General features: G+C 42.1%; 6 protein-coding genes and 1 long non-coding RNA gene across 25 annotated transcripts in view; 3 read left to right on the forward strand and 4 right to left on the reverse strand.

Annotated features, from left to right (window-relative positions):
* The first annotated feature begins 793 nt into the window (after nt 1–793).
* On the forward strand, nt 794–74,721 carry acot7 (acyl-CoA thioesterase 7). 12 transcript variants are annotated; one of them, XM_036988072.2, is made up of 11 exons: nt 925–1,118; nt 2,114–2,213; nt 14,530–14,647; nt 26,702–26,858; nt 37,143–37,234; nt 37,339–37,453; nt 38,206–38,220; nt 38,469–38,555; nt 45,023–45,139; nt 53,110–53,294; nt 74,278–74,721. In XM_036988072.2, exons 2-11 carry the CDS (start codon nt 2,164–2,166, stop codon nt 74,374–74,376), a joined length of 1,035 nt encoding a protein of 344 aa, XP_036843967.1. In that variant the 5' UTR covers nt 925–1,118; nt 2,114–2,163; the 3' UTR covers nt 74,377–74,721. The 12 variants fall into 12 exon arrangements, with proteins under 12 accessions (XP_036843969.1, XP_036843966.1, XP_036843967.1 ...); XM_036988070.2 differs by having other exon boundaries at nt 963–1,118; nt 2,068–2,213; XM_036988073.2 differs by having other exon boundaries at nt 976–1,118; nt 2,117–2,213.
* Nucleotides 74,722–86,270: 11,549 nt separating this feature from the next.
* On the forward strand, nt 86,271–148,542 carry gpr153 (G protein-coupled receptor 153). Of its 4 annotated transcripts, none has more exons than XM_036988078.2 (6): nt 86,271–86,840; nt 111,335–111,999; nt 118,544–118,973; nt 136,493–136,682; nt 139,395–139,576; nt 142,414–148,542. In XM_036988078.2, exons 2-6 carry the CDS (start codon nt 111,611–111,613, stop codon nt 143,236–143,238), a joined length of 2,016 nt encoding a protein of 671 aa, XP_036843973.1. In that variant the 5' UTR covers nt 86,271–86,840; nt 111,335–111,610; the 3' UTR covers nt 143,239–148,542. The 4 variants fall into 4 exon arrangements, with proteins under 4 accessions (XP_036843973.1, XP_090040504.1, XP_036843974.1 ...); XM_036988079.2 differs by lacking the exon at nt 86,271–86,840 and adding an exon at nt 107,372–107,484; XM_090184378.1 differs by lacking the exon at nt 139,395–139,576.
* A 3,742-nt stretch (nt 148,543–152,284) lies between these two features.
* hes3 (hes family bHLH transcription factor 3) lies at nt 152,285–153,536 on the reverse strand. Its single transcript, XM_021614419.3, has 4 exons — nt 153,431–153,536; nt 153,198–153,293; nt 153,029–153,110; nt 152,285–152,850 (listed from the first exon to the last, which is right to left on the reverse strand). The coding sequence occupies exons 1-4, from the start codon at nt 153,482–153,484 to the stop codon at nt 152,336–152,338; spliced, it is 747 nt and encodes a 248-aa protein (XP_021470094.3). The 5' UTR covers nt 153,485–153,536; the 3' UTR covers nt 152,285–152,335.
* A 9,353-nt stretch (nt 153,537–162,889) lies between these two features.
* Nucleotides 162,890–186,384, forward strand: LOC118966053 (uncharacterized). Its single transcript, XR_005053255.2, has 2 exons — nt 162,890–163,139; nt 186,189–186,384. It is a non-coding gene; the product is annotated as an uncharacterized LOC118966053 (long non-coding RNA).
* On the reverse strand, nt 165,135–172,239 carry tas1r2.2 (taste receptor, type 1, member 2, tandem duplicate 2). Its single transcript, XM_021614421.3, has 6 exons — nt 171,955–172,239; nt 169,486–169,783; nt 168,467–169,210; nt 166,572–166,781; nt 166,347–166,467; nt 165,135–166,063 (listed from the first exon to the last, which is right to left on the reverse strand). Exons 1-6 carry the CDS (start codon nt 172,137–172,139, stop codon nt 165,135–165,137), a joined length of 2,487 nt encoding a protein of 828 aa, XP_021470096.3. The 5' UTR covers nt 172,140–172,239.
* Nucleotides 172,686–192,455, reverse strand: rer1 (retention in endoplasmic reticulum sorting receptor 1). 4 transcript variants are annotated; one of them, XM_090184381.1, is made up of 9 exons: nt 192,327–192,390; nt 186,207–186,368; nt 184,221–184,306; nt 183,870–183,974; nt 183,180–183,276; nt 182,008–182,086; nt 178,624–178,759; nt 175,139–175,193; nt 172,686–173,255 (listed from the first exon to the last, which is right to left on the reverse strand). In XM_090184381.1, exons 3-9 carry the CDS (start codon nt 184,299–184,301, stop codon nt 173,245–173,247), a joined length of 564 nt encoding a protein of 187 aa, XP_090040507.1. In that variant the 5' UTR covers nt 184,302–184,306; nt 186,207–186,368; nt 192,327–192,390; the 3' UTR covers nt 172,686–173,244. The 4 variants fall into 4 exon arrangements, with proteins under 4 accessions (XP_090040507.1, XP_021471497.1, XP_090040506.1 ...); XM_021615822.3 differs by lacking the exon at nt 186,207–186,368 and having other exon boundaries at nt 192,327–192,455; XM_090184380.1 differs by lacking the exon at nt 172,686–173,255 and having other exon boundaries at nt 174,211–175,193.
* A 7,556-nt stretch (nt 192,456–200,011) lies between these two features.
* Nucleotides 200,012–209,765, reverse strand: part of tp73 (tumor protein p73) — a 48,289-nt gene continuing 38,535 nt past the window's right edge. For both annotated transcript variants that reach the window (XM_021615823.3, XM_021615828.3), the window contains 9 exons: nt 209,413–209,528; nt 208,590–208,699; nt 207,855–208,000; nt 207,495–207,577; nt 205,491–205,615; nt 205,131–205,249; nt 204,734–204,869; nt 203,119–203,212; nt 200,012–202,512 (listed from right to left, as the gene is read on the reverse strand). In XM_021615823.3, the coding sequence (XP_021471498.1) occupies nt 202,114–202,512; nt 203,119–203,212; nt 204,734–204,869; nt 205,131–205,249; nt 205,491–205,615; nt 207,495–207,577; nt 207,855–208,000; nt 208,590–208,699; nt 209,413–209,528 (1,328 nt within the window). In that variant the 3' untranslated portion in view covers nt 200,012–202,113. The remainder of the gene's footprint in view (nt 202,513–203,118; nt 203,213–204,733; nt 204,870–205,130; nt 205,250–205,490; nt 205,616–207,494; nt 207,578–207,854; nt 208,001–208,589; nt 208,700–209,412; nt 209,529–209,765) is intronic.

Raw genomic sequence — 209,765 nt, forward strand, 5'->3', positions numbered from 1 at the left:
ATTTTGTTATATTTAGTCTTCTTTGGGGTTAAATGATAAAGAGACACATAAAACTTCCCTGTAAACCCCAAAGGGTTATTATATAATGCACATCATGTTGCACTAGACTTCAGTATCCTGGGTCTGTGCAGATAAACGATATGTAAGCACGTTGTGTTATGTTACTTGAAAACATAAAATGTCTCTACTTTCGGTATGTATTTTATTATGTAGGCTATTACTATTGCGCATTGTACATATATTTAACTGTATTAAAAACTACAATACTGTGGTATATTACTCGTCCTATTAATTTCAACTATCCCTTTTTGGTATGACTCGGCATGTAGGTGAGAACATAGCCCTCGACAAAGCGCCAAAACGTTATTTCATTTTACTTGGTAAGAACATTTATTCGTACTCTATATATGCACGGAAAGCGCTCTAATCAAGGTGCACCCACCAACTGTTACCCCAAAGTTTAAGGTGCAATATGCACTGGTTTCTAGAATTCTAATAGTTCGCCTAATTTCAGTTTGTGTGACAAAACAAGCAATGCGCATAGTGTAGAGAAACATTGTACCATCTAAACCGCTGTGGAAATATATTGTCAATAACCAAAATATTGTATTTTCAGCTGTTTGAAGCTGGTGTACAAAACCGAAAGTAAAAGACGCAAAAACCAAGCGTATGAACCGGAAGCATAGAAATAGCTAACATGGAACAGATCAACTGCAATTTAGACTTGCTTTCAATTACAATTACATATCTATAACTCATTTATATTTTTTGGGGTTGGGTCTCCCAAAAAGTTACATATTGCAGCTGTTGGATTTGCATAGGCGCTTAGACTGACAGTCGTCGTGAGGAACAATCGCGCCCCTGCAGACGACATAAAAAATCGTCGCGACCCATCAAATGGGATAGTCTCTGCTGCCCTCGCGCGGTCTTTTATGGTGATGATTTGAACTGCATGTGCCAGTGACGCAAGTTCTTAAACAGTTTAGCTAGCTTTTCCTGTAAAGGGTGACACTGACAGCATCTCACGGAACTTATCATCTGTTGTGAGTTGTGAAAACCAGCTAACCTCCTAAATAAACATTTAGATGTTCGTTCGTTCTGATCCACAGCAAAAACAGGTAACTTTTGAAATATAGTACTTTCTTTGTATGCATTGTCAGTTTAACCTAAACAAACATGTTCGCCTAAATAGTGAACAGGAAGCCTGCAATCAGTTATGAGACCGCTATTCAAAGAAACCGACTCATTTCATTGTCAACAAAACAACTAATTTATTTGGCTAAACTTAACTTTAGAAGTACACTGAGGAAATTACATTATTTTGTAATGTTACAGCCTATGTAACAAAATGTCGAATAACTGTTTTTTTCCAGTGGTGGAAAAGTACCCAATTGTCATACTTGAGTAAAAGTAAAGATATGTTAATATTAGAAAATGACTCAACCAGCAAAATACCACTTGAGTAAGTCTAAAAGTACTTGGGTTAAAATATACTTAAGTATGAAAATAAATGTAATTGATCAAATGTACTTAAGTATCAAAAGTAAAAGTTTAAATCATTTCAATTTCCTCATATTAAGTCAACCAAACGGCACGATTTTCTTGTTTTTTAATTAACAGATAGCCATGGGCACACTCCAACACTCAGACATAATTTACAAACGAAGTATTTGTGTTTAGTGAGTCCACCAGATCAGAGGCAGTAGATGACCAGGGATGTTGTCTTCGTAAGTGCGTGAATTGGACCAGTTTCCTGTCCTGCTAAGAATTCAAAATGTAACAAGAACTTTTGGGTGTCAGGGGAAATGCATGGAGTCAAAAGTACATTATTTTCTTTAGGAATGTAGTGAAGTAAAAGTAAAAGTTGTCAATAAATAAAATAGTAAAGTAAAGTACAGATACAACAACAAAAAAGTAGTACGTTAAAGTATTTTTACTTAAGTACTTTACACCACTGATCATTTCTAGCTAGTAATAGGCTACATTATAACTTCACCGGTAGGATATTCCTTGAATTTACGATCTGTCAAAACCATGTCCCTTGATCTTGCTAACCGGCTGCAATAGCACGCTACCCGACTGAGTCTGCATATTGCTATCCTCACTGCACCAGGAGACTTGCGCCAAGACAAGCTCAACAAAGAGCCAGTCATCATTATCATCATGTCGGGAACACAATCGCAAGCCACAGCCTCATCCCTCCAGATATGCAGGTAAGCAAAACGATGCGCTGTGTTAAGAAATGTAATTTATATGTTTCTTTATCTGTGACATATTGGATGAGATCCAACGAGTGTACTGTGGAGAGCAGCTCAACTACCGGTTTGCGTGCACATTTCAAAGCGGCCCGATAATCCGCCAAATAGATTTTGCTCTCGGTCTATTCCGGCAAATGTTGACTGCATAGAAATCACATAAGGACGACACACTATAATAGGGACAAATACTGTTATTCTTAGTACAATACAGAATGACTACCGGGAGCTGAGCCTCAAATTGTGCACGCGATCACATGTCGTGTGAGGATCTTTTCGACAATGATGCTCGGATATGATGACGAACCGGTACAAGATGCGTAGAGGCAAACAAGGACATCTTAAGGTCGTCCTGGGGCATTTATAGTATATTTGCGAGACCCCTGTAAATAACAAGTAGGCCTAATACATAAATAAATAATTAAACTCCCAAATAACCTCTCGCTATTCAGTTTGAATGGGCAAACGTCGGACCAGTGTGTGCTGACTAGTATAATTGTAGCCGTTTTAAATCGTCTCCCAAACGGTTCCGGTTGTCGTAAAAAGTAAACAGAACAGTAAAACATGGGCAGATAAATGATGCGCATTCCCGTCGGCGGTAGTTTTGTTAATATTTGCATTGGCTTTTGTCGCAGCATTCATCTTATAAAATGCCTTTGCTGAGTCTTACAATGTAGTCTACAGCAGCGTCCATTTGCACTGCATTATGGTTCTGTATTATCATCCTCCTAAAGGTAGAAAGAAGCATTGCACCACACCAAGAGAGACAAAGGCATTGCTCAATATGAACATGTCCCATGAAGAAGAAAAAATGCCAGACTAGCCTATACTTAACACTGATTGCTATAATGCTTTAATAGTTTGTTATAGTCATTAATGTCTTATTACAAGGCTTATTATCTTATTATAAGGATACTAGTGTTATGTATTTCTATGTAGCAGCTATTCAATTGGACACCATAGCTGCTTGTTAGTATCTTCAGCTATAAAATGATAATACAACATTGTACGTAAGTTGTAGTAGGCTACAATGCTTTATGACTCTCACATACTAAAATCATTTATAATGTATTAAAATCATCTTGGTCCTACTCTGGAACATTCCATTGCAAAAGCGGAAATCCAACTAACTTCACCTCCCTTTCGGATCATAAATCAGGGTGGAGCAGATCCATGACATAGCAACGCAGTAAATGAGAGTGAGTAGTTTCTAGACATGTACCGGCCATATACGTTGATCATTAGCCAAGGCTCCTCCCCTGGCATTTGTTTACACTTGGGTCAGTCAATTTGGAGGGAAGCATTTATACTGGATTGTATGGAACAAGCATGTCTGTGACTACTGCCAGGTAAGAGAGGACAATGCCATGTAGCGCTTAGAATGTTCAAATTAAAACCTTAAGAGTCGGTCTGATACTTTACAGGCAGCCAATGCAGCGAGGCTTAATCTGGAGTAATGTGATTGTACTTTCTTGTAATGTTGGTTAAAATGTGTCTGATAGTGTTCGGTACAAGTTATAAGTTCTTATTTTAGGTACTTGACCAACCAGACTGTAGGGCATGACTACATAAAACCTTGCTCTCCCAGCTTGGGCCTTATCTGAATCAGATCAAATCTGTTCTCTGTTGTCGATGACTTCACTAAGCTTAGACAATAGACTATTTGAAATCATTCAAATCATTTTAGCGTTTGCTGTAGTCTGCCTGGAGTGCTAGATGGGCAGGGTTTGAACTCTTGCGACTATATTCTGTTTGTTTCATTGTCTCAGGCAAACGCAATCAATCCCAGATAAAGTATCATAAATGAGCGCTGGACACATAGCCGTGCAGGCTGACACTTTATATTAAGTTAATGTCTAACACTGTAATTACTCTAGTAACAACCTTGTATTCACATGCTGTTATATGCACTGTTTTGATTCAAATGATGAGACAATGCTTTTTGTGACCCTTGTGTCAGCAGATGACACCAGTGTAAAGTTGTAAGATACAGTGCCTTGCGAAAGTATTCGGCCCCCTTGAACTTTGCGACCTTTTGCCACATTTCAGGCTTCAAACATAAAGATATAAAACTGTATTTTTTTGTGAAGAATCAACAACACAATCATGAAATGGAACGACATTTATTGGATATTTCAAACTTTTTTAACAAATCAAAAACTGAAAAATTGGGCATGCAAAATTATTCAGCCCCTTTACTTTCAGTGCAGCAAATTATCTCCAGAAGTTCAGTGAGGATCTCTGAATGATCCAATGTTGACCTAAATGACTAATGATGATAAATACAATCCACCTGTGTGTAATCAAGTCTCCGTATAAATGCACCTGCACTGTGATAGTCTCAGAGGTCCGTTAAAAGCGCAGAGAGCATCATGAAGAACAAGGAACACACCAGGCAGGTCCGAGATACTGTTGTGAAGAAGTTTAAAGCTGGATTTGGATACAAAAAGATTTCCCAAGCTTTAAACATCCCAAGGAGCACTGTGCAAGCGATAATATTGAAATGGAAGGAGTATCAGACCACTGCAAATCTACCAAGACCTGGCCGTCCCTCTAAACTTTCAGCTCATACAAGGAGAAGACTGATCAGAGATGCAGCCAAGAGGCCCATGATCACTCTGGATGAACTGCAGAGATCTACAGCTGAGGTGGGAGACTCTGTCCATAGGACAACAATCAGTCGTATATTGCACAAATCTGGCCTTTATGGAAGAGTGGCAAGAAGAAAGCCATTTCTTAAAGATATCCATAAAAAGTGTCGTTTAAAGTTTGCCACAAGCCACCTGGGAGACACACCAAACATGTGGAAGAAGGTGCTCTGGTCAGATGAAACCAAAATTGAACTTTTTGGCAACAATGCAAAATGTTATGTTTGGCGTAAAAGCAACACAGCTCATCACCGTGAACACACCATCCCCACTGTCAAACATGGTGGTGGCAGCATCATGGTTTGGGCCTGCTTTTCTTCAGCAGGGACAGGAAAGATGGTTAAAATTGATGGGAAGATGGATGGAGCCAAATACAGGACCATTCTGGAAGAAAACCTGATGGAGTCTGCAAAAGACCTGAGACTGGGATGGAGATTTGTCTTCCAACAAGACAATGATCCAAAACATAAAGCAAAATCTACAATGGAATGGTTCAAAAATAAACATATCCAGGTGTTACAATGGCCAAGTCAAAGTCCAGACCTGAATCCAATCGAGAATCTGTGGAAAGAACTGAAAACTGCTGTTCACAAATGCTCTCCATCCAACCTCACTGAGCTCGAGCTGTTTTGCAAGGAGGAATGGGAAAACATTTCAGTCTCTCGATGTGCAAAACTGATAGAGACATACCCCAAGCGACTTACAGCTGTAATCGCAGCAAAAGGTGGCGCTACAAAGTATTAACTTAAGGGGGCTGAATAATTTTGCACGCCCACTTTTTCAGTTTTTGATTTGTTAAAAAAGTTTGAAATATCCAATAAATGTCGTTCCACATCATGATTGTGTCCCACTTGTTGTTGATTCTTCACAAAAAAATACAGTTTTATATCTTTATGTTTGAAGCCTGAAATGTGAAAAAGGTCGCAAAGTTCAAGGGGGCCGAATACTTTCGCAAGGCACTGTATCTTAGGGTAGGGGTTCATAAACATTAGACATGGCAAAATGTGTAGAATTGCAAGAACATTTGCTTTAAAACAGCCCAATTTCCTCTGCACCCCATGACAAAATGTGTAGAATTGCAGGAAACTCTCCGCCAACCAGATGCATTTGTCATTTACTGTACTTTTCACACCATCTGTCAATAACAACATCTCTAAATACTCTGGATACATTCAGTAACACAATAATATTCATAGACATCTTGGAGTAGGTGCAAGATAAGAAAAAAGGATGACAAGGGTTTGAGTGAGAGGTCTAACTGGTGTCTCCAAGTGGCCACACGCCTCTCCAAACTGCACAGCTACTAAGTCATTTCAATGCACTTTTTTGACTCAAGGAAAGAGCCTTCAACTATAAGGTGCTTTTTTGAGCTCTCCTAGCTTTGCCATTGAGAAACTGAAGCAAGCACACTTGTAGTTCCCACCATAACACAATTACAGTTATTTTTTTACGCAATCCAAAAACGTTCCATTAATAAATTACAATCCGGGTCAGATGTGCATCATTTGAAAGCTTATTCTATTGCAACATGACTAGCTAAGTTATAAAATACGATCTTACAGTGTTAGGCTTTCAAAAGGCACTTCAGAGTAATAGATTGTAATTTTAGTGCTCATAGAATGGAGTCATGAGTGCATGCAAGTGTGTGTTCCGCAGCTAATTGTCTCCACAATACAACGAACATGGGCTCATTCTGTTCAGGACAAGCCAGGGTATAACACGTTATCCTTGTAACTGTGGATCGAACATAGCGATAATAAACATTGATGCTGTAAATGACATTCGTTTTAAAAAATGGAAATGTGAAGTGCACATTTGGACTCATGGGTGTGTGGTTTGCTTCTATGACATCAAAGCGGTATTTATTATAATCTCATCTTTCAGAACACATCGACGACTCCTCGATTTACAGCGTTTCCCTCACTCAGACAAAAACAATTTTGCAAATGTAGCCCAATTAGCCAGAGGGATGAGGACATCTTCTTGTCGCACACGTGGTGCTAAAGTGTATAACTGCTGTCAGTCAAAACCCATACAGTGCTGTGAAGCAGAGAACTTGAGCTTTAATGTCATTTATAGCATGTTACTGTATAGCCACTGCATTCCAATTTAGGCGGTTATCAATGACAAAACCTGCCATTTTCAACCCGTGTACAGGATGACAGTGGCTGTGAGTCAAAAGGGCTACCAACCAGTTAATCCAATAGCAAAAAATACAAGATACATGTTTCTGAAAGTAATATGCTACTGTACTGTAAACTATAGTACATTACACTGTTTTAACATTAGGTTATACACTTGTACTACCCATCAACATTTACTGAAAATAACATTTCCATAATTTCTATCTCATGTGTGATCAAAGGTGTGATCATTGAAGATCTTCCACAATTATTGATGCATGAATACATTGTATTTTTTCAGATATAATTCCAACGTGGGTGTACTGTAACAGATTAAATTAAACAAAGGAAACAATTGAAAGAAAGAAACTAGTTAACAGGCAGTAGTTTGCATCAAGCCTGTCTTGAGCATTATGACCAAAGGTTCTCATCCATATCGCAGTGAATGTCCTGATTGTTGATGCACCTAGGGGAAAACCTTTTGGTATGGGGAATCCAAGCCTGACATTGGTCTGGGTTGATGTCATCGCATGACTCATCAGTGGGCATGCTCATGTGGATGGCGATCATACACCTTCCAACTCTATTCTGAAAATAATTCCTCGATAGGGTTGAGGAAAGGAGAGTATGGGGCCATGTATAGGTTCAGGAATCGGAGATGGACTGGAAACCATGCCTGAACCACCTCTGCATGGTGGAACCTGACACTGTCCCACACAATGGCATAGGTGACCCCTTCACCTTGACAGGCCGACTCAGTCTCATTGAGGAACTCAATGTAGGACCCAATACTACTAGGGATGCATTGGTGTATTAGATATATTGGTAAACATATCGGAATCGGCCGATATTAGCTAAAAATGCGGTAGCAGAGAGAACAGTCTATGACTATGACTCCTCTGACACCGCCTGGTTTAGAGGTCCTGGATGGCAGGAAGCTTGGCCCCAGTGATGTACTTGGCCGTACGCACAACCCTCTGTAGTGCCTTGTGGTTTGAGGCCGATCAGTTGCCATACCAGGCATTGATGCAACCAGTTGGTGCAGCTGTATAACTTTTTGAGGATCTGAGGACCCATGCCAAATCTTTTGAGTCTTCTGAGGGGGAATAGGTTTTGTCGTGCCCTCTTCACAACTGTCTTGGTGTGCTTGGACCATGATAGTTTGTTGGTGATGTGGACAACAAGGACCTTGAAGCTCTCAACCAGCTCCACTGCCAGCCCCGTCGATGAGAATGGGGGTGTGCTTGGTCCTCCTTTTCCTGTATTCCACAATCAACTCTTTCATCTTGATCACGTTGACGGAGAGGTTGTTGTCCTGGACCCACACTGCCAGGTCTCTGACCTCCTCCTTATAGGCTGTCTCATCGTTGTCAGTGATCAGGCCTACCACTGTTGTGTCATCAGCAAACTTAATGATGGTGTTGGAGCCGTGCCTGGCCGTGCATTCATGAGTGAATGGGGAGTACAGTAGGGGACTAAGCACGCACCCCTGAGCGGCCCCCGTGTTGAGGATCAGCGTGGCGGATGTGTGGTTACCTACCCATAACCACCTGGGGGCGGCCCGTCAGGAAGTCCAGGATCCAGTTGTAGATGGAGGTGTTTAGTCCCAGGGTCCTTACCTTAGTGATGAGCTTTGAGGGCCCTATGGTGTTGAACGCTGAACTGTAGTCAAGGAACAGCATTCTCACATAGTTGTTCCTTTTGTCCAGGTGGGAAAGGGCAGTGTGGAGTGCAATAGAGATTCCATCATATGTGGATCTGTTGGGGCGGTATGCAAATTGTAGTGTGTCTAGGATTTCTGTGATAATGGAGTTGATGTGGGCCATGACCAGCCTTTCAAAGCACTTCATGGCTACCAATGTGAGTGCTACGTGTCGGTAGTCATTTAAGCAGGTTCCCTTAGTGTGCTTGGGCATAGGGACTATGGTGGTCTGCTTCAAACATGTTGATATTACAGACTCAGACAGGGAGAGTTTGAACATGTCAGTGAAGACACTTGCCAGTTGGTCAGTGCATGCTTGGAGTACACGTCCTGCGAATCCGTTTGGCCCTGCGTGTCTGTGAATGTTGACCTGTTTAAAGGTCTTACTCACATCGGCTTTGGAGAGCGTGATCACACAGTCGTCTGGAACAGCTGATGCTCATGCATGCTTCAGTGTTACTTGCCTCAAAGCGAGCACAGAAGTAATTTAGCTAATCTGGTAGGCTTGTGTCACTGGGCAGATCGGGGCTGTGCTTCGCTTTGTAGTCTGTAATAGTTTTCAAGCCCTGCCATATCCGACGAGCATCGGAGCCGGTGTAGTACGATTTGATCTTAGTCCTGTGTTCATGCTTTGCCTATTGACGCTTTGCTGCTTTGCCGGTTCGTCGGAGGGCATAGCGGGATTTCTTATAACCTTCTGGGTTTGAGTCCCGCTCCTTGAAAGGGGCAGCTCTACCCTTTAGCTCAGCGCGGATGTTGCCTGTAATCCATGGCTTCTGGTTGGGGTATGTATGTACAGTCACTGTGGGGACGACGTCATCGACGGACTTAGGAGCCAGTAACTGATGTGGTGTACTGCTCAATGCCATCGGAAGAATCGTGGAACATATCCCAGTCTGTGCTAGCAAAACACTCCTGTAGCTTAGCATCTGCTTCATCTGACCACTTTTTTATTGACTGAGTCACTGGTTCTTCCTACTTTAGTTTTTGCTTGTAAGCAGGAATCAGGAGGATATAATGATGGATAATTATGGTCAGATTTGACAAATAGAGGGTGAGGGAGAGCTTTGTATGCGTCTCTGTGTGGAGTAAAGGTGGTCTCGTGTTTTTTCCCCTCTGCCTGCACACTTAACATGCTGGTAGAAATGAGGTAAACAGATTTAAGTGTCCCTGCATTAAAGTCCCCTGCCACTAGGAGCTCCGCCTCTGGATGAGCATTTTCCTGTTTGATTATGGCCATATACAGCTCATTGAGTGCGGTGTCAGGGCCAGCATCGGTTTATGGTGGTAAATAGACAGCTACGAAGAATATAGATGAAAACTCTCTTGGTAAATATTGTTTTCTACAGCTTATCATGAGATACTCTACCTCAGGTGAGCAAAACCTCAAGACTTCCTTAGATATCGTGCACCAGCTGTTGTTTACAAATATACATAGACCGCCACCCCTTGTCTTACCAGAGGCTACTGTTCTATCCTGCCAATACAGTGTATAACCTGCCAGCTGTATGTTGTTCATGTTGTTGTTCAGCCACAACTCGGTGAAACATAAGATATTACAGTTTTTAAAGTCCCGTTGGTAGGATATACATGCTTGTAGTTCATCTATTTTATTATCCAATGATTGTACGTTGGCTAATAGGACCGATGGTAAAGGCAAATTACCCACTTGCCGCCGGATCCTTACAAGGCACCCGACCTTCGTCCTCGATATCTCCGTCTCTTTCTCCTGCGAATGACGGGGATGAGGGCCTTGTCAGGTGTCTGGAGGAAATCCCTCTCGTCTGACTCATTAAAGAAAAAATTGACTTTCAATACGAGGTGAGTAATCGGTGTCCTGAGTTCTAGAAGCCCTTTTCGGTCATAAGAGAGTGGCAGATAACGCCATAAAACACACACAATAGCACAATTGGTTAGGAGGGCGTAAAACGGGAGCCATTCTCTCCGGTGCCGTCATAAGAATACAGGTACTAACAAGATACATACAACACGTAGTATATTATATTGTGTGAATTTACATGTATTCAAATATGTCATTTTGTGGTAAAGCATATTGCATATTCTGCAAACTGACTTATTTTCTTTGCGAAATGTCATAATGATAGAATTGACCGCTGATTTCTTTAGGCTAGTATGAACCAACCTTGCAGCCTCTGCCACGGTAAGGGGTCTGTTGATAACATTTTGGATGCATGTTTACTGTAGATGATGCATTTTTTACATACAATACCTCTCTGTTCTTGTCAATATCAGACTTAGTTTACAGGAAATTTGGTGCAGCTTACTACTTTGAACCTCTCCAAGAGGCAATGTATCATCTTAACACTGAAGATGCTCATTCTGTTAAGCCATTTCGCGTATATTTCAGCTATTCATTCCCCTTAATCATTCCCCTTACCATATTAATCGAGAAGACGTCACTGGAAAAAAAGTGTATGTGGAGTGGCTGCCAGGAACAGCTGTGTGTGTGTTTGTTTCACAGATACCTCTCTCGCTAGGTAGGCCTGTTGAGAGAACACATAGGGATGTGTTCATTAGGCATCAAATGTAAGAAAACAGACTGAAACTGGTAGGGACTACCTCGGATTGTCCAATAAGTACTGCAAATTTTCATTTTCTGTTTAGAAACATTTAAAAGAAAATCCAACTGAACACGACCCTGATGTAATATTGGTGATGCTGAACCTCAGTCAGTCATGTGCTTGTAGTACCTGTGGACGCACCACAGCTTTTAATGTCTTAATTACATCAATGATGCACTTTCATGGGACAGGACGGATTTTTCGAAAGCACGCAAAATGTTTGGTCGTTTGCCATTCGCCTCTTAGGTAAACTGTTTTGTATTTTGTATTTTGCATGTTGTTGTTTCTTCTTGTGGCATGTCAGCTGGACATGGATTTTTCGAAAGGAGAATCAGCACCACATTATAGTCGTTTGACGATGATTTAATGAACACTTTCTACACTGATCTGTTGACTTATTGTCTGTTATAGTCATACCGGTTAGCCTACATGGGATGATTAATGATAGCATAAGAACTTTGTTCCACTTTTTAAGCAGTTACTTTTCAAAAGAAGGGAGATACACATTTAACATGGAACAGAATTGAACACAACACAGGATCATTTTGAGCTGTATTAAATGCTTTGAAAAACTGGGCCCTGGAGTGGCATTTTCCTGGGAAAATGTGTAATGTCGTGATGGCTATGGATTTAAAAATAGCTTTGATCTAAGAGATTCAAACTGGTTCTCGTCCCTATCGGGTTTCCAGATCTTGCTATTTGGTTCTTTGTTAGAAGGAGGAAAGTGTGTGTCACTGTGTCGAGTCATAAAAGAGAGATGCTGAGATTAGAGACACGGAGGTGCTGGGCTTCATCTGGTTAATCATAAACCCTGGACACACACATAGGCAGACACACACACACACACACATGCATTACATTTGATCTCAGTGTAATGCAGACAGATGTTCTTGTATTACCTTTACACATGCCAATCATACCGTACATCTCTTTCCTGTAACTCATTATTAAAATGACTATGATTATGACATTTACATTGCCAGATCAAATGAAAGCTCAACCTCCCCACAATATTTTCTGTCCTGCTCTCCAAATATGGCAATTGCCATGGCAACCACATGGAGAGGGAAGCTCTTATTGGCCAAGGTCCCATGGGGATGGGCAGTAGCGCGAGTGCTAGGAAGCCAGTTAGTCCGGAAATCACAACAGAGGCGGCGTCAGTGTGATGGTGTCAGAGTATGATGTCATTGTGGGTTGTAACAGGGAGATGAGTGGTGAATGAAGAGTAGCGAATGAAAAGCAGAGAGGCTGATGGACTGGTCACAGACTGGTTGTAGAGACAGATAGACAGACAGACAGCAGGAGTGTTAAGACACACAGGTTGCACACAGGTTTCCCTCAATCAGCAGACTGGAGATGGGTCCCAAACAGCAACTCAGCAGGTAGAGTTGACGCACACACACACACACACACACACACACATTTTTTCCATGAGTCCATGATCATGCTTTGTAGCCTACTTCTTTGAGTGAGTTATGCCAGACTACCTGTGTCCTTTTGTCATTTAGTCAGTTAATTAAGTAAAGAGACAGGTTCAGTATACAGTAACCTCCATTGTGATTACAATGCTGATTTTCTAACATTGCAAGCTATTGGTCATTAGTTTCTCCCTATTACTTAGTGGTCAGTCATGCATTGAATATGAATCAAAGTGAGACAAATTGGAAGTGCACTTGGCTCTTCTTACTGGCACGGATTTCACTGATAGCAGATTTATTAAGGAATGTTTTACTTGCAATGACCAAAATGTAAAATGTCAATTTATGATTGTGAAATAATGTTAAAGATTACTGTCAGAAGTAGCAGGCTTACACAATGTGGATTTGTATAAGACTGTCCTATTATTTGTGGTTGCTTATCTGTTTGTGTGTGCGTGCTCGTGTGTGTGTGTGTGTGTGTGTGTGTGTGTGTGTGTGTGTGTGTGTGTGTGTGTGTGTGTGTGTGTGTGTGTGTGTGTGTGTGTGTGTGTGTGTGTGTGTGTGTGTGTGCGTAGATACGTAAGGTCATGGATGTGTACGATCTGCATGAGTGAGTTTGTCAGGAGTCTTGAACAGTGTGTATTGACGCTACATAATGTCTGTGTGCCCACTGTCCTAATGACACATTCAAACAGAGCAGGCCATTAACTCATTGGGGTGTGTGATGTAGATGGCTTTTTAGGTGGAGCACACTTCAGTGAGGCCTGTGGACAGGAAGAGGAAATGTAGGAGCACACTTCAGTGGGGCCTGTGAACAGAAAGAGGAAACGTGCCACAGTTAGTTAGGGACAGCTGATGGGGGTGATCAATCTGACTTAACTGCTATGATACTCTAAATTTGTTGGGAGACAGAGAAGCTCAGTCCATCTGGCCAGAAATAGTGGAGATTTGCCTTGTAACTTCTATGATTAATAGCTGAGAGAGCTGTTTGTGTGTGTGTGTGTGTGTGTGTGTGTGTGTGTGTGTGTGTGTGTGTGTGTGTGTGTGTGTGTGTGTGTGTGTGTGTGTGTGTGTGTGTGTGTGTGTGTGTGTGTGTGTGTGCGTGTGTGCGCGCGCGCGTGTGAGGGTCGTGGAACGCTGGCATACCAAAAAACAAAACATAAAAAGCATTGATCAAAATATTTATACAAATATAACATTCTGATTATGAAACTGATAAGAATGATTTATGATTATTGAACCAAGAATGTGTGAATGAAAAAATATTTGTACTCCCTTTGTACTCCATTTGGTTCATTCTAGATCCAAACAAAGTATTCAAATGCGTGTATGAATGTTTGTACAGAATGGCTTTTGTATTCCTCTAGCTACAAAAAACTTTCAATAAAAAAAACTATTTTAACTTCACCTCATATTTAACTAATGCATCAACATTCACAGAGAGAGAGAGAGAGAGAGAGTTACTATACTTTATTTATAGTGCAGAAAATGGTTTTGGGGAAACAGCTGACGAAGTGGGATCTAATGATGAATGTAGCACCAAGAAAAGCTCTGGGGAAAGTTACCGAAAAAAACTGTAGCATTGCTCTTTTGTCGACAGTACCTACCTGTCTACTGATCAGTTGATCTAACCTTCTTATTGAGACTGTCACCTATAGATGTTACTGCAACTGTACTGGTGCAATTCATGTACCTATGTAGGAGGCAGTGAAGAGAACTTCCTCATTTGAGAACAGTAAACCATTGTATTCTTCTATTCTGAATGCTAATTTGTGATGCTGTCCATTTCTGTCTGTGCCAGGATCATGCGTCCCGATGATGCCAACATAGTGGGCAACGTGCATGGTGGCACCATCCTGAAGATGATTGAGGAAGCTGGATGCATCATAGGAACACGCCACTGCAACACGCAGCCTGGGGTACGTGTGTGCCTGTGCGGAACTGGGTAGAGTGTGTGTGACTGATTTGCACCAGGAACAAGCATTGGCTGCTAAAGCTGTGAAATGTTAGCCCTAAGTTTATATTTTATAGTGCTTGCACTACCAGCATATCTGTAGGCAAAATGTTCCTCAATTGCAGTTTTATTAATATAATCTGTCGTCTTACTGCTTGGCTAGAATGAAAGCCTGCACATACCACACCTGCCCTCTGCTTTTCAATAAGAAGCCCCATCCCTGTCTTAGAGTCTACTTCACCTGAGCTGTACGTACCTCGTCAGTTTCACCAGTAGCTTCCTTTTGATTTGCATCCTCATGGTATTGTCTTATACATTCTTAGCACATTCTGAACATGTTTTAGTAATTACAATCATCTGCATCACATGCAGTGACATTTTTATAAGAGCATTATTATTATTACTATTTTACACATTTTGCCATGATGCTGAGAGAAAATGAGCTCAGGGATTCTTGGAAGACAGGAACAATCTCAACTTTTCCCCCACAAATATTTGTCTTAAAGGGATACTTTGGGATTTTTGCAAAAATACCCTTTATCTTCTTCCCCAGAGTTAGATGAACTCGTGGATACTGTTTTTATGCCCATGTGTCCAGTAGAGGTCGACCGATTAATCGGAATGGTCGATTAATTCAAGTTTTCATAACAATCGGAAATCTGTATTTTTGGACACCGATTTGGCCGGTTTGTTTTTTGTGTTTTTTCTTACACCTTTATTGAACTAGGCAAGTCAGTTAAGAACACATTCTTATTTTCAATGACGGCCTAGGAATGGTGGGTTAACCTCTCTGGGATATGTGGGATGGTAGCGTCCCACCCCGCCAACAGCCAGTGAAAGTGCAGGGCGCCAAATTCAAAACAACAAAAATCTCATAATTAAAATTCCTCAAACATACATGTATTTCATACCGTTTAAAGGTAATCTTGTTGTTAATCCCACCACAGTGTCTGATTTCAAATAGGCTTTACAACGAAAGCACCACAAACGATTATGTTAGGTCACCACCAACTCACAGAATAATTCAGCCATTTTTCCAGCCAAAGAGAGGAGTCACAAATAGCACAAATAGAGATAAAATTAATCACTAAACTTTGATGACTTTCGTCAGATGACACTCATAGGACTTCATGTTACACAATACATGTATGTTTTGTTCGATAAAGTGCATATTTATATCCAAAAATCTAATTTTACATTGGCGCATGCAGTGACCTTGCAGAGAGCCACGTCAATTTACAGAAATACTATTTACATAAATGTTGATGAAAATACAAGTGTTATACATGGAATTAGAGATATACTTCTCCTTAATGCAACCGCTGTGTCAGATTAAAAAAAAACTTTACGGAAAAAGCAGACCATGCAATAATCTGAGTACAGCGTTCAGACAACAAAGCAGCCAAAAAGATATCCGCCAAATTGGGTAGTCAACATTAGTCAGAAATAGCATTATAAATATTCACTTACCTTTGATGATCTTCATCAGAATGCACTCCCAGGAATCCCAGTTCCACCATAAATGTTTGATTTATTCGATAAAGTCCATAATTTATGTACAAATAGCTTATTTTGTTAGGGCGTTTGGTGAACAAATCCAAAAGCGCATTCAGGTCCAGCCGAACGTCGGACGTAGAAACTTGTCAAACTAAGTATGGAATCAATCTTTAGGATGTTTAGGATGTTTTTATCATAAATCTTCAATAATTTTCCAACCAGAGAATTCCTATGTCTGTAGAAAAGCAATGGAACGAGAGCTAACTCTCTCGTGACCGCGCAATACGAGCCTGTGGCACTCTGCCAGACACCTGACTCATTGCTCTCTCATTCGGTCCCATTCGGTCCCATATCTACAATAGGGACTGAGTTAAAAAACTATAAGCCTCAGATTTCCCACTTCCTGGTTGGATTTTTCTCAGGTTTTCGCCTGCCATATGAGTTCTGTTATACCCACAGACATCATTCAAACATTTTAGAAACTTCAGAGTGTTTTCTATCCAATACTACTAATAATATGCATATATTAGCATCTGGGACAGAGTAGCAAGCAGTTTACTCTGGGCACCTTATTCATCCAAGCTACTCAATACTGCCCACCTGTCACCAAGAAATTAACTGCCTTGTTGAGGGGCAGAACGACAGATTTTTACCTTGTCAGCTCCGGGATTCAATCTTGCAACCTTACAGTTAACTAGTCCAACGCTCTAACCACCAGATTACATTGCACTCCACGAGGAGCCTGCCTGTTACGCAAATGCAGTAAGAAGCCAAGGTAAGTTGCTAGCTAGCATTAAACTTATCTTAGAAAAAACAATCAATCAATCAATCATAATCACTAGTTAACTACACATGGTTGATGATATTACTAGTTTATCTAGCGTGTCCTGTGTTGCATATAATCGATGCAACACAGGGGGATGATTTAACAAAAGCGCATTTGCGAAAAAAGCACAATCGTTGCACGAATGTACCTAACCATAAACAACAATGCCTTTCTTAAAATCAATACACAGAAGTATATATTTTTAAACCTGCATATTTAGCTAAAAGAAATCCAGGTTAGCAGGCAATATTAACCAGGTGAAATTGTGTCACTTCTCTTGCGTTCATTGCACGCAGAGTCAGGGTATATGCAACAGTTTGGGCAGCCTGGCGAACTAATTTGCCAGAATTTTACGTAATTATGACATAACATTGAAGGTTGTACAATGTAACAGGAATATTTAGACTTAGGGATGCCACCCGTTAGATAAAATACCGAATGGTTCCGTATTTCACTGAAATAATAAACGTTGTGTTTTCGAAATGATAGTTTCTGGATTCGACCATATTAATGACCAAAGGCTTGTATTTCTGTGTGTTATTATGTTATAATTAAGTCTATGATTTGATATTTGATAAAGCAGTCTGACTGAGCGGTCGTAGGCAGCAGCAGGCTCGTAAGCATTCATTCAAACAGCACTTTTGTGCATTTGCCAGCAGCTCTTCGCAATGCTTCAAGTATTGCGCTGTTTATGACTTCAAAACTAACAACTCCCGAGATTAGGCTGGTGTAACCGATGTGAAATGGCTAACTAGTTAGCGGGGTGCGCGCTAATAGTGTTTCAAACGTCACTCGCTCTGAGACTTGGAGTAGTTGTTCCCCTTGCTCTGCAAGGGCCACGGCTTTTGTGGAGCGATGGGTAACGATGCTTTGAGGGTGGCTGTTGTCGATGTGTTCCTGGTTCGAGCCCAGGTAGGGGCGAGGAGAGGGACGCAAGCTATATTGTTACACTGGCAATACTAAAGTGCCTATAAGAACATCCAATAGTCAAAGGTACAGTGAAGGAAAAAAGTATTTGATCCCCTGCTGATTTTGTACGTTTGCCCACTGACAAAGAAATGATCAGTCTATAATTTTAATGGTAGGTTCATTTGAACAGTGAGAGACAGAATAACAACAACAAAATCCAGAAAAACGCATGTCAAAAATGTTATAAATTGATTTGCATTTTAATGAGGAAAATAATTATTTGACCCCCTCAATCAGAAAGATTTCTGGCTCCAAGGTGTCTTTTATACAGGTAACGAGCTGAGATTAGGGGCACACTCTTAAAGGGAGTGCTCCTAATCTCAGTTTGTTACCTGTATAAAAGACACCTGTCCACAGAAGCAATCAATCAATCAGATTCCAAACTCTCCACCATGGCCAAGACCAAAGAGCTCTCCAAGGATGTCAGGGACAAGATGGTAGACCTACACAAGACTGGAATGGGCTACAAGACCATCGCCAAGCAGCTTGGTGAGAAGGTGACAACAGTTGGTGCGATTATTCGCAAATGGAAGAAACACAAAATAACTGTCAATCTCCCTTGGCCTGGGGCTCCATGCAAGATCTCACCTTGTGGAGTTGCAATGATTATGAGAACGGTGAGGAATCAGCCCAGAACTACACGGGAGGATCTTGTCAATGATCTCAAGGCAGCTGGGACCATAGTCACCAAGAAAACAATTGGTAACACACTACGCTATGAAGGACTGAAATCCTGCAGCGCCCACAAGGCCCCCCTGCTCAAGAAAGAACATATACATGCCCGTCTGAAGTTTGCCAATGAACATCTGAATGATTCAGAGGACAACCTGGGTGAAAGTGTTGTGGTCAGATGAGACCAAAATGGAGCTCTTTGGCATCAACTCAACTCGCTGTGTTTGGAGGAGGAGGAATGCTGCCTATGACCCCAAGAACACCATCCCCACCGTCAAACATGGAGGTGGAAACATTATGCTTTGGGGGTGTTTTACTGCTAAGGGGACAGGACAACTTCACCGCATCAAAGGGACGATGGACGGGGCCATGTACCATCAAATCTTGGGTGAGAACCTCCTTCCCTCAGCCAGTGCATTGAACATGTGTCATGGATGGGTATTCCAGCATGACAATGACCCAAAACACACGGCCAAGGCAACAAAGGAGTGGCTCAAGAAGAAGCAAATCAAGGTCCTGGAGTGGCCTAGCCAGTCTCCAGACCTTAATCCCACAGAAAATCTGTGGAGGGAGCTGAAGGTTCGAGTTGCCAAACGTCAGCCTTGAAACCTTAATGACTTGGAGAAGATCTGCAAAGAGGAGTGGGACAAAATCCCTCATGAGATGTGTGCAAACTGGTGGCCAACTACAAGAAACATCTGACCTCTGGGATTGCCAACAAGGGTTTTGCCACCAAGTACTAAGTCAGGTTTTGCAGAGGGGTCAAATACTTATTTCCCTCATTAAAATGCAAATCAATTTATAACATTTTTTTCTGGATTTTGTTGTTGTTATCAAATCAAATCAAATCAAATTGTATTTGTCACATACACATGGTTAGCAGATGTTAATGCGAGTGTAGCGAAATGCTTGTGCTTCTATTTCCGACAATGCAGTAATAACCAACAAGTAATCTAGCTAACAATTCCAAAACTACTACCTTATAGACACAAGTGTAAGGGGATAAAGAATATGTACATAAAGATATATGAATGAGTGATGGTACAGAGCAGCATAGGCAAGATGGTATTGAGTACAGTATATACATATGAGATGAGTATGTAAACAAAGTGGCATAATTAAAGTGGCTAGTGATACATGTATTACATAAAGATGCAGTAGATGATATAGAGTACAGTATATACGTATACATATGAGATTAATAATGTAGGGTATGTAAACATTATATTAGGTAGCATTGTTTAAAGTGGCTAGTGATATATTTTACATCATTTCCCATCAATTCCCATTATTAAAGTGGCTGGAGTTGAGTCAGTGTGTTGGCAGCAGCCACTCGATGTTAGTGGTGGCTGTTTAACAGTCTGATGGCCTTGAGATAGAAGCTGTTTTTCAGTCTCTCGGTCCCAGCTTTGATGCACCTGTATTGACCTCGCCTTCTGGATGATAGCGGGGTGAACAGGCAGTGGCTCGGGTGGTTGATGTCCTTGATGATCTTTATGGCCTTCCTGTGACATCGGGTGGTGTAGGTGTCCTGGAAGGCAGGTAGTTTGCCCCCGGTGATGCGTTGTGCAGACCTCACTACCCTCTGGAGGAGAGCCTTATGGTTGTGGGCGGAGCAGTTGCCGTACCAGGTGGTGATACAGCCCGAAAGGATGCTCTCGATTGTGCATCTGTAGAAGTTTGTGAGTGCTTTTGGTGACAAGCCGAATTTCTTCAGCCTCCTGAGGTTGAAGAGGCGCTGCTGCGCCTTCTTCACGATGCTGTCTGTGTGGGTGGACCAATTCAGTTTGCCTGTGATGTGTACGCCGAGGAACTTAAAACTTACTACCCTCTCCACTACTGTTCCATCGATATGGATAGGGGGGTGTTCCCTCTGCTGTTTCCTGAAGTCCACAATCATCTCCTTAGTTTTGTTGACGTTGAGTGTGAGGTTATTTTCCTGACACCACACTCCGAGGGCCCTCACCTCCTCCCTGTAGGCCGTCTCTTCGTTGTTGGTAATCAAGCCTACCACTGTTGTGTCGTCCGCAAACTTGATGATTGAGTTGGAGGCGTGCGTGGCCACGCAGTCGTGGGTGAACAGGGAGTACAGGAGAGGGCTCAGAACGCACCCTTGTGGGGCCCCAGTGTTGAGGATCAGCGGGGTGGAGATGTTGTTGCCTACCCTCACCACCTGGGGGTGGCCCGTCAGGAAGTCCAGTACCCAGTTGCACAGGGAGGGCACTATGGTGTTAAATGCGGAGCTGCAGTCGATGAACAGCATTCTGACATATTCTGTCTCTCACTGTTCAAATAAACCTACCATTAAAATTATAGACTGATAATTTCTTTGTCAGTGGGCAAACGTACAAAATCAGCAGGGGATCAAATACTTTTTTCCCTCACTGTATATGAAATACAAATGGCATAGAGAAAAATAGTCCTATAAATACTATATTAACTACAACCTACAACCTTGGAATACTGAAGTCTCATGTTAAAAGGATCCACCAACTTTCATATGTTCTCATGTTCTGAGCGAGGAACTTAAACGTTAGCTTTTTTACATGGCACATATTGCACTTTTACTTTCTCCTCCAAGACTTTGTTTTTGCTTTATTTAAATCAAATTGAACATGTTTCATTATTTATTTGAGGCTAAATAGATTTTTAATGATGTATTATATTAAGTTAAAATAAGTGTTCATTCAGTATTGTTGTAATTGTCATTATTACAAATAAATAAAGACAATTTTTTTGGCCCTCCAATATTCGGTATCGGTATCGGCTTTTTTTGGCCCTCCAATATTCGGTATCGGTATCGGCTTTTTTTGGCCCTCCAATATTCGGTATCGGTATCGGCTTTTTTTGGCCCTCCAATATTCGGTATCGGTATCGGCTTTTTTTGGCCCTCCAATATTCGGTATCGGTATCGGCTTTTTTTGGCCCTCCAATATTCGGTATCGGTATCGGCGTTGAAAAATCATAATCGGTCGACCTCTAAAAACCTCTAAAAACATTTTCTTCCTATTTCAAGTTTGTATACACAGAAGCAATTTGGTTTTTCCTCAGTTGCTTACGACTCTAAAACCTAATTAAATGTAACATATTTGAACCAAAATTCATATTATATCGTAATCTATTATACAGAAGGAGTTGACAGTTTATAGTTGTGACCATGGAGATTCCAATATTGTTTGTTTAAATCTATCAAAAGTAGAGAACTTTACAGACCATTAGTGATCTCGTGGCACTACATGTAATGAGGACATGAATACGGGGTCCTTATGGTATAGCTGGCCCTGCTCATTCCTGATTCATTCAGCATTTTAAACAAATCTGACAGAGTTGACCAAATCTCCGGACACATCTTTTGGGAATCGCAGTTTTGAGAGAAATATTATTTAAAGTCACAGAGGGCTATTGCAAGAAACTACATAAGATAATTTTCCAGTTAATATCCATTATTGCCAGTTTTCTTTCATTTTAAACACTTTTTTGGAGAGTTTGAAATTGAGATCCTTTGCTCCAGACAAGGACATTTCCAAGCGAAGAGCCGACATGGAAATGAATAATATTTAAAAGCCAATATTTATCAAGAATCTCCTGCTATTTTCTGCTATTCTAAACATTTTGCCATGAGACTGAGAGAATATTTTGCAGTTTTAAAGCTAATTTACTGTAATTCTAAACATTCAGTTCATGGCTTTTGACGTGTTTATATGCTATCTGGGGGGCCCGACCTCTGGGGGGATCCCAACCCCCTCGATAAGGGTTGGAGTCCCCCAAAGCTCATTGGGGTGTGTGCTGTGTTAGTGGTCACATGGTGTTCCTCTATGAGAGATAAGATGGCCTCCGGTTTCATTTTCAGGGCACTCCAACATTCCTCACATACTGTAACTGAACCTGTCCCTCTAATTAACATCACATCATCTGCCCAGACAAAACGACTGTGTGTATGTATGAATGTGTGTGTAGGTGTGGGTGTGTTTGAAAGAAAATGGCTGTGTCCCAATACTGTTAACATGCATCCGTTCCTTCCTCCCTTCCTTGAGGGCCATATCTTAATACTCCACATTGTTTAACCCAGGTAAAGAATGCAGAGCAGACTTTGAATGAATCTTCGTCTAGATGCATTTCTAAAGAATTGGGAAGGGCCAATATTTGAGCGTGTTAATGTAACGTGTCATTGCTGGCATAATCTGAGCATAGGAGAAAGGCTCATTTAGAAGTCAATGCTTCTAAACTCAACAAAAAAAGAAACGTCCCTTTTTCAGGACCCTGTCTTTCAAAGATAATTCGTAAAAATCCAAATAACTTCACAGATCTTCATTGTAAAGGGTTTAAACACTGTTTCCCATGCTTGTTCAATGAACCATAAACAATTCATGAACATGCACCTATGAAACGGTCGTTAAGACACTAACAGCTTACAGACGGTAGGCAATTAAGGTCACAGTTATGAAAACTTAGGACACTAAAGAGGCCTTTCTACTGACTCTGAAAAACACCAAAAGAAAGATGCCCATGGTGCCTGCTCATCTGTGTGAACGTGCCTTAGGCATGCTGCAAGGAGGCATGAGGACTGCAGATGTGGCCAGGGCAATAAATTGCAATGTCCGTACTGTGAGACACCTAAGACAGCGCTACAGGGAGACAGGATGGACAGCTGATTGTCCTCGCAGTGGCAGACCACGTGTAACAACACCTGCACAGGATCGGTACATTTGAATATCACACTTGCAGGACATGTACAGGATGGCAACAACAACTGCCCGAGTTACACCAGGAACGCACAATCCCTCCATAAATGCTCAGACTGTCCGCAATAGGCTGAGAGGCTGGACTGAGAGCTTGTAGGCCTGCAAAAAGTGCCCTTCACTGACAAGTCGCGGTTTTGTCTCACCAGAGGTGATGGTTGGATTCACGTTTATCGTTGAAGAAATTAGCGTTACACCGAGGCCTGTACACTGGAGTGGGATCGATTTAGAGGTGGAGTTTCCATCATGGTCTTGGGCGGTGTGTCACAGCATCATCGGACTGAGCTTGTTGTCATTGCAGGCAATCTCAATGCTGTGCGTTACAGGGAAGACATCCTCCTCCCTCATGTGGTACCCTTCCTGCAGGCTCATCCTGGCATGACTCTCCAGCATGACAATGCCACGAGCCATACTGCTCAGTCTGTGCGTGATTTCCTGCAAGACAGGAATGTTAGTTTTCCCATGGCCAGCGAAGAGCCCGGATCTCAGTCCCATTGAGCACGTCTGGGACCTGTTGGATCGGAGGATGAGGGCTAGGGCCATTCCCCCCAGACATGTCCAGGAACTTACAGGTGCCTTGGTGGAACTGTGGGGTAACATCTCAGAGCAAGAACTGGCAAATCTGGTGCAGTCCATGAGGAGGTGATGCACTGCAGTACTTAATGCAGATGGTGGCCACACCAGATACTGACTGTTCATTTACAGTGCCTTGCGAAAGTATTCGGCCCCCTTGAACTTTGACCTTTTTCCACATTTCAGGCTTCAAACATAAATATATAAAACTGTATTTTTTTGTGAAGAATCAACAACAAGTGGGACACAATCATGAAGTGGAACGACATTTATTGGATATTTCAAACTTTTTTAACAAATCAAAAACTGAAAAATTGGGCGTGCAAAATTATTCAGCCCCTTTACTTTCAGTGCAGCAAACTCTCTCCAGAAGTTCAGTGAGGATCTCTGAATGATCCAATGTTGACCTAAATGACTAATGATGATAAATAAAATTCACCTGTGTGTAATCAAGTCTCAGAATAAATGCACCTGCACTCTGATAGTCTCAGAGGTCCGTCAAAAGCGCAGAGAGCATCATGAAGAACAAGGAACACACCAGGCAGGTCCGAGATACTGTTGTGAAGAAGTTTAAAGCCGGATTTGGATACAAAAATATTTCCCAAGCTTTAAACATCCCAAGGAGCACTGTGCAAGCGATAATATTGAAATGGAAGGAGTATCAGACCACTGCAAATCTACCAAGACCTGGCCGTCCCTCTAAACTTTCAGCTCATACAAGGAGAAGACTGATCAGAGATGCAGCCAAGAGGCCCATGATCACTCTGGATGAACTGCAGAGATCTACAGCAGAGGTGGGAGACTCTGTCCATAGGACAACAATCAGTCGTATATTGCACAAATCTGGCCTTTATGGAAGCGTGGCAAGAAGAAAGCCATTTCTTAAAGATATCCATAAAAAGTGTCATTTAAAGTTTGCCACAAGCCACCTGGGAGACACACCAAACATGTGGAAGAAGGTGCTCTGGTCAGATGAAACCAAAATTGAACTTTTTGGCAACAATGCAAAACGTTATGTTTGGCGTAAAAGCAACACAGCTGAACACACCATCCCCAGTGTCAAACATGGTGGTGGCAGCATCATGGTTTGGACCTGCTTTTCTTCAGCAGGGACAGGGAAGATGGTTAAAATTGATGGGAAGATGGATGGGGCCAAATACAGGACCATTCTGGAAGAAAACCTGATGGAGTCTGCAAAAGACCTGAGACTGGGATGGAGATTTGTCTTCTAACAAGACAATGATCCAAAACATAAAGCAAAATCTACAATGGAATGGTTCAAAAATAAACATATCCAGGTGTTAGAATGGCCAAGTCAAAGTCCAGACCTGAATCCAATCGAGAATCTGTGGAAAGAACTGAAAACTGCTGTTCACAAATGCTCTCCATCCAACCTCACTGAGCTCGAGCTGTTTTGCAAGGAGGAATGGGAAAAATGTCAGTCTCTCGATGTGCAAAACTGATAGAGACATACCCCAAGCGACTTACAGCTGTAATCGCAGCAAAAGGTGGCGCTACAAAGTATTAACTTAAGGGGGCTGAATAATTTTGCACGCCCAATTGTTCAGTTTTTGATTTGTTAAAAAAGTTTGAAATATCCAATAAATGTCGTTCCACTTCATGATTGTGTCCCACTTGTTGTTGATTCTTCACAAAAAAATACAGTTTTATATCTTTATGTTTGAAGCCTGAAATGTGGCAAAAGGTCGCAAAGTTCAAGGGGGCCGAATACTTTCGCAAGGCACTGTAGATTTTGACCCCCCTTCGTTCAGGGACACGTTATTCCATTCCTGTTAGCCACATGTCTGTGGAACTTGTTCAGTTTATGTTTCAGTTGTTGAATCTTTTTATGTTCATACAAATGTTTACACATGTTAAGTTTTCTCAAAATAAACGCAGTTGACACTGAAAGGTCGTTTCTTTTTTTGTTGTTGCTGATTTGACATTATTGGAGGTTTGTCCATAAATCTGCTCATACCAACTCTTGTCCGGTCCAGATGTGGCCTTGGATATGGCCTTGGATGTGGCATTGGGTGTGGCCTTGGATTTGGCTCCGGTAGTGGCCTTGTTCTTGCGCTGGCTTTTGCTTAGGTTGGAGTATCCTGTAAAACAGGTTTGGTTGGTATCAGAGAGAGCAAAGGCGTCTTGATCCCTGACAGATTTGTGTTGTTGACTGGTGAATGATAAAGGGAAAAGGAGAGGGTAGAAGGCTAGGGAGTGCTACATGGAGATGCAGTTCAATTTGAAAGTAGAATTGAATGAAGGTCTTTGGTTTGTCAATAGGGAAACAAGGAGGACGAATGATCAAATTCTCTTCAAATAGTTATGTAAGTAAACCTACCTGGTTTTGAGCAGATAGTCCGTATCTGGTCGTTGCACTAGAGATTGTAATAAACATTGACTGGACACAAATAGCCGTTCCCAGTACCTTGTCATATTTATACAGTCCACTAGGTGGCTCTCCAGGGCTGAGAACGTCTGCATGGATATCTTGAATGGGTAAAGACACCATTTGCTCCTTACATAGACAACCAAACATAACCATGAAAGTGTGTGTCTTTTTTTTGTCAGGCCATAAATAATTATATATTGTCACGGGTTGTGAAGGATCATATCTAACCTAGATGATGTGAAATGTTTGGCCATTGTCAAAGCTGGGAACCAGAACCTGGACTGAATTGCATCTCTCTCTCTCTCTCTCTCTCTCTCTCTCTCTCTCTCTCTCTCTCTCTCTCTCTCTCAGGATCGCTGCGCAGCGCAGCTGGCTCGCGTGGAGCGTACCGACTTCCTGTACCCCATGTTCATCGGGGAGGTGGCTCATGTCAGTGCCGAGATCACCTACGCCTCCAAACACTCCGTGGAGGTGCAGGTCCACGTGATGTCAGAGAACATCCTCACAGGTAACCATAGCGATAGTCCATTACACGTACCTCTTCCAATAAAACGTAAAGTGTACCCTCCTTCACACTCCGTGGAGGTGCAGGCCCACGTGATGTCAGAGAACATCCTCACAGGTAACCATAGCGATAGTCCATTACGCGTACCTTTTCCAATAAAACGTAAAGTGTACCCTCCTTCACACTCCGTGGAGGTGCAGGCCCACGTGATGTCAGAGAACATCCTCACAGGTAACCATAGCGACAGTCCATTACGCGTACCTCTTTCAATAAAACGTAGAGTGTACCCTCCTTCACACTCCGTGGAGGTGCAGGCCCACGTGATGTCAGAGAACATCCTCACAGGTAACCATAGCGACAGTCCATTACGCGTACCTCTTCCAATAAAACGTAGAGTGTACCCTCCTTCATGTCGATGAATGTCATCGAATATTCAAATGTAACACTTGCTGTCTGAGAGTGTGTCTGGCCACAACACTTTTGGACGACCAATTAGCCAAATATTGTACTTTGGAATTGGCTCTGGGTGGGTTAACGAATGACCTCATTGTGTTTGGCGGTGGTCGGTCACTAGGGGGCAGCGCGGCTTAAGTCCAAGAACAAAATGGAAAGAAAATACTTCCTATTGTGTTCTCTTGGACCCAAAATGAGGGCTTGACATCAATGTCGCTTCCGTTGACAGTTTACTTCTATGATGTCATATACGTGCTCAGTCGTGAATGGTATGGTTTTGTACCAGAATAATATTACCCTGCTGACATCGTCTGCACAGCACAATCAAATGCTTCAGAATGGAAAGACTTGGTGTTCACATGTGGTGACATTCTGGTGTAGTTATTTCACTTGATATGTTGGTGCTCCAGTGGTGTGAGTGCAGTTATCGTCTTCATATCTCATGGTTACTCCTCAATGAGCTGCACACATCAATCCCCTGCCTGGTCCCCAATTCATGATTTGGCATTATGTGTGGACTAGCTACTATGTATTGGGACATTAGCTGTATATCCACATTAGCTGAATATCCACATTCATGTGCATGTTGTTGTATGTATGTAATCTTGGGCTGAGTGGACATACACTGTAGACAAATATAGACTGCTGTTAGAGGTTGGATATTGGAAGGTACACACACGGCTAAAACGCACACACACACTTATGATTCAGGTACACACACACACACACAGACTCCCCGTGGATGAAAGGAGCGAACAGCACAGTGGCACGGCCTGACATGCTCTTCTGACCCTGAAATGTCAGCTGACATGACAATGCTGCGAATGAATGGCCAAGCAGTACTCTGATCATATCTGTGACCTCAACGGAAAGCAGCAGGAGACAATCCAATGTGCATCTTGGCCAAAAAGGCTGTGGCCATTAATTGTCTTTGAAGTAAACACACAGAATAGTCATGTATGTTATGAATGTTGGTGTGTTTTGTTTGGATCCTAGCATCGCCACAATGAATACACTGGACATTCCCACTAGCATGCTAAGCTGAAATAATGTACATTTGTGTGTTTTCGTTCAAAGTAGACTCAGCGAAATGAGGCAGATGCAAAAAGTAAACAGCATATTGGGTCAATTTCCGCAACAACTAAGAGCGTTGAAGCACGAGGCTCAACTTCTCCGCTGTTTTGGTACCCTGGGTACCACGCTGTGTACAGCCTGAAGTGAACCTGTGCACATGCTCAGATGCTGTATTTGACTGTGTGAGAGTGAAGTCCTGCATCACTCCCATCTCAATATCTGCGGTGCTGCTCATGGCAACGTCATTTCACTGAGTCTACCTTTAAGATCAATAATGGATCAGAGGAAAGAGAGCGAGAGAGAGAGAGAGAGAGAGAGAGAGAGATAAAGGGGGGATGAGAGAGAGAGAGAGAGAGAGAGAGAGAGCAAGAGGGAGAGAGAGGGGGATGAGAGAGAGAGAGAGAGAGGGGGGGGGGGGGTTAGAGAGAGAGAGAGAGAGAGAAAGGGGGATGAGAGAGAGCAAGAGAGAGGGGGATGAGAAGAGGAAACAAAAGTGTGATCCCCCAGGCGGCCGTTGCCACAGCAACAATGTTTCTCCGTGTGGCAGGAGCAGGTTGGGAGACGCGGGGGCAGAGCGATGAGGATGACAGGTGGAGAGAGAGGAGCTAGCTGATGCTGCTGCTGCTGCTGCTCCACACTGGCACAGCCAAAGACACCCTTCAGTCAGGGTCCTTCCTGAGGGGAGGGACTATAACTAGCCATGGGGAAGTCTATTAGGTCTGTCCTATGAAATACAATGGGCTGGAGTAGGCATTTTAACAAGATTGCGCTTGTTCATTTCCATTCATTCTCTTTCCTACTGACTTTGTCCACTAAATAGAATATAAGTATAACATTCTGAACACAAACAAATGCTAGCAATGTTTAGGATAGCAAGGTTTCTCCCTTTTGGCATGGGACATATTCTCCCTGTGTGTGTGTGTGTGTGTGTGTGTGTGTGTGTGTGTGTGTGTGTGTGTGTGTGTGTGTGTGTGTGTGTGTGTGTGTGTGTGTGTGTGTGTGTGTGTGTGTGTGTGTGTGTGTGTGTGTGTGTGTGTGTGTGTGTGTGTGCGTGTGTGTGTGTGTGCATGTGTGTGTATGTATATAGGTGTGTATGTTTGTGTGTGTGCGTGTGTGTGTGTGTGTGTGCGTGTGTGTGTGGGCATGTATGTGGGTTTGTGTATGCATGTGTGTTAATTTGCGTGTTTGTGTATGTGTGCCACTGTGTGTGTGCTGTGCCAGTGTTTGGCCCTTTAAAGGCTCCTGCAGGCCCTCGGGGAAGAGAAGCTAACGGGAGCAGACATTATTTGCTTCTGTCCTTTCCACTCAGTGTCAGGCGTCACAAACAGCGGCCTAGTCGGCTACAGACGCCGTGTGTGTGTGTGTGTGTGTGTGTGTGTGTGTGTGTGTGTGTGTGTGTGTGTGTGTGTGTGTGCGTGTGTGTGTGTGTGTGTGTGTGAGAGAGAGAGAGAATGTGCGTGTGAGTGTGTACCAGGGCTTCTGTGGACACACAGAAGCCCTTGCCTCTTTATCGCTTCTACATCTATGGCTGTTTTCACCAAGTGACATTTGAGATTTCGCCCTCTTGTGCCTCTTTTTTGACCATAGCCTCCCAAGCCGACTCGTCTACCTTGTTATAATTCCACAGTCCTATTCACTGATAGAAGTGTTGTGGTAAGGGTTTGATGGTTTTGTATATTCATAGAAAACTAGCCTCTATACTCTTCTTCCCTGGGTGACGGATAGACGGCTGGGTACTGGGTTGTGTGTGTTAATGTAAATGTGTGTGTGAGTGTTTTTGCTGGTGTGTGTATGTGGTGTGTGAGGGTGTGTGTGTGTATGTCTGCATGTGTGTTAATGTAAATGTGTGTGTGTTGGTACATATATGTACTGTATGTGTGAGGGGTGTGGGTGTGTCTGTGTGTGTTTGTGTGGTCACATGACTGGGCTCCCAGGTTCCTCACAAGCAGTCAGTGTGCATCTCGTCAGTGTGGCCTCACTCACACTCCCCCAGGGGAACTCTGGGTACTGTGTGCACAAGCCGTGATGATTTTCCCCGCAGGGTGGATCATCCACACACACACACACACACACACACACACACACACACACACACACACACACACACACACATTTTAAATACTTTACTTGAATCCACAAATCACATTACATCAAGAAAGATTTACACACGTCAAAGGTATTGAATACAAGGAAACTTAAGGATACAAAAAAAAACACTTTCTCCACAAAGCTAGGTTGCCAATATTGGCTGAAACAGAGAAGTACCTTGCCAGTTGCTTTGCTTTTGTCTCAGACAGGCCGGCAATGTGAAGGCCACGTACCGTAAGCCTACCTACGTGGCCAAGACTGCCAAATATCAGTGCCACCAACTTGCAAGTATATCCAAGGCTGTCCAAGCGTGAAAGAGGGGCTGGTATTTAAGAAGCCTTTCAGCAAAGGCCTGCTCCATGTAACAATCAAATGAGCAACCCACTTCCAAAATGAGCACCTCCCTCTGGCCTTCACCCACAACAACAATATCTGGCGTATTTGGAACACAGGAAAAAACACATTATCATCAACATCAAACAAACGCACAATTGAGCATAATTGTCTCGCATGTAAACAGTCACATCTCAGACATCCACAGGGAGCAGAGATTTACACTGAAGTTTTCACATCAGATGTAGCCTATCCACTACCAACTCTATAGGATGTTTGGCTAAATTCTCAGACAATAAGACTAAACACAATTCCTCTAGCGAGAAATACATTGTTGTGTGAATCATTGAGCATCAATCAAATAAGCAAATGTTTACTCCGTTCAAAAAGCTGTTACTTTAGTTTAAAGTACGCTGTATGATGACTAGATTTAATCCCCCCCTAAAGTATATTTATAGTCTATCTTCCAGCCCTCTGTTCTGTTCAGCAGGCCGGCAGTTCTGCATTGGCCTTAGCTTGGCTCACTTCTATGGAAAGTCTGTGGTTTTGAACATCGGATCAAGTGTTAAACGATCCCTGCTGTCCTGTCTTTGTACTTGGAACACAGTGTTCTGAAGAGCCAGTAAAATATGGATTATTTGGGGATGGAAGGGATAGAAAGTAAGATCTTGGGGCCATCTCTTCTGGGGTTCGGATTCAGAGCATTTAAAGTCACTAGGGATGGAAGACTTCCCTTGGAGAATTCCTAAGAATGGGATGAAGGATTGACTAGGGAAGGGGATGTGAATGTACTTTGTGCTTCAGACTAGTCAATTATAGTCTCCTCACCTAAGTGAACTCCGCATACAAATGTTGTTTGAATTAGGCCAGTCTGGGAGCAAATTTCTCTTCTTAGATTTAGCTCAATTTGAGCATCTCTTCCCCTTCAGTCCTCCAAAACAAAAACAAAGAAGAGTTTGTTTATTCCAAGGATTTGAATGACTTTGGTAGCAAGCAGGACTAAGGTAACACCGAAATGATCTTTTAGGGAACGGTAATGTGTTGACCAACAATGGTTGCATTTTGAGATCAACTGTGCGGGTGAATTTAGCGTGTATTGATGGTTTAACGAGAGATGAGCTGGCGATATTCTGGTGGCCATCGATGGTTGCAATAGGCCCGTCAAGACTACGACGTCATATCAAACATTCACTTATGCAATATTATCCATTTCAAATTTAGAGCCAGTGATCTGATAGCATTGCACTCCTCTCCCCATCGGTTCGAAAGGTCATGAATTGGAGTGGGAATCGCCTTCATTCGGATTCTTTCCCTCTTCCCTTCCCCTCCCACCCTCTCCCCTGCATTTCAGTGAAGAGGTCCAGTAGAGCTATTTATAGCCTAGTGTCAGTCTTGGTGAGCTGAGGATATGTAAATAAACCTCTGCTTCCTCATATGTGAGGGACTTCCTGGGTGGTAGAGAGCAGTGAGCTAACAAGGCCGGGTGAAGCGCGCCCGATTCTGCGCATGGTTGGCATGGCAACGCCATCTGTCTTCACAGCTATAACTTGGGCGTGAATGCAAGTTCCAAATGCAGTCTTTCTTGTCACAATTCCTCTTCCATTCAGAAGCCGCGCTACGTTTTTACAGCCTACTACTATGTGGTGTGCCGACCAAGGCTACATACAGCATGTAATGATGTGTGTGATGCTTGTTCCATTGTCACCTACTAAGTCTGTGTTTAGACAGGCAGCCCAATTCTGATATTTTTCCAATAATTGGTATTTTGACCAATCACATCTGATCTTTTCACATCAGATCTTTTTCAGAGCTGATGTGATTGGTCAAAAGACCTATTAGTGAAAAGAATATCATAATTAGGCTGCCTGTCTAAACCAAATATGTATATATACACTAGATGACTGATAGGGGGAGCTGTGTTAAAGCCACCCTGCCTCCATCTTGGCATCCCCACCAGTGTAAAACATATTTTAAAAGCTATAGAAATGTATTTGTTAATGTCCTCATTCGTTTTTGCCACATGTATTATATTACAGGCACCTTAAATGCATACTTTAAATTATATTGTGTGAACTAAATGTAAGAATAAAAATTTTAATTTAAGTATATTTTTGGGGATCTTACTAATGTTACTGTCCCCACTACAACAAAGAAATACTTAAATACATGTAATTTTGTCCTTGAAACATTTCTTTAAAATACTGTAGAGTTCTATTCATTCCTATGGAGGACTGCTCCTACAGGAGCAGAGTGCCAATATGGCCGACCGGTGGCGTCAAAGCCTCTCAATGGTCAATACATAGCATCAGCAATCCAGGGTTTATATACAGTGCCTTGCGAAAGTATTCGGCCCCCTTGAACTTTGCGTCCTTTTGCCACATTTCAGGCTTCAAACATAAAGATATAAAACTGTATTTTTTTGTGAAGAATCAACAACAAGTGGGACACAATCATGAAGTGGAACGACATTTATTGGATATTTCAAACTTTTTTAACAAATCAAAAACTGAAAAATTGGGCGTGCAAAATTATTCAGCCCCCTTAAGTTAATACTTTGTAGCCCCACCTTTTGCTGCGATTACAGCTTCAAGTCGCTTGGGGTATGTCTCTATCAGTTTTGCACATCGAGAGACTGACATTTTTTCCCATTCCTCCTTGCAAAACAGCTCGAGCTCAGTGAGGTTGGATGGAGAGCATTTGTGAACAGCAGTTTTCAGTTCTTTCCACAGATTCTCGATTGGATTCAGGTCTGGACTTTGACTTGGCCATTCTAACACCTGGATATGTTTATTTTTGAACCATTCCATTGTAGATTTTGCTTTATGTTTTGGATCATTGTCTTGTTGGAAGACAAATCTCCGTCCCAGTCTCAGGTCTTTTGCAGACTCCATCAGGTTTTCTTCCAGAATGGTCCTGTATTTGGCCCCATCCATCTTCCCATCAATTTTAACCATCTTCCCTGTCCCTGCTGAAGAAAAGCAGGCCAAAACCATGATGCTGCCACCACCATGTTTGACAGTTGGGATGGTGTGTTCAGCTGTGTTGCTTTTACGCCAAACATAACGTTTTGCATTGTTGCCAAAAAGTTCCATTTTGGTTTCATCTGACCAGAGCACCTTCTTCCACATGTTTGGTGTGTCTCCCAGGTGGCTTGTGGCAAACTTTAAACAACACTTTTTATGGATATCTTTAAGAAATGGCTTTCTTCTTGCCACTCTTCCATAAAGGCCAGATTTGTGCAATATACGACTGATTGTTGTCCTATGGACAGAGTATCCCACCTCAGCTGTAGATCTCTGCAGTTCATCCAGAGTGATCATGGGCCTCTTGGCTGCATCTCTGATCAGTCTTCTCCTTGTATGAGCTGAAAGTTTAGAGGGACAGCCAGGTCTTGGTAGATTTGCAGTGGTCTGATACTCCTTCCATTTCAATATTATCGCTTGCACAGTGCTCCTTGGGATGTTTAAAGCTTGGGAAATCTTTTTGTATCCAAATCCAGCTTTAAACTTCTTCACAACAGTATCTCGGACCTGCCTGGTGTGTTCCTTGTTCTTCATGATGCTCTCTGCGCTTTTAACGGACCTCTGAGACTATCACAGTGCAGGTGCATTTATACGGAGACATGATTACACACAGGTGGATTTTATTTATCATCATTAGTCATTTAGGTCAACATTGGATCATTCAGAGATCCTCACTGAACTTCTGGAGAGAGTTTGCTGCACTGAAAGTAAAGGGGCTGAATAATTTTGCACGCCCAATTTTTCCGTTTTTGATTTGTTAAAAAAGTTTGAAATATCCAATAAATGTCGTTCCACTTCATGATTGTGTCCCACTTGTTGTTGATTCTTCACAAAAAAATACAGTTTTATATCTTTATGTTTGAAGCCTGAAATGTGGCAAAAGGTCGCAAAGTTCAAGGGGGCCGAATACTTTCTAAAGGCACTGTAGTCTGCCAAATCGGAGGCAGTAAGGATACCAGGGATGTAATGTTGATAAGTGTGTGAATTAGACCATTTTCCTGTCCTGCTAAGCATTCAAAATGTAACGAGTACGTATGGGTGTCAGGGAAAATGTATAGAGTAAAAAGTACATCATTTTCTTTAGGAATGTAGTGAAGTAAAAGTAAAAGATGTCAAATATATAAATAGTAAAGTAAAGTACAGATACCCCCCAAAAACTACTAAGTAGTACTTTCAAGTATTTTTACTTAAGTACTTTACACCACTGAACATGAGGTGATGGTGGGGGATGAATGGCACGACAATGGGCTTCAGGATCTGGTCATGGTATCTCTATGCATTCACAATGCCATCGATAAAATGCAATTGAGTTCATTGTCTGTAGCTTATGCCTGCCCATACCATAACCTCACCGCCACCATGGGGCACACAACATCTGTCATCTGCCCGGGACAGTTGAAACCTGGATTTATCCGTGAAGAGCACACTTCTACAGCGTGCCAGTGGCCATCGAAGGTCTGTTACGTCTGTTACGAGTCTGTTACGATGCCAAACTGTAGTCAGGTCAAGACCCCGATGAGGACGAAGAGCACGCAGATGAGCTTACCTGAGACGGTTTCTTACAGTTTGTGCAGAAATTCTTTGTTTGCGCAAACCCACAGTTTCATCAGCTGTCCGGGTCGCTGGTTGGTATCAGACGATCCTGCAGGTGAAGAAACCGGATGTGGAGGTCCTGGGCTGGTGTGGTTACACGTGGTCTATGGTTGTAAGGCTGATAACATAAAATTCTCTGGCAACAGCTCTGGTGGAAATTTCTGCAGTCAGCATGCCAATTGCACACTCCCTCAAAACTTGAGACATCTGTGGCACTGTGTTGTGTGACAAAACTGCACATTTTAGAGTGGCCTTTTATTCTCCCCAGCACAAGGTGCACCTGTGTAATGATCATGCTCTTTAATTAGCTTTTTGATATGCCACACCTGTCAGGTGGATGGATTATCTTGGCAAATGAGAAATGCTCACTAACAGGGATGTAAACAAATTTGTGCACAACATTTGAGAGAGAAATACGCTTTATGTGCGTATGGAAAATTTCAGGGATCTTTTATTTCAGCTCGTGAAACATGGGACCTTTACATGTTGCGTATATATTTTTATTCAGTATATAAGATGATGGGAATTAGTAGAACATCATTTGTTTCAGTGTGATGTAGTGCACAATATGCAGCACAGTTCATATCTATGCTGTCTATATCTGGACAGATCACATATGACATCACTATGCAATTGGGAGGTCGTCATGACAACAGTCTGGGTGATAATAATGAAGCCTCCCTGTATGTCAATGTACCCTTGCTTCTGCTAAGACGTCCTGTTTTTTATTGCACAGGAGTTCACGTGCCCCTGATAACGCAGTAAGGATAATGATCAACTTCATGGGTAAAGCGCTTTTCAAACGTTACGCTCAAAGTGCTACATATGAAGGTAATCAATAATGATGTTAATAACCCAAAAGACATTCTGCTCTTCTGTTGCACTCTGCATATGTGTTCCCTGATCGGATTGAATTCCGACCTGAGTTAATTAGGTTGCATGGCCAGGAGCGATGTAATATGAAGAGTGGGTTTTCTTGATCTTTGCATACCTCACCTACACTTTCCTCTGTGCATCCGTTGTGTACAACAAAAAGTCACCCCCCCCCCCCCCCCCACACACACACACACACACACACAAAAACACGCTCGCAGTTAGTCAGCGAAGAACTGAAAATACCTCATCAAGAAGGAGCTGATATCGCCATGACAACGCCACTGCCTGACGACAGGAAGCGGTGCAATTTGATACCTGAATATTTTTGTGTCGAGACACTTGAGAGATCGACGCACTTAACTTTCTCATTCATTTCTCGCTGGTTTCATTTCAACCAATGGGATTTGGGGACCCTGGCTGTGCAGGTCACATAGGGTTTGGTCATACTTGGGATGAAACAAGGTTTCTGCAAAGTCTCATAGATTTCCTCTGTTCATGTTTTGAAAGAAGACAAGTGTTGTCTCACTTTCAGCAAATGCCACATTTGTTTACTCTGCAAAAATACCCGGAAAGGGAAGGAAACTGACATTCAGCCAAAGAATTTACAAAGGTTGCTGTAGTGGGCCTCTCGAGTGGCGCAGCGCTCTAAGGCACTACATCACAGTGCTGCGGCATCACTACAGCCTGGGTTTCAATCTTTCTTGGCAGATTTGAGTCTTATTGTTGATATTGTGTTTGATAATGTCAAATTGCTGATTGCACCTTTCAGTCGCTGCAGATGTTTGAAGAACTGGGGGGGGGGGGCATGAAATGCTATGTCATAGTAAACTCATGTTCACTTTCACAGGGGCTACGAAGATGACCAACCGGGCTGCGCTCTGGTATGTCCCCTTCTCTCTGGAAGACGTGGACAATGTCACGGAGGTGCCTCCCATCAAGGTGGGTCAATGCACAGAGAAGGATGAAGTTGACCCTAGACACGGATCTATGGTTAGTTCAGCATTTCCCTCACATGATGGTTACCGTGCACGTGTCCCTTCTAGTATGCCAGCCCGGGGCAGGAGGAGGAGGGGAAGAAGCGCTACGAAGCTCAGAAGATGGAGAGACTAGAGACGAAGGAGAGGAACGGAGAGCTGCTCATACCTGTGTCTGCCCCGGGTAAACACCACTTACCCCTATTGCTGACCTCTGACCTCTAGGACTTATGGGATTTATCTCCTCCATACGATCTAAACCCTAAGGGTTGGATAGAGGACACGTTTGCCATAATGGCAAAGATAGAATTAGATAGAGGGCACACACCCTATGTCTAAATCGGAGCAGTAGTGTAGATATCACCCATTAGAAGCAAGTATGTTTAGCCTTGGGGTTAAAAGCTTTGGGTTAGTAAAAAGGGACTCATGCGAAGGTTGCTGGTTTGAATCACCAAGCCCACTGGGTGAAAATCTGTGCATGTGTCCTTGAGCAAGGCACTTAGCTCTAATTGCGCCTGTAAGTTGCTCTAGATAAGAGAATCTGGTCAATGACAAAAATGTAAAATTGCTGTGTTTGAGAACCGTGTTTGAATTCCCTCTAGTTGTAAACTAAATGAATGTAAAAGGGTGATGGCTCAGTTGGTTTGGCCATGGTGCTTCTGCCTTTCTCGTCACAAAGTAGTTACCAGTTGTATTTGATGTAGGCGCCGGAAAGTATACATTTTTATCACATAAATCACTCTTACCCTAGTAAATCAGTAAAGATCAGTTGAAGTGCCAGCTTAAACCGAAGTAGTACAAAGTATGGTATAATTTCGATAGTGTGTGTATTACTGGTGAACAGCTGATCTGACAGTAAAATAGTGGGTAAAATAGCATGTTGTTTTTCTTTCTCCATCTAATTTTGATTTTCCTGGTTCGTTTGACCTGCTGCAGACAGAACAACAAAAGGTACGTCGGTATGGATTTTTAAAAGACTAAAGACTGCATGCATGTCAGCACAGAGATATTGGGATGGATGGATGGAATTGTTCCATCCTTGAACGCTTCGCAAAGTATTCCTGGTTATTCCCTGATTTATTTGAGTAATACCGAGGCCATTTAACTGTCTCAATACTTATATTTCAACCCTGTTTTTTTCTGTCTGTGTGTGCGTGTGTGTGTGTGTGTGTGTGTGTGTGTGTGTGTGTGTGTTGCAGAGCCCTATACGGTCGGCTTTAGCCAGTCCAGTCTGATCCATCTGGTGGGGCCTTCAGACTGCACGCTGCATGGCTTCGTACACGGAGGTGAGTAAATCCGCTCGATCACTTCTCGTGTGTGTGTGTGTCATTCAACAGATTTTGAAATGGTTTGTACATTCCGGATAGAGAGTAAGGAAGGGAGAGACAGAGAGGCAGCAGCATCCAGCCAGGAGGTCTTATGTAATCACGACAGTGCTAGCATCCTCAGCAGCGTTCTCTGCATAGCGTCCTTAATGAGCCACTCCATGTGAGCGAGGAGGGAAGCATGAAAAGGGCACAAACTGCATTCTAAATGGCCACCGCCGCTTGTTCCTCATTTGCCTCTTAATTGGACACATTCCTCAGTGGGTCCAAATTAAAAAGTCAGACATTTCACATCAGCCTCTTAACTGTGTCTTCCCCCTCTCTCTGCCCCCCACGTCTCTGTACTCTCTCTCTCTCTCCTCTCTCTGCTGTTATGTATCATTTCCTTTCTTCCCTTGTCTCTCTTTCTCTCTCCTCCTTTTTGTTTATTTCTTCGTTCCCTCTGTAGCGAAATGTAATATTGTCGCACAACAACAACATTGACCTGACACATTATCACTGTGTCACGTTCACGATCAGTCAGACCTTTTCAAATCTGCTGCTGCTTAAAGAGATTGAAACTTCAAAGGACTGCAAGTGAATGCAGGTTTTTTTGTTGTTTTGCCCAGTATCTGTAAAATCTGATATTCAACACCATCTCCGGCCATCTGTAGAAGGTAAACACAGAACTTTTCCCGTGCGCTGATCTGTATTTCTCTCCGATGGCCATTCTTCTGGTAATGAGCACATCACAGATGAGGAGCAACAAGGTTCCCAGGCCGCCAGTTATCGATCGCTCATCATACACAGCTAAAGTCCTCGTGGGCCATTTTACCCCTCTCGCTCTCTCCCTCCCTCCCTCTTTTCATATAATGAAGGTTTTCTCTTTCATCGTATCTCTGGCAGGATTTCCATGCTAGACAGGCCGGGGATGGTCCTATGGAGTGTTGTTGGGAATACCAATAAGCTTGCCTGCAGGGTTGAATAGTACAGTGGTTGAAGCCAATGCCTGATGCAGGGTTTTAAAGTTAGTACTGTGCTAGGAGAGCCTTGGAATGCAGTGTGTGTGTGTGTGTGTGTGTGTGTGTGTGTGTGTGTGTGTGTGTGTGTGTGTGTGTGTGTGTGTGTGTGTGTGTGTGTGTGTGTGTGTGTGTGTGTGTGTGTGTGTGTGTGTGTGTGTGTGTGTGTGTGTGTGTGTGTGTGTGTGTGTGTGTGTGTGTGTGTGTGTGTGTGTGTGTGTGTGTGTGTGTGTGTGTGTGTGTGTGTGAGTGAGTGAGTGAGTGTGTGTATGTATGTGTAGGACTGTACGTGTGTGTGTATGTTTTTGTCTGAAGAATCTTGTTGCTTTCTGAACAAAATAAACTATTGAAACACAGTATTTAAGTTAACTATCTAAAAAAATATATATATATTTTGATTGCGCAGCATCTTTAATGACTGATTTCTAATGACTCAGGAGCTGCGTCCAGGGCAGATGAATCACCATTGATTTCAGTGAAAGTGAATAGATGGATGGGAGCACAAAGCTCTCAGGCAGTGAGAGGGGGGCCTAAGGGGTCCATCCATGACAGAGTGGAGTCTGGACTTCAGAAGTCCTTCAAACTAGGCCAGCCCAGGGAGCCGTGACTGTGTCTCCCCCTCACAGCCAAACTGGATGTCACAGCCACAGTTTACATGGTCAAGGACAAGTGCCTCATCAAAAGGTTTTTCTGGGTAGGCGGACACCGCCCCTAGACCTAGATGCTGATCTTAGATCAGCTAATGGATTAAGTTAGGAATTGGGTAGGGGAAGCTGATCCTGTGCTTAAGAACAACTTCCATCTGCAGTGCATAGCCTGGACTCTCCACACTAGAGTGCTGCTGAATTCCCTTTCTCTGTTTCGCCAAAGTGTGTATCCATTCACTCCCAACCTCAGAGGTTTAAAAGAGATGGACTGGTGTAAATAAGGTGAACATTTCTTCTCTAGCCCATGTTCAGACCAATCCAATGTTCCTTGAGGGCTAACTCAGCTGGTGTGAGGAAAGAAAGAGGATATCGCTCCCTGGCAACCATCATTCATTCTCACTCACTCACTCACTCACTCACTCACTCTCGCTCTCGCTCTCACTAGCTCTCTCCTTGTGTTGTTAGGAAGCTTTCCACGTGTTTCCATGGAAACAGCTGTTGACTGCAACAGGCTTTGAGATCATGACAGTGATTAAACAATAGACAGATGAAAAAACATGAGTGATTCAAAGGTTTTGTCGTTTAATTTCAGAATTGTTTGGCATGTTGGAGCATTCATCAATCAGATGTAGTCCTGCCGTCTAACGGGGCCATGGTGTGTGTGTGTGTGTGTGTGTGTGTGTGTGTGTGTATATATATATTTGTGTGGGTGTGTGTGCTTATCAATCAATTCAATTCATTTCTGCTTCAATTCAAGCTGATACTGAAACTAACAAAACACATTGACCTGCCGCATCACCAACATGACGGGTGCACACACACACACACACACACTGTCATTTACTGTAAGTGTTAATCAACTTAACACCAGCCTTGGCTTGCTTGAGTGCTAAAGTCAGTCTGTCTGTTATAAAAGTGTCTCTTAAATTTTCAGAACGTAAATAAACCAATAGTATATATGTATATGTTTGTTGGTCAAATCACTGTTAACACATCTATCCAAGCGTTGTTTGTCCCTCCTTTTTACTCTCCTTATCCCACTGAAACTTTGAAGCCATTTCTAGTATCGTGACACTGTTTCCTGCCAGCCCTTGATCAGCCGAAGCAATTTTTATGGTAACCATGACAGCGCCCACTTGCTATTTGTAGAATACAGCACCCACTTGTTATCTGTGCCCAGTGGGAAGTTGTTTATGCAGGAAACAGCTGCAAACTCTAAAACAGAAGACAAATATACATAAAATATGTGGCTTTTCAGGACCTCGGGAGCTACTTGCGAAAACATTAACGGGACCTGTTTCTATGGTAACACCTCATTAGGAGGCAGGTTGAGCCATTTGATTATAGCACTCGCTGCGGAGAGAACGAGAAACACAGAGAGAGAGAAAGAGTGAGAGAGAGATTTTATTTACCCCCGTCCGTAGGGGAGTGCTGTGTTTTTTTTTTTTTATAACTAAGCATCCTGGGGAGGCCATGAATGTGGGCACGGCTGATGGGAGACGAGCGAGCACCTTGGCGCTGCCCAGATCTCCCTTTGTTATCCTAAAGCCTGGGTTTCAACTCAGAGTATGCTATTCTGTTCTTCTGAAACAGACTACATTTTCTTCAAATCATGTTTCTTTAGACCTGTCTAAAATAAATAATGGATTCATTGTGAAGGTGCAGGCTATATGGATTTATTAGACTTTTTTAAAATGTAGATGTTCCAAAGGTCTACATCAGTGGCTTGTAGGCTATGTGTAGAAGCCAGGAGATGCTAAATGTGTTTATGTTAATTAATGGTGTCAATTACCGTGAGACCGGCAGTTATTTGCTTGACAATCACCAGCTGACAAAATTTTGTGACCTCCACAGCCCTAGTCGGGGGTCAATCCAAAGAGAGGCCAGTCGTATCTCAACAAGCTCCGTCCCCCTTCTCGTCTGTTGCCATATTTTGAAATATACAGTCGAGACACTGACCTCTTACACATTCCCTCCCTTGAGCAAGGCAGTTAACCCCCAACAACAACTGCTTGCCGGGCGCCGATGACGTGGACATCGATTAAGCCAGCCCCTGCACCTCTCTGATTCAAAGGGGTTGGGTTAAATGCGGAAGACATATTTCGGTTGTATGCAATCACTTGTGCAACTGACTAGGTATCCCCCTTTCCTTTCCCTTTTCATTGTAGATGGGTTTTCTCTCCATTTGAAAGATATTTCCTGTCGGTTGGTTTGGAGAGGAGGTATAAACTCATGATGTGTCTCCAGGCGCAGGGCTTTTTCAAGCTAAACGATGGGAGGTGCTAGTGTTAGCCATTAGCATTAGTGATAACATAGTGTTAGCCATTAGCATTAGTGATAACATAATATAGTGTTAGCACATTAGATATATTTCGGCGTAGGAAGAAATACCAGGGAATAACAAACACCATGACATTAAACTGTCATATACAGCGTATAATCCCATTTGCAGCATCTCTCGACTCCAACAGATTTGACTTCGCCATTTTGAATTCCTTGATAACACTGTCATTTCCAGGACTGTAACATTCTAATAAATGTTGAATAAAGGCAGAGAGAGACTTCATTGCCTAAAGCCAAAGGCACCAATGCATGTAGGAAAATAAACAGTGCGTATTTTGAGAGAAAAACACTAAGTTTGTTCTGGTTTATATCCAGTTCTGTTTACATTCAGTTCTGATTAATGGCTCGCAAGAGGGTCTCTAGGAAGTGGTAGCAGTGAGCAGCAGCAGCAGGGCGGCTGCATGCACAGACACGATTTCCGACAGCTCCTGAATATATGCTAGTGGCATTTCCCTAGACTCTGAAAATTCAATCCGAGGTGAGATCCCATCAATTTTCACATGGGGCTGAGAGGGGGAAAAAAAACAATGCAGTGTCTCATGATGCTTCATCACACACACGGCCATTGACAATGAGCCTACACCGATGGATAATAACTTCCCCTGTCCACACACTGAGAGCACGCTGGCTGCTGTCACATTTTTAGATGCACAACCACATCAAATGGGAGAAACAAGGGAAATAAGGAAGCTGGGCAGGGAATTTTTTTTTCCAGAGGGCAGCTTCCTGCAGTCTTCCATTGTGAAGATGAGGGAGGTGAGAACGTAAAGGATGCGATTGCCTCCCCTGTAAATGGCCTTCCACATACTGTCTGTTTTTACGGCATGTATTGAGGCCCCTTCTTAGTCAGGTCTCCCTTGATAAAGATGTCCTTCCTCAATGGGACTTCCTGGTTCAATAAAGGTTAAATATAATTGAAAAAATGGGTTACTTTTACACCTGTATGCCATCAAACCTATTCCAGAGCCATAGCACTGGTCTAGTATACAGTTTGGAGGTAGCCGTGTTGCCTATAGGCTCAACACTTGCAACATTCATCTTTTTTTACCATTCCAAAACGACCATTAAGCCCCATTCATGACTATCTACAGTATGTCTGTGCAACGTGCAACCTCATGCAGGCAAGTTAAAGCACACTGCAGCACGTCAGCAGGCTGCTAGTATCAGTAGTATCAACCTCATAAAATGAGTTCTCTCAGCTTTAACATACCCACGCCTCAAAGTTGTAGCATAGATCATAGTGAGCAAAAACGTATCTTTGTATTTTTGCTGAACTTATAGCTCTCTTTGATCTCCAGCACCTGCTCAAAGCCACTGGATGTGTGCATGTTTCTATCTTATGGCTACTATCCTAGAACCCCGTGCTTACGTTTCCTCAGCAAGAGAAGCATTGAGAGTGACGGGCATTCATGTCTGGTACTGTATTACATAAGCAATCTCAAATGTGGCTTTGCATCTTTCCCAGCACTTAAGATGCTACCAGCATAATGACTACATTTGGCCTCGTCTAAATGTCTGGTACTTCGCAGAGAAAATGAGCTGTGCCGTCTCACTACGTAATAAATTCTGATTGCAAGATACAATCTTGAAGTTCTGATCGTTGTAATTAGGTCTTCATCAGAACTGTGTGTGTGTGTCTGTGTGTTTGTGGGTATGCGTGTCTAGGTCTGTGCATCAGTAGGTGTGAATAGGCAATTTATTGTCATAGAGCTCTCTGGCACAGGGGGAACGAATCAAGGGTTCTGCAGCGTTTACTATCTTCCTGTCAGCGCTGACACCTCTGGTCGGCATCAATCTCTGGCTGTGGCCATGAAGGGCATGATTGGACAGTCTGCCAGCCCTCATACATCACATCCTGTCTCCACACAGGAAATCCATCCCCCTTCCCCTTATCTCGGTGCACTCTCAGCCGACAGCAATCTGGCATCATCATCAGCGATGGATGTACAGTACAACCCCTCCTAACTCTCTATTTTGCTGTACATCTCTCTCTTTCTCTATCGCTCTCTCTCTTTTTCACTTTCTCTCTCTCTTTTTCACTTTCTCTCTCGCTCTCTCTGTCTATGCAACCGAGATGCGCACCACTGATTTTGAGGCTCCAAATCGATATCAGAGATCATGCATTTGATTAGAATGGACTGAAACAAATGCAGTTGTTCCATTTTCTTACTAGGCCCAATGCCAGTCTTCCATTTTGACATTCCTAGTGCCTCCTCTTCATGAGCTAATTGTCAATACATTGTGAAAAAGGGGGGAAAAGTGATTAAATAGTCTGAAAAATAGACTGCAAAGTAGGTCATGTTCTTATGGCCCTGAAACTGATCAATGCCGAATATGAAAGACAGAATACTTTTATTGATATACTGTGGGGGAAATTATATTATAGGAAAGATTTGATTTAATGACAACATAGGAGTCACATGCTATCTGGTCTCCCCAGGTGTGACAATGAAACTGATGGACGAGGTGGCCGGAATCGTGGCGGCCCGACACTGCAAGACCAACATAGTCACCGCCTCTGTGGATGCCATCAACTTCCATCGCAAGATCATGAAAGGTATGGAAATAGTAAACGGACTGTTGTCCGTACGGGTGTCCCTCAGATCTTAGTCCTTGGTCCCCTCCGATTTACTACAAGCAATGTAGAACAAAATGTGTCAATACTAAATAATATACAGTACATACTGCATAATTACAGGTAATTCACTTGATTGGAGATTTACTTACAGCTTTATATTAAATATATTTGATTTATTCACACGTTTGCTAGCATGACTGCTGTGGTGCAACGGTACAGTACGTCCCAGCTACTTTCATGGCGCTCCTTCTAGTGTAGGCTAACCTGCTAACTGATGATTAACAGCTTCAGAACACACCATTACCTGAGAATGTGTCAAATCCAACTGCCTTCATTTTTCAACCTTCGACAAGCAGCGTGTTGCATGTGGATTAGCTAACCTGTGTCACATTTGAGCTTATCAATACCAGCCACTTTTGTTTTTTACCTTATTTTCCATTTACATTATTCCTGGCTAGGCTAATATTGCCTATTTCTCTAGTGCGAGGATATAAATCATTGATGGCGATCCATTACTTCCTGTTTCCTTACCTGGATGTCAATACAGTGAATAATTTATTCTCTGCTAGAGCCATTCCATGACACCGTTGACCCATATGCCATGTCACAGTCTTGGCTCAACAGCAATTACCCATCTGAAACTCCAGACCTGCCTTAGTCTATCTGTGTGATGTGAACTTGACAGAGCTTTTACAATTTGTGAATCTTTAATAAACCGTGTTTAACTTGAAACCTATAAAACCATCACCGGTGTTATCATTCCAGGGTTTATTTGGTTGTTTAGTTGTACAGGCTCATGCTTTTAGAGATGGGTTTTGTTCTCAACAAAAGTTTCTTCATCATGTACAGTGGGGCAAAAAAGTATTTAGTCAGCCACCAATTGTGCAAGTTTTCCCTCTTAAAAAGATGAGAGAGGCCTGTAATTTTCATCATAGGTACACTTAAACTATGACAGACAAAAGAGAAAAAAAAGAGAGAAAAAAATTCCAGAAAATCACATTGTAGGATTTTGAATGAATTTATTTGCAAATTATGGTGGAAAATAAGTATTTGGTCACCTACAAACAAGCAAGATTTATGGCTCTCACAGACCTGTAACTTCTTCTTTAAGAGGCTCCTCTATCCTCCACTCGTTACCTGTATTAATGGCACCTGTTTGAACTTGTTATCAGTATAAAAGACACCTGTCCACAACCTCAAACAGTCACACTCCAAACTCCACTATGGCCAAGACCAAAGGGCTGTCAAATGACACCAGAAACAAAATTGTAGACCTGCACCAGGCTGGGAAGACTGAATCTGTAATAGGTAAGCAGCTTGGTTTGAAGAAATCAACTGTAGGAGCAATTATTAGGAAATGGAAGACATACAAGACCACTGATAATCTCCCTCGATCTGGGGCTCCACGCAAGATCTCACCCCGTGGGGTCAAAATTATCACAAGAACGGTGAGCAAAAATCCCAGAACCACACAGGGGGACCTAGTGAATGACCTGCAGAGAGCTGGGACCAAAGTAACAAAGCCTACCATTAGTAACACACTATGCCGCCAGGGACTCAAATCCTGCAGTGCCAGACGTGTCCCCCTGCTTAAGCCAGTACATGTCCAGGCCCGTCTGAAGTTTGCTAGAGAGCATTTGGATGATCCAGAAGAAGATTGGGAGAATGTCAAATGGTCAGATGAAACCAAAATATAACTTTTTTGTAAAAACTCAACTCGTCGTGTTTGGAGGACAAAGAATGCTGAGTTGCATCCAAAGAACACCATACCCACTGTGAAGCATGGGGGTGGAAACATCATGCTTTGGGGCTGTTTTTCTGCAAAGGGACCAGGACGACTGATCCGTGTAAAGGAAAAAATGAATAGGGCCATGTATCATGAGATTTTGAGTGAAAACCTCCTTCCATCAGCAAGGGCATTGAAAATGAAACGTGGCTGGGTCTTTCAGCATGACAATGATCCCAAACACACCGCCTGGGCAACGAAGGAGTGGCTTCGTAAGAAGCGTTTCAAGGTCCTGGAGTGGCCTAGCCAGTCTCCAGATCTCAACCCCATAGAAAATCTTTGGAGGGAGTTGAAAGTCCATGTTGCCCAGCAACAGCCCCAAAACATCACTGCTCTAGAGGAGATCTGCATGGAGGAATGGGCCAAAATACCAGCAACAGTGTGTGAAAACCTTGTGAAGACTTACAGAAAACGTTTGACCTCTGTCATTGCCAACAAAGGGTATATAACAAAGTATTGAGATAAACTTTTGTTATTGACCAAATACTTATTTTCCCCCATAATTTGCAAATAAATTCATAAAAAATCCTACAATGTAATTTTCTGCATTTTTCCCCCTCCTTTTGTCTGTCATAGTTGAAGTGTACCTATGATGAAAATTACAGGCCTCTCTCATCTTTTTAAGTGGGAGAACTTGCACAATTGGTGGCTGACTAAATACTTTTTTGCCCCACTGTATCTCATGGAAGCCATGTTACTTGATGAGGTGCATTTGATGAGAGGCGGCAGGTGGTTAGAGCGTTGGGCCAGTAACCGGAAGGTTGCTTGGATCGAATCCCCGAGCTGACAAGGTAAAAATCTGTCATTCTGCCCCTGAACAAGGAAGTTCACCCACTGTTCCCCAGTAGGCTGTCATTGTAAATAAGAATTTGTTCTTAACTGACTTGCCTAGTAAAATAAATACCATTTTGATTTCATGGATGGAAGGAGCTGACAGTTGGTTATGTGGTAAGTACTAGCCCTTAGAAGCCAAGCAATTGTCTGAATTTCTTGCCAAGATTTGGAAAACCGTAGCCGTTAGAGGCTGAGCAATGAGCACTAAAGTTGTTGTGTTATGACATGATCCAGATACACAGTGCTGTATTTATTCCAGTAATGCCAGTGTTATGGTTGTCATCCAGCACGGTGTTCCCATCCCACCATGTAGGGATCAGTAGGAGACCACCATAGAGGTATGTGGTCTGTTAGCATTAAGAGAGTGTAGTCGATAATGGTGCCTCTCTGCATCTCATCCATCAAGAGTGGACAGGCCCACTTAGACCTCTCAGATAGACACCTCAGACAAAAACGCAATCAATACTGTCACTGACTCAGCTGCCTTGGCAGCATCTTGCGTAAACCAATGCGTTCGGGCCGTGTGATCGCTGTTGAATAAACGCACCGGTGAATACACACACAGGATGCAACCGTTTGTCTTTTTAGAGAACATTGACAATACGGGAGAGTCAAACAGGATGCTAGTGCATCAGGAATATGTTGTGGTTCAGCACAGAATGCTGGTCATCTCTTCAACCTGTCAACCCACACAAGGTAGGGGGGGGGTGTTTCCGCTTATCGGCGATGGAAAAAGACTGTATAAACCGGTATGCTTTGAAAGCGGCAGCTTTCAGCTGATTGGTCTATGAGTTGTGGGTGGTCCCACCAATGTCTAACACATGTTCCCTTGGCCTACTCTCTGCACCCACACAATTAATGATGTGTTTATACAGGACTTTGACTTATGGTGTACAATGTTTTTGGTCTGAAAAACAGCACTTGAACTCCGTTGCAAAAACACCCTAATACTCAAATGTTTGTAGCAGGAATGACCTTGTATTTTTTACTATGTCAGTGTCAAGGCTGTGAATATATATGTGTTACTTGCGATGTATGCGTTACCTGCTCATTTTGAAATGCAATGAGCAGTATATAGGGCGTATGACACCTGAAGATTTTATGTGAATATTCCCTTGACACGTGGGGGCATGCAGGCTTACCTTCCTAGCAGGAGATGGGAGATGGGTGAGAGTAAGTGACTTGTTCTCTACGTAGTCAGTTTCCTGGTCTGATGTATCCCATCTGGCAGTCCGTTTTGCGGCTGTAGAGGAGTTTGAGGCAGCGGTTCAATTTGTTTCTCTGCACCTCATCCATCACCCTGAATGTGTCGGGGAGAGAGAGAGAGAGAGAGACAGAGAGAGAGAGAGAGAGATAGAGAGAGAGGCCGCATAGGGAAGACAGATCAAATTCAATAAGGTAAATGGTGGATTTAAAGATCACTCTCACTACCATGTATCACATGGTTTGACTGAGCCCTTAATGTGCCCCCCCAGTTGCCTTTTCACCTCATTTAACACCTGATATATGTAACAAAAGGCTAATCTCAATAGGTAGTCCAGGTAAATCATGACATCACAAGTGGGGGGAGGGGCCTTTCCTGTTTTGTTCTCTATTGCTCCTCTATTGTTCCTCAAGCAAGGGGGGGGCGATGACATCAGGGATTCCCATCAGACCATCTCCCTGAATGCCTTACTCCTGGTTTGCAGTTGTGTCTAAAAAACACTATTTTGCTTATTTATTTTTTTTACCCTTTTGTTTGTGTACTTTACTGTATTCATACTTGGGATATTGCTTTTCAACAGTAAAAGTTTGAAAATCGCTGGAGGAAGTCTTTAAACAAGTAGCAGTGCACTCTTCCACACAGCGCCGAGACTCCAACCTACTTTTCCCTGTAAATGGAAACTAATGGTTTAATCCCATAAGAGTCTAAATCCTGTCTAAACCGGGACTGGGGGTACTACTAAGCTAAACTCAGCAAAAAAAGAAACGTCCCCTTTTCAGGGCCCTGTCTTTCAAAGATAATTCGTAAAAATCCAAATAACTTCACAGATCTTCATTGTAAAGGGTTTTAACACTGTTTCCCATGGTTGTTCAATGAACCATTAACAATTAATGAACCAGTGGAGCAGTCGTTAAGACACTAACAGCTTACAGACGGTAGACAATTAAGATCATAGTTATGAAAACTTAGGACACTAAAGAGGCCTTTCTACTGACTCTGAAAAACACCAAAAGAAAGATGCCCAGGGTCCCTGCTCATCTGCGTAAATGTGCCTTAGGCATGCTGCAAGGAGGCATGAGGACTGCAGATGTGGCCAGGGCAATAAATTGCAATGTCCGCACTGTGAGATGCCTAAGACAGCGCTACAGGGAGACAGGACGGACAGCTGATCGTCCTCGCAGTGGCAGACCACATCTAACAACATCTGCACAGGGTCGGTACATCAGAACATCATACCTGCGGGACAGGTACAGGATGGCAACAATAATTGCCCGAGTTACACCAGGAACGCACAATCCCTCCATCAGTGCTCAGACTTTCCGCAATAGGCTGAGAGAGGCTGGACTAAGGGCTTGTAGGCCTGTTGTAAGGCAGGTCCTCACCAGACATCCATCATCATCGGACTGAGCTTGTTGTCATTGCAAGCAATCTCAATGCTGTGCGTTACAGGGAAGACATCCTCCTCCCTCATGTGGTACCCTTCCTGCAGGCTCATCCTGACATGACCCTCCAGCATGACACTGCCACGAGCCATACTGCTCGTTCTGTGCATGATTTCCTGCAAGACAAGAATGTCAGTGTTCTGCCATGGCCAGCGCAGAGCCCGGATCTCAATCCTATTGAGCACGTCTGGGACCTGTTGAATCGGAGGGTGAGGGCTAGGGCCATTCCCTTCAGAAATGTACAGCAACTTACAGATGCCTTGGTGGAAGAGTGGGGTAACATCTCACAGCAAGAACAGGCAAATCTGGTGCAGTCCATGAGGAGGAGATGCACTGCAGTACTTAATGCAGCTGGTGGCTACACCAGATACTGACTGTTACTTTTGATTTTGACCCCCCCTTTGTTTAGGGACACATTATTAAATTTCTGTTAGTCACATGTCTGTGGAACTTGTTCAGTTTGTGTCTCAGTTGTTGAATCTTGTTATGTTCATACAAATATTTACACATGTTAAGTTTACTGAAAATAAACGCAGTTGACAGTGAGAGGACGTTTCTTTTTTTGATTTGTTTATATGGAATTGTTTTAAAAAGGTCGTACCAAGGATTATTTTGCTATTTGATTTAGAATTTTAACACCCCTTGAATTATAAAAAAATATATATTAAAAAGTATTTGATGTTATACAAGCGCATTGAATAACAAATTCACTACACGGAACAACAGATAGTCTCTCCCAAAAAAATCGAAAGGAAGTTTGTTCTGAAGTGTCTATCCTATATCTGAGCGATATAAGAAAGATCCGGAAACATTATTAGTATAGCTTTTTTTGTACATGTATTTAACCTCTTATTGTTGTTACTAAACAGTCTCCATATAAACTGCGATTCATTTTTTAGACTGGTACCGGGGGACCTTGAGACGAGTCTTGTGAGGCCTACAACCGACATGTACGTGTTCATGAGAGTTTCACCTTCACACATAGGGGTCATATTCGTGTTTAGGCTAAACTGTTTGGGCGCTACAGACAATTTTGTGAGGAGGCCGATTTTCGTGTTGTGTCATGGTCTGACAAACACCACTCTTAACTCTGTGACCTTTCACCCCAGATGCGGAACTGTTACGTCGGCGGATGCGGTGGATTGAGACGCAGATATCTCTAACTTTAAACAGAGAGATTTTGACGGGGGTGTTTTTATGACGCTAATTCGATTTCTGCAGGGGCGCGGACATTGATCTTAGGGGGTTGAAGGGTTTCATTGGGCTATTACTGGACTACTTTTGTGTTTGTCACACTGTTTTTGTACAGACTAGAATCAGGACCATTTGGAAGAACTAGGGTGAGTGTGTTTACCACTTGAGACCAGTACTAGACCCAAAGCAAAAACCATCAGAACTCGTGGTGCCGAGTTGAACCCCCCTGACTGTATAGACTGTATTTTCAGTAGTTCAGGCATTACAAGGAGAGGCATGTCTCGCAAGGCTGTATCTCTCATCTGGCCGAGTGTAATGGAAAAATAAAAGAGGTGAAATTGTGATGAGATCCAGAGTTGATAAGATCAAAGCGAGCAGACGTGAGAGGGAAACTTTGGATGACGAGTGTGTTTCCTGGCACGGTTGACGCACGTCTGTGCAAAGTCTCTGGTCTCAGTGCCAGCGGCAGATGTACTTTCTAGATAAACTGCCTGTTTGGCCTTTCAGGTCCACATTTTTTGTATGTTTTCCGTTCAGTTTTATTGTGAATGGGCCTAGGTTTTGCACATTTGATGAGTTATTTGGAATGCAGCCATGTTGCAGATGCATTGAAATGTTAATTAAAAAAGAATGACTTTGAACAATAAAAACTACATTTTTCTTCTTAATACACCATATAGTGGTCAACCAATAACGTTTTTTTTTTTTGTTTACAGCACAGACATATTCCGTGTCTATGTTCTCAACAAAGACCATTAGCAAAAACCAACCAGATGTAAATTCACACTTAGTTGTCGTCTTGTGCCGGAGGATATGCTGCTGTGAGCACTTTGTAGTTGTTAAACATGGTTGGCTGAGATAAAAGTGAACAAGGATGAAAAACAAATAAGTCTTAATTATTCCCTGGGTGGATGGAACATTAAAACATTTGAGTTGTTCAGTGCTTAGAAATAAAGATGTGTTCTTTCTTTTCATGAAACCTTTCACTCAGAGGCACAGGCAACAGATATTGTGTTGTACAAGTCATTGAATGACTTTGTAATAAACATGTGACGAAGCCAGTGTTGTTGTTTTTCGGTCTTGCAAAGCCAAATTCTAAACTGTTGCCTGGCATCTTGGAACCTTTGACTTGTAATTCCTGTGCCTACTCATAGTTTGACTTTAATCTCTCGCAAATCTGAACCGGAACACAGGTTCAGAGGTCTAATTCACTTCCAGAACCCCGTACTTTAGCCAACCCGGACTATTATTGTCACACCATTGGCAACATTTTACTTATAGTAATGCACAGCATGGCTTAAATTGCTGTAATACTGACACATCCTCTAGCCACGAGATGTCTCAACATCCCTTTGAAAATTGTCCACAAGGAGGTGGCGATTATTTATGTAGATATCACGTCAAATTTGCTATATGTGGTAATTGCTTGCTGCAGTATTCCTGTTATGTTATAGGGTCCATTGATGAAATGTTCCCTCTTCGTCCCCAGGCTGTGTGGTAACTGTCTCGGGGAGGGCGACATTCGCCAGTAACAAGTCTATGGAGATCGAGGTGTTTGTGGACGCCGATCCTCTGATAGAGGCTGAGAAGGGGAAGTATCGGGCCGTCACAGCCTTCTTCACCTACATCTCCCTGGACAAGCAGGGCAAGCCTCTATCCATCCCCCCTATGAAGGTACCGTATAAATATAATTCTTAGAAAAGTCAATTGACTCCAACCCCATTGCTTGGTGCCTACCATAGATATAGAATTATGTTCTAGGAATTATATTTCTATGGTAGACACCAAACAGCAGTGTTGGAGTCAATTCCGTTTGAAATTCAGTCTGTTCAGAAAGTAAATTGAAATGCAATTCATGAATTTCCAATGGGCTAAGATTGTGTTTGTGGGCAGCCAGGAGAATTTCAGCCCACAGCTGCAAACTGAATATGCATTGTCTTGTGTAAGTGACCAATTTAGTTGAGCACACTAATTGAAGACTTTCAGCCAACAAGTCCAGTGCCTGTATTCATAAAGCGTCTCTACAGTAGGACTACTGATCTAGGATCAAGTGCCCCCTATCCTTGTAATCGTATTCATTGTGATCTATAAGGTGAAACTGATCATAAATCAGCACTCCTGTTTGAGACGCTTAATGAATGGGCCCAGGAGAGTGTGGCAGTACATCTAAGGAGCTAAAAGGGTCATTCTTGAATTGCGGTAGCATTTGCGTCCCTCGCCTTTGCAACCATGAAAAACACTTTAAACCTGTTTGGGAAAGGCGTGCCGCAAGCGGGACACCTCAACAACATCGGTGAAACGGCAGAGCGCCAAATTCAAATTAAATTACTATAAATATTCAACTTTCATGAAATCACAAGTGCAATACATCAAAATAAAGCTTAACTTGTTGTTAATCCAGCTGCCATGTCAGATTTCAAAAAGGCTTTACGGCGAAAGCAAACAATGCGATTATCTGAGGACAGCGCCCAGCACACAAATGCATAACAAATCATTTTGTTGCGACACGAAAGTCAGAAATAGCGATATAATATATGCCTTACCTTTGAAGATCTTCTTCTGTTGGCACTCCAAAAGATCCCAGTTACATTACAAATGGTCCTTTTGTTCAATAATGTCCTTCTTTATATCCATAAAAACTCAGTTTAGCTGGCGCGCTTCAGTCAATAATCCACTCAGTTTCCCTCTATCAAAATACATACAAAATTAATCCTAAACGTTACTGATAAACTTTTCCAAACAAGTCAAACAACGTTTATAATCAAACCTTAGGTATCCTAATACGCAAATAAACAATACAATTTAAGACGGAGAATAGTATGTTCATTACCGGAGATAAATAAGAAAGAACGCGCTTTCCTCCACGCGTTTGGAAACACTACAGCTAAAATGGGAGCCACCTAGAAAAACTACAATTTCTGTAAACTGCCTGAAACTCTTTCTAAAGATTGTTGACATCTAGTGGATGCCCAGGGAACTGCAATTTGAGTGGAATTGGGCTTATAATTATAGTACTCTCCATTGAAAACAGTGGTAAGGAGAACATGTTTTGGGGGGGGATGGTTTGTCCTCGGGGTTTCGCCTGCTATATCAGTTCTGTTATACTCACAGACATAATTTTAACAGTTTTAGAAACTTTAGAGTGTTTTCAATCTAATTCCAATTATATGCATATCCTAGCATCTGGGCCTGAGTGACAGGCAGTTTACTTTGGGCACGCTTTTCATCTGGACGTGAAAATATTGCCCCCTATCCCAAATAGCTACACATCGTACATGTTTTTGTTTACATTGGTCTGTTTATCAATGATAAAACATACTGCAAGTCATTTATACAGCAACACTTTCTGTTTATGCATTGTTTAAAGCTAGAATCCTTAATTGGTGAAACGGCCACGTCAGTTTGGGATATTATACAACAACAAAGAAGTTACTGCAAACAACAAACACCGTTTTCTTCCCCTCTGACGTCACTGCAATAGAACAGCACAATATGGACTGCAATTTTTACCTCGATGCGTGACGCTCCCCACCTCTGCTTCGTCAACAAAACAATAACTACGGCCATGGGGCGGACTGTAGTGCTGTTTTCCCCTACTGCGGATTCCATCTTTAAAGTACTTAGAGTAAGCCAATTTGCTTGTCCCAGTAGTGACCCAGTAGAGTTGTATAGTGACATGTTTTGGGGGTTTTGAGATCTATTGAGATTTAGATATCTATTATTTGTTTATGATAGAAAGTAAACAAACTACTTGTATATATTGTATAGCTCATCAATAAAAAGGAAGACGCCTATTAAAATAACTTGTTTTTACAAATATCATATGTGTCCCGAAGTTTAATGTCATTGGTGTTAACGCCTTGAAAACGACAACGATTACAAAGATATACAAGGATCTTTAGCGTTCCCTCTAGTGGCAAATTGTTATTGGGGGAGGGGTCTATATTAAAGAAAAGTATTAGCTAATCACACCCTTTTAGTCTGTCATACATTTGAGAATTCTATTGATAATTTGATCAAAAGTGTCATTTGGTGTTACTCAATTTAAATGAAGGGAAATTACATTGTGAGCAAAATTATTAATCATATCACATTGGTCAGATGCTCGATTAAGTTCTGGGTCCATACGTGTTAAGAGAAGAGACAAAACGAGGATCGGAACCTGGAACGAAGAGCTCCACCCTCTCTCTTGGCAAGTTAGGGGCAGGCCAAATGTCCCCTCCCCTTCCGAAATGTAAAATATGCTAACACCTGGGAAACTGCTCATTATCACACACATCCTGTGGTATCATGACAGACCTACATTACCATTTATGTTTACGTAGTCTGTCCGTGAGAGATTGTCATTGATGTTACTACTCCTACTGGTGACACAATGGTGTCAAAATGGTAAAACATATTTCAAGTCATTAAGCTGCCATATTGGTTGATTTAGAATGGGAATATATACCCAAATACATTTAAATATTATTTTCTTGTTGAGAAAATTGAAGTTCATTTAAAAAAAAAATGTATGCCAATGCGCAAATGCCACTGCAATTCAAGAACGATGCAAAAGGCAGATGGAGTACATTGGTTTTTCCTGTGTTGTTTCTTTGAAACAAGGCTGGAATGGAAAATGTGCAAGATGAAAGGCTTGCAAGTTAGTTTTGATAAAAGCAAAGTGCGGAAATGAATTGATGTGGCGGTGTGTGTGATGCGTTTCTTAGAGCACTGTAGGTAATACAGAGCTTACCCCCCCCCACCCACACACACACACACACCTATCCGTAGCCACACTGCTCTGTGTCGTTCTCTGTCTTGCCTTTACTACCATGCCAAAGGGATTGTAATACCACCAGTATACACTCCACCCTTTTGGAAAGGAACACCATCTGTCCTTCACAGACTGCATCCCTAGCCTAGACACTTCCTAGCCACATCAGACAGACAGAACTGAACCCCCTCCCTTTAGTCTCCCTTCTCAGTAAGCACACATTTCCATTTCAGACAAACCTCTCTGGCTTTAGCATTGTCCTTTGTGCATTAATCAGCTAGGTTACCATTTTAGACGGTGTTTCAGATCCTGATCACAAGGCCTTTGTTTTCAGGGAGACCGACGAGTGACGTCGAACATGATTGTAATCTCTGGTGCACGATTGCTTTTAAAACGCTTTTAAAAACATCTATCTCTTTTAAGAATTAGGCCAAATGAGGCTGCCAGTGCTCCTGTGCTGAGTCATCACATTACTGGCAAAACAATAACAAACATAACATTGTAGATTTCAGTGGCCCATTATGTATATTCCTCATGATATACTAATAGGAATAAATCACTATCAGTCAATCAGTACTAACAAGGGAGATAACATCTTTGGGGATGAGGGGTCGTAATGAAGACTTTTGATGGCTTGGCCGAGCGCCCCAACGACGGACGGTGTACCCATCCGTACACCATTGATCTGAACATTTCTATTCCTAGCAATCCCACTGAGCCCCAGAGGCTGGCATCACGTGCAAGAGGAAACGTGTAACGTGTATCACTACAATCAACGCCACGGCTGATTTGAAATGAAATGTCAAAATAGAAATACATTACTAAATTCATATGGGTCATTTTTGGGGTTGATCTGCTATCTCCTGGAAGAAGGCGCTTTGTTTTCTAGGTCTTGGCTATCATAATGGATTTGGCACAATATAAGCTGAAAACCAAAAAATCATCAAACTCATGAAAAGACTAAATAAACGGACAGTTGGTGTGTGTGTGTGTTTGTGTGTGTGTGTGTGTGCGAATTCTGGCCTTTGTGTGTTCTTACTCAGGGCACTGAACCATGTGCAATTTGAGCAAAAAGAGTGGAGTTGACTCGGTACTGAAATAACATCACAACGCAGTGTTTCGATTGCCGTTCACTCAGGGTCTATAAAAAATAATATGAACATTGGCTGAACAAATGTCAACGTCTCCTTCTGTAATTGCACTTGTCACGTTGTGACCGATTACACATGTTCCAACACTATAAATAGCCCATCGACAGGCCTCCGCCTGACATTTTTTGGCTCCAGGTAATTTTTGCTCGCTCAAGTGAAAAATCTCTGCCATCTATTTTTAGCCTTTCCATTTTTAGCTCCGCAGGGAGGGGGGGAGTGTGTGTGTGTGTGTGTGGGGGGGGGGGGGGGGTAGTTGGGATTGGCTGCTAGTGTCTGTGGATAGGCGGAGGAGGGGAGCGGAGAGGGGGGAGAATCAGCCTCAGCATCAGTACCCTTGAACATGGCCACAGTAAGAAAATAGTGAAAATGAGTCAAAGTCCACTGACTGTGTGTCCCTGAAGTACGTTGTGTTTCCATGGAGCCAGGAGTGGTATGCCCATGTATTAGGCTCTCCTCTCTGTACAGATGGGAGGGACAGTAGATACTGGGCAAAGAGCAGACTGAACTCATTGGACAGACATCAACTTTTTTACATTTGATTTTTGCACCTCCAAGTATGATATGTTACGTTACAAATGCAATAATGGTCTGGTTACTTAAGACAGAAACAAAATGATGGTATATGCCCACCCATCCGACCCCCATCTAGCAATCCAAAGGTTACATGTTGGAGTCGCGTTGGGAACAACTGTAACATTTTAGCTAAACCTTCCCCTAACCCTTTTCCTTAACTTAATTCACCTAACCTGCTATGTAAATTATCCTAACCTTTGTTAATAGTTCTCCTAACCTTTTAAGTAAATTCTCCTAACTTTTGTCATTTGTTCAGCTAACTAAAAATGTACCTCCTAAGTAGCCTGGTTTCAGAAAAAGATGTATAATACTATAATACAAATGACAAGTTACTTCATCCAATTCGTATGATATTGTACGACCACTTTTTAATTCATGACGTGACCTAACGTCAAGTAATATATCATACTAAATGGAGGGAACTCATTTACATACCAAATCCTACAAATTTCCCTGAGGCCAGGTTGCAAAGAGATTAAGAAACATTTTGTGATGGAGAGAGAGAGAGCTGGAGGGCGAGAGAGAGAGAGAGATAGAGAGAAAGACGAGGAGAAAGAGGGAGGGAAAGATGGAGAGAGAGAGAAAGAGAAAGATGGAGAGAAAGAGAGAGATGGAGAGGGAGAGAATAAAGATAGAAAGAAAGATTGGGCGAGAGGAAGAGGAGGAGGAAAAGGAGAGAGTGACTTGACAGCCCTGGGTTTTTACTCCTCTTTCTGGCTCCCTCCATCCCTCCCTGCCTCCCTCCATCCCTCCCTGCCTCACTCCATCCCTCCCTGCCTCACTCCATCCCTCCCTGCCTCATTCCATCCCGCTACAGAGCTGGCATAGTCTCAGCTGGCCCCTTTGACATGAAAACAAGCAGGGTTGTCATGGCAACCTCCACTAGATCACATGAAGCAGCCTGCAATTATTTTTAGATGCCTCCCATTGAACATGATCATCAACCGGTTAATGGCTGTGCCCATGTCAGGATTGTACCTCAACAATGTTTTTGAAACAATAATTTTTTCAGGGTTAATAATATTCTCAAAGATATTTTCTACCCCGTCAAGTCCACTGATCAAAGGTAGTGAGAACAAGTCGACTTGTAAAATAGATCAATTTTGATGATGTGTGGATTGATGGCATATCATAGCGTATTAGATTCTAGAAGGGAGGGAATGGGGAATGAAAGTTGTTGGGATGAATCCCACCTCTGATTCGAATGAAAAGCCAACAGGGAGGATTTAGATTTTTCACTCAATGTGTTGTTTCATGTATTCCAGAAGCTTTTAATTGTGCAGCGTGACATCCATGCGAGGGTCGAAAGTCTGTATTTAGGTTTAGAGCTTTGCCACACGGTGTATTTGAAACTAAACACTATTTGGACTACAACAAATGCTAAGTTGAATAGTCTAAATGTCACCCTTTATCTCAAATAAACACACATACATACACACACACACACACAAAAACACTATCCTTATGGGGACCAAAACATTTATTCCCATTCAAAATCCTATTTTCCTTAGCCTTAACCTTAACCCTAACCCCTAAACCTACCCCTAACCATGAAACCTAAACATCACCCCCAATCCCTAACCCTAATTCTAATTGTAATCCTCACCCTAAACCTAACCCCTAAAATAGCCTTTTTCCTTGTTGGGCCTGGCGAAATATTCCCCACTTGTCCGAATTTTCCTTGTTTTACTATCCTTGTGAGGACTTCTGGTCCCCACACCTAAGACATCATCCAACCACATACCACTAGTGCAGATGGCTATTATTTTTCTCTCACTGGTTAGTTACTGTTTAGAGCCACTGTTCAGGCGAGGGTGGCATTTGGCATGTCACTGATGCCTGTGACTGCTCCAATAACAGGCCATGCCAACACAGCGGAGCCCTCTGGCATTTCTCTGGCACCCTCTGAGCTGGCCTCCCTCCACCCTGGGTGCCAAGTTTATGCCACCGCATCCATCACCACCCTCTCAGTCTGTCTACAGCCTTCTCCTGCCCTCCTTTTAGACAGCTAACAGACAACTGATCTGTAGGTCTCAGTACTGGGGCTGTGTCTGAAATGGCTCCCTTTTCAAGGTATGTTGTGCTGCTTTTGGCAGCCCAAACTCCAAAGGGTTATTTGCATATACAGTAAATCATTTTGAGCAGGTCCTGTTTTAGACTGCAGACGATTGTTCTGTGGGTTTGGGAGGTCATGGGAGTACTGGGACTGGTCTTGCATTTGAAATGGCACCCTATTCCCTATGTAGTGCACTACTTTTGGCCAGAGCTAACATTCCCTTTGTATCACAGGATCCCAGCTTGTACCTTTACTGCTTGCCAGATCCAATTACTTTTTATTTAAGCACTCACCCAAGATTGGGTGTTTTCAATTGGTTAATAGTTCATGACGAGTTGGCTGGAGTTGGCTGGTCACATGGTCATCATCTCAATTACTTTTTAGATGTACATTTATTTCATATAGCAGACACTCTTATCCAAGCACTTACCACCCCCATCTTGTACAGATGTCTTTAACAGCAAAGCAATTTTGCTGTAAATCTGTCTCTCTCTGCTCTCTCTTTTTCCCTCTCTCTCTCTCTCTCTCTCTCTCTCTGAGTGTCTATCCTTGAGTAACCTCAAGATAATGTTATATTATGCAGGACCCAGTCGCTCTCAGGCCAGTTACAAAGGCCTAATGCCAGAGGCTAATTGACCCATTATGGACGCAACAAACCACTTACAGTACAAGACCCCTTTTTGTCTCTGACACTACAGTAGCCTATATTAGTAGTATATATCTTGAAACCCAGCAACAGCAGGCACGTAATGGCTACCCATACAGGACTAGCCATTTCATATCATCGACATACAGTTGAAGTCAGAAGTTTACATACACTTAGGTTGGAATCATTAAAACTCATTTTTCAACCACTCCACAAATTTCTTGTTAACAAACTATAGTTTTGGCAAGTCGGTTAGGACATTTACTTTGTGCATGACACAATAATTCACTGTATCACAATTCCAGTGGGTCAGAAGTTTACATACACTAAGTTGACTGTGCCTTTAAACAACTTGGAAAATTCCAGAAAATTACGTCATGGCTTTAGAAGCTTCTAATAGGCTAATTGAAATCATTTGAGCCAATTGGAGGTGAACCTGTGGATGTATTTCATGGCCTACCTTCAAACTCAGTGCCTCTTTGCCTGACATCATATGAAAATCAAAAGAAATCCTCAGAGACCTCAGAATTTTTTTTTTAGACCTCCACAAGTCTGGTTAATCCTTGGGAGCAATTTCCAAATGCCTGAAAGTACCACGTTCATCGGTACAAACAATAGTACGCACGTATAAACACCATGGGACCACGCAGCCGTCATACCGCTCAGGAAGGAGACGCGTTATGTCTCCTAGAGATACTTTGGTGCGAAAAGTGCAAATCAATCCCAGAACAACAGCAAAGGACCTTGTGAAGATGCTGGAGGAAACCGGTACAAGAGTACCGAAAGACTGCTCAGCAAGGAAGAAGCCACTGCTCCAAAACCACCATAAAAATGCCAGACCATGGTTTGCAACTGCACATGGGGACAAAGATGGTACTTTCTGGAGAAATGTCCTCTGGTCTGATGAAACAAAAATAGAACTGTTTGGCCATAATGACCATCGTTATGTTTGAAGGAAAAAGGGGGAGGCTTGCAAGCCGAAGTACCATCCCAGCATCATGTGGGGGTGCTTTGCTGCAGGAGGGACTGGTGCACGTCACAAAATAGATGGCGTCATGAGGGAGGAAAATTATGTGGATATATTGAAGCAACATCTCAAGACATCATTCAGGAAGTTAAAGCTTGGTTGCAAATGGGTCTTTCAAATGGACAATGACCCCATGCATACTTCCAAAGTTGTGGCAAAATGGCTTAAGGACAACAAAGTCACGGTATTGGAGTGGCCATCACAAAGCCCTGACCTCAATCCCATAGAAAAGTTGTGGGCAGAACTGAAAAAGCTTGTGCGAGCAAGGAGGCCTACAAACCTGACTCAGTTACACCAGCTCTGTCAGGAGGAATGGGCCACAATTCACCCAATTTATTTTGGGAAGCTTGTGTAAGGCTAACCGAAACGTTTGGCCAAACTTAAACAATTTAAAGGCAATGCTACTGTTAGGTTCTTATTTTTCAGAATAAATGACTCACGGACACTAGAGAAGCTTTAACCAAGTTGGATTCTTCCCAAAGGTTCTGTACAGCTGTATTCAGACACCAAAACATTTCTCTTCATCACAGTTATATACATCCTACTTAAGACACGCCTTCTCTCCAGTCCTTACATCTTATGGTTCAACAGAAAGAGGGTAACAGGATATCAAACCATTATTACTCCCTTAAGGGAATCTGTCCTCACCCCCTGACCTCAACCCCTCCTTCATCTAATCCACAGATGTCCATCTGTCTCCCCTGTATCAACACGGTGCTCTGCTCCCGTCCCCCAACACATTCCACAGCTATCTGTCTTTCTACAGAGGCCCAGTCTCTTTCTCCTTTGATTATATGCTTCTTTCCTATCATTTATTTAATATCTCAATGTTCAAAATGTCGAATCCAACGCTACCAAATACTAATTGAGTGTACGTAAACTTCTGACCCACTGGGAATGTGATGAAAGAAATAAAAGCTGAAATAAATCATTCTCTCTACTATTATTCTGACATTTCACATTCTTAAAATAAACTGGTGATCCTAACTGACCTAAGACAGGGAATTTTCACTAGGATTAGATGTCAGGAATTGTGAAAAACTGAGTTTAAATGTACTTGGCTAAGGTGTATATAAACTTCCGACTTCAACTGTATATTGTAGTGAACTCATTTTTAAAGTCTACTGTTGATACAAAAATTGCTGGGTCCTGCAAAAAAGGGAGGTGAGTGGACCACTGAATTGTGCATCATGCGATGTAGTTGTTTTCGGTTAATATGTAAATTGTTGTTTTGGGACAATGCAATAAGCTTTTTCACAGTGAATAGCATTCTCTTTGTTTGCTATTGCAAGTGAGACTTCAGAGGCGACAGATTTGACGGGGGGGATGGAAACAGAAAGGAAGGAAACTGATTTGAAAGCGGTCAGTTAGAGGGAGAGGGAAGAAGTCCCGCAGCGCTAGTAAAATGGAACCGCGCGTCTAGCGCTTCCAACTGACTGAACATGGTGTATTGAGGCTGATTTGAGAAGCCATTGAAATTCAATGAGCGCAGCTACGTGGGCAGTTAAGGAAAAACAAGACAAAGGGGAGATATTGTGGCTGACCACATAGTCCTGTATTTGGAGTTCGTAGCTGAGGAGAGCACTGTCTAAAATTCAGGGATGTTGTTAAAGAATCCTGTTCTCTTTCAAAAGTCGGGGTATTTTATGAAAGAATCTGAGAAGGTGTGAAATATATGTGTAACAGACCTTCATTAAGCCAGGCGAGCTCACTCAAGCACTGTATTTGAAATGATTTCAAATCATATTTGAACCCAGATCTGATTTTTGATTTGATTTAACCTTGATGTGTATTGATTGCCTTAAACAAAGATACAAACCACAACACAGTAGTGGTTTGGTCTGTCCAATAAAAACATGAATATAGTTAAGCAATAAGGCCAGAGAGGGTGTGATATATGGCCAATATACCACGGCTAAGGGCTGTTCTTAGGCACGGCGCCACGCGGAGTGCCTGGATACAGCCCTTAGCCGTGGTATATTGGCCATATACCACAAATCCTAGAGGTGCCTTATTGCTATTATAAACTGGTTCCCAACGTAATTAGAGCAGTAAAAATAAATGTTTTGTCATACCCGTGGTATACGGTCTGATATACCACGGCTGTCAGCCAATCAGCATTCATTTAGCAGAATACCACTCCTTTTACTACCAGACCAGATTGCTGTCCGTCATAAGCGTTCATAAAACAGATGAATATAATCTGAAAAATATGGGAAATGCCTCTTGAACGTTATAAAGGGGATTGTTGTGACTGAATAATTTTCTAATCGTGACATCTACATGTGTGGGGGGTTAAACAGTAGAAGGAGATGGTGGTGCAGCGTTATCATTGGTGATTAGGACAAAGCCACCGAGGGAATACCAAACGATGCAGAGACACAGAAAGGATATTTAGCCGAGCACTGGCGTGTCTCATGTAGTTATGCAAATGCACATCAATGGGTGCACAAACACATGCACGCACACACACACTCACATAGACATGCACACACACACACATGGACGATGATGCATGTCAAATCGAATCAAAGTTTAACATGTACACACACACACACTCTCTCTCTCTCTCTCTCTCTCTCTCTGTCCCTGTCTCACACACACTCACACCTCAGTTTCCCATCCTCTCCATAATCATTTCCCCACCGATGACAAAACAATAGCGAGACACATTTCACACGGACTGTTATGAGCTACCTTGTACATTAACAACCGTCAGATCTAGATTTTAATTGGCTTCTCCCATTAGACAAAATGCCACATTATACCTGTTGTGAACTGCAGTGTCCTTTGTTACGTGTGTAATTAGACATAAAACCCAGAAAGAGGGAGCGAGGGAGAGAGAGAGAGAGAGAGGGAGAGAGAGCAAGAGAGAGAGCAAGAGAGAGAGGGAGAGAGAGAGAGAGAGAGAGAGAGCAAGAGAGAGAGAGATGGAGCGTGAGAGAGAGAGGGAGGAAGAGAGAGAGGGGGAGGAAGAGAGAGAGGGAGAGAGAGAAGAGGTAGAGGGAGAGAGAGAGAAAGAGAAAGGGGAGAGAGAGAGAGGGAGCGTGAGAGAGTGAGGGAGAGGGAAGAAGAGAGAGATGAGAGAGAGAGAGATGGAGCGTGAGAGAGAGAGGGAGGAAGAGAGAGAGGGAGAGAGAGAGGGGGAGGAAGAGAGAGAGGGAGAGAGAGAAAGAGAGAGAGAAGAGGTAGAGGGAGAGAGAGAGAAAGAGAAAGGGGAGAGAGAGAGGGGGAGCGTGAGAGAGTGAGGGAGAGGGAAGAAGAGAGAGATGAGAGAGAGAGAGCGAGGGAGAGAGAGAGGGAGAGAGAGAGAGGTAGAGGGAGAGAGAGGGAGAGAGAGAGAAAGAGCGTGGAGAGAGAGAGAGGGGGGGTAGAGGGAGAGAGAGAGAAAGAGAAAGGGGAGAGAGAGAGGGGGAGCGTGAGAGAGTGAGGGAGAGGGAAGAAGAGAGAGATGAGAGAGAGAGAGCGAGGGAGAGAGAGAGGGAGAGAGAGGGAGAGAGAGAGAGGTAGAGGGAGAGAGAGGGAGAGAGAGAGAAAGAGCATGGAGAGAGAGAGGGGGGGGGGTAGAGGGAGATAGAGAAAGGAGAGAGAGAGAGGTAGAGGAAGAGAGAGAGGGGGGGGGTAGAGGGAGATAGAGAAAGGAGAGAGAGAGAGAGAGAGAGCAAGGAGAGAGAGCGAGGGGTAGAGATATTACAGTGCAGTGTTGTATCCTCCGCTGCATGCAAACAGCTTTAAGATAATACAAATAACAAGAAGACATGTGGTGTATAAGATATACCACTTCTCAGACGTTCTTATCAGAAACACCTTACTGTATAGTGAGTTCATACATTATTAGCTTGTGTATGTGATGCCTTGGGGGATTGAACCCACAATCTCTTTTTTGCCCGTGCTATGCACGAGCCACACAGGACCAGGTGTATGTGTATGTGTGGTGAGCCATCGTCTTGACAAAAGGTTGTGTTTGTTATATTCCCTAAGTCCTCCCTGCCTTAACTGTTAGTACCTAATCAGCTGGGCTGTGTGCCATGCAGTCTCTCTGACTACACAGCCTCTGCCCCTTCAGCTTAATTCAATTTGTTCAAGACAGGAACTGTTTAGTGCCCTCTGCCCCCCCCCCCCCCCCCCCCCTCCCCCTACACACACACACACAGACACACACACACACACACACACACACACACACACACACACACACACACACACACACACACACACATATACACACATATCCAATGCCCAGAGCAACAGGACAGCCAGTGACCCAGGAAGGAGTTCCTTCAAGGTCACATGATGTCATCCTTTGGAAGAAAAAACAGCTGAGGCAAAGACAAATGTTTATTTTAGCTGTCAGATGGCCTCAGTGTTGTAGAGAGTGCTTTAGACATGCACCATGTCCATGTTACACTAACTGCTGGCTAATATAGGATCATGTTTTCCTCTTTATTGCAATACAGATTCACCTTTGCAGTGTGTGTGGTGCAGTAGTCGTGTGAAATAATCTAGAAGTGTAGGTACATGTAAATGGTAAGACACATTTCTATTTATGGATTATGTTAATTGCGTAAATTAAAAGGTAAGTACACCAACATGAGTTTTCCATTCATTAAATGTGTAGGGTAAATTTGATTTCAGTTGCACAGAATGATTGTCGAATGGTTAAATCTATGCTTAGTTGTAACGATTTTAGTTGGTGGAAGAAGGAGTAGACCAAAACGCAGCGTGGTACGTATCCATGATAACTTTAATACACTGAATACAAACGAACAAGAGAATAAAGAGAAACCGAAACAGTCCCGTATGGTGAAAACACTGAAACGGAAAATAACCACCCACAAACAAAAGTGAGAAAACAGGCTGCCTAAGTATGGTTCTCAATCAGAGACAACGATAGACAGCTGGCCTCTGATTGGGAACCATACCAGGCCAAACACATAGAAATATAAACACAAGAACAAAACATAGAATGCCCACCCCAACTCACGCCCTGACCAACCTAAAATAGAGACATACAAAAGGAACTAAAGTCAGGATGTGACATTAGTCTGGCAAAATGAGTATGTTTAATTTATACCAGAGATAATAAAATCCTGTGGAGGTTGAAAACTCTTGAAAGATTTTGGAGGAAAGCAGGAGTAGAAGTTAACACAGATAAAAGCTTTAGAGAGCAGTAGTACAGTGATCAGTAATGGTTTCAATTGTGATCAGCTGTGCGGGGGATTTGAGCTCATATGGTTTAACGAGAGATCACCTGGAGAAAATACGTTGGCCACCAATGGCTGCAATCGGCCAATCGTGTTTTTTTTAAGAATACCAATATTATCCCTGATTTAAAGACAACCCATATTTTTCGAAAGAATATTATTGTATGTATAATAATAATATTGTCGGATCTCAGTGGGCATCAGAAAGGAAAGGGTTGAGAACCCTTGAGCTACATATTTTTGGTATATTCTCATAGATAGACGGATTTATTTCACAATTTAAAACAAAATACAACCACCTGTGTGCCACGTTCATCATAGTGAGGAGACCAAGGCGCAGCGTGATTTGAATACATCCTTCTTTTATTAACGAAGAACAAACTAACAAGAATAACAAACCGAACATGACGCTATATACAGTGGGGCAAAAAAGTATTTAGTCAGCCACCAATTGTGCAAGTTCTCCCACTTAAAAAGATGATAGAGGCCTGTCATTTTCATCATAGGTACACTTCAACTATGACAGACAAAATGAGAAAAAAAATCCAGAAAATCACATTGTAGGATTTTTTATGAATTTATTTGCAAATTATGGTGGAAAATAAGTATTTGGTCAATAACAAAAGTTTATCTCAATACTTTTTTATATACCCTTTGTTGGCAATGACAGAGGTCAAACGTTTTCTGTAAGTCTTCACAAGGTTTTCACACACTGTTGCTGGTATTTTGGCCCATTCCTCCATGCAGATCTCCTCTAGAGCAGTGATGTTTTGGGGCTGTTGCTGGGCAACATGGACTTTCAACTCCCTCCAAAGATTTTCTATGGGGTTGAGATCTGGGGACTGGCTAGGCCACTCCAGGACCTTGAAATGCTTCTTACGAAGCCACTCCTTCGTTGTTATCAGTATAAAAGACACCTGTCCACAACCTCAAACAGTCACACTCCAAACTCCACTATGGCCAAGACCAAAGAGCTGTCAAAGGACACCAGAAACAAAATTGTAGACCTGCACCAGGCTGGGAAGACTGAATCTGCAATAGGTAAGCAGCTTGGTTTGAAGAAATCAACTGTGGGAGCAATTATTAGGAAACAAAAGACATGCAAGACCACTGATAATCTCCCTCGATCTGGGGCTCCACGCAAGATCTCACCCCGTGGGGTCAAAATGATCACAAGAACGGTGAGCAAAAATCCCAGAACCACCACAGACCTAGTGAATGACCTGCAGAGAGCTGGGACCAAAGTAACAAAGCCTACCATCAGTAACACACTACGCCGCCAGGGACTCAAATCCTGCAGTGCCAGACGTGTCCCCCTGCTTAAGCCAGTACATGTCCAGGCCCGTCTGAAGTTTGCTAGAGAGCATTTGGATAATCCAGCAGAAGATTGGGAGAATGTCATATGGTCAGATGAAACCAAAATATAACTTTTTGGTAAAAACTCAACTCGTCGTGTTTGGAGGACAAAGAATGCTGAGTTGCATCCAAAGAACACCATACCTACTGTGAAGCATGGGGGTGGAAACATCATGCTTTGGGGCTGTTTTTCTGCAAAGGGACCAGGACGACTGATCCGTGTAAAGGAAATAATTAATGGGGCCATGTATCGTGAGATTTTGAGTGAAAACCTCCTTCCATCAGCAAGGGCATTGAAGATGAAACGTGGCTGGGTCTTTCAGCATGACAATGATCCCAAACACACCGCCCGGGAAACAAAGGAGTGGCTTCGTAAGAAGCATTTCAAGGTCCTGGAGTGGCCTAGCCAGTCTCCAGATCTCAACCCCATAGAAAATCTTTGGAGGGAGTTGAAAGTCCTTGTTGCCCAGCAACAGCCCCAAAACATCACTGCTCTAGAAGAGATCTGCATGGAGGAATGGGCCAAAATACCAGCAACAGTGTGTGAAAACCTTGTGAAGACTTACAGAAAACGTTTGACCTCTGTCATTGCCAACAAAGGGTATATAACAAAGTATTGAGATAAACTTTTGTTATTGACCAAATACTTATTTTCCACCATAATTTGCAAATAAATTCATAAAAAATCCTACAATGTGATTTTCTGGATTTTTTTTCTCATTTTGTCTGTCATAGTTGAAGTGTACCTATGATGAAAAATACAGGCCACTCTCATCTTTTTAAGTGGAAGAACTTGCACAATTGTTGGCTGACTAAATACTTTTTTGCCCCACTGTACCTGCTGGAGTGCGTGCTACGGGTGGGTGTTGTTATGGTGACCAGTGAGCTGAGATAAGGCAACCTTTACCTAGCAGAGACTTATAAATGACCTGGAGTCAGTGGGTCTGGCGACGAATATGAAGCGAGGGCCAGCCGACGAGAGCATACAGGTCGCAGTGGTGGGTTGTATATGGGGCTTTGGTGACAGAACGGATGGAACTGTGATTTATCTGCATCCAGTTTGCTGAGTAGAGTGTTGGAGGCATATTTTGTAAATGACATCGCTAAAGTCGAGGATCGGTAGGATAGTCAGTGTTACGAGGGTATGTTTGGCAGCGTGAGTGAAGGTGGTTTTGTTGCGAAATAGGAAGCCGATTCTAGATTTAATTTTGGATTGGAGATGTTTAATATGAGTCTGGAAGGAGAGTTTACAGTCTAGCTAGGTATTTGTAGTTGTCCACGTATTCTAAGTCAGAACCGTCCAGAGTAGTGATGCTAGTTGGGTGGGCGAGTGTGGGATGCAATCGGTTCAGAAGCATGCATTTAGTTTTACTAGCGTTTAAGACCAGTTGGAGGCTACGGAAGGCGTGTTGTATGGCATTGAAGCTCGTTTGGAGGTTTGTTAAGACAGTGTCCAAAGAAAGGCCAGATGTTTGCAGAATGGTGTCGTCTGCGTAGAGGTGGCTCAGGGAATCATCCGCAGCAAGAGCGACATCGATATATACAGAGAAAAGAGTCGGCCCGAGAATTGAACCCTGTGGTACCCCCATAGAGACTACCAGAGGTCCGGACAACAGGCACACTGACACACAATTGACCGACTGAAATCTATCTGAGAAGTAGTTGGTGAACCAGGCGAGGCAGTCATTTGAGAAACCAAGGCTGTTGAGTCTGCCGATAAGAATACGGTGATTTACAGAGTTGAAAGCCTTGGCCAGGTCGACGAAGACGGCTGCACAGTACTGTCTTTTATCGATGGCAGTTATGATATTGTTTAGTACCTTGAACGTGGCTGAGGTGCACCCGTGACCAGCTCGGAAACCTGATTGCACAGCTGAGAAGGTACGGTGGGATTCGAAATGGTCATTATCTGTTTGTTAACTGGGCTTTCAAAGACTTTAGAAAGGCAGGGCAGGATGGATATAGGTCTGTAACAGTTTGGGTCTAGTGTGTCACCCTTTGAAGAGGAGGATGACCACGGCAGCTTTCCAATCTTTAGGGATCTTGGACGATACGAAAGAGAGGTTGAACAGAATGGTAATAGGGGTTGCAACAATGGCGGCGGATAATTACACATACAGTACCTGTCACACCCTGACCATAGAGAGCCCTCGGGGTTCTCTATGGTGTTTTAGGTCAGGGCGTGACTAGGGGGGTTCTAGGTATTGTGTTTCTATGTTTGTGTGTGAGTATGGTTCCCAATTGGAGGCAGCTGATTATCGTTGCCTCTAATTGGGGATCATACTTAGTTTGTCCTTTTTCCCACCTACGATGTGGGATTTTGTTTCGTATTAGTGCCTATGTGCGCTACGTATTGCACGATCGTTTTATCTTTGTTGTTTTTGGAAGTTTCACTATTAATAAAATGTGGAACTCTACTCACGCTGTGCCTTGGTCCACTTATTTATACAACGGTCGGGACAGTACCAGTCAAAAGTTTGGATACACCTACTCACAGCAATAGAAAACAACTGTTGATGTCTGTATACAATGCTCCAGGCTATGACAATGTCTTCCTGTTCTTTGTTTTGTTATGTGTTATACAGTACCAGTCAAAGGTTTGGACACACCTACTCATTCAATGGTTTTTCTTTATTTTTTACTATTGTAGAATAATAGTGAAGACATCAAAACTATGAAATAACACATATTGAATCAAGTAGTAACCAAAAAAGTGTTAAACAAAGATTCTTCAAAGTAGCCACCCTTTGCCTTGATGACAGCTTTGCACACTCTTGGCATTCTCTCAACCATCTTCATCTGGAATGCTTTTCCAACAGTCTTGAAGGAGTTCCCACATATGCTGACCACTTGTTGGCTGCTTTTCCTTCACTCTGCGGTCCAACTCATCCCAAACCATTTCAATTGGGTTGAGGTTGGGTGATTGTGGAGGCCAGGTCATCTGATGCATCACTCCATCGCTCTCCTTCTTGGTCAAATAGCCCTTACACAGCCTGGAGGTGTGTTGGGTCATTGTCCTGTTGAAGAAATAAATTATATATATGGTACCACTAAGTGCAAACCAGATGGGATGGCGTATCGCTGCAGAATGCTGTGGTAGCCATGCTGGTTAAGTGCACCTTGAATTCTAAATAAATTACAGACAGCCACAAGCAAAGCACCTCTACACAATCACTCCTCCTCCATTCATGGTGGGAACCATACATGCAGAGATAATCCGTTCACCTACTCTGCGTCTCACAAAGACACGACGGTTGGAACCAAAAATAAAAAATTTGGACTCATCAGACCAAAAGGACAGATTTCCACAGGTCTAATGTCCATTGCTCGTGTTTCTTGGTCCAAGCAAGTCTCTTATTATTGGTGTCTTTTAGTAGTGTTTTTTTTGCAGCAATTCGACGACAAAGGCCTGATTCACGCTGTCTCCTCTGAACAGTTGATGTTGAGATGTCTGTTACTTGAAGTCTGTGAAGCATTTATTTGGGCTGCAATTTCTGAGGTGCTGGTAACTCTAATGAGAGCCAGTTTCATCATAGCGCTTGTTGGTTTTTGCAACTGCACTTGAGGAAAGTTCTTGAAATGTTCTGGATTGACTGACCTTCATGTCTTAAAGTAATGATGGACTGTCATTTCTCTGCTTATTTGAGCGGTTCTTGCCATAATATGGACTTGGTATTTTACCAAATAGAGCTATCTTCTGTATACCACCCCTACCTTGTCACAACACTGATTGGCTCAAACGCATTAAGAAGGAAAGAAATTCCACAACTTAACTTTTAACAAGGCACACCTGTTAATTGAAATGCATCCCATTCATTAAGCTGGTTGAGAGAATGCCAAGAATGTGCAAAGCTGTCATCAAGGCAAAGAGTGGCTACTTTGAAGAATCTCAAATATATAATATATTTAGATTTGTTTAACGCTTTTCTGGTTACAACTTGATTCCATATGTGTTATTTCATAGTTTTGATGTCTTCACTATTATTCTACAATGTAGAAAATAGTAAAAATATAGAAAAACCCTTGAATGAGTAGGTGCGTCCAAACTTTTGACTGGTACTGTGTAACACATAATAAAACAAAGAACAGGAAGACATTGTCATAGCCTGGAGCATTGTATACAGACATCAACAGTTGTTTTCTATTGCTCGATCATTAGCCAGCTTTTGACATTCTTTTTAAATGAAGTTATGGCCTGCGTTGCTTTGAGTTGCTGTGGTAGTTTGTTCCACTCATATATATCATGTATATCAAAAGGTGTTCTTACCAGTTAGACACTTACATTTAAATTGGATAGGTAGGTAAGTAGGAGGAGGAAGTGTACAATAAAAGCCATGGGTTGGCTTTGAACCCGTGTGATGTGAGCCCTGATTCATAAGTTCCAGGGGCAGCGGCTTTGACCACTGGGCCACCGCCACCCACTGATTAATAGTTATGTGAAGATGGGTTTGTCATGGCTAAGGACCCTGTAGCTGGATGTGGTGAATCCACGGTGTGCCATCTGTCAACAGGTGCACAAATATGCAGAGTCATGGTAAATTGCACAGTTTTGCCCACGGCATGTTTGTGTGTGTCTATGTGTGTGTGTTTGTGTGCACGGGTCTGTGCATGCGTGTACGCGTTTGTGCATGCATGTATGTGTGCCAACAGCCATGGTTGCAACTGGTTGTTTCAGGCTGTTAATTGATTTTGTATTCGGAGCTTGCAGTGTGAGATTCTATGTGTCATGACATGAACAGTTAGGTGATACAATTTGAAAGAAGTGCACAGCGTATAGGCATTCAGAACTTGCACTCTACAGATGAAACATGATGATTTATTATTAGAACTGTTTATAACCCCTGACATGAACGTTCTGTAACACCTTTATGAACTTTATAGTAACCCACCCATTTTATTCAACATTACTCACTCATTACACAACCAGTGGACTTGATATTTTATTTTATTTAGCCGTTATTTAACTAGGAAAGTCAGTTAAGAACACATTCTTATTTACAATGACGGCCTACCCCGGCCAAGCCCTAACGACGCTGGGCCAATTGTGCGCCGCCCTATGGGACTTCCAACTACAGACGGTTGTGATACAGCCTGAAATCAACACGGGTCTGTAATGATGCCTCTAGCACTGAGATGTAGTGCCTTAGACCGCTGCGCCACTCGGGAGAACATTTTGATACATGGAGAGACAACATATTATCAGCCTTATCAGAAGATATTATACTTGCTTATACAAACTGAAATTGCTTCAGTTTCACATAGAAATGATACTGAAATAGCTCCAATGTGTAGTGAGCATAACATCAGAGCCACACAATATTCCAGTGGAACTCATGCTAGAAATGTTTGGGGAAATATGCTTCAGTACGAGTGAGGCATGTGTGATGGGTGCATCCATCCATCAATGTGTCACCCTGGCTTGCCTTGTGCACCAGCCTGAGTGAAGTGACAGGATTTGGGTTTTGTTGGTGTGTATGTTCACAGCAGACAGGGAATGCAGGGAAATAGGTCACACACACACACACGCACACATATTGATAGTGTCCCTGTCACTATACACTGTGAGTGGATGGAAGCAACATCCTAGCGATGAAACAGTACCATGTAAGGATATTTGACACTGCTGTAATTGTTGTGTTAGTCGTGAGGTTGTCATGAGGTTGCCAGGCAGCTTCATTAACACTGTGCAGCCAGCGACCAAGTCTTCCCATGATGCAGCCAAGTGCAGCGCGGCTGAAGAAAATAGTCCCACGCAACAATAGTGTCGACAGGGGTGTAAAAGACTTGACAGAAGTGAGTGTGGATGGGGCTCAAAGACACGGTGTGTGTATGTGTATGTTGATCTGGGTGAAACTGTACTAAAAATGGCCGCCTTTCTCTTTCCACAGCTTGAAGGAGATGAGGAGCAGAGGCGTTTTGAGGATGGCAAAATGCGATATCTCCAGAATAAGGCAAAGAGACTGGCAGACAAGGAGCGCCAACAATGACACCACAACCCGGAATACTCCATCATCCAACCCACAGCACTTAGATGGAAAACTTCCCTATCTTATTACTAAACCTAAAACTAAAATAGATGGGGTCTGACTTGAAAAAATGTATGACTTGAAAAAATTCATCATACTCTTCTTGACTTTTTAATGTAAGCTTCATTGCTGCACACCAAAGTGTCTATATGTGTATGTAAAAGAAAGGAGATACGTATGTATCTTTATTTTATCGTCAAAGATTTTTATTTAAGAAGGCTATCGACGATCAGTCTGTGTGCAAAGTTATGGGTCTGTATATGCATTGATAAATACATTTAAAGTAAATAAATACTGTACATGGTAGCCAGATGTTTCTGTCTGTCCTTTGCTTGCTCACTGATGTCCTAGGCCCGGGCTTGCCTTGGCTGAGAGGGCATCCACTAAACATATTTTATGCATTCTGTCGTTCACACAGAAATCAGTCCCTGGCTCGGGGGCTATGACTCTGCTCCTTCCCTCTCTCACTCACTCGCTCTCTTGTCATTTCAGCAAGACATGACACCCACCATCTCAGATTGTTCAGGAATAGTTTTGGTAGTTAGAAACAGATAACATTAGCGTTCCTTGCAACATTATTTTGTTGCATTTTTATTTGAGCTAATTAAGCTAACTAATTACAACCAAATTGGCCCTTTTTAATGATAGGATTCATATAATATCCAATAATTATAGTACACAACATCCGATTTGGAGCAAACTTCTTCCTACCATTGAGTAAGACATGAGGAATCCAATAAAATGGTAAAAAGCCACCCACGGACCCCCCCACACCCCACGCCAATCCCACCCCAGCAACCAGTTTACAGTATCAGCTCTCTATGTCTGACAAGTAGTATGGAGCTGTGGCTTGGAGTATTGCTTCTTCATCCCATGTAACCTGTGAATCTGATATTTTTTTTCCCCTATTCAGAGAAATCTGCCATTGAAGTCTCTTGCATTCTTTTTCATACATTTGTTTGAAAGTAACAGGTTTTGTCCACTAGGTGCCGCTGTTCCTGCTGCTGCCACACCCTTATATTAATTTTGCTGGTCTCAATTAAATGGATCACAATATTTTCTTTGCCACTTTAGGTAGAAAGCCAATAGCTTTTGCTCATGATGAAAATAAATTGTGTGGTCAAGCCAGTTGTGCATAAAAGCAATTCATTATGGTCCAAAGATCCAATTATATTTCAACAAAATAATGTTTCAGGAATGACAATCTTATTTGTTTTTAACTACAGAAACAATTTCAGCACACTCTGAGATGGTGGGTGCCAAAATCCTCTTTCTTGTGCTTCTTGAGGTGGAACAACCCTTAATCTGGCTCCCTACTCTCGCTCTCCAATGTTTCACGGTCTTTCTCTTCATCTCTCCCTCTTTCTCTCTCTCTCTCTCTCTCTCTGTCTTTCTCTCTCTTTCGCTCTCTCACGATAGATGCAGGGATTCTCCAGTTGCCTGATGTGTTGATAGGACTGTACAACATTTAGCCTGTGTGTGTGTGTGTGTGTGTGTGTGTGTGTGTGTGTGTGTGTGTGCGCGTGCGTGTGTGTGTGTGTTCATATGTGTGTGTGTGCATGTGTGTGGTGTGTTTCCATGCAACACGACAGACCTCTGGCACGTAGATTGTTGCCTCCGGGACCAACCAACATCCCTAGCTAAATGAACATAGATCAACAGCTATTCAAATATCTCCAAATAGGGATCCCGAGGCAACTCTACATTCAGAAGATGAAGTCCCTGGTCTTAGATTTCCTTTCACCTAGTCACCTGCCTGCTACGGTAAAGATGCAACTAATAGGAGACACCATCTAAATCAAGAAAATGTATAACAAACATGAACCAAGGTTGTTAACCACTGCTTTAAGCCATCAAAAGTATAGTAGTATAGTTTTCCCATTTTGGGATAGTATCTATATGGCTGTTTGAGATAGTTTTTCCTACTATTTAAACAGGCGTAAGGTTACACAGCAAGACAGTGTGTCATTGGACTCCCGGAGGTTATTGTCTTCACAGCTGTGTGCTTTTAATTGTCCCATTGAAAATGAAATGGAAGAGGAAGAGGGAATATGAGGAGAGGAAAGGGGGTTGTAGACAGAGTTTTATCTCAGATAAAGTATCTGGCCTGTTCAATAACACTGCTAATATACCACGTAGGCTATACACACAACCAGGCCTGCAACTCCTTAACCAGATAGTGGAGAGCTAACTAGTATCATTTTGATTATTGAATTTTTTTAAATGCTGCATTTACTGAGACAGTCCCGTTTAAAGTAATAATGAGGAACTTTCAATGTGCTGAAACGCATTGAGTACACGCCTTCTATTAACTACTTTAACTACTTCGTCTTGTGAGTATATCTCACTGTCCATCCTCACTCCCCCTCATCCTTGTTCCTCACTCCCAACAATACAAATAAGATGCATACTGGCACTCCTTTGCAGTGGTGGAAAAAGTACCCAATTGTCATACTTGAGTAAAAGTAAAGATACCTTAATAGAAAATGACTCAAGTAAAAGTGAAAGTCACCCAGTAAAATACTACTTGAGTAAAAGTCCAAAAGTATTTGTTTTTAAATATAGTTAAGTATCAAAAGTAAATGGAATTGCTAAAATGTAGTTAAGTATCAAAAGTAAAAAATCATTTCAAATTCTTTATATTAAAGCAAACCAGACGGCACAATTTTATTTGTATTTTTTATTGACGGATAGCCAGGGTCACACTCCAACACTCAAGACATCATTTACAAGCAAAGCATTTATGTTTAATGAGTCTACCAGATCAGAGGCAGTAGGGATGACCAGGGATGTTCTCTTGATAAGTGTAACGAGTACATTTGGGTGTCAAGGAAAATGTACATTATTTTATTTAGGAATGTAGTGAAGTAAAATGGTAAAGTACAGATACCACAAAAAACTACTTAAGTAGTACTTTAAAGTAATTTTACTTAAGTACATGACACCACTGCTCCTTTGCGGAGTGTATCTATATTCTATAGCCTAACCTGTTTCATAAAGACTGTGTCTCAGGTCGTTTCCTCCTCCTCCTTCGTACGGCCCGGGACGTGTTCCCAACATTCCAGCCCAGCCTTAGGGGGTTTGCGGCCGCCTCGCGCTCTTACCCAATGTGGATACTGACAAGGCTATTTGGAAGACGAATTATCCACAATGACGGGAGGAAACCCATTAGGAGGGAGGGATGGAGGGAATAAACGATCCGGAGGAGAGAGAGAGAAAAAGAGAGAGCAATCTGGTTTCATCAACGCTGGCTCCCGGCCTGTTTTATAGGTTCCACCCGCTGTGCATAGTGGGGAGAGTCACGATCACTAAGGTGTTCACTGATGGCAGGGCCAAACGACCGTTAAAGGATGAATAGAAATGCAGCCTATCTAGCTAACATCCACAGGGTTCATGTAAAAACTAATAAGCTCTTGAATGTTAAAACTCTGGTATGCTGTATACTGTGGCCAACAGTCCAAGTCTACTCATAGGCATACTGTTAGAGGCAACTTGCTGTTGGAGAAAAATAAACGAGAAGATAAATAACAAGGGGATATTGGCCTACTCTTTGAGAGCTAGAGGAAGAACACAAACCTAGAAATACGAGATGCTGCCACTGGAAAAAGAGTGAGTTAAATGAACCAATCCCATGAACCCTGCTGAAGAAAAGGAAACAGCATACATTTCATGCTGGTATTTTCTGGTCTATGCTGGTCAGTGCTGGTGAGATGCTGGTCTGACTAGCATAGTCGAGCTGGTTATGCTGGTTTACCAGCATGGTCTAGCAGGTATTGCTGGTGATCAGCCTTCACTATGTTTTGGACACTGGTGATCAGTCTTCACTATGTTTTGGACACTGGTGATCAGTCTTCACTATGTTTTGGACACTGGTGATCAGTCTTCACTATGTTTTGGACACTGGTGATCAGTCTTCACTATGTTTTGGACACTGGTGATCAGTCTTCACTATGTTTTGGACACTGGTGATCAGTCTTCGCTGTGTTTTGGACACTTGTGACCAGCCTTCTCTGTGTTTTGGACACTGGTGATCAGTCTCCGCTGTGTTTTGGACACTGAGGACCAGCCTTCTCTGTGTTTTGGACACTGGTGATCAGCCTTCAGTGTTTTTTGGACACACACCAGCTTATGCTGGTGACCAAGCTGGTCCATGCTGATCTAGCATGGTCAGACACTAGCTGGTTAAGCAACATAATATTTCCCAGCATGCTCTATTGCAGTTGATTTTTAGGATTGTTTGTTTCATTATCTTTTTTGTTTGTTGTACACAAAGATAAATAACATACATTTGTGTAAACTAATCCAATTTGTTAGTTGGACTTATTGCACCTGTTACTGAAATGGTTGATCCAGTTTAGATGGTTTGAGTAGTCACACTTATTTTCCTTTCTAACCCTGGCAGTCATTCTGAATGCATATTTCTGTGAAATAAAGTTCCAATTGTTAGATATCCCCACTCTGGCTGCATTCCAATAGGAATTAAACATAACTTTGCAAGCCAGCATGATGTGACTTAATGCTGGTTTTGCTGGGGATCAGCTTATGCTGGTCAATAGCAAAGCACAGCGAGGGCTGGTCACCACAAAAACGCAGCGAAGGGACCACGAAAACACAGCAAAGGCAGGTCAACAGCAAAGCACAGCGGAGCCTGGTCACCACGACAACACAGTGAAGGCTGGTCCCCAGCAACACCTACACCTATGCTGGACCAAGCTATGCTGCTCTATGCAAGTTTTGTCAGCAGGGTAGTGAGTGTACGGCTGCTTAAAGGGTCATGCTTTAAGAATTCTTAGCTGCCAGAAACGGAAAAGTGTCTTCACAAGCACAGACTAGTTTAGATTCGACCGGAAGTCATGTAGATTTGTGTTGTTATTGTTTCTACTGACCTCTGAACTTAATAAGCAGACCTTCAAATGTGTTCCCAAAGTATTCAATGCTGGTGTGTACAGTAGGACTGCTGAGGGAGGTTGGCTGAGCTCACACCGGAGGTGGGAGACGGGCAGACCTGTGTTGCCCTGCAGACACAGTGGGCGGGGATGCCTTCTGTCACTTTACTTCCAGGTCACGAAGCGTCACACAGGAAAGGGCCCTGCTCTGTCTTTCTCCCTATCTCTCTCCATCTCTATCGCTATCCCTCCATCTCTCTTTCTATCCCTCTCTCACTATCTCTCCATCTCTCTCTCTCTGTTCTCATACATGACCTGTGATAACCCTTGCAGTGTGCTCATCCAGTGATCAAAGCTCACTGATCTCCTTATATTAAATCAATAGTATCTACTACTATGGATAGATTGGATGCTGGGATGCCAGTTTGTTAAGCCACAATGAAGAATTGATTGAGAATTGACCTAAAAATTGATTTCCATTCCAAATCTTCCCTAGCCTTAACCGTAATCTTAACCCATAATCCTTAACTCAGACTCTAATTATAATCATAACCGTAAATCGAACCCCTACATTTAAAATAGCCTTTTTCCTCGTGGAGCCGTGGGAAATGTCCCCACGAGGACTTTGGAGGATTTCAGGTCCTCTCGAGGATAGAAGAACAAGACCACACACACACACACACACACACACACACACACACTGTAGTACTACAGTATTCGTTTTTTTTCTTTCACTTTGAATATCCTCCGGCGTGGGAATGATCTCAGAATGATGAATATTTGGTATGGATGTTACAGACAGCCAAATAGTTACTCAGCTCATCTGAAGTGGCTTGGGGTGCTCAATTAATGGAATATTTCCATCCTGAGATGTTGTTACAGTACAGATGCTCATTAATGCTACTCCTTACAAGCATGTCACGTGGAGCCCACAATCACCTAACACAATGCATTGCTATGGACACCAGAACGGTATTGAGACAATACATGTAAGGAAATGCATGCAATGGCTATAGGTTGCCTCCCGTGACCTTGTTGTAATTGTGGTGTATGGGTGGGATAACATTTGAAATGTTATATTTGATGTTGAATGCATCTTTGCATGGTCTTTCAGATCGGATTGTAGGCCTAATGTAGAGGCCCTCAAAATAAGGTCCCAAATCCTTTTTCATGAGCTATCTTGGAAACACAATATAAGATGATATAGACAGCAAATTCTCTGGTTCAATCAAAATGCATCATGCAGGGGAGGATTTCTGTATTTTGAAAGTTACATACCAAAAGATTGTTTTGGGGTGGAGTTTTCCTTTAAACGTGTCTATGGGTCCACACGTTTCAATGTTAAATTAATCATTTGCTTAGTGTAAAGCCTTATTTGCATATTTTCCAGTACACCTTGCCTTTCAAGTGAATTGTGAGTTACCACTCATGACTGTATTTGTTAGTGACAAAGACATGGTTGTTGCATTTGTTCATTTTCAATCCTGTGGCCTTCACCAAGTGAGATTCTAATTGAATATGTAACATAAAAATGACATTTCTTAACACAATCAGAATGTACACATTATGATGGCTTGCAAAGTGATGTGTAATTTCTATTGGAATCCAGAGTGGAGATATCCAACATTTGGAATTTTTATTCACCCACAACCTGCATTCAGAATGACTTCCAGCGTTGACAAGACTAATATATGAGACTACCTAAAGCATTTAAACTGGAACAACCATTTCAGTAATGGGTGTAATAAGTCCAAGTAAGAGATTGGATTAGTTGAGAAAAGTTTGTTATTTATATTTGAGTAGCATAAGTCTAATTCATCAATGTAAATGCAAAAACATTTACATTGAAACAAACAATTGTCAAAATCAACCTACATTTGAGCATGCTGGCAAATATGATCATGTTTTGTTCCAAATCTAGTTATTAACACCAACACTGGGGTTATTTTACACCAATGAGTGTTAATTTAACACTTACAAAGTTCATTTGTAACTCTGAATCAACACCAGAAATGTTACACTGAAAAATCAACACTAGGTAACACTGTCCAATTTGTTGCGTAGGACATTGTCTCACCCCTCAGAAAATAATAAAATAAAATGAAATAAAATAATTATTAAGGTGAGTAGAGATCCTTATGCCTTATTCACACTATAGAATATTTTATTTCCAGATTGTGCTTTCCAGCATAGTTACCTCTTAGCTGGAAGATGTAGCCTCACCTTCAGTCTTCAAGTAGCCTACAGTGCATACTGCACATCGCAGGTTGGACATCAGTTGAAATGCGTAACGGGCCCACAAAAAGATGTCAGGCCCTGTATGCACTGCAGTACATTGTGCAGCTCACTTTGAGATGGAAAAAGGATATTCTCTGCCAAGGATGACATAACTTCACTTGATTTGTATAATGCTGCCCAACTATTTAATCTCTGTTCTCATGGTTGTCATGTAGCTATGTTTATTAGTATTTCTCACTAGCCTACAATCTGAGCGCCTGGAGGGAAACCCACTCATGCAGAATCACCAGGAAAGAAGTCTTATGTGTCACGTAACAAGTGCAATAATGTCAGCGAAAAGGGACCACGAGAAGAAGCATAAAGAATATTATTGGAAAACAAGTGGCTGAGGACAAAAAACTATTGATAAATAGGAGGGTGTAATGGTTCTATGAGCTAAGGACTATGCGTGTCACTCAATGAGTGGCGGCAGGATGAGTCGAGATATTAACATCAGAGTAATTCTGTGCCATGGGTGATGCGTGAGCCCCCCGCACGTAGCATCACTTCCTCAAGACACTTCACGAGGATACAAGGTTACCGGCATCTGGACTAGCATTGTCCCTAGCTCATAGAACCGTGGTTACATGAGTAACTTTTGTTCTATTTCGCTTGAGAGACTATGCTAGTCACTCAATAGGATGACAATGCCAGAGTAAGTCGGTTTGCGTAGGTCACTGCCTAGAGCAACACATCACCATAAGTGTCCGATGCAGCACCAAGCACAGCTGAGCTCACACCGTGAGGGTCAACCACATTCTCCTGGTAAGAACTTGCATAGGTACTGGGGGGCGCCCAGCTAGCAGCCGCACATACTGTATGTCAGAGAGGGGGACTTCCTTAAGCAGTGCCCAGGGGGTGGCAACTCCCCTAGTGGTGTGCTACAATAGAGGATGGCACTGGGTGGCCAGCTAGGCTACATGCTTGCAGGATAGTGTGAACAATCCAATGTGACAACCGTTGACAACCGTTGGTTTGAGAGAGGCTTCCCCTGTATTCCAACGTCCGCTCCACGTATGTGTTTAGGGATCTCACAAGACACAGAGCATGTACATCAACATCATGAGTGGGGCATGGAGGTGGACAAGGCTGTTAGCACAAATTCCCTGTTGTTGTGACCGGGGGGCAGGACCTTTGGTAGGAAGGCAGGATTAGGCCGCAGAATAACGCTCGCCTTACCCGGGCCCAGGCGATAACATCCATTACTAACAAATAAAGCATGGAGCTCGCCAACCCTCTTGGTAGAGGCGATGGCCACCAGAAACACAGTCTTAAGAGAGAGATGTTTCAAGTCTATAGCGTCGAACGGTTCAAAGGGAGGTCTAGATAGTACTCCAGAATCAGATCCAAATCCCATTTAGGAACTGAGGGGGCTCTTGAGGGGCGTAATCTACAGACTCCCTTAAGAAATATTGCCATGAGCGGATGGCTGCCAAGTGGACCATCCTGCTCTTTATCATGACATGCTGAAATGGCTGCTGTGACTCCCCTGCTGTGACCTCACCCAGACCCCCCTGGTGGTTTATGTTTGGGAGAAAAATTTAGCAGAGCTAGTTGGAGTGTTCATGTGGAGTTTGGACCAGCTAGGGCTCCATGTCCTGCTGGCTGCTCTCCCCCTCAATACTGCTCCACAGCCTGACAAGGAGGCGTCTGTTTGAACAAGTTCCCTCCGATGGACTCTGCCCAAGCGTTTCCTGCCTGGAAGGAATTTCAGGGATCGCCACCTTTGCCAGTGCTCCTGCACATTCCTTAGACACAGTCAGGTGACAATACCTTTGTTCCTTGGAATGTAAACCCTGAGCATTGAACCACCTCTGCAGGTGTAGAAGGCCCACTTTGTATTCAATGCAGTTGAATGCAAAGCGCAGGAACTTCCTGTGAGCCGGGTGAATCGGTACGTGGAAGTAGGCCTCTTTTAGGTCGAGAGTGGTGAACCACTGGCCTGGGTTGATAGCCTGTAGGATGCGGGATGGTTGAGAGGCCTCAAGTCCAGGACGGGGCAAAAGCCAGCATCTTTCTTGGGGACTAGGAAATATACTCCATAGAACTCCCTGTGCTGTTCTGATGGTTTGAGTTGTCTGATTGCATTCTTCTCCAGCAGGGAGGCAATCTCCAGTTGGAGAGCTTCTCTTTTCAAGGAGTCGGCTGCTGAGTTGACCAAACCTCACTGAATGATGGTGGCCGGCATTGGGACTGGAGTGTGTACCCCTGTAGGACTGTATCTAGCTCCCAGGGGCACTCCATAAGCTCCTACCACTTTTCCAGATGGGGTTGGGAGAAGAGGCCGATACCGGGGCCACACCCATCAGGATGACTGAGGTGGCCCATCCTTAGTCTAGGTCATTACCAGCAAGGATGGAGATAGCATCAGGATCCTGTCTTAAGTCTTCAACGGATCCTGTCGGGCAGAGAGAGCGGACCTGCGAAAACAGAGAGGCTGCCTGGGCCTCCAACTCATCTAGAGTAGGTCCCCTGTCCTTCTTGGACTGCTTGGTGGGAGGGCCCACCGCTGGGGAGGGTTGTTATGCTTGAGACTGCTCCTGGAGCCTCTAGCATTTGTCTCCTTCATCATAGCTAATCGTGCATCACATAGGCGTCGGCCAAGAGTAGCACAAAACATGCAAGCCAGCATTGCATTTATTGCAAAAGTATGGCCTGGATAATCTTCTCCTCGTCTAGACATAAGCAGAAATACAGATGTGTCTTATAGACCAGATAATAGTCTTAAAGTAGTTCTGCTCTGAGGGATATATGTGAATTAAGTCATAATATATTCTATGGATATCAGAATGCATTCGATAAATTCCACTCACAATGTCCAAAATGTATGGATGTGAGGAGCCAAACTCAACTGACACAGTAACAGACTGTGTGAGGTGATGTCCTGAGAACAGACTGGCCAACTCTTGTGAGATTACGGAGGCGCACATGCTCTAAATGCAACAGCTGCAGCTCAAGCCAGCAAGAGAGTATGCTAGCTAGGATGCGAAGCCTGGAAATTAAGGTGCGACTCAGCAATCATCAGTCCTACTTCTGGAGAGCAACTGTGTTTAGCTAGAGCTAGATAACACACAAAGTTTCCCCTATCCTGGGTAAGTGCGGTACCCAGCCTCAATCTCCAGAGAAGAGACTAACTCCCAGCTGAAGCTAACAAGCAACAGGTAACGCAATTAGCCAGGAGGCTAACATGCGGACAGACACGACAACTGAGCCTAGTGCCCCTGTAAGAAAAATCCTAACTGACGACAAAACACTGCAGAGCACTCCTGGGAGGGTTAAGCTCTTCCCAGAATAGAGTATACTCTACACACTCAACAAAAACTAATCTACAGAGTCTTCATCCACTTCTCACTCTACATTGTAGCCGAGGGAAGAAAAGAGGAAGTAAAGCTATGCGCCCAGGTATTTATAGGGGGCACGCGCATCACACCCATGGTACGGAATTACTCTGATATTTATACCTCGCCAGGCGGAAGGATATCCCAAGTCCCTCAAGCTGAAAATAATGTATCTTTTGTATCCATTTGCGCTACGATATACTAGGATATAGTATATTCATAATTCACGTCGTTACTCAGCTATCGATGCAAAGCCTTGTCCAGTATAGCTTTAATTTGACGAAAATACATTTCACTGCCAGTGCAACCACACATGCATAAAATGTAGCACCCGGGTCAACTTGTGTTCTCCAGCATTACAATGTACACTGAACAAAAATATAAACGCAACATGTAAAGTGTTAGTCCCATGTTTCATGTTCGGAAATAAAAGATCCTAGAAATGTTTCATACACACAAAAAGCATTTCTCTCAAATGTTGTGCACAAATTTGTTTACATCCCTGCAAGTAAGCATTTCTCATTTGCCATCTGACAGGTGTGGCAAATCAGGAAGCTGATTAAACAACATGATCATTACACAAGTGCACCTTGTGCTTGGTAAAATGAAAGGCCACTCTCAAATGTGCAGTTCTGCCACAGATGTCTCAAGTTTTGAAGGAGCATGCAATTGCCATGCTAACGGCATGAATGTCTACCCGAGCTGTTGCCAGATAATTTTATGTTAATTTCTCTAACATAAGCCTCCTCCAACATTGTTTAAGAGAATCTGTCAGTACATCCAACCGGCCTCACAACCGCAGGCCACGTGTATGGCATCGTGTGGGAAAGCAGTTTGCGGATGTTAACGTTGTGAACAGAGTGCCCCATGGTGGCGGGGGGTTATGGTATGGGCAGGCATAAACTACGGACAATGACCACAATTGCATTTATCGATGGCAATTTGAATGCACAGAGATATTGTGATGAGATCTTGAGGCCCATTGTCATGCCTTTTTTAAGATATGTGACCAACAGATGCATATCTGTATTCCATAGTCATAGCATTTCGCTACACTCGCATTAACATCTGCTAACCATGTGTATGTGACAAATAAAATTTGAATTTGATTTGAAATCCATAGATTAGGGCCTAAGGAATTCATTTCAATTGACTGATTTCCTTATATGAACTATAACTCAGTAAAATGTTTGAAATTGCATGTTGCGTTTGTATTTTTGTTCAGTATAGTTATAATGTTTTTGAAATGACATCTGGATCAAAATAGATCTTAGAGTCTTTTCTCCTCTGAGTCAAATAATCATATTCAACCAGGGGAAAGAAAAAAAGTGGGTAGTTGAAACTACGCATCAATAATGTATTGTATAGATGTTACAAATATAGGCTAAGCACAGAGGAGACGACAACCAAGAAAATTATATTGTCCCAATAAATTATTTCTTATTATTGCGGTTTACTCCCACTGCCACAGGGAACTAAGCATGCCACATCCATCCAGCGGCGCAATCAGATATCGTTCAGTTACTGCTTCTCTTAGCGGCGGGTAGGCCTACATCCTATGTGATATGGAGCATTGTGGCCTTAATTAAATGGGGAAATTTACGAGCAATATCATTTCTTATGACTCATTTTTGTAGATATGACACTCCATTAGTGGTGTGCACCGCCAGCCGTCAAATATACGTTATTTTCTCCAAATAGGACAAAGGACGCGCACGCTACAATAATGGCCACGTACAGCTGTGCTGATACTGTTTCAAATCTGCCCGTTCATTTTCGAAATCACACTGTTGGATTGATGTTAATGGTCGCCGGTGTCGTTCCTCAATTCGGAATGTAAGGACTGACCACGACTTTTGTGGACTACAGCAAAAGTAATATCACAGAAAGATTGGAATAGTCTGCGGGTGGAATCTTTCATAAGGTAAGAATACAACATTAGCCTAAGCATCCACGCATAATTCTCGAGGCTGGGTGATTAGATTAATTTAACAAACCTATTTACATGATTTATGAACCAGATAAGTAGCTACTACTGCTGTTTATTAAAACAAAACAAAATTGCGTATTGTTGCTAATTCAATGCTTAAGGTAAACTGTATTTCTCTTCACTTAACATGTTGATGTCATGGCGAAACCAACCCTTCATAGACTAGAAAACCAGAGACTAGAATTTATATGCAAACCTCTTGAATAAAATATAGCCTAAACTGTGCCTACATAGGAGGTAATCCTTGGATGCATTTTATTAAATGTTGATATGCCTAATTTGATGAACAAGACAGAATTCGAAACGAATTAACCGTTATCAATTGACAAGGCACGAGCGCTGTAATCATCGGAGAAGTCACGGCTTACTGTACATTGCCTGCAGTCAGAGTGAAGAAGATCTATCTATGTATGATTCCATTGCAAGAACTCGGTTGAACTGTTTAAAATTAAACGCTTGAGAACTTCAGAGTTTGTGAGAAGAAGATAGAAGACAGTTGAATGGTTTTATGAATTGCGTGTTTTATGTATATGGAATTGGATCTCAGAAAATACAACGCTTTGGCAGCATAAAAAACAGTAAATTACAATACAGAAATTACTAGAAAATGGATGCATCTGTGGTTAGGTCTACAGCCTGACTCACCAAAGCTTCTGGTATAACGTAGCAGGTAGCCTAGCTGTTAAGAGCGATGGGCCAGTAACCTAAAAGGTCACTGGTTCAAATCCCTAAGGTGGGCATTGTGCCCTTGAGCAAGGTAGTGTACACTGAACAACAACTGCTCCCTGGGCATTTGATTAAGGTATCCCTCCCCCCACCTCTCTGAATCAGAGGGTTAAATACGGAAGAGGCATTTCGGTTGAATGTATTCAGTTGTGGAACTGACTAGGTTTTCCCCTTTCTTGCGCCTTTTCAATATATCAACTACAATGGTGTCTTGTGAACATTATCAATCATTTATATCAGGCACATATTCATCCTCAGGCAGAGACTGTAGTACTTTGTTTCAACTTTTTTGTTTCCTATTGAATTGCGTAAAACATTTTCGTTTTTGTTAAGTTATACCAAGCTTTCGTGTCTAATGGCAGGTAATGATTTTTCTTGGCTCTGCCGTTGCGTTGCATTGTGGCCAGTTGTTTGCGCCAACCTAATCATTTAAGTATTGTCTAACAGGGCCATAAGGAAAGGGACGGAGGAACTGCTTATTGCCACCACTTTTGTCTGTAGATTACCATATATTACACAACTGACAGGATATTGGAAATTGGTTGTCGGTGTGACTGAAAACAACATTTGCCTACTGAGCTAAACCTTCTGAGAGAGCCACTACACAATTGTTTAGATCTCTGGCATGGTGTCAGAAGAAGCCCGTCTGGTGAACTGGCTCCACTACTTTCACTCTTCCTTTCAATCTTGGCACCAGTGTTACTGACCATGTATCGTCCGGACTGCATTAACCTGCTAAGCAAAAGCCGAGACGTTGGGTCTTTCAGCACAAACACAAAATTACAAGTCTTTCAGGTCTCCGGCAAGGTTACTCATCACATGAAACAAGTGAATTAACTATCTCATATACCACATCTATCTATATATCATTGATAGGCCTACATCTGAGCACCAGTACAAACCTTTTCTTACACACACCTGAACATGAGCACACATTTACCACACACCTTTGAAAACAAAGACCAATATACTGGACACAAATACTATTTACAAATACACATTCAGGTACACACTTGAATACAATTATACATGCAATCCTACACCAAATTACATGCATTACTATGCATTTGCACATGACTTGAGAATACTCCATATCATACACACCTGAACAGAAATGAGATGCTTCCTAGTCATTCAGTAGTATTAATTAAGGCAGCTTATGAATCATACACACAAGCTTGTCACCTGCCGCCCCTCTGTTTAAAATATTTTAACTAGGGCATTGCCGACTGGGATTCTTTTTTAGACTTGTGAATTACGGGGTGCAGGTGCACTAGATAGCAAGGTTATTATAGTAAACTAAAACTGAAATTTAAGCCAAAACTAATCATGAAAAAACAATTTAGTAAACTGAAATAAAATAATTAACTTGTTTCAAAAACTAAAACTGTACTGAAACTATTATCTTCGACTCCAAAAGAAACTAAAACACAATAATAATCATTGTGAATTATGTTCAGTTTTAATTTTCTTTTCAAACATTGGGCAAAAATCAAATGGGTTTTCATTTAGGTTTTCAAGTTTTTGGGGGGATTTTCAAGCTACTGATCTGTCTGTGAGGAAAGCCGCTGGAGACAAGAAGCAAGTACAGGGAGGGAACATTTAGTGAAATACGGACAGGAACAGAATACGGAGTTTTCCCCTGTCTGGACAAAAACACCAATGCTGACATAGGGATCTAACAGAGGAACAAACAGATATAAGAGGGGCAATCAAAAAGGTAATGGAGTCCAGGTGAGTCCAGCGAGCGCTGATGTGCATAATGATGGTGACAGGTGTGGGTAATGATGGGCAGCCTGGCGCCCTGTAGCGCCAGAGAGGAAGAGCGGGAAGAGGCCCCCCCCCTTCCCCCTAGGGGCGCAACCCGGCGTCCCACGTGGGTGAGCCTGACGGGCCGGCCGAGATGTGGGCGGTGGACAAGCCGGCTGAGGCGTAGAAGCCCGGCGAGCCGGCGGAGGCGTGGGAGCCCGACGATCCGGCAGAGGCGTGAAAGCCTGACAATCCCGCTGAGGCGTGGGAGCCTGATGAGCCAGCTGAGGCGTGGAGCCTGACGATCCGACAGAGGCGTGAAAGCCTGACAATCCCGCTGAGGCGTGGGAGCCTGATGAGCCGGCTGAGGCGTGGAGCCCGACGACCCGGCAGAGGCGTGAAAGCCTGACAATCCCGCTGAGGTGTGGGAGCCTGATGAGCCGGCTGAGGCGTGGAGCCCGACGATCCGGCTGAGGCATGACGTGGGATGGGCGCTTGCCGAGCCAACCGAGGCAATGAAACCTCTCGAGTCGGCAAAGGCTTGGAAGCCCGATGAGCCAGCTGAGGCACCCCCGGGTTCCTACGGCAGCGGCACCCGGGCCTGACGTCTTCAACAAAAAACAAAACCCTCCCTGATGCTTCAAAAATGTGTAAAAGGAATGACGCTGGAGACAAGAAGCAATTACAGGGAGGGAACATTTAATGAAACACGGACAGGAACAGAATACGGACAGTGTCTGGACAGGGGAAAACAAAAAGTCCAGGTGAAGTCCAGGTGAGTCCAGCGAGCGCTGATGCGCGTAATGATGGTGACAGGTGTGCGTGACACTGTCAGGTCGAGCACTAGCGAGGAGGAGCGGGAACAGGCATGACACTGTCAGGTAAATGCTGCCAGGAGATTGTGATGTTTCAAATAGGCCTAGCTTGTGCATCACTATCACTAGCTAATCTCAGTTAACCCGGAACTAAAGTATTGCGTAATTGGTCAGCTGCTCGATTAAGTTCTGGGTCCATACATGTTAAGAGAAGTGTTCAAGAAATGCTAGAACGAGGGGTGGAACTGGAGCGAGAAGCTCCACCCTCTCTCTTTGCAAGTTTGGGGCCCGAATTTCCCTTCCCCTTCCGAAATTCAAAAGATGCTAACACCTGCAAAATCGTGATTTGTCAAAATAACCAGTGACAAAACAAACAACATCGGAACTACTGCAGCTCGTCATAACTTTGTTGATATTTTTATCAACCTACTGCATACCTATTAAAATATACATTTTAGTGTGCAGGGTGTGCTATCAGCATGCTAACACTCATTAAGACAGAGCGGTAGCATCGCTAGCATTCACTGGTTGAAGTTGAAGTAACATTTGAGTGTAATTGAGTTCACTGGTGACAATGACATGAATATACAGGTACAGTGCCTTGCGAAAGTATTCGGCCCCCTTGAACTTTGCGACCTTTTGCCACATTTCAGGCTTCAAACATAAAGATATAAAACTGTATTTTTTTTGTGAAGAATCAACAACAAGTGGGACACAATCATGAAGTGGAACGACATTTATTGGATATTTCAAACTTTTTTAACAAATCAAAAACTGAAAAATTGGGCGTGCAAAATTATTCAGCCCCCTTAAGTTAATACTTTGTAGCGCCACCTTTTGCTGCGATTACAGCTGTAAGTCGCTTGGGTTATGTCTCTATCAGTTTTGCACATCGAGAGACTGACATTTTTTCCCATTCCTCCTTGCAAAACAGCTCGAGCTCAGTGAGCATTTGTGAACAGCAGTTTTCAGTTCTTTCCACAGATTCTCGATTGGATTCAGGTCTGGACTTTGACTTGGCCATTCTAACACCTGGATATGTTTATTTTTGAACCATTCCATTGTAGATTTTGCTTTATGTTTTGGATCATTGTCTTGTTGGAAGACAAATCTCCGTCCCAGTCTCAGGTCTTTCGCAGACTCCATCAGGTTTTCTTCCAGAATGGTCCTGTATTTGGCTCCATCCATCTTCCCATCAATTTTAACCATCTTCCCTGTCCCTGCTGAAGAAAAGCAGGCCCAAACCATGATGCTGCCACCACCATGTTTGACAGTGTGGATGGTGTGTTCAGCTGTGTTGCTTTTACGCCAAACATAACGTTTTGCATTGTTGCCAAAAAGTTCCATTTTGGTTTCATCTGACCAGAGCACCTTCTTCCACATGTTTGGTGTGTCTCCCAGGTGGCTTGTGGCAAACTTTAAACGACACTTTTTATGGATATCTTTAAGAAATGGCTTTCTTCTTGCCACTCTTCCATAAAGGCCAGATTTGTGCAATATACGACTGATTGTTGTCCTATGGACAGAGTCTCCCACCTCAGCTGTAGATCTCTGCAGTTCATCCAGAGTGATCATGGGCCTCTTGGCTGCCTCTCTGATCAGTCTTCTCCTTGTATGAGCTGAAAGTTTAGAGGGACGGCCAGGTCTTGGTAGATTTGCAGTGGTCTGATACTCCTTCCATTTCAATATTATCGCTTGCACAGTGCTCCTTGGGATGTTTAAAGCTTGGGAAATCTTTTTGTATCCAAATCCGGCTTTAAACTTCTTCACAACAGTATCTCGGACCTGCCTGGTGTGTTCCTTGTTCTTCATGATGCTCTCTGCGCTTTTGACGGACCTCTGAGACTATCACAGTGCAGGTGCATTTATACGGAGACTTGGTTACACACAGGTGGATTGTATTTATCATCATTAGTCATTTAGGTCAACATTGGATCATTCAGAGATCCTCACTGAACTTCTGGAGAGAGTTTGCTGCACTGAAAGTAAAGGGGCTGAATAATTTTGCACGCCCAATTTTTCAGTTTTTGATTTGTTAAAAAAGTTTGAAATATCCAATAAATGTCGTTACACTTCATGATTGTGTCCCACTTGTTGTTGACTCTTCACAAAAAAATACAGTTTTATATCTTTATGTTTGAAGCCTGAAATGTGGCAAAAGGTCGCAAAGTTCAAGGGGGCCGAATACTTTCGCAAGGCACTGTAACTGCCAAAATAATGGAAACACTTGAGTAAATGAGGGATACAAAGTGTATTGAAAGCAGGTGCTTCCACAACTCAATTGAACACTTATGGGAGATTCTGGAGTGGGGCCTCAGCTGAGACAGCGTTTTCCACCAACATCAACCAAACACCAAATTATTACATTTCTCGTGGAAGAATGGGGTCGCATCCCTCCAATAGAGTTCCAGACACTTGTAGAATCTATGCCAAGGTGCATTGAAGCTGTTCTGGCTCAAAGTGGCGCAATGCCCTATTAAGGCACTTTATGCTGGTGTTTCCTTTATTTTGGCAGTTACCTGTCTATCATTCATGACATTTGGACGGGAGCTATAATTACAGTTATAATACAACAAAATCTGTATGTCGTTATCGCTTGAGTTCAGGCGTGGCTGAACTGTTTTTAATGGGGAAAGGTTGGTGCGTACCCCGCTTCTGTGAGTTTCGTTGAAAGCTCTGCTCCCGGTGCGTGGACCTATTACTGCCGAATATAAAAGAAAGATAAAAACACACAAATATAATCAAGTTGGCGGAGATTACTTTAGGACGGAGACACTTTAGGACAGGTGGAAGGTCAAAAAAGGAGACCATGAGAACATCTTGGGGAATCATTGTACATGGATGAGGTCTGCCAAGTTTTTCAAATGTCAAAGGAGGGCTCTCACAGAAAAAGTGTGAATACCACTGCCAACCTAGCCGCTGGCCTTACCACAACTACTGGCAAATACTTGACTCTATGATGGTAGTATATGGGTCATTCTACAGAAGTGGTGGAAATTGGGGGTTGGGAAAAAAATCGAATTTGTATCCTATTTTTTCTAACTTTAAGCACACATGTCGTCCAACATGTCATACAGTACCAGTCAAAAGCTTTCCAATCTTTAGGGATCTCGGACGATACGAAAGAGAGTTTGAACAGAATGGTAATAGGGGTGCAAACAATGGTGGCGGATAATTACACATACAGTACCAGTTAAAAGTTTGGATACACCTATTCACAGCAATAGAAAACAACTGTTGATGTCTGTATACAATGCGCCAGGCTATGACAATGTCTTCCTGTTCTTTGTTTTGTTATGTGTTATACAGTACCAGTCAAAGGTTTGGACACACCTACTCATTCAAGGGTTTTTCTTTTTTATTTTCTTTTTTCTTAAAAAATAAATTGTACCTCCTATTTCTCCCCAATTTTGTAGTGTCCAATTATTAGTAGTTACTATCTTGTCTCATCGCTACAACTCCCGTACGGGCTCGGGAGAGACGAAGGTCGAAAGTCATGCGTCCTCCGAAACAGAACCCAACCAAGCCGCACTGCTTCTTAATACAGCGCGCATCCAACCCGGAAGCCAGCCACACCAATGTGTCGGAGGAAACACCGTACACCTGGCGACCTGATCAGCGTGCACTGCGCCCGGCCCGCCACAGGAGTCGCTGGTGCGCGATGAAACAAGGATTTCCCTACCGGCCAATATTTGTACTATTTTCTACACTGTAGAAAAAATAGTGAAGAAATCAAAACTATGAAATAACACATATGGAATCATGTAGTAAAAACAAAAAAGTGTTAAACAAATATAAATATATTTTATATTTGAGATTCTTCAAAGTAGCCACCCTTTGTGGCAGGTAGCCTAGTGGTTAGAGCGTTGGGCCAGTAACCGAAAGGTTGCTAGATTGAATCCCTGAGGTAAAAATTATCTGTCGCTCTGCCCCTGAACAAGGCAGTTAACCCACTGTTCCTAGGCCATCATTGTAAATAAGAAATTGTTCTTAACTGACTTGCCTATTTAAATTCCGGTTAAATAAATACATAAATAAAAAATAGCCTTGATGACAGCTTTGCACACTCTTGACATTCTCTCAACCAGCTTCATGGGGAATGTTTTTTCAACAGTCTTGAAGGAGTTCCCACATACGCTGAGCACTTGTTGGCTGCTTTTCCTTCACTCTGCGGTCCAACTCATCCCAAGCTATCTCAATTGGGTTGACGTTGGGTGATTGTGGAGGCCAGGTCATCTGATGCAGCACTCCATCACTCCATCACTGTCCTTGGTCAAATAGCCCTTACACAGCCTGGAAGTGTGTTTTGGGTCATTTTCTTGTTGAAAAACTAATGATAGTCTCACTAAGCGCAAACCAGCTGGGATGGCGTATTGCTGCAGAATTCTATGGTAGCCATGCTGGCTAAGTGTGCCTTGAACAAAAATCTCAAATTTGGACTCATCAGATCAAAGGACAGATTTCCACCTGTCTAATGTTCATTACTCATGTTTCTTGGCCCAGGCATGTCTCTTCTTCTTATTGGTATCCTTTAGTAGTGGTTTCATTGCAGCAATTCCACCATGAAGGCCTGATTTCACCCAGTCTCCTCTGAACAGTTGATATTGAGATGTGTCTGTTACTTGGAACTCTGTGAAGCATGTATTTGGTCTGCAATCTGAGGTGCAGTTAACTCTAATGAACATCCTCTGTAGCAGATGTAACTCTGGGTCTTCCTTTCCTGTGGCGGTCCTCATGAGAGCCAGTTTCATCACAGCGCTTGATGTTTTTTGCGACTGCTCTTGAAGAAACTTTCAAAGTTCTTGCAATTGTCTGGATTGACTGACCTTCATGTCTTAAAGTAATGATGGACTGTCATTTCTCTGCTTATTTGAGCTGTTCTTGCCATAATATGGACTTGGTCTTTTACCAAATAGGGCTATCTTCTGTATACCACCCCTACCTTGTCACAACACTGATTGGCTCAAACGCATTAAGAAGGAAAGATATTCCACAAATTAACTTATAACAAGGCACACCTGAATTTGAAATGAATTCCAGGTGACTACCTCATGAAGATGGTTGAGAGAATGCCAAGCGTGTGCAAAGCTGTCATCAAGGCAAAGGGTGGCTACTTTGAAGAATCTCAAATATAAAATATATTTTGATTTGTAATAACACTTTTTTGGTTACTACATGATTCCATATGTGTTATTTCATAGTTGTGATGTCTTCACTATTATTCTACAATGTAGAAAATAGTTTTAAAAAATAAGAAAAACTCTTGAATGAGTAGGTGTGTCCAAACTTTTGACTGGTACTGTATGTTTTAGAATTTTTTATTAATTAATATAAAATGAAAATATGAAATGTCTTGAGTAAATAAGTATTCAACTCCTTTGTTATGGCAAACCTAAATAAGTTTTGCTAAATAAATTATAGTTACTCCACAATACTAACCTAATTGGGGAAAAAAAAGACGGGAGCCTGCACAGAATAAAAATATTCCAAAACATGCATCCTGTTTGCAACAAGGCACTCAAGTAATACTGCCAGAAATGTGGCAAAGAAATGTACTTTTTGTCCTGAATACAAAGTGTTAGGTTTGGTGCAAATCCAACACAACACATTTCTGAATTCCACTCTCCATATTTTTAAGCATAGTGGTAGCTGCATCATGTTATGGGTATGCTTGTATTCTTTAAGGACTGGGGAGATTTTCAGGATAAAAAATAAATGGAATGGAGCTAAGTACAGGCAATATTCTAGTGGAAAACCTGGTTCAGTCTGCTTTCCTCCAGACACTGGGAGATGAATTCACCTTCCAGCAGGACAATAACCTAACCCACAAGGTCAAATCTACACTAGAGTTGTTTACCAAGAAGACAGAGAATGTTCCTGAGTGGCCGAGTTATAGTTTTGACTTAAATCTGCTTGAAAATCTATGGCAAGACTTGAAAATGGTTGTCTAGCAATGATCAACAACCAATGTGACAGAGCTTGAAGAATTTTGAAATTAATAATTGGTAAATATTGTACAATTCAGGTGTGCCAAGCTCTTAAGAGACTTACCCAAAAATACTCACTGCTGTAATTACATGTATTGACTCAGGGGTGTGAATACTTATGTAAATTAGATATTTCTGTATTTAATTTTCAATCAATTTGCAACAATGTCTAAAAACATGTTTTGACTTAGCCATTATGGGGTATTGTGTGTAGATGGGTGACCATTTAAACAAATATTTAATAAATGTTTAATTCAGGTTGTAACTCAACACAATGTGGATGGATTAAGTCAAGGGGTATGAATACTTTCTGAAAGCACTGTAAATGAAGGACTAGATGGATATAACTCGTTTTAGCATAGACACTGTAATTCCACCATCAGCTAGGTGAGGATTTCTATGAGTTGGAAGCCAATTATCAAATAAAATAAAATAAAAGGTTATTTGTCACATGCTTCGTAAAACACAGGTGTAGACTAACAGTGAAATGCTTACTTACGGGTCCTTTTCCAACAATGCAGAGTTAAAGATAAAAAATGTAATAAAAAATAGAAATAGTGACACGAGGAATAAATATCCAGTGAATAACAAATAACAATAATGAGTGAAAATAAGATGGCTGATACAGGGAGTATCAGTAGCGGTAAGAGGTAATTGAGGTAGCTATGTAGGTAGGGGTTAAGTGACTAGGCACTTAACTAGGATAGATAATAGACAGTAGCAACAGCGAATGTGGTGAGTGTAAAAGTGTGTGTGTGAGTTTGTGCATATGTTATGTGTGTGTGGGTGTATGTAGTGTTTGTGTGTGTACAGTGCATTCCAAAAGTATTCAGACTCCTTGACTTTTTCCACATTTTGTCACGTTACAAGCTTATTCAGAGATCTACACACAATACCCCATAAAGGGAGAACAGGTTTTTAGAAAAGTTTGCAAATTTATAAAATCAGAACAGAACAGAGTAAGTATTTAGACCCTTTGCTAGGAAACTCGAATTTGAGCCCAGGTGCATCCTGTTTCCATTGATCATCCTTGAGATGTTTCTACAACATGATTGGAGTCCACCTGTGGTTAATTCAATTGATTGGGCATGATTTGGAAAGGCACACACCTGTCTATATAAGGTTCCACAGTTGACAGTGCATGTCGGAGCAAAAACCAAGCCATGAGGTCAAAGGAATTGTCCGTAGACTGGATTGTGTTGAGGCACAGATCTGGGGAAGGCTACGAAAACATTTCTGCAGCATTGAAGGTCTCCAAGAACACAGTCGCCTCCATCATTCTTAAACGGAAGAAGTTTGGAACCACCAAGACTGCGCCGCAAGGCCAAACTGAGCAATAGGGGGGAAGGGCCTTCGTTAGAGCTACAGAGTTCCTCTGTGGAGATGGAAGAACCTTCCAGAAGGACAACCACCTCTGCAGGACTCCACCAATTAGGCCTTTATGGTAGAGTGGCCAGACAGAAGCCACTCCTTAGTAAAAGGCAGCCTGCTTGGAGTTTGCCAAAAGGCACCTAAAGGACTAAGGCAATGAGAAACACGATGCCAAGGTGAAGCATGGTGGTGGCAGCGTCATGCTGTGGGGGATGTATTTCAGCAGCAGGGACTAAGAGACTAGTCAGGATCGAGGGAAAGATGAACGGAGCAAAGTACAGAAAGATCGTTGATGAAAACCTGCTCCTGAGCACTCAGGACCTCTGACTGGGGCGAAGGTTCTCCTTCCAATAGGACAACGACCTTGAGCACAAAGCCAAGACAATGCAGGAGTGGCTTCGGGACAAGTCTCTGAATGTCCTTGAGTGGCCCAGCCAGAGCCTGGTCTTGAATACCCAAGAAGACTCGAGGCTGTAATCGCTGCCAACGGTGCTTCAACAAAGTATACATTTGCAAACATTTCTAAAAAGCTGTTTTTGCTTTGTCTTTATGGGGCATTGTGTTTAGGTTGATGAGGGTAAAAAATTATTTAATCAATTTTAGAATAAGGTTGTACCATAACAAAATGTGGAAAAAGTCAAGGGGTCTGAATACTTTTCAAATGCACTGTATGTGTGTGTTGGAGTGTCAGTGTAAGTCTGTGTGAGTGTGTGAGTAGAGTCTAGTGTGTGTGCATACTAGTCAGTGCAAGAGAGTTAGTGCAAAAATGGGTCATTGCAGGTTGTCCCAATAGCCATTTATGATTAGCTATTTAGCAGAGAGAACAGTCTACGACTTGGGTGGCTGGAGTCTTCTTCAAATTGGGTTTCCTATGGTTTGTAAACCAAAAACGAAGGTTATATCCAGGTTCCAAGACCAATATTTATACCAGGACATTGTTTCCAAGATCCAGACCTAGCAAGTTGAGAGCATGACAAGTTAAAGACCAAATGTATAGTAGAGTACATTATAGTAGAGTACAGTAAAGTACAGTAGAGTAGGTTACAGTACAGTATAGGGGTGTGAACTTTTAAACATTAAAATGTTTGAGCAAATTTGGGACGTTAACATAAAAAATCCTTAACTGTTTCTTTGTTTTAATTTTTTCTCACAAAATTAAAATCCCAGTGCAGTTCTTAAAAAACTACCACTAACAACAGGTCACGATCATCATAATAAAGGGGAAAATGTCAATTACAACAAATGCTTAATGCAGCAATGCTGTAAAGTTGGGAGATATGCATCTTTCAAATGATTTACCACAGATAGGAAGTGCTCTGCACTTTACCACCATTAAGTTGGAGAAGTGGCAGAGAAAGGCAAGCGACAGCAGAGAACAGCCTGCTCTGCCCTGAGTCAGTATATGGAGTCTGCTGCTGCGCTGTGCTTTTAGCTGACCCAATGTTACAACGATTGGTGCTTTGTAAACATGCTGAAGTACGGACTGACTACTGGGAACTTCATCAGCAAGCTGTCAAACTATTGCAAATGAGTGACAAGCTACACACTGTTTATCAGTGCAGTGCCCAAAATCCTTACACTCTTAGAGAAAGGGTGCTATCCCAATAGGACAACCCTTTTTTTGTTGCAGGGAGACCCTTTCGGGTTCTATGTAGAACGTTTTCTACAGAGTGTTCTACGTGGAACCCCAAAGGGTTCTACCTGGAGCCAAAAAGGGTTCTACCTGCAACCAAAAAAGTTATCCTATGGGTACAGATGAAGAACCCTTTTGGGTGTAGCTATTGTAGCTTGCTAAAGTTCCATCCCTGTGTACAGGTTAGCGTTTTTCGAATCTTGTTCTGGAGGCAGCTCTGCAGAGTGGTCACTAGCTGGCACAGCCACAAAATCATAAAACCTAATCCTAACCTTAACCCTGACCTTAACCATACTGCTTAGCCTCCTAACCTTAAATTAAGTCCAAAAAGCAATATTTAGAGTGAATTTTGACTTTGCAGCTCGCCTATCTATGGAGAAGTCACTCAGTTCTGCTTCCAGGACAAGACTCATGACAATAAACGTCAACCTGCCCCTGTGTTTGTCAGTGAAGCTAGCTAGCTAGCTAGCTAGCTAGCTAGCTAGCAGGCAGGCTACAACAAGCTAAATCAGCTGAGGAAATCACTGGTGACCGATATACTTGCACATATTTTGTGCATGAGTAGAAAGAAGTCATTTTGTCATTTTGTTTTCCCACTGTCTATCAGAGTGTGCGTCTGTGTCTGTCCCAGTGCCTGTGTTTCATAGCGAGTGACCTGCACAACAGGTCACGGGAGACAATGCTCACAAATGGATTTAGAATTTTGTAATATTGTTATGTGGCAGTTGGAATGTTGAGTGACCAAAACCACTATCAAACTATTAAACAGTGATCAAAATAGAAAGCAGCCCCTCGATACAGGACTTAGGGGCCAGGTTTTCGGTTTGAGATTCAGCCTATGACTGAATTATTGCCCCATAGCGGTCATACGCAATAGGACCATATTCTGCATTGTGAATTCACAAGGGATTTTTACGGAAAACTGATAAAAAATATCTGTTTAAACATGAAGAAATTTTCCATTTGTCACATCCCTACTACAGTAGAGTACAGTAGAGTACAGTACAGTAGAGTACGGTACAGTAGAGTAGAGTACAGTAGAGTACAGTAGAGTAGAGTACAGTAGAGTAGAGTACAGTAGAGTACAGTACAGTAGAGTACAGTACAGTAGAGTACAGTACAGTGGGGTACAGTACAGTACAGTAGTGCACAGTACAGTGGTCCTCTGTAGTTCGAGATGCCTGTGCTGTCACAGTTGCCATAATGGCACAGATACAAAGATGAGACCTCTATACACTCACTGGTTAGTTTATGATGTAGACCCATCTAATACCGGGTCGGACCCCCCTTTGCCTCCAGAATGTCCTGAATTCTTCTGGGCATTCTACAAGATGTCGGAAACGTTCCACAGGGATGTTGGTCCATGCCTACGTGATGGCATCACGCAGTTGCTGCAGATTGGACAGCGGTACATTCGCGCTGCGAACAGCCCGTTCGATCACATACCAAAGATGTTATATTGGGTTGAGGTCTGGGGACTGACCAGGCCACTCAAGTAAACTGAACTCGCTGTCATGTTCCAGGCAATATTTTTCCATTCCTCAACTTCGCAGTGTTGGTGATTGCGTGCCAATTGGAGACGCTTTTTCTTCTTTTTAGCTGATAGGAGTGGAACCATGTGTGGTCGTCTGCTGCAATAGCCCATCCGTGACAAGGATCAACGAGTTGTACATTCTGAGATGCCGTTCTACACACTACTGTTGTACTGCACCGTCATTTGTCTGTTTGTGGCCCGTCTGTTAGCTTGCACGATTCTTGCCATTCTCGTTCGACCTCTCTCATCAACAAGCTGTTTTTGCCCACAGGACTGCCGCTGACTGGATGGTTTTAGTTTGTCGCAGCATTCTCTGTAAACCCTAGACATTGTCATGCATGAAAAGCCCAGCAGGGCAGGCGTTTCTGAGATTTGGATTCGGCGCCCTGGCACCAACGATCATCCAACGCTCAAAGTCGCTTAGGTCCCTCATTTTGCCCATTCTAACGTTCAATCGAACTGTCACTGAATGCCTCGATGCCTGTCTGCCTGCTTTATATAACAAGCCACGGCCATGTGACTCACTGTCTGTAGGAGTGATCCATTTTCTTGAACAGGGTGGTGTACCTAATAAACTGTCCGGTGAGTGTAAATCTCTGGTGTCAATTGTTTTGGTTGTGATCATTTTGGTTTTGACTTATTTTGGACTTGAAAGAATCCCCATAGGTAAAATATGGCTGGCTTTCTTTCATTTGGACAGATGGACATCCCAGTAAACATATTTTAGTCCCAAAACGGTACTTTACATATTTCTTGATATATTAGATGTTCGGCAGACAGACTACTCACCATGGGGCCATGCTGGAGAAGGATGCAATCCCAGTCGATTTTAAAAGGTGGGACAAGATAAAAACAAGTCCTAATTAGATCAGTATATTTCAATGTAATAACAAGATGTTTGATTGAAATAAGGGTGTTAAAAATGGCTTTCTTTTCAAACAGCCACCTCTCAATAGAAACAAGTTTATAAACAATGACTTTGTACTACATTCATTTGACAATGAATATGTGTTTGTTATTGCCTTGGATTGAATTAGAACATATTATGATGTTAATAAATGTTTTAAGTTTAGAGACTTTTTTTTTTATGGTAGTTTGTTTTTATTTACCCCCCCCCCCCCCCAAAATTAGATTTGAATATATAGTTTTGTTTTACAGCACCTTGCACTTTCACCCTACTCATTCTTTTGAGTATATTATTTTGGCATCTCGACCTCCTTGAGTTATTCCTTTTCATGGTTTTGAGTCCGAATAACTTTTGAACTCCCCAAAATATTTGTCATAATTCGCTCTTTTATGATTGCTTAATCAATAGAGACCACACCAACGCACAGGACAGACTTTTGCTCTGTGCAAAGTTGAGGATTTGATCATTCATTTACTGTCAGCATCTCTTCAGCAAGACCTCCAGCACCTAATGACTCAAACAAGTACTTTATCAACCTGGAATGAAGTGTTGCCGATCACTCTGCATCAGAGATATCATATTGGGATAATTGTTTATCACAAGTTGATTATTCGTCATTCACTGAAGATGAGTCAGATTGCATCTTGGCTTCTGAAGGACTAGTTCCTCCCACTTGGTGAGAGTGCTGTGTCTTCTGCCTGCCTGCCTGCCTGCCTGCCTGCCTGCCTGCCTGCCTGCCTGCCTGCCTGCCTGCCTGCCTGCCTGCCTGCCTGCCTGCCTGCCTGCCTGCCTGCCTGTAGTGGATGACTCAGCGGGCCACGGCAGCTGTAATTCCTAAACTGTCTCTGACTCCCCCATCCTGGAGACAGGCTTTGTACTCCATGACACTACACTATTCTGCACTATTCCAAAAGGGGAAGATCAGTTAATACCTCGGAATAGTAAGCCCCACTCTGCTTCCATTCAGGCCCAGTCGCTCACATGGACAATGGGAGTGTCAGATATCTTCCAGTAACAGATCATGCTGATGATGGTACGCTAAAGAGGGCTGTTTGTATGCATGGGAGGATGACGCTGTAGTCAGCCATTTGATAGCACTCCAAGAACACTCGCCACAACACTCTGAGGCCTTGTACGTGAAACAGAAAAGATGTCACGATTGTACTATGTATGTACATGTTCTGAGAGACCCTATGACCTAACCTGTGCCATTAATAAATTGGAGACCTGTGTCTCTTAAACAACACAGTAAAAACAGGCGAAGGGTAATCTGATCCTAGATCTTTCATTCAGGGCAACTTCTGACTAAGCTCTACTATATCTGGCTCTACTTATCAGCTGTTTGCCATTCACTTATAGGAGGCATAGTGTTGCCTTCATGATAATGACATAAGCATGTCATAATACTCCATAACGTGTGAATTATGTCAGTAAGCTGCCGATAGTTTCTAAGACATGTTCGCCAGCGTTCGTGACATTATTCGGAATCATATTTATATTGTGTTTACATTTTAGCTATACATGTTATTAACTTCCTAATGGGACCTCCATTATGGCAGTTCACACACGTCACATAGCAATGCTTGGAAACACAAATGTCAGTTCAACTAAAATAAATTGAATCGTTCTACTCTTTATTGTATTGTTCTGGGTTTTGCGGTTCCCTTTCAGGTTTTCACTCGATGTTACCACAAAATGGGAATACCAGCTTGGAACCACTCCCTGACTAGACAAGTGACTTCTCTTTTTGAGTGTGGCATTGTGCTATTTTAGCTCACTTCCCGAGCGGTAGGTGAAATGCTCTCTTTGGATGACCAGAGCCTTTCAGTGACTTAATGAGTCTCTCCTGGGGCCAAAGCAAAGTGCTTGTTGGGTTTTAGGGTCGCTAGGCTTCACGGCTACGAGGGTGTGCAGGCGGCGCTTCCGGTGTAGACGCCGGCCTGCTGCGGCATGGAGTGTTCGTCTTTTCCGACAGCTCTGGAGAGACAGGCGCTCTCGGCCTAGGCCGATGCATCGTGCTGATTGGTGGCAAGGCACCGGGGGCATGCACAGCTCTCCCGCCCCAACTCACAAACCAATGGGGAGATGTAGGTCAGCTTCACATTCAAACACACACACCTCTGTTCTGTCTCTCCAAACACACTGACCTGTCTATCTGTCTGTATCCTATCCTTTTGTGTGATATACTGTCTCCATCAATCTACTTTATATTCTGTCTATTTCTTTCTCTGTCTCTCACTCTCATTAACTCACACACTTATTCACTTACTCTCTCTCTATATATATATATATGTGCAGTACCAGTCAAAAGTTTGGACACACCTACTCATTCAAGGGTTTCTCTTTAATTGTTACTATTTTCTACATTGTAGTATAATAGTGACGACATCAAAACTATGAAATAACACATACGGAATCGTGTAGTAACCAAAAAAGTGTTAAACATATCAAAATCTATTTTAAATTTTAGATTCTTAATAGTAGCCACCCTTTGCCTTGATGACAGCTGTGGTAGCCATTCTGGTTAAGTGTGCCTTGAATTCTAAATAAAGCACAGACAGTATCACCAGCAAAGCACCCCTACACCATCTCACCTCCTCCTCCATGCTTCACGGTGGGAACCACACATGCCAAGATAATCTGTTTACCTACTCTTCGTATCACAATGACAGTGGTTGGAACCAAAAATTTCAAGTTTGGACTCATCAGACCAAAGGACAGATTTCCACCGGTCTAATGTCCATTTCTTGTGTTTCTTGGCCCAAGCAAGTCTCTTCTTATTGGTGTCCTTTAGTAGTGGTTTCTTTGCAGCAATTTGACCATGAAGGCCTGACTTCAGTCTCCTCAAAACAGTAGTTGTTGAGATGTGTCTGTTACTTGAAGTCTGTGAAGCATTTATTTGGGCTGCAATCTGAGGTGCAGTTAACTCTAAAGAACTTATCCTCTGTAGAAGAGGTAACTCTGGGTCTTCCTTTCCTTTGGCATTCCTCATGAGAGCCAGTTTCATCATAGCGCTTGATGGTTTTTGCGACTGCACTCGAAGAATCTTTCAAAGTTCTTGCAATTTTCCGGATTGACTGACCTTCATGTCTTAAAGTAATGATGGACTGTCATTTCTCTTTGCTTATTAGAGCTGTTCTTTTTTTTATATGGACTTGGTCATTTACCATATAGGGCTATCTTCTGTATACCACCCGTACCTTGTTACAACACAACTGATTGGCTCAAACACATTAAGAAGGAAAGAAATTCCACAAATTAACTTTTAGCAAGGCACACCTGTAATTGAAATGCATTCCAGGTGACTACCTCATGAAGCTGGTTGAGAGAATGCCAAGAGTGTGCAAAGCTGTCATCAAGGCAAAGGGTGGCTACTTCGAAATAATCTAAAATAAATTTTGATTTGTTTTACACTTTTTTGGTTACTACATTATTCCATGTGTTATTGCATAGTTTTGATGTCTTCACAATTATTCGACAATGTAGAAAATAGTAAAAATCTAGAAAAACCCTTGAATGAGTAGGTTTGTCCAAACTTTTGACAAGTACTGTATATCTACAGTATCTATCTATCTCTATATGTGATGATGTGATGCATTCTGTAGCACCCCCCCCCCCCTCTCCCCCGTGTCTCACTAAGCTTCACTGACAGATTTGCAAAGCACTAAATTACTCATCCAAAGAGTAGGAGGACGTGGGACTAAATCTTGGCTCCTTATGCAACACTTTGTTTGAGACCTCCATTGAAATTATTTTGATAGGCTACTAGGCTTCCACATTGCCACCGACAACGCTGGCATTGTATTTATTTGTTTAATGAAGTGAACAACATGTTAGACAGTGTGTTTATATTACAAATACAGCATCATTCGATACATCATTTGGCATCACTCTGAATCTGGTTCTTATGCCGGTGCACATCCTGCAATTTATTTCATCTATTCTCTGGGACATTATGGCTCGCCAGCATTTTTCTTGGGACCTAGCCATACGTAAACTGTATATTTATGTAATGAGTTGTTGATTAAGCAGGTCCACTGACTGGAAATATTGATGAAGCCAGACTGATATCAGATGATTTGTTGACTTTGGGGGATGTTTGGCCTGCAGACTTGGGCTGGCGCCTTGCTGCTTTGGCAATGTCGCCGGCACACAAAGGTCTAGAGAAAAACTGAAACATGGACAAAGAGGAGACTTTTAAAGACTTTGACAGTCCATCAGATTTGGACATCTTACCTTAAGCTCCCGAATGGCTCAGACAGACGCCACAAATTGGGAGCACAGATTCAGCTGCAGAACAGCGCCCCTGGAAGATTGTAGGGCTTAAGTGACTCGCTCAAATGCAGGAGAGGCTATCTGTGATCTACCTTGTGGTGGCCAGTTGACCTCCCCTATTGTCCAGCATGGGATTCAAACTGGAAACCTTCTGGCTTCTGGTCCACTCGTCTAACCTCTGAACTTCCTACTGCCCGAGATCAGAGGAGATGTGAAGGAGGAAGCACCCCACTACAACTGAAGCCACATAACGAGAACTTAGCCAATACCCCATGTGTCTGTCCACTCCCTTCCACATCTCTGAAAGAGCCTGTCAAAAACAGACCAGGCTAAAAAGATTGTAGACAAACAATATGTCTAACTTTGACGAATGACTTACAAACTATTCTGAACAAAAATATAAACGCAACATGTAAAGTGTTGGTCCCATGTTTCATGAGCTGAAATAAAAGATCCCAAAAATGTTCAATACTCATAAAAAGGTTATTTCTCAAAATTTTGGTGCACAAATTTGTTTACATTCCTATTAGTGAGCATCTCTCCTTTGCCAAGATAATCCATCCACCTGACAGGTATGTCATTTCAAGAAGCGGATTAAACTGCACGATCATTACGCAGGTGCACTTTGTGCTTGGAACAATAAATTGCCACTTTAAAATGTGCAGTTTTGTCACACAACACAATGCCACAGTATGTCCAACCGACCTCACAACCGCAGACCACATGTAACCACGCCAGCCCAGGACCTCTACATCCGCCTTCTTCACCTGCGGTATCATCTGAGACCAGCCATCCGGACAGCTGATGAATCTGAGGAGTATGTGCGTCTGTAATTCTTTCCTTTTGTGAGGAAAAAAACATTCTGATTGGCTGGGCCAGCTCCCCAGTGGGTTGGCCTGGCTCCCAAGTGGGTGGTCCTATGCCCTCCCAGGCCCACGCATGGCTGCACCACTGCCCAGTCATGTGAAATCCATAGATTAGTGCCTCATTTATTTATTTCAATTGACTGATTTAATTTAATGAACTGTAACTCAGTAAAATTTTGAAATGGCATGTTGCTTTTATAGTTTTGTTCAGTATAGTTCTAATGTTTTTGCAATGACATCTGGATCAAAATAGATCTTAGGAGTCTTTTCTCCTTTGAGTCAAATAATAATATTCAATCAGGGGAAAGACAAAAAATGGGTAGTTGAAATTACGCATCAATAATGTATTGTATAGATGTTCAAAATATAGGCTAAGCACAGAGGAGACGACAACCAAGAAAATGATATTGTCCCAATAAATAATTTCTTATTATTGCGGTTTACTCCCACTGCCACAGGGAACTAAGCATATACGTTATTTTCTCCAAATAGGACAAAGGATGTGCACGCTACAATAATGGCCACGTACAGCTGTGCTGATACTGTTTCAAATCTGCCTGTTCATTTTCGAAATCACACTGTTGGATTGATGTTAATGGTCGCCAGTGTCGTTCCTCAATTCGGAATGTAAGGACTGACCACGACTTTTGTGGACTACAGCAAAAGTAATATCACAGAAAGATTGGAATAGTCTGCGGGAGGAATCTTTCATAAGGTAAGAATACAACATTAGCCTAAGCATCCATGCATAATTCACGAGGCTGGGTGATTAGATTAATTTAGCAAACCTATTTAAATGATTTATGAACCAGATAAGTAAAATTCATTCCTGGCTCCCAAGTGGGTCGGCCTATGCCCTCCCAGGCCCAGCCATGGCTGAGCCCCTGCACCGTCATGTGAAATCCATAGATTAGGGCATAATTAATTTATTTCAGTTGACTGATTTCCTTATATGAACTGTAACTCAGTAAAAATCTGTGACATTTTTGCATGTTGAGTTTAGATTTTTGTTCAGTGTAATATTGCTCAATTGCTGCACCCACAATAATTTCAAATCAAGATTTTGTTAGAATTATGCTCTAAGTGCATCTCATGGGTAAGTTTGGGAGGCAGCTGTGACCTGGGCATTTTGATAAGGCTAGGTTTACATCATTATGAATGTCTGAGCCTTCTGCTTATAAAAGGACTCCAATGGCTCCAACCTGTCTGTAGACTCAATTTATTAGGTGCCACCACTTGCCCCTTTATGCTTATGCTATTGGTCATCATCATTCTCTACAGGAAACCACAAGAATCTCTGAGAAAGCTTTTAGCTGGCCTTCTCCATGACCTGATTCACACAATAGGGCTGATATTTCCAGCGCGGTTCCAGTAACTATGGTGGGATGTGTAACAAGGCCAGCCCAGTACAGCTTGGCTGGGTTGGCCCTATAATGGGATTCAGGCTGCTCTGTGGCTGAATCTGTGATGTGTCGGGGGTTTGGTATGCGCTGACAGCAAAAAGACATGCCCAGAGTTGTAGGGATAGTTTGCAATTTTTTCATCATCATCTTTCAAATGGTTAGCAACAATATCTTGAGCAGTATTGCAATAATAATAATTCACTTATTTTGCAGGTTAATGTTAATTGGGAAGAGTCTTGTCCTGGAGGCAGAACTGAGCAATTTGCGCTAGATGGGCCAATTGCAAATTCAAAATGGACTATATTGTAAAAATTAAATTAAAGCTTTTTGATGTTAATTTAAGGGTTAGGCACAAGGGTTAGCAGTGTGGTTAAGGTTAGAGTTAGGGTCAAGTTTCAAATCAGATTTTATGACTTGGTGGCTTTGCTAGCAAGTGACTACTCTGCAGAGCTGCGTCCAGTACACGATTAATGACGAAAAACGCTAACCTGCATTTATTTCCTGTACCTGGGACTTCTCCCAATTAGTAACCTCATGCTGTGCTAGCAGCACACTACCATATCGGCTGTCATCAGTAGGGTGGGAATTGCCAAGGACCTCAATATACGATATTATCACAATACTTAGGTGCCGATACGATATGTGTTGCGATTCTATATATATCACGATTTATTTACAATTCTATAAGTATTGCGATTCTATGTTCCTAACATATTGCTCACTATATGTCTGCTGCAGAGGGACAAGAGAGAGACATGATAAAATGTTTGATCAGACATGTAGTACTAAAAACATATTGGCTCACAAAAATATTGAGGCCAAGCTATTTTGGACTAGGTACAAATGACTAGCGCTAGCTAACGTTAACTACCTACAAGAAGAAGAAAAAAATAATATACTTTATTTATTTATTTATTTTGAGAATCGATCCTTAGAATAAATATAATCTCTTCAAAAAATTATTTTGTGATACTCTACTGTATCGATTTTTCCCGCCATCACTAGTCATCAATATAATGACAAGGTTCTGACATTGACTTGCCTGCCTGCAGTGGTGTGCTGTCTCATAACCAGCAGTGGTCCAATAAGTGCTTGCTAAATGGGAATTCAGTCAAATATCAACCAAAAGTTTATGTTAATCTGATCTTTACCCAGTAGTTTCCCTTAGTGTATAATGTAGTTGGTTGATTGAGTGATGGATTGATTTAGATGATTAAAAACACTACTCTGTAACATAACATACACTATATAGTCAGAAGTATGTGGACACGCCTTCAAATTAGTGGATTCAGCTTTTTCAGCCAACCCGTTGCTGACAGGTGTATAAAATCGAGCACACAGCCATGCAATCTCCATAGACAAACATTGGCAGTAGAATGCCCTTACTGAAGAGCTCAGTCATTTTTAACGTGGCACCGTCATAAGATGCCACCTTTCCAACAAGTCAGTTTGTCCTGCTAGAGCTGCCCCTGTCAACTGTAAGTGCTGTTATTGTGAAGTGGAAACATCTAGGAGCAACAACGGCTCAGCCACAAAGTGGTAGGCTACACAAGCTCACAGAACGAGACTGCTGAGTATTGAAGCGCTTAAAAATCATCTGTCCTTGGTTGCTACACTTACTACTGAGTTCCAAACTGCTTCTAGAAACAAAGTCAGCACAATAACTGTTTGTTGGGAGCTTATTGAAATGGGTTTCCATGGCCAAGCAGCCGCACACAAGCCTAAGATCACCATGCGCAATGCCAAGCGTCGTCAGGAGTGGTGTGAAGCTCACCGCCATTGGACTCTGGAGCAATGGAAACTCGTTCTCCAGAGCAACGAATTACGCTTCACCATCTGGCAGTCCGACGGACAAATCTGGGTTTGGCAGATGCCAAGAGATCCTGCCCTAATGCATAGTGGCAACTGTAAAGTTTGGTGGAGGAGGCATAATGGTCTGGGACTGTTTTTCATGGTTCGGGCTAGGCCCCTTAATTCCAGTGAAGGGAAATCTTAACGCTACAGCATACAATGACATTCCAGACGATTCTGTGCTTCCAACTTTGTGGCAACAGTTTGAGAAAGATTTTGGAATGAGATGTACGACGAGCAGTTGTCCACATACTTTTGGTCATGTAGTGTATCTTTTTGCAATGCAACCCTGAATGTAAAGCTCAAACCGAAAGCTAGCACCACAAAACAATGCAATAGCTGTTGGAGGCAGGAACTCGGATAAGTTGGCTAGCCTTTGTACGAGAGGCCTGAGCGATGACATCTCACTCATTTTGAGTGTCTCTCCTTGGGGTATGGCCGAGGGCACATCACTCTCCAGACAACAAAACAGACAGGAAATAGAAGTGAATTGACAACACTCCAGCTGCGCCAAGTGTTTTACACTTCACTGTGGTGTGGGGGAAAACGGATCTCCTTTGTGTATTCTCTCTAGCAAGGGCAATTTGACTGAGAAAATAGCTTTGAATGCTGATCAAAGAGCATAATGCAGTGTACACATACCTGCGGATGGCTGATGTGAAAAGAGTGGCATGTGGATTGTTTGGGGGTAATTATGCTGTTCATACAGACATTTTATGGAAAACAGGGAGTTGATTGACACATTGTCATATGTCCTATTACCATACTGGCCATATCTATTATTGGGAATAAATGTGATAAAAATGTATTCAATACAGTAGCATCTTGGTATGCTACTGTATTGAACTATACAATATTGCTTTACAGCACCGGCAGTTTGAATCAGAAGCAAGAATTGGATTTCGTGTTACTGGCACCATTTCATTATTTCCAGATTGTGAAATTCCCCAAGTTGGGGCCAGTTGCAGGACATGGCAGTGAATAGTGAAGCCTACCTTAGAGCATCCGTAGCCTACCGCAGAGTCTAGTTTTGGATTCAGCCAATGAACCTAATAGATGGTCGAAATTGTAAACTTTGCTGGAGTGTGTGGTCAAATTCTCTTTGGTTGCACATGAAATGAACCTGCCTTCACTTGCACCATGTTCACCATAAGTGTTTTACAATGAGTGGCCTATCAGTTGATTGTTAAAATTGAATTGGAATTGTTATGTATTGAAGTAATGTGAATGTAAACTATTACTCCTTTATCATCTCTCTTTGTATCCTTCTCCCCTCCCCTCCTCTTTTCTCTTCCTTTTCACCCTCTCCAGGCCTGTTAGTGACACTGGCTGGGCTTGGCCACTCCTCCCCAGTCTCTCCCCCTCCTTCACCCTCCCCTTCTACTCATTCTCTCCTGCTGCTGCCACCACCATGCCGTCTGTCCCCTGGTGCACCACCTATCCTGTGGAAAGTGCCTGTCCGCCCCGGTAGGATGCCCGAGTCGCCCTGCTGTGCCCTGCGCCCCCTCCTGCCCGCCTCCACCACTACCAACGCCGTTTCCTCCTCCTCCGCTGTGACCTCTCCTCTCGCCGCCGCCCCGCCCCCCGATGGCATCGTCCCCGCGCTCCGCCATGGATGAGGATGAGGTGAGCGAAGTGATCAGCACCAACGCGCTGGCCTGGCTGGTGTGCTCAGCCGTGTCCATCCTGGCAAACGCCTGGGGCATCCTGAGCGTCAGCGCCAAGCAGAAGAAGTGGAAGCCGCTGGAGTTCCTCATCTGCACGCTGGCCGGCACGCACATCCTTAACATGGCCATCCCCATCACCATGTACTGCGTCATCACCCTGCGCCGACAGCACTCCAGCTATCAATGGAACGAGGGCCTGTGCAAGGTGTTCGTGTCCACCTTCTACACCCTGACGCTGGTCACCTGCTTCTCAGTCACCTCACTCTCCTACCACCGCATGTGGATGGTACGCTGGCCCGTCAACTACAGGTATGTGTGGGGAAGAACTGGCGTCTAGTTTGATTGCTTCTCTCTTGCTGTGTGTTGTTGCGGGTGGGTGGACTCTCTTGTGCGAGTGTCCCGTATCTTTTCCATTGGTTTCTTTTTTTTAAATAATATATATATTTTTTCATTTTATATTTTTCTCACTCCATATACAAACTTATACATAGGAACAATAACTTACAGACGCACACAAACAGTGACTATGTTTGTTTGTCCTGTTTCTACAGATGCTGTGAAAAGTTGCACGTCCAAAAGAAAAGTGGAAAGGCATTCTGTGCATTCGGAAGTTATTCAAACCCCTTGACTTTTTCCACATTTTGTTATGTTACGGCCTTATTCTCAAATTGATACAATTATATTATTTCTTCATCAATCTACACACAATACCCCATAATGATGAAGCGAAAACTGGTTTTTATACATTTTTCCAAATGTATATAAAAAAAAACTGAAATACCTCATTTATTTATATAAGTATTCAGACCCTTTGCTATGACACTCAAAATTGAGCTGAGGTGCATCCTGTTTCCATTGATCATATCATCCTTGAGATGTTTCTACAACTGGATTGGAGTCCACCTGTGGTAAATTCAATTGAATGAACTTGATTTGGAAAGGCTCACACCTATGTATATATGGTCCCACAGTTGGCAGTGCATGTCAGAGCAAAAACCAAGCCATGAGGTCGAAGTAATTGTCCGTAGAGCTCCAAGACAGGATTGTGTCGAGGCAGATCTGGGGAAGGGTACCAAAACGTTCTGCAGCATTGAAAGTCCCCAAGAGTACATTCTTAAATGGAAGAAGTTTGAAACCACCAAGACTCTTCCTAGAGCTGGCCGCCCGGCCAAACTGAGCAATCGAAGAAGAAGGGCCTTGGTCAGGGAGGTGACCAAGAACCCGATGGTCACTCTGACAGAGCTCCAGAGTTCCTCTGGGGCGATGAAGGAAAATCATCTCTGCACCACTCCACCAATCAGGCCTTTATGGTAGAGTGGCCAGACGGAAGCCACTCCTCAGTAAAAGGCACATGACAGCCTGCTTGGAGTTTGCCAGAAGGCACCTAAAGTACTCTCAGACCTTGAGAAACAACATTGAACTATTTTGCCAGAATGCCAAGCGTCACATCTGGAGGAAACCTGGCATCATCCCTACGGTGAAACGTGGTGGCAGCATCTTGCTATGGGGATGTTTTTCAGCGGCAGGGACAGGGAGACTAGTCAGGATCGAGGGAAAGATAAACGGAGCAAAGTACAGAGAGATCCTTGATGAAAACCTGGTCCAGAGCGCTCAGGACCCCAGACTGGGGCGACGGTTCACCTTCCAACAGGACAACGACCCTAAGCACACAGCCAAGACAATGCAGGAGTGGCTTCCGGACAAGTCTCTGAATGTCCTTGAGTGCCCCATCCAGAGCCCGGACTTGAACACGATCGAACATCTCTGGAGAGACCTGAAAATAGTGGGCAGCGACGCTCCCCATCCAACCTGACAGAGCTTGAGAGGATCTGCAGAGAAGAATGGAAGAAACTCCCCAAATTGTAGAGTCATACCCAAGAATACTTGAGGCTGTAACCTCTGCCAAAGATGCTTCAACAAGATACCGAGTAACGGGTCTGAATACTTATGTCCTGTAAATGTGATTTTTTAAATGTATAATACATTTGCAAAAATGTCTTAAAACCTGTTTTTGCTTTGTCATTACGGGGTATTGTGTGTAGATTGATGAGAGGGGGGAAATTAATCAATTTTAGAATAAGGCTGTAACATAACAAAATGTGGAAAAAGTCAAGGGGTCTGAAGATATTTTCAAATTCACTGTATATACAGGGGCAGCCATTGATTGTGCTTTTGGTCCCACTTTTTTTTAAGTGTTGCATATACCTGTCTTAATGGTAGTTAAATAATGTTGGGAGATCGGACAACAATGTGAAGCAAAAATAGAAAAGTAATTGGTAGACATGGTTACTTAGTAATTACAACCGTTACACCTGTTCGTGGGATTGCATAGTTACATTTTGTCACGCATTAGATAAACCACAAATTATGAATGACCTTCCAGTAGCCTAGAATTAGCGTAATCTACATTGTGAGTTTATTTGCAAATCTACTAACAGCTACAGTAAATGTTGTTTTTCTTCAAGACTTTCAAGTAATTCAATGCAGCCTCCCTCTGACAAAGCATTCAGCTACAGCGACATCATATAATTTCGCCAAATATAGCCTAGGCTACATTATCTCTCCCCCAGAACACATTGTCATACTCATCCTTTCCAACCATGCCAATCATAATATGAAGAATCTGACTGAGTGTCTGATGGACTTGGTTTCATAGGGTTAGAGAAACAGGAGAGTTAGTGATGCGTTCCCAGTGAATTCCCTTTATCCCGGACACATCTGTTGGTGTGGAATCCAGGTAATCCCGTGTGGGACTAGACTTGCCAGACTGTGAGAGCATCCGCTGCATCACTTCCATCCAGTTCCATCTGGCTTCCACAACCATCAGAAGTAATGGGATCCTTGTTGGCGCTACTTGAACAACACAGGAACCATGAATTAGGGTCAAAGTCGGAAGTCCAACTTATCTGAACGATCTGTTCTGTGCCATTTCTACCTTAGGTGCCCCTCAATAAAGATGTTTCAAATCTCAGACCTACAAGTATATTGTAGGACTAGGAGAAATGTTTTAAAGCCACCATTTGTAACTTGTTTGTCAACTGCGGTTTGTTTAAAAAAATAATAATGTTCTTCTCCCCAATTGGTAATTACGGTCTTGTCCCATCGGTGCAACTCCCATACGGGAGAGGCGAAGGTCGAGAGCCGTGTGACCTCTGAAACACAACCACATTGCTTCTTGACACAATGCTCACTTAACCCGGAAGCCACCAATGTGTCGGGGGAAACACCATACAACTGTTTCAGCGTGCATTGCGCCCCGCCAGCGCGCAATGGGACAAGGACAACCTGGTTGGCCAAACAATCCCCTAACCCGGAGAACTATGCACCTCATGGGTCTCCCGGTCGTGGCTGTCTACGACACAGCCTGGGATTGAACCAGGATCTGTAGTGACGCAGTTAGCGCTGCAATGCAGTGCATTAGACCACTGTGCCACTCAGGAGGCCCCAACTGTGGTATGGTTTTGACAGTTATTTGAATAACAGATTAAAAGTGAAGTTTGTGCTTTTAATTTCAAAATGTCTGAATGTTATTATTGTTATGCAAATCTGTCCCCATGTTGATCATCAAAAAGTTCATAACAATTATTTGTAGATGAATGCATCTCAAGAGCGATGTAATTGCAGGCCAAGTGCACATGAACAAACACATTTTAGTGTGCAAAAACCGTACTGCAAACCAAATGAGTTTGGGGGTGGGTATCAAACCAGCTTAAGAGTAAAATTTCAACCACTTTGAAACTGAATGTCATTTTAGAATGTCAGAATCAGCCCAATGAAAACAGGGAGATGGATACTGTGTGTTAATGACAATGAGATTAATCAAATGGTGTGTATTGATAAGGATTCTCTAAATAGCCCTTCCTGTGCACAGATATTTTATTCTAGCTCCTATTGTCAAATTGTCTACAGATGTCCAGATCATAGTTAACGAGGCCAATTTTCCAGCTCAGCAGAGACAAGGTTTTTGGCAAAAAAATACAATTAACAACATTTTTGTTTACCCAACAAGCGGTGCTTGTCCTCAATTATCTTTACCTAATATAATTTCAGAGTAGCTAAAGCTATGGGTTTGTGTCCAAACAAATCATCCCAAATTGTTGTGAAACCTGTGTACAGATTCTTGCTCTCTCAAAAAAGAGAGAGGGGGGAATAGAGAAAGAGCAAGCGAGAGTCAGTTATAGACCTGAAGCTTGATTCACAATAACATTATCCATCTTCTGTCCCCCAAAGTCATCTTTTTTCTCACCCCGCCCCCATAAAGACCCTCACACATTTTTTCCAGCTCCTCTTAACAATGTAATTCCATGTGACCTCTTTCTATCATGACACAAGGCGAGACCCAGATGCAGACACAGGAGGCAGACGGTTGGAGTCTTACAATGTTTAATAATCCAAAAGGAGTAGGCAAGAGAAGGGTCGTGGACAGGTTAAAGGTCAAAACCAGGAGGACTATGAAAAAGAGAATTGCAAAGGCAGGCGTACGGGAAAAACGATGGTAGACTTGGAACATACAACACGAACTGGCACAGAGAGACAGGAAACACAGGGATAAATACACTGGCACAGAGAGACAGGAAACACAGAGATAAATACACTGGCACAGAGAGACAGGAAACACAGGGATAAATACACTGGCACAGAGAGACAGGAAACACAGGGATAAATACACTGGCACAGAGAGACAGGAAACACAGGGATAAATACACTGGCACAGAGAGACAGGAAACACAGGGATAAATACACTGGCACAGAGAGACAGGAAACACAGAGATAAATACACTGGGAAAACAAGCGACACCTGGAGGAGATGGAGACAATAACGAGGACAGGTGAAACAGATCAGAGTGTGACACTTTCATCTTTCACCTGAAACAGACCCAATTTCTCCTTTTGAAAGCACATGGCCGCGTGCTTTACCTGACATGAGCATACTGAAGGCCTGAATAATGAATTTTGCCATTGCACTGGAAACAAACGCTTCATCATCTGTTCTCATCAGCCAGTGCTCACTATCTCTCAGGAGTTTTTTTCTCTCCCTCTCTTCTTCCTCCCTCTCGTTTTATAGTAATAGATTCAAGCAGCTTGATGACGTAAATCCCTCTCTTTGCTCCCACCTCAGGCACTTTGAGGAAAGGCTAGCGATCTGTGACTCGCAGCAGCTAAGAGACCCACTTCTTTAGCACAGCGATAAAGGCAGATTAATGCAAACATGGCAGACCCAGGGCTGCTGCCTTCCTCTATACGCTGTTCCCATCGCCCTGCATACATGTAGCACAGACCAATTCAAATCAAAATCTACCATTTATATATGTCGTAATACTGTATACTTTACTTCATTTGGTGAGGTTGGTGTCATTCTCTGTGCAAAGACACACGTACAATGTCTCTGTGAAGTGAGGGAGATTAATCAAAGGATGTGAATGAGGGTAAGAGGAGATGAGAGAAGAGGGGGATGGACGAAGCTGGCTTTGATCTCTCCCCTGAAAGACAGCTTGGGTTTACCTCCAGAACTCCTCTCGGACAGTTGTGGTAGGCTATGGGGGTTGGAGGAGGGGCATCCTCAGCCGGAGTAAACTCTGAAAATCTGCCTGGATACTCTTGAGTCCCTTTATACCGTAGCCACTTTCTAAAAACAACCCACAAAAAAATCATACAATCGACAATCGGGTATCCATAAGTAAGGCGACCAATAGAGGCCTTTGCAACATAAACTGTCTCATGATGTCTTCAATTATTTCTAGTTTAGTCAATGAATTTCAGGGCTCTGTTTAATCAAACTCACATTGGTGTATTTAGACAGTGGCTTGAATCATGGTCAAATAAAATCACTTGACTTATTTTGGGTATATTAAAACCACTAATGCTTCCTGAGACTTGCTTTTCAGTGTCAGGGCTTAGTTCAATCTGTTAAACTGAAGCGTTACTGATTCTGCCATAGAGATGTCAAGGTAATTTCCCATTGAGCCGAGATATGCAGCATTTACCGTGAATGTGGTTTTTAAATTTCAATCATTCTGTAAATATGAACTTCTGCGATGCGGATCGAATAGAGCCCTAAGAAGTGCTGCGGTCTTTAAACCATGACACTGCACCAACATTGCTCCGGCAGGTTCGATTTGAATTCCAGACTCGGTTTTTGTGCAGTGGAACTTTGTGAATGTGCTTTCATGTGCTGCAACTGTGTGTGTGTCTTAGTTCAGGTAAAGCCTGTGTCGCCTCTCGTAGATGTGTTAAAAGGAAAAACGCCCCAGCCTCCTGCAGTATTTTTTTTTATGTGTGCCATGCACATAGCAAATGCGTACTACCAAAGGTAACTAACACTCTGAGCAAATTGCTGGGGCTAAAACAATTACTTAGAGGTGAGGGAGAACCCTTTAAATAGACCAAGGAGACAAATATACCAAAGGGCATGGCAATGATCTGGGTCATCAACCAACCATTTCCATTGATTTCCACTCCTACTCTCTATCCAGTTGAATGGTGTTATTCATAGAATATATTGAAATGATGTGCATTAAGTAAGTCTATTCGTGTAATATTGATTTGATCGTATTACAATTCTCTCAGACCGATCCTTATAATATCATGAAGCTCATGTAGAAGTTTAGATTTGTGGCATTTTATTATCGTGTCCTCTGATGATGTGGAGTAGATCTTCAAACATCCCCCCTCCTCTTCCTCCCCCAAGTTGAGTCTAATAATAGGAATCGAGTAGGAATTAGACATCACTTTGCAAGCCATGTGGAGTGTGGTTTATAGAGCCAGGAGTTTCAGACCACAGTTTAAGGGAATAACTATGACATCAAAGATGGGATTATGTTATTTACAATCCCCCTCTTCCTCCCCCATGTAGGTTGAGTAATACCAAGAAGCAGGCGGTGCACACGGTGATGGGCATCTGGATGGTGTCCTTCATCCTGTCCACACTGCCCGCCGTGGGCTGGCACGACACCATCGACCGCTTCTATGCCCGCGACTGCCGCTTCATCGTCACGGAGATCGGCCTGGGCTTCGGCGTGTGCTTCCTGCTGCTGATCGGCGGCAGCGTGGCCATGGGCATCATCTGCATCGGCATTGCCCTCTTCCAGACCTTCGCCATCCACGCGGGCCACAAGGCCGACAAGAACAAGTTCAACGTGCCCACCATCGTGGTGGAGGACGCTCAGGGCAAGCGGCGCTCGTCCATCGACGGCTCGGAATCGCTCAAGACCTCGCTGCAGATCACCTACCTGATCAGCGGCATCGTCTTCATTTATGACTTCCTCACCGGCTTCCCCATCCTGGTGAGTTCAGCTTCAAGTTTTAATAGTGGTATGTACAGGATACACATGGTATATACCGTCCAATGAAATGCTTACTTGCAGGTTCCCTCTCGATAACGTAACAACAATAAGAAATAGTAAAAGATAAGAATAAGAATAACCAGGAAATGGCTCTGGTAGAATATAATAAAATGTTTAGCAGAAGTATAAATATAGGAACGGCACTCAACAATTGATAGTAGAATATTTACACGTGTGTCGGGAAAGGGGGGATTGGAGAGCAGGTGTTTAAACTGTTTAGCAGTAATAAATAAAAGTCTAGTAGCAGCAGTTATGATGTGTGTGTTGCATGGGTGTATATGTGTGTATGTGGATGTTTGTGTGTATGTGTGTGTGAGTGAGTGCATGTGTGCTAAGTTGCGGAGAGTCAGTGCAGGTGGTCAGTCCAGTTCAAGTGTTCAGCAGTCTGATGTCTTGTGGATAGAAACTGTCTGAGCCTGTTGGTATCAGACCCGATGCTCCGATACCGTCTGCCCGATGGTAAGGAAGTGAACAGTCTGTGGCTGTGGTGTGTGGGGTCCTTGATGATGCTGTGGGACTTCCTCATGCACCGTTTTGAATGTATGTCCAGGCCGTGGCCGGGATGCAGCTGGTCAGGACGCTCTCGATGGGTGCAGCGGTAGTATTTGGAGAGGGGGCGTGCCAATTTTATTTAACCACCTTAGGAAGTAGAGGCGGTGTTGAGCCATCTTGACAAGAGTGACGGTGTTGTGTTGTGGTGTGGTGGTGTTGTGTTGTGTTGTGTTGTGGTGGTGTTGTTTTCATGGTTCAAATTGTGTGTGTCTGTGTGTGTGTTTGTATGCGTGTGTGTGTGTGTTTGTGTGCAGAACATATATGGGTTTTATGCAGCCTTTCCCCATAGTCCCCCCGCCCCACATCCTCTCTGGCACAAGTCTGCCCCACTTATGCAGTGGTGGGGGGAAAACGGGTTAGATGTATTGGATGGTTATACAGTCTGTTGTTAAAACTTTACAATGCAAATAATAATACATACAAACTCAGTTAGACAAGCCTTGTAGTTGGTGGTTGAATTATAGAGCTGTTCTGTGCTGTAGCTTAGTCCATTTCTGCCATCGGTAAAGGGTGTAATGGTTCACCAAACACGGTACGTATTGCGATTTTGGGGTCACGGTTCGGTTTTTGGTACAAAGGGGGATTAACATGCCATTCACAATGTTCAGCGTTCACAATGTTCCTGGCATTGTCTGTTGTGACTCTGGCATTGTCTGTTGTGACTCTGGCATTGTCTGTTGTTTCCACTCTGCTTTTGTAACCATGTGGGAGGTGGGAATTTACCAGTTGTGAAGTCGTAAATAGCAGTTGGATGCATTCAAGTTATTTTATCTCGTTGAGAAATGCCAATTGGCTATCATGCATGTAAACAAATTATAGAGTTGAAAAACCACATGAATAGATTGCTTTTTATGAATAATGTTTTGCTGTTGCATTTAACTGCCAAACATGCTGTTATAGAGGCCATTTCCTTAGTATGTGACGTCAGAGGTCACCATGTAGGAGAAGTGAGTGCTCAAGATGAGTTTCCCACAAGTAATTACCAGTTGGAAGGCCGTTCAAGTGGATTTTTCCCAGTTGTATGTGGTAAATACCGACTTGCATCTTGGTTATGAACGCACCATGACACTGCCTCCTTCAGTGTCAGATGATTCTCATAAAGGGGGTGTGCCTAATCTCCCATTACAGGGTGCATTGGCCAATTAGTTGAAAACTTCGGCTTTGGCTTTCTTATATAGAGCAGGTACTACTTGTTTGCTGAAATGGGTGCAAGGGAAGTTTGTAATGTGTTTCGAGCACTTTCAAGAGTTGCTGACAATCACCGTTGTTGCTGACAATTGTTCCTGTACCAAGAAAGCAACATCCGCACTGAGCTAAAGGATGCTGCTTTTAAGGAGTGTGACTAATTCGGACGCTTATAAGAAATTCCATTACTCCCTCCATTGAACCATCAAACAGGCATATACAGGACTAAGATTGAATCTTACAGGACTAAGATTGAATCTTACAGAACTAAGATTGAATCTTACTACACCGGCTGACGCATGTCAGTTGTGGCAGGGCTTGCAAACTATCACGGATTACAAAGGGAAAACCAGCTGCGAGCTGCCCAGTGACGTGAGCCTACCAGACGAGTTAAATGCCTTCTATGCTCGCTTCGAGGCAAGCGATGCTGAACCATGCATGAGAGCACCAGCTGTTTAAACAGGTTAACATTCACAAGACTGCAGGGCCAGACGGATTACCAGGATGCCTACTCAGAGCATGCGCTGACCAGCTGGCAAGTATCGTCACTGACATTTTCAACCTCTCCCTGACCCAGTCTGTCATACCTACATGTTTCAAGCAGACCACCATAGTCACTGTGCCCAAGAACACCAAGGTAACCTGTCTAAATGACTATCGCCCCTTAGCACTCACATCTGTAGCCATGAAATGCTTTGAAAGGCTGATCATGGCTCACATCAACACCATCATCCCAGACACCCTGGACCCACTCCAAGTTGGATACCGCCCCAACAGATGCACAGATGACGCAATCTCTATTGCACTCCACATTGCCCTTTCCCATCTGGACAAAAGGAACACTTATGTGAGAATGCTGTTAATTGAAAACAGCTCAGCTTTCAACACCATATGGCGACAGGTAGCCTAGTTGTTAAGAGCGTTGGGCCACTAACCCGAAAGGTCGCTGTTTCGAATCCCTGAGCCGACTAGGTGAAAAATCTGTTGATGAGCCCTTGAGCAAGGCACTTAACCCTAATTGCTCCTGTAAGTTGCTCTGGATAAGAGTGTCTGTTAAATGACAAAAAAAAATCTAAATATTGCCCTCCAAACTCATCAATAAGCTAAGGACCCTGGGACTGAACACCTCCCTCTGCAACTGCATCCTAGAGTTCCTGACGGGCCGCTCACAGGTGGGCCATTGACATCGATGGGCCTGTAGGGGAGCGGGTCAAGAGCTTCAAGTTCCTCGGTGTCAACATAAGTAAGGACCTATCCTGGTCCAAACACATCAACACAGTCTTGAAGAGGGCACAACAACGTTTCTTCCCCCTCAAGAGGCTGAAAAGATTTGGCATGGGCCCTCAGATCATCAAAAGGTTCTACAGCTGCACCATTGAGAGCTTCTTGACTGGCTGCATCACCGCTTGGTATGGCAACTCACAAGGCGCTACAGAGGATAGTGAGTACGGCCCGGCACATCACTGGGGCCAAGCTCTCTGCTATCCAGGCCCTAAAAAAGGCTTAGACAGTTCTCTCTTCTACCGCACAGCAAGCGGTACCGGAGCTCCAAGTCTGGAACTAAAAGGCTCCTGAACAGCATCTATCCCCAAGCCATAAGACTGCTCAACAGTTAATCAAATGGCTACCCGGACAATTTGCATTGACACACTTTTTTTTGCACTGGCTCTATTAACATTTACTGGATTCTACCCACAACCTCACACATACTACACTGACACGCCAAAACACACATAAGCACACACTTTTTAACTCTGAATTGTTGGGAAAGGGCTCGTAAGTAAGTATTTCGCAGTAAAGTCTGTTGTACACCTGTTGGATTCGGTGCATGTGACAAATAACAGTGATTTGATTTGAATGGGTGCATATCCACGACTACAAAGCAAAGACTGAAAATCTATACATCTGGCCTACCTTTTGCTATTGCAATCTCTTTGGCCCTGTCAGAATCAGCTGCCAAGGGCTGCTTGAATGCAGAGGGAATATGATGCTGTGTTGTTGTTTCTTTGCGTTTCAGTCTTTCGTTTATATATTGGGGTGATGTCGGCGTAAATGTGTCAACATATTTGAGGTGTTGGCAGCTGCAGAGGCTAGTCTCGTTGAGCGTGGCGACATACTGTTAACGTTTTGTCCACCACTCTCTGTCCATCGCCGTAGTAATCGACTGGGAAGACAACAAACTGGAGATTTAAACGATGATGGAGGATCCTCCAATTCTGGTTTATTGACCCCACCACTCGCTATCTTACGGAACTAGTTCCCGGCTGCGTCTCACAAAAGGACAACACTAATTAAGATTAGAATTTTCATCACAACGTGCACATAGGTTCTAGTTGTTCAAACGGAATAGCCTGAAATGTTGTTGTTTTTTCAGCTCAGATTTACCCGAGTCATAGGCCTACAACGCAGCATAGGCATAACCTATAGGCCTAGTGTTTTCATTATGGAAATGTCAGTGTTTTTAACAATTCATTTGGGTTCACAGTGCAGCCCAAACCGAGGTCCCTATATCAAACGGTTGAATATGAATACATGTACCATTACAAACTCAAGCCTAAATATGTAGATAAAGAAGCTGTACAGCACACTTTCACTCACTCATTCATTCACTCACTCACTCACTCACTCACTCACTCACTCACACACAAACACACACACACACACTCGCACTCAGAAAAGCACTCAAAGACTCCCCTAGCAACACGCCTGTGACATGCTAACTCAACTGCAGATTGAAAGATTTATGTAGAATATTCAGTAATGCACTTATGATTTTAGCAGGCAAGTGACAAACTAGGCTAAGGCTACAACTCTCAGATAATTCCTCAAGAAATCCTACTCCCGTCACATAGCATTCCACACATTTTAGCATGCTGCTAAGCATTTGCATCTTCTTAAAATGTCATGCAGTATACTGCTATGTAGGCCTGCAATGTTTGCCCACCCCCTGCTGCCCCCTCGCAGTGGTGGCAGCCATTTTGTCTGACATCAGCAGAGCTCCGTCTGTTCGTTGTGCTCCAGAGAGGGAGTAGGGCCGAGGCAGATGGGAAGGAAGAGGATGCACTTTGAGTCAGCACAGGAGGACTCCAAAACACCATAGAAATGAGCTACCTCGCAGGAGAACGGAGCATGAACAGAGTATGCTCAGTGTGGGCCAGTGTGAAGTATAGGCAAAACCATCGTTAATTAGTAGACTAATGTTCCCCGTAGGGCCTCCTATAAGACTTGTTTATTATTTAAATTAACTTTAACGCTTTACCCAGCTCATCTGGGGCTTTAGGTAGCTCTGGAAGTGAGGGAGGCAGGGTGTGTGTGAGTGTGGGTGTCTCTGCTACAGTGCACGTGTCTCTGTGTGTGTCTCTGCTCCAGTGCCCTTCAAGAGCTGCTCCAAAACATCACACTAGGGGGCGGAGAAAAATGGCTATGCGTGCATATGCGTGCGTGTGTGTGTGTGTGGCGGGATTCCCCCTCATCTCATTGTACAAGACTGCTCTACCCAACAGAGTGTTTGGTAGCATTGCAGGTGACATACAGTAAACCCTTGTGATAATCAATGGTTGTTGCCATTTATCACCAATGTGTTGCTACAAATGGCATCACATACAGCTTCTGGAGCCATTTCGCTGACCTTATGAGTGTTCCTTCATAGGAGAGAGAAGTCTGTACCCTAGGGTTAAATCTGCTCTATGGCTAATGTACTATGTCATGTACTTCTCGTGGTTTGTTAGCAGTAGACATCTGCGTAGCCTGTCAATTTACTCTCCCTCCGTGCTCGTTAATAACCTTGAATTTTGTCAGCAGGTTTTTTTTCAGGTTTTTTTCTTCTACACACTCTTTGGTTTAGCTCTGTTCTCTTCACACAAGTAAGCAGACGAAGCACCATCCATCCACACAACAACTCCGGATTCGAAACCTTTAGGAAATGGGTGGGTGGCACAAAGCCAAATTTGGCATCAACTGTCCCTATCATAACATCTATTGCGTTGGTTAGCAGCTGCAGTTCAAATGTGGGGTCATTCGATTAGCCGCAGTCGACCTGCTGAGAATCCATATGGCAATCAAATAGGTAAAACTTCAGTCAAAGACAAAGTGTAGTCACAATTCAACGTCTCAGACATGAGACATATGTGGCAGGGACTCCAGACAATCAAGGATTACAAAGGGAAAACCAGCCATGTTGCGGACACTGACGTCTTGCTCCCGGACAAGCTAAACATCATCTTCGCCCGCTTTGAGGATAACACATTGCTGCTCCCGAGGACTGTGGGCTCTCGTTCTCTGTGGCCGACGTAAGACATTTAAGCTTGTTAATCCTCGCAGGGCTGCCGGCCCAGACGGCATCCCTAGCCACAAGCGCAGACCAGCTGGCTGGAGTGTTTACGGACATATTCAATCTCTCCCTATCCTAGTCTGCTGTCCCCATTTGTTTCAGGATGTCCACCATTGTTCCTGTACCAAGAAAGCAAAGGTAACTGAACTAAATGACTATCTCCCCATAGCACTCACTTCTGTCATCATGAAGTGCTTTGAGAGGCTAGTTAAGGATCATATCACCTTCACGTTACCTGGCACCCTAGATCCCACTCCAATAGATCCACAGACGAGGCAATCACCATCGCACTGCACACTGCCCCATCCCACCTGGACAAAAATAATACCTATGTAAGAATGCTGTTCATTGACTACAGCTCTGCCTTCAACACCATAGTGCCCTCCAAGCTCATCATTAAGCTCGGGGCCCTGGGTCTGAACCCCTACCTGTGCAACTGGGTCCTGAACTTCCTGACAGGCCGACCCCCAAGTGGTGAAGGTAGGAAACAACACCTCCACTTCGCGGATCCTCAACACAGGGGCACCACAAGGGTACGTGCTCAGCCCCTTCCTGTACTCCCTGTTCACCCATGACTGAGTAGCCCCACACGCCTCCAACTCAATCATCAAGTTTGCAGACGACACAACAGTAGTAGGCCTGATTACCAACAATGACGAGACAGCCTACAGAGAGGAAGTGAGGGCCCTGGCGGAGTGGTGCCAAAAAAATAACTTCTCCCTCAATGTCAACAAAATGAAGGTGCTGATCGTGGACTTCAGGAGACAGGAAAAGGAGCATGCCCCCATCCACATTGACGGGGATGCAGTGGAGAAAGTGAAAAGCTTAAGGTTCCTCAGCATACACATCACTGACAATCTGAAATGGTCCATTCACACAGACAGTGTGGAGAAGAAGGGGCAACAGCGCCTCTTCAACCTCAGGAGGCTGAAGTAATTTTGCATGGCTCCTCACAAACTTTTACAGATGCACCATTGAGAACATCCTGTCGGGCTGTATCACTGGTACAGCAACTGCACCATCCACAACCGCAAGGCTCTCCAGAGGGTGGTGCAGTCTGCCCAACGCGTCACCGGGGGCACACTGCCTGCCAATTTTCCCTGGAATATTTTTAGGCACTGAGCTAATTTCAGGTCTGCTGATCGCAAACTTGAACGTTGTGAAAATTCTGTGCAACTTCCAACACACGTTTACTGTGAACACTGAGGCTGTACCCTCTTTAAGTTACAGTTTTAACAGTGGTCAAGAAGGCTACTGTGGATATTTGATCATAATGTAGGCCTACCAGAACAGTCTACCATCAAAAACAATGTAGAACATGCATCCCATAACATTTAAAAAAAAAAAAAATTTAACATACATTTTTACCCACTTTTTCGTAGTATCCAATTGTTAGCAGTTACTGTCTTGTCTCATCGCTACAACTCCCGTACGGGCTCGGGAGAGACGAAGGTCGAGAGCCACGCATCCTCCGATACACAACCCAACCAAGCCGCACTGCTTCTTAACACAGCGTGCATCCAACCCGGAAGCCAGCCGCACCAATGTGTCGGAAGAAACACCGTACACCTAGCGACCTGGTCAGCTTACACTGCACCCTGCCCGCCACAGGAGTCGCTAGTGCGCGAAGAGACAAGGATATCCCTACCGGTCAAACCCTCCCTAACCCGGACGACGCTAGGCCAATTGTGCGTCGTCCCATGGACCTCCCGGTCACGGCCGGCTGCGACAGAGCCTGGGCTCGAAACCAGAGCCTCTGGTGGCACAGCTTTAGACTCTCTGGGCCCACCGGGAAGGCAGAGTTTGTACCTTCAGACACATGGAATGGTTGAAACAGTTTGCCTACCTGGCGCAGGACAGGTGAATCGAGTGCAACTACCACCAACAGCCCGAGACGAATAAATAAAAAATTGGAGTTCGACTAGTCGATTGCGATCGACCGGTTGGTGACCACTGTTCTAGAAAGCTGAATGATGTTCAATCTCGTGCTTCTCTCTGTGTGCTGATATATTCTGTGTGGCAGTCCTGGGGGGAGCCTCGCGGCAGTCCTGGGGGAGCCTTGCGGCAGTCCTGGGGGAGGCTTGCGGCAGTCTCTGGGGAGCTGCGCGGCAGTCTTGGGGCTACTGCACGTACACATGCAGCTTAGAGGGAATGTTACTGCCTGCCCTCCAGGACACCTACAGCACCCGATGTCACAGGAAGGCCAAAAAGATCATCAAGGACATCAACCACCCGAGCCTATGCCTGTTCACCCCGCTATCATCCAGAAGGCGAGGTCAATACAGGTGCATCAAAGCTGGGACCGAGAGACTGAAAAACAGCTTCTATCTCAAGGCCATCAGACTGTTAAATAGCCATCACTAGCCAGCCTCCAACCAGTACCCTGCCATGAACTTAGTCACTGTCACTAGCTGGCTACCATCCGGTTACTCAACCCTTCACCTTAGAGGATGCTGCCCTATGTACATAGTCATGGAACACTGGTCACTTTAATAATGGAACACTGGTCACTTTAATTACAATCTGTTAACAATGCCATCCTATTCAACTATTGCTGTATATATAATATACTATTCTATCATACATACTGTCCATAATGTCTATACATCCCATCACATATATATATTTATACTCCGGACTCTGACATTGCTGCTAATATTTATATGTTTGTTAATTCCATTGTTTTACATTTAGATCTGTGTGTATTGTTGTGAATTGTTAGATATTATTGCACAAGCATTTCACTACACCCGCAATAACATTAGCTAAATATGTGTATGCGACCAGTAAAATGGGATTTGATTTGAGCGGGCGCACACACAGTGGCTCAGGTTGTGTTGTTGCCATTGTTGTTGCCCTGTCCACAGATGTGTGGACAGGCAATTATACAGTGGAACAAAATGGCGTTAGGATGAATGCACCGTGGTCCTGCCTTACTGACTTTAATTATCTCTTCTTGTGGACTACAGCAGCTGAGGAGACGAGAGGGATTGAATTCATAAGAGCGCATGCCAAAATTACCAACTCTAAGACGACTCTGAGAGTCCCAAATTCCCAAGAAGGCCACGGACCTGGGATGATTGTGGCTGTTTTGGCACAAAGGAGAGAGGTTGTGGTTAATGCCTTTTTTCTCTAGGAAAATACTCCTCTTTTAAGCGAGTGGGTGTAGGAGTTCTATTACTCTCTTCTATATTCATCAGCTTGCCTGCTCCACTGTCAGGTTCTCATCAATTTTTCAGTGAGCCGTTTTCTTGGGTTATCATGCCGACTTGGAGTCGGTGGTGGATGTGATCAGTGGGATAGGATAGGAGGGACTGGTGGTAGAAGGGAGGGACCATGCACGGAGACAGGAACCAGGAAGGCAAAGTCTATGGGGTAGGTCTATGAGGGAGAGACCTCACCCCCTATCTTTGCCATTAGGATATAAGGACAATACTTTATTGGTGTTCTTATTGGACAAGTTCAGGTGGCACAGTGACGTTTGAGAATGTTTGCTCCCATTTGGAACCTAATCAGTGTGACTGGGGTTACAGGCTATAGAGGCTGCAGCAGTGTTTGAGCAGCATCTGGTACACGTGTTTGGGCCAGCAGGAAGTTTTTAATATTGTGGAACGATGAAATCTGACAATATACAGTATATTGTGGCATTCATGAATACAGGGATGTACTGTGTTGTGATAATACAGGAATATATGGTGATATCTAGGAATACAGGCATATATCGTGACATCAATTAATACAGGCATATATCGTGATATATACAGTGCCTTGCGAAAGTATTCGGCCCCCTTGAACTTTGCGACCTTTTGCCACATTTCAGGCTTCAAACATAAAGATATAAAACTGTATTTTTTTGTGAAGAATCAATAACAAGTGGGACACAATCATGAAATGGAACGACATTTATTGGATATTTAAAACTTTTTTAACAAATCAAAAACTGAAATATTGGGCGTGCAAAATTATTCAGCCCCTTTACTTTCAGTGCAGCAAACTCTCTCCAGAAGTTCAATGAGGATCTCTGAATGATCCAATGTTGACCTAAATGACTAATGATGATAAATACAATCCACCTGTGTGTAATCAAGTCTCCGTATAAATGCACCTGCACTGTGATAGTCTCAGAGGTCTGTTAAAAGCGCAGAGAGCATCATGAAGAACAAGGAACACCGAGGCAGGTCCGAGATACTGTTGTGAAGAAGTTTAAAGCCGGATTTGGATACAAAAAGATTTCCCAAGCTTTAAACATCCCAAGGAGCACTGTGCAAGCGATAATATAGAAATGGAAGGAGTATCAGACCACTGCAAATCTACCAAGACCTGGCCGTCCCTCTAAACTTTCAGCTCATACAAGGAGAAGACTGATCAGAGATGCAGCCAAGAGGCCCATGATCACTCTGGATGAACTGCAGAGATCTACAGCTGAGGTGGGAGACTCTGTCCATAGGACAACAATCAGTCGTATATTGCACAAATCTGGCCTTTATGGAAGAGTGGCAAGAAGAAAGTCATTTCTTAAAGATATCCATAAAAAGTGTTGTTTAAAGTTTGCCAAAAGCCACCTGGGAGACACACCAAACATGTGGAAGAAGGTGCTATGGTCAGATGAAACCAAAATTGAACTTTTTGGCAACAATGCAAAACGTTATGTTTGGCGTAAAAGCAACACAGCTGAACACACCATCCCCACTGTCAAACATGGTGGTGGCAGCATCATGGTTTGGGCCTGCTTTTCTTCAGCAGGGACAGGGAAGATGGTTAAAATTGATGGGAAGATGGATGGAGCCAAATACAGGACCATTCTGGAAAAAAACCTGATGGAGTCTGCAAAAGACCTGAGACTGGGACGGAGATTTGTCTTCCAACAAGACAATGATCCAAAACATAAAGCAAAATCTACAATGGAATGGTTCAAAAATAAACATATCCAGGTGTTAGAATGGCCAAGTCAAAGTCCAGACCTGAATCCAATTGAGAATCTGTGGAAAGAACTGAAAACTGCTGTTCACAAATGCTCTCCATCCAACCTCACTGAGCTCGAGCTGTTTTGCAAGGAGGAATGGGAAAACATTTCAGTCTCTCGATGTGCAAAACTGATAGAGACATACCCCAAGCGACTTACAGCTGTAGTCGCAGCAAAAGGTGGCGCTACAAAGTATTAACTTAAGGGGGCTGAATAATTTTGCACGCCCAATTTTTCAGTTTTTGATTCGTTAAAAAAGTTTGAAATATCCAATAAATGTCGTTCCACTTCATGATTGTGTCCCACTTGTTGTTGATTCTTCACAAAAAAATACAGTTTTATATCTTTATGTTTGAAGCCTGAAATGTGGCAAAAGGTCGCAAAGTTCAAGGGGGCCGAATACTTTCGCAAGGCACTGTATAAACAGGTATTTACTGTAATATCCATAGGCCTATATCCATCAATAGACAGCATAAAGCCTAGACCATGTTGTTTGGCATCCAAGCTTCATCAGTATTTCCAATGTTAATTGGAATCAATTCCAATGTTCTGTTAATAGATTCCTGGTATACTTCCCTTTAATGAATTCAGGCCAGCAATTGTTGGATCGCACTGCTTGCTGTATAGCCAGGCAGGCGATGCTATTTGACTTTGCTACCCAATTAACAAGTCAATCCAACTTAATTGATCGTGTGATCAGTTTAAAAGCTACAATTGAAGGCTTCAGGACATTGGCTGGTGATGCCAATTGATTGATTTATAATGGCTTTTGTACTTGCTAATAGAGATTTAACCAAAGGCATCAGAGTTTGTACATGAGGATTATTACACATACTTATCAAGGGGACACCTATACTATAGAAAGATAAACTGGTATAGTATTTTCTGTGACTCTCGGTGGAGCAGTAGACAGAGTTTGTTTTATCACACTCATACATAACAGTTAACTGTGTGTGTGTGTGTGTGTGTGTGTGTGTGTGTGTGTGTGTGTGTGTGTGTGTGTGTGTGTGTGTGTGTGTGTGTGTGTGTGTGTGTGTGTGTGATTTATGGAGCCACATGATATCTGTGTATCCCTCGTTTGCTGCGTCACATAATCTCCCCCTGGAGTGAGAGAGAAAAAGGGAGAACGAGAGCGAGTGAGAGAGAGACAAAAGAGAAAGAGAGAGATAGCAGTGGTAGTATTTATGTGTGTAAACCAGTTGGCCATGTCCAGCTGTTTGAAATCGATAAGAGTGAGCGAGACAGAGAGCACACGTTTGGTTATGACCCATTGATTTATTTATGCTAGTGGCTGGGGACAATTTCATGAACACTTTGTTTAAACCCCTCTGTATTCCATATGTGACCTTGAATACTACTGTTCTCAGCCGCTTCATCCTTAATGTCACGGGGGATCCATATACCTTCTACACAGTTTCACCCTTTTGACCTGCACCACATACCAGTGGAGACTGGTGAAGGTGGACGACTCAGTAATGGCTGGAATGAAATGGAACGGGAATAAACACAATGGAGCCCACCACTGGCACATGGATGCACGCATGCGCACACACACACACAGATACAAACACAAACACACACATTCGCACAAACACAAACACACACATTCGCACAAACACCGCCCCCCCTACACACACACACACACACACACACACACACATACATACATACATACAGAATAGGCCCAGTTATACGATATGTGAACAACCGTTAAGTGGCTCTTCAGCAACCTTTAAATGTGATTTATCTGTTGGCTTTATGCCTCTCCTGGTGTCGACACTTCGTCTCTGAGTGATGCCCCTCTGCCCGTAACATTTACTTACACTCCAAAGAATTATGACCCAAAGTGTGTGTGCAACAGAAACCCTTAAAATGATTATAGCGGATCATATTTCCAGTGTGCCTACTAAAACACAACAAATCTCCAGCCACTCCCTGGTGGCCTGGAATAATGAGCCATTTAAATGCAAGGGCAGTCATAATACAACATTCATCCATTATATTTCTATGGACTTTAGCTGAGAAATACATGCATTTAGTAGATTTTCGCAATTGCTATGCTACTGTATTTCACCCCTCTCACTATGACGGATGGATGGATCCATTGATCCATGTAGAGTCCATGATGATGGTTATCCATGTAGAGTGCATGATGATGGTGATCCATGTAGAGTGCATGATGATGGTGATCCATGTAGAGTGCATGATGATGGTGATCCATGTAGAGTGCATGATGATGGTTATCCATGTAGAGTGCATGATGATGGTGATCCATGTAGAGTGCATGATGATGGTTATCCATGTAGAGTGCATGATGATGGTTATCCATGTAGAGTGCATGATGATGGTGATCCATGTAGAGTGCATGATGATGGTTATTCATGTAGAGTGCATGATGATGGTGATCCATGTAGAGTGCATGATGATGGTGATCCATGTAGAGTGCATGATGATGGTGATCCATGTAGAGTGCATGATGATGGTTATCCATGTAGAGTGCATGATGATGGTGATCCATGTAGAGTGCATGATGATGGTTATCCATGTAGAGTGCATGATGATGGTGATCCATGTAGAGTGCATGATGATGGTTATCCATGTAGAGTGCATGATGATGGTGATCCATGTAGAGTGCATGATGATGGTTATCCATGTAGAGTGCATGATGATGGTGATCCATGTAGAGTGGGTTATCTGCCTTGCTCAGGGGCAGAACGACAGATTTTTACCTTGTCAGCTCGGGGATTTGATCCAGCAACCTTTACGTAGCGGGTTAGCCCGGGTACCAGTCTGTTTTTGCTATCATTCCACTCCTTGTACTCCGTGTCATTGTTTGGCAATGACAGATTACAAGGAGTGGAATGATAGCAGAAACAGACTGGTGGCCAGGCTAGTATATAGTATGATAGTACATGCAGAGTGTGTGATGATAGTGATGATGATAGTTATACACTCATGCTGTCTCTCTGAATCTGACTGTATCGCCTTGTGTTGAGAGGAACTGTGACTTCCCCACTCAGAGGTCAAACCAAGTGTAGCCGCTGGAGGGGAGACATGTCGGTGCCTTTATTATGGTGCTTAAAGGCACAATCTGTGATTTTAACAGCCTGACCCTGCCACTTTAGTTTGAGTAAGCTTAGAGGGATGGTTTAATGTAACCCCTCTCAAATTCACAGACTGATCTATCGGTGCAGGGAAGGACTGACAGTCTCTGAGATCGACATGATGGTTTTAAACGTATTTCAAAGCTATACATTGTGTTGTTTGTTTATAAAAACTAAAATGCCAAAATACAACAACGATGAGTAATAGGCGTACATCCTTGGTTTATGATAGGGTATGACAGTTTGCTAAGCTCAAAGGGTGTTACAGTCTTTAACAATCATTATTTGAATTGAACTGAACATTGAATGGGGGAAATCTCACAGATTGTGCATTCAAAGGCAAATGTGAATTTCATTTTATTAACTTGATTGAGTATTTAGTACTAAGCCCTAATAAGCCTGTCCTCTGATGATTTTGTTGACTTGATTCATTGTGATTGGGTGGTCCGTTGGCTTGCGGTGTACAGTATAGGGATTTGCCTGGCATAGAAACCCTTAGGTGGGCCCCTTAAGCATTTTTACGGAACGTCTAAGTCCAAACTGCCAAAATAAAACAGTCAGGGGATTTGAAATTTCCAAAAACAATTAATTTAACAGAATTTATTTTGTTATTAAGTTTGAGCAAAAGAACACAGCATTAGCCATGGCAAAATGCATAATATTGCAGGAAATTATCTTTAAAACAGCAAATGTTCTCTCAGCTACATGGCAGAATGTGTAGAATCCAGGGGTAGTCGGTGCCGTTTAAGATGAGGGAAGGCAATTCTTTTTTTTATGAGCAGGGCCTTATTTCTATTACAACATATTGGATGACTGTCATTCATATTCCATTCACCCAGTTCAGTGTAACATTGATAGGTTTGGGCTACTACATGATGCTAGAATTTTCCCGATATGAGGTCCCATCATGGTCCCATGGTCCCATCATGGTAGGTCCCATTTCCCATCATGAGGTTGCTACAACCTAGCCTATGAATGAAAGTTTACAGCGTAGGTGCACAGGTCAAGAGAAGTTTGAGTAATCAAGGAGACAGACACTGACACATTCAAAACCGCCTTGCACAATCTTGCCTGCATCTAGCTGATTTAGGGTGTAATCATCAGTCCAACGAGAGTTTCTATTGAACAAATTCAGGTATATTTATCCCTGTTTTGTTCTGTTTGTTGTTTCCATTTAAGAATTGTTTTTCAACAGAATCGGCGGAATGAATACACCCCTGATCACACTCAAACACAGTTCACTTTCATAGCAGCCACATACAAACAGCATGATCCCTTTGATCGATAGATAACTCCTCCTGTCACCTTTTCCCTTCGCTTGTGGACTTCAACGCACAACATATCAGCTGTATGTGACCAGGCGAAAAAAACTTTCCAAGCCAAACCTTCATATCATAACCACTACACACAGCCTACAGCATTGTCACCATATTAGCTAATGTCATAGTCAACATAGCTACTAGAGTTAATGTGTTAGTAAACCTGCTACAATCATGCAGTACAGTGTACAGTTAGCAAGCAGTTTAGAAGTTACACTAGCAGGCGCCGGTGGCAATAAATTAATACAACCAAAAACTTACCTTGACTTGGAATAGTTCCAGTGTTGGATAGCCATAGCCAGCTAGGTAACATAGCATCCTTCTCTGTTTGAGCCGGGTGTTTGAGTAAGCTAAACTAGCTAGCTGCATTCGGCTAATTAAGTGAAATTGTAAATATATAAATATTTACAAATACATATAAATATCTCTCTCGCTCTCTTCTCCTTCATTTTAGAAGGAATTCATTTGTTCAAAACTATTTTCTTATGCACTGCAGTGCTAGCTAGCTGTAGCAAGTGTCCACATAATTTTGCTGTGTAGTGTGCTTTCTTATATATAGTGTATCTTGGCTCCATCGAAAAATTCAGAGAATTGCAGAATTTTTATTTAAAAAAATAAAACATAAAAAAATATTTATTGTGCCCATTGCCACGCCCATTGTCACGCCCACCACTTAATCCCCTTTTTATCCAGAAAAACCCTGCAGTATCTTACATCTAATGAAGATGTAGATTAGGTTGAGAGTGATCTAATTGGCCTAATCAAGTGGCTCATTGATGTACCCTCCATTGTGCTCCTGAAGTTGACTCATTACACCAGGGACGTCGCTCAGCAGGGCCTAAAATTTAGCACATGCCACCTACCAAATGCAGGTAGATTTTGGCATTGGCAAGTAAGATGTGTATTTTGTGAATAAAAATAGTCAAGCATGATCATATTTATAGTAAAATAAATGATGCAGTGGTTTTCAAAGTATTTCCGACATTTTGTTTGATAGCTGGTCAATTCTACGCACAAAGTCAAAGAACTATGAATCCTATATAGCCTATTCCACCTTGCGCTGCAACACTGCCTGGCTGGGGCCTCTTCGCACATGAAGAGCTGAGTGAAAGATTCATTTTTAGAAGCACTGCACACAGGCATAAAAGTTGAACTCATTTACTTGAAACGAAGTGAGACTTTGTCCTTGTGTTTCTTGGCTATTTACATTGTTTTGTTCACAAGTTAGGTTGTTTTTCTGTTTGAGTTTCAACTGCTAGGGAAGAGAAGACACTTAATCAGACACTTAAACTACTAATCAGACTCAATTTCACATGCACAAACATGACTGGAGTCATGCTACCACGGCAGCCTCATAAAGAGGCAGGTGAAAATGTTTGTCTGTGATATTTTGGTTAAAAGACTTATGTCACAAAATGTATAATTATTCAATATACCACATTAGTTAATTATTACTAGTAATACATCATTTATTTTTTTAAACATTACAAAACATGCTCATCCGTTTATTTTCTGTTTTGTTGGTGTAATTTTTGTGGGGGGGAAAGTATTTTGGCTGGTAAAAAATCTGAGTGGCTGGTAGATTTTTAAATCTACTTAAATCTACCTGCCACAGTGGCTGGTGAACCGAAAAGTAAATGTTATGCCCTGTTGCTCAGGCTGGTTAATTAGTTGAATTAATCAATTTGATTAAAGTGTCAAGGCTCAGTGAAAAGGAGTACATGCTTTGGTCCTGGAACACATTATACTCTACTCTACTCTACTCTACTCTACTCTACTCTACTCTACTCTACTATACTATACTATACTATACTATACACTTTTGCTCAGGGAGAGGCACCACAGACACACTTCTCTGCTGGTGTTTCTTGAGATATAAACATAAACCGCTCTGTTGGAAAAATATCCGCTTGGGTATTGTAGTAGTTTCGCTTTGTACTTGATGTTGACCGGACTATGCCTTGTGCCCTCCATCTTCCCTTCCTCCCTCTATCCCTCTCATGCAGGTGGTGAGCTTTACCAGTCTGAAGTATGACCGCTCCTACAGCTGGATGGTGCTGTGCGTGCTGTGGTGCTCCATCGCTCAGTCCATCCTGCTGCCCATGTTCCTGTGGGCGTGCGACCGCTACCGCGCAGACGTGCGTATGGTCTGGGAGAAGTGTGTGGCCATCATGTCCAACGACGACGTGGACGAAGGTAAAACAGGCGAGGAGGGGGAGGTGGAGCAGGCCAGGTTCCATCTGTCCACCATCTACCCCCTCCAATCCCTGGCTATGGTGACTTCATAACATGAGGGGGGGGGGGGGGGGGGGGGGGGGTAAGAGGTAGGGGGTAGAGGTCTGGAAGTCTGGTCCTGGAGAACTGGCATAGGACCTGTGGGCATTTGATTAAGCGGGGGATAAGGGTAGAGGTCAGCAACCACCAGTCCTGGAGCCTCTGCTGGCGTCTCACCTTAGTGCACAAGCCCAATCTTAGCTTTGGCCTTGGTTGATTTATGAATGGATGATTTGATAGTCATCTGTGAATGGATTCAGAAGATATAAAACTGTATTTGAATTCTGAATCGGGCAATTGATTTACATTGGGGGCGCCATGTAGGTCTATGGTGATGTTCTGTCGAAAGTAGTAAAATTCACGAATTGAGCATGATTGATTTGTAGATAAAGATCAACTGAAATAAGCAGACCTAGAAGGTTCTCCGGGAGCAGGGTTGGAGAGATCTTGATTTGAGAGTGATGTCTGTTCAGCTTACAACGCTAGATTTGATTCAGTATATATCATTTTCCTTTAATGTGGTCATATGTAGCCATCCGGGGGTCCTTATGTGATCGGTCCAATTTGATGTGGTCTAATTTATCATGTGACCTATCATGTGACCTTTTTCTCCAAGTGGAGAGGAAGTGACCAAACAAAAAGACTTATAGCCACATTTTGCGGTTTCATTCTTAGTGGGCTCATTTAAAAAGAGTGAATTATATGCTATGCTCTCGGACTGTTACAAGATATTGCTGGAAAAGCACATACTTTCCCTGCAGAATTTGACTTTGTTTCACTTGAATGCATTCAAACTGTGAAATCTTCCCTGGCCTAGAACACCCTGACACACGACGCAGAAATAAAGAGAGGATTTATGAAGATTACAACCAAACCAATACTGAAGGACTTTAACTAGATAAAAAAAAGCGCAGTACATTTCAGCACGATGGTCATATTTCCAATCCTATGAGATTCTGGTATGCATTTTTCTTAAATCTATGATACCCATCGAGGCATGATTGTACGCACATCTATCAAGTTTCTTTGGACTAATGTCAGCGTATGAGTGTAAACAGATACTGCCGGGATGACTCAATACTCTTTTGGAAATGCACTAAACTGTTCCTGTCCATGTTGGCTGTAGGCCTATTAGACATCACAAGGAATCTCGTTCACAATATTCCCTCAAATTATGCAAATGAGGTAAATTATGCAAATGAGATAGCCATTTTGACAAACCAAAATGGCTTAGTGATCCAAAGAATACATATATTTACAATTCAGGAATACACAGACACTTACTTACCCAAGTTGTGGTCCCTAATTAACTTTAAAGTTAGGTCACATGATAAACGTAATCGCCCCTATAGTTTGTTAATTGTGGATTGGGTAGATATGAACTATTCTATATTGATATGAGATCAAAATAAGAAGAAGAAACTCGAAAAATCATCAATGTTAAAAACCTGCAAATTGAAATGAACCCTGTGAAATAACTTGCCTTTTCTTGCAATGAAATTGTTTAAACTCAACTTAATATCTCCCCTCTCCCCTCTTTCTAACTCCCACACCTTTTTGAATAACCTCCCTTTCTATACGTCCATCCATGTTGATTGTTTAGCATAAGGCAAAAAACTCAAATGTAGGACAATGTATTTTCTGTGTGGTTTTAATGTTGCTAGCGTTTATTTATTTTTCAGAGGGCTTGCCTTGTATATCACAATACAGTTGTATGTATAAGGGTTGTTTCTTGTTTCCAAAGCTACTGACTTGCATGCTATGCTGCCTGTGCAAATAGCCAATCTCATCCTCCATCCTACCGGCCAACATTTGTCCTAAGATCAGCATTTTACACCGATCTCCAATTGACCTCTCATTGAATCGAATGCAATTCTTCTTTTGATCCTAAATTTGCCTGACAAGTTATACAGTATGTAAAATGATTACTTGAAAGTATTCCTTTGATTTGTAGTATTATGGTTCTCACGATAAGCCCCAGTTTTTGAAAGATTAATATCATTATTTCTGGACAGGGTCTCTGAATTTGGAAGTTGTTTTGTATTTTTCTATTCGGTAAACGCCCACAGTCATGATTTTCAGTCAGTGATTCTTTTCAAATGCACTGTTCAACCCTCTGAGCCATAGGGCATCTTGTTGCAGAGATCATTTAGTCACAATCATTTAGTCACAATCTACGACATAATGACCCACTTAGTGTTATGTTCCCTGTTATTCGAAACACTTCAGACTAAGTTCACAACAATATCGGAAATTATTTTCACCAAAGCAAAGATCTGTGATTGCCACAAAGACAACAAAAAAAGGCACTAGTTAATAATATAATATATCGTGATAGTCTGAAGTATTCTGAATAAAAATATATATAACACTTAATGATTCATACTAGAATATTTTTTTTATTTTAAAATATTAACTTTAAAAAAAAAAAAGACTCAGAGTGCAAGAATGTCTCGAGGCCTCGAGGGCTACAGTGACTCCTGTTTGATTAGGAACCCCAGCGGACACCCCCCGAAAAAAGAGAAAGATGAATTGTCTCTATTATCTATTCGTCTTGTCTGTCTGTCTGTCTGTGTATTTTGAGTACGTTGGTCTTTAATCCTGACGCCGCGTATGCTTTTCTGCGTTTTGCAGAAAACAGCCAAGATGGAGGAATTCATGCGGACTTAATATATGACAGACCATATGACTATAGCTCCGCGGCTGATATCATGACGGTAGACCGTATTGCCAAGTACGAATTCTCAACCTTAGAAATGGGGGTCCCACAAGGGTATCCATTGCAACTACAGGAAGATAAAATGCAGTATTTGCAGGTATATTTCCATTGATTTTTATTATTTCATCAATTGATTGATTTTTCACTTCAAATACAGATAACAATGTGCATGGTGAAAGAGGCCCTTCGGCCTACTATAATATCTATCTTATTGTTTGATCTTGCTGGAATCATTTTACATTTTGCTAACTGATATTTCCTATCTAGACATGGCATTGAAAGGTCAAAAAGCATATATCTGGCTGACTAATGTTTGGCAAATATGACCATCAGTTGTTTTCACCTTCATTGCAGATAAGTTTCTCTAATGTTTATAGGTGGGTCTTTCACAGACCTCCAACCTATTCATCGTAGAATCACAAGTTAAACATAGAAGTACCAGAATAGTATGAGGGGGTAGGGCTGATGCTGACTTCCAATATCCTTGACTGAACCACTCTGCTAAAACAATGCAAATGCTTGCTCGTGCTAATGCTATTTAGTCCTTTTGACTCCTATTGAGTCCTGTTGAGTACCATTGACTCCAATTGAGTACCATTGACTCCTATTGAGTACCATTGACTCCAATTGAGTCCTATTGACTCCGGGCTCAAAGCAAGTCAGTTGTAGAGCTGTGAAATGCTCCTCTTTGACATATTATTAGGAACCCCAATGCTGCTCTCCCAACATGCAGTCTTCAAGAGCTTACAAACAACCAAACCACAACTGTGTGTGTGCGAGTGCTTGTGCGCGTGTGTGTGTGTGCGAGTTTGCGCACAATGTGTGCGTGAGTGTGTGTGCGTGCAGTCGTGTGGCCCAGATAAAAATGAACTAAAAGAGCAGCATAATTAGAGGATTGGAGAGGAAATGAAGGCTTTTGAAGGCTGAATTTGGAGACCTAAACTAAGAATGGCCATGGCCCTTTTACCTAACACAACCCAGACTTACGGTCACCCCCGCAAGACATCTACCACTGTGTCATCTTTGTTCCATTCTTTTTGCAAAACAATCACCCAATTGGGCTCTCGACTACTCCATGTAGCAAATAGCTGCTAGCAAAACCACATGTAGCACAGCACAGTGTAATGCTAACAAGAAAGTAGCACACAGGAGGTGTAGCCCTTAGATTTAGACATCAAATATTCATGTTTTTTTATAAATGGTTTATGATAGCTGGCTGCATTATAACTAGCTGCCAGTTGGCCGACGTTTCTTATCTGGCAACTTGGACTTCAAATTAGTAGCCATGAAATCTATGGGCCTATGATATGATATAGACTGAAATTTGATCTCCTGATTCAGTCTCTTGTTGATAGTCACGCTCATTCTATTTTCTAGTAGGATCGAGTCTATTCTATTTTGGGATAGTTATTGAAACAGAGATGTATACAGTAGCTATCATTTCACCACATTGACTCATTAAACCATTGATTCTGTTTTGTCTAAATAGTACATCTTATACACTGAGTGTACAAATCATTAGGAATTACACCCCCTTTTGCCCTCAGAATATCCTCAGTTCATCGGGGGATTGGCTCTACAAGGTGTCAAAAGTGTTCCACAGGGATGTTGGCCCATGTTGACTCCAATGTTTCCCACAGTTGTGTCAAGTTGTCTGGATGTCCTTTGGGTGGTGGACCATTCTTGATACACACGGGTAACTGTTGGGCATGAAAAACCCAGCAGCGTTGCAGTTCTTGATACACTCAAACCGGTGCACCTGGCACCTACTCCCATATCCCGTTCAAAGGCATTTAAATATTTTGTCTTGCCCATTCACCCTCTGAATGGCACACATGCACAACCCATGTCTCAATTGTCTCAAGGCTTAAAAATCATTCTTTAACCTGTATCCTCCCCTTCATCTACACTGGTTGAAGTGGAGTTAACAAGTGACATCAATAAGGGATCATAGGTTTTACCTGGATTTTTTTACCTTCACAGTCTATGTAATGGAAAGAGAAGGTGTTCCTAATGTTTTGTGCACTCAGTATGTAATTGGTTAAGATACAGTCTGTGTTTTAGCAGTCAATACTGTATAATGGAAAATAATTATCAATAAATAATTATCAATAAAACAAATGTGTTACAACTAAATACATGTCATGGCATTGAAACAGATTTATTAACTACATATTGTTGCCAACTATTTGGGGTGCTACAATTTGTCAATACATTTCAATAAATCCTTTTTTTTTAAAATAACATTAACATGTAGCTCCATTTAAGAATTGTTGGTGCAATTCTCAAATGGCTTATATTTACAGAATCAGACTTTTTCATTTGCCATGTTGCATCTCGTTGGGATGACATTCCCCCTCCTTCCCCTGTCATTCCTCATTTTCAACTACTACTCGTGCTTTGCTTCCCCCTGTTGGTCAAACTTCTCACTCAACGCTACTGTATCGTCTGCTGTTTCATTTCTGCATTTACCAAAAGACACCACATAGTGGCACTCTGATATTAGTTTTGTGCTGTGTATCTTCTCATTGACAAACCCATACTAAAAGCTGACGTTATGTCTCTCCTACTTAGTTCTCAGAACAATGTGGAATGTGAGTATCAATTTGGAATAGAATGCCGTTTAGCCCGACAAGTTAGTTGTTATAATAGTGCTGTATTACTGTCATAATAGTTTCAAAAACAGATATGTGTTAATTGAGTTGACTCATGTTAGAGAAGACAACTGTTGATTAGAAAACAGCCTAATGTTTAACACCAAATCATTTAAAGAACTTTGCATTTGTAGTTTTAGCAGTAAGAGAAACAAAATGTATTGCTGTTCTTTTTTCATCGAAATGTATGAATGTATAGCCATTTTCATATGCATATTATCCAGGCCTAACCTTCTCCATACAAGCTGATGTTATTGGTCTGTGTGTTGTGTTGCGCCAGGTACCCCCTACAAGAAGATTCTCCCACGACGAAACCGACATGTGGACCAGCGGCCAGATCCCCTCCTACCTACACCACTGGGGCTCCACGGAGGACGTGATGGGGATGGTCCATTACAACTCCAGCTTGCCACGCCACGAGAGGCGCAGGAGCAGCCCGGTCTCCTACCACGAGGAGAGCCACCCTCACCGCAAGCGCCGGCGCTCAGAGGATAGCGGGCACATGCTCAAGCAGCTGCCGCGGGTGAGCGGTGGCGAGCGCTACGAGGAGGCAGATTTGCGCTGCTTTAGCCGCGACGAGGTCATCAACTTTATCGATGAGACCCCGCTTCCCAGTCCCATGAAGAGCCCACGCCGTACCTCCACCATTTCCCTCATCCCAGACGTCTACGAGCAGCACATCATCTTGTATCCGCATTTCCCGCTCACCGATTTTGAGCGTGAGCCCCATGCCCTGCGGCGCCTCTCGCAGCATGGCAGGAGCTGCAGTCGGGGAGGGTCACCAGATGGCTCACACAGGGCAGACAGGGCGTGCGGTGGGGAAAGCTCCGGGGCATGCCGTTCAGGTTCCCTCCGTGAGCACCGGCGGGAGGAGAAGCGCCATGGCGAACTAGTCCCCGCGGGGCAAAGCCTGCGGACTGGGGAGCACTCGTCTCACAGGCCCAGCAGGACAGGAGCCCACAGAGCTGGGCCCGACTGGGGGGGACACAAGCACCTGACTACGGGAGACAGTAAAGGGAGCACAAATAGTTTTATAAGCTCACCTTCTGCATCAGCCTCGGGATATATCACATTTCACTCAGATTCCATAGGATCTGCCACCTAGATAGAGTAGAGAACGTTTTTATTATGAATATTATTAGTATTATTATTACAGAACCATGGCATTGGGGTGGTGGAAAGATTTCATACTGGTATATCCTAAATAATGGTTGATTTTTTTCAACCACACTAAACTCCCAAAGCCAGGACTTATACTCTGTTTTATTGGCCTTAAAGCTTTGTACACATTTCATTACCTGCCTACCTTTGCTTTAGTACCTGGTAGGCTAGACAACGTAGCAACTTTGAAAGAGGCTGTGCAATTCCTGGGAGGCATTAATCTCCACCACATAGTGACTCAAACACATTGCTTTTAGTAAACCCATACTAACATCTCCTTGTGCATATTCCACTCTTTTGTTTTGTGTCATTTATTGTACGAGGATTGGGGGGGAAATTGGTATTTTGATATTTTTTTGCACTTCAAAATCTCAGAGATTGTGTAAGGTGTTATGAGATGAGAGGGCAAGGCCAAAACAGGCCATGTTCTTATTTGTTGTGGTTATGACGTGTCTATTTGATGGATGATCATTTGCTAGATTTTTGATCAAAATAAACAAGGAAGAGAGGGAATGTTTTTAGGAAATATACAAAAGTTTATTTCTTCATGAAGGAAGCCCTCTGATGTTGTGTTGTGGCCTATCGTTAAATATCCTATACAAAGACATTATTGCAATTGCCTCACTTCAGTGTCATTTTCTACATGGTTGTGTAAGAAGAATTTCTACCATGACGTCCCTTAGACACTTTGAAAAAGTTAACTCGGCGTGGAGTGGATGTGACGTGTACATAATGACAGTTACAGGTACATTGGATGTGTGGTTTGGTGTGCTCCTCGTTCTTTCATTGAGGATTTGACTGGGATGTGTTCTTGTTTCCTCTTATAAATACTGTCATTCGATATTTATGATTACAAATGTGTAACAGTGCTCAGCACACGCACAGATATTCATGCAGACATACATAATATGATATACATCAGCCGTTAACAGTAGCTTAACCTCACAAATGGTGCTTGACACTTGGCAGCAGAGTGTTGGTCAATCTGTATATCCCTAGATTGGCCCCAGTGGCCCTTTTAGGAAGCACCAGGATGTGCAGAGGAAAATCCTCCAGACCAGGGGTGCATCTCAATAGTCGGAATTGGTCTCCAAGCCTCCTTGTCTCCTCTCTATCGGCACAGATATCAAATGATAAGGTAAATCTTGCAATCAGTTTACACCTTTCCCATTCTTTCAGCTCAGTGAGGATGAAGAAAGGAGACGAGGAGAGGGAGTCACTACACTATTGAGACGCACCCAATGGCTCATGTCCAAAACATCTGCCATATCCCAATTTGAAAGATGTAACTCAGACATTCACATAAATCAGTCATTGATGTCAATGTGATATATCTGGGAGGTAAAATTATGCATGCAGATCTCAAATTAGGATTACGCCTCCTTTTGCTGAGCTGCATCTAAATAGTCTAAAATAGTGTCTGTTAAAAAGGATGAGGGCCACATTCAGTGCTACTGGCACATACTTGCACCATAGAAATAGAATTCCATGTCAGTCATACTAAGTGTACCAATGAGGGTACAGTCAAACTGCAATGGTCTGAGGGTCTTCCCCGTTTTAGGGATTCTATTTCTATTGATTTAACTGTGACCAATCAGTGAATCTGGATCGAAGGACCATGAATAGAAGTACAGGTTCTCTGGGTGACCTCGACTAGAACGAGGTGCCTTTTCAGAGAATGTTTGACATGCCAAAGGGTGGCCAGTAAGAAGTGAAGCCAAGCATGGCTGAAGGAACGTGAATGGTGTTCATTAAATTCACCACCACCAATGCACTGCAGTGTTTATAGAGTATGTGGTTCACTGGTGGTGTGGGTACACATTTATATTCCTTTTTGCTTTGACATCCTTGGCTTAAATTCTTACAAAACTCTAGATTGTGTTTTGGGAAACACTTGAAATCGGGGCCCATCAGGTGTATAAGACCATTGAGGCATGATGGATCAAGGCAACGGAGTCTTCCTCATGCTGGAAAGATTTGAATTCTATTGATAACTTGTTATTACAAATGTTTTAAACTTTAAAATGTAATATTCCCCAAATATGTTAATTTGGCAGTTCTAAAATCCTAAGTTTGACATTTGACATGAATGTATTTAGACAAGTTTTGTGTAGGTTTGCAGATCAATTCATTAAATGGAGTGATAGTACTTTCAACTCGCAGTGTGCCCCAATTAACCCTTTTATAGCCTTATTATGTTGTAAAAAAATCTAGACTTTCTATGAGGCACACACACATTGGTATTATAATGCATCATAGTGATGATGTCCTATAAGGATGTTATAACTACTTGGAGTCATGAAAGCTTATAATATGCATTATAATGCACTATAAGAGTATGGAGTTAAATGCTAGCCTGGGTACCAGACTCTTTCTGCTAACATTCCACTCCTTGTACTCTGTGTCATATGCCAAACATTTGGCATATAAGCTAAACATTTGGCATATGACATAAATGCGGTTAAGAGGTCAATGGAACGCAGACCATGGGGTATAGAAACACGCTCGATTGTTGCACATTCAACAAAGTGGATATATATACAGTACCTGTCAAAAGTTTGAACACACCTTTTCTTTATTTTTACTATTTTCTACATTGTCAAATAATAGTGATGACATCAAAACTATGAAATAACACATATGGAATTATGTAGCAACCAAATAAGTGTTAAACGAATGAAAATATATTTTATATTTGAGATTCTTCAAAGTAGCCACCCTTTGCCTTTTTGACAGCTTTGTACACTCTTGGCATTCTCTCAACCAACTTAATGAGGAATGCTTTTCCAACAGTCTTGAAGGAGTTCCCACATATGCTGAGCACTTGTTTGCTGCTTTTCCTTCACTTTGTGGTCCAACTCAACCCAGATGGGATGGCGTATCCCTGCAGAATGCTGTGGTAGACATGCTGGTTAAGTGTGCCTTGAATTCTAAATAAATCACAGACAGTGTCACCAGCAACGCACCCCCACACAATCACACCTCGTCCTCCATGCTTCACGAGGGAACCAAACATGCAGAGATCATCCGTTCACCTACTCTGCGTCTCACAAAGACACCGGTTGGTTACCAAAATCTCAAATTTGGACTCATCAGACCAAAGGACAAATTTCCACCGGTCTAATGTTCATTGCTCGTGTTTCTTGGCCCAAGCAAGTCTCTTATTATTATTGGTGTCCTTTAGTAGTGGTTTCTGTGCAGCAATTTGACCATGAAGGCCTGATTACCACAGTCTCCTTTGAACAGTTGATGTTGAGATGTGTCTGTTACTTGAACTCTGTGAAGCATTTATTTGCTCTGCAACCTGAGGTGCAGTTAACTCTAATGAACGTATCCTTTGCAGCAGAGCTAACTCTGGGTCTTCCATTCCTGTGGCGGTCCTCATGAGAGCCAGTTTCATCATAGCACTTTATGGTTTTTGCGACTGCACTTGAAGAAACTTTCAAATAACTTTCAAAGAATTTACTGACCTTGTCTTAAAGTAATGATGGACTGTAATTTCTCTGCTTGTTTGAGCTGTTCTTGCCATAATATGGACTTGGTCTTTTACCATATATCTTCTATATACCACCCCTACCTTGTCACAACACAACTGATTGGCTCAAACGCAAAAAGAAATTCCACAAATTAACTTTTAACAAGGCACACCTGTTAATTTAAGCATTCCATGTGACTACCTCGTGAAGCTGGTTGAGAGAATACCAAGAGTATGTAACGCTGTCATCAAGGCAAAGGGTGGCTACTTTGAAGAACCTCATATAAAATATATTTTGATTTGTTTTGATCACTTTTTGGGTTACTACATGATGTATATGTGTTATTTCATCGTTTTGATGTCTTCCCTATTATTCTACAATGTAGAAAATAGTAAAAAATAAAGAAAAACTCGAATACTTGAATAAGTATGTGTCCAAACTTTTGACTGATTCTGTTATGTATATATTTGTACCTTTATTTTATCAGGAAGTCATACTGACACCAAGGTCTCTTTTACAGATGAGCCATGAATTACATACATTATAGAAAATACACAAATCAAAATATAAATACAAGCAGAAATAAATAAATAAAAACACATTCATCAGTAATAAGCAATAAGGATATTTGTCAAATCCGTCATGATTAATGTATTGTAACAGGCACACGATGTGATTACTAAAGTCCGATTTTTATATTTTTGACTGTTTTCGTTGTATAACAGTTAGGCTAGTTGTCCCTTTTCAGGTTTAGAAGTGACTACTAATCGCTAAATGGTATTCCTATAAACTGATAGCATAGCTAAATTAGCATACAGAAATCGGTGACATTAGTCAAAGTCGTTTTTAAGCAGTTGATTTATGATGATGACTTGATGGACATGTATTGGGGTTGACATCCATACAAGCATTATACTCCGATGTTTACCCCCAACATAGTGTGAAATACACATATAAACAATAGCCTAAATGTAGGCAAATGTTGTTGTTGGACAATGAGGAGATTAGGGATCTTTCCCCCACTCGTTTCCATGGTATTCCCATTGTTTTGGTCGAGTTCAATTGACCTCAGAAACTGGTACCCAGGCTAGATAAATGCACCTATAAGGTATAATGTGTGTGTGCCTCATAGAAAGTGTGCTATTATCATAATACTTTGCTTACAAATGTTTTGCATACACTTTAAGCTAATTTGTAGCATAAATCATGCTCCCAAAGTCCAGGTTATTAATTTAGGTTAGCCTGTTAATTGTGCACCTCTCACCCCTTGTTCAATATTCAAATGAATATCATAATGTGAACACCTTTCTTTGAAAGTATTGCCGTCTTTATATTCCCTTTTCGAAATATGCCACGTCATTGACTTTTTCTGCATTATGTTTTTCTCTGTGTTTACAGTAGCCTACCTATTTATCAGAATCTAATTTTGTAACATATCCTGCTCTGTTAAAGCTTTTATGACTGTCAATCCTATGAACAATATTTGGTGTTTTTGTTGCTCAGATGATGGTTTTGTTAAAAGGATAAAGATCTATTTCGAATCAAAGTTGCAGTGGGAAAAAACACTTTATTAGTTTGAAATCGTTGAAAGTGTGTTTTGCGTTTGTATTTTGAATTGTTTTTTTGTTTTTGTTTTTTTCCGTGAGGTGCACATCAACCATATTAGAGTTTGATTCACAACTCGGTTTTATTGAATTGATGTTCACACTTCTTTGAGATAATTCGAGATATTATTCTGTAAGGACCAGAAAAAAATAAAGCAGATGTTTCGACATATATTGTTTTTGACATATTTCTTATGCACTCACAATTCCTAATGGGCTCGCGGTCCAGATGTGGTCGGCAATTTGAGTATCACTAATGTAGTCTATTCAATAGACAGTTCTAGCACTCCAACTTCATGTGATTTTTTTCAGGACTAGCTCTGTATGACGCTGAAGAACATCCTCAACTTGCCCCTGAACACTGCCATTTCACGCATGCAGTCATGTCTGGTCCATAATTCACGTATCGTAAGCCAAGCCCCTTAAAAACTCAAGTAGCCTACATTTACACGATCATACTTTTTTTAGCAGGTGTTGTGAACGCTTGACTCTGCAGATTCAGTTACGTCTAGCCCCTCAACCTCGTTTCCTTGGAGAATGCCCACACCTTGTTCACAACTTACCCGCAGCCTGTGAGCCTCGACATGGGTCTTTATCCATCTCTAAGGGAAATTCCACGGTATTGTGGAAGTCTAGTCGTGCTGCGACCTGGTCTCATGGTTAATACACCCAATTGCAACGATTATACATATGCCTAATTATGATACATTTTCGTTGGTGGAATGGGGGTAGTCGAGTATTTAACCCATATCAGTCCTATTACTTAACGCTAGAATCATCTCATAAATGAATGATACATAAGCCTACCGATTGATTCTTAACCTATACATGAGTTTAGTTCAACTGTCGTACCCCACCACAACCCAATAATAAACTTGTTTTACTCCAATGTTTGTAAACAACTTCAATGTAAACGAACACTGTATAGCCTCAAAACATGGTTAAAATGTGACATTGTATATCATGGATGGCCAGTCCTTGCATTCATAGCTCTGTCTATGAATTTAAGAGTGGTTACATTTCTTCACCCCATCCCTTAGCTTTTTAGCGAAAAGGGGGCGGGGACTATGCTTTGTTATTGTTTCAATAAAGGATTCTATCTTTAAAATAGATAGGATTTTATCCAGTTTCTCTCAAATTAGATGATTTGAGGCTATTTTGCACTCTTCGTTTTAGTGTAGCCCTATAAAAAATTGGCCAAGAGAATATCGAATAAGCCTCACCTTGGTCATAGACCAAATGTTCCACCTGAAAAAAACATCTCTCTAGTCCACCACAGGGTGTTGAAAGGCTCGGTGGACACGGGGCATGGCTCTTTGCATCGCTGTATATAGGCCAGGCCTACACGTCTGCCTCTTATGGGCGCTTGACTGGGCACAGTCTAATGCAAATACGTTTTTATTTTCCATTCTCTGTGTTTCGGCTCTGATGCACCACTATTATGGTGCAAACCAAACTAGCTTATTTAAACAACGCTGAGACGAGTTCATAGAAATTCTTAAAAGTTTCAGTGCATTCAGGGTGCACATCACGTGGCTTGGCTTTTCTAAAGTAAAACAAACTCAAGGGCTTTGGTAGGTTCTTTAGCCTATACATCTCCATGTATTCATTTCACTAAAAGCGCAACAGCGGGACTTTTGGGCCCATATGGTTGCAGTGGGTCTGCCTATATTTAAAACGGCTTGCTCTAAATAGGCTACCCTGGTCACAATCGTCTAAAACCCAACTCTGAAGTTAGATATAAACGAACATTTAGTACAAAATGTAGGCTATAATTATGACGGCCAAAACGTGAATGCATGGTGTAGGCCTGCTAAGAAAAGGCATAGAGATATAGGCCATTAATGTGATCCGCGCAGTCTACAAATAGCGTGTGGGTCAGAGTTTGCACACAAGCAACTTGAACCAGGCATAGTCTTTTTTGTCCTCTTTTTCTCTCACATTGCTGGAAGGCGCCCTTTTCTACGGGAACCCATGCCTTGTCAACGTCCCCAGCACGCAGCAGGCCGGCAATACCATCTGAAAGAGCGATGGGCGTTTCAGTGATTCTCCTCGCTGCAAGGTGCCATCCTCTCCAACCTTAGTCGACATGAAAAGAGAGCCATTTTATGATACTGATGCTAGCTAGACCTCCAACCCACTATAGCAGCGGAAACGCTGTTTTCCGTCCAAAAGAAACCAACTTTTATTTTTGGGGTCAGTTTGGGCCGGCTATATCGATACATCTTTATGAGTAGCCTGCTATCTTTAGGATATATAGGCCTACCCAAACGGACTAAATGGAAGTGAAATTAAGCTACTATTCTTATATGTATGAGCTTCCAAAACCAACGTCTGGTCCACAATGAATCCCAAACCTCCATAGCGTTTAAGATAACATGAGACGAGAAAGCAGATAACGTGCATGTAAATAATTAGTAGCAGAAAATTGCTGTGCTGTTCAACAAGAACCTAATTTGCGCGCTGCTGTTTCGGTAGTTATGCGTAAAACTGGAGAACAATGAGATGAATGGCGAGTCATGGGATGCGCCCTAGGCGGTTGACAACCCCCCAGATTTGTTTCCTCACTGGTTACTTAGGCCAATGTCTTAACATTGCCAATGTAGGAAAGGGACTGATATAGGCTATAGCTTCATTGACAATGTTAATACATAGCAGCTTGAGCTTTATCATAGATGTGGCACTACTGGGAACATGGGGTACCCCTGGGAACCAAATGCCAAGGTTACCCGATGCCAATCGTTTCAGCAACAGGTGACAGCCATGTTTGTATCTTTACCTGCAGTCGAAATAAAGAAGAAGAAAAAACAACAATAGAATATAAAATGGTCAAGTTATAGATATTAAAATAAACGTAATCCCCTGGCCAGTCCCAATGTTGCTTTTTCGAGCGAAGAACCTGGTGAGGTCCGCCACCATTTGAATGCATGTTCTAAACCTGTATCAAGCACCTGGTGGCACAGCTCTCTGTGCAACTTCATACACGGATTTATTGATATGCTTTTGGACTTTGGTACAGGATGACACACCCCTGTTTAATAACAGGCTAAATGAATAAAAACAATGTACGACCTATAACTTCCCCCACCAGCCAAGTGGCTAATTTATATTCCAGCTTACTAACTAGGCGTACTGCAGATTCGAAACAATTGTCATTACATATGTAAAATGTTAATGTGAGACAGTTTTGTTTGCTACAGCGGGAAAATAATCCTGCAGCAAATGTGGAAAATCAAGTCTGAAATGTCAAAGTGGAAATGACTAACTTCAGAAGCCTTTTCAAATCTCAAATACACTACAAGTTTAAAATGTCCTGCATTGCAGCAACCTTCTCTTGCAACAGGGTGATCAAATGAAGATCCTACATCTGTATAAAACACACTTTTAACCATGTCAGTGACAAGGATGAATACATCACTCCATGTGAGCAACCATGGAGAGGTTAGAAGAATGACTCCAAGTTCAAAAAGGGGGAGCGGTTAGGGCAAAGCATTTTTACGAATTTTGCAAAGCTTTTGTATTAAGATTTGCATTGGTGTTATCTATTCGAGTCTATTCAGTAGCCCTATGAAGCCAGCTAAGGTCATGGCTGCTTCAGAGACTGAAGCTAAATACTTAGATGATGAGGAATGGCCTACTTGGCTTGCAAGATGAGTTTAGGTGAATAAATGCATTGTTACTATTGCATTTTATTCTGTATTGTACAAATTGGTTACAGAATGACTTATTACTTTCGTAAAGAAATGTGTGTGTGAGTTTCCCATCCATCCACTTGCCCAGTCCACTACCAAATAAGACGACAAAAGGCTTATTTAGTTCTTTCGGTTCTTTGATTTTATTGATACAATTTTTTTTTTTTTATCTGTACAATAGTAAAAACAGTATTTAGAAAATACAAATCTACACCGTGCAAATACTACACAAAGTATTTATCAGTTCAAATAAATCTCTATTCAACATGCTACCAAGGACGCCAAACATTGTGCATGGTAACTGCATGGCTGTGTTGACCATTTGAGAGACACTTGTTTCTGTAGCATGAGCTGAGACTGTTATTTAGTTTAATCTTATTTGTGGATACGATGACTTGACTGGTCCCTGCGGAGAGTTTAGTAGGTTTGGATTCGGACACGTGCACCGTGGCGCTGTAAGGTTCGAGCGCCCTGATGCACCGGGCGAGGGGCACTGTGGTCGGTGCCTTGCTCACTTCGTGCCCAACTATCGAAGGAAGATGTCTTTGCATCGGGCAGCACACAACAGTTTCGGGCAGCACATGTTTTGCTACCGTGTCGCTGTCCGCGGTGCTGGAGTTCTGAGCCTGTCCTCCGGCGCAGTGCAGGCTGCTTGAAATGTGCGTCAGCATGGTCAAACGACTGCTGCTCCCACTCGAGTTGTCTGCCAAGTACTGGTTCACGCCTGCTAGGCAGCTCCTGAAGCCAGCTTGGTATTCAGCATACTCGGAGTTCTTGGAAAATCCTGTAGAAAATGAGAGGAACATTTTGAGTAAATATGGCACCATGCGTAAAACCCAGCCTGGCGAAAATGTTACTTGACAGTAGATCGAATAATTGCTGGTAGAAGCTAATAGTGATAGGCCAGCCTATCGAGGCAAGGCCTAGAACGAGATAACAAATAGTTGTGATGGATAACGCACCACTCTGGATCTTCTGAAGATTTCTCAGATGCTTTACAGTTAGTTCCAAGATGTCCGCTTTCTCGAGTTTGCGTTTTCGAATCTGAAAAGGAGCATACATTTAGCCACTAAGCACTAAAGCACGATTGGTTTGTATCAATTGACCTAATAGATTCGAAGTATTACTTACATTGCTGGTGTAATAATTCTCCAGCAGAGATTTTAACTGGTCCAAACATTTATTTATGCGCGCTCGTCTTTTCTTCTCCATCAATGGTTTGGATACCTTAAAAAAAGAAAGAATGAATGCATTAACAAACAATCCATCAGTTACTTTAAAATATTCGTTTTTGACATTCATTTGTTTGAAAGCTATTATTACTTGCCAATAAAGCATGCATGTAGGTAACATAGGTTACACACCTTTTTCCCGTTTATGATTTTGGTCTTGATTACACAATCGGATGTCGACACCATTCTGAAGGTAGTTTCTGGTTTGCTAACAGATGTTGTTGACCTACTGCCTGAACTGTTCCTGGCGCACGAGTGAAGGAATTCTGCCTCCGGGGCCGATTTATAACGTCCCCCACTTAACATCTCAATGCAACAAATGCCCTGTGGGTCGCGCGCGCCGAGATGAGCGCTGCTTTGACAGCCCCAAATAACCAATCAGCCAAGAGCTCTCAACGAATAATCTATTGAACGCGTATCATCTCCAAAGGCGGCATATCTTGGATCTCTAACAGCGTAAATATCTAATATCTAAATCTTAATATATTATTATAACGTTATGTTATTTGTGGAAAGAAGCACAGTCATTGCGAAAATTACATTGTCTCCAAAAAACAACTAGCATCTATAGGCGTTTAACTATATCAACACATTTAATGAATTGATGAAATAAAGGTATATTATAGCCTACCATATCTGGAACATAGATTTTTTTTTTTTTTTTTTTTTTTACATTTGAGGGAAAGTAGGTTTCAATGCTTGCCTTTTTATTTTAGCTATTTTCATAGCCTTCAATTAGTGTGTGGTGAGCTAATGTCAATGTTCTGTCAACTAAATTATAAAAAATTACTACATGTTCATTGAAATTTGATGCAATTTCCATAGGCTAAATGTAAACGCCAATAGACATATCAGTAGGCTTCAACATTCAACGTGTGAGGTGAGATTTTACAGAAAAGCGTAGAAAATCACCCCATAATGTGTTGATGTTAATTGTGTTTTGCTCGGTTTGGGGACTCATACCAGGTCTTGCTATTGATTCTTTTATATCGGAGTTTCACGCCAATGAGGTTAAAGGCAGTACCGTGGAAATTCTCTCCATGTCTCCACAACATTTCGATTTTCTGGTGATACAAGAATCTGAGACACCTGTTGCAAAAACCTATGGTCACACACTAAATCGTCTTGCGACCATAAAGCATATCTAGGCCTATCTCAACGATATCCACCATTACATTATACAGAAGTGAATATGTGAATATGTGTTCCCTATGTTTTTGTTTTATTCAGAAATAATGCATTGCCACTTTTGTCTTCGCAGGCACCGAGGAGAATCGGTGGGCCGCCCCCTGTCTTGAGGCCCTTGCCTCCAGATTCTTCACACAGCGCCCTCAAAAGGCACAACCCTTGGGAAAGTCATGCCAGCTGAACCGCCTGAACTAGCCCACCTGCACTGCTTTGCGCATCACAGACATGGACAATATACGGAGACCTTCTGGAGAATCGGGGACTTTTCCTTGAAGTACAGCCAACCCTGAATAAATATACATTATAGCCACAACATTAGACACTTTCTATCTTCAGCTTTTTTGTTCTTCTAAAAATCTAAACGTTTTAAATTCTTGTGACGTTAAATAAAGTGGCAGCGGAAGTATCGTGGAAGTAGGCCATATATTATGTAGCCTATAATTGTGGTGTAAATGATTGATAACAGCCGAAGTGAAAAATCGAATGTGAAACGGGACCATGCCATTTGTTGGACACGCGACATGCTCAATGGAGATTCTATAGACTACTTTCAAAGTTGCTTAAATCCTCTCAAGTTTGATTCCAGACACAATAGATGTGTTCAGATGACAATAAGCGCGCGGGAACAAATGGCGGGGAAAGGGAGAGGGTTTGGGCATTAACATCTCAGTGTATTCAGTTCAGGGACAAGGCGCCCCTGAAAAGAAGGCAGTATATATGCCTACTGAGAGGCCATGGATCTTTTCTTCTGTCCGTTTTGTGTCCACAAAAAGTGGGCCGTATCAAAGATTTCTCTCACTTTCAAACACAAAACCACATTGTCCCGTAGTCTTTGAAAGGGAGTTGTTAAAGAGAGTTGAGAAAGGCAGTGGATTAAAGATAGGCCTTGCTAGGCTTGTGTCAGGGAATATTTCCTGGACAGTTTTTTCAGGAAAAGCATGTTTTATTAGAACAGTAAGTAGCCTAATAGCCTAATAAGGCCTACGCATAGGCCTATATACTTTCCACAGTGGTATAATTTTCATGAATTTACTCAAAAAAAGTTAAGTAATCTTAATTGTGGTGTTTAAAATGCAATGTAGCCCGCAGTTGGCCTGTATAATAGCTTGCATAATGAATAGGTTACACATGGACAATGCACAAATATTAATGAGCCTCGCAGACTAATTTGTATGTTTAATAACTCCAATCGAACATGCAATAAGCCGAAAATAACGAATGGAAAACAACAACCTATAAGCCTATGTTGTATTAATCATTGAACTCAATATTTACTGATACTCGATATTTACTGTTTTGAATCAAGATGATTACATATCATGGTCAAAAGAAAAAAATATAGCCTATATTTATAAAGCTATGCCTATGTCTACAAATTGTACCTTAAAGGCCATATACAGTGCATTCGGAAAGTATTCAGACCCCTTGACTTTTTCCTAATTTTGTTACGTTACACCCTTATTTCAAAATGTATCACATTTTTGTTTCCCTCAATCTACACACAATACCCCATAATGACAAAGAGAAAACAGATTTTAAGAAATTGTAACAAATGTATTAAAACAATTAAAACAGAAATAGCTTATTTACATAAGTATTGAGAACCTTTGCTATGAGACTCGAAATTGAGCTCAGGTGCATCCTGTTTACATTGATCATCCTTGAGATGTTTCTACAACTTGATTTGAGTCCACCTGTGGTAAATTAAATTGATTGGACATGATTTGGAAAGGCACACACATGTTTATATAAGGTCCCACAGTTGACAGTACATGTCAGAGCAAAAACCAAGCCATGAGGTCGAAGGAATTGTCCGTAGAGCTCCGAGACAGGACTGCGTCGAGGCACAGATCTGGGAAGAATGCCCAAACATTTCTGCAGCATTGAAGGTCCCCAAGAACACAGTGGACTCCATCATTCTCAAATGGAATACGTTTGGAATCACCACGGCTCTTCCTAGAGCTGGCCACCTGACCAAACTGAGGAATCGGGGAGAAGAGCCTTGGTAAGCGAGGTGACCAAGAACCCGATGGACAGTGCTCCAGAGTTTCTCTGTGGAGATGGGAGAACCTTCCAGAAGGACAACCATCTCTGCAGCAGTCCACTAATCAGGCCTTTATGGTAGAGTTGCCAAACAGAAGCCACTCCTCAGTAAAAGGCTCATGACAGCCCACTTGGAGTTTGCCAAAAGGCACTGAAATGACTCTAAGACCATGGAAAACAAAGATTCCCTGGTCTGATGAACCCAAGATTGAACTCTTTGGCATGAATGCCAAGCATCACATCTGGAGGAAACCTGGCACCATCCCTACGGTGAAGCAAGGTGGTGGCAGCATCATGTTGTGGGGATGTTTTTCAGTGGAAGGGACTGGGAGACTAGTCAGGATCAAGGGAAAGATGAACAGAGAAAAGTACAGAGAGATCCTGCTCCAGAGCTCTCAGGACCTCAGACTGGGGCAAATGTTTACCTTCCAACAGGACAACGACCCTAAGCACACAGCCAAGACAACGCAGGAGTGGCTTCTGGACAAGTCTCTGAATGTCCTTGAGTGGCCCAGCCAGAGCCCGGATTTGAACCCGATTGAACATCTTTGGAGAGACCTGAAAATAGCTGTGCAGCGATAGATCTTGAGAGGTTCTGCAGATAAGAAGGTGAGAAACTCCCCAAATACAGGTGTGCCAAACTTGTAGCGTCATACGAGGCCCTAATCGCTGCTAAAGGTGCTTCAACAAAGTACTGAATAAAGGGTCTGAATACTTATGTAAATGTGGTATTTCAGTATTTCTATTTTTCATACATTTGCAAAAATGTCTAAAAACCTGTTTTTGCTTTGTCATAAGTGTGTAGATTGGTGAGAAGAAAATAACTGTTAAATCCATTCCAGAATGAGGCTGTACAAAATGTGGAAAAATTCAAGGGGTCTGAATACTTTCCGGATGTACTGTATGCTGTTCAAATTGCGTAAAATGTGCCGAAAAATTGGTGCCGCAATTTCGATGCTATGTTTTCAAGTGATAATGCAAAAATTGGTGCCGCAATTTCGATGCTATGTTTTCAAGTGATAATGCAACGTTTAATCAGTATGAAATCTGACCGCTCTGCTTTGGTGTATGAAGGCTGGTTCTCATCCTTTGTTCTGGTCTCTGCATTATGTCGTCGCTTTCACGCTCTGAGTTAACATGCACCGTGTAAAACCTGATTTCAGCATGGCAACTTGGCAACATGGCAAACTTTGTTCTTTTTTGTTGTTGTTGCAAGCGCACACTGGAATGATTTCACGTTAATTACGCGGTGTGTTATATCAGTTATCACTGGTTATAGGCGAGTTCAGAATATGGAGGCTACTCAGAATATAATATAATTAATATAATGTTAAACGAATTGAATGATTTACAATTCACAAAAGTTCGAGATTTGTTTTCCTGCATGGGCTTTAAAAATGTATTTAACTGGGTTATACCGTCACTCCCTTTCTTGCAGCTCTCAAAAGAATTGGTTACCTCTCCATGATAATAGCTCAACGAGCGACTTGTGTCCAAAATGGGCATGATAATGACGTACCATTAAATAACAAGTTAAGTGTATGTTTATAAAAGGACCTCAGACTTTTTCCCTCCACTTTCACTTTTCTCCCTCGAGTAACTCATTAACCACGACAGTCTATTGTCATGTATGCCTGCCAGGGGGACCTGACAAAGAGTGCTGTAATAATTGGAGTATTCGAGAACTTGTTAACAACAATTAGTGAAGCAATTATACAATTACCTGCAATAAACGGTTTTTCTCCAGAGGAAAACTCGCCACCATTTGCAAGAGAATGGCTATACATTACACAGCAAAGTTCAGGTAAATCGAATGGAGATGACTTTTGGCAAAGTAGACATGTATAGCGTGAATTGCCACATGCATATTCCAGCATTGTATTAGGCTCAGCCATCGGATCATATACATGTTGGCTTTTAAAATGTTTCACAATGCATCTAATAACCTACACTCTTAAAAGAAAAGTTATATATAGAACCAAAAAGGGTTATATCGCTTGCTTCATATTGGCACCCCTAAAAGTTCAATATAGAACCCTAATGAACCCCCTTTAAAAAAAAATGAACATATGGGTTCTATTTAGAATATTTAGGGCTGCCATATATGAAGCAAGCTATATAACCATTTTATAACCTTTTTTTCTGAGTGTAGCCTACAATAAATTGCCAAAATTAAGTTGCCAAACATAAAGCTTTTGGGCAAGAAAAAAACGGTAGACTTATTTAAAGATGTGAAGGCAATTTCACACATAGAAACTGCAACGGGTCTCTGAGAGCGAAGCAAATCGAGGAACCGCCTCTTAACTATTCAGGGATCTGACGCAAACTGGAGGATGCAAAACCTTTATTATGGGCCTACACTTGGGGAGTTCGAAACGAAATCACTCAGGTGCTGACGCTGGTGAACTGTTTATATCGAATCATCTCCATCCTTCGAAATTGCGGAAGGGGGATAAATAAAAGCCACGCGACGGGCCTGTTGGCGAAGCTCTGATCAAACATCAAATATCATGAATTTCTATAGACTGGTCTCCAGGTTATTTAAGGGTCTTTACTTTGGTTAAGGCGCACAATAGGTTGTGTTTGGCTATTTGCACCGGGGTTACCGTCTGAATAGAACAGAGGTCCACATTAACATCGCTTAGGGTTTTCTCAAGGGCCGAAATGAACTAGTGGAAAGTAACTTTATAACTCGCAGAGGATGAACCCTTTGTCAAGCGCTCCACTGAAAGACACAAGCACCTAACAAAAGAGAGACGTCATTGTTAAACACTATGGCTCATGGGTATTGATGCGCCTTGAATTGCTAAACATCTGCCATTTACTTTGCAACCACTTCAACCGATTTGAATACGAATAAAGTGTCTGTGCTTCTTAGTAGTCTGCACTATCTTTGCCCGTGCGTAAAACAACAGAGTGGCCAAGCGTATGAGCGGATTAGAAATCGAAACTTTTGAGCTAGGCCTAAACATATGGCTCCCCTATGGCATCGAAAAAGAACTAACTGCTAAAAAATGTTTTATTGGAAACTGACTGAGAAAAGAAGGATATGATCCAAAAGTCAAATAATAGGAATCCTTGATATCAGGCCTGGTTGTCAAAACGTTATTCGTTTCTTATTTATCTGCTCACAAAAAGAGACACTAAACGTTACTTGCGCTATTAGTTAAGCCTGCATGAGACTATTCAATGAATATGAATCCAGTTTCACTCTTTCTTTTTAAACCTGAAATTAGAACTTTATTTCTGTAAAAAAAAAAAATTGTGCGTCTTTACGCAGTTGGTCCATCAATAGGCCTGCGCTTAATGACCAAACTAGAGAGATAGAGAGAGCGAGAAAGTATCACTAGCAACAAACAACTGTATGTATATTAGGCCTAGTCAATCTTAAATTCTAATAATTTTGTAGCCTACTCACTTTGTTAATAATCAAACCAAATTGCGCTTCAATGTATTACGGACAGAGTTTATGATAGAGTTCTCGACTCAATCAAAAAGGCATAGGCTATATTCTGTAGTCTACTGCTATATTCTGTAGTTACCCATTTGTTTTTCTTTAATGACTAGTCATATGAGAAACAAGGGGTTGTGGCATACGATGTGGCATGTAAAAAGCATAAGAAACAGACAACTCTGACAACGCATTTGTCTACTTGCGCACGACAGTTATTCCAAACACAATAGACCAACTGTATAGTTATAATTTCTTACTGAAATCGAGTCCAAATACTGTAAGTCTACATAAACATTTAGGAAATAGCCCGGCTACACAGCTGGTGGGTGAATCAAAGAAAGACGTTCTTGTGACCCGTTTTCTGCAGCAGGTTTTCCCAGGGTTCGTCCTTTATATGGCAAAAGTGGAAAATCGGAGTGTACAACTGAAAAGCCAGGGGGCGTTCCTCCAATTTTCCTCGCTCCATATTTTGCAGGGCAGAGAAATATGCATTCTCTCCCTCACTATCAGCAAGTAACATGGTTGCTGATGCCGTTGGTAGACAGCCAAATAAACCATTGGATAGGCTATACCAGATCTAAATGCATGACATTTTTACATGCAATATATTGTAATATTAGCTAAATGTTTCCAATAGCCATTAGCCAATTAATTGAGATAATAGTTATATTTTTATTATCATCAACTTTTTCCATAGAGAAAAGTCCTGCTTTTTTAACAAACGTGTATATGCTAAAATGGATATGCACGCTGTTTGAAATATCCAAATAATATAACTTAATCGACGTGTGTGGCGTGTATCGTGCATCTACCCTAAAATTGGTATGAAATCGTCAATTTGTTGGTGTCAGCGTTCAGCTGGCCAGGCGCGCCATATGCCATGCTTAGTGGCACTATTTACCGATTCGTTCCTACTTTCACGGTCCATCCTCCTCTTCTTCTTGCCAGAGAATTGAATGACAACAACAAAATAGCAATTTACCCTCTGAAATGGTCCCATACCCCCAAGGTACGAGTCCTTTCCGTTTCCATCAGGGGCATTATCCTTACTTTTTTTTTTACAGCGCAAAAATTTAAGAGCTAAATATGTGAGAATGTGTGTGTGTGTGTGCAAAAGTCTGTCAAAGGTTACAATTCAGATTAAAATAACAAATATAGGCTAAAGTTTAATTCGTCTGTGAGACTTTAATTCGGCTGTAGAACATATCATCCTCTTTCTACGTTTCTGAATATTGCAAAAGTAGGTACAAAACTGTTGTAGCATCCTTGGTAGAATATACACTATATATACCAAAGTATGTGGATGCACCTTCAAATGAGTGGATTCGGGCTATTTCAGCAACACCACGTTGCTGACAGGTGTATAAAATCGAGCACATAGCCATGCAATCTCCATAGACAAACATTGGCAGTAGAATGGCCTTACTGAAGAGCTCAGTGACTTTCAAAGTGGCACCATCATGGGATGCCTCCTTTCCAACATGTCAGTTTGTCAGTTCTCTGCCCTGCTAGAGCTACCTCAGTCAACTGTAAGTGTTATTATTGTGAAGTGGAAACATCTAGGAGCAACAATGGCTTTGCCGCAAAGTGATAGGCCACACAAGCTCATAGAACAGGACCGATGAGTGCTGACGTGCTTAGCACTACTGAGTTCCAAACTGCCTCTGGAAGCAACGTCAGCACAAGAACTGTTAGTTGGGGAGCTTCATGAAATGGGTTTCCATCGCCAAGCAGTCGCACACAAGCTTAAGATCACCATACCCAATGCCAAGTGTCAGCTGGAGTGATTTAAAGTTTGCCACACATTCTCTGGAGTGATGAATCGCGCTTCACCATCTGGCAGTAGGGCGGACAAATCTGGGTTTGGAGGATGCCAGGAGAACGCTACCTGCTCGAATGCATAGTGTCCACTGTAAAGTTTGGTGGAGGAGGAATAACGGTCTGGGGCTGTTTTTCATGGTTCGGACGAGGCCCCTTAGTCCCAGTGAAGAGAAATCTTAATGCTATAGCATACAATGACATTCCAGTCAATTCAGTACTTACAAGTTTGTGGCAACAGTTTGGGGAAGGCCCTTTCTTGTTTCAGAATGACAATGCCCACGTGCACAAAGCGAGGTCCACACAGAAATAGTTTGTTGAGATCAGTGTGGAAGAACTAGACTGGCTTGCACAAAGCCCTGACCTCAACAAACACCTTTGGGATGAATTGGAACACCGACTGTTAGCCAGGCCTAATCTCCCGACATCAGTGCCCAACCTCACTAATGCTTGTGGCTGAATGTAAGAAAGTCTCCGCAGCAGTGTTCCAACATTTAGTGGAAAGCCTTCCCAGAAGAGTGGAGGCTATTATTGCAGCAAAGGGGGGACCAACTCCATATTAATGCCTATGATTTTAGAAGGAGATGTTGGACAAGCAGGTGTCCACATACTTTTGGTAATGTAGTGTAATTGACCAATTTCAATAATGTGCAAAAAACACAAAATTAAATACTGAGTTTTCTAAAAAAATATTAAACTATTATTTTACCAGGTAAGTTGACTGATAACACATTCTCATTTACAGCAACGACCTGGGGAATAGTTACAGGGGAGAGAAGGGGGGATGAATGAGCCAATTGTAATTTTAACTTAGTGCGTTAATATAAATTAGTGATCTAAAACAATAGTTCTAGAAGTTTAGCCACAAATAATTAGACTTTGTTTTACAAATCTAATGTTCATAAAAATGTAATAAAACATGATAATGGAAAAGCAACCACCTCTTAGAATAGTTTCATCACCTAAAAAATACACATTTTACCCATGAAAGGAGCTAGGGTCAGAAGACTGCTGCCAGATGTCTTTGGGAGTGACTGGAGGATACAGAAGAGCACAGGCCCACCCATTTTATTTAGTGTCAAGGTCTACTGGCACCACCCTCTGGTAAAATGATGTATAAACTTTACACATCAAAAGTGTGATTGGCTGCGTTTAAACAGGAAGCCAAATTCGGATATTTTTCCAGGATAAAATAGGATAAAAAGCACACAAGGAGAACATAAGGAGTACATTTACTTCAAACTTTTGCAGCATAATGACAAATTGCTTTGATATGCCGAAGACTCATGACATCTGTTTAACGAAGCGAGAAGGATCGGAGGACCAAAACGCAACGTGGTAAGTGTCCATATTGATTTATTCAAAAAACACAACTGAACACTGGAACAAAATAATAAACGTGAAGAAACGAAACAGTCCCGTGTGGCGACAAACACTGACACGGAAGACAAACACCCACAACTGAAACCCAGGCTACCTAAGTATGATTCTCAATCAGAGACAACAATTGACAGCTGCCTCTGATTGAGAACCATACTAGGCCGAACTCAAAAACCAACATAGAAAAACAGACTGCCCACCCCAACTCACGCACTGACCATACTAAAACAAAGACAAAAACAAAGCAACTAAGGTCAGAACGTGACAATCTGTTCTAAATTTATGCAATATGTGAGCCTACTTAATCCAAATACTTACATAAAAGGTCTTATAGATATAAATCATACCAGCATAAATACAGTGCCTTCAGAAATTATTCATGCCCCTTGACTTATTCCACATTTTGTTTTGTTACAGCCTGAATTCTAAATTGATTAAAATCTTTTTTATTTTCACCCATCTACACACAATACCACATAATGACAAAGTGAAAACATGTTTATAGAAGTTTTTGCTAATGTAATCAAAATTAAATACAAAAATATCTAATTTACATAATGAGGTCACAGCCCTGAGTCAATGCATGTTAGAATCACCTTTGGTAGCGATTACAGCTGTGAGCCTTTCTGGGTAAGTCTCTAAGAGCTTTGCACACCTGGATTGTACAATATTTGTACGTTATTCTTTTAAAATTCTTCAAGCTCTGTCAAGTTGGTTGTTGATTCTAGGTAGACAGCCCTTTTCAAGACTTGCCATACATTTTCAAGCCTATTTAAGTCAACTGTAACTAGGCCATTCAGAAACATTCAACGTCATCTTGGTAAGCAACTCCGGTGTATATTTGGCCTTGTGTTTTAGGTTGTCCTGCTGAAAGGAGAATTTGTCTCCCAGTGTCTGTTGGAAAGCAGACCATGTTTCCCTCTAGGATTTCGCCTGTGCTTAGCTTTATTCTGTTTCTTTTCATACTAAAATAACTCCCTAGTTATTGCCGATGACAACCATACCCATAACATGATGCAGCCACCAACATGCTTGAAAATATGAAGAGTAGTACTCAGTGATGTGTTGTGTTGGATTTGCTCCAAACATAACACTTTGTATTCAGGACATAAAGTTAATTTCTTTGCCATATTTTTTGCAGTTTTACTTTAGTGCCTTGTTGCAAACAGGATGCATGTTTTGGAATATTTTGTATTGTGTACCGGCTTCTTTCTTTCACTGTCAATTAGGTGAGTATTGTGGAGAAACTACAATGTTGATCCATCCTCAGTTTTCTCCTATCACAGCCATTAAACCCTGTAACTGTTTTATAGTCACCACTGGCTTCACGGTGAAATCCCTGAGCAGTGTCCTTCCTCTCCGGCAACTGAGTTAGGAAGGACGCCTGTATCTTTGTAGTGACTGAATGTATTGATACCACAGGAGGTTCGTGGCACCTTAATAGGTTATCAAATACATCAATCACATGGTTTCCATGTGTTAAATGCCATTCAATTTACTCCGTTCCAGCTATTATTATGAGCTGTCCTCCCCTCAGCAGCCTCCATGATTGATATACCATCCAAAGTGTACAGAGATGAAGTAGTCATGCAAAAATCATGTTAAATTCCATGCAACTTATTACGTGACTTGTTAAACAACTTTTTACTCCTGAAATTATTTAGACTTGTCACAACAAAGGGCTTGAATACTTATTGATTCAAGACATTTCAGCGTTTCATTTTTTTATTAATTAGTAAACATTTTTACAAACATAATTCCAATTTGACATTATGGGGTATTGTGTGTAGGCCAGCGACCCAAAATCTCAATTTAATCCATTATAGATTCAGGCTGTAAGACAACAAAATGTTGAAAAAGTCAAGGGGTACGATTAATCAATACTAGTAAACAATTCTAGCAAGAAAAGCATTTCCTTGATTCAGTAAAACAGTTGAAATGAACTATTTTCAGCTACTTACTACTGATGTTTTGAGTATAACGTTGGATGATCCCTTGGAAATGCTGTTGTGTATTTTTCTGCGGCTGAAAGATAATGATGTAGCACTTCGGGAGAAAGTAGCAGAAGAGGATGCTGTATGAACTGGAAAGCACTGACATTGCATTGAATAACTGTAAATATTTACCATGGTATAATATACTTGCTGTACAGAAAGTGATCCATGTAAGTATAAGGAAAAGCAGGTACAAGGTGATTGCTTTGGACTCATTGTAGTTTTTGGGCAGGTCTTTCCCCATATATGAGAAAATAAAGCAAAGACTTACCAAGACTATAGTCAATAACAAGAACATGATCACTGTTCTTGTCATGGCACACTTTAGTATTATTTGATCTCTGTATGATGTCATGTCATTGACTGGTGTGGGAGGGCTGGCAGTGAACACTGTTGTAAGCAACAACAGCTGAAGAACAAAGACTATGGCTATGAGCCACCACTGTCCATTGTGCTTCACCCACCAGCTGTGAATCTTAGGGAACTTGGTGGCCATTTTGAAAATGCACACTATTTGAAAGGAGCGCACAGCGAAACAGCCTAAACAGACAGTGTAGAACAACAAAAATAGAAAATACCTCAACACACAATTGGTCACTGTTGGTTTCCCAAAGAAAAAGAACACACTGGTACTGCTTGCACTCAAGCAGCCCAGAAGAAGGAAACACATTGGCCCACCGGCAGACTTAACAACCGGCTTGTCATAGTTCAGTGCAAAAAGAATGACAATGGCTAGTGTTAGCGCTAACAGGACGCCTGTGGAAAACATGAGTGTGATGGCGATAGGGTCTGTGAAAAGTATATACTCCACTGAACGCTGTGTGCAAAAGGTGCTTCCTGGTTTGGACCACTCTGTCTTCCTACAGTCGATGCAGCTGTATGGGTCGTCTGTTTGGCAAGAAGACGATAGTCAATGATGAGCCGGGCACCATGCATGCATTATATCATCTCCAGTGGAAGAGCTCATGAGGACAGAATTAGTAGGTCTATGGTAACATTTGGACCAGGTGTGAAGTGTGTTTTCTAGTAGGAAGCAAAACACCAAAAACAAGCTGAAACAAAAATCTACATAAATAATGTCACATTCCTTTTCTTCTTACTTTAACCCCCACGAGTGTCAATGGACACCATCATCCAATAAGATTTCTCTCTTTATCCCTGGACCTCTTACCTGTGTAGTTGACATAAGTCATACCAGGGCAGACGTTACACTGGAAACAACATTGATGGAGTCCATCTATCTTCTTTGCAAATCCTTCTGAACATTCAGGGGAACAGCGTGCGACAGGCACCTTCAGAAAGACCAAAGGTTGCGATTAAGTGGACTTTGTCATACATGTCAAATGGAAAAATATGATTCATTTATGATTTATTAAAACCAGAAAAAATGACTTACTTGGTCAGCATACCAGTGAATTTGAGTGTTGTTGATAGAGAAGGGAACGTCAAGTGTTGGATCAGTTTCATAAGAGCCAACTTTCTCGGCCTGGCCACTCTGGTTCCAGAAAACAATAGCATAAGAAGTAGATGTCGGGTCTCCATTGCTGTCAAACTCAATATGCCGGTTCAATATTGTGAAATTTGACCTCTTTAATTCTCGGAGAAGCTGAAATCAGACAAGAATGTAGTGTTGCAAGAACATTTGTGGTGTGTAAACACTATAACAATGTTATAGGGATTATTCACTATTGATTCACACTTTCAAAGGTTCACACCTTTGTGTGGACATTTTAAAGGTAGACTTAGCAATGACAACATCAGACACGTTGGGGTACGAATTTTGATTACTGACGTCAACAAAATCTGGCACAATTGGCTTTTCCAAATGTGGAAATATGGGCATGCCCGAAGTGAGGCCACAAATTAGAGCAAACAGGTAATGGCTGTCCTGGCAGGTTCAAATGTTGCTTCTATTGATGCTGTTGTCTGTAAGCGGGAAGTTGCTCTACTGCGTTTGATGATGTCATATTGCTAAATCTACCTTTAAAGACACACTCCAGCCTCCCCATAACCTCATTTATCACAAGTGTAGCCTAGATGCATCCTTTCAATTGATGTATTCTTCAATATTGTAACGCCATTTCTCTTCAAACAAAAGTATGTGGACACCCTTTCAAAAGAGTGGATTCAGATATTTCAGCCACTCCCCGTGTATAAAATTGAGCACACAGCCATGCAATCGCCATAGACAAACATTGGCAGTAGAATGGCCTGTACTGAAGAGCTCAGTGACTTACAACGTGGCACCATCACAAGATGCCTCCTTTCCAACAAGTCAGTTCGTAACACTTTCTGCCCTGATAGACCTGCCCCAGTCAACTGTAAAGTGCTATTATTGTGATGCAGAAACGTCTAGGAGCAACAACAGCTCAGCCGCGAAGTGGTAGGCCACACAAGCTCACAGAACGGGACCACCGAGTGCTGAAGTGCATAGCTTGTCTGTCCTCGGTTGCAACACTTACTACCGAGTCCCAAACTGCCTCTGGAAGCAATGTCAGCATAAGAACTGTCCTTCGGGAGCTTCATAAATGGGTTTTGATGGACGAGCAGCCGCACACAAGCCTAAGATCACCATACGCAATGCCAAGCATCGGCTGGAGTGGTTTAAAGCTCACCGCCACTGGACTCTGGAGCAGTGGAATGTGTTCTCTGGAGTAATGAATCACACTTCAAAATCCGACGGACAAATCTGGGTTTGGTGGATGCCAGGAGAACGCTACCTGCCCTAATGTATCGTGCCAACTGCAAAGTTTGGTGGAGGAGGAATAATGGTCTGGGTCTGTTTTTCATGGTTCAGGCTAGGCCCTTTAGAACCAGTGAAAGAAAATCTCTACAGGAAACAATGACATTCTAGACAATTTGTACTTCCAACGTTGTGGCAACAGTTTGGGGAAGGCCCTTTCCTGTTTCAGCATAATTCCCCTGTGCAAAAAGCGAGGTCCATACAGAAATGGTTTGTAACGAGATCGTGTGGAGGGACTTGACTGGCCTGCACAGAGCCCTGACCTCATCAAACACCTTTGGGATGAATTGGAGCGCCGACTGCGAGCCAGGCATAATCACCCAACACCAGTGCCCAACATCACTAATGCCCTTGTGGCTGAATGTAAGGAAGTGCCCGCAGCAATGTTCCAACATCTAGTGGAAAGCCTTCCCAGAAGAGTGGAGGCTGTTATAGCAGCAAAGAGGGGACCAACTCCATATTAATGCCAATGATTTTGGAATGTTCGACGAGCAGGTGTCCACATACCTTTGGCCATGTAGTGTATATGCAAAGTTTCAAATGCTTACCATAAATGGATACACAGTTACATTGTCACTGCATCCCTTAATGTCACATAGTAACAAATTATGTAACGCGTGGGCCATAGCATAAATGGCAGAGTAAGTTGCGAAAGAATATGATGGGTTTTCACCGATGATCTCTTCTGGGCTCACATCACTACAGAGGTCACAAGCTTGATTGCATGTTTGTCTGGATGGCGTTTGTTCACAGGTTGAAGGCCTATTATTCCTTTGTGTTTGGGACAAATAGACAAAATCCTTAAACCCAGGTAATGGCATCACTGTCTCTGTTATTCCAATGATGGTGCCAATCGCCTTGATTCCACTCAATCTGGGGAGGTTCTTGTTCAAGGACCAACTGTCGCCTGCAATCCACACTTTGCTGTGTATGTTGTGCTTGATTGCTGATTTAATGAATGCAACAGCGCTGCTCTGCCCGGCAAAAACTATAATGACCTCTATGCTAAGACCCTCTAACTGTTGAAGTATTTCATAGTGATCAGACATTTCGTTGAGCTCTTTTGCATAAGCCAAGCAGATCTTCGTGTCTTTCAGCTTGCTTTTGAACAGCTGGAGGCCATTTTGGCTGTTCTCATCGCCGCTGCTGACAAATGCAACCCAGTTCCAATTAAAGTGCTGTATAATCAGAATGATCAGATGTATTAAGTCTTTGTTACTAGCTGTGGTTCGCAGGAATGAGGGATATTTCCACTTGTCGCTTAAAACAGAACTGGAGGACCCATAATTTACCTGTGAAGAAAAATATGTCCATTTTAGACATACATAGACAAGAATAACCCAAATAGGGTGGTGACCTACCCAACCCTCCTCGTAGAGAGCTACTAGGAGTGCAGAATTTTATTCCAGCCATGCTCTTAACACGCCTGATTCAGTTAATCAAGCTCCTGATGTTAGAGAAGGGCTGGAATAAATACCTGCACACCCAGTAGCTCTCTGGGTGTACCCCAGCCTTAATACACTTTTTTTTAAAGTGATCAAAATGACCTAAAGTAAGTATGTATTACCATGGGAATTAGATTCATCGCAAACATGGGAGCAACAGTCATAGACTCCATGCTTCTAAATGGACCGGCCACAGCTATGACTTTGGACAGATACTCGTTGACGCACCTCAGAACTTGAATTGATCCATTTCTGGAGATCATATTTAAGATTGCCTGAAAGTTGAATTTGTCTGAGCAGTGGTCGAATATCTCATAACCGAGCGATACATTGGGCAGGATGAGGCTGGAGTTATTGATCTCTTGTACAGCGAACCTCATCACCTGAAACATCCGATAACTTGACAAGGTAAACGACTGTCTGTGGAAAGAGGAACAGGGTGTACACACAGCAAATTAATAGATTTTTCCTGGTGTGACTACTGGCATATGCAATTTGAAGTGTTTAATCACTTCACATACTGCGGTTTGTTTCACCTAATTTGTCAACTTACTTTGTTAAAGGGGAAGTTTAGTATTTTACAACTTAAAGGAAAGATTCACCCATTTGTAATGTTATATATTGTTTTGTGCATGTCTGAGTGATGTTCTATCAATTCCCAGGGTCATTTCATGTTTTCATGTGTATCTGAGCTATTGCTTTTCAAGAAGGTATAAATACAGCCGGTATGACGAGTTTTGCATCACAACAGCCATTACAAACTTTAGCTAACTTTAGCCAACAGTTAAAAACAGTGGGAGTGATTGGGGCACGAGGCACATTGGGCAAGAATGTAATCAACTCAAGTATTTGGTTTAAGATTACTTTAAAATGTGATTTGGCCCTTCTTTTATCATGTGCCACATGCCCCAGTCACTTGCCACATGCCCCAGTCATTGATTTTTAGCTGGCAGGAGTTAAAGTTAGCTGATGTTTGTGGTGGCTGTTTAAAGAAAACCATACCACGGATTATAGTTTATCCTGACCAATAGACTACTTTACAACATGAAGTTGTAAAAAACTCAACATTCCCTTTAAAGTGTCAATCTGCGATTGGTGCATCCAAAGTTTTACTTTTAAATTAATGATATATACACATTCATTCTTATATTCTTATAAATGACTTCATGAGCTTAGCTCAACAATCGTATAGTGATGGGTTGTGCACAAACTAACTGATCTTTTTGAATGGCTCTTTTGGGTGAATGTCGGGAACTGAATCACATCTGTAAAAAAGCCGTTAATTTGTTTCCCTGATTTGCATTCTACTACCGCTTTCTGATCTCCAGATAACGATTATCTGTAGATAAGTTATAAAAACATTCTCTGAAGATTGTAATTCCTCACTGCAGGAACAATAGATAGTGAGGGGAGAGACATTTTCTGGTCCACCACACGTTTTTGCAGTGCGTTCATTTTTTTATATTTTTGTTGTTGTTGCAGGCCACAATAATTTGTTCAGGTAAAATAAAACTCATTTCACGATCTCACATAATGGCAGGCAAAGAGGGGTTAGGAGTAACTGATTACATGTAATCAATTGCATGTAATCTGATTACAAAAAAACGAACCAGTTACGTCACCAGCAAAAATATTGTAATCAGATTACGGATACCTTGAACAACTAGGATTACTTCTTGGATTACTTTTTAATTCAGAAAGGATGTTTGTGGGAAGAAATACATGGACACCTTTCTGTTTTCTCAATGATATTCCATTCAGAATTTAAAAAATATGCAAGTTTAACTTTGTTTCACCTGAGCGAGCCTGACCACAAGTCGGAGACCACTATTATGACACATCAAATGCGTTTGCTGGATCCTTTTTGTCTTCTAATGCCTCAAGGGGAAAGTAATCCAAAAAGTAAAGGAAAGTTACATTACTGATTACAATTTTGTACAGGTAACAGATTACATTTAAAGAAAGTAACCTACCCAACCCTGCAGGCAGGTTTGTAGGCTTTATATAAGAGATTAGCAATTTTTACATGGTTTTAGGTAAATTTTTAAGCGCTAATGAGCGAAGAGCTGTTTGGGAGCCAAATTAATGTCTCTCTTAGCTGAACAAATCCAAATGTGCCGGTTTACTGAAAAGACTTGGAATGCTCATCACTACGTCGTACCCCATCAGAAGCCAAAATACACTTTTTTTTACCCCAAAGTTAGTAAACAATGTAATTGTAGATAAACACTGTAAAGTCTCAAAAAACATTTGAAACTATAATTTTGATCTCATGGAGGGTCAGTCCGCGCCTCCATAGTATATACTGTACATTTGAAAGTGGTTACATTTCTCCAGACCCATCCCTCAGCTGTTTACCAAAACAGAGGCCCGTTTCTGAAGAGGTACTGGGTATGCAGGCTTTTATTTCAACCCAAAACTAGAACAAGTTGACAATCAACTTGGTCTTCAGTACGAACATTGCTTAATTAAATTGGTTGTGTTAATATTGGGCTGGAAGAAAAACTGCACGCCCAGTGGCTCTCCAGGACCAGAGATACGATTTCCCTGATGGTTGAAAGGTATGTTGAATGGTGTGCTACAGCACTCACCGAGAGCAATCCACAATCACCGGTCGGTTGTAAACAACCGAGCTGTTGCAATGATGAATGTCGAAAAGGCCTCCCAGTATGTATTCTCCATCTAGTTTAAACTCAGAGGCTGAGCAAGAATATGATTCAGGTAAGGCATGCTGAAAAGACCCCAGCATTACCAGCAAGGCCAGGAGATGTTTCATCGTTGCCTTCACATGTAGTCAGTCTGAGAAGACGAGTGGCTGTGTCTACACCAAATGCTCAGGTACTGGTGAAGATGGCTCCCCCACTTTGCATAGGGATGCTTTACATGCAATGATTTATATGCACCATTACATGAGGCAGGAGTTCCTCAGTCAGACTGGAAGCAAATGTGCAGCACTGAACAGGAAATCCATGACCCGAAGTGAACTAGAAATGTGCATTGAATTGCTGGTACTGGTTTAAAGGATGAATGGTGTGGTAAAGGAGTTGGCACCGAGAGCATTGATTGATTTCACTGTCCAACCCTACCCAGGTGGGTCAAATGTACCATGACTAGCTCCATCCTTTCTGCAAATGTAACATTTGCGCAATGATTAATGGACTTGTTTTCCAAACACAAGATGTGTCAGTGAATAGATACACAATATACCTCATACAGTAATACACATGTAGCAATGTAATAGTTATTTCTAAAAAGCAGATATGGATGAACGTTGACAAAAATGTCAGCGGTCCCAAAACATGAAGCAGAAACAGCCACCTCATTAGAAGGGACACAAGTTTCTTTAATAGCAATTGGAGTGAAAAAAATACACTTAAAGTTATTAAAATCAAGTTTTGTTTATAATTGCAGCACAAGAAAAAACAAGAACATGCAATCTCTTTCTTGAGAAAGTGTTTATAAATCTAGAATCCAATTTGACCAGGTTTTGTTTTCATTCATTTTTTTATATGGCATATGATAAATTGAACACTTGGAAATAGTAGCCTTATAATGTTCGAAGAAAAAAATAACGTTCAAAATAATCTCTAAACAAATGTTAACTTTGCCATATATATAAATCCACAAGACAACTCTTGGAAACATGATGTACTTTGACAGGGGGAAAAAAAGTCTGATCCTTCTTTACAGGGCTGATCAAAGGTTTTCCAAAATGTCTCTCTGGTTACCAAAAATACTACTGCACACTTTTCATAAGATACCCGACCGGCATACTGATAAAAATGCCCAAAAATGTGAGGGGTGGGGGTCAAAAAGAAAAAAAAGTGTTCACAACCCCCTTCATCCATTTGTTACATTAAAAGCTCTCAATCTCAATTTTCTTATGTTTCCTCTGCAAAAGAAGAGAGAGAGAAAATATTTTTGTTTGGAATGATTAGTAGATTACCACATATTTGTCTAAAGTAAAATACAGAATATGAGTTTATCAAGACTGCTATATTTGCATGGAATGGACCCCAGTTTCTAAACAGTTGGCCTCAGTGTAGAAGGTATTTCATTATTATTCTATAATGATACTATGAAGTACATTTTAAAGTAACTGTCCAGAGAAAATCTAACTTTTCTGTTAACTCATACACAAATAATGTTGACGTCTCCTTCTATACTTGTACACTTCAAAAACCACACCTCAAACTTGTCATACACACCTTTAAAAAAAAAAATACTAGCCATTTCCTCATGGAGGATGTTGTCATCCTCCTGAGGAGGAGCTGGCCAATCAGCGGTCTACTTGAATTCAAATTTTTTATGACCAGTATACGCCCACACCATTCTGTTGGGATATGCCCACACCAGTTCAACAAAGAAAATGTACTGTTTTACATATTTAATAACTATTTTTTGGAAGGAAAACTATTTCACCCCTATTGTAATTAATTATAGGTAATATTTCATAGAAATCTGGAAACACTGGACAGTTACTTTAAGAAATCTAAACTCGAAAAATGAACTATTTAAAATGATATTCACAGGGGGGCGCATCGCAAAAATCTGAGGTTTAACTTGATTGGCTCGTCCATAGCTAGATGCCACCTCCATAAAGTAATCTCTATCATTTAGTTTCCAGGAGTGCTGAATGACACAGTATTATATTTATCTTCAACTGTACAAGCAAAGCGTCTTTTGACATGATGGGAAAGCAGATGGACTAAACACAAAAAGGGATTATATGGCTACATAGGGCAAAACAAGAACACATTTTAATAAAATCAGCCACACTTAACTTGAACGAGGCATTCTTAAACCTCACTGTACATAATGTCTTAAAAAAAACATGACATGAAACATTTCATAATCCTCCATGATGGTTTATTCTCTGGAGAGTATACTAACTCAGTCTTGGCCATGCAGGGATTTGCACTCTTAGCTGACTTGTTATCTAGCCAACCTCCTATACATAAATCACTGCTTTTGCCATAAAGAGATGGTTGGATTATGGTTCTGAATAGTTACAGTATGATAGGTATTGTATGTAGTTAGTGAATCCTTGTTCAAGTGAAGCATAACCAGTCATTGAAAAGTAACTGCATTAAAATACAGTGGACAAATTTAGGGTGGGGGGGGGTTCAAGCCGGCACAAAAATACACTTGATCTCAGAGACACATCATTCATCATTTTAAATATTTCATATTTACTTCAATTTCAAAATGTTACATCTTATCGTTATTTCATTCTAAACCTAAGGACTTCCCATAATTACACGTTATAAACGAGTAGGTACCAAGTCTTCAATCAAAAGTAGTTACTTTGCTTGGAGACAGAGCAGTGCACAGCAGTTGAAAAGGGATAGTCGTTAAGAATCCACAACTGAAATTTCTACTGAAATTCATCCAGTGCCGCCCCCTCTAGCAGAGTTTATACTTACCCCATGGGGTTACAAGGCAAAGGGCGACACTGCGTTTCATCCACTGACTTAAGACAATGTTATCCCGCGGCTGCAAGATGGCTCACCGACTCATATCCCCATAATAACCAAAGGCAGAGTTTTCTTGTGACTACAGCAATCCTCAGCACTAATAACATCCATCACTGTCACCATTTTGGATCAAAACTCTTTTCCCATTTCTCTTTTTTTCCCCAATCCCCTCACAGACAATCATTGACCCCTGTTCCCCACCATATACTCTTTTTCCACAACTTTTCATTTTCAAAATGGGGGAAGGGGGTGGGGGGGTTATTTTAACTAGCAAAAGGTTTCCCTGTGTCTTCCTTGCCTCTGTAAGTCCTCTTCCCGTGCGTGAAGGGTAGGTATCTATACTTGACCATATGCTGGAAGTAGGAGAAAAGACGGAGTTAGCCACATTGTAATTCAAAGAAGAAAGTAATAGTGAAAGTCACAGCACAGTTCACATTTTACTGCTTTAAAAATGAAAATGTATTACATTTAAAAAGAAATCCTACACATGTACACAACCTATACATTCTGAAAGTGAAAGAAAAATGTAAGAAAATATTCAAAATAAAAAAATAAAATATGTCTTGATTGTGTAGGTCTTCACACCCCAGAGTGAAGACTTGGTGGAATAAATATTTTGCAGCCATTACAGCTGTGAATCATGTTGAATAAGATTTTACCAACTTTGCACAATTCGTAGGGCAACTGACTGTACAAAACATTAGGAACACCTGCTCTTTCCATGACAGACTGACCAGGTGAAAGCTATGAACCCTTATTGATGTCGCTTGTTATATCCAAATCAGTATAGATGAAGAGACTGAGACAGGTTAAAGAAGGATGTTTCAAGCCTTGAGACAAATGAGACATGGATTGTATATGGCGCTGACGGACAGGGTTGCCGTGCTTCTAGCTCTTAGGAAACTGCAGTATTTTTATTTATTTTACCCCCTTTTTTCTCCCCAATTTCGTGGTATCCAATTGTTAGTAGCTACTATCATGTCTCATCGCTACAACTCCCGTACGGGCTCGGGAGAGACGAAGGTTGAAAGTCATGCATCCTCCGATACACAACCCAACCAAACCGCACTGCTTCTTAACACAGCGCGCATCCAACCCGGAAGCCAGCCGCACCAATGTGTCGAGGAAACACCATGCACCTGGCAACCTTGGTTAGCGTGCACTGCGCCCGGCCCGCCACAGGAGTCGCTGGTGCGCGATGAGACAAGGATATCCCTACCGGCCAAACCCTCCCTAACCCGGACGACGCTAGGCCAATTGTGCGTCGCCCCACAGACCTCTCGGTCGCGGTCGACAGAGCCTAGGCGCGAACCCAGAGTCTCTGGTGGCACAGCTGGCGCTGCAGTACAGCGCCCTTAACCACCAAGAAGGGCGAGGGTGTATGATTAACTACTCATGGTGTGATTGTGATAACATACAGGAACTCAAGTCCTTTTGTTCACCCAACCTAGAATACCTCAATAAAATGCCGACCGTATTACCTCCCAAGAGAATTATCTTCGGTGGTAGTCACAGCTGTGTATAATCCCCCTCAAGACGATACCACGACGGCCCTCAAAGAACTTCACTGGACTTTATGCAAACTGGAAACCACATTACCTAAGGCTGCATTTATTGTAGCTGGGGATTTTAACAAAGCAAATTTTAGGAAAATATTACCGAAGTTCTATCAACACATTGACTGTAGTACTCGCGCTGATAAAAATAAAAACACTTGGACCACTGCTACTCCAACTTCCGGGATGCCTACAAGGCCCTCCCCCGCCCTCCCTTTGGAAAATGTGATCATGAATCCATTTTGCTCCTCACTTCTGAAAGGCAGAAACTCAAAACAGGGAGCACCCATGCTAAGGACTATTCAACGCTGGTCAGACCAATCGGAATCCACGCTTCAAGATTGTTTTGATCACGCGGACTGGGAAATGTTCCAGGTAGCCTCTGAGAACAACAGACGAATACACGGATATGGTGACTGAGTTTATCAGGAAGTGTATAGCAGATATTATACCCACTGTGACTATTAAAACCTACCCTAACCAGAAACCGTGCATAGATGGCAGCATTCGCGTAAAACTGAAAGCGCGAACCATCGCATTTAACCATGTCAAGATGACTGGGAATATAGCCGAATACCAATAGTGTAGTTATTCCCTCCGTAAGGCAATCAAACAGGAAAAAGGTCAGTATAGACAAAGTGGAGTCACAATTCAAAGGCTCAGACACGAGAAGTATGTGGTAGGGTCTACGGTCAATCACAGATTACAAAGGGAAAACCAGCCACGTCCCGGACACTGACGTCTTGCTTCCGGACAAGCTAAAACACCTTCTTCGCCCGCTTTGAGGATAACACAGAGTCAACGCAGCCCGCTACCAAGGATGGTGGGCTCTCCTTCTCTGGGCTGACATGAGAAACACATTTAAGCGTGTTAACCCTCGTAAGGCTGCCGGCCAAGACGGCATCCCTAGCCGCATCCTCAGAGCATGCTGGCTGGAGTGTTTACGGACATATTCAATTTCTCCATATCACATTCTGTTGTCCCCACATGCTTCAACACGTCCAACATTGTTCCTGTACCCAAGAAAACAAAAGGTAACTGAACTAAACGACTAATCGCCGTAGCACTCACTTCTGTCATCATGAAGTGCTTTGAGACTAGTCAAGGATCATATCACCTCTACCTTACCTGACACCCTAGACCCACTTCAATTTGCTTACCGACCCATTAGATTCACACACGATGCAATCGCCATCACAATGCACAATCCCATCTGGAGAAGAGGAATACCTAGGTTTTGTGTGGGAGTATCAATGTAGTTTGTGTGAGTGAGTGTGTGTATATACAGTCTAGTAAGTGTGCGTAGGGTCAGTGCAAGACAGTAAGTACAGATAGTTTGGGTCCCATTAATTGTCTATTTAGCAGTCTTATGGCTGTGGGGGTAGAAGCTGTCTGGGGGCCTATTCGCCCGAGAGCCCTCTCCAAAATGTGCAAGTTCCTAAGTAATTTCAATGCACTTTTATGTTTCAAAGAAGAGTCTTCAACTATAAGGTGCTTTTTGAGCTCTCCAAGCTGTGTCGTTGAAGAACTAAAGCAAGCACACTTGTAGATATTTTGATTGGAACACAATCCTGGATCCCCAATATCACACAATTACTGTTCACGCAATCCAAAAACGGTCCATCCTCAACGTCTCATCTTTCAAAATACATAGCCCTCTTCATTTACAGAATTTCCCTAAAAACATTAGCAAAAGTTGCCCAATTAGTGGAAGGGATGAGGGCAACGTCTTGTCGCACGAGGTGCTCAAATTCAGAACATCTGTCAGTCAAAACCCATACAGAGCTGTGTAGCGGAGACCCTGAGCTCTGACATCATGTAAAGCTTTTTACTGTACAGCCAAATCTGCCACTTTCAACCCATATACGGGTATGAATGCAAAAAGGGATAAACAAAAAGTAGTTAAATGTTGCCCTAAGAGTTGTACAAAGTTGGTTGGGGTGTGTGAAGACAAAAGCAATAGACATCTTCGTTTAATTTTTGTAAATAAATCAATTGGGAAAATGTTCTATAATTTTCTTCACTTTAAAAAAGAAAAGTGGAGTTGGTTGTGTAGATCGGTCGGAAAAATAATCAACTTATTCCCTTTTTAGATTGAATTTCAAGGCAGCAAAATGTGATGACTGTGCAAGGGGTGTAGACTTTCACTAGCGACTGTACATCTAGCTATGACACATCTGATACGACTATCATGCAGTCAGCAGCAGTGTCACTGGGTTTCCCATACCTTGATCTGCCTCTTCATGGTGATGCAGAAAAGCATGATGAAGTACATTACGAGTATGGGCCAGAACACAGGCACATTGAAGGCTTCGAAGAATGTGCAAATCATGGCAATGACGATGCCTTTCGTTGCCGAATGCCTGCAGACAAAAAAAATGAACCGACATAAAACATACAATAAGGATGTGTAGTAGTTGGAAAATAATAGATGTTGTAATTTCACACTCATGGCCATAAACAGTTGTCAAAATAAATAAAAAACAGGACCCATATTCACAAAGCGTCACAGATGATCTAGGATCAGGTCCCGTCGATGCATATAATTATAATCTAAAATGCAAAACTGGATCAGCTCTCGTAGTCTGAGACTCTTTGTGAATATGAGCCCAGAAGGATACCACAAAGCTAACCACCAGAGTTTTCTGTTTCCGATCATCATAGGTATGGGCAACAATATATCAGTCAGTGACACCAAGTCAAGGGGTCTGAATACAGTATTCAGACCCCTTCACTATTTCCACATTTTGTTACGTTACAGCCTTATTCTAAAATGTATTCAATTGTTTTTTCCCCCCACCTCATCAATCTACACACAATATCCCATACTGACAAAGCAAAAACTGTATTTTTTTATTTCGCTAAGTAAAATAAACTGGAATATCACTTTTACATAAGTATTCAGACCATACTCAGTACTTTGTTGAAGCCCCTTTGGCAGCGATTACAGCATTGAGTCTTCTTGGGCATGACGCTACAAGCTTGGTACACCTCTATTTGAGCAGTTTCTCCCATTTTTCTATGCAGATCCTCTCAAGCTCTGTCAGGTTGGATGGGGTGTGTTGCTGCACAGCTATTATCAGGTCTCTCCAGAGATGTTCAATCGGGTTCAAATTCGGGCTCAAGGACATTCAGAGACTTGTCCTGAACCCACTGCTGCGTTGTCTTGGCTGTGTGCTTAGAGGACGTTGTCCTGTTGGAAGGCGAACCTTCGCCCCAGTTTGAGGTCCTGAGCGCTATGGAGCAGGTTTTCATCAAGGATCTCTCTGTACTTTGCTCCGTTCATCTTTGCCTCGATAGTGACTAGTCTCCCACTGACTGCTGCTGAAAATCATCCCCACAGCATGATACTGCCACCACCATGTTTCACCGTAGGGATGGTGCCAGGTTTCCTCCAGACGTGACGCTTGACATTTCATTCCAAATAGTTGGTTGGTTTCATCAGACCAGAGAATCTTGTTTCTCATGGTTTGAGAGTCTTAAAGTTCCTTTTGGCAAACTCCAAGCGGGCTTTCATGTGCCTTTTACTGAGGAGTGACTTCCGTCTGGCCACTCTACCATAAAGCCCTGATTGCTGGAGTGCTGCAGAAATGATTGTGATCTGCCGCACTCCAACAAGAACAACCATTTCTACCGCACTCCAACAACCAGACTTTTATGGTAGCGCGGCCATAAAAGGCAAGACAGCCCGCTTGGAGTTTCTCCCATCTCCACAGAGAGAGCTCTGTCAGTGACCATTGGGTTCTTGGTCACCTCCCTGACCAAGGCCCTTCTCCCCGACTGCTCAGTTTGGCCGGACGGCTAGATCTAGGCCGCCCGGTCTAGATCTGATCTTCATCCAAGTCACAACAACAAACACAGTCTGCTTAAACTAATAAATAATTATACATTTTCATGTCTTTATTGAACATACCATTTAGACATTCACAGTGCAGGGTGAAAAAAGTATGTGAACCCTTGGATTTAATAACTGGTTGACCCTCCTTTGGCAGCAATACCCTCAACCAAAAGTTTTCTGTAGTTGCAGATCAGACCTGCACAACAATCAGGATACATTTTTGACTATTCCTCTTTACAAAACTGTTTCAGTTCAGGAATATTCTTGGGATGTCTGGTGTGAACTGCTATCTCAATCGAGTTGAGGTCAGGACCGACAGGGCCACTCCAGAAGGCGTATTTTCTTCTGTGAAAGCCATACTATTGTTGATTTACTTCTGTTTTGGATTTACTTCTGTGTTTTGGGTCGATGTCCTGTTGCACCACCTAACTTCAAATTGAGCTTCAATTGGCAGACAGACAGCCTTACATTATCCAGCAAAATGTACATTGGCAGGACGGCCACTCCTAGAGAGATTAGCAACCGTGCTTAACTTTCTTCATTTATAGACAATTTGTCTTACCGTGAACTGATGAACATCAAGGCTTTTAGAGATACTTTTGTAACCCTTTCCAGCTTTATGTAAGTCAACAATTCTTAATCTTAGGTCTTATGAGATCTCTTTTGTTCGAGGCATGGTTCACATTAGGCAATGCTTCCTGTGAATAGCAAACTCAAATGTTGTGATTTTTTTTTTTAATAAGGCAGGACAGCTCTAACCAACATCTCCAATTTTTTCTCATTGATTGGACTCCAGGTTAGCAGACCCCAATTAGCTTTTGGGGTTCACAAACCTTTTCCCAACCTACACTGTGAATGTTTAAATGATGTATTCATTACAGACAAGAAAAATACAATAATGTGTGTGTTATTAGTTTAAGCACACGGTGTGTCCATTGTTGTGACTTACATGATCAGATCAAATTTGGACCAATTTATGCAGAAATCCAGGTAATTCCAAAGTTTTCACATACCTTTTCTTGCCACTGTATGTAAATAAGGTGTTTTATTTTTAATACATTTGCAAAAATGTCTAAACCTGTTTTCGCTTTGTCATGACGGGGTGTGTAGATTGCTGAGTATTTATTTTTATTTAATCCATTTTAGAATGAGGCTGTAACGTAACAAAAAGGGGTCGGAATACTTTGAAGGCACTGTATGCTATATCCACATATAGCCTTGATAGTAAGGAGAGTATGTACAACAAAGCTTTCCAGTAAAAGTCTATAGAGCCATCCTAGTGCAGCATCCTTCAGGAAGTATACTTTCACAAGCCAAGAACCTCTTCACATTGGAGGGTGAGCGAGCTACTTGGTGAACAGAATAAAAGGAATGATACTTTGCAAGGGCAGTGTACAGGAGCTTATTTTCTGTGAACCAGGCTATAGCTGGACATAGGACACAACACACATACATGGTCGGACAGTATTGTACATGTCACAGTGTACTACGTGAAAATGCGTGTTCTCACTTTATTGTAATGTATTATAGTGCATTGATTTTGTGCATTATGATGTGTTGCTGACCCCACAAAATGAACTTCCATGCAAATGTCCCCCCCAAAAAAAACATATTGTAACCATTGGTGAATGATTGATGAAAGAATATTCAAACAGGAGACTGTGGTAGGATGTCAGGATAAGGGAGCACAAATGATGCATGCACAAGACTGTGGCTCAACCCAGTTCAGTGAAAGGCTAGGCTGGGTAGATGATGGTGATTGGGGGCTCTCACCAGAATTTGAATTCGGGCAACCTCCTGATGAATGGGCGGAACTCCTCGTTCTGCTTGGTGGGGAGCGCCGGGCCCTCATCTATAGGTGAGTGGAGGAGGAGCAAGGTTACAACAAGGATCAGTGGTCACGTTCCGAGCCAATCAACTGGACTCAAAACAAGAACAGTGACTACAGATTTAGAAAACTGATCCCAACGGCATCCCAATAAGTATACTGGGGTAAAAACTTTGCATTCTGTTTTAAATACCAAAATGTCACTAAAAAGGTGTTAAAATAGTATTTACATAGCAACCAAAGAGCTTTCAAAGAGAACCCTTCCTTTGTTACTCTCACCACACTGGAAGCAAAAGAGCTCTCCAATAACTTGTTTCTTTAGTGTACAGAGTGCTTCTAAAAAACTGGTATGAGATGATGCCACCCCCAATTCAGTCCAAATCCTTTCAGTAAAGAAATTCGCACCTTGAAGCAGCAATGTCAGTAATTAACACACATCAAATAGACCCCACTTAACCAGTGCATCCCCCATTTTAAATTAGTAGGCATGACAAAGGGTTAAATGCAGAAGACACATTTAAGTTTAATGCATTCAGTTGTACAACTGACTTGGTGTCCCCCTTTCACTTTCCCAAGGGCAAGGTAAACCAACCAATCGTTATCCACAATACTACATGTAGGTACACTGAACTGTACTAAACATGCACCTCTTTTTGAATTTTGGGATCTAATTTTGTAGTTTGCCATTGGGCTATAGGCTGTTTTTCGAAATAATGGGTAATTTGGTAATTATGTTTTATATAGTCTTTGTCTAGTCATTAACAAGGATGAATTATCCAGACTGCAAATAAAAATGTAATTGCATTGAACTAAACCGTATAGGATTGAGTCTTCCCAAACTATAAGGTATCTTTTTTTAATTGTATACGGCAGTGTATTAAGACGAGATATCGAGTTGGCTTGAAAGCCAAAGATGCACCCCTAGTAAAAGCTTTTTTAAAAACATACTCTCTAGCCGCACCATGGAGTCTGAGCACCAAGATATTTTTGATTGTGTCTTGGTGAAGAGTGAGCACTAGAAGACACTCCTAGACATGGTTTTATGGAGGAAAAGTAAACATCTTGAACATGACCGCAACCAAAGGAATGTGGCGTGGTTCAGTGAACTCTAACTTGCCTTCGTCAAGCATTGATGGATCCACTTTTGGTGATAGAAAAGCGATGAACAGGTTAAGATGGTAGATTCCCAGAGCATATGTTACAATATACCAACCCTGGAGGGAGCAGAGAGAACCTCATGTTAGTGTTGATTTGAATGTCATGCATTCCCACCTGCAAACTGTAAATTAAATAAGCGTAAAAATTTATATTCCGTAATTCAATTTGCAAATGCATCACTGACTGAGGTGAAAATATCTGGAGCAATACTAGTCTAAAAGAAAACAGTACACCTTCACAGTTAGATGCCCCCAAAATGTCTTCATATAACGTTATCATAGTCAAACAGAATTCAAATCTGACAAGCCATTTATAGGCTCTTCCAAACTTGCTCTCTTGCCTGAGGCATGCCAACATCTTGGCAGATTTGACTGTTTACGCCTGTAAGGAGAAAGTTGTCCCACTGTGTCTGATGAAGTGTCACATTGCCGAGGCCACCTTTAAAGACGTCAGGTGCGTATTCAGTAGGGCACAATGTTGTGGAACGTTCCGATATAAATATATTGTGCAGAACAGACGTGCCTTTTTAACATGTGGAGGAAGGAATTATGTCAGCTCTGCTCATGGCATTTCTATGTGGAGTGTTCGGTATGTTGCACTCTCCTGAATGCGGCTCAGGATAAGCCCTGAGTGTGGTGTGTGGCTCTACCTGTAATATGTACACTCTGATCATGTAGATGGCCGTTAGAGAAAGAGTGACTCCCCATCGCCCTATGGAGAACGGCGTTGACTTGTCTAGCCATGACTGATAGATCTGGAAAAGACACCAACCAGAGACACAGTGCACAACCATTACCAGGAGAACAACTGTAACCATTAGATAAAGCACTGTTTTAACATTGTCTTATCTGAAGTGGAAATTCTAGTCTTTCTATGTGGCACCACCGGGACAGTGGGTCCAATGTTTATCTTCATCAATACAGTGGTGCAGAGTTCTATTTGGTTTAGCCTATTTCGCTTTCCTCTTGACGAGACCAACTAAAGGCCCCGGCAGCAGTACCTGTCCAACCCGTGTGAAGAAGCTGCCGATTGTGGATGGTTTCCCATGGATCGATTCACCAACACTGTCCCCTTCTGACATTATGTCTGTGGAAGGAGAGAAAATGGTTGTTAACAGGTATTCCTTGAACAGACTTCACCACCCAGGGCTCTACAGTGCGACCATTTTACTTTAATATGCACCTAAATATTTTGCTGTGCGACCTAGATTTTTTATTTTATTTAGGAGCACCAGAGTTCCTAGAAAAGAAATTAGCTCAGGTGATAATTGTTGCAATGATTACTTCATTGTACCGCAGCCCAAGTGCCATAGAGAATACACAAGAGCAGATACACCACCATGCTTGCACCATTACTACAAAAAAAGGCTTCTCAATGAAAAATATTTGAAGTGTGCTCTTCAATTTACACGTACTCCTTGTAAAATTTTTTTAAAAAAAGTTAGCGTAGAGCCCTGCTAACTCAGACTTTGTGTTTGAAATCTTGCCTGGCGGTGCTTGATAAAGCTGGTTTAGTTGTTCCATTTGCTGCAAGTAAATAATGTGTGGGAAGATGGGACTGGGGATATTATGCCTATAACTCAAAGAAATGTGTCAAATAGTAATGAACACCAATATCATCCTTACATGTAGGCTTCAGTTGTCGTTTAATATATAGCTAGCTAGTTTATTTATTCAGTTGCAGTCCTCTTCTACATTACCGGTAATAACATGGCAACAATACACAGAGCGACAACGAAGCTACATCCACATTAGCCCAACCGGTCACCAGATTGCATTTTTATTCCTTTTACATAGTTTGTCATCTGCGTCCGACTTGAATGTGCCCAGCCGGCTATACACTCGTGTCCCCCAGTGACTGTCTCGTACATAAAAAATGTCCTTCATTCAGGCAGCAAAGGCATCGGTTTCCTCCTTAAAAGGAACGTTCCGGCCATTTTTGGCCTAAAAATTATTGACCAGATCACGTTACAAACATGCAGGAATGTGAAAACTACTTCCAAATGTGTTCTGTAGATCAAAAGCTAGGTATCGTTAGTTACCAGATTTTATCCTTACTGATGCATTTGGGGGTAATCATGTATTTTCAAAACTACAACAAGGTTTAGGGAGTGAGGTTGATTTCCTGATCTCTGCTTGTCCCACTCCCGAATCCTGGGAATCGGAAAACATGGGCTTTCTTAGTTTAACAGCCTTGAGACTGTACTCCCGAAAATAAACTGGAGAAGAAAGCCTGAACCAGCGAGGCCAAGAGGACAGATAACAGAGCAAGTGTTTTGCGCCAGCTATTGTTTTTATATCTGCATAATTTCATAACATTAGTGCTGATGTGTGCATTGCGGTTGTGTAGCATTAGTTCGGCTATCGTTACTAGATCGAGTTCTACCTGGTTTGTTTATACATCCAGAGCTAGCACATTGACATAGCCTCGTTTCTAAAGTACAACCATTGCAACACTGACTTGAATTGTTTTATATTTGGCTGCTGAATGTGCTTCCACCATAATATCTATAACAGCTATATGAATGAGTCTCCTGTAGCTTGCCATGGTAATCTCCCGACATCTTGTTTATATTGTCATCGTCATAGTAGACTAAGCAATAAGGCATGGGGGGGCAATATGGCCCCCCCAATATATCACGGCTAAAGGCTGTTCTTATGCACGACGCAACGCACCTGGATACACCCCTATTGGCCATATATCACACACCCCCGAGGTGCCTTATTGCTATTATAAACTGGTTACCAACCTAATTGGAGCAGTAAAAATAAACATTTTGCATACCCGTGGTATACGGTCTGATACCACGGCTGTCAGCCAATCAGCATTCAGGGCTCGAACCACCCAGTTTATAATTAACGTTAGATCCCTTTACTATCGTATTGGCTACATTTACCAGTGCTGTTTACAAATGTTGGAGTACAGTCTACCCTAACAACAAATCTGATTATTCCTTTTTTTCTTTCAGAAAATATCACATGCCTACCGTTTTTTTTCTTTCTTCCTGGAATGGGTACAACGGAAAAACAACAGACTGGTTGTGCCTGCCTGTGTGGTTGGGAGGATTCGTGATCTCCTGATGGGAAGGAAAGAGGCTTCGTCGAGGTTGATGATGTGCTGGAGGAATTGTAATAGCGTGCAATAAAATCTGGAAACGGCATGAATTATTTGTCTTTATTTGATTGGTTGTATCACTATCAGATCAGTACATCTTGAGTAAAACAAGTAGCCTCAATAAGGAATCACTTAGCTACGTATTTGCTTTAGTTGTACTATAAACCCCCTTTGTTTTGTGTATACACTATTGATTTACCAGAAGTTGGTGGAGATATCAGTATCAGGGTTGGGCAATATTTTTGTCTGGCCTCATATGCATTAAGCATTTCTGTCATATAATGCTTTGCTTAACTGTAAGGTTTGTTCAAATTTCTCATGACTTTTCTCATCTTGCTATTGTTTGTTCTTGCTCTCTCAAGATTACCTTTGGCGCTACATATTGGTAGGTTATTCAAAAACAACGTAAAACTTTGAGATAGCCTAGAACTCCATTAAATAAATTCATTGTTTGATCATGAAATAACACGGTGGGAGAAATCATCCACTATTGGAGAAAGATATTTTTTAAATAATTAAATTGACCGGACATTTAGCACTGCTTTGGTGAAACTTAGCCATGTCTACATTGTGCTCTTGCATTCTGTAAATATAACATTAATTGGAATGGGCTATAGCAAATCGGAATATAAAAAATGTACTCGGAATGACACCCATGCGCTGTCCTGCTGTGCACTGCCTGACTCCACTCTACTCTTTACTGCTTGAGGCCAGTCACGTTGGAATAGGTTAGGTATCGTCTGTCACATCACGATGTCGTCACTAGACGATGACTGTCAATCATCCTTGATAGACGATACTATTGTAATATCGCCCAACCCTAAATCATTAATGCTCATAATATAGATGTTCAATAATACAGCTCATATTCACACAGCGGTTATGCCTAGTACAGGCATTAAAGCTTGTTTGGATTGATTTGTTTATAGAGAATAATATACACATTTAATTTACAATAACATGGGCAATGATGTTTTAATTTGAGAACCTTGTCTTATGCTTCTTAATGACATCCTGTTTTGCTGGCTTTGTTGCTTGGGCAATGTTCTTTGGAATGGCAGGGGTATGCCGGTGTTGAATTTAGAGTTGGACAAAATACGTTGTCCTGATAAATCACCACCCATCAATTAAAAGTGAAAGTGCAATATGTGCCATGTAATAAAGCTAACGTTTAAGTTCCTTGCTCAGAGCATGAGAACATATGAAAGCTGGTGGTTCCTTTTAACATGAGTCTTCAATAATCCCAGGTAAGAAGTTTTAGGTTGTAGTTATTATAGGAATTATAGGACTATTTCTCTCTATACCATTTGTATTTCATATACCTTTGACTATTGGATGTTCGTTCTTATAGGCACTTTAGTATTGCCAGTGTAACAGTATAACTTCCGTCCCTCTCCTCGCTCCTACCTGGGCTTGAACCAGGAACACATCGATAACAGCCATCCATGCAGAGCAAGGGGAGCAACTACTCCAAGTCTCAGAGCGAGTGACATTTGAAACACTATTAGCGCGCACCCCGCTAACTAGCTAGCCATTTCACATCGGTTACACCAGCCTAATCTCGGGAGTTGATAAGCTTGAAGTCATAAACAGCGCAATGCTTGAAGAATTGCGAAGAGCTGCTGTCAACCGCACGAAAGTGCTGTTTGAATGAATGCTTACGAGCCTGCTGGTGCCTACCACTGCTCAGTCAGACTGCTCTATCAAATCAGACTTAGTTATAACATAATAACACACAGAAATACGAGCCTTAGGTCATTAATATGGTCGAATCCGGAAACTATCATCTCGAAAACAAGACGTTTATTCTTTCAGTGAAATACGGAACCGTTCCGTATTTTATCTAAGGTGTGGCATCCATAAGTCTAAATATTCCTGTTACATTGCACAACCTTCAATGTCATGTCATAATTACGTACAATTCTGGCAAATTAGGCAGCCCAAACTGTTGCATATACACTGACTCTGCGTGCAATGAACGCAAGAGAAGTGACACAATTTCACCTGGTTAATATTGCCTTCTAACCTGGATTTCTTTTAGCTAAATATGCAGGTTTAAAGATATATACTTCTGTGTATTGATTTTAAGAAAGGCATTGATGTTTATGGTTAGGTACACATGGGAGCAACAACAGTCCTTTTTCGCGAATACGCACCGCATCGATTATATGCAACGCAGGACACGCTAGATAAACTAGTAATATCATCAACCATGTGTAGTTAACTAGTGATTATGATTGATTGCTTTTTATAAGATAAGTTTAATGCTAGCTAGCAACTTACCTTGGTTTACTGCATTAGCGTTACAGGCAGGCTCCTCGTGGAATGCAATGAGAGGCAGGTGGTTAGAGCGTTGGACTAGTTAACTATAAGGTTGCAAGATTAAATCCCCGAGCTGAGAAGGTAAAAATCTGTCGTTCTGTCCCTGAACAAGGCAGTTAACCCACCGTTCCTAGGCTGTCATTGAAAATAAGAATATGTTCTTAACTGAATTGCCTAGTTAATAAAGATTAAATAAAAGGTGTAAAAACAAATATATATATATATATATTTTTTTTTAATCGGCCAAATTGGTGTCCAAAAATATTTCTGATTGTTATGAAGTCTTGAAATCGGCCCTAATTAATCGACCATTCCGATTAATCGGTCAACCTCTACTACAGACACAGACCTTCCGGTAATTGTCCTGTGATGGTTTTACATCGTATTGTCGTAGAATTATTCTCATCAAAAGAAGATACTTTTAGATTTCTTGAAAACAATCAAACTTTATTATTGAATTACTGCAGTAATGAGGCTTGTCAACGACCCGCACGTAGGGGATTCGTTGAGAGCCCAACCAGCAGGACTAAGCCACAGCATTTTATAGCAAAGGGGCGGCAGGGTAGCCTAGTGGTTAGAGTAGTAACCGGAAGGTTGCAAGTTCAAACCCCCGAGCTGACAAGGTACAATTCTGTCGTTCTGCCCCTGAACAGGCAGTTAACCCACTACGCTGTCATTGAAAATAAGAATTTGTTCTTAACTGACTTGCCTAGTTAAATAAAGGTAAAAAAAAAAAAAAAATCCATCCTCCTGGATATTCATGACAATTCACAGATGAGAGAATTTATACAAAAGGTACATTTTGCGCTCATGCAAAATAATTCAAGATTTACATGGCACCAAATATCTGTCTCTAGTTAATTTACTGCTTGCTTATACAGAAATACTAATGCAGCAGACATAAGGTCCTTAAATAAACTGGAGATTGTGCCTGTCTGTCGGTGCCAGGAAGACCCACAGACACTAATCATGGAATGTTGTCTTATCACCAAGCCATCGTAAATCTACTGTCAATGTTAAATCTTAGAGGCTTCTCTCTCTCCCCCCACACAGACACATGAGAGTTCGAAGAACTCTATTCTGTTGCCTCTAAGAAAAACAGACAGTGTGAGCACTAGTATAGGCTTACATTCTAATATAAAAGTAATGTGATTACCATAATGTAGTAATTCTACGATAGTATTTCGAGTTTTGAATAGGCGCCAACCACTGTTTGCATCTTTCCAAATGATGGAAACCCCTTTCAATTTTGGATTCTTGAAATTACCACATCCGAACACGGAACAACTACCAAGCATTGTTATTTTAAGAATACATTTCTTTACGGATAACAAAAACTAATGTAGCCAACTGGACAGTCAAGCTCGCTCAGAAGTTGACTTGAGACACTACTAACAAGTATATCACATAACCACGCCAATCTAGCAAAGATGTTCTCCAAAAGTCAAACTTTGAAGTTACTCCAAAATGTACGTGTTTGTTGTTCCTGCTGCTATATATCGTTTAATTTCTTCAAATGTCACATTTTAAGTTAACATTTTTGGGATAGGGTTAAAAGATTACATTTAGGCACCCATTCCAAATGGTTTGGGATAGGATAGGGTTCACCCCCCCCCCCCAAAAAAAAAAAAACGGTGTCCATGACTGGCTTCGAACACGCAACCTTCTGATCTAGAGTGCAATGAAAAACCAGTGTCCATGACTCCAACCTCATGAAAGTGACAAACTGGCATGTTTTCATTTTCCTCTAAATGTGTGGTGATTGGGGATTTCTATTTCTAGAAGCAGTTTATGCCCATCTAGGGCAAGTGAACTGAGCAGTCGCACAAGTTGAACCTGCTCTGAGGTTTCCACATTGGGAAGGTGATAAAAAAAATGTATGGCAGTCGGGCAAGTTGAACATGCTCAACTTAACCGAGTTACAGATCTGTCACTGATTGAAAGCAAGTCTAAGAAGCCATAGATCTTGTCTTATGTACACTATTTGTATGCTTCCCGTTCTTAAGTTTAGTTGTGTCTTTTACTTTCAGTTTTGTACACTAGCTTCAAACAGCTGTACATACAGTAGTTTTGGTTATGGAAAATATATTTCACAGCGGTTTAGATGGTACAATGATTCTCTACACTATACATGCTTGTTGTCACAAACTGAAATTAGGTGAACTATTAGAATTTTAGTAACCAGGAAATGGCGGAGCGATTTCTCCACTGTGAAGCTTTAACGTCAATCCCTGCCACTCTATCATGGTGGTGGAAAATGGTGTTTTATTAAAACGGTACACATATGTCCCTGTTTTTTTTTTTTTAGACCGAGTTAAGGAGGAAACTGATGCCTTTGCAGCCTGAATTAAGGATGTTTATGTACGAGCCGGTCACTGGGCGACAGACATTGTATAACCAGCTGGACGCAGAAGACAAACGTAGTAATAGTGTCTGCGGTCGGTTGGGCTACATCAACATACTGTAGGCTAATTCAGTGTTTCCCAACCCTGGTCCTCGAGTACCCAACATAAACTGTTTACTTTAACCCGTGATACCTGATTCAACTAATCATCAAGCCCTCAATGAGTTGAACGTTGGGTTTTTGTCAAGGGCTACAACAAAACGGTGTACTGTTTGGGGTACTCGAGGACCAGGGTTGGGAAACACTAGGCTAATTGACCTAGCTAGCTACCACTATTCCAACACTTCCCACCCAAAATCGATAGAAGAGTTTCATTTTCCAGTTCATGTCAAATGGCATTTGTTGTTGATTGGCTATCAAACGGCTATCCAATTATTGTGAGACTAAGTTAACGTTGGCTGATAGGACCATATACTTGATAAATAGCTGACAGATCGGAGACAGACGGTCTCTTCCATTATGGATAATGTTAGCTATTATTTGCTCTCCAACGCTGAATCGTGTAATGGTAGGCTAGCTAATAGCAAGCGAGCTAGCCAACCAGTAAATGCAGTAGATAGCTAGCCAGCCATCTAGCCAACAACCCATTTATAGTGTGGGATTGGAAAGCTAGCTACAGTAACGTTAAATGTTTAGCAATGAAGTGTGATTATTCATAACGCAATTTTGAATACCTAGCTAAAATATCAGGTCATTGTTGTGGTTAGTTACTATTAGCTATTATTTTCGTATTCAATGTTATGTTTCTGTTTTGCAAGCAGGGTGAGTGTTGCTAGCAAATTAGCTAGCTTTACAAAAAAATATCTAGCGAATTAGTGATGTTCTTCCCTAAACAACCCATTTCTGGTTTGTGTAGTTTAAGCAACCATCTTTCATTAGCAGTGTGTGGTAAAACACTTGTGTTTTCACTCTACTTCCCATAAGGTGCAGCGGGAATCAAACAGTTACTTGTTAACCCCTGCTATCAGAAAGATGGAAAGTGTAGTCCTTAGTGTCAATCTTGTCGTTTTGAAGGCTACAAATCAGTTGGAAATTGAACTACAACCACCAGCTGTAATTTTGTGAATTTCACAACTCACTTCCGGTTAGAAACCGAGCTCGTTCTCGCTAGCTAGCATAGGTATATAGCCTCTCGTTACCATATTTAGAGATTCATTCAATTTAAATATTATTTCGGTATTGGTCCCCTAGATTCCACTTAAACTCGAGAACATATGTTCACAGTCCTACTGATAGACAAAATACTGCAAGACAGGTTTTTCTTACCTGATTCTGCCGCTGTGTCACTACCTAACTACCTCTCGTGCTGGGCCGGCTAATGACGTATGAACACGTCAGTACTTCCGAGGACTCGCTCGAAAGTACGGCAGGCAAGATTAGAAGAGCTTCGAAAACGCTGGACCAATGTGATAAATTCTATAGAAATAGAATCTATGGCTCAATGGATTATATTTCTATGGTAGTTACACTGGGGTTTTAGGGGCATTTTGCCAGGCCTCCGGCAAATTAAACATTGAAAAGACAATTGAAAAGGAAAAATATTAACTACAATTATATATGACACAATAATAATTTCACTTTTTTTCCAGTTACACATTTACTTTCAACTCACATACTATTTTATGTCTGTAGCCTAAGATAATGCTCCAAATTAAATAGCCTACTTATTAAGTCTCTCTAGAAATAAGTGCCTTCAGAAAGTATTCACACCCCTTGACTTTTTCCACATTTTGTTGTGTTACATCTTGAATTTAATATAGATTAATTCAAGATATTGTGTCACCTGCTTACACACATGCCCCATAATGTCAAAGTGGAATTATGATTTTTGAAATGTTTAAACATTAATTAAAAATGTAAAACTGAAATGTATTGAGTCGAACCTTTTGTCACGGCAAGCCTAAATAAATTCAGGAGAAAAACTTTACTTAACAAGACACATAAATTCCATGGACTCTCTATGTGTGCAATAATAGTGTTTAACATGATTTTTGAATGACAACCTCATCTCTGTACTCCACACATACAATTATATGTAAGATCCTTCAGTCGAGCAGTGAATTTCAAAAACAGATTCAACCACAAAGACCAGAGAAATTTTCCAATGCCTCATAAAGAAGGGCACCTATTGGTAGATGTGTAAAAACATCAGTAGACCTTACAGTGAAATGCTTACTTACGAGCCCCTAACCAAAAATGTAGTTTAAAAAAGATACAAGTAATTAAACAGTAGCAGTAAAATATAACAATAGCCAGACTATACAGGGGTACCGGTACAGAGTCAATGTGCGGGGGCACCGGTTAGTTGAGGTAATATGTACATGTAGGTAGTGTTATTAAAGTGACTATTCATGGATGATAACAACAGAGAGCAGCAGCAGTGTTGAAGGGGGGGGGGGGGGGGGGGGGCAGTGCAAAGAGTCTGGGTAGCCATTTGATTAGATGTTTGGGAGTCATGGCTTGGAGGTAGAAGCTGTTTAGAAGCCTCTTGGACCAAGACTTGACGCTCCGGTACCGCTTGCCGTGCAGTAGCATAGAGAACGGTCTATGACCAGGGTGACTGGAGACTTTTAGGGCCTTCCTCTGCCTAATGTAGAGGTCCTGGATGGCAGGAAGCTTGGCTCCAGTCATGTACAGGGCCATACACACTACACTCTGTAGTGCCTTGCGGTCGGAGGCCGAGCAGTTTCCATACCAGTGATGCAACCATGCTCTTAATGGTGCAGCTGTAGAACCTTTTGAGGATCTGAGGACCCATGTCAAATCTTTTCAGTCTCCTGAGGGGGAATAGGTTTTGTCGAGCCATGACCAGCATTTCAAAGCACTTAATGGCTACAGACGTGAGGGCTATGGGTCGGTAATCATTTAGGCAGGTTACCTTAGTGTTCTTGGGCACAGGGTCTATGGTGGTCTGCTGAAAACATGTTGGTATTACAGACTCAGACAGGGAGATGTTGAAAATGTCAGTGAAGACAATTGCCAGTTGGTCCTCGCATGCTCGCTGTACACGTCCTGGTAATCCATCTGGCCCTGCGGCCTTGTGAACGTTGACCTGTTTAAAGGTCTCACTCACATAGGCTGCGGAGAGCGTGATCACACAGTCTTCCGGAACAGCTGGCGCTCTATTGCATGTTTCAGTGTTATTTGCCTCGAAGCAAGCATAGAAGTAGTTTAGCTCGTTTGGTAGACTGGTGTCACTGGGCAGCTCTTGGCTGTGCTTCCCTTTGTAGTCTGTAATGGTTTGCAAGCCCTGCCACATCCGACGAGCGTCAGAGCCGGTGTAGTATGATTCGATCTTAGTCCTGTATTGATGCTTTGCCTGTTTGATGATTCGTCAGAGGGCATAGCGGGATTTCTTATAACCTTCCGGGTTAGTGTTCCACTCCTTGAAAGCGGCAGCTCTAGCCTTTAGCTCAGTGCGGATGTTGCCTGTAACCATGGCTTCTGGTTGGGGTATGTATGAACAGTCACTGTGCGGACGACGTCATCGATGCACTTATTGATGAAGCCAATGACTGATGTAGTGTACTCTTCAAAGCCATGGGAGGAATCCCGGAACATATTCCAGTCTGTGCTAGCAAAACAGTCCTGTAGGTTAGCATCTGTTTCATCTGACCACTTTTTTATTGATCGAGTCACTGGTGCTTCCTGCTTTAATTTTAGCTTGTAAGCAGGAATCAGGAGGCTATAATTATGGTCAGATTTGCCAAATGGAGGTTGAGGGAGAGCTTTGTATGTGTCTATGTGTGTGGAGTAAAGGTGGTCCAGAGTTTTTTCCCCCTCTGGTTGCACATTTAACATGCTGATAGAAATTTGGTAAGATGGATTTAAGTTTCCCTGTATTAAAGTCCCCGGCTACTAGGAGCACCGCCTCTGGGTGAGTGTTTCCCAGTTTGCTTATGGCGAAATACAGCTCATTTAGTGCGGTCTTAGTGCCATCATCAGTCTGTGGTGGTATGTAGACAGCTATGAAAAATACAGATGACAACTCAGTAGATAGTGTGGTCTACAGCTTATCATGAGATACTCTACCTCAGGTGAGCAAAACCTCGAGACTTCCTTAGATATGGTATGTTATTTACAAAAATACATGGTCCATCGCCCCTTGTCTTACCAGACGCCGATGTTCTGTCCTGTTAATACAGCGTATAACCAGCCAGCTGTATGTTGATTATGTCGTCGTTCAGCCACGACTCCGTGAAGCGTAAGATATTGCAGTTATGAATGTCCCGTTAGTAGTTTAATCATCCGCGTAGGTCATCTATTTTATTTTCCAAAGATTGCACATTTGCTAGCAAAATGGAAGGAACTGGAGGTTTATTCGATCTATTTGCTATTTTGGTCACATTCCTATTGTGTGATTCTAAATTGATTTCAGAATCTAAAATAACACCTTGTTTTTTTAATCTTTATTGAATTAAAATGTGTGGCCAGATTCTCTCTCTGTGCTTTGGCTGCAACAATAAGTACCTCGGTCTTGTCTTGATTTAACTGGAGGAAGTTGTGAGCCATCAAGTATTTAAATCATTAATATAGTCTAATAATTTATCCGTGAAGCTAAAATCCTCTGGTGACACAGAAATGTAAAGTGGTGTATCGTCTTCGTAGCAGTGAAAATAAATACTGTGCTTTCTGATAACGCTGCCAAGGGGTAACATATATAAACTGAACACTGGACCCAAATCTACAGGGGAGTTGCGTACCAAGGTTACAGTGAATATTCCTGTGGCGGAGTTACAGTTTTGACATAAATCTACTTGAAAATCTATGGCAAGACTTGAAAATGGTTGTCTAGCAATGGTCAACAACCAAAATAATGTTGAAAATAATAATGGCCAAATGTTGCACAATCCATGTCTGGAAAGCTCTTAGAGACTTACCCAGAAAGACTCACAGCTGTAATCGCTGCAAAAGGTGCTTCAACAAAGTATTGACTCAGGGGTGTGAATACTTATGTGAAAGAGATATTTCTGAATTTAGTTTTCAATACATTTACAAAAATGCCTAAGAACATGTTTCACTGTTATTATGGGGTTTGATATGTAGATGAGTCAGAAAAAAAACAATTGAATCATTTTTTTATTCAGGCTGTAACACAACTAAATGTGGAATAAGTCAAGGGGTATGAATACTTTCTGAAGGCCATGTATATACTTTTGACAAGTTTGAAGATTATCTTCTTTACAGTAGGTCGAGGGCCATGTCCCAATGTAGGCTACTCATTGAAGGACTGATTTTAGCATTTTTTTGTGAATAATGTACAAATAAGCTATAAGCAGAGGTGTGGACTCGAGTCACATGACTTGGACTCGACTTACAAAAATGATGACTTGCTTTGAAAAATGATGACTTGCTTGCGATGACTCGACTTTGACTTTAACACCAATGACTCGTGACTTAACTTGGACTTGAGTCTTTTGACTCGAACTGACTTGATACCGTCCCCAAGCCCAAATATAAAAAATGTGTTCATTTAATTTAACGGATTACAGTTTGAATTGGACAGCAGCCAATCAAATTGCGCGTGGCAGTGCAGAGGAACTTTGGCGAGTGAATTCAGATGGAGCCCTTGCTTGGAAAGATGATACCCCAAATTATTATTTTCGGATATAAAAGACTACGCTGTATCATCAAAAAACGGATTGCAACTTGCAAAACATGTGGGAAGAAAAGGACATACAGAGGCGCAACAACTTCCAACTTTGTTCGACATTTGAAGCTGCACAAAGAATGGTAAATCGTGGCTAATATAGTCGACGTTAAATCAATGGCCCACCACACAGTCAGTCAGTGCGGGAATGTGATCATTGCACCCAAGATTGAGCTACAACTGGCTAGGCAGTTGGTAGACTATATCCTGCCTGATGTTACTGCTGTTCTTAAAGCCATTGACATATGTTAGCCTACTGTAACCACACGTATTAAGGTTGGGCGATTGTGCACAAGCCTACATTGCCCGATTGCGATCCTCGATAGTCGATCGCTATGTAATATACTAACTATTACTCTTGTTAAAAATATGAAATGGTATTACATTTGGTGAAGAGCAAGTTTAGGACTTGAGACTTGACTCGGACTTGCCTGTCTTGACTTGGGACTTTTAGGATTTGAGTGCTAAGACTTGAGACTTACTTGTGACTTGTAAAACAATGACTTGGTCCCACCTCTGGCTATAAGTGACTTTGTGGCGCTTCACAATCAATTTGAGATACTTTCGATGATGCACGAAAAATGCTAATATCGGTCCCATGAGTTGAATGAGATTTGTTGCTTAAATGCTAAAACGTTAGCATGTGGAAACCGTGCCAGGGAAACTAAACCAAAGCATGGATTGCTGTCATACCTTCTCCATAGACTGCTTACAATGTTAGGAAACCAATATGTAATTTTCTAAACTATCCCTTTAAGCATTTTTGGGGAAGGATTCATAATGTTGTTCTCCCATCCTCGTGTGAATTTAGGTACATTCAACATGAACATGTGTGTACACATTTCACCTGAAAAATCTATTATTTACACCACTACTGCCACATTGTGGCCATTTCAGGACGCCATAATATCCACATCAAATGGTCATCTTCACAGTACCCATCAGAAGGCAACTCACTGGGCACAGACATCAGTTCAATTTATAGTTTTGATTTATATTTGGTTGAGTTGTCAACTAACATGAATTCAACGTGAAATCAACAAAAAATATCCGTGTCACTGGATTTAAGTTAAAAGTTGGGTAAAAAAACAAAATGCCCTTATGTTGATGACTTTCTGCACATCCAATCAGTTTTCCATGTTGATTCAACGTCATCACATTGAAATGATGTGGAATCAATTTAGATTGAACCAGTTTTGCGCACTGGTAATTGACTCTGGTGTCTAGGCTACCCTTGTGGTGACTCTCAGTAGATGGTCAATGTACACACAGTATACTTTAACATGACAGTACTGGTTCTTTTGATAAACACACTAGACTACTATATAAACAACAAAGAGAGGTGATATGTCAGCAGTGCTTAACTTTGGCATGAGCTCACCAGAACTGAGTACCGGCACCTCAAATGTTCTAGAATATTAGCTCAAAGTTAGCACCTAAATATTAAAACAGTACCGGCACTCAAAAGGAGTATCGGCCCCTATTTCAGTCTAGTGATGTATGTCGCACATATGACATACAGTGCCTTCAGAAAGTATTCACACCCCTTGACATTCTCCACTCCACATGTTGTGTTACAAAGCGGGATAAAAATATATATATTTTTTGTCAACGATCTACACAAAATACCCTGTAATGTCAAAGTGGAACAAAAATAATAAAAATACTGAAAAATAAAACTATCTTTATTTTTAATTTTTTTTTAGCCCAATTTCGTGATATCCAATTGTTAGTAGCTACTATCTTGTCTCATCGCTACAACTCCCGTACAGGCTCGGGAGAGACGAAGGTTGAAAGTCATGCGTCCTCCGAAACACAACCCAACCAAGCCACACCGCTTCTTAACACAGTGCACATCCAACCCGGAAGCCAGCCGCACCAATGTGTCGGAGGAAACACCGTACACCTGGCGACCTGATCAGCGTGCACTGCGCCCGGCCTGCCACAGGAGTTGCTAGTGCGCGATGAGACAAGGATATCCCTACCGGCCAAACCCTCCCTAACCTGGACGACGCTAGGCCAATTGTGCGTCGCCCCATGGACCTCCCGGTCGCGGCCGGCTGCGACAGAGCCTGGGCACACTAATATATCTTGATCATGTACGTATTTAACCCCCCGAGTCAATACATGTTAGAATCACTGTTGGTAGTGATTACAGCTGTGAGTCTTTCTGGGTAAATTGTAAGATCTTTTTACACCTGGATTGTGCAACATTTGTGCAACATTCGTCTTGGTAAGCAACTCCGGTGTATATTTGGCCTTGTGTTTTAGGTTATTGTCTTGCTAAAAGGTAAATTTGGCTCACATTGTCTGTTGGAAAGCAGACTGAATCAGGTTTCCCTCTAGGATTTTCTCAGATGCTTAGCTCTATTCCTTTTCTTTTTATTGCAAACAGGATGCATGTTTTGAAATATGTTGTATTGTGTACAGGCTTCTTTATTTTCCCTCTGTCATTTAGGTTAGTATTGTGGAGTAACTACAATGTTGTTGATCCATCCTCCAATCACAGCCATTCAACTCTGTAACTGTTTTAAAGTCACCATTGGCCTCATGGTGAAATCCCTGAGCGGTTTCCTTCCTCTCTGGGCAACTGAGTTATGGAGGATGCTAGTTAGGAAGGATGTCTGTATCTTTTTAGTGAGTAGGTGTATTGATACGCGATCCAAAGTGTAATTAATAACTTCACCATGCTCAAAGGGATATTCAATGTCTGCTTTTTTTTTCTTTTCCCATCTACCAATAGGTGTCCTTCTTTGCGAGGCATTGGAAAACCTCCCTGGTCTTTGTGGTTGAATCTGTGTTTGAAATTCACTGCTCGACTGAGGGAACTTACAGATAATTGTATGTGGGGTACAGAGATGAGGTAGTCATTCAAAAATCATTTGAAACACTATTATTGCACACAGAGTGAGTCCATGTAACTTATGTGACTTGTTAAGCACATTTTTACCCCTGAACTTATTTATAACAAAGGGTTGAATACTTATTGACTCAAGACACTTTAGCTTTTCATTTTATTCATTTGTAAAAAAAAATAAAAAATAATAAAAAAACAGAATTCCACTTTGAACTTACGGGGTATTTTGTCTAGATCAGTGACACATTTCAATTTAATCCATTTTAAATTCAGGCTGTAACACGACAAAATGTGGATAAAGTCAAGGGGTGTGACTGCATTCCGAAGGCACTGTATATCCAATGATCTTTAGAATTGAGAATCCAACATGTAGATAGACCTTATTAGGCAAACCCATGTTTTTCTACATTTCTACAGGAAAGAAAGTTGCTCCACACCTATACGTTTCTGTAAAGCACACTTTTTAATATTCATGATTTACAAGAAAAAACACTGTACACGTACAACCTCAAATAAGAAATTGAAATCAATATAAACAGCGATATTGGTACATTGTTACACATTGTTATAAAAAAGAAAGAAACACTTGAGACAGTGCCTCTCCAGAAATATCAAAACAAAGTGACAATCTACCATTTACAAGTTATGACGTTGGCCTAATACTGATTATAAACACACTGAACATGAAATGATTTCTATCCTCTATTCTTTTCAAAGCAGTAAAGTGCTTTATTCTGCCTAACTGTTGGGTGTTCATGGAAGGAATGCATCCCTTCCTGTGGACTCAAGGACTGGTTTAGCACAGAGTATTGGAAATGGCATTATTCACAACCCCTTTTTTTTATAATAGCATGTACTATGCACTTGAGAGGAGTGGCTGCGGTCAAAATAAGACACCATACAACATTTTGAAACTGGAGTCATTCTCCTTTTTGTGCCAACCTATTTTACGCTAACCCATCAAGTACAGGTGCATCATGGTTAATTGTGGTATCAACGTGAACTACTAAACATGTCTGTTTGAATCAATATCGAAGCAAGTGCCATGCAGTGGACAATTCAAGAACACATACAGTGGTGGCATGGCTTAGTATGTAAAAACTGTCTAGATCAAATGTTGTGATTATGTATCTTCAAGTGAGATATATACACAATACAAATAACTTTCTTTGCAGTTTGAAATAATTCCACACAAGATATTGCTGTAAAAGAAATATAGTGAAACACATCAACTGAATTAATTGTTCATGTGGTGGTGTATAGCTGAGTTGGAATCATGGGTCTAAATTCAGGACTGGCATATAAATTAATTGATTTTATAGCATATTGGGAGTGTGTTACTACTAATAAAGAATTCTATAAAAACAACCCATTTCATTTTAATACACATTTTGTAAAGTGATTAAAGCCACAGTCTGCGATTTGGGAAGCTGATTGTCAGTTATCTGATTGTCCTTATACACTCACTGCCTTGATTATTCTCAAATGAACTCAATCAATCTGACTTAAAGGCCTACCTTATGAACTAGGCATAAAAAGGGGGTCCTCTGTGATTATCTGCCAGTAGCATTGCCCACTAGATACAGTACCTGAGCGTGACTTTTCTACAACTGCATGGCTCTATCTAATACTGATGGTTAGCTTTCCCTCTTTGTTTCAGGCAACCGAGACATCACTTGAATCTATTTAGCCTGGCCAATTGACTGTACAGGGTGGCTTCGTCAATCCATACAATCGTATCAACAACTAGGGTAGTTATCCAACGTGACACAGGAGAAAATCATTCCAATACATCGGCTACTATAGACACAAGACTCAGGGGGTACATGTACTCCACCGAACTAAACAAAGGGTTTGGGGTTGAAATGTAAGACAACGGCGTGCTTCTGTTCTGGAACTATGATGCTTTAGCACAGGAGTGATGGAGAATTAACACGGTACGAAGATCATGACCACGCTGATACACTCTTGTATGTACTTTGATTTAAATGGAAACTCTATACATCTGTCTGTCTGAACAGTTATACCTTAAGGAATCTAAATACACATGTTTACCTTTTTTCATTTGACCACAAATCTAATACATTTTACAGAACATCATGTACATATTTACACCAAAATAAAATTTTATTGATCTAATTGAGTACAGGTATGTGATGGCTTGTTTAATGGAATCTAGCCATACGTTGACATCATGTGAGCATTTCGGTTTCAGGCTCAAATGTACTGACTTAATTATGACGAAGTCAACGGACTTATTAGTAAGCTGTACTGACTTAGCTGTACTGCCTTACAAAAAAACAATAGAGAAATTGTGCTACATACTGGTTGTCCTAAGCCAACCAATCTGTAAAGCAATATAAAAAAAAACAAACGGCACTAAACCAGGCCCCTGATGGACATCAGAACAGAAGAGTCATCTCACTCGCTCCTCCTCTTCCTCGCATCCTCTCTATCCCTCTCTCACTCAGTGAACATAGAGTCCCGTTCTCTCCACCTCGCTCTCCCCCTCCCCCTGTATCGCTCTCTCTCTCTCCCTCTTTCTCTCAGTGGACGTCACTTTCCATGAACTCCTCCTTGATAGAGTTCTTGTTGCTGCGTGACACTTTGCAGTCGGGCATGTCAAAGCCAAAGTCGGCCCACTCATCAGCGGCGGCAGCGACTGCCTGCGGCCCACCTCCCGGGCGGTTGGATGGGATGGTAATGGTGTGGCGCACACGGAAGTGTACGGCCTCCATGACACGCTGGCGCTGCAGCTCGCCGCCGGGGACGATGGCCATGGCGGCGGCTGCCATGTTGCTGCTGGAGCGGAGGAGCTGCTGGCCATAGTGGTCTTGATGGTGGGAGGAAGGAGGAGGTCCCACCCCGCCGCCCTGCTTCATGTCCTGCAGGCCCCGCCAGATGGCCAGGCGAAACTGCTCTGGGATCTTTAGAGCACTCAGGTCCTAGAGAGAGAGACAGAGAGAGTGAAGGAAAGGATTGACAGAATGGGAGATAGAAAGGAAGGAGAAGAGAGAGGGAAAGGAAGGAGAAGAGAGAGAGGGAAAGGAAGGAGAAGAGAGAGGGAAAGGAAGGAGAAGAGAGAGAGAGAAAGGAAGGAGAAGAGAGAGGGAAAGGAAGGAGAAGAGAGAGAGAGAAAGGAAGGAGAAGAGAGAGAGAGAAAGGAAGGAGAAGAGAGAGAGAGAAAGGAAGGAGAAGAGAGAGAGAGAAAGGAAGGAGAAGAGAGAGGGAGAAAGGAAGGAGAAGAGAGAGAGAAAGGAAGGAGAAGAGAGATAGAAAGGAAGGAGAAGAGAGAAAGGGAAAGGAAGGAGAAGAGAGAGGGAAAGGAAGGAGAAGAGAGAGGGAAAGGAAGGAGAAGAGAGAGGGAGAAAGGAAGGAGAAGAGAGAGAGAGAAAGGAAGGAGAAGAGAGAGGGAAAGGAGGAGAGTGAATAGTAGAAAGAGAAAGAAAGTGAGAGATACTTAATAGACCTCAGGCCACAGTGATCCAACCAAACTTGACCCCCCCCCTCTAGGACTGGAATGATTTGCAGAGAGTGAATGGGTATTTTACCTCCATGGACAGAGTCTGGAGTTGGTAGAGACTCTGCAGGCCCTGCAATGTGAAGTAGTCGATGCAGTTCTGGCAGCCCAGACTGGTTAGAAAGCTGTGTGGAGAGAGAAGCAGTACCACTTAGATTTTAAGACCAGAGTTAGTGTCCACTCCACCACAGCCAAATTTATGTAGGGAGACAATGTCTACTTCGGTCTACTTCATGTGATTAAAATCCACTACCAGAGTTAACTGTAATTTTATTAAACGGTTAACTATGCCAGAAATGTGCTTGTCTGTACAGATGTAGGATCTTAATTTGATCACCCTGTTGCAGGAGAACCTTCTTGCAATGCAGGACATTTTTAACGTGTAGTGTATTTGAGGTTTAAAAAGGCTTCTGAAGTTGGTCATTTTCATTTCGAAAGTTCAGACTTGATTTTCCCTTCTGAAAAATATATCAACCCCTACAGAAATGTCCATTAATTATAATCCACATAATAATTCACATTTTTGGTTGCAGCAGGATTATTTTCCTGCTGTAGCAAAACTGGCTTAAATTTAAGATCCTACATCTGTACCTATCGTAAAACTAAAATGATGGTTACATGTCCAATAAGGAACAAAGAATATTACGATCAATTACAAATGGAACAATTTCTCAATGACTGGTTATTAATTTCCGTCAAATCAAATTCATGCAGTTGTATTAAAGATTCATAAAAGCCAATTTGGTTGAATTAAAACCTTTATTATAAATACATGGATATAAAATTCTCGTCTACAAACACTTTAAACAAAACAAAATGTACAAAACAGTATACGATAATAACCATGTTCATTCTAATGCTGCTTTTTGTCTGGGTACAAACGGTGCAAAATGGAAGCCCTAACATTATGACAAAACAACGTCTTAGTTTGAATGCAATGCTAGGCACTAATAGATTAGGAAAATATGTTTCTAATGTTCCAATACCGATTTCCCTTGTATTCTGCATATGATTAGAGGGAATTAATGGAAATAAGATGCTAAGATGGACAAGTTGTTCATTTAGATTTGAAAAACATAATATTGGAATTCTCTGATGGGTAAACATACTGTATTGCTAATACAACTCCCCAAACCGTAGGAAATTGAAACAGCAACCTATTCCTCCAAATCCGACCAGCAGAGCATTCACTTAACATTGCAACAAACCCCCAGAAATGTCTTACTATCAGACCAAAGTAATGGAATAACGATTCATTAAAGCTTGGTGGAACTTTTGTCCAGTTTCTTTTAATTTCTCTACAGTCTTATACAGTTCAATGTAAAAGCTGAAGTAGGTACACAAAATGGCTGTGTTCTCTGTGAGAGAAACAATATGACCCAAATTATTCTAAGCTGCTCTGGGACATATTATAGGCAGAGAAACCAAGGAAGATGAGAGAAACTACCCCCCATGTTGGCAAACATGTCATGACAGCACCATTCCCATTTCAACCCTTACCAGAATATAATGAACTTTTGGTGCCAAGATGGCGACTGCAGAGATCTCAAACTGAAAAGGCCCTATAATCTATTTATCATAGATGGCTCTGACTGTTGACTTGTGTCAGTGGGAGAGGAAGACAGTGTCATTGGAGGGGGAGGTACCTGACTAGGCTGGGGTCAGGGTTATACGGAGGGGGAGGGGTGCAGTGCGACGTGGACAACATGGACTGGCCGCCCCCATGTCCCCCGTTCATGTCACTGTTGGTCTGCATGTGGTGACTGTTGAGCATGTTGGGACCTGTGGGAGAGGGGACAGGAACAAATCAATAGGAGCAATCAATAGGACAATGCTCTCAGAATGATGTCATTCAGAGGTTTTTCAGAGGTTTGCCATAGTAGCTTCTAATGACTAGCCTCGTTCCACTATCCTGATCTCGCAAGAGAGCGCAGCAGTCAGGATGCTGGATCAGGTTATCTAATGGCACCCATTAGCTGTGATAATATATACACACACACACACACACACACATTCCCCCCAATTCCCCTGACAAACACTCACCCACGTGCCCCATGTTGGGGAGGGGGTTTTGCTGAGACTGGTGGCTCCCATGGCCCCCGTGCAGCTTGTTCATGTTGGACAGGGGAGATCCATAGGAGGACGGTGATGCTACGTGGCTCCTGGGAATTGGAGGGGAGGAGAGGGAGATGACGGAAGTGTGTAAGAGTGTAATATTTGTATGTGTGTTAGACAACACAGGTGTATGCATGGACGGAATGAGTGTATTTGGGTTTAAGTGTATGTGCGTGTGTGTGAGAGAGAGAATGTGTTTGTGTGCATGTGTATTTATGTGTGTGTGTGTTTTGTGTGTTTGTGCATTTTGCATGTATGCATATTTGAGCTGGTGTGTGGCTGACTTACTGTCTCTGAAGCAGCTGTTGCTGCTGTTGTCTGTAGGAGTCCACCAGCTGCTGTGGTACGAACTCCACCAGCTCTAGACTGTCCTTGATTTTCATCAGCAGGTCAAAGTTCTCTCTGCCGCGCACCTGCACACACACACATAATAAATATATATATATACACTGTAGTTATATGATACAGTATATATAATAGTTATATCATACTACCGGTCAAAAGTTTTAGAACACCTACTCATTCAAGGGTTTTTCTTAATTTTTTTTTACTATTTTCTACATTGTAGAATAATAGTGAAGACATCAAAACTATGAAATAACAAATGGAATAATGTAGTAACCAAAAAAGTGTTAAACAAATCAACATATATTTGAGATTCTTCAAATAGCCACCTGTTGCCTTGATGCCAGCTTTGCACACTCTTGACATTCTCTCAACCAGCTTCATAAGGTAGTCACCTGGAATGCATTTCAATTAACAAGTGTGCCTTCTTAAAAGTTAATTTGTGGAATTTCTTTCCTTCTTAATGTGTTTGAGCCAATCAGTTGTGCTGTGACGAGGGAGGGTGGGGGGGGGTGTATACAGAAGATGGTCTTTTACCAAATAGGGCTAAGTCCATATTATGGCAAGAACAGCTCAAATAAGCAAAGAGAAACAACAGTCCATCATTACTTTAAGACATGAAGGTCAGTCAATACGGAACATTTCAAGAACTTTGAAAGTTTCTTCAAGTGCAGTCGCAAAAACTATCAAGCGCTATGATGAAACTGGCTCTCATGAGGGCCGTCACAGGAAAGGAAAACCCAGAGTTACCTCTGCTGCAGAGGATACGTTCATTAGAGTTAACTGCACCTTGGATTGCAGCCCAAATAAATGCTTCAGAGTTCAAGTAACAGACACATCTCAACATCAACTGTTCAGAGGAGACTGCGTGAATCGGGACTTAATGGTCAAATTGCTGCAAAGAAACCACAACTAAAGGTCACTAATAATAAGAAGAGAATTGCTTGGGCCAAGAAACATGAGCAATGGATATTAGACCGGTGGAAATCTGTCCTTTGGTCTGATTAGTCCAAATTTGAGATTTTTGGTACCAACCGCTGTGTCTTTGTCAGACGCAGAGTAGGTGAACGGATGATCTACACGTGTGATTCCCAACGTGAAGCACGGAGGAGGAGTTGTGATGTTGTGGGGGTGCTTTGCTGGTGGCTGTCTGATTTATTTAGAACTCAAGGCACACTTAACCAGCATGGCTACCACAGCCTTCTGCAGCGATACGCCATCCCATCTGGTTTGCGCTTAGTGGGACTATAATTCGTTTTTCAACAGGACAATGACCCAACACACACCTCCAGGCTGTGTAAGGGCTTTTTGACCAAGAAGGAGAGTGATGGTGCTGCATCAGATGACCTGGCATCCACAATCACCCGACCTCAACCCGATTGAGATGATTTGGGATGAGTTGGACTGCAGAGTGAAGGAAAAGCAGCCAACAAGTGTTCAGCATATGTGGGAACTCCTTCAAGACTGTTGGAATAGCATTTCTTGTGAAGCTGGTTGAGAGAATGTCAATAGTGTGCAAAGCTGTCATCAAGGCAAAGGTGGCGACTTTGAAGAATCTAAATCAAAAATGTATTTGGATTTGTTTAACATTCTTTTAGTTACTACATGATTCCATATGTGTTATTTCACAGTTTTGATGTCTTCACTATTATTGTACGAGGTAGAAAATAGTAATTAGATGTATATCTATCGAGGGGGTGTGGTAAATGCACAATATACCACGGCTAAGGTCTGTTCTTATGCACGACGCAACGTGGAGTGCCTGGATACATCCCTTAGCTGTGGTATATTGGCCATATACCACAAACCCCTGAGGTGCCTTATTGCTATTATAAACTGGTTTTCAACGTAGTTACAGCAGTATACGGTCTGATATACCACGGCTGTCAGACAATCAGCATTCAGGGCTCGAACCACCCAGTTTATAAATAAATAAATATATCTTACAGGCATATAGTAAATCTCCTCTTCACCATGCCGCCGTCTCTTCATGCCTGGACTAGGAATGTTTGGAGGGGTCTGTTTGAAAGCTAAATGTTGGGAGTACAAACAATGATTTAATATCATGAAAATTAGCAATAGGATTTTTACAAAGACATTCCTAATATCAATATGCACAAATTATTGCATCGTTTTTATTGCACTGGTGTATATGTTTGCATTGTGATCTGTGTCACTGTATGTATGTGTGGGCCCTGGTCAAAAGTGATGCGCGATATAGGGAATAATGTGCCATTTCAGACTCACCCCAAGCAAGATGACCAAACATTTTGTAATGGTGTAGAGAGAGAGAGAAGGGCGACTCACTGCGCTTGTTGGCGTTGTTGTCGTTCTTGGACATGTTGTCGCTCATGGTCTGCTGCTCCCTGAAGTGGTCTTCATCTGCCTTGCGATCTCGCCCCGGACAGGCGCATATCCGCCCTTCAAACGACCTTCGTCCCAGCACCTGACCACTAATTGCAACAAAGAAAGGCATAATATATCATATGTTAATTTACAAGGCGTTGAAAGGCCTCATATGCTTACAACAGGTAATACATAATATATTATAATTGTATGCCCTTATTAAAGTTATCAAAATATTTTGTTACACTTTACATATGCTATAAAAATAGAGACACACTCTATATATAAACTCTATATATAAAGTGTGGGTAAATCACCCACGTTTCGGCATCACTGTGCCTTCTTCAGGGTGACCCAATAAATTACTGGGAGTTTATATACAGCGTGTGCGACTCTTTATTTTTATGGCTTATAGTTTATTCGCCGTTAGTCGGCACCTCTACATAAAATTATTTTTCTCAGCTCATGTTTTTTTATTACACTTTTTATATGAGCCATGTGTTTCGTAATGCACTTGAAATATATTCTTGATTTTTATGGATTTGTATAGGCTCATCAGGAGCCATTGACTATGAATGCTTACAGCATGTTTATTGTGAGACAGGTGTGCAAAAAGGCAGTTCAATCAGCTGTGAATTGTTGACACACATGCACACAGGCATGAGCACACACACACACACAATGTCATGGACTTACTCGCGTGTCTCTAGGGTGATGATGATCAGGATGGGTCTCCTGTTCATCCCTCCCACACAGCTGCTGTTGCACATGAAGTTGTAGAGGATGGTGGTGAACTCTGTCCCCACCTATCAGAGAGAGAGACCTTTTACTGGCCAGTCAATCGTCAGCCAGCTTGCCAATCACCAGACAGTGATAGCCAAAGCACCACATCATAACCCCCCATGATGACACACTGAAGATTCCCATTTAAAATAAAGCAAAGTTAATAGACTGAAAGACACAACCTTTATCAGGCCAGGGCTTCGCTTGTGTGAAACCGGCCCTAACGCATCAGACTGAATGTTAACGGACAAAATATAAGCTGTATATTTTATTACCCCTAGATGGCAGTGTTGCCATAATGTTACATAGCAAATGTCAGACATGGGACCTATTTTGAACATATCAATCAAAATCATGGGCAACTAAAATATAAAGTTGTAAATAGGTATACTACATCTAAATAAGTAATTAGTACAAAGACTGTTGTTTTCTAGGTGATTTTAAATGTTAACCAACCACCATGTTATATTGCTGGGGTAGGCAAACTTGGCCCTGGAGTGTTATACAGACGCATTATGTTTTTAATGGTACATTTGTGTTTTAAGACCTGGCAGACCAGGTGTGATGAATTTAACCAATCACTGTTGGTGAGGTGATTGGTAGAACCGGTTGTGTTGCCTGGTTGGGACAAAATTCAGTAGTGGCTCCGGCACTCCAGAGTCCAGCACCAGGGTGGCCTACAAATATTCTACCGTATTGGGTGTGTGGGCGTTCCTAGCTGAGGGGAGCCACTCACCTGTGGGTTCTCGTAGGGCAACATGACACTCTGCCTGCATGTGACGGGGTCGTCCACATACTGGGACAGGTTGTTTCCCTCCACCCTGATCAGGTGGCTGGCTGGGGCCGCTTGGCCTGGGGGATGGAGAGGGGGGGTTACAGGTCAATCAATCTCTCCATCCATTTAAACTTTCTTACATTTTTATACTAAACCAAAACTACACTGAAGCAGTCTCTTTGGACCAGAGGTTCTATTGAAATGCCATTTCAGTAGAATTGTTGTATATTTCTGTCATATAGCAGACACTCTTATGAGGGCGGTATACCATAAGTGCATTTAAGGTAGTCCAACAACCACATCATACTAGCACT

The sequence above is a fragment of the Oncorhynchus mykiss genome, chromosome 9, assembly GCF_057628025.1.
Source record: "Oncorhynchus mykiss isolate SJ-2025 chromosome 9, ASM5762802v1, whole genome shotgun sequence".
NCBI classification, from domain to species: Eukaryota; Metazoa; Chordata; class Actinopteri; order Salmoniformes; family Salmonidae; genus Oncorhynchus; species Oncorhynchus mykiss.

Bases quoted from the DNA above. Each gene is read 5' to 3' on its own strand.
- gpr153 (XM_036988078.2), top strand. From the start codon at position 111,611: ATGGCATCGTCCCCGCGCTCCGCCATGGATGAGGATGAGGTGAGCGAA. The intron at 112,000-118,543 runs GTATGTGTGGGG...TCCCCCATGTAG, and splicing joins CGCTGGCCCGTCAACTACAG to GTTGAGTAATACCAAGAAGC. The intron at 139,577-142,413 runs GTATATTTCCAT...GTGTTGCGCCAG, and splicing joins ATAAAATGCAGTATTTGCAG to GTACCCCCTACAAGAAGATT.
- rer1 (XM_021615820.3), bottom strand. From the start codon at position 184,301: ATGTCAGAAGGGGACAGTGTTGGTGAATCGATCCATGGGAAACCATCC. The intron at 183,975-184,220 runs GTACTGCTGCCG...TGTCTTTTCCAG, and splicing joins TCTTCACACGGGTTGGACAG to ATCTATCAGTCATGGCTAGA. The intron at 183,277-183,869 runs GTAGAGCCACAC...TGCTCCCTCCAG, and splicing joins TCAGAGTGTACATATTACAG to GGTTGGTATATTGTAACATA.
- hes3 (XM_021614419.3), bottom strand. From the start codon at position 153,484: ATGGTGTCGACATCCGATTGTGTAATCAAGACCAAAATCATAAACGGG. The intron at 153,294-153,430 runs GTGTGTAACCTA...TCTTTTTTTAAG, and splicing joins AAATCATAAACGGGAAAAAG to GTATCCAAACCATTGATGGA. The intron at 153,111-153,197 runs GTAAGTAATACT...GCTCCTTTTCAG, and splicing joins AGAATTATTACACCAGCAAT to ATTCGAAAACGCAAACTCGA.
- tas1r2.2 (XM_021614421.3), bottom strand. From the start codon at position 172,139: ATGAAACATCTCCTGGCCTTGCTGGTAATGCTGGGGTCTTTTCAGCAT. The intron at 169,211-169,485 runs GTAATACATACT...TTTTCTTCACAG, and splicing joins CGATGAATCTAATTCCCATG to GTAAATTATGGGTCCTCCAG. The intron at 166,468-166,571 runs GTAAGTCATTTT...GTCTTTCTGAAG, and splicing joins TTCACTGGTATGCTGACCAA to GTGCCTGTCGCACGCTGTTC.
- acot7 (XM_036988070.2), top strand. From the start codon at position 1,086: ATGTTCGTTCGTTCTGATCCACAGCAAAAACAG. The intron at 2,214-14,529 runs GTAAGCAAAACG...TGTCTGTGCCAG, and splicing joins TCATCCCTCCAGATATGCAG to GATCATGCGTCCCGATGATG. The intron at 53,295-74,277 runs GTACCGTATAAA...CTCTTTCCACAG, and splicing joins TATCCATCCCCCCTATGAAG to CTTGAAGGAGATGAGGAGCA.